Genomic DNA, 277,567 nt, shown 5'->3' on the forward strand with positions numbered 1-277,567 from the left:
TATTGACTTACATGTCACGTGGCAAGGACATCACGACTGTTTTCACACAGAGCCCCCTGAATGTCTGGATAGGTGACTCCCAGAGTAAGAACGAAACCTCATAACACCTTTCAGAAGTTTTATATGAGCATTTTCGTGATACCAATACTGACTGATCAGTTGAAACCATTCCACGCTTAACTGTTGAAAAGTGCAATCACAACATCATCGAACGTTCCTGACGTCCCAGAGAGGCCTCTCTTTGAGAGAAATATCGATGAGTAATGAAACTGGAAACTCGGAAAGAGTGGGTATGCTTTTACGACGCTCTTAGTATTTCAGCAATATCTCGGAGGGGGACACCAGAAACTGGCTTCACATATTGTACCTACATGGGGAATCGAACCCGGGTCTTCGGTGTGATGAGTCAACGTTTTAACCCCAGTAATTATTCGATTTTCACATTTCAAAACATACAACAAATAACGCTGTGAATCTCGAGTGTCTGTTGTGTGAAAAATGGAGACATTTTCGAAGAATCCAATTTTGAGAGGTTAATTTGAACACTTTAACTTTGCCTGAGATAATAGTGGATGGTATCAGTGAACAGAGAAGTTCACAAGGAATTCAAAACTGTGAATTATATTTATGTGCGTGGTATATTTAGAATATTATTCGACTCCAACGTGAGGGGTGAAGAGGAAGAACACGTATGTCCACGTGGCATCCAGTTGATTAATCATTAGACTACCCCACCGCCCACACTGGCTACAGGCTCGGGATTAACGCCATTGATGCGCTAGGGCGTAGTTACCTTTACCTAAAAAAGTCAGGGTTTACACATGAATTTGGCTGAAAAGGTTGGGCAAGCCCCCAAGACTGTATAAATGTAACTATTTGCAACCTAACGGTATTACACGGCCTGATTCACTAAAGGCAGATAATCCGTATTATCTCGCTTGTTATTCTCTCATTCTTCCTCAGCGTAGAGATATGACCTGTGTTTTGGCGCACATTAAAAATGACACAAGTAAGATCTCAACCAGTGAACTACAAAGGGTATGGCAAGCCAGTGAGTTAATTGTGGGAACTTCAACAGAAACCTGATACGCGTGTGTAGCTAGCAACCTGCTTTCGCTATGCTCGTGACAGTATTGCTAGATTCAAAGTTCGGGTAATAGCTGATACGCATTATGCCGTCGGTCCCGAGTTTGACTGGTTCTAGCTGGGTGATGCATATTCTGCGTGGTGCAGACAACCAGGAGACAGGCTATGCACGAAACGGCGAGGCACTTTACAATGTCATTGGGACGAATGTGTGGAATAGGTGGAATATGAATATGTAAGGAGGCCACCACCGTTGTCTTCATTTACGACTTCTAAATGAGGATTTTAAGTACATTCATCAGAAAACATACCAGGTGATAATTTGGCAAAAGTGATAATTAAAATTGATTGAACCAATCTACTTAGAGGTCACACCCTCTGAGCTAATTATAGCAGTGACGATGTTGCTATTTATAGAGACTTACAATCACACATATACACCTGGCTTCGCTGGCCATTGCATAACAGCCAGAAAATGAAATTCCACGAGCTACGGCGATCGATTTCACAACACCTTCGAAACCACGACAGCAGTGGCGGCGTTCACTACCGCAACAGAGCTAGAACAGTGGAGGTTGCTGCGAACACAGCCGGCTCGTGACAGAAACGCCCAGGTTCGATTCTCAACGCTGGTTTTTAACAAACGATGATATCAGGAGCATGTCTATGAATGGAATCGTGGAAAGTATAGGTGCCCGGTACTCCGTGACTGTCAGGCCTATTTGAATAGTTGAAGGGTCTGCAGGACTGGGCAATCTTAAGAGTGAGTGAGTTGAGATGAAGGAGTAAATATTAACTCCGAAACGTTGTGTTCTCATAATAAAGAAGTTGATATCCATAAAAATCTTCATTCTTATATATGGCAGCTGTCTGTAAATAATCGAGTAAGGACCAGACAATCCAATGAGTAACAGCTTGAATATCAATCTACACTACTGAGAAAGTATTAAATGCGTCAGACCACGTTAGTGAGCCTGACCACCCTATCTCGTTAGTCGCCTCTTACGACAAGCATGGGTGTATTTACACACAGCCCCCTCCCTGACGTGGTCGTCTCCACCCCAGCATCTCTATAATCTTCCCATGTTTTACGTCGCTGTATAAGTCTTCGGCGTGACTTTGCAACTGCAGCAGTACTCATATGCTCCTGTACTCCGGTGTGTGCAACTATATATATTGTCTAAGATGATCAATAGAGTCCGGCTAGCGGGAAGTTATATATAAAACATTTACTCTAGAGAATGACGAGAACCCTAAATATAGTTCGACTTTTTATAACCATGTCAATATTAATCTATATTCAACGCACGTCACCGACTCAGTGGTACACCTGATTCTTTTAGAAGCCAGTAAATGCAATATTTACATATAATATTCTATAACCCATTTCCTAGCTTCGCCCATTCGCCAAAGGCGCCGCCATTTGCGGGTCAGAGTTGCGTCCCCTAGGCGCGTCAGGAACCACTGGTCTTGGGTTCGAATCCCAGTTGCTATGGATTGCGTTTCTGTCATTGGTTTCACCAAAGTGGCAAACCACCGAAATCTACATCAAGTTGGGGGATTTCCATCACCATCAAGCTAAGACGACAACTGGTATAATGTCACATTACCTAAATCTCCAGATGATTACTGGACTGTTGTTTAACGCCGCACTCAGCAATATTCCAATGTGGCGGCGGTTGGTAAATAATCGAGTCTGGACCAGACAATCCAGTGATCAACAGCATGAACATCGATGCTACGCACATGGGATCCGATGACGTGTCAACCAGTCAGCATGCCTTTAAAACCACTCGATCCCGTTAGTTTCTCACGACAAGCATGGGACAGTTTACAAGGATCCTTTGAGAACAGTCATCAAACATAAACAGTAAAGGATTGTGAAGGATTCTCATCAGAGTGTAATGAAAATACCTTGTTAAATCACATTTACACTTGCAATGTAAGAATTAAAATCGAAATGCACCCTGTGAGTGATGATGTTGTCAAACAACCCAGAAAGTGAGTGAATGGAATTATGCCTTAGAATGAGTGAGTGAGTTTGGTTTTACGCCGCTTTTGGCAATATTCCAGCAATATCATGACGGGGGACACCAGAAATGGGCTTCGCGTTCGTCTTAGGGATTAATATCACCTCAACGTTGCAACATTTAGACTTGACCAGAAACCCCAGTAGTAGGAATACTTTGTGCCACGTGAACCAAGTGAGTACGGGATACTCTCGACCTACTCTGAGGAAGAATCAAAGTGGTACTAACATTGCTTCTCATATAAGTCCACATCTAGCCGAGATTTTAAAATATGTATCAACGTTTGACAACATTCTCAGCAATATTCACGAAACGGTATGCAGACACTACGGACCAGACAATCCAGTGACTGATATGAGCAACTGCCAAACCCACCACACAACCTTACCTCCTGATCCATTTACAAGGGGGAGGTGGGGCAGCGGTCAAAGTGCTCGCTTGTCACGCCGAACACCCGGGCTCGATTCCTAACATGGTTACAATGTGTGAAGCCCATTTCTGCTGTTCCCGCTGTGACATTGCTGGAATATTGCTGAAAGTGGAGTAAAACAATACTCACTCACTTCCTCACCCATTTACAAGCTTGGGTATTACCTTCCTGGTCCCGTGCTGCTGCTCTCTGAAAATTACATTCTATAGTCGGATCCAATTTGAAACTATGTTAGTATCACACGTCTTAGCTTTACAACTGTTCTAATTTCTAGTCTTTACCAGGTTTTGTGAAACGGGTTCACAGTTTGATCGAGGTCTATTTTGATGCACTTGGTCTGAAGGTAAGCCTGAGGTCAGATTGTCCTACAAAACCCAGTATGACGCACAACACTACACAGGATATCCGGAAACAGCCAGGAAAAACTGATTATCACGGGATGATGGGGATTACGGACTCCACCGTGTCCCTACCGCGGTCTGCTTGACATCAGCCTTCTTAGGCCCAGATTATAGCCCAGCTGACCGTCGTTGGACTGGTCAGATTACAGTGTATAGGGCTTAAGACGTAGATGAAGCGATGTTAACCTGTTCTGTTGTTATTGCTGTCGTTGTTGTTCGTCTTCTTCTTCTCCATTTCTTCTTCGTCTAAATTCAGTCGGACCTAGGTCTGGTACAGACAACTCAGGAAGACTTGACGGAGACCTTCGTCGTCGATTGCAGGTTAGCTGAGACCGGTCACTGCATGTTGGGAGATGGCTTGTATTGGTGGTGACTGCACATTGGTCTAAAGATACAGACCACTCTTTGTCCTTCTGTGACACGCCTCTGAGACTCACCATGTGTTGCCTGGAACCAGCTTAATCCTAATGAATATTCTCACCACTACTGACTGTACTACTGAAAACATAGTTCCCCTACATAGTGAGCCTGGCGGAACCATGTACCACGTTGTTATTTGTCCATGCATCCATTGTTCGAGGGTGTTGCTTCTCAGATTTTCTTTCAGCTGATGGAAGTGTGGCTTCACTGACAAACATATAATCCAAACAGCGATATATTACTTGCCATATAATCAGGACATCAAGTAATTACACCCGACGTCTCTCCGGGATACCGAAATGCAACACTTGGACACCGCTTCTTCAAGGTCTATGTCAAGGAAATGATGTATACAAGGACAGCAATGTGTCAAGACGACACCTCATACCCATCATGGTTGCTGCTTCAACACCGAGCTTTTCCATAGTTACTACAGGACGCCATAGTATCTCTACAGAATGATGACATGTTCGACTATCTATTTGCACGGCCACTTCTTACGTTTACACTGAAACAGACCCACCATTGATAATGCAAGTTGAAGTAACTGGAGTTTCAAAACATTCTGACGGTTGATCTTTTTCTTTACATACTCATTAGAATATGTTGACACTTCTCAGCAGTTACCTACCTTACAGGCAAATACTGCTCGTGCACCAACCACAACGAGCCCCTGTCGGAGCCTTGTATCTAGAGGTCGGAACAGATTGTCAACTGCCCAAACTCATTTGTTTTTGTGGTATGAGACAACGTATGTCGGGGTCTCCGTGGAAGATGCGTAGATGGTGCCGTGGGCGTTGCTAGGGATGGTGGGCCTGGTACGGCTGACAATGGGGATTTTGATGTTGCCGACAGAGACAGATGACAGACAAGGGTCGCTGTAGACGTTAGTGGAAGACTTCCGGCCGCTATTAGATGCATGAGTTGTTGGTGGAGGCAAAACCTGAGGCAGGGGTTGCCCCTGGAACTCCATCTTGAGGATGCCATTTTCGGCTGCCAGCACGTTGGACGTCTGTCTGTAGGGACGGCTTTCGGGAGACTAGAGTAGAAGAAAAAGAGACTGACAGAGACTGAGCAAGAGAGACTGACAATAACAGTCAAACGTATCAGTTACGGCACGTCTAACCAGACAAAGGACATTTGAAGCATGTGCTGTATATTCAGGTAATCAAAACAAGTAAAGAAACATGCTTGATTGGCATTTTGGAAGATGCCATTTGATGAACACGGGCTTCATCTTCTTGCTATCCTTTGAACACAATGTTTCAGGTCTGATGGGGCCACAGCAATCCCTGAAACATTGTATTCGAAGGATAAAAAGAAGGTGAAACCCAGAAAATTCTCTATGTTCATCTGTAAAGAAAGGTTGACTCTTCATTCAACTTTGTTATTTTGACGCTACGAATGTCTCAGTCGTACGCGATGCTCTCATGTCAGTAATATATACAATGTACATGTATTGTAATATAATAGTCTGTGCGACGGGCAAGCACATGAAGGACAACGAAGAAACCCAGAACGTTTATTCTCACCGACGACTTCACCACCTTCTTCCGAATCTGCTTCTTGGGCGAGGCCCGACCTGGAGGGGTGCCTCCGGCGGCCTGAAGGCGACTGAGGCTCATCCTTGGCCCGCAACCCGGGGGTGGCTGGATACACCCAAACATGTCAAAACACCGCAGGAGCGGGGATACAGGGAGGTTCATCTGGTATGGCCGCATCTCGTTCATGTTGGGTCTTAACACAGCCAAGCGCTTGTACGTATACTGCTCCCTTCAATCGGAAAGAAATTGTTTAGCATAAAACCTATGGCCGATATATACGATTAAAAATAGGGGATACTAGACTTACAAGATTGATAAAATGCATGTGATGAAGACAAGGAGGAGATAGGTGATGAAGAGAAATTAAGGGAAAATGTGACAATTTATTCCATTTCTTTTGAAACGTATATTACTTTTTCTAAAATGCATTGGCATTGGCTAGTGGTAGGCTCGCAAAATGGAGTTCCCCCCACTTCTTTTGAATGGTATATATACACCCATCTGTAGGGGCTTTCGGGAGACCCGACTGCCAGAGAAACATAGCATGTCACCATGCAATGACAATGCCGAGTATTATTTCAGTATCAACCTTTAGCAAAAAAACCCACCGACATTAGACAGGTCTGTTACATAGCCTCTGATCATACCTGTATTGTTCAATGTAGCAGTCGAGGTCGTGGTGGTGAAGGAACCGGTAGCTAATCTGCGGCGTGGTGCCAAGGTTGAAGGTGTACGTGCACGGGGCTTGTGAGGTTTCTTGTTTACTGCTAATCACCTCAGATGACGTGGCTTTCCTACACTGTACGCTGGTAGCACGAACAGGGCGGAGACGTTCATCTTTCCCGCCATATTCCAGTTTTCCCAACGCAGACTGGCTTCGATGTTTTTCTTTTCTGGAGACGTCTGCCACCACAGATCGGTGTTCGGGGAGCGAGATGGAGGAATGCGGTCGCCGACATGTCTCCCATCCGTGAATGTGCTGAAGAAATAAACACACACGTATAAATAGTTATATTACTCTATTCATAATGCTTGACGTAATGCATGCTGTGTTAAAAGAGGTCGGGCAAATTAGAAGTCTATACACGTCTACGTTACATTACTGGGCCAAGAAAATGCAAAGATGTTGGGGGCAAGCTGTTACTCAGATCAGATAAAGACCACGGACCTTATGGCAAACCTGAGCGATCTGCACAGCGATCTTAACTCATCGAGAAAGGTCATTCACTGAAGTCCAGATGGTATTGTTCGTATGACCGAACGAAGCCTAACTATTGGAAACCAGTCAAACACTTCAAAACCATCAAAAGTGGGAAGAGTCTGCTTTCGAGAAACGAAAATAGTTTAATGACTGAGTGAATCCGAAAAGGCTGCAGCAGGACCTCTGATCAAGGAAATGCACGCTTGAGACAAAATAACTAAATTGATGCCTGAACATTCTTTAATTGTTTATTTTTACACACCTTCTGTTACTGTGAAGGAGTACCTACTTTCGTTTGCTTGTTGGCCTCCGCGGGATACAGGCTCAGGACGCCCAAGGAGTTGCTCTGCATCAAAGATAATCTCGACGCAACATGACGCCTCTCTGTTTCAACGGGTGACGCACACATCCGCTCTGGCACTCCAAAATCAGCCCCCATTTTGTGGAGCCACTCATTTACCTCAAGGTCGCGTAGTGCGTTCGTGGCGCACATCTCGAACATGCGTTTGTACACGCAGGATAGGTCATGTGGGTTGACCTTATAGACCAATCCACGGAACTCCGCGGAGTACTTGCACGTGACTGTTGAGCCATTGAGGTACTGATGCATACCGTTGTCGGTGCTCGAGGAGGATGCCACTGCTGTTGCTGCTGCTGCAAGGTTAAACCTGGAGACAGGCAAGAGGATGATGGAGTCAGGCTTTCACTATGCTGTTTGTTTGTTGTTTAAAATCACATTCAACGCTATATTCTTGCTGTGTCGAACAGGTCCATAAATAACCGAATCTAGACTAGACAATCCAGTGTTTCCTGAGATACGATGACATGCATAAACCAGAATAGCGAGTTTGAGCAGCTTCAACGACTGCACAGTGGAAACATCTTTGCGAGTCTTCCGTGCGAGTGCTCTTGTGGTGGCAGACGTAACTCAAGATTATTATAACTGGCCTTCCAAGATGACACTGACAGATGCCGTCAGCCTACATTATCTCAAGCCTACATTATCGAGTCAAAGTCATCCCATCTACTTTGTGATTCTCTTGAGAAACCCAACAGTTACTGGACTTCATGATCAAGAAGTATTCGACTGACCATGGTGTTAAATACAGGATGCCCTATAAGCATGCTATGTCTTCACTGTCGAGTTTAGAATATACATGTATATTGCCTTGATAAAGGATATGGTTTCCTCAACTCGCATATAGGGAAATATTTCATTAAACACTTCCGGGTTTAGAACGTCACTTCCGGTTTCAGGAAAGACGTTGACTGCAGTTGATGTTCTATAGCTCTTATAATTCTCCCGTTATGTGTATTTCAGGTCTGAATGCGTCTGTCCAGGGAATAATAATCTCCCTACAGGTGGAGAACGTCATGACAATAAGTTCCTCGTCTCTAAGAGGTTACCATGATATAGACATTGCTCTGTGTCGTATTTCCGCTGACAGTTCCACACACGTACGGAATAATTTGTTTCCGTACTATGCATCACTGCCGATCTCAGCCACCATGTACAAATGAACGGAACCCTCAGCACAACCGCACAGTTTATAATCCGTGGATGACATATGAGACCAGTCTACAGCAGGTTGTCACATACCTACTGAAGTCTGTGACTGAAGTCACCACTCTCGATCGATATTGTGTCTGCAATATGATGTATATATGTACGAAGAAGACAATACGGTACTCACTGATATCTGGACACATACGGCGGAAGAGCCAACACATGCTATGCGACTTAATGAGTTCAAGTATTAGCGAACACCTGTGGAGGCACACTTAAAGCATTATGGGTTATGATTTGCTGTGTCCCTGGAACTATGCTTTGCGCATTGGCGCTGTTGTTACGCTGGGTTGTGATCACCAGATTAATTCTGCCAACTTAACTACGGCTTTACAACTTCCCGTGAGGGTATGATTGCTTAGTACACCGTCACAGATCACTGGGTAGCTGTCAACAGTACCGACCGGGGTATGTGGAGGGAAGGAGGGGGTGGTGCTTTGGGAGTATCGTATCACTAGTAACAATCCCAGGTGTTGTTTAACACGGTGTGCTTGAATGTATTCATTTTCATTACGTTAAACGTAGGAAGCAATTATAAAAGGAAGGGTTTCTCCATCTACTGACGTTTCACGTAACGATCCCATTGATTATATCAAGTATATCACCAAAACAATAACAATATCATAGACTGAACACTTGAGGATGCAGCGTTTGGGGACTCACTCACCCATTTGAGAGATTTGCTGATTTCGCACTTAACGGTCTTTCGATCACAAAGCAACATCGACATCGCATGTGTTTTATTATATTTCATTCTATCACCAGGGCTTTAGAAACACAATAAGGACGAATCTACAGGATTGGAAAACTCGATCATTGGTTTCGGTCACGACAATTAGATGTAATTCTGCACAGCATGTCTGTCCCCCTTCACATTCCGCGATATCAGATTACATAAAATTCATACAGGATAGTATATATCTTTAATGTAGTGATAAAACTTTGGATAAACGTTCTGAAAAATGCCGAAAATAGACCCAACAGATAATGCGATAGTAAAAGTTTAACGAGGATAAATATCTGTAATAAGTATTTCTGGCGTGTAGACCAATATCTGGTGTGTCCATCGTATACGTGGATATATGTGCATGTGCGATGCCTTCATGGCATACTGCTGACAGTCTTGTATGTGCGCCCTCCTGTTTCCCGCTATTCCACATGAGATCTGTGCAAGTACAAAGTCTCTGAGGTATATTCTCCGCACGAGAACATCCCGAACATCATGAAGCTCCAGTGGGCTGTCGGAGACAGTAACGTTGTTGATGACCTGCGAATGGTGTGGTCTGATATTTTCATCATGCAGTTCAAAATCTGTTACTTACAACGAATTGAACAACATCAGCACGCAGAATTTCGTTAACTTGTCAAAATGGCCAGTGAAATTCCCATTCACAACTACCAAATCAGCTGGCCAGATGTAACACCGCAAGACACACCATGACACTATACTGCCCCTACACCGGCCATCTGTAACACCACAACACACACATTGACACTATGCCGCCCCTACACCGACCATCTGTAACACCGCAACACACACCATAACACTATACTGCCCCTACATCGACCATCTGTAACACAGCAACACACACCATGACACTATACCGTGCCTACACCGACCATCTGTAACACAGCAACACACACCTTGACACTATACCGCCCCTACACCGACCATCTGTAACACAGCAACACACACCATGACACTATACCGTGCCTACACCGACCATCTGAAACACAGCAACACACACCTTGACACTATACCGTCCCTACACCGACCATCTGTAACACAGCAACACACACCTTGACACTATACCGCCCCTACACCGACCATCTGTAACACAGCAACACACACCTTGACACTATACCGTCCCTACACCGACCATCTGTAACACCGCAACACACACCTTGACACTATACCGCCCCTACACCGACCATCTGTAACACAGCAACACACACCTTGACACTATACCGTCCCTACACCGACCATCTGTAACACCGCAACACACACCTTGACACTATACCGCCCCTACACCGACCATCTGAAACACAGCAACACACACCTTGACACTATACCGCCCCTACACCGACCATCTGTAACACAGCAACACACACCTTGACACTATACCGTGCCTACACCGACCATCTGTAACACAGCAACACACACCATGACACTATACCGCCCCTACACCGACCATCTGTAACACCGCAACACACACCTTGACACTATACCGCCCCTACACCGACCATCTGTAACACAGCAACACACACCTTGACACTATACCGTCCCTACACCGACCATCTGTAACACAGCAACACACACCTTGACACTATACCGCCCCTACACCGACCATCTTAACACCGCAACACACACCATGACACTATACCGCCCCTACACCGACCATCTGTAACAGCGCAACACACACCTTGACACTATACCGTCCCTACACCGACCATCTGTAACACCGCAACACACACCTTGACACTATACCGCCCCTACACCGACCATCTGTAACACCGCAACACACACCTTGACACTATACCGCCCCTACACCGACCATCTGTAACACAGCAACACACACCTTGACACTATACCGCCCCTACACCGACCATCTGAAACACAGCAACACACACCTTGACACTATACCGCCCCTACACCGACCATCTGTAACACAGCAACACACACCTTGACACTATACCGTCCCTACACCGACCATCTGTAACACCACAACACACACCTTGACACTATACGGCCCCTACACCGACCATCTGTAACACCGCAACACACACCATAACACTATACTGCCCCTACACCGACCATCTGTAACACAGCAACACACACCTTGACACTATACCGTGCCTACACCGACCATCTGTAACACCGCAACACACACCTTGACACTATACCGTCCCTACACCGACCATCTGTAACACCGCAACACACACCTTGACACTATACCGCCCCTACACCGACCATCTGTAACACCGCAACACACACCTTGACACTATACCGCCCCTACACCGACCATCTGTAACACAGCAACACACACCTTGACACTATACCGTCCCTACACCGACCATCTGTAACACAGCAACACACACCTTGACACTATACCGCCCCTACACCGACCATCTGTAACACAGCAACACACACCTTGACACTATACCGTCCCTACACCGACCATCTGTAACACAGCAACACACACCTTGACACTATACCGCCCCTACACCGACCATCTGTAACACCGCAACACACACCTTGACACTATACCGTCCCTACACCGACCATCTGTAACACAGCAACACACACCTTGACACTATACCGCCCCTACACCGACCATCTGTAACACCGCAACACACACCTTGACACTATACCGCCCCTACACCGACCATCTGTAACACAGCAACACACACCTTGACACTATACCGCCCCTACACCGACCATCTGTAACAGCGCAACACACACCTTGACACTATACCGTCCCTACACCGACCATCTGTAACACCGCAACATACACCATGACACTATATCGCCCCTACACTGGTCACGGTCAGGACACGCACGCACGCACGCGCGCGCGCACGCACGCACGCTCGCACGCACGCACGCACGCACGCACGCACGCACGCACGCACGCACGCACAACATACCGCCTCTTTCTTGAAGGGCACCTTGCTTTCGGCTCTGCTGCATAGAATAGGTTTGTAACAGTAGATGTTTTTTAATTCGCCTTCCTCTTCCTATTTCTTCGCCTTCCTCTTCCTAGGGACAAAGTTTTGTTTATAATTTTTCTGATTTTTCTGATTTTGTTATTATTGGAATGACAACCGACAACATCGCCTGGGATGTCATGATCAATGGGTGGCGTCGTCTCCAATGATTGACGAACATTACATTTACATAACATGTTACGCACATTGGTCATCAAATAAAACGACTTACAAACTTGAAGACTCCTGGACATAATTCTATGTACATGTAAACATAGTAATTATGTGCAGAATTAAACACGTACAAGGTGATGTATACAGAGAATGAGACCAAAATCGTAAAGGATTTAAGTGGGGTTATATCGACCGTTCACTATTTTTCCTCTTTCTTAATACCATTTCTAGAATGACTGGTGTTTCACAAGTATTTTCATGCTACTAAAGGAAGTGACGTAATGTTGATTTTAACGTCGATTACTGCACAGAACTGATGATGTTCATGTGTGAGGGATGGGACTAATGCTCGCTTCACAATGCTTGGCTCCTGAGATACCAGGCTGCACGTTAAACCGGACGAGGGTCATTGACCCGACAAACCAGTATAAAAGAGTTGCAGGAACCAGCTATCATCATGCAAATAGAGGATACTAAAAGACCTTCCGTGTAATACCATCTTTTTTTACACGAGTTAATGATTTGGTATCAAACGAGCGAAAGCGAGTTTGATACTAAATCTTTAACGAGTTTAATGAAAATGATATATCACGGAAGCGAGTTTAGTATTCTGTTTATTTCTCGCCAACATAAATTGAGAGAAACTGCGGCGAAATTGCCTATAGTGTGAGGACACTCAGCTTTCAAGTCAAGCAAGGTCTAATAAAATCGCATTAACATTAGCATTGTGACGTCACAACTTTGAACCATTTTGACGTCATACGTCAAGCGGTATTACACTAGTGTAATATTGAAGTGAAAATATTACACTGCAGTATCTTCAACGGGCGAGTAATAATGTCTTGTATGGACTGGGACCGAACTACTCCCCTTCGCCTGGCGCATACTCTGTCCACTACACCAAGGTGACAATCTCTCACTGTCGGAACCGCGGATCACTACAGTGAGTAAATCCACCCACATGTTATATGCTGCCCAACATCTTGCAACACTGCGTGTAGAAGCAGCCCCATGACAACACAGAAACGCAAAAAGAGCGAAAATGTGTAAAACACAAAGAAACATATTTATCTCGAATGTTTCAACCGAGTCTAGCAAGAAGGGATCTAGTTGGAAATTCACGTTATCAGACTGGTTTGTCGGATGGATGACGCTACTCATTATACGGTATCTACAAATTATACGAACATGTGGACCATGATGATTTTACGGATGGTTGGTTGTAATAGTCCTGAGCGAGAGAAATATATTAAATATTCTGACGTCATTTCGACTTTGCGCTAACAATTTTGTCCTGATGAAGAAAATAATAGATCGCTAAGCGTAAAGCTATGTGCCCAACGCGCATACGATTTTCATCAATGCAGATATTTCTGATTATCTCAGAATATTTCTGCTGAAGACTTAGGGTTATAACACCACATGCGAAGCCGATATATATTATCCCATGCCCACAAATATACTGTTTGTGTACTGTAGACGCCGTAAATGACATAATGCATCCATCATTGTTGACAATAAAGGTACCTACTAGTAAGGTGATGCGTGTGTTACCAGCATCCCAACATGGCAGTGGGTAGATTGCTTGGCAATTAATTCCTCGAATTAGCAGTCTTCCTCGTGTATACAACCAACATTATTTGACACACTGATAAACCTTGATGGTGCAAATACATTGAATAAACTGAATTATATTATTAATGTCTATGTGTTGAAGAATAAGCATTTTTAAAATCGCGCGAGGATATCGGTTGAGTTATATGTTTATACGGTGAGTACAATGCCAGGGACTTGTAACGGTAAAGGTGGTCACCAAGGCCTATACTGTCACTGATGAGGCCTAAGCACAATGTAAACAGCCCTTTCACAGAAGTGCCTTGACCCCTGACTCTGGAAACGCTGGGAAACACAGCCACACACTTTATGTTATAATCTGTGCCAATGTTAGCACACCAGGCCCGTGGTGACCAAAATGATTCTCTCATAACTGATTTACATCATACAATGGATGACGTAAGCTGCCAGTACCCTAATGTGTTCAAAATGTTTTTATAAATTTGTAACAATAAAAGTGCTGAGTTTTTAACTCAGCCGCGTTTCACAAAAATAATGTTCATTGAAAAAAGCTCACTTAAATTACTAGCATCTACCAAAGTCAACCGTCTACTGAGTTTGAGTGACATATCAAGTACACTTTATTTCGGGAAATGCATTTTGCTGATTTTTCTCACATCTGAGATTTTAAGTTTGTTTCGAGAAATTGGGGCCTGGAGGTTAGGCTCGCTGGTTGTATTCATGCGTCATCGTATCCAAAGTCCGTAGATCGACGCTCATGACGTCAGTCACTGGATTATCTGGTCCGCCATACAACTGGAATATGTCTGGGTATGGCGTAACAGCAAACGATCAAATAAACATAATATGCATGCGAGGAATCTAAATCCGCGACTGCTGACATCTGTTTTCTAAGAAATCGATAAATGCAGATGTGATAATAATGTCCATATATACTACCCATCAAAAGTTAAGGCTCAAAAGTGCAAATGTAGACACTGTCCTCAGTCAACTGTTCTACACTAGATTTGGTAAAATATTCCACACTGTTTACACATGAACTGGCGTATAGTAAAATGATCTCGAATTGGTAACTGTTCAGTTCACCTCAACCTGATGAGTGGGGTAGGATAAGCCCCGTAACGTCGTGAAAATAAACTAAAAAACTCACTATCCATAAAATTTGTCCTGTATTACTACGCCAAATTCTAGATGCCTTTGAAGAATTGAATTGGTAACGTTGAGAAGATTATTTTTATAAATTCAATATTGTCATAAATTCAATGAAATCTCAGAAAAAAGTCGGCGAATTCTTGACAAAACTTTACATCAATTTGTGCAATCAACCTGCAATTCATCTGCATAAGCTTTGCAGTTGGTACCCCCAAGCTGAAGAAACTCACCTTATATATACACAAACATATTGCGAATAATGTGAGTCTAAAATTTTATGGGTAGTATATATAAACGTTATCATGGTACAAGACTTCTATGCACTATCACCAAAGCATAACAGTTTCTGAATGAGAGCGGATGCTGCTGCAGGTGAAACATACTCGACATTTTGAATAATATATATTTTTGTATTTTGGCATCTTCATGTCGTTGAGACATACAAATCACTGCATGGGTCAAAATTCCCTGAAAACATCAGGCCTTGTGGTCACTGAGTTAAAGACTGTTGCAGATAATTAGAATAAAATCGTCTCTCCATGACATGAACACTCTGAGCTAAAGATTTACATAATCTTTTCAGTTTCATGGACTGGGTGCTTTCTGAGTTCCATGCAGATGTTTCGCAGTTAAGTTCCCCAACAATATTGATTTTGAACAAATCTCGATCTTGCTGTATGAATTTTTTTAATAATTTATTTATTCCGTAAAAAGATTATTAGTCAATAATATTATATAATATTTATTTAGTCAAACCTACCAAATTCTGATCATGTCTGGGGCAGCTGAGATCTGTACCTGATATATATGTTGAGATCCCTACAACAGTTATAGCTTCAGACTAACAAATTATGTTCATGATGGACATGCGGCTCTGACATTAACCGGTGACCTTCGGACAGAGGCCTCACGTACTACACGCTGCTGTAAACGATTTTTAAATAGCATGTAACTGTCTCTTGTCTATTTTCTGTGGAACTGGTTATTGTATTGACTTTGACCTCTACACAAGTGCTGTTATATATACGAAAAGATAACAATGAACGCATTTCAGAAATTATCAGCAGAACACTTATTGATCATTATAAAAATCCGTATACCCCTCTAAATTGTTTTAATGCCGTCTTATCGTTCTAATTTTTGGGTCTCGGGAATTTTTGAAATTGCAAGATGGGCATAAGACTATGTGAAATGTGTTGAAAGGATATTTTTAAAAATTATTTGATTCGAAACATTCTGATCGGAATTATATTGGATCAAAATCACAAGGGCATTTCAAAATATTTCTAAATCTGTAAATTGGCGGGGCGCTGGATGCGTGTAACGAAAAGATGTTCGTCGGGCATAGCAGACTTTCAAAGTCCACTCGGTTTAACACTCCATAAAAGATATAGTTTTTCTCTATCAGTATTCTTTATATCACTTCAACAAAATGAGGAACTCACGATATTTCCGGCTCACCTGTACATCGCAGTGCGCTTTTCAAACTATACGTATATTGTGCAATATTTTTTCGAAGAACCGGAATATTGTGAAAAGAAAATATATAGAGTGATTATTGTTATGGTTTAACCAGGCTTCCATTCAACGGATGTTTCCCGACGTTATTCAAACGGCATGCAGTAATACTGAAAACTGTGTAAGAAAGGAAATAGAATTCCTAACTATGGAAGCTATTTTTGAGAATGTCGCTATCAGAACCGTAAGCAGAGATCGAAATTAAATGTTTTCAAGTGTGCCTCATGAGCACAGTCATGGTAATTTAATTATGCCATTTCAGTTTCAGGTGTGCCATACATTAATGGTCTATTAAAGTGAACTTCAAAACATTGCATGACTTGAAGTGAATGTAAAAGGTATAACTGTTGCATTCACTAATAAATCATGAGTAATATAACAATGCTAGCTATGTATTTTTTGTTTATTTCATCACCTCAAACTTTGAAAAGACATTGATGATTAACTGGTTGTCTGACCAGTAGACTTTATCATTACTCAGTGTTCATAATGCCACTTTAAATTCTGAAAAATAATATGGGTGAAAACATACTTTAGTGTACTTTCGCAAACAAATCAAGTGTGCCATAATGACATACAGATGAGAATTTAACCGTGCCATTTCAATCTTTGCCGTGACACCGGTACGATGGCAGTACATGTAATAATTTATCCCTGCGTAACAAATATATTTGTGGATCTTATAAAGTAGATAATAGAATTACCGTGCACAATTAGTTTCACTCACTCTCAATCACTTAAGTTCCCTATATATCGCAACACGTATCGCTTCGACTACATGAATCGCAATATATTGCCATACAATATATATGCCAATACACAGTCCTAATCAATTGCACTATTTTACATTTTCATTTTAAAAATAACCAACCCAGTAATAATGGGGATCAGTTTGTAAGTAGGAGGTCTTTCAAATCGTTAGCATCAGAATAAATTAAACCTTTTGCATTTTACAAAGTCGTTATAACGAGAATATGTACCTCGTTAGTAACGTAAAACATTGGTTGATGTTACTTATATCTCTTTCATAAGAAGTTCTTGTGAATCGTTGTAAATCATCGAGAGGTACCAGTTCCTCGCCACACTTAACTACATAGCAGTGTTTCATACTAACAGAAGAAGTTGAAGAATTTTAGGTGGTTATATTGTTCTCACTTTTGTCTTACGTGGGAATTTTATTTACAATTTCCCTTTTCCCCACAGAAAATTTATATGGCAGTGACTAAAATAAGATGTGCCATTTCACTTTGTCATTGCGCATTAGCCATTAACTGAAACATCTCCTTTTACAACTTTATCTCTCGAAATAATCGAACCGGATCACGTAAGCACCACTTTTTCTCGTTATGACCCTGAACTAAATCTATAGTTTGTACGTGAGAAGAAATCCACTCACCTGGAGTATAATCGCTATGCACAAAAACTCAGAAAAACAGTTAAAATTAGTTAAACCTAACCCTTCCCATAAGAAAATGGAATAAAGGAAACAAAAAGATTGGAATCAAACAAACACAACCGAATACCAAACCCTAAGTACCCTAATGCATGGCACTATGCACGCGTCATTATGATCATAATATAATTGTTTCTGATAGACGTACAAGACAATTTAAAAAATAATTTGCACCTCGTAATTTACATTGGAATGCACATTACACCTTGATGTAGAAAACAGAGATTTGTCGAGCATGTTGATGTGAAGTAGTTTGTGTTATATATGTGTTAATACTATTGTTTGATTAACACACATTATTCCAATGACAGCTTAAGTGAACATACCTCATTAGGTTCGACCTGTCAAAAATCCTCGTGGACGTACTATTTTGAAAACAAACTGTGACCTCTGTGACGTAACGGGTCAAAGCGCGTGACCAATCAGAATATTTCTTCGAGTACCTAAACATCGACCTCGAACTAGATAACCACCTGAACAAGGTATGGAGAGAAAATAGAGCTCTCCAACTGGACTAGGTTAACCAAATTAATTTTGCATTGAAAAATATTCTTTTCCCTGTCACATTCCTAAGTTTGCAAGGTTGAAAGGGCGCCTTCGAAACAAAAATCTCAAACTCGTTTGACAGCGCACGAGATACGTGTATGACCTCATGAATTATTCATGAAGTGTTAGAAGGAGGCTTGCTCAGGAAGGGTTGCACCATGTCGGATCGGGAGCTGAGTGGTGACGAGCAGCAACAGTCGCAAGCTCAAGGTACAATTTTATGTGAATTTCTTTTTAAATATAAGTACTGATACGATATGTTAATGGCATTACATTTTGCTCACCATTATGCGCTGTCAATGACTGCGTTTCGGTTTGACAGGGTCCATGTTTTCTTCTGTCCACTGGTCGGGTCAGCGTTTCCTTGAGAAAATGCTGTCATTTTGCGTTTACCTGCATGAGTAGAAGGTTTGTTAGGGTGCAGTATTCATTCATATGGTTGTACTCTTGTCCCCAGCTTCTTAATTTACAGATCACTTCGAAAATAAGCGATCGCAGAAGCCTTGTATTGATATTTTCTATGGTCAGCTGAAATTCAACATGGCGAGCACGGCATCAGTTCCTGAATATAAGTTCGTCTGCAGAAACCTAATTATCACTTGTTGCTTTCTATCTGACATCAGTGAAATAAGCGGACATCCTACCAAAGCAAATACCTTTCATGGAGCGGTTATTATTTTCGAACTGATTACTTTGAAAGCTGAACTGACAACTATGGTTGCTTTCTCATCGGAAGTGCAAGCTGTCAAATTTTTCTAGGTCAGGTTTGTTTTGGTAGCTCTAAATGGTGATTCCCCATAGATAAATACGCAACATGCAGCACTGTTAGCGTAGGTACAGATACAGCTTTTGATACATTGTAGATGGAGAGCAGTATTTGAAAGAATAAGGAAATAGAGAGTCAGACTGTTTCCTATAACCATGACACCATGAGAAACTCAAGGGAACAGGTGGTTGTAGAGGAAGTAGTTTTTAGACAGTAGCAGTGATAGTCAGCAGCATCAAGTATCATTTTTATACTTGCATTTTGTTAAGATGAAGCTTCATTAATTTGTTCTATTTCATTTGACTAATATTTCTTGTAGGTTCTATTCATGGAAGATAACATTTGTTGTGCGCTTGTTTGTGAAAACAGCCCCCATTGAGATGGCTCAATTAGTAAGAAACTCTCAAGTGACAAGTATTATGAGTCAGTGCTTTGTACTCTTTGTGTTGATATTAAGAAAGATCCTAGATATTCATTTGTGTTCAATAAATCTGGTCCAATGTATTGCTCACTTTGTATGGGCTAGTGATACAACTTTCACTTATTGCATTTTGCATTTGTCTTTGTCTTTGGATGCAGATAGTTTTGTCAGTATCAATTCTAAAATGAGTATACCTTGTATTTAGCAAGCCGTCTGGCAGCCTACTGGTCAAAGCTTTTCTATATCCATGCCAAGGACAAGGATTCGATTCCCCCAAATAAGCTCATTTTTGGTGTCCTCATAATGAAATATTGCATACCAATAGTAGAATATTGCAAACAGCTGCTGGAGGTTATACTCACTCAAGCTTTTACAATTGACCTAACCATCTCGTGTGATGAATGACCTTATTATGAAATGCTTTGCCTTATATTGACCAAAAGTTTTTGTTTTGTTTGTTTTTTTAAAAGAATGCTGCAGATGCAATGACATAAGCCTGTCAGGAAGATTAAAAAAAGCTGAAACTGGCATCGTTGTGCAGGAGTACCACATGGATAGGTATCTTAAATGCACAATGTCATTCACTTTCAACAATATTTTGCCATGTATTATGTGTATTGGGGGTATAGTCACTCTCATAAGCTTCCTATTAATGCAATAACAAAGTTATCCTATACAACTTGACTGAAATCGATACATTGAAACTTCGAGACCAACAGAATTCCAGAGAACACTTGCTGTATATGGAATGTAAACACTTGTTCAGTACCATGTGGTGTTGTTGGTGTTTGCCGAAATGTTTTCAATCACAATCTGTGTGTAGGATATTGGTAAAGAACACTCCAAGGGACATAACTCTATGGTATTCTCTTGAAATAATGTTTGACTGGTAGGGGATGCAAGATCGATTTAATACTGTATTGCATGAATTGATTCAAACTTTTTAAATGTAATATTGTAATCTAAGTATGTTATTTGGGGGGAATGAATCATACAGTAGTTTGTATTATTGAGAAAAGTGCGTTATTTATTTTTAAGAAAAATGTGGTGTGAAATAATGACTTTAATTGGATTCTAGTCCTGTGATACATTGTTATTGTTAAATGCTGTTTATGACCAGACAGAGTGGTTACTGAAAGTATGAGCAAGCAGCAGAAATATCAAAGTTAAATGACTTGCTATGAGCCCTGCTACAGAGTGTGGCCACCTCGGTAGTTGTCACAAGCAACAGTTACTGAGGATGTGTACAGATTTGTGACCTAAATCCTCAATAAACTTGGTGACTAGTTAGGGTCACGTGAATATAAGTCCTGTTTTGAGAAAAGTTAGCATTTCAGACTTTGAATTCTATACCTTTGAGTTTCTGTTGAAGGTCTAGAATAGACCAAGGTTTGCGAACAAAGTCGTACAAGTTTTTGAATGAAAGACAGACCCATTGAAACTACCCCCTGATTATGTTTACCATCAAGAGTCCTCTTTCAGAATTAATGCAAAATGTATTCGTACAGAAGAGAAGAAGATAGTTTTAGTAAAAATTGTACTCCCTTAAACGCAGATCTGGTAAACTTTGAAAATCCTCTTGACCAAATAATAATTTCATTTCTACACAGTTAACAGTTTATTTTCTTTTTCAAATAATCTTGATCACTTGTTGACTATTGCAGTTTTTATTTCATTATCAGAATACATATCAAAACATTTCAGAAGTTTGTCATTACTGTACCACAGTAAAGTTTAATGTGGACATTTATGTGACCGACTTAAGAATTACGCTCGACCTGGAGGTTGGGCAAGGCATATTTCAACCGTGTTTGCTACACAATATTCTGAAATTAGAACATGAAATTTCATCAATAAATATTGTGCTGCGCCAAAACCAAGCTACAGTTGTCCTTCACAACTATGTGTAATCAGTTATATTTATTTTATTTAAATTATATTGTGTTGACTGATCAACAGATAGCACCAGATGTAAACAGCGTATTTTTAATGTCTTGAAACACAGGCAAACTGTAGCGCAAATGGGGTTGCGTAGCATAGAGAATATGACAAGTCTTCATATATGCAAGCAAAGCGAGCAAAGGTTGGCAACATACTTTCCTTGCTTCGTACTGAAAACTATTTTTCATCTCAAAATAAAATAGGGGCGGTGGGGTAGCTTAGTGGTTAAAGCGTTCGCTCGTCACACCGAAGACCCGGTTTCGATTCCCAACATGGGTACAATGTGTGAAGCCCATTTTCTGGTGTCCCTGGCCGTGATATTGCTGGAATATTGCTAAAAGAGGCGTAAAACTCGCTCACTCACTCACCCAAAATAAAATATCTCCACCCTCTAAGGTACACTCCCATTTCCTCACTTGGTTGTGCTCTCACATTTCCTCCTCATGTTTAATAATTGCTCACGCGAAATATGTTTTATTCAACATTTTAAGCGCCACTAGTGGTATTCAGATCGTTCTTCGCCTCCATTAGCCCTGCCAGCTTCTGCCAGCAGAAATTGAAAAGAAATACCATATTGCCTAATTTTATCATGAACCTGTTGGGGTTTATTTGTCTTATCTGTCATTGCTATTGTTTGAATTTTTGCAACATTTATTCTACATAAAAAACACTTCTGGCGTAATGAGCGAATGAAGCAGTGGAGGTAACTATAAGTGTTCCAGGTGGAATAATACCCTTCTGTTCCTTCACTCCTTTGAACCGGAAGCTGGAAGGGGTAATGGAGGCGAAAAATGGTCTGATCTATCACGAGTTGGGCTTAAAATGTTGAATAAGAAATATTTCACGTGAGTAATTGTTCAATGTGGGGTTGGAAATGTGAGAGCACAACCAAGTGAAGAAATAGTTGTATACTTTTGATGGTGGCAATATTTTATTTTGACATGAAAAATATATTTCGAACTGAAGCGAGGAATTTACGTTGCCAACCTTTGCTCGCTCGCTCGCTCACTTGTAAGAAGACTGGTCATTTTCTCGATCTATGCTGTGCAACCCATTTGAGCTACAGTTTGCCTGTGCTTGAAATTATCGTCATATTTTCATGAGCAAAATACTGAGACTGCAAGTATTTTATTAAAGTTTTTCCAAACATTGATTCCAGATTCTTATAAGTATTTCTTAGTTTCTTTTGCCAAGTTTGTTATTGTCCTCATTGTTCCCCTGAGGTGATAAGATTTATTACTTTTGGACCATACACAATACACAAAATACCATTTGTCCTCGTGTAAACATATGATGTCACCTAGCTATAATGTGAATAATGTGGTCCATGGACTTTGGACCATAGAGCTTGTGGTGAAACTAGAATTGCTATAAATAGCGCTGAGAAATACATAATGTAACTCTAATAAATTATTCATCATCAGAATGTTTTGAGAGAAATGAAAGTGCCTCAACCTTTTTGTATGAATATTTATAGCATGAAAATAGTTTGAGTGAGTTTAGTTTTACACCACACTCAGTAATATTCCAGCAATATGGAAGCAGTCTTAAATACTTGAGTGTGGACAAGACAATCCAGAGATCAACGGCATGAGCATCAGTCTACACAATTGGGATATTATGACGTGTGACAACCAAGTTAGTAAGTCTGACCACTCGATGCAATTAGTCGCATTTTACTACAAGAATGGGCTACTGAAGATCAGTTCTGAACCTGAATGTTCATGGGTTAAATAAAGCTGGAGGCATATACGTAATTCATTGGTTGTGATGCTCAAATTTCCTTTGGATTTGTTAGTGATGGTACATTTTGCAGGAATACGATTTCTTTGCATGCTGACTCCTTGCGCTGCATGTTGTGTGCCATTTTTCTCAATTACAAATGAATTAGTGCTAGGTGCATGTCTTTCCAAATCACTGTGGAAATCTTCCCATTGACTTTGGCAAACTTTTCTTAATGCCTGTATTGGGGTAATGAAACACTTATATTAATATAACCGTGAAAGGATTGGAGAATATTAGGGGTCTGTTGTGGCAGATAAATTGTATTGTGACATTGCGATTCTGGTACGTTTTCAGATACATATTGCGATGTATCGTTCATGTACAGCTTATTTTCTGTGTATTAAAGCCCTGAAAATAAATGGATGTTATAACTGAAATCTTGAATTTAGATTTGTTCTTTAGGGCTTGTGTGTTCTACTATATTAAATTTATATTGTAAAGTGTGCTGTTGACAGTTAAAATGGAAAACTTCAAACCGAATGAAAGACTGTGTTGACTTTAACTGAAATCACAGGGATAATACAAAACCTCATATATTTTTGATGCCTAATAATACTGTTTCTGAGAAAAAGCATTGCAATATGAATCATTTGTCATACAGTCCTAGTGAATATTGCAACTGTAACTGAGGGTAATACTTCTAATTGCTAAGGTGTGAGTTTAATGTACAGCTGTCATTGAAAGACATTACAATTAAAACTGTTTTTACACAATTCCCTTCGACGCTGAACTCCTTTTGGTGTGTGAGAGGTTATATCTAACTTCCACAGAAGTCATCTTTCCATGTCATTTTTCAAGTCTAGTTCAAACTCTAGAGTAATTTTCATATTTGGGAACAGATAGAAGTCTGATCTGGATAATGGGATGTACTGATGGTGTTGAAAGCAACACTTGTGTACTGAAGTATTTTCCTAACGGAGGAGGACACCTTTTCTCAGCTTCTGACATCTTTTGATCTTAATTTTATCCTGAAATTGTCTCTGAAGTGCAGCGTTATATACCGATACCTTCTGGAATACCATTCAGCTTGATGGTGATGCCATATAATGGATTTACAGGACCATTTCTGGTCTTGCAGACATTACAGGACAGCTTCTTGAAAGCTATTCCTGCCTTGAGTACATAAACTTCATTTGTCTTGTACTTGTATCATTCTGGAATGGCTTTAAGTGTTTTCATGCAAGTTCTAGGCAGTGGGGTAGCCTAGTGGTTATAGCGTTCACCCAGGTTCAAATCTGATGTTCCCCGTGATGTTGCTGGAATATTGCTAGAAGTGGCGTAAAACCAAACTCGCTCAGTGAAATCAGTCGTGCAAGTACTTGATAAGTGCACATTCCTGAAGTTGTCCAGTTTTTAAACTCCTGAAATTAAATTTAGCAAACTCCTTATTTGACTTAGAATGTAATAGGATGTTTTTTAAGATAACTTTTTTGTGGTTATTTATCAGGGTTAGGTATACAAAATGGAATATATCCAAGAGAGGCTCCATAATAGTCAACATTCATATGCATAACTTGACAGTTACTGATATTGTCCTGATACAGTTACACTGTAAACATGGTCAACTCGCGTCCATGAATTACTTGGTAATAGTTTCAGTGAATATGATTAATAGTATATCAATTTGCTGTTGTATTCATTTCCGATTGTTTGCATTCATTACCCCCTATTCCTGATGTGTGTCTTATTCGCCTCAGTGGATTTGTTGCAGTCCAATTCAGAATGTCCACTCGGGATAAGACAAAACTGCTGTGTCATTGCATCAAAGATGCATTGTCTGTGTTTAACACCTCACTTCTCAGTATTGCAGTAGCATGATGGTGGCCTGTAATAATCCATTCAGTGCCCATACAATCCAGTGATTACTATTTCAAATAATGATCTGTGGTATCAGGATTTGGTGGCAAGCCATCAACCAAGTTACTAAGTGTGATGAGCCAGTGTAATTGGATTTAAACAAAGCTACGAAGAGTTGCTTGTGACTTATCCTAACCCGTAATGTCTGACATTGGGTTTTAAGGATGTGTGTAATTGCCATGTAATTCATGTCAGTCATGTTTGGTAAGCCCTGCAGGGTTGACACTGCATTGAACTGATGGGAGAGCCATTTTGTACTAATGTCACCATGAACATTTTGCTGCCAACTTATTTGAGTCTTTGCAGACTGATTTTTTTATGGAAGAGTGGAGGCGTGGGGGCAAAACTTGTACAAGTTTCAACATGACAGTGTTAGACCTAATACAGTGTGTGTTGGTTGTTCTTAATACCAATGTAATTGTAGAAGAAAGAGAAATCACACACTACTGTGAAGGATGATCACCATTAAATAGTTAAATTGTATCAAGCCTTTCTTATAAAGATGAAATAACCTTTGCTCCCACACTCTATATGTGCAGCAGTCTAAGTAAACTAAACCCCAGTGTTATTCATTATGCACCTACACTGGGTCTAACAAAACCTAGTAGGAGGTCACATCAGGTAACCTTTGACATTGACCAATCAGAGCACAGCTTATCAAATCTTGAAAGTGGACATTTGTGCATACCTTTTGAACTTTCACCCACCTGAAGGTTTGTACCCGAACTGTTCCAAATGCTATTTTCCATACGACCACTTCCAGGCGATGCACATGGAGCATGCCACATCAGTGAATCAACACTTGCTGAAAATAGTGGCAGTTTTGGCAGTATTCAAGGATATATTATAAGAAATATTAGCTAATAGTAACCATATCAACAGAAACCAAAAAGTGTATATACTGCAGCTCAAATATCAGTGTTATATGCAGATTTTCGTTAGTTAAGAAAACATTGTCAAGGACCGGTGTATTTTGTTAGTCCCGCCAAACCCTCACCTGTAGCCGTTGTCTGATTGGTCAAATTCGTTTAGCCGTCTCTCATTTGATTGGACAGTCATAGGTCGCTCAAAGGTTACCTGACGCAACCTTCTACTAGGTTTTGTTGGACTCATTGTAGGAGTGAAATGAAAAATACTGGGGCTAAGTTTACTTAGATTGTATGTGCAAGTACATTTGGGTGCTCCTTTTGATTTGATTTTTAACAAGGGGTATCACATTTTTGCTTACACTTGTACCAAGAATAAGGTATGTCAATATTTGTTCAGTTGCTCTATTTTTGTGTTTACCAAGCAGTGATACATAGGGGTCACGATACAATAAGTATCCTGACACATTACACATGCAAAGAAAAGCACAACTGTGCAGATTCTGATACCTTTGGGTATGCACTTGCTGAAACAAATCATAAAAAGTGCCAGTTCAACCTAAAAAGTTGTAAAGACATGATGAAATAATAGCCCCCGAAATCAGAGTTCAAACAATTCACTATTTTTCCCACAGTTCAACAGCTATGCTGCACTGTGCTCATATTGCATTTGCAGTGAAGAGGTTCATGGAGCTTGAAACATTAGCCAGCCTGGAATATGAGGTCGTGAGTGGTAGTCTAATCTTGGTTGTGTACACAAACAAGTAAATAATCTACTCGTTACGTGGGAAAAAACCCCAAACATGTCGATTGTGATAAGTCGACTGTCACAGAGAAAACTCAATGTCTGGTTTATTGACGCATATGTCTGCGTGCAAGTTTGCTAATGACAATATGCAATGCACAACTTAAACCATTGACTACATGCAGTTTGAAATTAACACCTATCAGGCTTATAAGCCATAAACAAAGAAATCACTAAGCCTATTGGCAAATGAACCAGTGGCCAATGAAAAGACTTCATTACACTTGAGTGCACACCCACCGGCTCTGACTGGGTTCGATTTCATGGCTGCTTCATTTCGAGGGACGTAAACCCAAGTACAAAATATTGCACTTTTGATTTGCGATTATACGCTTATAATTTTGTTTACATGTTTTTTCTTAATCAGCAATTAATTTTATATGTCATGAATAAATGATAACTATGTATTAATTATGTTTGATTTCTTGTTCGCATGTAACCTCTAAGTTGGTAACTTAATTAATCCTTTCTTTTGGGAGATGAAGCACAACCCCAAACCATTTTTATTAATTTCAGAGATTGCAGATAGGATACTGTATAGTGGAAACATGGAAGAAGGCACTGGGATTGTTATGTTACTTCATATGCTAACCAAGAAGTTCTAGAATCTGGATGTTGAACAGTTTCTGTTGTTATTTACATTTCCTAGGGTAGAATAGGCCCTCAGCAACCCAATCTTGCCATGAAAGGCAATTCTGCTCGTAAGAGGTGACTAACGTGATTGGATGGTCAGACTCGCTGACTTGGTTGACACGTCATCGGTTCCCAGTCGTGCACATTGATGCTCGTGTTTTTGATCACTGGATTGTCTAGTCCAGACTTGATTATTTACAGATCGCTGCCATATTGCTGGAATATTGCTGACGCGGCGTAAAACTAAACTAAACTCACTCACTATATAATTCATTGTGTGTATGGCAATACAGGGATATACCTAAGTGTCACCAGGGGCCATATAATATTACAGTGGTGTAACTGTATTGTTGAGCCACTAACAAGAAATGACAGATGAAATCATTTCCTAAATGTGAAATCCCACCACTGAGGGGATTTTCCTTATTGGGGTTAAAGCAGCACCAGATGTTTCACTTCCTGCATAATTGCAGCAACCGAGTGGTGTCCAATATGCCTGCTTCCATTGCAGTGAGAACTTTTTCTGTCTGCTCGTTTGGGTGCCTTAACAACATTGAAGATATCATGATTAATCCCTGACAGGACTTCATTGTGTGGAATAACAGCTAGGTACGCAGGTGCTTTATTGAGGATCGTCCTACTTGTCCAGCACCTATTGTTGTTGGTTCAAGTTCACCCAATTAGTAAGACGATAGGGTATTTAACTAAATTTTAAGGCGGCGTCCTGTTCTGAGTGAAAAAGTTTTAAATATATATCACTGAATGCACATAATTGTTCGTTAGGATTTGGGCCATAAAAGATACTACAGACACAAAGTATTGCACTGTGGCAATTTAAAGGTCAGTTTACTCTCAATTCTAAATTGTTTCACATTCAGTTGTAATGTGTTTATCATGTAAATTTGAAGTATGAAAGTAAAACGTATCTGTTGTGTATGTTAGTATTGCAACTTGTTATTTTTCAAGCATTAGCTTGTCCACTAATGTGGTTGATATGACCTCTTGGACTCTGAGATGCTTTGTACAGTAAACTCAATTGATCTTGAACTCCTGAATCTTGAATCTTCTGCATATTGCCAACATCCTCTTACATATTTGTCATTATTTTTGTGTTCTCGAAGTTCAAGACACCATACACACAAGTTTAGTCCCAAGATCACCAAATCGTATAAATTTAGTATCTCAGTCCAGGGATTGGGATAGAGAACTTTGACAATGGGCCATTTTCTGAATTTAGAATGGGCCATTGCCCTTGTGTCAGTAGTAAACTTAAAACTTTTAATGGGTCATTTTTCATTCTAAATCGCCCATGGCCCCTGCCTTTCCTAATCTCCACAGTCCCAAACTGTACTCACCATAACAAACATTTTGCAGACGTGTTCAATACATTGTCCACAAACAATTAGTTGTATTAACAATTGCACTTACATGGTTAATGACCTGAAGATTAGTTATGTTGAATTCACTGTGTCACTGCTTCTTTATTTTGACAGTCATCTTTGAGGCTGTGACATGTGAGCAGTTAATTAGCTTCTTCCCTGCGTGGATACATCAAAAAGACTGACCACTAAACATACAGATTAGGTAAACTGCGAATTTGTTGACAATTAATTACCTTTGGGCCATGAAAGTGGTAATGTGACTTTATCCGCAAAACTGAATTATTAGGCATTTCCAAGAAACAGAAATCCATGAGTTACTTTTTCTGTGTATGAATTTTTGTATGACACTAACTGTGACGTGATCAATATGGCTGATGAAGTGAAGTACGTTGATAATGATGTGCCCTTTATTACAGTTACATGTAGATTTGTGTCGATGAATTTCTGGCTGTTTGAGTGGATTTTGATCAGATGTTTGCCCACAGAACAGAGAGATTTTGTACATGTGTATTTCTGGAGGAGCTAACAGAGATTCACTCTGACACAGTCTTTAAACTACTTCGGTCAACAGTGATAGAAACGTTAGTACAAGGTCTGTGATTGGTAGTTTTTGCTAAAGTGAACTAAAATCATTTATTTATCATTGGGGATGCAAACAATGAAGTAATTTTATGTACATCAGTATTACTTCGGAACATAAAACACTATTTTCTTTTTTTTAAAAAGTTGATTTGTGTCACATGGTGATTTTTTGGATGATTGAGTGGACCTTTGAACCTGTGTTTCACTTACATTTAGGCTTAACAGAAATGTTGGCGTCAGAATCTGAATTATGGTACTGTTAACATCACTCTTTTTCAGAGATTTTTGCAAAAATTCTATTAACATGATTAAGCCATGCTTATCTGAAAATTTGTTTCTTTGGGTTTTATCAGTAATGACAAATTTTAGAATGCTTCTGTTACTGCTTTTAGTCTGTCAACTTGACTTTTAGCTCATTGTTTTTCACAAATTACCTTTCAACCAACAATGCCTCAAAAATGTTTTATGCATGGATTCTGCATATCTTATGAGCTGCACACGGGTTAATTTTCATAATTTCATGTCAATTATTAGGGCTTTTTCTTAAGAAGCCATCCTATAAACATACGAAAAATTTAATTAGTTATACAAGGGAGTACATTGATACGATGGAAGAGTCAACAACCTGGTGTGACACTCGTGCATCTTGTTTACATCGCTATGCCTTCAAGCAAACCTAAAGGGACTGTATAATCATCACCAATCCACTTTAACCCAGTAGATTTATTGAAATATTTAAAGACCTGAATACATGGTCAGAGAATGTCAGTAGGGCTACAACAAATCCATTATGTCGTGAATATGATGTCTATCATAAATATAGGGTAACAAATACAAATAATAATTCACGAATACAGTAATGTAGTTAAGTGATTGATGCACAATAATGGAATGCCCATGTTGACAGTGTTAATTTGTCAAAGCAATAACAAGTGACACTAAAATATGACATGTAATATTATTGTCAACAGGACCATGTGTGACCTTGGGAAACTAACATGATTTGCCCTACTGCAAGGCCAGTTCATGTTCCATTCTTGCATATCTCACTTTGTAAACTGACATAAGGGTTCAGGGATAACATGTCCCCTTAAAAAAGCTAATATTCATTAATAAACAGTTCTTGTGACTATGAGTAACAAATTGAATTCATAAAGGGCTACAGTTTGATTCACTGAATATGTGAGTAAATCTTAACAGCCTTAATTGTCGGTATTCTCCATCTGATCCTGATGTGCTAGATGCTCCTAGTTCTTCTTCTGTGTCACTGTCTCAGTTCAAATTCACTATCACTGGGTAACACACCCTTTTGCCAACTATCCATGTGTTGAGACAGCCTCCGATTTAACTGCAGTGTCATCAACAGGCTCTGAAATAGTTAAGAGATAACCGATTGCAGAGTTCTTTTGCAGATCTTGGTGGCTTTAATTGTTCTTTTGGTGAAACAGTAAATTGAAATAAAGCATCTTTTTCACTTGCCCTCGCGCTTGAAAAAGTTGTAAACTCCTTTGATGTTTTGCAAGGCATCCTAAGATAACATTGTTTTCACTTCAACGCATCTACCTGTATGCTGACAATCGATGACATCACTGAGGCACGCTAATGTATAAACCTGTCCATAGATGAAATACCACAAATCTCTCCAACATACAAAAAGATAAGGAAGGTGTAAAAACTACTAACCAAGGCACACCAATTGTGGTCAGCAGTAAGAAGAAAACCTGCTTAGAAGTGTGCGAGCGTGCGTTTTGTACTTTTTGTAATTCACTATGTTAAAACATGGGGGGAGGGGGAAATAGCAGATGTAAAGAAACTTTAATTTCTTCTTAAAGTTTTCCATTAAATAGATAATTAAGAAATATTTGTAGTCTTACTCACCATGATTATGTAATTTGGTTGTAGTTTTTTGAAAGTCAAAAAGTCAACCCTGTTTAGTGGATTGTGTGATAAGGTTTGTTTTCAGCATGCTTTAATGATAGTAGAACTATGTTTAGTTTGTGGACACAGACATTTAAGTGAGTGAGTTCAGTTTTTAACAGTATTCCAGCAATATTACTTGCTATCAAAGGGCTTCACAGTAAGTTCAGACATTGTACTGATGTGGTGAATATTCAAAGGTTTAAAAACAAAGGAAAAATAAAAGAACAAATATACCTAGTTGAGTATGTCAGTGTGCAAACATTACACTTGTCCTGTGGTCCCTGGCTAGTAAAATTCTTTAAGGCCAATACATGATAAGTTTTCAGTGGTTGGTGAATTTTGTATTGATAGTTAAGTGAGTCACAACACTTATTCTGGACCGATATAGTACAGACAGGACAACAAATTATTGTCCACTTGCTGGTCCTGTGGTCTAAGTAAGAAATTTTGAAAGGTTTCTTTTTCTGTGTGTCCAGCTATTCTAATTTAACTATTCTGCATATTATCATCTCTGATTATTTGTACTGTAGTGCTAGTACAGTTGTTACATAACAGATTAAAAAGGACTGAATTTAAGCTTCTATGATATGTCTGTAATATGTTTAGAAGTATTTAAAGCCTGCAGATACTCAGTGAAAATCAAAAGTTTGTGTGAAAAACATTAACACTCTCTCTAAGAGGACCAAAAGTCAATGACCTTGCATTCAATTATTTTGAAGATTCCAAACTCAGTATTCATATATGAGGTGATCACTCAACATGGGAAGTAGTCAGCATTATGAAAATACAGCAACTATGATTGTAGCAACTTTCAAGGACCTTTATTTTTACTTCTTGACACTTAAGTTAGATGAATATTAGTTGAAGATTGGTGAGTCTTATTATGAAAACCTCCAGTGAACTAAAATGTAACTGACAGATTTTCTCTGAATATTGAACATGTGTCTTCTATAACCAGCGGATAAGTGATTGTGTATTTTAAATGAGGCTTTGTTTTAAGTTTGGTATAGTCCTCAAAGAGATGAGTAATTTTGCAAGTGGGTCTAATACTTAGTCTGACAACATCAAACCACCTGCACTTGTCAAAGTACATATCCTACAGATAGTAAACATAGATTTTTTACTCGCAGACATCTCACGTCAAGTCATGTGACAAAGTTTTGACTTCACAAATAATGCCAGTGTGCACTTTATCACAGGGCTCTAGATAATTATTCGACATCAGGAGTACATATTCTTTATTTTTGTCAACATGGAAGTACTGGAAAAACTTGAGAGTACATTTTGAGTGCTGAATGGAATTTGATGGAGTACTAGTAATCTGTTTCGTTTTCAGATATTTGGGATCCAGGTATCTGGGTTCTCACCATATATGCACCACAACATTGCTACCCTTGTATAAACAGGTCAATAAACAATGAAACAATACTTTTTCAGGCAAATATGCCTGTAAATGATTCACAGACCAATACACCATTGCTGTGGTGTGTATCTGCTGCATTTTCTAAGTTATTTCCTAATATATCTTGCATATTTTATACGCATACATAGGCCAATATGACCCATGTCAGAAGCCCTGTTATCATATGCACATATTCATTCAAAACAGAATAAGGAACTGGCTTTGAGCAGTAACTCTTATTACTATACGTACAATGACCAAGATCTTTAATGGATAAATCTTCTTTTAATTCTTGGAGAAATAACATTTTGGGGTCATTTCAGATCCCTTCATCAGGTGAACTAAAGAAGGTTTATCCATAAAAGGTCTTGGTAATAAATGACAACTTCTAAATGCCACTAAAAGACATTATACGTACAGTGATTGAATGATTTACTGTTCACATCATTTTATCATGCGAGATAAAATGATCATAGTTTTGTTATCATGTTCTAAATCATCAAATCCAAAACAGATCATGATAGGTCAAATATGAATAACAGACATATGAAGTGATATTTGAAGTTTATTATATTTTTACAATTAATGGAAAATGGCAAAAAGTTGCCTGTAGTTTTCAAAACATTTATCTGCAACCACCTGGATACACAAGGATAGTGTCCCCAGCTCTCATAAAGATTATAACTATTTCAGTGCTAAAGTTGGCACATTCTGGCAGAGCTCCAGCTAAGGCGTATTTGTGTATTTTATGCTGGTTCCAAATGAAATTTAGAGACTATCAATTCTGCATAATATTCATCTAATTTCCCAACACAGTACGTTTATCTCCATTCTACCATAACCGATTTAAAATCGAACTCCTTCCTTCCGCGGAAGGCACTGCGTAATCCAGCATGGCACGAGAGGCGAATTGAACTCGTCTGTGAAAGGTATTATAGGTGCCTTTCGTATTTATTAACATACATCGTAACCTAAAACGTATTGTCTACAGAAAACAAACAACTGTCTATACATTGCAATAATTTAATGCTTAACAGCTTGGTTCAGATAGACAAATCTAAATACAACGGAAACCAGTCTATTTGGATAACCATTTCCCAACACGATAATGGACTGGTCTGACCTAATTAGATTCCTGGAAAAAATTGTTTACCATGACGTTACAGTTTGAAATTTGGAAGGAGGCGGACGAGGCAGTCTTTACATTCTGCGCGAGATTGAAATTTGAATTTGAGGTGACAGTTGAGGAAGCTAAGGTACCGACTGTCGAATGTGAACCTTGCAGAATTGAAGAATAGTATCTTCTCTGATTGACCGACGAGTCAGTGTTGTAACTCATCAAGGACTGTTGATTTTTGTGACCAGTGAGCTTGATGATTTCACGTGCCTCTACCCCGGCATGCGACAAGAGAGTGATAGTGGTGGCCCTAACACAATGATTGGTGTAAATGCGACTAACCTGGCATTCTTTTGAAATGGTGTTCATCAATTCTGACGGAGTATTGTGGCCAAGTGGTTTCAATGTGTACCAGCATGGATCGCCAGCAGTGACATTCTTCCGAGGAAGTTGGTAGAAAGCGGGATTCTGCTTGTTCAATTTTGAAATGTACTTTTTGAAGGAAGCAACTGGGCATGATGCAGTGTAAGTGGTGTAAATTCAGGGTTGCGCCTGGAACTTATCTTGCAACCCCCCCCGGGATAATTTTTGGTGGATTCGGAGTGTGTCATTGTTATATACTCCATACCTACATTGTCGGATTCAACAGCAAATTAATCAATCGTCAAATCACGCTGATTTTCATTTCCCCTGCGACCAAAGACCAAAGTCAAATCAAACCACACCTTTTTCTGCAACTGAACTGGTGTGTCAACAGATAGAGAACTTCTAATTTTTGCGAGATCTGCCAGTGAGATGGGCTCATGGTGTTGTGCATTGTCTAGACCAAGTTTTTTAATTTTTCTTAGCATTCCTGTGAAAACATTGTTAGCACTATGGAACTCAGTGTCCTGCAAAATATTGTTGTTTCTTTCAAATGGTGGAGATCTCAGATGCCTGTGAATCGCCGATCGGATTCTGACGAAAGAAGACTTCGAGTAGAATTTGCCATCTTTAGTGCGAAGTTCCGCATAAAAGTGTCGGAGGTGTGACGCCAGTTTTTTGGGGGAAGTGCTTCAAACTTGATGGATATCTCATGATGTGTTAGCCATTCTAAATGGAAACAAACATACTCTTTACCAGTTAGGCACTTATTTCACATTTTGATGTCATCTTTTCCATAAATAGGAATATTTACAAGGCTTTGTGCAATGTTAAATATTGTTTGTTTATGGTTGGGCATATAAGGAGTGATTGTGTTTAAAAATTGTTATAATGGAAGCTTGTATGGTAGGAGGTTCTCTCACAGTTAAGGAGGAAATAATCGTATTATTCTGTTTTCGAGACAAGGTTTAATGCATCTTTTTTATGAATTTTGAGCTCACATTTGAAAATTCTAACACCACAGTGTGTTGTCCGTAGGGTTGATTTGGGTCGGCCATCCAAAAAAATGGAGTCCAAGTTAGCTTCATCAATTGTTGCGAAGCGGCAGCGTCTTTCCCCAAAAGTTGTTTGTCTCTCTTGTGTCTGTGTGAATAATTTACTGGGTTTTTATTTTGAAAAAAAAATAACAAAGAAAAAAAACCCCAATCCATTCACGAGATACAAGTGTAGATCTATTGTGTTGGCTATCTTAATCAGCTGGCTCATTGCACTAATTTGCAGGCCCCATTTTAACATTGTAAACAAAGCTCGTAAAATCTTATAATCAGTTGTTTTCGTTTTTTTAATAGTTCCAGACTGTTATGTTTTTCATTACTTCCATTCGCCCTACCCTTGTTTAAGTTCCCATCGCCAACAGTTGTTTCTTCGTCCTTAGGTGCATGTTTATTCTGTCCTTGTATGGCACTTTCTGTTTTTCTGAGAATAAACGAGGTTGAAAATGATTACATACTTATGTTATATTGTAATGAAATATTTACAAATATTTAAAAAAAGAGAGATGTTTTTCTCAGACTGATAGGCCTAGATAGCAGACGACTCTTTCAAACTGATTTGTATCCAAGATGTTGTTATAATAAGGTTTCGGGGGTCAGTTCACCTGAATTGGTTAGGTTTGCCTGGATTGAGTCAAACTCATCATCATCATCAAATTCGTCCAGGTCTGGGCCATATACATCTGCAAAACTGCCAACTGAAAATATACTGACATCAAGCGCATCTGCGATGTTTACATCCGCCATGTTGGTGGTCAAGCGGAAGTAGTCCGGCAGTGTTGTATACGTTCGCCATGAAAACAGGTGCATTTTCAATCGAAATTGATAGTGTCTACTTTTTTTGATTGACCAGTCAAATTCACGCATTTCACATAGCCATGGTAGAATGTTAGGTGATGCCTGTATATACGTATACTATTATAGATGTAGCCACTGTCCGTGTTTTCTGTAGCAGTCACATGGCTTCCATGTTGAGCCTTTATAGACGGCTGCCAACTATTTGACAATATAAGAATGTCTATTGAGGGCCATTTATTTTTTTTCGTTTATCTGTGTTAATTACCCAATAAGGATAAGAAACTCTGGATAAAAGTACCCAATTCTTTAAACTAACTGGAGTACAGTTTCGCTCAAAACATGCCATCTCTGGTACATAAATAGGCATGGGAGTAAATACCCCCAGTCAGGTTGAACGAATGGCGTGTAGATAGGTGTCTGCAGTAATTCTGCTTGTTGTTGTTGTAATACACATGCAAGGTCAATGGTTGTTCCAGTGTCGGTTCCTGTATGTACATCTGTTTTCCCCCAGATTTACTTTACAAAGTATCGTTACATAGCTTTAATCCAGAAGTATAGATAAAAGAACAGAGTAATCCATTCAGTTTGGTTGGGGGTCGGGGTAAGAAAATGTAAGATTTGAGTTGGCTTTATGAAGTGTATTTGTTGTGAAGACAAATCCAGATATGAAAAAGTATTCATATGACGAAGGAGGAAGAATTAGCTCTACAACATCTTGTAAGTCTTGTAAAGAATAATGAAAAAAATGTGCCATGTATTTGTGAGAAACCTCAGTTATTTGACAAACTGGTCCTTTGTCAGTCATTTTACGCCTGTTGCCTGGAGTAAAGAATGTCCATTAGGCAGAGACTTTCCTTACTGACCAGGAAACACAGTAAATTGAGCCCCGTATGGAGATGGAGATCCAGTAGTCCTTCACAGGGGGTAACACTAACACGCTAAACGCTGTCTACCTGAAGGTGGCTGTCATCAACTATCATTTCCCCGATAGACAGTCAATCCAAGCAGACAGTGAGTCCCAAACTTTATAATATTTGATATTTCCAAGCAGTAAATGTTTATGAAATTGACTTGGCTGATAGGCTGAATGGTCGTGGATTGTAACTCCTGTGTCATTTGTTTATGATACATCATATTTTATTGACAACTTAAACATTTCTTGACACGTCTGTTGGAGTGGAACAACAAAAGGATACACTGCCATGATTTGTTCTGTTGCTGCCAGTCATGGATACACGTTCCATTGTTACTACTGCACAGAAAAATCAGACTTTTGTAACATTAACTCTTTCAATACCAGTCAACCAGAGGCATTTACTGCCATGACACTGAGTTCGCAAAGACTCTGAGGTCATAGATGAAGCCATTGTTTATCAAGGAAAATACCAGCTTGTAAAACATTATTACTACTACATGTTATACATCATTTGAAAGGTATAAGGCTACTGTTTATGAATATGGAATTTATTTTTTTTAAATTATTCAGATAATACGGTGTAAATAAGTTAGTATTTAATGAAAATTCAAGCTTACACATTTATAATGTCCTGATCAACTGCGAACGGAGCAAAAAATGCACCGATTTTTTTTCCATTTGTAACATGTCATAGTATCTCTCTACCTTTTCTGTTGATACATATTTTATTTTCACCTAATCAGAAAATTATAATAAAAAGATTTCAAAATAGTATGTATGGTCGTCTATTTCCTGATGTCAGTGGCTTTATTCTCTGTAACGTGCAACAACGGAAAATACGTCTGTTTAGGAAATGACGTGAGGCTATTCGTTTGATGGCGGGTATCATTCAAAAGCTCTGTGCATCAACATTACCACTGTACCCTTGCTAAGAATATTTTCATGGTTGTAAGAAACAATTTATTCGATGAAGATTGGTTTCTAATGACGCTTGAGGAGCGTGATTGGTCAAAATCATACATGTGACCTAAGACTGCCAATCATATTGCTACTCGTCCTTGTAAGCAGAAACTTTTAGATTCAGATGAAAGATTTTGGTAAGATCACAGTATTCTAAATGTTTTACACAAAAAATCACCACCTATACATATATAATGGAACTAAGTGGGCACATCGTGCTAGGTTATGACCAGTGACAAACATGCTTCATGCATATATTGTAGCATTAAACATCATGTTCGAGCGTGAAGTTATGGATGATGAAAGCCGAGATGTCACTTGAATTACATTACACGATCGCTCAAAAAAGATGGAAATGATACGTTACAGTGCATGTTTGACAACTTTTATCAGTACTATTATTGATTTTAATTTTCAGGTTCCTCAGTTTGTTTAATTATTATCTCGAAACATTGTTATTTTACTCTTTGACAACTTCGAAGTGGACCTGTTGCCAAAGCAAGTGTCCAGGAATTGTTTTTATAAAAACATTGTGAAAAATAGTTTATAATTCCATTCCTGCAGCAATAAGGTCAGCAGTGTTTTCAGATATTGTGAAAAGTGATAGAGTTGATAAAAGAATCATATGTAAGTTAGGTTCTGAAAATATATATATTTTTGATGCAACAACTGCCTGACTGGTATACTGGATTGTAGTGTCAGGGGACTCATGACGATTTACTGGCCTGTGGTGTTGAATGGGTTTAACATTTGTGTAAGCACCATCCACAGAATGCCAAAGGACATCTGATATTGACAGTAAGAAAATAAATGAAGAAAAACAGAAGGTTGATGAAAAGAACATTGACCATGACGTTGCATGAGACAGCACCAGCAGTAGCTGTGAAACAGTTGTAGATACAGGGAAGGACGGCATGTCTGAGGTAACTGAACTTTCAGGTATCAATTCAGCATTGACAGGATTGGAAAACCTTGACAAACCTTGACAGCCTGGATGAAGTTCAAGTGAAACATTTGTAGATTCAGAAAAGGATCACATGTCAGAGGTCACTGAACTTCCAGGTGTCATTTCATCATTGAAAAAATCGGGACACATGGATGAAGTTCAACCATTGTTACACAGTAGAAAACTCCCTGTAGATAGCATTGCTTTCCTATTGTTTGAATTCAGTCTTATTCACTTCAAACAACAACTCAAATGATTGAATTTAGTTTTACGCTGCACTCAGCAATATTCCATCAATATAAGGTCTGTAAATAATTGAGGTTGGACCAGACAACTGGGAACCGATGGCATGTGTTAACCAAGCCAGTGAGTCAAGCCAGTGTTCTAACTTGGGCCTTCACAGGTCCAAAATTGGGGTAAAGAGGTGAGATTGAAAATTCTGGAGAATCGATAAGAAGTTACTTCACTGAAAAGTTATCCATTTTACGAGTGGGATTTAAAATACAGGTCATCTTGAAGAATCAGGTAAAGGTGATTTAAAGCCTGAGGATTCAAAGATTATCATTGCTGTGCCATAAAGACACATTTTGAATAAGGTTGAAAACGCATTTAAGTGCACAGATGGCTGAGGTATCTTCAGTGAGGTTCTTGCTAAGAAGTGGCATTGCATTTAATCTTTGTGTAGATAGGACAAATCAATGCTGGAACTGTAAAACAAAAGCATGTCGATATAGATATATTTGGGTATGAAAATAGGCAATCATTGAAGGAAAGGCAAACTAGATTTTCAGTTGAGAGCTGATGTGGAAAATCATAAGCTTAATGACACTATCCAGACAACAGACAATGTGTTTTGTTCTACAAAGACAGAATGAAATGTCCCTTATTCTGTGAGGTAAAAATGTACTGTAATGTTCTGTATACAGTGTATGTGTATTAAAGGACCACTAAACTCAATTTTTTGGTACTCTTTTTATCACTGCATATGAAAGACTTTTTGTTAGTCATAAATGAAACACCATTTTCTTTTAAAAAAAACTTGTGGTTAATTAATACCAATCGCTTAAAAGTTGATAAAAAGCTGTCTGCTTCTCTCTCGCCCGCAAACGAAACCTCAGACAGGTTACGTAACTCTCTCGCCAGAGCCCTACAGTGACGTCATAGCAGGAACAGTTTCCAATTAAATGTATAGAAAATGTGTAGGAAGCTCTTCATTTTGCTGATTTCTCGACGTCACCAAGACATGCCGAATTGTTGTGTTGCCGTCAGTTGTTCATTGGCGTCGGATGATGGTGTCACTATGCACAGATTTCCACCAGACTCTCTTGTTTATGCTTAAATTGGTTGTTAGTGTGTGCGAAGTGAGCTTTGTGGAAGCCTGTGGTATATACTAAATCAGATGGTTCGCCCCCTACCATGCGTCCAGGATAGAAAATGGAGTTTCATCGAGTTTATAAAATCAAGACTGCTTACTACACATTGCTGACCAAAAGGATTTTGCATGGATATAACGCTTTCTTCCTTGGAAACAAGGTTGTGGTCGAAGTGACAATATTATTGTAAGTAATATTATATTGACCCCTTTTATTGACCGATTCCAAGAGTGAAATTGTTATGTCATAAGCAACGTCATGTAAAATCCTAAAGTCCATCAATAAAATACATATTTTACTACCAGTAGAAAATAATTTTGATTTTGTAAGTCGGTGAAAACAAACGTAAATAGCATTCATCCTCAGACGAGGCACCGCCATTTTTGAAAATCGTGAAGTCACGGACTAAAGTCTGTTAGAATTATCGAGATTATGATTTGTTCTCATGAAGTTAGAAAATCAAAACTACTTTTTACTAGTAGTTAAATATGCATTTGAATCATGCGTCCAGGGTATAGTGGAGACTTATCGGAACGTATACCCTGAAGATTGTCGAGGATGCCCAAGACCAGACGCCGCCATTTTTGAAAATCGTGAAGTCAAATCCATTTGAATTAATGAGATTATGTATGGTTTGTTCTCATCAAGTTAGAAAATCAAAACTACATAAATATGTATTTGAATCATTACCAAAAGGAGTTTGCATGACACAGCCTGTAACATAACCTAAGCGAGGTCGGGGTGGAAGTGAAAATATTGCGCGATAAATTTCTCATTTGCTAAATTTAGTTGGTTTGTTACAAACGTTCACTCACCAGTATGTAGACACCTGTCAATAAACGTCTTTATACTTGGTCTCATAATCCTAATTACTTTATAATCATACTTGTATGCATTTTGAAACTTAATAAAAAGAAGTGATCTGCAAATGTATAACAGGAATGTAATGTGTAGATATGTCATAGTTTTCCTATATGAATCATAATTCGAACCCACGCCCTAGTGTATGTCGTCTGCATCATTACACTTAACGACGAAAACAATGGTTCTGTTGAAAGCTATGACAATGTATTAAAAACAAAAATGCAAACATTAAAATTAAAGTTATAGGAGCAATGTCAGGCTATTACCTTCTTCGAGGAATGTATCCATCAATATCCACAAAAACAAGTGATATATAATTCATCTGCAGATTTTCCAAGTGAAGTGTCTTTTAACAGTCTAATATACGAAAACGTGATGTATCGTTTCAGGTTTTTCACATTGCTGTATAGTTTCATTGGTTACCCAAAATAGCACACCTGGCAACTAATTGCGTAATGTGCGTCATTCTTTTTAAAAAGTTATTTAGTTAGCCAATAATGAGCAATCAATCGATGTATTGGCGGTTAATCCTTCGAAAGAAGGACGTTGTTTTACATAGACACAGACACGACAGAGTGTATTCAGTATAGATTAGTAAATGTACATACATAAACACTACCTTCTGACAAATCCCCCATTTAAATCCCCATAAAACTAATTAATCAATCAGCGTGTTATCGGTTAATCCTTTGATCAATCCAGAAAAGAAAAGCCGAATGGGGGCCTTTGTTGGGTAATCTAAGTGGCGTTACCACTAATTATACCTGTTATAAATTCATTAACTGAGCATCAAGTGAATGATGACAAATAACTTGTAGGTTTATACCACCTAACACGGATTACAACCTAGCGACACCAAGTGATTTTGACAGAATCGTCTATGAAAACAAGAGTTGTAACTCGAAAACTAGGCAAAGCAGGAGACAAAACTAAATGATAGTAGATTGTGAAAACATATAGCTCTCATTTTTCTCAGCAGCTTTCGTGATTTCAGGTTTGTACAAACCTGTAAACGAAATAGTTCAACCCCTGAAATGTAGATGAATACTGCACAGAAACTCATTTCTATACCCACTATTACGTCACGGAGACGCACCGCTCTGATTGGTTGAAATTTCGTTTGCGACTCAGAATTTTGCACTGTTGACAAAAAGGTCGATTTAAGATAATTAAAGATCGAAATGAGCATTTTTTATAACAATGTCAGCAAGTGATTTTGCTTTTGTACCCTAGTAGAGTATATGTGACCTTTAAAGAAGCTTCGATGAAATATTCATTTACAAAATTCAATACACAGGTGCATGCTTCAAACCAAGGGCCAACCTCCAGTTGATAAATCAGACGACACCAACTACCTGTATAATACCTTTCCAACAACCCATACAGTTGATTTGTTTACATGAGCAACTACAGTTATTGTTTTTGTTTGTATTCACAGAAGCTAAAATGTTGACACACTAGCTACATAACCTCATTTAGCCTTAAAAAAGCACAATATGTGAAGTGATTTCCGATGATAATGGTGTAAATACATCAAGAGTGGTTGATTTCTTGTTTTTTCAGATTCGCACTGACAGATGTGTGAAAAAATGCTTCAGTTGTCAATGAGATGTGTCAGTATAGATCCTGTTGTGCTCAAGTTGTTACTCAGAGATGCCCACCTCTATGATTTTATCGTAGTCACTACGAATTTTAACTTCAAACTACGCTAATATGACTCCACTAGAAATGCTACGAAATTTGAATATAATGCACTAGAATTCGGATATATAGACAAAAGCACATTTTCCAGGATAAAATACATTTTCGGACTTCACGTATCTTCCATTCATCATATTTAGTGACATATTTGAACTGGAATGATTGCAAGTAACAAATGTAATTTTAGCGATGCTGATTTCAATACCTTTGCGATTTTGACACATTTTGTAATAATTGTCAAATTGCCGGAAATAATTTGACCACGTGGCCGTAATATCATTCATTTTTTTCTCAGAATCCATCATGATTTTGTTTATTTAGTTAACTACTAATTGTATGGTCAAACTACTAGTTTTGAACGTTGAAACTACTATATGCAACACTTTGGGGTGGGCATCCCTGGTTACACCTAAATGAAGTGCATTAATATTAATACTTACGCTAATGAAAATTTTTTATTTTTTGTTTTGAAGGAATAGCTTTGCATCGAGTAATTAAAGAATATTGATCACTCATTACCACCGTGGCATGTAATGCGAGAGGATGTAGTCGTCCGTCCATAATCACTTTGTTTCTGGAGCATAACTCAAAAAACATTCAGTATTTTTAGACAAAAAATGATAGATATAATAAATAGATAGATAGATAGATTTTTTGTTTTTCCATGGAACAGTTTGGTGTTAGTCTAATAGTGGGGTGGGCTTCGTTTCCAGAGCAGAATTAAAAAAATGTTCAATATTTTTCTGCAAATCTTGGTAGATCATATAGATATACCAATCAGAACCTGAAGTGGTGCCTTTTGCTATTTACATGTTTTTTTCTTTGTCCATGGAAATGTTTTCGACTTAGTCTAGAAATCGAGGGATGGGCTTCGTTTCCAGAGCAGAACTCAAAAACTTCTTAATATCTTTCAGTAAAACTTGGTAGATATGTGTGTCAGACCCCAAAGTGGTGATTTTGCTATATACAGGTTTTTGTAATTTATTATTTTCTCAGTTTCCATCGAAACATCTTCATTTGGTGATTATGCAGACACCAGTCATTTCAGACATCTTGTTCATGACCAAACAAATAAAAAATAGTAAATATGTTAGGCTTTATAAAAAAAAATGAAATGTTTCTTGGGCATTAGTGTGTCACTTTCACTTGTGCATGTAACAGTTTTTCATTGCCATTTAGAAAAAGAATAACACTGACTTTGCCATGTCCCAATCGTCCATTTGTCCACTATACGAATGAGTGTAAGGACGAGTGTGACGGAATCTACAATTCATTAACATGTGCTAAACTCTCGAAGTTGTATTTCTCAAAGAAAAAAAATGAAAATGTGTTCCTCCCTCATCACTTGTTATTCTATTAAAATTATCCCTCATCAACTTTAAAGAAAAAATGTGCCCGAGGAATATTAATTGTTTTATACAGCCTTCCAAATATTTCATTCTTCTTTAGCAGTGGGGACATTGCCATGTTAGTGGCAGACACTTGTTATGTGGAAGTCTGAGTATACTTTCATACAATTTCAGGATCTGGTGAGCAGGAACTTGCCACAAGAACTTTACACATCCAGTCAAAGAGATTTTACCTGGATGTCAAACAGAATAGACGAGGTCGCTTCATCAAAGTGGCTGAGGTGAGTTTTTAATTTTATAATTCTCTTATTGCCTAGTGCACTTTTGTTCCAGTGCATATAACTGGTAAAATTTGTGAGGGCATATGTTTTACTTGACAGAATGTTGGTGCATTACAACCGATCAGTTGTCATTTGTCAGATTTTCCAATTCAGTTTGTTATTGAAATGAAGAAAGTCTCTGGGCTCCTTTTTATTATATTTGTTTTTGTTTTACTATGAGCTTTTTTCTGTTGTTAGTATATATGTGTGTATTAGTGAATTAGCAGTGCAGTTACGTAGCTCCATATTAGTTGCATATTTGCATATAATAATACGCAAGAAAGAATATGTATGAAAAAAACACTAAATATTTCAAAATGACAAAATAACAATTTACCCACTATTTCAAAATCATGTTGTGTATACAGTCAGGCCGTGTTAATCTGGACACTTCTGTTTTTCATCAAAAACGTTCGGATAGTGAAATGTACGGACTACTGAAACAAACTTTTGTGAACACAACTGCAGTAGAGTTACTTCCCTTTGACATGGCAATACAAACACATACGAACATATACAAGTTTCCATAGACTTTATTACAGTTTGTGGACGTAATAGCTTGAATATTCATATAGTAACCAATCAATGCATACAATCATGTTTGGATAGATTATACATACACGTAACAAAACTCACTTGTGAAAGACATCTACATGATGGTAACAGTTCTGAATGGTGGAGCTTTTTAATTCTGACCAGGCAGTTTTCTCAGTGCTTCACGGAGATTAAGCGTCTGTGGCTGGTCGGCACACTGGATGAAATGCTTGACGAGATATTTCTTGTAGTGGGCCTTGAAAGTTCTCATGATGCCAGCATCCACTGGCTGAATGTGCGATGTGGTGTTTGGGGGCAGGAAATTAACTTTCATTTTGGTCAGTTCGACAGTGGCACACTTGTGACTGGCAGCATTGTCACAAAGTAAGATCACGTGTCAACCACGTGATTGCATCTGTCTGTCAAATGATCATAGCCAATCACAAAACATATCTGATGTCCGAAATTGTGCTCTTGCTGATAGAATGTCTGAATTCTTGACCAAAATGTTTACACATAAGATCAAAACTGGCTTAAGGATTTTCTCTTTTTTTAGTGCTGCAGTAATTTCACATCTTTTATGCCTAGGGGCAGTACTTGTCATTATGACTGACAAGCGTCAGCTGATCTCATTTTGAGACGATCAGTGTTTTATACCGGAAGTAAGCATGACAGGTATTACTCCAACTAACCAAAAATGAGACCGACTAATTGATCAAAATCACAAACTAACGACATTTTCAACTCGGAAGTCTCACTTAACCATTACCACTGAATGGGGCTCATGGTGTAAAGGGATTATCTGAACCTTTTTGATGTACCACCGGATTAATGAAGCAAAACTAAGTGTAATTAGCTAATCTGTTACCATTGATTAACGTCCGGATACGGAGAGTGAAGCACCGAATTATTGAATCAACAGGTAATGAGTTTATGTAGTAAACAGGATTCAGGTTACAGCTAGTTATTGTTCGGATATCATGGGAATCGGATTGTCGGAGTCTGAACTAATGTGGCTTGACTGTAGTATCATTTCAAGCCAATTGAAATAATCCAAATTTTTCCACCTACAGATTTTCGTGGTTAAAAGAATCTTGAATATTTCTAAATCTAATGTAGATGCACAACACAAATAGAATACCAGTCAAAATGCTCTCTGGAATTTAGTGAAGTTGTACATGGGCTTTCTTGGGACTCTAATGGTGTCCATCTTATATTCTGGTTTTGTTTTTTATATTTTTTGTGTTTGTAAGTTTAACTACTTTATGGAATTCATTTATATTACACATGTAGTTTATAGGGACTCTAAAGGTGCCATTTAATGCCATTCGAACTTGCATAACTTTTGTTGAATTTCTCTCTGAATATAGTGGTATAGAGGATGAAGTCTATCCACTTCTCAACAGAATTGATTGTGCTTCTACGTGTGTTTCATTGGGACACTAAGGTGTGCATCTCATTCCTTGATAATCCAATTTCTTAGTTTTGTAACTTCTACAGATGTTTGAACTTAGTCCTTGGACTGTTGTCTTGTTTTACACTTCAGATAGAAAACTATTTCAGTGGAGGACTGCTAGATAAATTTATAGACAAGTGCTGTGTTTCACAATCAGATTCAGTTTATGGTGATATCTTAATAGAATTTGCTGCATGCGTCATCAAATAAGATCTAGACGAAGACACTATTTCTTTCAGAACAAGTAAATAATGCCATATTATCTATTAGCTATAATTAATCATTATTTGTTAACTTGGAGGATTTGGTCTTATATAGCACCATATTGTAACTCAGAACATAGACATTATGTAGTACACAACACTCATCACATGAAACTGCATTTGCAACATGGCGGCAATTACAGCTGAGTCAAATTATGGTAGTCCTGTTAGATACTCCTTACTAGATCTATGTGCAGTATGTTTCACTCGGTTTACTTTTTACATCATAGCATCGTTCATGATGAATAAAGACATTTATGTTTCCTAAATGTACCTGTATTTCATGTATGAACCAGTGTTCTGTGCAATTACTTCATTTGTGTCTGAAGCAGTTTTTTGTGTCCACAACAGATGCACCTGGTTCAGTATCGGGGTTCCTTTTATTTGTGGTTCATGTTAACAGTATTGCTAAGAATGTATATTAAGACTTTTGTCACTTTGTTTGGAAAATTATTGAAATGTACCACAGAAATTGATGCTTTTCTAAATGCCAATGTAGACATTTTTATATAAGTGATGCAAAGAGTGATTAGTCTCATATAATCATGCAAAAACAGAAGTAGTGTTTTCCATGATTGATGAGACTGACTAATTGATAACATTTTTTTTTTTATTGCAAATCAACGTAAAGTAAACAAGCATAAACATCTCAGAAAAATGGAAGCAAACAGGAAATGGTCTTGTCGCACTAATCAGATTGTCAAGTCATGTCAAAAAATGATATCATCAATGAGAAAATATAAATATTTTCATAAGAGGATAACAGTCAATAGTATTTGTAAGATATTTGTCAGACTGCAGTTTGATTATGCTTATGCCGTTCTGTAGAACAGAGAGAAGACGGATTGAACATTCAGTTAAAAGCTGCCAGAATAGTCAGTGGTCTTCTTAAACGTACCTCATGACAAATTCTGTTAAGAGACAGGAAGGAAACACTGGACAAATGAAGAAAAGAGTAAACCATTCTCTATTTCATGACTTGAAATGTGTCCCTTCCTCTCTAAAACTGTATTATTCTTTCTTTCTATTCCTTCCTGAGATGTATAGTATTGAAAATGTAATTATGTAAACATTAGGCAGCAAATATTCTAATTTTGATAGCTTGTCCTCATTCTCCTTCACGTGAATTAAACATGTTCAAATAAAAATCATGATTGTGTATTCAGGCATTACCAGTATTAGTATTATGTCAAGGTATGAAACTCCCCAAAATTTGAGCCAGACTGGTTATATGTAAAACTTGACTGCCTGCAAATAATGTAGGTTTGACAAGCAGCATAGTTCATTATCAAATTCAGGTGAATTTGAGAATCTGACTGTCCATGTTTGAAATAACCTGTTCCAGGCAGGTATTTCAAAAGCTGATTATGTATTTATATCATTTGTTCCTGGATGTGTGTTCAGATCATTTGTGCCTAGGCCAGTATTGTTTCCTCTGTCAGTCACAGTGCCTGGATCAAACACATTCATCTCTAGTTTGTAACATGCTTTTTTTTACCAGATTGATGATAAACATTTTGTTCTAGGTTGGTGCTGGTGGCAAGAAGAGTCGTCTGCTATTGGCAATGTCCTCAGCTGCAGAGTTCCGCGACTATCTCACAGAGTTCACAGAACATTATGCATCATTAGGTGGGTTGCAGCTTGTACAGGACACAAATCAACATCCAAGTCCCAATGTCTTAGTGTTTTAAAGTTGTGGCCCAAACCTTAGATTAAAATGTTCTTCAAACCTTCTCATGTGGAATATGTAGGTATGAATAAATCCTATTTGTGTTTTGTTGTGGATTGACTGGTGAAAAACAAAATCTCCTAGGTACGCTATATTCTATGCCAGACTACACTGATTTCTTGCTTGATTGGTTTCCTAAACCAATAAAAAATGATACTTTGCAAAGGCATTTCTCTTAATTTCAGATTGCATTTCAAGCTGAACATAAATATAGACAGGATTTACTTATGTTTTGTCAACAAGAAAGGGTTGATGTTACTGGCTGCTTTCCAAAGTTGCCAGATTTGCATGTGTATACATTCTCTGGCTTGTGTAAGAAAAGTGGACTATTGATCTAACGGTGTGACCGTACATCTGAACAGATTGCCCAGTGCTATGTGTAAAGACGACCGACATGCACTGCTTGTTGTGGTCGTCTTGGTTACCTTGTGCTACTGTCCTGGCTGTCTGAGTACAATCAATCTTTCATGTTTGTTCCAGATGCGAATGATGAGAGTAAGTACTACCAAATTGCTATGATATCTCTCTACCATATGTTATCTTCACTACAACGTGGTCACCGTTAACTCCATCCACTCCGTCCTTGCTACTCGCTACTGGCTGTATGCAGCTTGGTTTTACTTTCGAAATTGGGGAAAATTGTCCCATACTCACCTTTGTGTTCTACCTGAGAATGTTTGCACCTGAAACCGAATTGCGACAATGTAATGTTTTGAGTTTGGCTAGCTCTGTTGAGCTGTAGACTTCTCTGAGTGTGTGTATTTGTTATCAGTTCAAATGCAGAGCAACCAGAGGCAGTGTTGTAACAAACATGGAAGAACTATGTTGTGTTCACTCCTTCCACCTCCTTACTAACATTGTAGTTGCAGGCTCATCTTGCAATGTCTTGCACCCACTGGGAAAACAATGTATGCTGACATCTGTGCTTTTTATTAACATAGTTTGATGCTTGCAGTATTCCAATCCAGACAAAAATATTAACAATTGGAAGTAGAAAAACAACAACATATCAGCTTTCAGCTCCATATAGTATTCATTTTTATGGGCGTCATTACTAATATTGCTGTCATCTAAATGTTAACAAAGACATGATTTTATGTGTAGATATGCATAATAGCAGTAATAAATTTCTTTTTGTCTGGAATTGTTGTACTGACCCCTTCCTATTGGACACAGGAAGGACATATGGCCTTCAGGATCATTTATTTATGATATAAATTTGGTTCTTTTAAAAAACAACAATTGAACATTGAGTCGTTTCATTATTTTGTCACAAAATAGTCATTTATTTTGACAGAAATTCCCCTTTTGTCTCTGTCCCCTCACAATTTGATCTTTGTTCCCACCACTACTGAACACAGATATGAAGACATTCTATTATGGGTCATGTCAGTACCACGTTTCATGAACTTCCACCAAGCAGTGAAGTGACTGATAAAAAGTCAACTTCAGCCAGTCAGAAAGCAGTTTTTTCAAGCTTTACAGTACTAGCCTCTTTTGGGTGACTTCCATTTTCGACAATACACATTCTATCCTTGAAATCAGAACGAAAGAAATTCTGGAATGCCATCAATGTATTGCAGTACTTCCCTTTTTCTATTGAAAGATCTTTTTTCTTCTTATTGTCTAATGATTTTGCCTGAATCAATAATACACAAGTACTGCAAGTTAACCCATTCATGATTGTGCAATTTGAATACCAATACTGACTTTTACTTTCTCAGTGTGGTAAGCAATGCTTGTTCTGATCTGACCTGTCCTCAGATCTTTGTTTAGTGATACCTAGAACTAAGATCTGACTTTTTGATGAGTTTTCATTTTATCTCCAACCACCTTGAAGAGATTCCTGTCTCATACGTTGTTTTCTCCAGATCCAGGTTACCATTGCTGGTCCAGTATTGACACATGTCCAGGTGTACACTTGAGCTACAGCACGGTCAAATAGAACCTTAAATGGTTTGTGGTGAAATGCTACAGTAAAATTAGTGCTACCTTGATAGTATTCCACATCTCAAACTCAGGATCCAAGGTTTCTGTATGTGATATCTTCAAAACTGATCTTGTATTTTAGTGACTAACACAAATCGAAGTAAAGTTTACATTGAGACCAGATGACCCTTTATGTCCTATCATATTTCTGCCCAGCTTAAAACTTTAATCCAATGTAAAAGTAACGACAGAAAGAGACTTTTATACAACCACAAATGACTCTTGTTACCTCAGACTCCTAATAATGTATATTTTCTAAATTTTCTGATTAGTAACAACTCATAATTATATCCAATTTTTAAAGGAATGTTATGCTTCATAAATGATAATATTAAAAGCTCAGTTGGTGATGTTATCAACAGGCATGAAATCCGAATCTGTTACAGTTCTGGTAAGGTCCAGCAAGCTTGACTAATAATACCCCATGAAATAGTTCTAAAAGAAATGAGCCAAGTACATTCTGCTAGACAGAATAACAATATTAGTTGATATTGTAGCGAGACACTCAAACACCAATGTGAGATTTCCCACTGGTCCTTTGAGCTGACTATATCAGGAGTCCCATGTACCGGTAGTTGTAACCTGGGTTGGGGGTGATGTGGATGACTGTGCCTGACCCCTGTGCTGGAGACACTGGTGACATGACAGTATTGTGCCAGACACCATCACCAAGCATGCTTGTCTAGATACTTGCTCCCCTTCTTCCACTGTTGTTTCTCACACCTACCCAAGCATACTCTTGACAGTGCTAGCAGCGGAGGACTATTATACTAGCATTTTGTTGGGTGTCTGTGCATGCTTATTTATGCCAATACATAATCCTTCATCTTTGTAGATTGTGGTTGTGGACATTATTGCACATTCCGTTGTTTAGATTGATTAGATATCTGAAGAAGATATTTTTGTATATATCACAAAATGCTTAGACACCTCTTCCACAATTATTCAAGTTCTCTTATAGAACTATTCTTGTTTTAGAATGAGTTTGTGTTCAGAATTGTTTCCAGAAATGTCAGAAATACTGGTCAGACATAACAAAAAATTTAAATCTCATAATGCCAAGTAAATGTGTTTCAGATCTGTTTTCACACTCTTTAAGAGCTGTAGTACTTTTCTTTTTTTATGTGCAAAATTTATGTTAAGGTGTCAAAGGAGAACAGACAGTTTGTGTTTCGTGTCTAAATTTAATTTGACTAAGACTAGTCAATAAGTTGTTTTTTACATGTGAAGGGAAAGATTTGCAGATGAGCACATATAATACTAGGTACAAATTTCTACGAAACCCAGTCTTTGACCGTGACTTGTGAGACATTTAAGTTAATGTTATGCTGAGAAACGAAAAAATAAGAAATTAAAAAAACGAAATATACATCAGGTCATGAAGAAAGATGGTTAATATGGTATGAGGTAAAATCTATCACTGCATTTTGTTTAAGCATCTTTATCATCCTTGATTCCTGTAACAGTCTTAGCAGTGACGTCATTATTGGTAGTGAGAATCCTACCAAACTTGACCTGGCTGGATTAAGGCATTTAGAAGCACTAGACAAGGTCTTCTCTATGATATGCCAGTGTTGTAATTTTGAGGTGCCTGTATGTGTTTCAGGCCCTTCAAACACAGAAAACCCGCCTGAAGATGGCAAGCTCAAGAGTGAAATGATTGTCAAGGACAACAAGAGATACTACCTTGACCTCAAGGAGAACCAACGAGGCCGCTTCCTCAGGGTGAGCAAGAATTTATGTACTATAGTGTTTACAGGCAATTTAGTAACTGGTTCAGTAACTGGAAGAATTTAACAAGTAATTTTCAAAGAATTTTAAGAGGGATCGTTTGTCCACAATGGGTATGGTTAGTACCATAATTGGTAACACAATAATCAGCTACATGAGTGTCTTCTTCATGCCTTTGTACACTTAGATTCATGATATGGAAGAAATGCAGTTGTCTTCACAACATGGAGGCTGACCAGGCTTAGAGTTGCATAGTTAGAAACAGTGTTTACTCTTACATATCCATTGCCATTTGCTGCACAATTCATGCCCTGTCTTTTCTGCATTGTAGGTTTCACAAACAATTCCTCGTGGAGGTCCACGGTCGCAAATAGCGATCCCTGCCCAGGGCATGATTGAGTTCCGTGATGCACTCACTGAGCTCCTGGATGAGTACGGTACTGACGATCAAGGTGAGGAGGGTAAGAGATCATTCCTGTCACACAGGTACCTCCCAACTCACAACAGTTCTGCCAGTAACCTCATTAACTACTTGCATTTCATTTCTTTGGCTAGGACGACACTAATGATTTTCATATAAGTAACTAAATTTTTTAATGGCTTTGTTTTCTGTGCCTGATAGATGTATCTGTTTATGTAGTTGTAGTATATGTGTTACTGTAAAAGTAAATTAATATCATTAAAGTAGTATGGAATTTCCTTAACTGTAGCTTACTGCCTTACTTTCTCTGTAGAACAGTAATCCTTTTCCAACATCAGGGTTCGTACAATCTTGAATAAGCCTGGAATTGTGGCATTTGGCCTTAAAAAGCTTGGAAAATCTATTTTTGCATTCAAAAGCCTGGACAGTGACTTGAAAGCATGGCAAAAAATTAATTTTGCTGCCCTTGCAGCGGTTGTTTATTCCTTTGTGTGTGTCTGATGCAATGCAAGTTTGGTGTTACTTCCCTTGGTATAACATTCAGAAATGTTCCTGAACTACCATAGATAAACCAACACTACACCTGAAATGAGAATTTCAGATTAAACTTAACAGTGCTCAGAAGTCTTGCTTGTAATTATTATCCCCCCGGCATGTAATGCGGTGGGGATATAGTCGACACCACGTCCGTCTGTCCGTCCGTCCATCAGTCTGTAATCATTTTGTTTCCGGAGCATAACTCAGAAACCGTTCAATATTTTTAGACCAAACTTAATAGATATAGTAATCTCAGCCTATGGTTGTGCCTTTTGCTATTTACAGATTTTGGACATTTATATTTTTTGGTTTTTCCATGTAACATTTTGCTGTTAGTCTCATGGTGGGATGGGCTTCTTTTTTGGAGCAGAACTCAAAAACCGTTCAATATTTTTCTGCAAAACTTGGTAGATATATCAATCAGAACCTAAAGTGGTGCCTTTTGCTATATACAGGTTTTTGTGATTTATTATTTTCTTGGTTTTCATGGAAACGTTTCGGACTTAGTCTCATAAGAGAGAGGTGTGTTTTGTTTCCAGCGCATAACTCAAAAACCGTTTAATATTTTTCTGCAAAACTTGGTAGATATATCAGTCAGAAGATGAAGTGGTGCCTTTTGCTGTGTATGGGTTTTTGTGATTTATTGTTTTCTCGGTTTCTGTGAAAACGTTTTGGACTTAGTCTCAAAATGGAGGGATGGGCTTCGTTCCCAGAGCACAACACGAAAACCATTTCATATCTTTCAACAGATATTGTCAGATATATGAGACAGATCTTGAAATTGTGACTTTGCTGATTACAGATATATGCCATTTATAATTTTCATGAATTCCATGGAAACAATTCAGACTTAGTTAAAAAAAAACAATGAGTAACTGTCAGATGATTTGTCCTTTCAAACATGTGGGGCCGGGGGAATATGTCATTTTCTGATGACTCTTGTTTTAATTTGGTTTACTTATATAATTGCTTGTCTTATTGTTGGTTTAACTTTGCCCAGAAATGCTTTGGAAAAACCCAGTCTAAGTAAACTTAGTCTCAGTACTTTTCGTTTTGCTCCACAACTGAGTCTAACAAAACCTAGATGGAGGTTGTGTCAGGTAACCTTTGAGCAACCTATGACCATCCAATCAAGCGTGAGAAGTCCAAACAGATTTAACCAATCAGACAACAGCTGCTGTTAAGGGTTTTGGTGGGACATGAAACATTTGCTAGTCACCGACACTGATACCTCGGTAAACGAAAATCTGCATAAAAGACAGGTATTTGACCTGCAGTATATATGGGTATGGCTTTCTGATGACATGGTTACCATAAGCTAATATTTCCGCAAGCTGACATCCTTGAATATGGAGAGAAATGCTATTTTCAGTGACTGTTTACTCACTGTTGACAGTATTGTAGCGTCCACCATGTGCATTAGCTAGTAGCAATCGTATGGAAAAATAGCATTCAGAATCATTCGGGTACAAACCCTCTTGAGGTAAACGTTCAAAAGATATCTGTGAATGTCTGCTTTCATGATTTGATAAGCTGTGTCCTGATTAATCAATCTGAAAGGTTGCCTGACGCGACCTCCTATTTTTTGATAGACTCAGTAGTGGATTGTGACAAGAAGTACTGAGACTAAGTTTACTTAGACTGGGAAAGCCTTAATGTTTTTTCTTTTTAAATTTTGTACGAACCTTGAACATTAATTGACCTTTTCTATCCTTCTGTATCCCTATATTCTTGTTGAATAGCTTGACTTACTAACTGGTGTCAGTTAAAGCATAAATATAATGTTTCAGGTGTGTGTACAGTAAAAATCATAAGTGTCATGTGTCTTGTTAGTGACACAAGAATATTCTGCATTTTTTTGGAACACCTACTTTGGCAAGCTTGGGTATTGCCACTGCATTGCCCAGTGTATCATGTTAGATAATGCTATGATGAAGTCTTGGTCTTAGCCTCCATTAAACAGAATTGTATAACAGAAATCTATTTCGCCTTAGACAATTGGGTATTCTGACTTAAAATGCATAGGCCAACCGTGACTACTTGAAAACTTAAGTTGAGATAAGACTATTTATATGCTTTTGTCCCACAGTGTTTGTCAGATCAAAGTGGATTTCCCTTGCAGAACCTCAGAGTGAGCTGCCAGAGTCACGGTCTATGCGAGTAGAAAACAAAATGTTCTATTTTGATGTTGGCTCCAACCGACGAGGGGTGTACATGCGTGTATCTGAGGTAAGAAACATCCACAGATCCCTACCACATTTTGACAAGATTACATGCTCATGGCTATCTGGCTGGCTGATGTGGTCAGGATGGGGTCTGCTAGAATGTTCTTGGCTGTTATGAAGGCTTGGTACAGTGAGCCTGGGTGTTTTATTGTTTGATCTGACTCTTGACAAATAATGGAAACTGTTAAATGAAAGAATTGGTCATTGTCAGAACATGACACCAGAAAAAGATGAGCGAATCTATCTATCTATCTATCTATCTATCTTGGTTGAAGATTCTTTTATTCAAATATGTTTTTTGGTTGCCTTTTCAAAATGTGCTTATTTCAAGCCCTCACTGCTTAATGGTAGTGTTTGAGATTTACTCAAGACACTACCTCTATTTTATCAAATGTTTTGCATATAATAATATATGTATGATTTACGTCCATCAGTAGTACCTCGGGAATCATGGTCTAGAAATCTTTGAAGACTAACAATTATGATCTAATCAAGGAATGTTGTTACTCTGTAATATATAGATTATGGGAATCATGTGCTTGACGATGACAATAGATTGCAGTTAAGATTGTTTATTCTTTATGTCCTATATTGTAGCCATGTGTTGATGCCTGTTGATGATTTCTTTGTGGTCACTATGCAGCGAGTCATGATATCCTGAGTATCATCATACATCATCGCAAGTCTTGTCATATCATCACCATTTTATGGCTGTCTTCATCATCATTGTTGGGCCTTTGTGTATGGTGCCAGTATTATTAGATGCATGAAAGTCCATCTCATTTAGTTGTTTTTGTATCCAAAATTCTGCTGTATTGCTCCTGACATAAGCTCGGTCATATGTTTGCTTTGTCCACATGGTCCATTTAGCTCTACATGTGCTGAACACGAGCTGGTGGTATCACCACTACACAGCCAGTGTATACATGTCAGCTATGATAAGAAACCCCTAATAGCCAACAGTCCCAACTAATGTTATGCCAGTGGGCAACTTACATAGCCTAGGTGATGATGCTAACATGCGGACTCAGTTAGACACAGTCTGTGACCGAGTGCTAAAAGCTGTTAATCTCATTTCAGGTTGTCCCTGATCGGAATTACATGTCTAGGTCAAGCCCTCAGGTAACCAGGCCGTATTTGGGTTGTTTCTCTCTGTCTATTACCTCTAGTTGTCTCATCATGCATCTTAGCTGACATGCACACACAGGTTTCTGGTGTTCAAACAGTTTCACACCCTGACATTGAGTTGTGGCTAGGACATACTCCAGTGGAACAGAGTATGGGAGACTGACAAAGTGTCATCTGTAGTTAGCAGTACACATTCGTCACAGACTAACTCTCATATTCCTTCCACCTGTACTTGACCCAGTACCCTTCCCTGCTTTGCATGATCACCGGAACTACTTCTTTCCTACAGAACATATTACATGTTGTTCATCAAGGTGTTCACTTTCACACATCTCATGCACACATGCTCTGTTTTAAGTTTGATGTTGCTCTACACATTCACAGTGTATGATAGATATCATTTGCAAAGGATTAATTGCTACAGTTCACAAGGTAAATTTGTGTTTTTGATTTCAGAAATGTCCATAACAATTTTAGTTCGCCATTTGTAATGAAGGCTTGTGAGTATTTTCAGGGACTTGTTGATGTATACCTACCATGCAGCTTTTTATCTTTCGCATGTGCACTCTGACAGAATTTCCCTCTATGACACATCACTTTTGCTCTTTCTGTTTTAGGTGAGAAACAATTTCCGCACTGCCATCACCATTCCAGAGCGCTCCTGGGCAAGGTTTCGAGACACCCTGTCTGAGTTTGTTGACAAATCTGGGAAGAAGGAGGGTAGTCAATAAGCCAACATGGCGCTTGTAGTGGCTACACTCTTCAACAGCTAACCAACCAGTGTGACAGAGGGAATGTGCTTGGTCATGTCTGCCGTCATTGTCAGTGTCCAAGAGACTACTGTACAGGCTAGAGATCTAGCCAGCACCGGCACACGTCATGTGTATGTATGTCGTTTGTTTGTGGACCTTTCTTACTACTGAGAGCAGGAGGACTTGCGGCATGAACAGTTTAACAGGGGTCCACAGCACACTATTTGTTGATAATGCATTCATAAAGTTTTTTATGCTGTCAAGATTGGCTCTAATTTGGTGTCCACTAGAAGTAACGTGAAGCATCATCAGCAACAACAGCATCAGCAGCTGCAGCAACAGAGAATGGATAGGTCGCCGGCAGTAACAACATAAACGGCAGTGGTATCTCAGTCCAAGAAAAGTTGAAGGCAATGGGCTGTCTATTGGACCACCAGGACAGGCAGCCGTTCACCTGGAGATGATAGCAAGTACAACTAAGACTATGGCTACCTTCTAACCACCGCTGAAGGTTCAACCTTTGCTGTCAGAAGCCATATGACAATGACATCCCACTGAAACAACTAACGGTGTTTGACTTTAGGCAAGCCAAGCTGTAACATATTGAGTGCCTAGTTGGCAAAAAGGCTTGCAGCGAGATCATTCATCATTTGCCTACACTGCCCATTGTCATGCTCATGTTTTCAGGTGTGGTTTTTTTATGTTTGATACCAAATCATCCATGTAGGACTCAAGGTGATTATTAAGCACATTTCCTTTGTCGCTACCAGGCTGGCAGTCAGCTCTGTCTATCTGTCCGGTCGTTGCAACTTGGACTGGTCAATGGTGACTGACTTACGAGGAGAGTTATCTTCCCATCATTGTTTGAGTATCTACAGTTATGTAGTAATACTTGGTTTTAAATAGTGTGGTTATGGACAACAAGGTTTAATGCTTGTTATGCTCTTAGCAACCCTGTTACTTTGTTGTTGTTGAACGATGGATTGGGATTTGTAAATTATTGTACACAGACAGAATGAGACTTAATATATGGGAAGCTATAAACACTTGATATGAATTTGTTGCTAGATATAAAGAACGTGGCAGTTGGCTTGCTGGATAGAGGCTATCACAACACTCCCTGTTTTACTGACTGAACCATTGCTTTGATGGGAGCTGTGGCTAAATAGTGTAAACACAAGCATTGGTCAGTTTGTTGACTAGGGGAGGTATGGATGGCCGGTCAGCCAGATGCTGATGTCCGCTGCCAGTGCATCAGTCAGTGCTTGTTGGATGTAGCTCTGTTCGGTTGTATGCTGGCAGCAGATGTGGATCTGTCTATCCGTCCGTCCATCCATCCATCCATCCACCTGCTTGCCTGCCTGCCTTCTCGCCTGTCACAGCTACAGAGCTCAGTCATCCATTTTTGACTGGATATAGATTGGTTGGCACATTACATTCAGGTGTTGATATTCTTTCACATGGTTTTGCTAGTGGATAATTGGTTGCAATATTTATTGTTGTCAGTGTACATGGTATCTGGTAGCATCCACTATGTTGATTGACCCTGTGGACTTTGGTATGGTCTTGTTCTCGACTAAGGTATGTATGTATGTTCCTGTTTTGTTTCTGGCTCGCTTTCTGAGTGCGGTGGTGACGAAAATGTCCCAAGCAAGGTCCTTGAGGCCGACCTGGTAGGCCTAGCAGAATGTCTAACGTGGGAGATCATCCTCAAAATACTTGTCCGGTGGAAAAAAAGTCTTTGAAAATACACAAAAAAAAAGAGATCAACATAAGCCTTCAAGGAGAAAGAATATAATAACATCATTGACAAACTGATAACATGCATGTAAATAACCATGGATTATGAAATTGTGATACTGATGAAAATTAAGCAATGAAAATTAAACAGAAATCACAAGTGGGTCTCCATCCTCCCCTCTTTTAGCCCCAGCCTGGGGAGTGTTGATCCCAATGTCCACTCGCCCATCTACCCCCGTCCCCCATCCTAGACAATGCATAGGGCCGACATCCCAGTGGCAAGTGGTAAGATGGGCAAGACAACTGGCTGATTTGGTTGACAGCTGAAATATTACCAGAAACAGTAATTAGATACAACATGGTGCCACGCTCATAGTAATGTTGACTGTTTCTGCTTGAGCAGGGCACCCTGTTGTTGTCTAGTCCTCTCTGTCCCTACCAGCATTGCTGATTATCTTGCTCATCCTTCCTCTGCATCACTCACACAATCATGGTAGCTTCCTTTAGGCTCATTCTGCAAGGATCAAACAATGTCCCCAATATCCTCATGTTTTAACTACTACTATTATTTTAACGTTTTGTTTATCACTAGTTGTAAATTAATGTATTGATAATACACAGTATTTATGAAACCAGAGAAATAAATTGTTTCTCTGTTATTGCTTAGAGCCTTTCAAGTCTTCGAATTGAAGAGTTTATTTATGTTGATGTATGAATTATTGCACTTCTATAGATATTATTATTGATTCAAACTCTTATCATTGTTCTCGTTATGTTGCATGCCTCCAAAACAAAAAAAAATATTTTGGGCTTCTTGTTGTTAATACCAAGACTGTGACCTTTAGACTGTTATACCTTACCTACTGTTAATGCTCTTACTAAGCTCTGTGATTTGTAGCTACCAGGTGTTAAAACGTATCACCTGCCTGCCAGTTGGCTGGCCTGGACTTGTTAACCATCTCCTCCCTGATACAGCTAGTATATATGCCATTTTCCTTGTTCATGGTCATATTGCTCAGAATGTCAACACTATCCAGTATTCATCATCAGTTGCCAACCTGCACAATACTACATCCTTCTTGGTTTTCAGTGTGCTTCCTTTTGTAGTTTGATGTGTAAATGACTTGCTGAAAGCACTGTAAATGATGCGCTGAAGGGCACTGTTTTTTCTTCTGAACAAGGCAATCAATTTTCCATACCAGTTGATCTAAAAAGAGTTGTTTAAGTCACCTAAATTGCCACTCGGTATAACTGGTTATGCAACAAAAAGCACTGTGTGATCTGATGAGAACTGGTTAGTTGACATTAAGACTCTAACCAGAAAGAATTCACTGGTTAGCCATAGAAAGGCATGTACCAGTGTTTCAGCCATTGGTCCATTATAAGAGGCAAACATGGAGCTAGCCTCTTATCACCTACTGCCTTTTCCTGAGCTAGGCTGTAATACACACAAGCAAACTTTGTTATACTATAGCCGGCTATTTCATACATTAGCTTGTACCACCATGTTCTCTGTTGAGGGGAGAGTCCAAAGAAGCCCAAAGAAGTTATTTTTTTAGGTAGGTTCTTAGAGGTATTCAAGGTTGTAATTGCAGTTTAAAATGTACAGTACTTTTACTTAACATGGAAAAGATGTTCTCAAATTGTTGTGCAACCATTAAATCTATACTGTTGACATGATCAGTTGTTTGTCATATGTGGACTCCTAGTCAATTGTACCATTGATTATGGCATCAATCATCAGGTCAGAAAAGTCAAATTGTTTTAGGGGTAAACTGTGGACAGAGAAAGCTAAACAAGGAGATCAAAGGGATCTTGACCTAACATGGGGGTTTCAGGGCTCTTTTTAACTCAATTTTTTGCGGTCATACCAGAAGTACAAAAAATGGAGACAGGAGACAAAATGGCATGGCTATTCCATTTCTGATTAAAGCGGAAGTAACTTTGTAAATACTGAAACACTGAGCTTCAATTAGCAAATTTTAGACACCTCTTGGTCAAGCAAGAGGAGATCAGATGTCAAAATCCTACAAATTTATGGAAAGTTTTAGTGAAGACCTTAAGCAATAGTGGGGAGAATTGCAATATCAAGAAACATGTTCTTCCCTGTACCACCCACAAGCTGTATATCACAACTTGATATCTCCGTAATTTGTATCTGAATGTAAATGTGTCCACAGTTCATTATGCTTTGGGGTGTAGGTTGTTGTCAAACACCAAGTGCCCCTTTCGGTCACCAACACTTAACACAGGCAGCTCCAGGAATTTTCAAGGTAAGGAGGGGTTGTGTGGGTGGGTGGTTCCGCCAATGCTTTATTCCATGACACACAACTACCATGTTCAGGCCTACCATACAAACGGTTTGCGAACTTTTCAAATAACTAAATTATCTTAAGGTTGAATGTGAATGTAAATATTTTTTTTACGAAGCTGAAGGGAAACAGTAGCACTTCACACTGTTGACAACCAAGTACAAAACCCTGCTGGGCCGAAGGAAGAACCACGTGCAGAATGGCAAGCTTGACACTGAGAAGTGTGAACATAGGTTTTAAGCTTTTAACGGGGTTGATGCTCTACATCCCGATATCAAGTTTTCTAGATTAAACTCATGGTGATGAAAATCATATTTGACACAGCCAATTCGTCTCCTCTCACCGCCATTTTACGATTTTTATGCCGTTTCGGGATGTAATGACTGCCGGTTTGTACGCTCGGCGATCGTTCTCGGGCGATCTGCGCGAGCTTTGTTTCCATTTCAAACGATTAGTTATCCTTTAAAGGGCGTTTGTCTCGGTTTTAAAGGATACTGATGCAGTTACAGAAGTTTCTTTACTCTTATGGAAAATTTTGTTAAGTTTTGGTGTGTATGAGTTCAGTTTTGATGATTTGTTGCCGTTTGTATCGTGGGCCTGATGTTATAATGGGACGGACATCGCGTAAGTAAGTCATAACCCCCGTTGCCCGCACGGGTCACGTCGTCTGAACCCAAAGCATACTTGGCATAACCCTCTAACGAAGCGGAGTCCTTTCATGGAGTTATTGGACTGATCTGTCTGTGATAACTTTCACCTGTTCCACAAATCAATGCTTCAGTGACCAAACGCCACATTCGGTAGTTTATTTGATGAAAAGTTGACAATGTGAACAGCATGTAATGACTACAGGAATCAGGTGCTCTCAAAATCCTTTTCCTGAAACCATAAATAAAAGCTTGGACAAAACCCAACAGAAAAACAGTGTCTGTCCGTGTGCTGAGATAAAAAATGATCATGATGGACATCGCAATTCTTATCGAGACAGAACTGTGAGCGAAATGGCCTCTAGCCTGCTAGCCCGTGTCTTGTAAAAGTCCTGTCAGGCCTGTAAAATTCAAGTCACTCGCCGACTGGCTAGTGATTTTTTAATGGGGTCATTTTGCAAATATAATTATCACTCTCACCGACCTGTTAAAGTAACACACTTAAAGTCTTGGAAGATTATGGCCTGGTTAGATGTCTCATCATATTACGTTCAAATTTCGGGCTAGTGAGTTAATTTGTGGTCCAGTCACTTTTAGTCATAACTAACGCGAATTGCTGAATTTGGAACTATTTCGCACGCTGAGACAGAACATCTTTTTGTACAGTCAACACTCATGACTTAAACTAGACGACTGACGTCACGTGAACAACCAATGCAGATTCAGCTGTCGCATCTATTGAATGAATACCAATCTGCAGGGATGGCTATTTTCCACGAATCCGCGAAAATCCTGTGGCCCCGAGACCCCTCAGCTGATTTTCAGCTGAAATCATTTTCACCTATTGCCATCCTTGAATCTGCGACAATACCCACTTTGTGGCAGGAACAGTACTAAACTGCTCAGGAACTCATCACCTGTATTTCAGTGTAGAGTGATAAAATTCGTTTTGCTACGCCGTTTGACACGCCAAGAATGTGCAAATGTTTACATCTTTTAAGTAGGATGTATTTATCTACTCTAGTTTTCATCTGCGTAGCCATGCTCGTGTCTGAAAGTGGAATCGTGTATGGTGACAAGAAGAACACCATTTGCTAGAGGCATCTTTCGAGAATTTACTGTGCAAATGCGAAGACATACCGTCACGTTGCAGTATGGAAACGCCCAACCACAAATGTGTTGAAACAAACCTTTTGAGGCAGCAGAACACTGCTATACTGTTGTGTTATGGCTGGTTGTTTCTCAGCGCATATCCGAGGAACATGTTTGGAATTAGATGTAACGATGTCCACGACAACGTCTTTGATCGTGGGCATTCTAGAAATTAGGTAGATGAGGGATGACGTTTTTATGGATATACAACTTCTTTATTCTGTGTAGGCGACGCAAGCATGATGAACACCACCAAGCTCATCGAGAGGAACAATGCTGACTTCAAAACCCAAAGAAGATACCCCGTCTATCATATGTCAACAGAGACGAAGGCTATTTCACCCCCAATCCCTATCATCACTTACTCGCTTAATTCATTGTAACCCTACCCAGCTATTATACATTATCCCTTGTATCCATCCCCCCACTGGCTTCCCAACAACACCTTATCTCCTATGTAAACATCAGTGTACATCACTCCTTAATGGATGCCAATCAGCATCCTTAATCCCTTATGTATATAACCATGTACATCATCTACTGGCTTCCATCAACCTCTTCCATTGTAATAACAACTCATTTTCGCCTCATTCCCCCATCTATTGTCCAAACATCTCATGTATATATATCACCCAAAATTACTTCTCATGTATCACTTGCTTGACAACGACATTATAGTCATGTCGAAACGTTGTCTAGACAGAATAAAGAAGTTGTATATCCATTAAAATATATACATTATCCTCATCCTTGATGCCCATGACAGTTCCAGAACCAGACGGTAACGCTATCTCCGTCGGTCCAATGTTGAGGTGCCCCGTGGCTGTTTTTAATCATTCATTTTGCCTCTGACATTGACATTGTTTAGGAGTTGCTATACATCTTTCGTTTTACAGTGCGTATTTCAGTCTCCATTTAACAGTATAGGTTTTGTCAGTGAAGCTGCTATGGATTTGTTATCATGAAATGTTGATAATGACTACAAATTATGTTTTCAATAAAACATTCACACCACTGTATTTGAATCATAGTTATTTTTTCGCCGTTAGAATACTTAGCTTTCCTTATTAATTACATAAAACATGCCACCATCATGCTGAGCTGCATATATGTTTGAAAGTCTTCAATAAATGAACGCGGTTTGTCTTTCATCGGCATCAGAGTCTTCAAAGAGCTTTGTCTAAAAAACGACACCTGAGTTTATTCAAGAGATTCCCAAACTAGTACTGGATCATTATTATTCAAACTATAATAAAATTTAGTAAATATATTGTTACTTGGTATTCATCTCATATGTTCAGAGCTTTGAAATGTTTTAATTTTTATCATGACTTGACCATTGCACGTATACATTTTTCTTTTTTATAATTGAATTTATTGTAATAGTTAGGCCATTTATTGAATTCGGTGTGAGTGTAGTTTATAGTGGGATTCAAAATACATGTTCTTTATTTTACCGAATTTTAAAGCATGGACTTTATTTCACCATTGCACCTTGGGTCTGCTCTTATTTTTCTCAAAATGCTTTCCTTGTACAGTAAACATCCTCCACAGGAGTAAAAATATTTATTTTCGGTTCTGTTCGCATGGAATTAAAAGGTCACATGCAACGTAAAACACAATTTTGCAGATTCTGATACCTATCGGTATGCACTTACCGAAACAAATTATCAAAAATGCCAATTCGACCTATAAATTTGAAAAAAAACGCGATGAAAAAAAAGCCCGCGAAATCAGAGTTCAAACGATTCACTAAATTTCCCACAGTGCTGGGGGAAAAAAAGTGGTTTCAACAGCTGCGCTGCGCCCATAACGCATGCGCAGTGAATACGTTCGCGAAGCTTGAAGCAGGATGCATGCCCGGAGTATGAGTCTTGAGCAGTAGTCTAATCTTGGTCGAGTACACAAACAAGTAAATAATCTACTCGTTACATAAAAAAGCAGCCTCTATCACAGAGAAAGCTCAATGTCTGGTTTATTTACACGTATATGTCTGCCTGCCTGTCTCCTAAAAACAATATGCAATACACAGCTTCAATAATTGACGACATGCAATTTGAACTTAACACCTATCAGGCGATAAGCCATAAATACACGAGGTTTGTCAACAATCCCACTCTGAATAATTTGTATTGAGCATTCAAACATGTGACAGGGCGGAAGTTTTGGGAATCAGTCAAGTCTCCTTTTTGGGAAGGAGTATTGTGCGACCTTTGCAGAACCATGGAGAAAGATCACCTGGGTCCACAAGAGAGTTAAAACAGTGAAGTAATGGTGTTCGGACATAAGGGGACAGTTTCCAATACCGGTTTCGAATGCTATCAGGCCCTGGAGCTGCATTAGATTTGGACTTTTTAATGACACATTTCAGGCAATCTGGTGAGATGTAACATACAAACGACGTTGTTACTTTCTCATGCATTGTATGGTCATAATCACTGATCCATGGTGCCTCCAGGTTACACTCGCCGGGTACAGACCACAACTGTTTCCAGAACCTTTTATTGGCATCCTTTTGCCAGATGCCAGATTGACAGTATGGTGAGGGCGAACTTTTTTCCAACAATAAGTGTATTGTTGAAAGAGACTCGTGGGGTGGTCTACGCATCGTTGCGTGGAGTGCAAATGGTCTGAACCAGTTAATTGACACCGTGGTGTTCCAGAAGCTTGGTCCAAGATGCGAAAATGATGCTCGCAATATTGACCAAGTCATAAGACCTCACGTTGTACGACATTTTGGACGTTACAGGAATCACATCTTCCAGCAAGACAACGCTCATCCTCACACTATGACAACATGGTTTCCACACCTTGCAGTTACCTGCACTCACTCCGGATTGAAGTCCAATAGAACACGTTTGGGACGAGATTCAAAGACTGAATGACCTCCAGTCAAGGCAGACAATGCAAGGTGTGGATTCAAGAACCTATGGCCTTCACCACCCGGGTAATTCATTCCTTGTGCAGATTGTGCAACGCCGTCATCGATACCGATGGAGGCCACACACAAGGTTGACTTTGGGTTATCCTAATGATACCATTTTGGGTGATTCTGTGTCATTCCAGAAAATATGTTTGCGATGTGTTTGCGCGCCTTACAGAACCACGACACGACTACAGTGATTCAAACATAGGAATTGTCTTAATGACGACTGCTCGCTGACTTTGCTAAAAAGTACAGTTGATTTGGGGCAATACGTTACATACGTCTTAAATTGAATACCCTAGCATCTCTCACGATCGAGAATATTCTGACGAATGGATTGGCCATTATGAAGGTAAGCTGGATGGTTTTCTTACCCAACTCAAAATAATCAGAACTTGTAAGGCTGAAAGCTGCCTCTAGCGTATACCTTGAAAGTGTTGTTTGTCTCTGACGTCTGCCATGGCTGCAACGCATGGAATCACTGAACGTCCCCATAATCACAAGATTTGGCACCATCAGTTAACCACCTCCCAGGCTTCATTTTGGCACGACCCATGTTAGAACCGGTCTTCAGTAGCTCATGCATGTGTCATAGACTAAATCATTCCAATAGGTTTTTTTAAAACTTCATTTATTCTGTTAGTTTCAATATATGTCCAAAGTGCACCCAAATTCTATTCTCTTTGTCTATGTAATGTATTCAGCAAACAGTCGGTGTATTATATTATTATTACTCCCCTCCGGGCAAGACCCTTAATCCTTAGACGCTATCAATACATATTCCTACGTCGGCGAATCTTACGCATGTACATGTGCATGGGCCAGTGATCTTGCACAATGTCTCGTAATGGCCCAGTGTATAAAAACCTGATTGATATTGTCAGTCGGGGGAGACCAGCCACGGGATCCAAGCAGGTATACCAGGTCATCGACAGAAGTGGGCGGATCGTGCGGCTGGTCAGGGTGTTGGCCAAGGTCGTCAATCCGCCTACGACTTGCCAACCATGAAGAATTGCCGTCCGACTTCTGAATGCAAGTGGCAGAGCGGGCCTCCACATTGGGAACATTGGTCATTCGGTCCCGATCTGCGTTCTGTCATATGTTTACCACAGTATGTACCATTTTGACCATCATTCGACCAAACAATACGAACACTGTTAATAAAACATGGCTACTGCTTCAATTCTGACTCTTGTCCAACATCCTGAACTACCACCCGAGAGCAACCACAACAGACGCTCTTGGACACTTGTAACAGGTGGTCAGGCTCGCTGACCTGGTGGACACGTCACCGTGTAGACCAATGCTCAAGTTAATCTCTAGATTACTTACAGCTCGCCGCCGTATAGCTGTAATATTGTTAAGTGCGACATTACTCAAAAATTCGAAACCAAACACCATTTTAACGATGTGAGACACCAAAACTACCCACGTAGATGGTCACAAACGTCATTTCCGCAACAGACAACTGTGGGATCAAACAGCTGTGGGATCTGGACAGATCAGTATTGGTGGCTTCTTTCCTCGGGCCATTATCTAAATAATGTCCCTCTGTCCCGGGACATATTATATTAATATCATCCTACTGTCCCCGGGATATTACTTCAATATTGTCCCTCGGCCTGGGGATTTTCTGAGGAATAGCATTTGACTTTGAATTAATACTTGTTTTGAAGATTGATACAAATTTGTCTTGCCATCACTGAAAGTGATTGTAAAATGAGGTTATTGACAGTTTTCAGCATGTTAGTGCCGACATCTGGTTTCAAAACCGCAAATCTCCACTTAACTGGCTTGGAGGTTTCATCCACCAGGCTACTAATGATCGCTGTGAAGAACGAGATAGTCGGTATGAACCGATGCTCCTCACAAGACGGGTAGTACGAGCAGGGCATGTGCATTGAGCGTGTAAAGACGAGATGTCGGTTTCCAATCTCATCCCACTTGATTTCAACAGTTAATACCAAATATGTTAATGATAGCTGAAGTATATCTTCGGTCGGTTTACAAGCTGGATATAACATGACCCCTAGGCATCATGGAAGGAAGCCCTCTTCCCTTGGGGAATGGGATTATGTTTCCATAATGCCCAAGGGACGTTATATTCTACACATAGATATTGCCGTTCACATTTTTGTTCCTACAAATTGACACAGTTTGTACATCTGTGCAATCCATTTGATTGATGTTCCCATTTTTATGTGGAGATGTTTCAGAGTTCGATATAAATCAGTCTAAGTAAACTTAGTTTCAGTGTATTTCGTTACACACCACCACCGAGTCTAACAAAACCTAGTAGAAGGTGGCGTCAGGTAACCTTTGAGCGATCACCAATCACCGTCCAATCAAACGCGAGGCGGTTAAATAGATTTAACCAATCAGCTACTACTTAGGGATCGGAAGGACTTTCAAAATATTCTGGTCACTGATCCCTCCACAAACAAAAATCCGCATATAACAGTTATTTGACCTGCAGTATATACGCTTTGGGTTTTCTGTAGACATGGTTACCATTAGCTAATATTTCCGCAAGATGACATCCTTGAATATTGCCAAAAACACTATTTTCAGTGACTGTTTACTCACCGTTGTACATACGTCATCCGGAAGCGAGTGTACCCTATATAGCATTCGGAATCGTTCTGGTACGAACCTTTTCGAGATAAAAAGTTCAAAAGGTATCTGCGAATGTCCACTTTCGCGATTTGGTATGAAGTGGTCTGATTGGTCAATCTCAAAGGTTACCTGACACGACCTCCCATAAGGTTTTGTTAGACTCAGTAGTGGAGTGTAACGAAAAGCACTGAGGATAAGTTTACTTAGACTGAATATAAATCTACCGAATTTGCCTTTGTACTTTCAGATTCAACACTCAGATTGCCTTATGAAGCATTCATTTTCCGTATACTGTATGTCATCTGCTGGAACTGTTGCATGGTTCAGATATCTATATTGAGAGAATAATCATGAACAGTCACATCGGTAACTACAGTATTTGGCTGACTGAGGCAATTTCCGAGTTTTCAAAATTTTGGTAACAGTGATCATACTTCAATACATGCCAAGGCGCCAAGCACATTGGGATGTAATTATCATAAACGTAATATTATGTTTTCTGAACTGATTTTAATGACAACGGTACCAAATATTAACGTTTCAGGATAAAGGCAGACTAGACTTTCAGCTAACACATGCCACATATGTCAACACTGGTGCTAAAACTGACCATAACCTCAGTTAATAGCCAACTGACCTTGTCTGACAAAAGCAATCCAAAGACCATGGTGACAAGGGGAGTTTGACTCCCCACCGGTACCATCAAATCATCAGATGTCCCTACCCTACAAATAGGGAGAGTCAGGAACATCTGGTGCGGTGCTGGTGACCAGTAGTCTGACAAGTCTACACATTAACTCCTGCCGTTTCATATGCAAATGTTGCAACAAAGAATTTCACAAGATTCTCTAGTTCCCTAACCCTTTTTCCGTGTGGTGGACTGTTCTACAGGTATCATCAGCTATTTCATGACATCAATGAAACATTACCATAGTTCAAAGGAGCACCTACAAGAATCCTCATTCATCAAGCATTGATGGGACTCAAGAGTTCAAGTGAGAGATCATCTTCAAAATCTGCAAGTGATGTGGGCACTTCATATGAATGGCAGAGGATTAAAAAACTGAGAAATGAATTTCATATTGCCAGATAACTAGCAGATATTATTCTATATTATAAACAGTGGCTACATGAGGAACTGACAAGGATCATACAAACACAAAGACCATTATTGGAGAACTTTACGACCATCCTTTCTGGCATTGTTGATTGAGTATTCCTCTCAGCCTGGAACTTCAATGTTAAGAAAGTTTAATATCAGTTTTGTTTTCCCTTCACTCAGTCCCGTTACACTTAGGAGTTTACTATCATTCTGAACAAAAATTGCCAGTGAGGAACAGTCAAACTATTTAGCACCATGAAGTCTGGGCTAGACCACAGGCCACATGAAGCCCAGATAAATTACAACATTTCAGATTGTGAAAAATGTTTTATTGACGATAAATGATAAAATATCATGAAACATCTGCTTGTCAGCTCGAGTGCAATGTTGGCATCTGAAGACGGGTTGTGCAATGCCAGCAGATGCCAACCAAGGTGCAATGCTGACAACAGACAAGTAAAATGTCTGTACTGTACCTCTCACATACCAACCTCGCATCCTTCCGTACCTGTAATGGAGACTGAAACAACAGCCATCAAGCTATGTCTGGCAATATGACACTATTCCACAGTCAGGGTTTGAAACACACCATATAGCCTGTTCATGCAACAATCCAAGAAAGTCTTGTTGGAAAGGTCATTTGTCCCACTGCAGAATGGTGGCCAATATTGAAAAATGTTTTACTTCTTTGCATATGAAATTTTCATAGCATTGCTTGGTGTAATCTTAAATCCTTGCAAAGCCTCTTTAGCAGCACCAGCCTGAACATCAGTCTCAAATTCCACGAAGGCAATGTCGTGCCTGCCCGGAACAAGACGAACTTCTTTGAACCCAGGAAATCTGAAAAAAAGGTGAGAAAACAGTTACATATGTTCCAAGATGTGTTGACCATTTTCAATACATGACTGGAGACATGATATATATGCAGTGTAAGATTGTCATAAATATTGTAACTTATACAACATACCACTGACAAAGGCTTTAACATGGATTGTAAAGGAGTACTTACTGATTGAACAACATGGACAACATCATTTCGTTGGTTTCCTCTGGTAGGTTTGTGATAAAGAGAATCTGGTTTGGGGGCTGTTCTGGGATGGCAGTGGATGGGGCAGCAGGAGCAGCTGCAACAAAAAGAGACAATGTGAGAAGCATAACAGCTACTGCTGTCATTTCTTCAATACTGAGTTTTAATGGGTCAGGACTAGTTTCAATAGAGTGGTCAAACTAATAAAAAAAACCACATGAATTTCATCCAACATTAAATTCCAAAGTAAAACATTTTTTCCCCCGGAATAGTAAAAGTGGAGATACTTCCTCCAGTACTCACCTGCAACAGGCTGCATAGGTGGCTGAGCCATTGGCTGGGCAACAGGTGCTGCTGGGGGTTGGGCTGGTGCAACTCTGCAACACATCAAGGCTCAATAATAATTCAGGAAGACTTGTAAAGGACCTCAATTTTCGGAGACTGTATTTACATAGCAATGTTATGTTTTAACACTATGTACCCTAAAACTTACTTCATTTGTTGTGTTTTTTTCTTTTTGCGGGGGGCTTCATCATCATCTTTCTTCCTACGTGGTTCTTCAACATATGTCCCCTTCATCTTGGCAATCACATGGGAGTCTCTCTTAGAAAATTGTATCCTCTGCAACAAAAATGTAACATAAATCCTTTGAATGTATCTAACTTTCATTAGGAAAGCTTAGCAAGACGAAAACAGTTAATAAAAAGACAACACAAGCACATGTCAAAACCTGATTGGTGACCAAATGCAAATGGACTCTCTCAAACAGGCAAATTTGGGGTTCTGTGCAAATTGAATTAAGTGAAGGAGGAATACGTTTGAATTCAAATAATGAGAGTTTCATGTCAAAACTGATTTGTCCCCAAAACTTGTCTGCTGTCCACCTTATTTAGTGGTCCATCTCCATGATTACACCTTCTCCCTGACTAAAGTGAGAAGTCCTCATTTGGATCATGTAACTGTTTTTACCATGGGTTTGTCATAGAAGGGGAATCCCTGCATTGATCGCATAGCATTAGCAGCGCTGTTGATATCTTTGAAAATCACAAAGGCCTGTCCTCTCATCTTCAGTGTCTTCAGAGCGACGATGTCCAGGATTTGACCAAACTGGGAGAAGATGGCATACAATGACTTTTTGAGCTCTGAAAACAGGAAAATATACTCCATTCATCAAAAATACAGAAATACCACCTATTCACAGCAATACTGACACTGACCCAATTCTGACCCATCACTAATGGATTACTTGACCATCACATTTTCTTATCACTATCAGTCATGGAGTACTCAGAGTACGAAGGTAGCATGTGCTCTACACAACATCGATTTGAATCAAGTAAGAACGTAAATACTGACTATCAATGTGTTTCATAATAAACATCTTCAAGACACTTTGAAATCATTTACTTGAATCAATGGATTCTAGATTAGATATTTAAGGTACTAGAATTTGTACTTTACCAAGAGTTTCATCCCCAAAATTACATGTTACGTGCAATCCGAATGCTTACCATCCTTTTTAATCTTTTCATTAAGGTTGTTGATGTACACAGTGTGGTTGGGCTGAACAGACATCCTGTTGTTGCTTTCTGCCAAGTAGAAGAACAAATTATTTAACGGTTATTCTAAAATTGGCAGTACCATAAAAGATATTTTTTACATATGGGTCAGTAAGTAGTTTCATTATTTCATATATTTTCTTTGCCATTGTTTGACATCGAACATGCTGGGGACTCATGGCATATTTTTTTCAAAATCCATTTCCAAATTTGGGAGTTCATCAAACTAAGACATGCATGAAATCAATGATCATTGATGCTTCCACTCTGATAATGATTTTGTTATAATATCGCTACTTTCAATGTTACTTGACTATTGCTTGGAAACAAAATATAATAATATCATACAGCAATATTAGATGACACCACATCACCTTTCGGTATTGTATGTTTATTGTCAATGTTATTCAGACTGATTAAATGTGAATGATGTTAACTACTACATAAGACAAGAGACACTGACAATACTTTAACCCATTCAACACTGTAGGTCTGAAAACCAGCCAAGATACCATGAGTCCCCTGACACCAGCCTGGCAGTAGTCACATCATAATTATATATAAATGGTGTAACCTAACTAATATTTGATTTTTTTCTAATTTTCAAATGACTATATAATATTATCAACCGGTTTAGAATTATAAAATAATTTTCACATTTCTACTGAAAAAAAGAACATTCTTGGACACGTGCTTAGGCAACAGGTCCACATCAAAGTTGTCAAGGAGAAAAGTAATGATGTTTCAAGGACAAAATTAAACAAAAGGAATAAATCCAAGAATAAAATCAACAACGGTACTCATTTAAGTTGTAATACATACATAATAAGTTACTGTTTCCATCTTTTATGAGCGATCATGTTGTTAAATTTGACATCTTGCCTTTCATCGCCCTGACGTTTATGCTTAGAAGCGATGTGTAATGCTAAAATATTACATGCATGAAACATTTTTGTCACAGGCCATAACCAAGCACGATATGTCCACTAAGTTCCATGACATATGTATAATAGGTTACGTTTTGCCTATCATGATCAGAATAGTGGGATTTCACCCCAAACTTTCGTCCAAATGTATGTATCCATTGCTGTAATGACTGCCTGGCTTTGGTGACTTGCACAATTTTGACCAATCGCGGTCCTTATAGCAGACTGCGGGAAATAAGCGTTGTTAGAAACTAATGCTTATCCAATAAATCACTTCCTAAAACAGCGAAATACTCTTGGCAAGGGTACAATGATTTTGTTGATGTTTAAGGCTCTCGAATGATAAAGGCCATCAAACAAATCGCCTCACGTTATTCATACAAAGCGTTGAAAACCAAAGTATTTTCTGCTGTTGCATCACCTTATTGAATGGAAAGCCACTGATATAGGGAAACAGACGACCATACATATTACTTGAGAAATCTTTTGTAAAATAATTTTTAAATATTGCGTCTATAAAGTTGCACTTGATTTTAGTTTAGGGGTCCTTCAAATTTCTGCATGCTGCGCCCAGTAAAAACCTTGACAAAAACTAAAAGCAATTTTGTGAAGCAATCCCTAAACATGCTAAAGAGATCAACAATTTTTACATCAGTAGTAGCGACTCCTTCAGACCTTATTTGGGAATAATAAGAGAATACCCCTTCTGCCATATTTGAAAGCAAGCAAGCAAGTGTACGTTAGATTAGTGTTAGAGTAAAGATTTGGTTTAGGTTAAGGTAAAATTTAGGGTTTGCGTTACGGTTTGGGTGACGAGACACAAGATACCCGGTATTCTGCAATTGTACCCCCGTTTGTCTAGTACAGGACATAAAAGCAGCCATGAAAATACACTTAACAAGTAACTTTGCGTAATGTATATATTACGTTCTTTCAATTTATAATAATTAAAGGACGAATTAATCGATCGCACAATTTTCACATCAATAATCATTAACAAGTTTCCCCTTAGACAATATTTCCGAACAGAGTTCATCTCAGCCGGCGTCTTAATATGGCACTGGGAGTGTGTCGCTTCCTTGGTTCAAGATAAATTTCCTGGAACACACAAATTCAGAAATTGAACCAAATTCAGTTGATGCAAATACCTTTCAACAAATAACAAATATCTACTCCTGCTCCAAACGAGAACTTTGCGTTGGATTCTGCCGATTTCACCAAGCGCTGTCGTTGTTCTCACGTCAGTTGAAAATATGGCAGCTTCCGCCAAATACCGTAAACTTCCGCTTAATTAATATTCATGTATTAACGTGTTATTTTAAAATACTATTTGATAATGGTACGCATAAAGTCAAAACATTCGTAACCAGAGTGCAGCGTTATAAATATTTTCAATTTATTTTCATAATTTCTGAAGATCACGGATGACTGTGACTTTGTCCGCCATATTATTTTGATAGGAGGACGGGGGAGGCTCACTTCTCCAAAATGGTACGTTTGAAATATACTTATTTTCGAAATAAATTAGGATATAACTGTCCTGAAGGCATGACATAATACCTGTAAATGTGAATTTTGAGCTAGATTAACGATGCTTTCTATTTTGAACGAAGATGAGGTTGCGGATCTCGTCAGGTTGAGGAGAGGAGGTGGTGTTTGGTCATGTGATTGCCTTGCAGTCGACAATATTACAGATATCAAAATGGCATTGTCAGTGCTTACCAGCACGAGTGGCCAAAAACATGCACATATGTATGCTACAATATGTACCCTGGGTATATAGAATGCTAATTAGGTGTGAAATGTTGAGTGTTTATCGTTACTTACGTGAAGGCTCAGGATGATCTTCCGTGTTAGAACTAGAAGATAGCCTAGTAATGATGATAGGATTGCATCGAACAACCCTGTTTATATGCTATGTGTTTTATTGAATTGGTAGGCATTCTGATTTGTAGCCAGTCAGTTCATCGTGAGTTTGACTCCTGTAACACTGTTTGTGTTTATTTTGTGTAAGCCTTTTCATGTGTGATGAAAACGATCTTGTATTCACTTGTGTAGACAGTACTGTCATGAGGTGGTATGCCAAAGTTAGAACTGTAGTACTTTCTCACAACAACATATTACTGCTCTGTAACAGAGTTTAAGGCAGATATTGCCACCATTTTCAAGTTCAACAATAATCAGAGATCTATTTATCCAGGTCATGGTGGACTTCTTCATGCTACAAGTCACTGCTTCTCATGTTCATAGTAATCATTGGTTAATGTGAGAAAGTAGGAAGAATAGCTGCTTACAGAATCAATACTGGCTATTGACCTTTTATTGTCACTTCCTCGTTATAGCGCATGCATACATCTGAACATATCAAATTTGTTGTTTTTCTGAACGACATTTTCTGAAAGATCGTGGCTATCAAAAACGTTTCCACTGGAAGTAAACAAAATTCCAAATCAGTAGAAAAATGGTTTCTCTAACATAGTAATTGCGGGGTTGGGGGTGGGGGTGGGGGTGGTGATCTCACATGATAGACATAGTAGGGGTGTAACTTTCATATTAATCCTAAAAAGTTAGACCGATATATTACAGCTTGTGTTTTTAATAACAAAGCAATAATTCTTTATGGTTTTGCATAAACTTTGACACAAAAGATAACTACAGGACCATTTGACCATTTTTACGTTCTTGTCTGTGAGTGAGGTCATCGACTGAATTGCTGCACAATTGGCTGTCAGCTGCAGTGGTGAATGCTGGTTCAGTTGCATATCTGTTCATTTGGATAAAACTTAGATGATCTGATGTGAGTTATGTTATGGTTTCCTTTCAATAGACATATCCACAAATACGATTTCATATCATCCATGCGACCCGTGAAGGTCCCTGGGTAGAATAGGCCTTCAGCAACCCATGCTTGCCATATAAGGTGACTCAGCTTGTCATAAGAGGCGACTAATGGGATTGGGTGGTCAGGCTCGCTGACTTGGTTGACACATGTCATCAGTACCCAATTGTGCAGATCGATGCTCATGTTGTTGATCACTGGATTGTCTGGTCCAGACTCGATTATTTACAGACGGACGCCATATAGCTGGAATATTGCTGAGTGCGGCGTAGAACTAAACTCACACACTCACTCATATCATCCATGCAGGACAATTTGACAATTAGAAATATTTGAGTGAGGTGATTAAAATGTCAACAAAATCAGCTCATGTCAGCTTTCATCAACATTCACACTGACAGTAGATTTTGCTCTTTTGAATTTCATTTTTAGATAAATTCCATTTATTAAAGGTGCTCAGTATGTCAGGGTTGGAAAGACAGTAATATATTTGCGAATTTTATGTCATATTTGGTGAATAACATGAGCAGTTCAGAAGTGGTGATAAGTCCTCATGTTAGTTGTTTGGAAAGTACAAAATGTACTACTATGCTTCCTGTTTGCATCGTTAGAAGAAAAACATGATCAGCAACTGTAAACAGGGTTTCAAAATTAATGCTTTGAGGTAGCAAATTTGCTATTACAGTAGCAACAACTTGCTACTTTGTAATTTTTAGTGAAGACAATGTTTACGTTCATCATTTAGCTGTCATTTTCGAAGGAAAGATCGCCACTTGTGCACTTACACTCAAAATACCAATAATGGTATTCTCATTTCCCCAAAATGCTCATTGAAGATGTCCTTGGTCACTTGCGCATCACAATATGCACATGTGAAGAAGCATAACATTACTTGCATCAAATGTTTGATAATGAGCATTTCCTGAAGCAAATGGGTGATAAAACACTAATACAAGAAAAGGTGATGTTTTTTATATAACATGAGATAACCAGTATGCTGATAATATTATATGATGTATATTACGCAATAGGAATAAGTGCTGCTATCAGGTAAGGTACTTTGCTACCTATGTTTAAACCAGGTAGCAAGTACTTGCTACTTCCTGACAAAGTTTATTTTGAACACTGAATAGCTAGAATAGCTAGTCTAGTCTATCATGAAAACGTTTTTTTCATCAGGTTGAGAAACTACTATCGATTATCTAGTGTATTAATGTATAGTATTTCCTTATAACACCCATTAGTATGATCTCCAGGTCCCATTCATCCTGTAGCTTTGTTTTAGGAGTTGCGGCACAATCTGTATCTTCCATGTCACTTTCCTCAATCTTCAAGTTGATGCACAGTCGATGCTTCATGATATTTTCTTACTGCTACATATTTCTGTCTCAGTTTGTAAGAAACCTCACTGAATCATTATTACTACAATCTGATGCACCTGATAAATAGTTCTGCCATTCATCACTGTCCAGTGATTTCTATCAAGCTGCATCCCTATGTTAGTTGTGGTTTCAACCAAATTGATCCCTATAATTACAGTCCTTTGCAAAGGAGAATCTAGAACACTGTGTGAAAGATGAGACATTTTTCCACACATACATTCAGGTGGGAGGAATATGAAAGTGAAAGGTCAAAACACGAAACTGAATATATTTTTGCCACTGGTTTGCATCATGAAACACATTTGATAGGAGATATTGGAATAATGTCCTCTTTCTTAGAGCATGTTGAATAAGTTGTAATTTCCAAACCATAATGGAAAAAAGGACATGTATACATGTACAGTTTAGCTGAAGGATACATTGACTGATTTGGGTAATACCACATTGAAATCAGCTCTGTGGTGCTTCCGACACCACAGTAAAAAAAATTATGTTTTATTCATGTGTGTGGATTTGTTGGGTTGGTGTGGTAGGTAGCTTAGTGGTTAAAGCATTTGCTCCTGATAGAAAAGATGATTCGATTCCCCACATGGGTACAATGTGTGAAGCCCATTTTTTTGTTTCCCCTCTCATGATATTGCTGGAATATTGCTAAAAGCATTGTGAACTCATTGACAGTGGTCTTGTTAACTGAATCAACCCATTCCACAACTTTGGCACATTACTATGTATGTATCTTTATATGTCTGTGAATTTAACTTCAGTATTTTAAAGACTGTTCGAGGCTATGCTCTTTCACTCACTCACTCACATTTCGTTTTCTGCTGAAGCAGGGTCTTCACTGGATACAGTAATTTGTAGTGACACATAATATTAAACATCCTTGATATCTCCAAAATATGTGTTCTGATAAGTCTCCACTATACCCTGGATGAAGCAATTAAACCGTGGGTGCTTCTACCGATAATTCTATTACCTCCCTTTGCTGGCTCTGCCCTCTTACAGTAGCCAGCCAAATCCAGCGTTACAACCAAGTCTGCCAGTGTCAACAAAGATAGCGGTTGCATCTGCGAAGGTTTGTTCGCAGTGCAGCTCAGATTTTGGGGAAGTCATACTGACACGTTGACAGGCCCAAAACTTTAAAAAAATATACACAAGAACTCCTACCTCTTCCAGTGGACCTCGGCATGGTTTGTGTTGCCAAGTTTAATTGAATAGATGATTTAAAATGCAAAAGTGACTTGTGATTGCTTCATTTAACTTCCCATCGTAGACACCTGATTGGTTAAAAAGCCAGCCAAGGGAGTTAATAAATTCAGATGCATCCAGGGTATAGTGGAGATTCATTGGAACGTATGCCCTGGACATATCAACGATGAATATTAAAGAGCTCAGTAAAACATTTGGTGCATTTAGTAATACAGTACACAACATTATGGGAGAGAACATCTTGCGTGTAGAGAAATGTTTTAATGTAGGTTCTTTTACCATTTTCAAGTGAAAGGCGTTTTACGCTTTATTCTTGAATCACCAACTTCCAGAACGCCAGACTAAGATACAGCTAGATGGGTTAATTTCAAAGGATTTAAGGTGTCATGTGTCCAGCTGGTTCAATCACAGAATGGAAACATCCTGATTTATCTGCCTATGGTGCTGTTATCTCCCTGCATTGGCTGAAAGTCTAAATAAATATATCAGAATTGAGCTTTTACATTTTTGCAAGTAGCAGAGGCGGTTGTTGTTTTGAAACTATTAAGAGATTTTCCTTCTGTTGACACTGATTATTTTATGCCAGGGTATTTGCCTGATGTTTGTTTCATAATTTATTGGTGTAATAATTCATTCTTGTTTTGTGATATTCACTGCAATATGGAACATATAATCTGTAACTCGTTCTCACTCTCAGCCAGAATAAAAATTATAAATTTTTTGTTGGATGTTGCTATGTTGCAACAGGTAAAGAATTTGACATTATACAGGAAATTGGTTTCAACAGCTTCACCTTTTTTATCACAAGTAAGAGTTTATTTGTATTTTGTTTGTATTTTGATTAGACTTCTAAGTTTCTCCCTCTGGTGTAATCTTTTTGAGCTAGATGAAGATGTGCATGATTTTAAAAAATGCTAGTTACCAGTATTTACCAAATGTGTTGTGATGTGTATTCACAAGTATTTCACATTGTTGTATACTTGAAATAACATGCACCTCTAAATAGTGATGCACACCATGATCCACACAATGCAATTGACAGCGACAATAGGAAGGATGAAAAACGTGGTTGCATGTTATTGTTAATTCAAAGATGATGGGATAGCCTAGTGGTTGTAAAGTTTGCTTCTTCCGCGGAAGACCCAGGGTTCAATTCCCTAGATGGGTACAATGTGTGAAGTGCATTTCTGGTTCCCGTTTAGAGTGATGTAAAACCTCACTCACTCACTGACAAAGCTATATTCTAATCTTAAAGAAAGTATCCTGGGACATGTTCATATTGTTATCACAAGTGATGACGGGTGAACAATGGTGAAGCTGAATATAAGACATATATGGGATGTTGTTGCTGCTGCAATCTGACATATAAGTAGGATCCATGTGAACTCTCCTGTATATGTTTGTGCCATTTTGATGTAGGAATACTGCATGTCAAATTTCAGTTTTTATATGATATATCTGAGTTGGTCCCTATACAGTTTGATAATGACCTGAATGTATCCTGAAGGTGTCACTATCCCAGCTTTAATAGTTTCTTGGCAGGACACTGATGTTCAGGATCTACAGATGCTTTGATTTTGAGTTGACATCTCTAGTTTACAGACAACACATTGATGTTCTCACCCTAGAGTATATGTACAGTCACAAGAACTAATACTTTTTTCTTGGTTCAAGTCAAGGCTTCAGTTTGTTATATCTCTTGTTAGAGACATCAAGATTAACAATTGCTCATAAACATTTTTAGAGCTGATTGAACATCCTGATATTTTTGCTCTGGTACATTGACGCTATTTGGTATGCAAGACGTGATCAGTAAATTCCAAGGAGTTGTGTTCACTCTAATTGTATCAATCTGTATGTACTGTGTGTTGCAAGTTGCTCTTTTGTATTCTAGTAGTCACTTGATAAATGGATTTTGATAGTTCATCTTGAAAAAAGGTCCATGTAAATGTGGTAGAGTAATGTGTGCCTTTTCACAGTATATCAGTACAGTAAAATACTTTTATAACGAACTACATGGGACCACTGAAATTAGTTCGTTATATCCGTAGTTCGCTATTCACGAAAATCCCATTGAAAGAACAATAAAACACACTACACAGTACTACACATTCCTACTAGTTTATATTATGTTCTTTTCACTACAAAGCTAGTGATCTTACTCTGTGCATGCTTGGCCAACTGCATATGTCCCACAGCCTCATTCAAGTCAGCGAAAGAAGACATGTCAATTGTCTTCTGTGACACAAGAAACTTCTTCAAAGTTTGTAGCGCCATATTGGCCTCTGTGAACGAAGGTGGGCCTGGTCTGTTTCATCGCTGTTCGTGTCATCATCACCACATTCCGAATCAACTCGGGATCTTCCGTCGCGCTGATTGGAAACAGCCTTTACGAGCATCAAAGTGAGCATCGCTAACTGGCAGCGAGTCCACTTGCATTTGCAAGTTTTGGCGATATTGTCAGTGCTGGAGTGGTGAGGTAACCTAATGGTTAAAGTGTTTGCTTGTCATGCTTAAGACCAGGGTAGGATTCCCCACATAGGTACAGTGTGTGAAGTCCATTTCCGATGTTCCCCACCGTGATATTGCTGAATTAATGCTAAAAGCGGCTTTTATTGCTAAAAACCCAACTCACACATTATTGTCAGTCTGGGGTAGAATAGGCCTTCAACCCATGCTTGCCATAAAAGGCGACTATGTTTGTCTTAAGAGGTGACTTATGTGATTGGGTGGTCAGGCTTGCTGACTTGGTGGACATATGTCATTGGTTCACAGTTGCGTAGATACTCATGCTGTTGATCACAGGATTGTTTGGTCAATTATTTACACACTGCCGCCATATAGCTGGAATGTTGCTGAGTGTGGCGTAAAACAAAACTCTTTCACTCATTATTTTCAGTACATGTTAATCCTCTCAATGCTGCCGTCGAACCCATTCGACAGGAGTGCAGGATAACGACATCTCCAAATAAAACTTGCAATAATTATTCAACGAGTCGGATTTATGTGCCATATGAATTATGTATGGAATGCACTGATTCTCAGCTTTTTTAAATATTAGAAATTCTATATGTATATGTACCTTAAAGTGAAATGCCAGCGAATTAAAAATGTGATCGCCAAATTTCTCGGCACGGAGTCGAAAATAATGGCCGTTGTTGACTTTCAAGCACACCACGTCGAGTGGTACCCAGTCTAATATTTTCTTCATAATGAAATATTTTTTTATAGTTTAATCAATACTTTTGTTCTTTGACGAAGAGAAAGCTCACAAGTTTCCCATTTTCTAAAAATTGATAACTTTCGGTGTAAATAATTACAAACATTGACGGACTAACACAAGCTGATCTTGCGAGGCAATGGGGATTGTGGTCACAAATACTGTGCTTTCAGTTCCCCACATGAAGCTCATTCTGGTGTCCCCTTCAATATTGTTAGCTGGAATATTGCTGTAAGCAGCTTAAATCTAAACTCACTCATTCCCTCGGTCACTCACTACTGGACTATGAGAAGTTTTATTAGATATGGGCTTCAGCTTTGGTGAAAGCTACAGACTGAAGTATATGCAATAAAAGAATACAGGAACTGAGGTTGTAGTGACAACAATTGTTTCCAGTACTAATTTTTGGCATGTAGATCAATGTCTTGTGTGTAACATGTTGGGCAATACCTGCAGGACACCATGCTAGCCTGCCATAGATTCTCTTGCTGTGGTTGTCCTTACCATTGCCTACCATCCGGCCTGAAGGGCTGCTGCACAAAAGGGAACATTGGCAGATACTTTATCTTTAGCATACAGTCTCCATCTGAGAACCTTCCTCATTGTGCTCTTCTCATGTGAAGAGAGTTTCTGAGCCTTCCCATCAAATATAATTAATGACCCACAGAGCAGGATGAGGTCCTGTTTGGCTCAATATGATCAGTGAATGCGAATTCTCCTGTAGCATGCATAGGTACACATAGTTCATCTATTAGAGACATGTGCCAGACGCAGGTCATGCTTCATACTTTGTCAGTATGTATGATTGTCACTGTAACCTCAGTGATGGCTGTATTCCAAACATTTGTTCCTTCCTTTTTGTGTCAGTAGAGTATATCTAATGATCTTTAAGAGTAACTTGGGTTTGATTACGGTAATTGTACACATCTGATGTCTGAGCCTTGGAAGATTCTGTTCAATCTATATGGTAATGTAATTTCTCGATAATTAGGATAATTGTCCGTAGTTTTAAACCATGGCTAGGCTGGAATTTGATCCCACTGATACATCTGAAAAAAACAAAGCTTTTGAAAAAAAAACAACCAAAAAATGATAAAAATGAATCAAGAAGAAGGATCCAGATGAAGTAATATAGACCTGCCCACTTGTTTGAATGTATTCTAAAGTGGCTGTGAGGCAGAGAGCTATGTTTAACCTATATCGAACCTTTCAGAGCATAGGTCAAATAGGCAGTTTCCAAGCGTCAAATAACTGGCTAATCTTAAACATAGCATTTTCACCTCATTTTAAGTAAGTTTCCAAGCGTCAAATAACTGGCTAATCTTAAACATAGCATTTTCACCTCATTTTCAGTAAGTGCAAACTCTTGTTTTCATACATGAACTTGAACAGATAGTGACACAGTCTTGATTTATTATCAATGTTTGGCTTGTTTTCGTCCCACTATGGGAGAAGTTTTGGTGAAATGACTGTAAATGTTTTCTCACTAACCAACAACAGAGAGAGTAACATGTGGTATCAGACCCGTGAAGGTCCCGGGGTAGAATAGGCCTTCAGCAACCCATGCTTGCCATAAAAGGCTACTCAGCTTGTCGTAAGAGGCGACTGACGGGATTGGGTGGTCAGGCTCGCTGACTTGGTTGACGCGTGTCATCGGTTCCCAATTGCGCAGATCGATGCTCATGTTGTTGATCACTGGATTGTCTGGTCCAGACTCGATTATTTACAGACCGCCGCCATATAGCTGTAATATTGCTGAGTGCGGCGTAAAACTAAACTCACTCACTCACTCACATGTGGTATCAAGTGTTCAGTTATTAGGGTATGCACTATTGGTCAAGACTGTAACTTAGTCTCTGAATATATAATTTTAACGTAACAAATAAACCTATCTGGGAGAATGACAGTTTCCAGCCATGCATTAGTTCACCATCTCTACTGAGATGACTTTTTATTGGTTCGACCGCAATTTCAGAGAAATTCAGAGAACATGTATTTATAAAACCCAACATCTCTATATACATTCTTTATGGATAACAACTTCTCACAGTGTATATGATTTTGTTTGACAACGGTATATGAATCCGTACTGAAACGATGCATCAAGTACAATAAAAGAACTTCCATAAAGAATCTTACTCTCTTGTGACTCGCCATAATTCTAAAATGCCCATAAAACAGATCATCTTTCTGTACACAAAATGAACCCTCAGCGTATCAGCAAATGAACCAGCCAATCGGAAGCCGTCGTTACACTTAAGTGCACATGCACCCGCTATGACTTGGTTCAGTCTCCGGTGGGGGGCTTCGTTTCGAGGGAAGTAAGCCCAAGTACAAAATATTGCACTTTTGGATCACGATTGTATGTTTTTAATTTTGTTTATTTGTTTTTGAACAAGCAGCAATGTATATTATATGTCATGAATAAGTGATGATTGTGTTTTAATTATGTTCGATTTTTTGGATGCGTGTGGCCGGTCATAGTGCTAAGGTTGTTTAGTAAAATTGGGCACATGCAAATTGATCCTTGGCCTGTTACCATTCATTTAGTGCTAATGTTTTTTTTTTAATTTTGACACCGCAGTTGAAAATAGAAATCTTTATCCCATGAAGTAAGAGCACTAATAGTTCACTTACTCTGAAATTTGTCTATGGATGGAGTGTGTGAGTTGAGTGTTATGCCGCACTCATATTCCAGCTATGTGTTGGCAGTCTGTAAATAATTAAGTCTGGTCCAGATGATCCAGTGATCAACAGCATGAGCATCCATCTATGCAACTGGGATACAATGATATGTATCAACCAAGTCTGCGAGTCTGACCGCTTGATCCATTAGTCGCATTTTAGGGCAAGCATTCTTTCTAATACTAACCTGGATCTTCATGAGTCCTATCTCATCAAAGTCATGTCCTCACAGATGTTTAAAGTAAAAACAATTGCCAGGCTGCCATGAGGACCCATGTACTTTAGAAGCTGCAAATACATGGACATGTAAGCATTACCTAATGCTGGCAGGATCTGTACACATGACAAACATTTGAAATAACAGGCCTGACATGCAATTTATTGGTCATGGGCCATAGGAAAGGGCTTATTTTGAACACTGATAATACCCACACAAATTGTTTTCTGCTCGTGATAGTCACACTATGTCATAATGTATGGTGTCACAACATGATATGTATCTTGTTAAACATGTCAAATAAAACCTATTTGCATGTAATCGTATACAAAACAACTGGATAGCAGGATAGCAGAGTCAACTGACACAGGACAGAGTGCTCACACATGCTGGAGGTACTGCCACGTTTTTCTCAAATGTCTGTGGAACTTCAAGAGTGACATCCTGCTGATGCATATTGATTATACTGGGATGTGTTCAGCAAATTGGAGCTTACAAATTATATCTGTAGTATTGGTCTGTTGAAGTGACAAAGAGTCCTAATGATCATTTTCAGGTTTTGATGTTACCTTGATGGAAGTCATAGAAGTTTGTAGTTGTGTCATGCAAAGATGTACTGCATATTAGCAGTGTTCACGATGGTGCTTCAAAGTAACAGGACACTGGGTCCCGTAAGTTTCAGATCTCTGTCTGACCCACCGAAAATTCACAGGACCCACAGAATACAGTTACACAAAAATTTCAGATTTAACATTTGAAACATTTGGCATTGAAATTATTAACATTATACGATAACAAACATAAGTTTTCTAAACACCACACAAGGGTCACATGCCACAAACAACAACTTCACACAAAGACATTGTGAAATATTCAGTCAGACACTGGGGCTGGCGGGTTGGTGATTTCTGTCCGACTACTGGTGAATCTGCCAGATTTCTCAGAGGGTCAGACACTATTCGTGAACACTGCACGAACAGCTAAAAGTGTTCTAACAATTGAATGCCATTGTTTCTTATGTATACAGAATTAATCAATAAATTCAAACTTAAATCAACATGTACAAGGTGCAAAGTGTACTTCCTGATTCACATCCCACTAGTTAACAGGAGGCAACATGTACATGTAGAAATCAAAACAAGACAAAGTCATCAACATCCCAAGCAATGATAAAATACTCTTTGTGAATATGTCAGTTAGATATGACTATATCAAATGTACCGTTTGATGTACTTCAGTAATGTTGATGGCAAGTTTGTTTGTTCAAAATTGCCTCTGTTCACACAGCAGGAAATGGGTACCCGGTGGGATAACTCACTTAACTATTAACTCTCTCTAACTATTCTCCCATGTCGCAGACAGTCTAGGTAATATACAATCAGATCGCGTGCTTTGAGCGTGGTTATGCATGGAAACAGCCATAGAATTATATTATAATTGCTAATTAAAGGCTAGATTATGTTCAGTAGTCAGTAACGTTGTTACGATACACTCGCACATTCAGTGAATTAAACAGTAGTCCTTCATGAATTCAATTCGTTATCCATGGATATCACCAGAACCAAAAATGAATGAAGATTTACAATATTTTCACTGAGCATATTTTACTTGAGCACTAATTAAAGTGAGATATGCAAGAATGGAATATGTACTCGTGTTCACGATGGTGTTTCAAAGTAACAGGACATTGGGTTCTGTAAGTTTCAGATGTCTGTCTGACCCAATGAAAATTCACAGGCCCCCACAGACTAAAATTAAACAAACATTTCAGATTTAACATTTCTTATAATTGACATTGAAATTATTAACACTATATGATAAAAAACATAAGATTTCTAAACAGCAAACAAGTGTGACATGCCACTATTACCAACTTCATACAAAGACATTGTGAAATATTCAGTCAGACACTGGGGCTGGTGGGTTGGTGATTTCTATCGAGGTCCTAATTTGACCCTTAAAATCAGTATCAAAATAATGGGTTTTGTTTAGATAAGATAAGCCAAACCATCAACCTTTGTTCATGTTTTTGTTGTGATCAGTCTTTGGAAATAGATGTGGTAGATACTCTTTGTCACATGCTACAGTAAATGATATGAATCATTTTCAAATTTGGATGAGAATATGTTATGTATACATGTGTGGACTATATCGTTAGCTTGGGATTTGAAATTGTCTATATCTGACAGCTATTGTAGTAAGTAAAGTGAATATTTACATTTTGTTTTAGAGTTTCTTTGGATTCGGCCAAGGCGCCGAGGTTGACATAGTTCTTGATGGTCAAGACTCCCGTAAAACAGCTGAGATCAAAACAGAGGATGGGAAGAAAGAGTGGTACTACTTATACTTTGATGGAGAGACCGTATCAGGGAAGGTGAGATTTATCATTTCATACCTTCAAGTCTCTGTAGTTCTTGAGTAGAATCAGTTTGAAGTTTCTGCTTGTTTTTGAAAGTAACGGAAACTTCATAGATTGTTGTTTTTGCTATATCATTGCTTACTAGAAAGATTGTACATGGAAGTTCTTTTTTGTACATTCAGTAGTTTTTTTAGGGTGTTCCAGAGCTTCTTCAAATTGGTTTCTCAGTGTGTTAAATAGGGCTGCAATGATTCATCCAGACCTTGATTTGATTTGATTTTCGATACTGGACCCTTTCATTTGATCATTTTTTATTTGATTCTTTATACAAGTTAAAACATCAGATTTCATTTAACTTTCAGAGTTGGCCTTTTAAGCATGAAATATATCATCAACTTGACTATGTCTATTAACACCAGTTTTTGTTTTGTCTTATGTCTGCTTGAAACTGTTTAAGCTGATTTAATTGAATTGTGTGGATATAACGGAAATAAGTATTCAAATTTTGATTCGAAATGGTAGTAATGGTATTTGAAAACTGAAATTAATCAAACCAAATCATTGCAGCCCTATTGTTAAATTTGCTTTAGTTGCATTATTATTCTGGCAGTAAGATAAAACATTTTGCCATACCAACCTGACAGATTTATGATGTTTATGGATGTACCTGTGATGGTGTGAAATTAGAGGGTAGTCTATTTTCCAGGTGAATGTGACACTGAAGAAGTCAGGTAGCAAGCTGGAGCACCAAGGGATTAAGATAGAATTTATTGGTCAGATAGGTGAGACAAGATTTAATCAAACTTACCCTTCACAAAACGAAAGCAATAACTCTTTGTCATACAAAGTCATAGGTTCAGAAGCTGTCCGAGAACCAGTCTAAGTAGACTTATTATTATTCATTACACTGGTATACTGAATGTAACAAGCCCTAGCAGATGGTAGTGTCAGCTGACCTTTGAGCAACCTATGACTGTTCAGTCAAATTAGACTCTCCTAGAACTAAACAAAGAGAAAGGAAATCCATCTTGACTGGCTAATTCCTAGTTAACTTCATGCTTGATGTTACTTTTTGTCCTATTCCAGAGTTGTACTATGACCGTGGAAACCACCATGAGTTCACATCACTGGTCAAGGAGCTGGCCAGGCCAGGCGAGCTTACACACAATTCCAGCTACAACTTTGAATTTCAACAAGTGGAAAAACCATACGAGTCATACACAGGGGCAAATGTTAGGCTAAGGTAGGTGTGGCTAGCCTTTCTGTAAAATGGTGGAAACTAATTGGTAGCAGTCTAGTTGTACCAGCGGTCAGTAGCTTAGACCTACATCAATCTAGGCTTTTTTCTCTCTCTTTGATTTCATCAGATATATTTTCTTAAGCTAGTGAGACTGAATGAAGAACCCAGTAATCTGTGTTTGTTCCAAACTGTGAGAGGTTAAATCATTGACAGAATGACTGGCTTAGTTACTCGTTGAGACAAACCTTCTGTTCGCTCATAATTATTACCTTTTTACACAGGTATTTTTTGCGTGTGACTATTGTGAAGCGGTTAACGGACATTGTGAAAGAACAGGACATTGTTGTCCACACTCTGTCTCAGTACCCGGACATGAACAACAGCATAAAAATGGAAGTGGGCATTGAAGACTGTCTTCATATAGAGTTTGAATACAACAAGTCAAAGTATGTACCCATCACCTTCACATTCTATGCATGGACATCCCTTGAACATTTGGGTTTAGAGTTGGTCTTCAGTAACCCATGCTTGTCATAAGAGGCGACTAATGGGATCAGGTGATCAGACTCGCTGACTTGGTGGACACATGTCATCATATCCCAGTTGTGTAGATTGATTCTTATACTGTTGATCACTGGATTGTCAGGTCTGGACTTGCTTAATTACAGACCGCCGCCATGTAGCTGGAGTATAGCTGAGTGCAGCGTAACAGTCAAAGTTCATGGCATGAAGATGTCTATTTTCAACTTCATAAATATTATTTACTGCATTTTGACCATTTTGGAATGAATTGAGAGGACATTTAGTCTGCAGGCTTATACTGCTATCACATACTGTTCATTAAAGGAGCACAAATCTTGTTTTTCTGGTAGTATTATCCATTTTTGTGATCTAGAAGTTAATAACTTACCTGTCATGATGGGATTAATTTTATTATTTATTATCTATTTACTCTCATCCTCTGTTCATGCCTCATGAAGATATCATCTGAAAGATGTAATTGTGGGGAAAATTTACTTCCTTCTGGTGAGAATTAAAATTCGATACATGGAGCTTGCAATAGTTCGTCGAGAGTCAACAGGTGCAGGTATGATCATCATGTGATCCAATCGGTTGTCGATGTGATCTGTCATGTGACGCAGTAGAAGATATGTGGGACAATATACTGTCGTGTATCAAAGCATGTGTTCATCATCTATATTCATCTATTCGGTTCAGGTTTTCACTATCAATGTTTATGATTTTGTTTTTGTATTGCAAGTTTATTTCTGTTTTGTGTACCATTTGTGTTACACATTTTGGGATCCTCTGTGAATTGCTGTAACTTCCTTCAATCATGAGAACTGCTTTGAATATGTAATTATGTTGGGAAAAACAAAACAAGACTCCTCATTTCAGTGATACCTCTCAGTGATACTGAAGGGTTTGTTATTGTTGGTTGAGTGAGAGGGACTGAGGGGGCATGATTTCAGTAACTTGTATATGAGAGGGAAGGCATACAGTTAATAGAATTGATATTGGGATTAATTCTTGGGATTAATTCTTAATCTCAAAATCACGTTGATTGTCTCTGTTCTTCACTGTCATCAGACCCAGTTGTCATTCACCATCATGGTGTACTGTAATATAACTTTCCCTGTGTTGAAAATTCAGTTTTGTAAAGTAAGAGTTTCTGTTAATAGTGACAATTGACAAACTGCTGTCTAGTGCAAACAGTAAAGAACTGTAATAGGCAAGAAAATATCATAACTTTCTCAGTTATGGGTTTGGGGGTAGGTATGAATTGGCAGTCTTTGACTTCCCGAGTCCACAAGTTATAGAATATTACAAAAGCTAGGCTCTGAACACATGGGTTTGATATGCTAATGATATGTTCTCTGTAGTGGTAGTTGATGTAGTTGATGAAGGACCCTGAACTGTGTAGCATGAATGTGGTAGCAGCTTCCTGTCAGTCTGCATGGACGTTGTGCCGTCAGTGTCTGTCTGATTGCAGGTATCATTTAAAAGATGTCATAGTTGGCAAGATTTACTTCCTGCTTGTGCGGATAAAGATCAAACACATGGAGATTCAGATAATAAAACGAGAGACTACAGGCACAGGTACACTGTTTGTCTTACGTGTCAAGTACCACAGACCTGTGTGCCATTGTACAAAACAACCTTAGTACTAAGACTGCCTTAAGCCTATGTTATCATATGGGAGTTAAGGTCATCTTAGCGCTAAGATTACTTTGAACATTGGCACCCTGGGTTGTATTGTAGATTGTCAACATGTAACCATCTTAAGCATCTCCCTACCCAGAGACGAGGCACTGCTCAATTTGTTGTTGCTTTCATTATGAGGTACAAATATAAGTGACAGCAGTCTGAAACAGACAACAAAATAAGCATACCTATGAACATGGTGAAAGCAACAGACCTTGTTCTCATTAAGTGAAGGGAAGAGGAATGTATCACATGGGTGAATCATGATGACTCTGGCACTCTGCAGTTTTGTACTGTTAACAAATTTGGAAGTGTTTTTCCAAACAAATGTGAAGTTGTGTCATCAGTAGGGCTGCAATGATTTGGTTTGATTCATTGGAAATTGAATCTGACACCTTAGTTTCGATTTACAACAACCATTATAACGGTTTGGATTCAGTATTTGAAATATCTATTTAAGTTATTTCCACACAGCAAGAACGTAATTTTGACACCATTTTGAGGAGGTTCAAGCGCTGATATAAGGTGGAACATGACACTGCTCTAATTATCCAATAAGAATTGTTAATAGGACACATCACCAAGCTGATGAATGATTCCAAATGTGAGAGTTTAATCAAATCTGATGGTTTTACTTATATATGAAGAATTGAATTGAAATATTGAAATTGATCCAACATTCAAAATCAAATCAAATCGAGGCCTGAGTGAAATGAAGCAGCCGTAGTCATCAGCAGCCTCTTGAAACAACTTCCCTCTCAGTTGAAGACTCCATCAGTGTTCAGCCTTTCCTTGACTATACCACTTTCTAAAAGCAGACTTAATTCAGAAACAAAGCATGAATCCTATTCTATCCTGACTATCAACTGTCCACTGCTTGACAATGTAACGGAATATTTTGTTCCCACTTGCACTCTCCTTTCTGATCTTTTTGACTGTAAACTGAAATATGTTTAGATGCTAAGGTGTGTACATTATTTTCCCATGTAAACTTGTTTATCTCGGCCATTAAAATATTCATACTTTTCTTACCAAGAATCAGGAAACTGTCACCCACTCTGAAAGATGATATTATATTACTGATTATTTGATTCTCATGTTAAGTCGCAGTTTAGCATGACTTGTATGTCATCTAGTGTTATCCTTTGAAACTGTATAAGGCCAAGTTTTGAGGAAAAACATTTCTTTCATACCTAATATCTTATAATATCATAGTGAGCAGAGTTTTGTTTAGGTAGTTTAAGATGAACCTGGCTATGTAAGTACTGTATGATGTTATTTACCTACTGTAGAACTAGAAAGTCTAGATGCAGAGAGTTATTTTTGTTTTAGTTGACCATGATAAGACGGGACTACACACATGTCTCATGATCTGTTTCAGGTCCCAACACATTCAACGAGAATGAAACCATAGCAAAATATGAAATTATGGATGGTGCACCAGTTCGAGGTAAGGTTGAGCAGATTACCACATGAGACTTGATCATGAGTTTTGAAGTACAGTTACACCATCCACAGAAACGTGTTGATATCTCATTATAGTCAGTAACTGTATGACTGTTGATGTTCCAGGGGAGTCAGTAGCTATCTGATTGATTGTTTCTGGGGAGTCAGTACCTATCTGACTGTTGATGTTTCAGTGGAGTCAGTACCTGTGATCTGACTGTTGATGTTTCAGTGGAGTCAGTACTTATGATCTGACTGTTGATGTTTCAATGGAGTCAGTACTTATGATCTGACTGTTGATGTTTTAGTGGAGTCAGTACCTGTGATCTGACTGTAGATGTTTTAGTGGAGTCAGTACCTGTGATCTGACTGTTGATGTTTCAGTGGAGTCAGTACTTATGATCTGACTGTTGATGTTTCAGGAGAGTCAATACCCATCCGGCTGTTCCTCAGTGGGTATGAGCTGACGCCAACTATGAGAGATATAAACAAGAAGTTTTCTGTTCGCTACTATCTCAACTTGGTGCTAGTTGATGAGGAAGAGAGACGGTATTTCAAACAGCAGGTGTGTGACAGGCGTTAATCTTAGGTCTTGAATGGGTCATATAGCTAATATTTAGGGAGATTGGGAGATGTTGGGGTAGTTTGGTGTGAAGGTCACCAGCTAAACTCCGCTCTGAGCTATTTGGCAGACAGGTAGAATGTATTTTAAGAACAATTCTTTCAAGGTATTTATTACTTTTTCAGAGATGTTTTTGGCATGAAACATGACTATGATATGTTTTGCAGGACAATTATACAGATACAGAAATATTTAGACATTAGTAATTTCATCCATATATTCATCCTACACATTGCTGAAAGAGACTCCAACACCGTCAATTATTTCAGGAGATCACAATATTCCGACGGGCAGACAAAGTGAAGCGGTCATACCAGTCGTCCATGCATCATCACCAGCCCAACTTACAACGTGACAACGCCAAGTTGAAACCCAGCCCTGTGGAAGAGAACAGTACGCCAGAGAAGGATGGAGAAGATGATGATGAAGGGGAAGATTCTTAACGATCATATCGCTAAGAGGAAGATAAAGAATGATGTTAATAACAGAAGATATTGTGATGGTATGACGGTGGCATTGTCACAGCATGTAGAACTGCCATAGCACATCAGAACTGTTAGTGTGGACAAGGGTGGATTTGGGCAGGGGTGGGGGGTGGATTTGTACATGTGAAAATGCTAAGTGATATGTGATAAGGCATTTGTGCCAGATTGAAACTCATGCATCTGTTGTACAACTCAGATTTTAGCTATTCTATTCTGAGAGTACTCATATTTTGTTTTGATTCTAGTCAGTAAGTCTCAGTGAACATTTGTAATGCTGTACATTTTATACATGTGGAAAGTATGGCCGATAAAACCCTCATTGAGTTTTTGCTGTGTAAATTACTCTTTGTAGACTTATATGAAATTTCTGAGTCCAAAATGTGATGACATAAGCATCAAGTTTCCTAAATCCACTCTTTGTGATGTATTACATTGTACTCACAGGGTGGGGGATGTGCAAGTCAGGGGAGACAACTTCTATCAGCGTGTTTGACTCATTCCGTTAGTGGATGGGTTTGTGTGTGTTAAGTTTGTATGGACAAATGGATGCCTGCTGTCAGACAGGCACAACAAAATAGGGTTTAGTGTTGTTTGTTTCAGTGAATAGCAAAATGAGACAAAACACCCTAAATTATTGTGTTTCTTATATAGGTGCATTAATACTCTGAACCATTCACAATGAAATTGAAATTTGTAAATTGTAATTGATGTGAACATATTGCTGGATTACTTCCAAAAGAACTGAGTCTGTTTCTCCAGTGTTTTAGACTATGCTAAGAATTGTGTTTATGCATCATATGTATAGAGATTGTGATGCACCGAAACTATAGCTTCCCTTGTACAGAAGTAGTCCTGTTAGTTGTATGTTCATTGTTATAGATAAGGTATAACATTGCTCACCTTATGACAAGATACTGTCTATGTGATCCAAAAATGGCGGAAGATTGGTTTTACGAGCAACCACTGACTGTCAGGTGTGAGCTTCATGAGAAATGTAGAGGATCGCCCAGGTGAATCATTTAGTGTTTCATTGCGGTTGATAAGTTCATATTAATCCAAGAAGAAAGTGATTGTAAATACTGATGCTGTCATTGGTTGTAATCCTGTGTCAGGTGTGTGCTGTGTTAATCAACTGTGCATTAGGGGTTGGACCACACAGGGCTGTATCATAGCTCATGATGCTGGATGAAGGGCAGTAGGGTAGCCTAGTGGTTAAAGTATTCACTCATCAAGCTGAACACACAGGTTCGATTTGCCAGATGGGTCCAGTGTTTGAAGCCCAGTTCTGATGTTCCTGGGATTATGCATGAATATTGCTAAAAGTGGCATAAAACCATACTCACTTACTCATGATGCTGGACAAGTGGTATAAGTGTGTTTCTTGAATGGCCCAAATTTAAGACAGCATCTCAAAGGTTGTCATGATCCAGCAGGAAACAGTGTTGACTGTTGCTGTCTGTATCCTTATGTTCTATTGCATTGCAGCTCTTGCAGCTGCTGTAATGTGCCCTTGCGGCCATTTGCTACGAGGCAGCCCTGTTCATCTGCACCCATCATCATGAGACTGTCAACACTGTTCCATCTCATGTTGTGTGTATATTGTGTCGAGACTTCTGTCTCGCTGTACAGGTAATGTTATTGCCAAGCATTTGCTCATATTTGAACAAACTCTTAATTTCATTTTATTGTTTATGTCAATAATTTACTGATGTCATAATTGTGATGAATGAGTGACGAGTACCCACAGCACTGATCAGAATGACAAGAATTGACATGATTGTTGCAGTGTAACATTGCATGTGTAATTTCGGGTTCCAGCTTTAGCTTGTCCTGTGGCTCTCAGGCTATTTTCATGGATGTTTTCACTTTTGTAGGATGTAGGTTTCCTAAGGCCCAGTAAGTACACCTTGCAAACTGTCAGTGGTGATGTTCAGTTTAATTGGGAATCTATTCCCTTGCACATTCCTGATAAAAAGAATAGTTTGTTTGTGGGAGTTTCTGCTGGTAGATCTATGTAGTATATTTGTCTGGAACTGTGATTTGATTTACTCTTCAGATGTGAACATTATTTGCAGATGTTGTGAAAAGATATATGTTTAAGGGCATCTTGCAGAAATGTAATACAGTTTCTAGGGGCAGTGAATAAAATTGTAATAATGTAAAACTAGGAACAAACGATACTGAAAGGGCTGTGAATATGTATATAATGTGTACATGTGGAGGTGAAACGTGTTGAAACCAAATATACAGCAGGGCTGATGCTACGTTAACATACACAGCCAGTTAATAATGACCCATGATTATTCTACAAATAAGAAAAGGAGTACATAATATTTTGTTCAATATGTTAACATCAACAAAAGGTTACACTATTAAGATCCTGTTTTCATGGTGTCACCATGCTGATCTTGAATATCTTGAATGTTGCCAGTAACAGTTTAAGAGCATGTTCACTCACAAATTCAAGTGTCTCATTCTGTCAGTTATCTCTTTTTAAACAAGTTAGAAAGCACTTTGCACTGAATTTCAATCAAAGTTTTCTTGTGCCAGGAAGAATCACTTGCAGAGGATGCAGGAAAGCCTGGATGTCAAAGAATGTTCATTGTGGCATATTTAAGTCATTCACATCAGATCAGTTATGGTCTCAGATTTAATATAGTGACTTAGGATCAATATTTCTTCAGTGAGTCCAAGTTATTTAAACTTGTTGCATCACAAGAACTCAAAGCTATAAACAGAAGTAATGAATTGTGACAGCCAGACACACATTAACAGTGTAGTTAGTGAGACATTTCCTTTCCCTCTGATACCTATCTGTGCTTCAATTGTCCCAGAACTGTCTGCCAGCTGTGTAGGGGCTGCACTTAGGTGTTTATATTTGATAAACAATATTTAAGTCTTTGGAAATCATATGATTGTATGGCTTGTCTATGGCTAAGTTTTGTTAATATTCTTGTTGTGTACAGATTTGTTATTTTATAGATACCTTGTATGTATACAAATAATCCTATTTTCTAATGCTAGTGCTTCAATCAGCAAGTACCTGTCAGTAAGCGTAGTGTATAATATATGTATGATCCATGTAGGACAGAAGTGTTGTAGGCAGGACATTTTGTGAATTTTATCATTAATTAAGAAGATTGTGTAAATGAATGTTAGTATTTTTGGTTCTGATTTCTTGAATGATGATAAAATTCTTCAGCATGTTTTTAACCTTATCAGGATCAATCACTCAGTAGCTATGGCTGCTGTATAATAACTGTCAGAGTTATCTCCCTTGTGTAAATGCACCTATGACTGAAACCAACAGTTGCTACTCAGAACAATGAATTGTATTACTTATTAACATCTTACATAAGATGATTTGACAATCTCTGAATTACAGCAGATGTCTGTGTAAATTCAGAACTATGTCAGGGAGAAAGCTTTAACAAAGGAGATAACTCAAAGGTTAGCAGGATGTCTAATCCCATGCTGCATGAAATACGCTGTTCAGTACCACTTGTAAATTTCACACCAACTTGATCATGTACTCATTTTGATGTTTGTCATTTGTCATCTATGACAAAATAAATGATAACAGAATCTGAATGGTATTGTTTTGATTATTGATAACTACATTACTTCATAGCCACCATTTCACATCGAGCAGCACTCCTCAGATGGGCTCTGTAAATGTGCTGTCGCTTTTCACCAAGTGACTGCCAAATATGTCATACTGTGGATGACTGTGTCACCTATATCAATGTATGGCAGGAAGCTGTGGGAGTGAAGTACTGTAGGTAATAGGAAAAACTGCATTTTCACTTTTATCTCTACAATTTATATAGCTAATGTGTGAAATACCTGTTAAAATAAGTTTTGCCTAAATAGTTTCAGTGGTAGAGAGGTAGGACATGTAATTAAAGGACTTTACTGAGAAGAGATAAGTGCAGAAATGAGCAATGAGAATTCTTTCAAAGTCCAAAGAGACTTATTTGGAACAGACCATGGCTTTATGCAAATTAGTGTGCGATGATACTGTATTGCAAAGGACACTTTTCAAATGCCTATTTTGAAATTAGACCTAGCTTCATTGTAAACGATAGCTGATATAACAAATAATAACTTTCATGCTGAAACTATAAGGATGTAGCTACCATGGAGTCCCACTATCACCATAAAAAGAAACAGGTAGGAGGGGTTGTTTCAAAAGCAAAACCCACGATGTGTGTATAGCAGACAATGGTTGCGGTCAATGATAACAGCTAATATATGAAAATCCCATAGGGGAATTAAAACTTTTGAAGTACACAGCATGTCATAACAATTTACAAATAATATCCAGTCTTTTGGTGGTCATGCTAAAGCAAAATAGCAAAAAACATCTTTGAGATGGCCCCTTGTACCAGTAGCAGTGCATGCATTTCATACCAGTTGTGCTGATGGACCGTCAGCCTGGCTGAGCGACCTAAATGCTAATTTATTATTTGATCTATTATTTTCAGCAACTGGTATGTTTTATGTGTTTTGCCTGATTTTACGTGTAAACGTGCATTTCTTGATAACCTCTAACATATCCCACTGAATGCCCAGTAAGGCCAAAGTGAGTTATTTCAACATATCCTATTTGCACTTCTGTAAATTTTAGGGATACAGAGTGAAAGCCTAAAAACAATTTTTTTCTATTTCCGACAGTACTTTAGATGGTCGCACCTGTACACACATGCTCCTTACTGGATTGGAAGTATAACTCCAGATCACACATTTGGTGACTTGGTAAACATGTGTCACGTAAAATCATAAGGAACATCAAGCAGACTTTAACATAAATATACTTGTACATTTCACAGAATAGAGACAACACGAGGCACAATCCTTTCCCAAAGTTTATTGGTTCCTCCATTTCAGCAAGCCCCAGCCCACTTTGTTCTGAAGATATTAACATGGATCATATGCACTACAGCATGGGCAGAACATAATGTGCTTTGCACATCTACAAAATGGACATAAGCATTAGTAAATAACACTTCATTTGACATCAAAGATTCCCACTTTGATCACTGGGAATGTAATAAGGTGCAAGGCGAAGGGATGGGATAGGGTTGAACAATAAGTTTCTAGAAAATGCTAAATGTGGTAACATTCCACTAAATAAAGAATAATTTTATAATAAACACTAATAAGCTTGCCACACAGCCCAGGATCCCTCATCATCACACTCCCAGTGTACAAAAGTACAGCCCTGCTATATAGTGCACATTTAATAAGTACTGTGACATGAAAAAATATTTACTTTAACAATATTGGTAGTCTATATCAGATATTGGCTAACATGTTTACTTGTTTCAAAACTTATAAATTCCATTTCCACTGACTTTTCACCCTGATTGTAACATGATACAAAAGTCAGCAATCTTTATTCATTCTTTTCTTATGTATGTTCAAGGAGCGCAGAATATCAACTGGGAGGCAGTTTACAAGGGAGGTAATTCACCTTGACTTGTGGTCCTACATATCATAATTTACATGAAATGAACACAAACTGAATTCATATTGTTCCTAATGAGGTAAAATTTTGTTTCTAGAAGCAGCAGCAGCCAATACTTTCAATCAAAAGGTGTTGAAATTACTAGAATTAAGGATAGTTACTTGTAACTTGAAAATCAGAATAATACACACACACATTTCTTGTCACAATCCAAACGCAAAATTCATTTTAAAAAGGTATGCCTACATCAACTACAGAAGAAATGCTTTTACTAATACTCTTCTATCCATAAGTACAATAAACTTTCTTTCTAAATACCATTAATTCTTCTGTTCAACATAAAATATATATGTGAATAACAAGGATATATGAATAAATGTTCATATAGCAATGTAAATAAATGAGCTCTTTGGCAAGATCCAGTGCCAAATACTGCTACTGTGATGCTTTTATTCTTATAGAACTATTTCCTTTTTGTTTACTGCAGTCCTTAAGAACAATCTGCATCACTCTGAAGTCTTAAGTCTTATAACTGATGCAATTGAGGTACCCATATATAATAGATATGTGCATCTTAGAACAAGATGAAAGACTGAAGTCAATGCTGAAATCTAGAAATATAATAAGTAGCAAACAACAAACTCAGAATCTCCAAAAGATCCTAACCAAAGAAAAAATTTACTTCTAAGAAACAGAATATGTATCAAATCCTACTGTGCTCAGATATAACAGAAGTAATTGTGGAACATGTTGGCATACTGCTGAAGGACACTTTGTAACTTTAACCACACACAGAGATTTCTATGTCAAACAGAATTTTGACTGTTCTTCCAAAAATATAATGTATGTAATAACATGCACAGGCTGCAAGGAACAGTACATTGCCTGTGTGTCATAAACAACAAACAATAAACTGAAACCTGATGTATCTGACTAAGTGAGAATCTAGATATTTGTGCCAAAGGAAACTGCTTGTTTCTCTTTGATGTACGCGTCTTATTGCTTTCATGTTGTTCATGTGTGAGAAATAAGGTCTTCACATTGATAACTGTCACACATAAATTCTAATCAACAGCTGATTCCAGTAACAGAGCCTGCTTCAAGGAAAAACAAAGACGCACTGTGTTCAATGTTACACTGAAGAGTGAAACAGTTTTATCTTCGTGTAAATCAAGTCAGTTCAATGGTGTAAAAATGACATATGGAAATACCATGTCAAAACTTGGTGCATGGTTTTGAGGTACACTGATGTTTGGTTTGTCAGCTGGTCAATATATAGAACACTTTCCACAATGTAATTGTTACTCCTTCCTGTAGGGTGTATGGTGAAATTCTGCATCTTCAAATGAGGCATATCTTATTGTGTCTGTTAAAAGCACAGAGTACAATTTTACAAATATCATGATATAGACAGGCATATTAATCTTTTAGGAGCACATAATAAGTGTGAAATGGATGATAAAATGATTGTCATGATTTTCATAAATACATATCAAAGAAATGGAATAAGTTAAAAGTGAAAATCTTACAAATATTGAAAACACCATATCCATGTTCAGGCATGACATTAAAATTTTGGCAGAGACTTATTATTCACTTAGGAACATCAACGTACTACCACAGTCAGTATTCAAACATAATGTCCCCAATGATGAGTCAATACTCATACATCAACTGAAGATGTAGCAATATGCAGGTTTGATTCACTTCCAACACTGAACATCATGTATTTATAATGGTTCATTAACGACTTCAATATACATATGAACTGTTCATATTTCATCAAACTTACATTGTCTGCATGAACCAATAAAAAAGGAGAAATTCCATGAACTCACCTCCCACGTGCACAAGACCAATGTATCAGTAGTATGAATCATAAGATACTAACACTGAGTAAAAACCACTGGGTTAAAGTTTCAGCAGTATGTAATATCAAATCAATACTTTATCAACAATATACAGATACATTTGTCCAGTTCCTTACAGATATCCACTCAAGTGTTTCTGGCAGCAGCTGTAGAGTTCAGAAAAACGGAATTTGTTTAGTTTGGATGATGAATGTATGTCCAATAAAGATTACAAATATAACACAGAAACATTGTTACTTTTACATTACAAAATGCACAGTTTGGGTGGTAAACACAGTTCTATTTAAAAATTAGCTGGACTTTAAATCCACATTTCCAGTTTCTGTAGATGTTCAATGTAGTAACACCTGAGTTGATATCAGTCATGATATTGCAGTGTTCATTGCAGAAAGAGTCCAGGGGACAAATATTCCTTAATGGAACAAACTAATATCAGAACCAATGACAGCACAGCATAGTATCCCAAACCTGGAAAACCTTTAGCTATTTACTTTAAGTACTTTAAGTCATCCGACTTGTCTGAGTTAAACACAATTTAGACAATTGAATTGCTTTAAGCAATAAAAGGTAACATTCTCAAAGGGTTATGTCTAATAGATGTATGTGTCCTATGTTTTCAACAAAAGGCTTCGATCCTGAGACAGGAGCTCATCAGGCCCCCTTTTACTAGTTTCTGAAATGAACACTTATACTGGTCATTATTTGGTCTTTAATACTGGTGACACTTACACTGTAACAATGGTTATACTACATAACATGTATAAAATAAATATGTGTGCTATGATTCATTAAACTAAAATAATCAGCAACAAACAACTGTTAAAAAGAAAAGAATACATGCTGTAAGAAACAATAACAAAGGGTTAATTTTACAGTGTCTCTAACTAGAATAATAATTTAGAAATGTGTCTCACAAAACATGACTTGCATAGAGATTTCACAGTAAAATGGTCACACCCATCTGCCTGCAAGGTCCATATTGTCACTGTAATACTATATCATATAAGATATGGTCCCTAAAGCTGAAACACTTAACAAAGTGATCATACTTTGTTCAGCATCAGATATATTGGTGTTATCAGCTTACACTGATGCAGAAAATTGAAGATGAGAAAAAGCAACCTTTTTCTTTCCCTTATTATCAACTGATTAAAATGAGGAAACCTGATATTTACAAAACATATTGACTTCTGTATATAGTGAGTTGATATACCAGGGACTTGCAGGATGCAAATTCCTGCGACCCATACGTATAACAACTGACAACAGACGCAACAAAATAGATTAGCGTGTCCACATGGATGCAGAAAAAGTCCAAATACTTTTTTAAAAATATTGATCAGGTAACAATAAGTTATAACTGAGTCTGTTACTAGCCAGGTTAGGATATTATATTATTTGCAGTTTAATTACTGTGATGATCGTAACACATAATACCATAACAGTAACTGAATTGCAACAATATTATAACATACATTAAATAATAATATTTAAGTGTTTGGGACCCCTTAAAATTAAGAGTGTGAGTCCCAGGGACCCTCAAATACAGCACTCAGGGTAAATCCCTGAATATACACAATGCATCACACCAACCACAAACATCACTGAGTGAGATTTTATCATGTGGTTTGCCCATTACACTGTAAAACAGGATGAGAGTGGTGTGAAGAGTGCAACTTGCTATGCAGAGTTTGTGTCACTTAGGTGTCAGGATGTGACAAATACTGTTTTAAGCAGTGTTTCTCAAATGTTCATACCCACTTACGACACTATATTAAAAGAATCTTTCATACACATAAAAACGTCTTGCCAAAATATCCTTTCACAGGCCTTTCTTACGTATTTACATTATGATATACCTAAAAATTAATGATACACGATCACAAATCTATCATTACTTATATATAAGTATTTTGTTCTCTCTGGAATATAAGACACAATGAAAACCTGTTTCATCCATGCTGTGACCTGGTCAAATTTGTCTAAAAATGTAACTTGTACACCTTAACGAATGACTGTTGTATCCCTGGATAACCTCACACCAAGTAAATTGTTGTAAATCTCTAAACTCCTTTGGTTAGGCTATGCTCATGGATGTTTCATATAACACAGGCATATGTATACACTATACACCTTAAGTTACATTATGTACAATGACAATGATTTCCAAGTACTAGTTAACACATTACACAGACTTGTACAGTAAGACATGGTCGTGACAAAGGCATGGCTGAATTTGTTAAAGATGTATACATAGTTCCTGATGTAGAGAATCTTGTTCCCCATTTGGGATGCCCCTGTAATGATATATGCATCAATAATCTACCTTGAATATACACACACATTACATGTGTTATGTAAAAGAGTCCTAAATAACGTGTTAACTCCCACACCTTAACATAGACTTAAGGTAGTCTTACTGCTAAGGTTCTTTTTCACAATGGCACACTGGTGGATATATCTGGTATCTACAAGTGTTCTGAATGACTGCTTCTTCTCTGATGATGAAAGACACTGACTTGGACAAGTTCATAAAGAATACAGGTTCTCAGGTCAGTTTTAAGGTACTGTGTTTGTTAGACATAGTTTGCAACCTATCTATACATATATATCAAAGTAGTGGTGAATAGTTAGTTTGCAATAGTAGTGGTAGTGGTGAATAGTTAGTCTGCAATAGTAGTGTGGTAAGCATGCATTTGTATCCGTAATAAATATGTCCTACCGTACAACAACCACTGAAACACTTCCATATTATCACCAATGGTATCAATAACACCATTAAAATATTAATTAGACATGTCGACAATACAGTTTTACTTTTAAATACGACCTATATATTTAGATTCAAATTTCTGGCAATCCCTTTGTGAGTCAATATGGACTAAGCTGCATCTGAGGTGTGGTGGTAACAACATGGCAATGGCATAGAGATATATGACAATAAAATCTATAAATAAGTTCCTCTTGAGTATATGGTACAACAAAGCCAAGCAACGATGCCTATGATGATGATGACGATGACGATGAATCGAGCTGCCATGATCTACAAAGTCATGCTGATGGGAGTGATGCCAACACCGCCAAGCATGAAGATGTTCGTGATGATTTGTTCCCCTTGTGTTGTGCTTTATGGTGGTAAGTAAGGCAGCTGTTGTCAGACACCATGGATTTACCATGGCAAAGGTTGTAATGCCTGTTACCATGACAACTGGTCATATCACAACACACAAAGTACTTATTGCCAGGCAACAATTAATGATTTCATAATGGCACATAGGGTTATGTCATCAACATATTGATGTCATACATAAGATATGTTGTCAAGGCATACATAATGAAAGCTGTTGTTACTTCAACCACGCAGGCATTCAGCTGGTGGTAAAGTTGGGTCTTAGAAACAGTTAGAATTATTTTGCAGATCCTTGTTGCAGCAAAGGTTTGCCATTTTCTGGTGTGACTTCAAGGATAACTGGAGACACTAACTCCTTGCCAGACACATGCTCCTCCAAACCCTGAAAATGACGTAGGAGTGGGTGAGTGAGATTAGTTTTATACCGCTTTTAGCAATATTCCAGCAATATCATATCAAGGGACACCAGAAATGGGCTTCACACATTGTACCCATGTGGGAAATTGAACCCATGTCTTTGTCTGTCTGTTGTGTTGTTTGTGTTTTATTAACCTACATGTCATTTATAATATGCAGAGGATTGCAGGTTAAAAGGGTTTTCAAAGTGAAATGAAAGATTATTTCACTCCTATAGCAGACTAATATGTGTGATGGCTTGTACCAGTAAGATTGTCATTTAGTGATAATCAACACAGGAGCAAGGTGGGTGAGCTGTCTTAACTCACATTTTTTCTGTGACTATGGGTCCCAATTCACCCAGCTGTAAATGGGTACCTTGCAAGGAAGAGTCTGTGTGATAACTCATTTTGTTTAACTGGTTGCATGAATACTCCCCAGGGAGCTGACTTGCATGTGGTACATGGCTCAGCATCATAACTGATATACATGCATGGGGTAAAGGGCTACTAGGTATCACAACATATATACATGCATGGGGAAAAGGGCTACTAGGTATCAAAACATATATACATGCATGAGGTACAGGGCTAATAGGTATCACAACAGATATACATGCATGGGGTAAAGGGCTAATAGGTATCACAACAGATATACATGCATAGGTACACGGCTTAGTATCACAACTGATATACATGCATGGAACCCAGGGCTAATAGGTATCACAACTGATATACATGCATGGGGTACAGGGCTAAGTATCACAACTGATATACATGCATGGGGTACAGGGCCAAGTATCACAACTGATATACATGCATGGGGTACAGGGCCAAGTATCACAACTGATATACATGCATGGGGTACAGGGCCAAGTATCACAACTGATATACATGCATGGGGTACAGGGCCAAGTATCACAACTGACATACATGCATGGGGTGCAGGGCCAAGTATCACAACTGATATACATGCATGGGGTGCAGGGCCAAGTATCACAACTGATATACATGCATGGGGTGCAGGGCCAAGTATCACAACTGACATACATGCATGGGGTACAGGGCCAAGTATCACAACTGATATACATGCATGGGGTGCAGGGCCAAGTATCACAACTGATATACATGCATGGGGTGCAGGGCCAAGTATCACAACTGATATACATGCATGGGGTACAGGGCCAAGCATCACAACTGATATACATGCATGGAGTACATGGCTAAGTATCACAACTGATATACATGCATGGGGTGCAGGGCCAAGTATCACAACTGATATACATGCATGGGGTGCAGGGCCAAGTATCACAACTGATATACATGCATGGGGTGCAGGGCCAAGTATCACAACTGATATACATGCATTGGGTACAGGGCCAAGTATCACAACTGATATACATGCATGGGGTACAGGGCCAAGTATCACAACTGACATACATGCATGGGGTGCAGGGCCAAGTATCACAACTGATATACATGCATGGGGTGCAGGGCCAAGTATCACAACTGACATACATGCATGGGGTACAGGGCCAAGTATCACAACTGACATACATGCATGTGATACAGGGCCAAGTATCACAACTGACATACATGCATGTGATACATGGCCAAGTATCACAACTGATATACATGCATGGGGTACAGGGCCAAGTATCACAACTGACATACATGCATGGGGTGCAGGGCCAAGTATCACAACTGACATACATGCATGGGGTGCAGGGCCAAGTATCACAACTGATATACATGCATGGGGTACAGGGCTAGCTATCACAACTGATATACATGCATGTGATACAGGGCCAAGTATCACAACTGATATACATGCATGGGGTACAGGGCTAGCTATCACAACTGACATACATGCATGTGATACATGGCTAAGTATCACAACTGATATACATGCATGGGGTACAGGGCCAAGTATCACAACTGATATACATGCATGTGATACAGGGCCAAGTATCACAACTGATATACATGCATGTGATACAGGGCCAAGTATCACAACTGACATACATGCATGTGATACAGGGCCAAGTATCACAACTGATATACATGCATGGGGTGCAGGGCCAAGTATCACAACTGACATACATGCATGTGATACAGGGCCAAGTATCACAACTGACATACATGCATGTGATACATGGCTAAGTATCACAACTGATATACATGCATGGGGTGCAGGGCCAAGTATCACAACTGACATACATGCATGTGATACATGGCTAAGTATCACAACTGATATACATGCATGGGGTGCAGGGCCAAGTATCACAACTGATATACATGCATGGAGTACATGGCTAAGTATCACAACTGACATACATGCATGCTGTACAAGACAAAGTATCACAAATGCTATACATGCATGGCGTTCAAAGCTTTTGTATCTATACACCTGGAAATTAATCAAGCAACACCCCAATTTTTTCTATTGGAGCAACTTTGAAGTGTTCTGACAATCAAAATATGCCGGGTTGATATAGTTTGACACTTTTTTATTCAACAGACGATCTCTGACAAACAACTTAAAGGGAAAAAGTATCAAGACTTTGCTTTATTGCAACGAAATCCAAATTCTTAAAACTGTCTTAAATTCATGAAAAAATGGACACAATTTACTATTCATCCACAGACGTTGTTGTCAGGTGTATTAACACAAATGTCACATGGAAAGAAAGAACAGTCATCTGAGAGTCTGCACACCGACTTTCATCAATATCTAGTGTGTCCTCCCTGCGCACGCACCACCGATTCCAGACGCCTCCTCATTCCTTGGATGAGTCTCCGGATCTGATTCTGGGGGATCCTGTTCCACTCCTCATGCAGGGCAGCCGTCAATTCGTTGAGATTATGGACTGGTGGGTCTCTCTGCCTCACACGACGGCCAATAAAGTCCCACAAATGTTCAATGGGGTTGAGGTCAGGGCTCATGGCAGGCCATGGAATTCTGTCAATTGCATTTTGCCGCAAAAAATCATTTACAGCATGCGCCCTGTGAGGTCTAGCATTGTCGTCCATAAATATGGGTCTCGTTGCCAGAGGATGGTTCTCAAAATGAGGTACCACAGCCCTGTCAAGAACCTCCTGTTGGTAACGAACACCGTTAAGGTTGCCACGGATGGTAATGATATCCAACTTGCAGTTCATGGAAATGCACCCCCATACCATAACGGAACCTCCCCCAAAGGCCACAGTCTCCTGGATGTTCCGTGGAGCCATTGCTGTGTTCCTCTGCCTCCAGACCCGAGTACGACCGTCCACCATGTGCAGCAAGAACCGGCTCTCATCTGAGAAATGGACCTTCCTCCAAGAGGCAATGTTCCAGTGCAAACGGTCATTACACCAGGCCAGTCGGGCTGCCTTATGGGCTGGAGACAGTCTGGGTCGCTTGATTGGCCTCCTTGCCCGGTATCCTGCAGCTTTCAGACGATTCCGAACAGTCCTGTTCGAGATGGGTCTCCCTGGAAGCCACTCCTGTCTCAACCGAGAGCTCGAGTCGAAGGACCTGCGCCGTACAAGTCTGTCCTCCCGGACTGTGGTCTTCCTGGGTCTTCCTGGTCTAGGCAGGTCTTTAACTTCATTAGTGGCCCGGTATTTTTTCAAAAGTTTTGAAATTATGGAATGATGTCGTCCGATTTGAGTCCCGATTTGTCTTAGAGACATACCAGCATTCCTCATGCCGATTATTTGCCAACGAGTGGCCTCTGATAATTTCCTACGTGCCATGACATTGAAATGAATGAAAAACCGAATGCAATCGACAACCTGCGCTTGTAAACACCCCAGGGAAAAAGTGCATTTTTCGAAAGTTGAGGTTAAAGCAATGCACGTGCGCTGTGCAAGCTTCACGCGCGTCATATCAACCCATGAAAAGCTCATGCTGTATGTCAATACATCAAAATTGAATAATCAATCATCAAAATTACTTCGTTAAACTTTGTTAAGTTTTTATGTGTCTTTGAATTTGGTGTTGCTTAATTAATTTCCATATGTATATTTTCAATCAAAGTTTAGTCAAGTTCTTGAATGAGGATACTTCACCCTCACTATGCCCTCCCTATATATGGCCCTAACATTTTGATGACAATGAACTCACCTCTCCAGCATAAGACACTAATGGTGAGATCTCACACACAACTGATTGGCCACTGAAATTATAAACATCAGTATATTCATTTGCAAACATCACAGCACCCTAATATTTCTGTCATGTGAAAATCATTACTCCTGAATATCATGGTACTAAATCAAGGTTTTGAATGCATAGTACTTGTGATAGAGTATATAGTGGTATATGAAAAACAGCCCTAACTGTAACTATTAAAGTATTAAAAATATTTCCGGAATGACTACATGTTAACAAAACTAACATAAATTACTGAAGCTGTTATTATATGAATACAATGTTGACAATGCCTTACCTTTCGTTTCCATTTTGAATGCCACTGAAAATAGACAGAAATTTATGTCAATTTTCAGTATGCAGAAAAACTAGATCAACAGCATGAAGATGTATAAAACAAAATGTTTTGAAAGAGTGCAGATCAACAGTTTAAGGTTCTCGGCCATGATATAAGCAATAGGTCAATGGCAACAATGCTGAAAGGGTGTTCACTGGTTCTTATAACGAATGTTAAATGTTGGATCCTAAAACAACAGGTAGCAGGACACCAAGAACTGCGTTTTAAAATGAGTAGGTTGGTTCAGGTTAAGTGCCAATAAAAAATAAAATACTGACCACAAATATGTTTATTCTGCAGTAATGGCAACACAGGTGAGAGGCTATGGACAACAGTTCTGGACAAACACATCCATGACACTGGACGAACAAGTCGCAAGGCCAATGAATGCCAGTCAGCAGTGTTGTCACTGACAAAAATAGTCCAAGTAATGGCTGTGGTGTCAACAACATTGGATGCCGCTGCAGCACCCACAGATTGCACAATATCAATTATTGCCGACTGGTTAGGTGCTGACCCCTAGTAGACACTAGTTCCAGAAAACTAAGCCAAGGTGGAAAGCCTATGGAATGCTGTCACAGAGTTAGTAGGTGGATGGGTATGATGCAAGCATTGGCACAATCACTCTTCAATAAGACATCAACACCAGACAGACACTTAAGGAAGATATACAGGTAATGCCAAGTGCTGTACATGAAACAGCACTGAATAGTACCCAGTGGTCATGGATGTCCCACTCTCACAGCCGACATAGTCTAGGTAAAGCCAGAGGTTGTAACCCGAGATCCCTTTTTTGTCTACTTCTACCAAAGCTTGTTTAGTCTTTCTCTTCTTGATATGCCAGATATAGACCTCAGACTTATTTAAGTCATAATATATTACACAAAAAAAAACGTTGGCAAGCTAAACCTTACTACAGAGGTAAGTGGAAAATTGGGACAAGAAAAGCTCACAGCCGCATGGACACAATAAACACATGTCCTCATAGATAACGGCAGGATACGCTTTCTGTCACCCACACTTGTGGCAAAGGTAGTGTCATTTGCCAAGTGAGGGATCGCAGAGAGGTAGTTCAGACTGGGTATCAGTGTGCATCCTGAATGTAGAGGAGGCTTGTTTAGGTTTTATGTTAGGTGAGCGGAAAGAGAGGAAAGAAACTGCAGTATGTCAGGGTAAAAATAATATCTAACCTAACACTATGGGATCATCAAGGAACAGTGTATAAAGCAAAGGGTACTGAAGTACTAGTAGTTCTCATCTAAACATTTATCATATAGTAATACAAAATTTACTGGATTAATTTATAGTATCAATAATACAATATATGATAAATACTATAATCAACTGTCACCTGTTTAGTTTCATTCTGGTTGTAGGTCAGACATTTCAAAGAAACATGAATCTATTTTCCCTCTTCTAAATCTAAACTCTCTTATGTTTTAGTTAACATAAGGTTTTTAAGATTATAACACTTGTTTCAAAATTTGTTTTGGCAACAAACATTAGTTCATGATAAAAAACTGAAGAAACAGATGATGAATAATTCTCCTACCTTGTCTGTGTTTGAATGACAGATCCCTCACTGTCCACAAACTTGCCTCCAGCCTGAACAATGTACCGTTGATGGAGGTTGTTCAGAGCCTGGCGACAAGTGCTTGGAGTGTCCTTCACTTTAACCGTTGCATCATCACTGTCAGCGTTCTTCAGGGGAGAGAACTCATCCTCTCTCAGCACATCCCACACAGCAAAGTTTCTGTCACATTTACACCACACAACGGACAAAACCAGCACATGTGGTAACACATGGTAGGAAGGGGAGTCGACAAGCCATGTCGCCAGCAACCCAGCAAGCATTGGAAGGGCATGAGGAAGCGTAAGAGCGAGGAAGCAGAGCACACAGACACCAACCAAAAAGAAAAGGGAAACCCACGTTAGTTGCACAGCATTATACAGTAAAAGTTGAGCAACTACTCTGCAGTATATTGGCAAGAGATATTAACACTGGAAGAAGGAGATATTGCAGCAATACTAGAACCAATGAGCCATGATTTTCAATAAGAGTTAATGTAATGATGAAATGGATGATTCTGACTAATTCACTGTCGTTTATGATGGTGCAACAGAGAGTTTTCAATGATCTTCACTTTCAGGGCAAAATCTTTTGCTTACAAAATAATTATTTTAGACAAATAATTTCTTTAAAATATCCTTTGACCATAAACTTGAATCAGGTCATTACACAATAGTGAAGTACTCTGTATTTTGTTCCCAGGACTATTCCCCAATTCTTGCCAGGTTCACACCTACATATTTAGGAACTTTGTTCAAGCTCTTATCAGACTGATGCCAATCCTTTTACTAATAATCCTTCTGGAAAAACATTTCAAATTTTCATATCAAATGTAGTACAACTAAGATCTTGCTCTGTTGCTGAATCTGATGCTGAAATGAACTTCACCTCCATATAACTTGCTCTCAGTCATGATAATGCAGAGAAGTTAATCACATATTTCATTTCATGTTCAGATTATCATGGTCATACACAAACATATTACATATTACATATATTACATGCAACAATTCATTCATTGGTGATTATTCCCAGGAAAGGGGAACACAAGTGGCCAAACATTAATGGCACAACAGTCATGAGTGAGCATATTTATTTTGACACTATCATCAATGTAACTTCATCTGTTATGTCAGTGAAATCACAGACACATGTACTGTCTGTGAAACGTCCATTTCCTCCACTTCTCTTCCATGTATAAGACTAAGGTTTGCTCTACAAGGTATGATATATGTGGTTTGAAGAAAAATGCCTCTTTGATATTTTCCTTTTAAAAGAAATACCAAAATATTCCTGAAGATGCATAACCTCCTTATTCCTTCAGCATCACCCTTGCATAAACAGAAATATATAGACCTACATAGTTAAAAATGTTGCGCTGATCTTATATACATGTATGATCTCCTATTTTCATATCCTTGTTTGAATACATTGTACTATGTGAATCAATGATCAAATGTTTTATAATTATATTTTCTTTTTTCTTTTTGTAGTATTACAGCCAAGTTGATGAAACTAATAATTGTGAGTATTCCTCTCTATATAAATGACTGTTAAATCTACACAGATCAAGTAAGTCAACAGTAACTTCAGTCTACTGACATACAACCTCATGGTTAGATCATTAATCTAGCTGAAACAAAAGATAGCTATATGTTTGGACATATAATGGTGTAAGTAGAAGCTTATATGTACAGAAAAGGTAATACACTGCTCACTCCAACACGGGGTATGTATCAAATACTGCTTTAAAATGAAGTACATGCATGCTGTTACCATAGTTACCATGAATAGATGATATAGTCCATGTACACATTCTGCATGGTAATCAGGGCGGTGACCCTGACCAGAATTTGACAGTGGTACGAAACATCTACTGGTCTTTTAATACAAGACACCTCCCCACCCCACCCCAAAAAAAAAAAAAAAAAAAAAAAAAAAGGGGCTGTATGTCGACCTGGGATAACCTAAAACAAGGGGAATATCCAACAATTAAAAATGATTTGTAGGAAACATGACTGTAATTGGTGCCAGCATTATCAAGAGATTGCTGCAACAGGCAATGGGCGGCTATTATACTCTCAAGACCTATGCATCAAGTCCTGGAATTGAGGAGTTTACCATTTGGCCTTGATGTACTGAATAGCAGTGACAAGGTATATGAACTATTCATGGTTGCCCCATGTAGATGATGTACTACTAGCCACGATCCCAACACCAGCAGAGGGCTCCCTCTCCATAATAAGGCAATACATCCTCCACAGTAGCATTCACAACATGTTTTCTAGCTCATGGCTTGACAACTTGGGATTTTGTTGTAACAGAAATAATATTCCAGATATCAGTCAATTACTAATGGAGGAAAGCCCTAAAACGATATCAGTAGACATTTTCTGCCTTTGACACCCATTGGCATTATACTAACTTCAATATTGCTGAGTGTGGAGTTAAATAACAAAACAACCACTAGCACTAAGTGAGTGGTGAGTGGCCCAGGATCAATATGTGTGTGTCCCATATTACAAAACAACCTTAGCACTATGTTGTGTGTTTAAGTAAGGGACCAAAATTTCCCTTAGGACTAAGATGGCTTTGTAGAATGACAGCATTAGCAGCATCTAGACATAACATCTTTTCATAAAGTTCCACAAAATCCTAAAGCATCTGGTAACATGCCCCAGATCTCAACTTACGTGGCAAACTGAAAGACATCAAAGACAAACTTCTCCATCTTAATGCCATTTGCTGTGGTTGGCTTCTGGACCTTGCCTTCACTGTCCACGTATGGGATCTTCTTCTTTGCCACATGGTGCTTCAGCTGACTCTCCTGGGGACCACTGTCACACAATCGTAGTTTGTAGACAAATGTCCCATTGTTTTCCCAGAGTTTTGGTCATAACATCATCAACATTAAGAAGTTAGGAAATAGGTTGAATCCTCCAAAACTGTTTGGTATGGACAAGCCAGTACATGCAATACATGAGAAAGACACTGTATCTCATGCCTAGTGGCTGTAAGTATTGAAATATCACTGATAATATCATGTGCCACTGAGACTGAAAAAATACCAGCGCCTTGAGCATGTACTAGTTGCATGGATATGTACGCTATATAAATATCCTATAAGAAAATCACTAAAATGTTTGTACCTAAGATTATTGTATTTTTTGCCTCTTTCCTTAAATGCTCTCATCAGCACTTTAAGTCACCATTGCAAAATATCTACGCATTGCCATGATATATATATCATGTTCTATAATTTATTTACTATGCATTTGGAAAAATTATTGCTTATTTTTCATCATGAATCTGTATGGTCTTTCTTGAGTGCACATATTTCTTTGTGGTCTGTTTTCATGGAAACAACTTACTCAGATGCATGTTTTAGGAAGTCGATTGTGAAGAAATGATTGCAGATATTGCCAGCATTAAAAGCCAGTTTGCCATCTGCATTTCTTTTCTCGGCAGTGGCTTGGGTGATTTCACTGTACTCCACCACCTGGTACACACCATCCACTTTACAGACCACCCCAACAGCCTCTGTCGGGAATGCCTTCTCCACAACCTGCAACACAGGATCAAGCACTAAGTCACACAAACCCAGCTTGGTCACACACATATACTTCACGATACACTCATATTATACCTTGCAGCAAAGCTTGACTGCCATGCTATCATATATCACTATGAAAGTTTCAAGTGTTAATCAGCCCATTCAGTACTTACGGCTCCAATACCTATAATTTATTGTTGAACATGAATAGAACATACTGGAAAATACATCATACCTTTGCAGCACAGTTTGCTCCCTTTGAGATACAGAAACCCATAAAGATGGGGTCAGCCATTTTGACAAGAATGTTGTCTACACAGTAGACATGTATGTACTCAATACCACGCTTTTCCATGTCATCAAGAACCTTGCTTCGACGTAGGGCACGGTACAAGCCTCCATTACCATCTATAACAAAGATAACGTAGTTTATAATGACAGGCAACTTGGAAAGTTGACATGCTGAAGTCAAGCCTCAATAATAAGTGACGAAGGAGTTCCATCACTTCAGACTGTGAAACAAATAGAACTGAAGAGTGAAAATCGCCAATAAGTGAGTGAGCTAATTTCAGCCAAACTTAGCCACAATCCAGAATTATCAGAGTGAGTGAGTTTAGTTTTATGCCATACTCAGCAATAATCATGCTATATGGCGGCAGACTGTTAGTAATCTAGTCTGGACCAGACAGTTCAGTGATTATCAGCAGGAGCTTCAATCTGTTAAATTGGGAACTGAAGACATGTGTCAAACAAGGCAGCAAGCCTGATCACCCAATCCTGTTGGGCACCTCTTACGACAAGCATTGGTTACTGAATGCCCAAATTCTAAGCAAACCCTTTACAGGTTAGGATTATCACAGAAGGTGATGGCATGAATGGGCTTCACTTACTGTACTATCTGTGAATGAACACTAGCTCTTCAGCAGTCTGTTATGAATAATCTACAGTGTTATGAGAATCAGTACATAACATGGGTGGATCCATGAATATTGGGGGAGGGGGGAGTGGATTATTCCTCAGATTGACACAATATCTCGTTCTGTGAAGTCTTGAGGATTCATTCACAGGCTGTTGATTTTTCTGATCACCAAATCAGGTATGAAGCTTCTAAATTCTTGGTATAAATGAACTATGCAACTTTCACTTCTGTATCAGTAAACCAAATTCATTGATCTGTTTTTAGCCCTGTCAGTCATATCAGAGTTAAAGAACTGATTTTCATGAGACTGAAAATGAAAATACAAGTGGAAGCTTTTTGATGAAGAGCTTGATCTCCCTTGGAGCAAGGGCTATTTGGAAAAATAGCTAGATCTTACCTGGAGCAAGGGCAAGTTTGGAGGGACTCTGTAATATAATCTCTCCATCAAAGCTGAAGCAAGGGAGCAAACTCTGCTCAAACAGAACAACATTGTCTTTCTGCAGACCAAAATAGTTGTTCTTGGCAAAGAACTCCCGTGTGGGTTCCATTGTGTGTTCGCTGGTCATAATGTACCTGAAACCATTATAGGTACTGGAATATACAGCTGTTACCTGCATTTTCATATTGGGAACACATTGCAGCATTTCACTTTGATTATATAGAGAAATAGCAACTTAGCAGGTCTTCCCATGCAAAATAAAGACTTGCAATATTAGTGCCTACTAAAATTAAATAATTAATTAGGTACATACGGAACATAAAGTTTGTTCATTGAGTAGACAAGCGGCCAGAAGGCATTCCATGAACTGCGAATATCACAGACTTGACTTTAGCTGTGAACCCCCACTTGAAATAAGGATTTCTGATACGTACAATTTCTATGCATTAAAAAAGCACAGCCATTATTAAGTGAGTCAGTTTGGTTTCATGTCACTTTTAGCAATATTCCAGCAACATCTTGGCGAGGAGCACCAGAAATATCACTATTAAGCAGAATATCACCTCACCTTTGAGGTCTGTCTTAGGTCTCAAAGTATTTTTTGTCACATCTTCATCTACAAAAAGTGCATGCAGCATTTGACATGTTTCAGGGTCTTGTTCCATAAACCAATCTTATTGCTACAAAGATTGTAGTCCTATGTGAAAGTATTGAACTTATGATCACCCTAGCGCTAAGATCACTTTATGGAATGAAGCCCCGAACTGTATGCATGTAAAATTCAATAAGCTCACCATGGTATAACTCCTGAATTGCCTGTCTGTTTCTTGCCTAAGTTCTGAACACTCAAAATACGTTCAGCTTGAATTTGATAAAGGGTCTTCTTGGAGGGCAGTCCCACATTATACATGCCCTTGGGGTAGGGTACTCCCAGCCTGGTCCCTTGGCCTCCAGCAAGCAGCAACACAGCCACCTTGTTCTCGCTGACCGCGGCCAGACCTGGGGGATACATGGACACTCATGAAACATTACAGCTTGTGTGATACACACACTATGCTCAAACTTACTTCAATTTGTCTTCTCACAATGCAGTCCATAATAATGTGTGAGAGCATGCTTGTGTGTGTGCATGCTTGTGTGTGTGCATGCTTTTTCTTGTGCACAAATTACACAAAGAGTTAATATACACATTACAGCTTCGACATATGGTGTAACAATAACCTGTGATATGATGTACATAGGGCGAATGAAAAGTTAACTGCCTAAGTATGATGAATAAGAGAGTAATTATTTTTCATCATACTCTGATCTGAGGTCCACATAGTGTTATCAGAGAAACTGAAAATTCAGGATTGTTTCCCTGGGATGGTCATAAAAGGTGTTTATGTTGAAGGTTTGACTGAAAATGCAAAATGTCATTTGAAGAAAAAAAATGCAATATCACGTTTATTCAAAAGGTTAAACATATTCTGTCTGTGTCTACTTCGGTTATTTCATAGTCCCTATTGTCAGTCTTGTCATGAATGATCAGGGTATTCCTCTGCCCTAAAGCTCTTTGTTATTTCTATCTTGCCACTTGTCTAAGGAATGTAACAGTATCAGCCACAAGGATGTTAATGTTTCACTGATGTGTGCCTGTCTTACTGACTTACACTCAGTGTTATAGGCATACAGGTATAATCAAGGATGTTGATATGTCACTGATGTGTGACTGTCTACAGTCCTTACACTCAGTGTTATAGGCATATAGGTATAATCAAGGATGTTGATGTGTCACTGATGTGTGACTGTCTACAGTCCTTACACTCAGTGTTATAGGCATATAGGTATAATCAAGGATGTTGATATGTCACTGATGTGTGACTGTCTACAGTCCTTACACTCAGTGTTATAGGCATATAGGTATAATCAAGGATGTTGATGTGTCACTGATGTGTGACTGTCTACAGTCCTTACACTCAGTGTTATAGGCATATAGGTATAATCAAGGATGTTGATGTGTCACTGATGTGTGACTGTCTACAGTCCTTACACTCAGTGTTATAGGCATACAGGTATAGTCAAAAAAGAAAATTGTTATGAAACGACACCTGCATTGTCTGTCCAGCAAAGCATTTCCCCTGTCTTTCAGGTGAAGCTGAGGATGGTTAGTTTTCCATGGAGAGTGAATGAATGTAGTATTATGCCCCAGCAACATCATACAGTTTCATAGTATATCAATCCAAGTGATCTGGACAAGAAGCATCAATAGCACAGAAATTGTCCATAATGGCATACTGTCATCACACAATCATGTCACATTTGGTACTTGTCATGGGCATCAGGTTGAATGATTGGCTTCAGAAACCAACAGGAAATATAGGTTGTTCAAATCGTGTGTTCATTTAGCTTTACTGCTAGTCTGTTAATCAAATGACCTGTCTGAATGTTTTTCCCAAAATGGTAAATGCATACACTTGACAATGTTCTACTGTATTCTAAATCAAGGGTTCCTTGAGGGAGTAGGCTCTTTGTATTTGAATTTTGGAAACTCTAAAAGTTTAACTTTCAGCATACAGGGAATGACTTTTAACTCTGTTGACAATATTTAAGCCATTCGATCAGTTGTAAAATACGGTGAGTTATGTGTAATGTCTTTCTTTACACACATCTGATACAAATGATCTATCTACAAGATAACAAATAATGTTGATATGAAGGTTGAAGGGCGTTAATGAATCAGTTGTTACACAACACAAAACGTAATGGTACTTATACCCTATAGTCAAGATGTTATCAGGTAGACACTCTAGATAAGAATTACACGCCACTGTTTCAGGACAAACATGAGTGCCTCCTGTCAACCAGGAAGGCGACAGCATTTCATATCAGGTGGCCTACACAAATTACACAAGCAGTAAACTCAGTATAATAGAAGCATCATTTTGGAGTCAAAGAGTAATGATTGATAATGAGCAATAAAAGAGCAATGAGTGATAAGGTTTAAGGCTACATTTATGCATATTAATTGCACCGCCCACCTAAAATGGAAAGAGAAACTGTCTACATGCATAAGGGCAAGTTTTGAACTTGTCATTTATGACTCATTTAGAGGAACATATTCACACTGAGAAAAAACAAACTTGATTTATTGTACATTGTTCTATGCCTGAGAAGCATGTTCGATGTAACCTCAGTGAAGCCCCTCTTACACTTACTGGGTTTTGGGTTTTCACATTCATGTTATGTATATGGGGATAAACAATAGTAAGGAGAATACACAAGGCCAGACCGAAGTGTCATCATTAGTCCTGATAAATTAAGCCTACTGAACAAGGGTTACTTAAAGGATGAAATATCCCACAAAGCATTTTGGGTCCCCTCCCAAATGATTGCCATGCTGGCAGATTCCTAAGATCCATAAATGCCTCACTCCTGGAAAGTCCCCAGCAGACTCTTCATTAGTGGGAACAATACACCTACTGAAAAAAATCAGTAGTTTTGTAGATGAACACATCAAACACTTCATCAAAGAGTACGTCAGCTTCATCAGGGACACAACAAACTTCATTCAATGACTAGAATCAGACAATCACCTGGATGACCCAGACACGTTACAGGTCTCCATGGACATCACTTTTCTTTACACAAACATTCCAAATAGTGAAGGACTAAGAGCAGTAACACAGGCAATAAGATGGTTCAAATCAGACTGCCAAATCAGCTCCATGGTCATCCTAAAACCTCCTAAACACTGTCTAACATAAAAACAGCTTCATCTCTAATAGCACCCATTAATTCCAAGTCAGGGGCACTGGTTTGGGGACAAAACTAGTACCTTCATATGCCAACATTTTTATGGATGAACTAGAGGAAAAACTCCTGGCTCAACACACCGAACAACCCTTCATATATGTAAGGTTCACTGATGATATTTTTATGATATGGACACTAGGACAACAACGCCTAGAAACCTTTCTCAATCACCTCAATAGCTATCACCCAACTATTCAATTCACGGCTGAATTCTCTAGAGACAAAGTTTTGTTTTTAGACACATGGTATCACACAATATTGTATTGTAAATCCACAGACACACACTCCTTCCTGGTATACACATCCTGTCACCCTATATGTATCAAGTTGAAAGTCCCTTTCAGTCAGTTCCTATGGTTGAAACACATCAGTAGTATACACAATAGTGGTTCTGGCTCGCATAGATGCATCAGGGTCTAGGATCCTCCAAAGGGCCACCTCAACTCCCACAGCCCATCCAAAACAGTAGAGTTTTGTGCAAATCTTCTTCTGGAAGAGAAAGAGTGTCTCTAAAAATTCCACTGAAATGGAAATGCACTCCAATTAGAGACATTGAAAGTGCATGGATATAGAAATTCCAGGAACCAAGTTGTAGCGCCAAGCCTATGCCGAGATCTGATCTGGTCTTTTGTCATTTGGGAAGCGAAGAGGAAATATGACATATTGCAAGCCAGATGTAAGAGAATTTGAGGAGTATAGACCCCGAGCCACAAACAAAGACAACTTCTGACATGGCCAAAGTCTTCGTGACCCTGCTGGAGAAGTGTTCCTGCATCTTGCTCTCCGACAGAGAGATACAAATCCTGGAGTGATCGGGCCACACGTTCTATGAGCACAACCAGATCATTTGTCAGCTTCTGGAACTGTTATTTGCTGTACTTTCGCGAGTTCGTAGAGGACAGCAAAATAGTGGATTTAGTCTACATCTACCTGCCCAACCAAATTCTACCCGCAGAAGACAAACGCAGAGGCGTTCTCGCCAACAATTGCTGTACATAACCCAAGGACATACACAACCACTGATGCACAGACTGCCTTGCTGCAGTCGGAACTCCCCACTGTCTTTGAATCGGACAACTTGCCTTGCAAGTATGGCGCCATCGACCACTTTATTGACAGCAAGAAATTTGTTCTGTGGGAAAACAAAGCGACAGACTACACACCCCAGGATCATCACCAGTTGGAGGTTCCTGAAGAAACTGAGATCCCCAACTGCATCTACGATTTAGAGAACCTGTAGGGCGACACCTGCCTCCAGTGGTGCCTTTGACACAAACTCTTTGACAGATTGGTGGACAAATGTCCCTTTGGGAAGAAAGATTCTTGTACCGTTGCCCAACTACAACAGTCCCAAGGACATGAAAGCCGTTGCCACTTCCATGTCCTTGGGACTGCCATAGTTGGGCAATGGTGTGTGACGAATACTGTTCCGATATCCCTGTGGTGGTTCTGCTTTCTGGAGCTGCTGGAAAGTACAAGAATCTTTCTTCCCACAGGGACATTTCGGGGCTGTGGGAGCCGAGGTGGCCATTTGGAGGCTCTGAGGCCCTAATGCACCTATGTGAGCCTCATCAACTATTACCCCAAACAAGATTACCCTAGGAAACATGTACAACAAAACAAAATAGGTCTGACTCAGAGGAGAGAACTCCTTTTATCCTCTCCAAATAAGGAACAATTAAAAAAAACACGGACTGGTCCAAGTTAGCGACTACAATCTCATGAACATGGAACTCAATGCCACTGTCAAAAAACACAGGCAGATACATAGCACCTACACATGACAAGCCATTTTCATCTTACCACATATTGCTGACTATCGCAGAAACAAAACTCTCAAGCATCACCTAGTCAGAGCTTGTCTGCGCTTCCTTGACAATTACCACAAATTAGTGATCGAACTGTCGACAATGAGTGTGACAGACCTAACTTCAAAATCTGCAAAATACCACCAGGCAGTGACACCTTCAAAAGCTCAATCACAAATAAGGTCTTCAACAAATGAAGCTACACCTGCCAATCCCGGAATGTAGTTTGCCTACTTAAGTGCAAACGCTGAAACAAACAACATGTTGGTGACCAAAAGACGTTTCAGAATTTGATTATCAGACCACTATGCTGAAATCATTCACAAATGTGACAAACTCCACTTTAACTCAGAACATAATGGCAAGGAGAATCATCTACAGTTTGACATCATTACACAACTCGGAGAGCACACAGACCCTGAACAAACCACCAAAAAAAGCAAAAAAAAGGGTGGATTTTCAATCTCCATTTGTTCCAACTGCAAGGACTCAATGACAGGATTGTAGACTGAAATAGTGACTGGTGACCACAATACAGTCAAATTAAATACATATATTTGTATATGATTGAGTTGTTATAAAAAAATTCTAAATTCAAGTGAAAATACTCCCTTTGAACAAATACATGAATGCTCAATTCCAGTAATCATAAATAACAAACTGAATTCATAGAATGATTCAGTAAGATTCACAGAATATGCAAGTGAATAGAAACAGCATAGTAGTAATGAGAGTTGGCCAGGTTTTATCAGTGAACATCACCAATATTGATTATCAATGGTTTGTTCCAACAGATCAGTCATTGAATAGGTTACCCAGTATTTTCAAGACATTGTGTTTGAGATGACAATGCTTCTTTAATAAAATATTAACCAGAAATGTATCTATGGATAATCATTCACTTATGAAACAAAGGATAAACACATAAACAAAATCATTAACTTTCACAAAATTTCTTAAATAACTACAAAAGCTGTAACTAAATCAGAACTTTAAATTCAATTTTTTTCCCTGAAACAATGTATTGTTTGATAATGGCAATTATGAGAAACTTCTCTTGCATATAACTTCTAAATAAAACAATAATATGTTACATATGCAGCAAAGAGGCACTTACCGTTTTTCCCGTAACTGTGAAGTGTTTCTGGGTCGGTCTTGGAGGAACTGCCACAGACCTCTGAGGACAGGGGTTGAAGATGATCATCAATCTTCTGGGCAGCAGAGTTCAAGAACTCCTGTGCATTCTTGTAGAAGGTGGTGACTTCCTCATAGTCAATACTGGTCAGCTCCTTGTAAAAGTGCTCCTTGTCCTCTGCACTCAACCCGTCCCAGAACCTGAGCAAATGCCCTTGTCCGTACTTGTTGAGGGTGGATCTCAGACCATCTATGTCCATATTGACTGGATGTTTGTGTTGGTGATGTGTGCTGTTATTTGCTGCAATAAATGAAACTTCTTGAAAAGAACTGTAATTCTGGCGTAAAAGTTTGGGGCTGGTTCATCATGTAAGGGTCACCTCATATCTGTTTCATAGATTGCACAGTGGTAATAACACATTGTTTTTATTAATACAACAGGAATAATCACACAGATGCTGCAGTTGCGCAATTTAGTGTTGAATATGAATGAATCTCAGATTACAACCATAACATGCATCATTTATGAAACAGATATTTACAGACATAATTCATGTGATAGTGTCTCTTGTAGTGTTATCACACCTAGTCCGGGTGTAGAAATAAAAAAATAAAGGTGAAGTTTGAGTCTCGATTCAAGTTGGAACATCTCTCATTAGGTTTCAATTGTTTCATCATGAAATCTCTTTACACTAGCTGAATGAAACGTTTTTCTTAAGGTTTTGAACGCTGAAATAAAATCTGTTTTCATACGATCTGCAGGTTTAGTGTAAAAGGTGTTAACCACAGTATTACATTACCCTGCCCACATCATCTGTACTAAATCATTTGAAACTAATTAAACATTTCTACCAATGATCCATGGCCACTATTTATATTCCGCTCATCCAAAGAAGTGAGAAAGTGTAGCACATACTAACAAATTTCATCCAAAAGTGTAGCCTCAGTGTTATGAGTACAGGCAGCAGTCCAGAACAAGTAGGCCACAATGACACACAACATTTATATGAATAGTACAGAATGTTGGAGGTCTGCTCAAATCATGAATCTACACCTGCATATTGGCAATCCACAGTAATACTGACAATGGAACATCTCACCATGTGTGAACTCCAAAAAAGCAAATGTATAGTCTGATTTACCATGTAGCACTTGACACTGCCAACATCAGTGTTAACTATAAGATATGGAAGAAAATCAGCAATGTGTATGGGAAAATCTTTAAACAAAAGCATCAAAAGGAAGGCTCACTGTCAGTTGATTAATAATAAAAGTCAATACTATGCCCATGACACTTCCTGCTTGACCTGTCACATTGTGCCAGCAAACAAGTAAATGTAATGTTGACTGACCTTAAATACTCTCAATCCAACAGTCCCTAACTGTCACCCAGCGGGTATGTTACAAGTCCTTGTGTAAACTGATCTCACGCCCCCACTTCTTTCAGCGTTGTACCCTCAGTAGTGGACAGTGCTTTATCTACATCAGCACAACATAAACTCCTTACTTCCACCACATCACAGGTATATATATCTACACTTACATAGGCTGTATGTGTGTTATCTGTTATATGTGGGTTAATAACTCTGACATTAGCAACACAAGACTGTCACATGCATTAACTGTCTCTCCTTATCATACGCAATAATCACTGGGATGACAAGCCCTCCAGTCAGGAGAAAGGATTAGCAACACCCATTATGCAAAGGAGTAGTCCTCAGGTCACTACTAAAAGATGAAGCTATCACTCACCTACTAGCTCTGATGACAAAACAAAAGCAGCAATTTAAACAACATTACATCATAAGTTGCACAGTCTGTATCTCAGTCAGCCTGCATGCCTGCATGCCTGCAGCTATTGCACCTCCTGATAAGTTACTGCCAGGTATCTCTCCACTGACAACTGTTTGTATTTTCTGAAGAGTCACAATTAAAGGGAGGTCTGGGAGGTATGGCATACTTTCAATCTTCAACCAGTGATGACCGATGTAAGTGACGTTATTACACTTTGAATATAATGAATTTGGACACTGATAATAGGAACTTTAACCACAATTGTAATGGGGTTTTGGGGAGGCATGTAAAAGTTTCTGAGTTATTCCCACGAGTTTGTCAGGTGAAAAGGAGCAATTCAGTTAAATTCAATTTCAACTTTCAAAGAACATCTGTATTATCTTGTAGATAGTGACATTTGATTGTACAATAAAAGTAAAATAGAACGTTTCATGCCATATGGTATCGTTACATACTTGAATTCAATAACTTTCTATTAAAATAAAACCCTGTGGTTAAGGGTGTATTTTACATAATGTCACCTTTCAGGCAAAATGGGAAAAATGAACATGCGTTGAATGATAACACGGGCTGTTGGCTGTCAATGATGCCAGCAAATGTAGAAACCATTTCTATCCACTGTAAGGTCATGCCAGATATATCAGCTGGCTACCAGCAAACATACGTATTGCATTTAAAGTTATGTTTATCACATCATATATTGCTTCTTCATACATGATTATCCCGAGTGATTTCAAAATTTATTGCTTTTTTTATATGTTGCTGTTTTTAGGTACTTCTTCAAATCAAGTAGATCAGAATCTATGCATGCAGAGTATGTTTCTGTGAACTCTGTATTTCTATTTAAGTACCTACCCCTTGTTTACATGAGTTGCATGGCTCACTGAAGCCCTATGGACAGCTAGTCATACTGACACATCAATGTGTCAGGCTATGTTGCAATGCCGGTTACTCTGGCAGACACATAACTCTATCTTTATACATCTAAGAAAGGCTTGCAACATTAAGTTTGTTTGTTAAGAAACAGGAGAAACATCTTGTCATGTGATAAGCCTACACCTTCACTGGTGCAGAAACTTCTCTAATGGAGGAAGGTGAGCAGACCTGAGTAAGTTCAGGGTTGGTAGACTATTGTTAGACCAATGCTTACAGGAAAGTCGACATACAGGCCTCTTAAACAATGCGCACAACTGATTGCATTGCCTGACAAAATGAAAAAATACCCCTATACCAGCTGGGGCCAGCCAAGATCTTTCTAGAGACAATTAACCACCATCATTTCCCAGAAATGACACGATATGATGTTACATGCTTATCTGACAAATAATACCCTATGACCTTTCCTGCATGTTTTGTTTTCTGCATGTCCAATCACACATTTGACAAGATGGCTCAGGTAAAACTGTTAATCCAGGCTAAGCTACTTCACTGAATGTACCGGTACTTGCTGCAGGAAAGACTATACATGAATATATTTTAAAATGACACGACAATGAATAATGAATGCATTAATGAGTGAAGGTTGCTTCATGTTGTGATAATATTTTCGTTTGTTGGTTAATGCTACGCTAAGAAACATTCCAGCTAACTGAGACTAGACCAGGCAATCCAGGGGTTCACATTTTGTACAATGTTCTATGTAACCTGGATACAATGACATCAACCTAGTCAATAAGCATTAACCTTATGGGAAAAAAAGTCCTCTGAAAAACAAATCCGGAAAAAAGTCATCTGAAAAAAAAGTCCTACTATTGTGAAAACAGATAAAATGGATGTTATTGTAGTAACTTATTATAGTTAAATTAGCTGTTTGAATCAAGGTATAATTAGTGTTCACAACGAGATTGTTTTAACAAACTGACTTGTGGAGTACTGTTTGAGTTCTGTTTGTCGTCATGACTTGAAGCTAATGGTAGATTGCCACATGTACACTAAACATGCAAGTCACAAATCAAAGATTGTTTCGACTAACTTGCAAAATTAAAACCCAGAAGTGACCAAGTCTCATAACCGCTCTCCTTATGATGTTCAGTCCTGCAAATGTATTTTTGGCAATTTACACTGTTGTATGTGAATAAAGTATTAAAAATCTGATTATTTTTCTCAACATTTGTTGTAAAAAATATAAAAGTAGGACTTTTTTCTGGAGGACTTTTTTTCCTAGGCAAATTTAGAACTTTTTTATCAGTACCTTTTTTTCCCATGGACTTTTTTTTCTGAACTCCAATCCCTCATTCACAATATTGAAGATCAATTCCATCTGACCTTCATAAGTCTAGGATGTACAATATAATAGTTATTAAAGGATGAATCACTATCACTATCAGCCTCAACATCTTTATAACACCTGATCTACAATTAAGAAAGATACGGTTCCTGGGCACTCCTACAGTATTCCTATGAGCGTCTGCTTGAGTGTATTCTGAACACTGCATAACTCTGGAACATATTTTCTTTTATCACAGGCACAAAAAATATACAACTACTTTAACATTCAAACATCACAAATGATCCCTACCAGATACTAGACAGGAGACATGTTGATTCCAGTAAATAGAGTTAACATATATGTTTAGATGCTTGGATCACTAGACTTAACTTTATTTGAAAAAGCAACAAATCCGATGGCCATGTATAGGCCTGTTCTAGGTACTTGTTGATGATAAAAATGAAATGTTCCTTTCAACGTATCTGAAAGGCTGAAGTTTATGAGTTTACTCAACATACCGAAATACTGTGTCTGAGCACAAGGTGAAGTCACGCTAATATCCCATATTCAGCATATTATACCCTGTTTGATAGTCATGGCCACAGGTTAAACTGAAACACAATGCCAACCAGCTTGACCAAACATGCTTTTTATGCTTAAGGTTCATAGATGTTTATACAACAAACACCTTTAGGGGCACTGGTAACAGCTTCTTGAGCATACTAGCTGTCATAAGCTGCATGAATTTCCAAACTAGCACAAACTCATGTCCAGGGTTTTCAGAGTAGTGGACTAATTCACAGGTAATCAGTTTTATCACTAATTTAGTAGATTGGTCTGGGGAATCTGATCTGTCATGACCGTTTCAAACAAAATACAGGGTAAAGCCTGAAGTGACCGTGTAAGTTTATTAACCCCTTTTCACAGACCTGTTCCATCTGTCTGTCTTTTTAGGCATTTTTCATCAATGTATTGTTTCCTTCAAATTATGTCTGGTAACCTTTCATCTTAAATTAGGATAAGTAACATTTGGACAATGTGCTAATGACTTGGACTGTGTGTTAATGACCACCAACAACTGGGGGAGTGTTACAAGGAATATAATAGGGCAAATATGGTAGAAGGCACAATGTAGTAACACACTTTAAATGAAATATTTCTATTTAAAAATAATTTGTTCACACATTTTCACCTTCTTGACTGCAGGTATTTTGGGATATAAATATGTAAATAAAGTGATAAACTGGTCATGCCTGGACTACAATTAATTTCCCTTTTACAGAATCAACTGAATAATAAACAAAACTTACCAACAGGTCGTTGGCACATCAAAGGGAGAGTTACATATCTGAGCCTAGATTTCAAAGCTCTCTTAGTGCTAAGCAAACGTTATGAATTTATGGCACTTATGACTATCTTAGTGCTAAGAGAGTTTCGAAAATGAAGACCCTCAAGGCCAAGGTTTATATCATATAAAAGAGCTGAAAATATTTATCTAGAGGTTTCTAGATGCAAGATAGCAGAACAAGTGAGCTTAAAAATATAAGGAATCATCATGATTAGACCATCATCATCAATGATCACTGGCTACAAGACATCACAGAACTTGATTGTGCATTACTCTGCTTGGTATGATATAGGGATAAGCATCAATACTGGTGGAATAGCATGTTGGCTACATCACACTTTAACCCTAATGAACCAAATCCTCATCCAGTGGTCAATATGGCTATTGTGCCCATTAAATGATGTAATTAGCATGATTAAGGAAAATGCACTTCACAGAGCAATCCTGTGGTTATTGTTACCATGGTTACCAAACAACTTAATGAGCAATGTGTAATGTTGGGAAGTGGTTGAAACCACACAATTGATGACTGTTCCATTACTAATGAGCAGTCGTCAGAAAAAAATTGGTTAACAACATTTTTCAGATTTTCCTATTCAGGTTGCTATTGCAGATATGTATAACATGATGCAGCTTGCTGCTTTAAAGTGATGACTGACATATTATGAACATAAACTTCCTGGAGTCTTCATGAAGACTCATGACTTTTCAGTAAGTGAAGAGAGCTTTCTAAGAATACAACATGTTTCCCTGACAACTTTGAAGAAATGTTCCATAATCAAGTGTTCCTAAGACTAAATCAGTAATTCCAAAATTGTTTGTGTTTGATGATGAGATAATGTGATCGATTGCTTGGTCATTTGGTCACTGTGACCAATTTCCGATTATTTCAATTAATCGAAACACCACTAGTAATGGGTACACTGTAGTTCTCAAAATAATTTATTCCTGCTGTGAAATCTCCAAATTTTACACAAAAAGGATGAAACTGTAATTCATGATTTATTGCCGTCTGTGGTGATAACATTATGTATGATGTCATTAATCATATGAATTTTGTCATGTACTTGTATATCAATGTTATGCTTACAGTCTCCAAAACTAAGTTATCACAATATGACAGTGAGAATCCACTGGGTTCTGAAAAAACAGGTTAATGTCCACTTTAGTGAACATGATATATTCAGTTTTATAGATGACAGAAAGTGGTGTACTAATTTTGCAAGATCTATCCATACTTATCAAGTTCATATAACTGTTTTCCAATCCAAATGTGTACATATCGATCAATATATGTATGGACCAGCACATTATTATAATAGGCCAAGATGTTATGCATAATCAAACCTCACTAGTCCGCATTTCTAAAACCTGATGATTAACATGGAATGCTCACTGTCATTCATGATTCATCAATTAATTTTGCCATTAGTTACATGTACAATATTGGGAAAAAGCATCCACAACAGTAATTCAAAGGTTTTCAATTTCATAAAATGTAAAATGAACAGTTGTTACAAGATTACAGACAAAATGCATCAAAGTTAAATAGATATGGCTTTAGCATTTAACAGACATTTTGCATATTTAATTTGTCCAAAAGAAGGAAAGTGTTTCCATAAAACTCTGTCTTACCTTTCTGTAAGCCACAAAATGAGAATACGCACAACTATGTTGAGAGAACCTTTAGCTAATATCCTCTCAAGTCATACAAAGCTATGACAAATGATAGAAAACTGTGTTAGTCAGTCGAGGGATTGTAAACTTTTAGCAGATCTACAAGTGGTGCCAGTGAGGGTCACAGGTGGCTAAAATGTCACGATCCAAGCGGATTTACAACAGATTAGAAGTCTGATCAAACAGCCAAGTGTGATGATGCCATGCTTCTCTCAGTTTGTGCTCAACACGGCCCGGGACCGACAAGTCAACGATCGCACCAACAAGAATGTGGAGGCTCACGACAAAATACCTACCAGTGCTACTAGCCCCCGAAAACTAGCGTGGGAATTAAACATAACCTGGAGACAGTGATATGACATAACTTATCATCTAATAATAGCAGTGATCAGTTACTCATATTGATATTTATAGAGAAATACTGTCAAAAAACATAGTTTAGGAACCAAACTTGCCAAAGTTGAGTTATTTTTTCAAATATTAAGAGACAATTTTCGTTGGTGTATAGACTCGGAAATACTAGCAACAGCTCATCATATTAAACTGATATGCTCTAATCAAAATGTAAGGATGTTGTTGATTATCTAGTATATTACTTCATGTGTGAAGAGATGCTGACCACTCCATCTTGAACTTGCCATTCTTTATTTCTGATCAACAGAATTGAATATTTATGAATATTATAAGTGAGTGTTTTACTTGGGTGTTCTTTATCAGGATGAAAGCTACTTTTCTATATATAATTTGACTGTAATTTGGTCCCTGACAAATGCTGAGATAAATTAACACTCAGTCAAATCGTTATGTTTTATGACTACGGTTACTGTTTCACTGAATACGATGAAAGTTACATCAGGTGCAGACTTGTCATTGTATTTGTCACCTAATATTTGCATTCTTTACAAATATTCATGACACTGCATCACATTTGCATCATATTGATGTTAGTGCAGTCTAAATTACTAACTTACTTCACCAGCTACAAAGTTTTAATTCAGTTTCAGCATTTTATAAGTACTAAGACAGGCAAGTGAGGTCGATCAATTTATGTTACAAGATGTTCCAGTAATATTTGGGATAGTACAACTAAGTTGAATCAAGTTTACACGTATATGGATATTACTTTTCAATCTAGAAAGAACAGTAATTTGACAGGATTTTTGGACTGGATTGACTCTGATTTCAGGATCGTATCATTCAAGGCATTCTCAAATTAGAATAACGAGGATGAATGGGCCCAGTGTATATGTCATTTAAGATAGCTAGTGAGACACTGATTAACCGATCAGGGTCAATCACAAGAGAAAAGACACCCATTTGGGGTTTTGTTTCCTCACACAGAAACTGCATGTGTCAAACAACCCCACACCTCATTATCATTTTTCTGTCATTGCTGATAATGAAAACAGTACAATAATGCTTAGTGTAAAATATTCTCACAATGGTTAAATGGTCATCACATCAATATACTTGTACCATGGAAGCCCTCTAAACCAGTATCTCTCCGATCAGCATGCTCTTAATATCGGCACTACAAGTTGGTCGTGGTAGAAACTTGCTAATTAATGATCCTTTACATGTCTTCTAATACAGCACCAGTCTATTCGGTATTTTGGCACAACTAACACTACTCGATTGACTATTCGTACAGGAATTCGGGCTCTCTAAAACGGCATCCGGTATCTCAGCTCTCCTGTTGATCGGCTGTTTGGCTCAACATGTATTAACAACACAGTGGATTACCATCAGCATTTAGCACACTGATGTAGCCTGACAAAAGCAGTGTGGATAAGGATTAGGCCTAGGTAGATGAGGTAAATTGGTGAGTGACACATGTCACTTGTGTTATGAATTAATTGTCATGTCACAATTTGTCAGTTGCTCAGCGAGTGAAGATGGATAGACAAGTCAATGGATGAAAGGGAAAATTTCACTATATCAGCATTCTGGGCCAGTCCCAAAGAATGCCAGTTTAGAAGGTAATGTAGTTGAAGTACTGTTGTGGAATGCTTAACAGTTTAGTTTCAATATCTGAAAGTGTTTAGAGCATATATTTTGATAAGAATGCTGAAATATTGTGTTCACACTGATCAATCATTAATGACTTTATGGTTGATATCTAATCATAAACCAGCACTCTGCATTATATTCCCCAGATTGCTTTACAATTGCGTTTGTCATGCCTTCGACAACTATAAATGTAATCAATTTGGCGAGATCTAATGGTGTACATGACAGATACATGATATTAAAACAAGTCATCAAAATTCTTTTTTAATATATTTCTGGAAGGTGCTCCAAAATGCTCTTTACAGACTGTTTCATGTAGATAACAGTTAATACATACTTAAAATATAATAATTGAATTTGCTTGAAAATATTTTTTCTTACAAAATATATCAAAATGATGTCAGATATCAAAATTCAACATCTAAGATTGACACAATTCCTAGCCTTGAGAAGAACACTGATGATGTCAACAGTACATATTTCAGGATTGTTTCTCCTTGATTTTTTCTTATTTTGCACAGGGAAGACAAACATGGGACGCTTGATGTGCTTCTTCTTGCTTGTAGGACAAACAGGATATTGGGAAGACAAGCAACTGAGACACTGCCACATCAGTCTAGTGACAAGAAGTTGGGCAGCCAGACACACTTGCAAGTTGTAAGACAACAACATGCTGAACCAGACACTTAACACTCAAAAATGAATACCACGTTGAATAAAATTAAGAGTTATCGAATTAAAAATACATATTGGTATGATATTCTTCATATTTTTTTTTATTACAAAAGCATCCTTTGTAATCTCATTTTCCTTTCTTTATCTCTGAAAATTTGTTGGTCTAATATCAAACAAACATGCTTTTTATTTTTAATTACCACCACCTTAAGGCAAAATGGTTTTTTAGAGCATATTTACTATATTCACATGACTATTACCGCATTCAAACTTTCTACTCATTGTATTTTAATGATCCAATTTTTATGTTATTTGGATTACTTTGAGAACAAACCCAAATATTTTTGTAACATTCTTTCGCTTAAATGACCAGGTTTAATCATGAGCTGAATTTTACTGTATTAAAAGAAAACAAAGTATGTGTTAGCAACTGGTCAGAATCCTCCACAACAAAGTATCAAATGTTTGTTTTCATTACTGGTATTGCTGCCATGGACTGGCATACCCGAAGTTATAACAGTCTGAAGGCAGTTACCACTGGCTACTCAGTGAGTATTGGTTTGGTGAGTGACGTTTCTGGCCACTTTTTTCTAACCTTGAAATTAAATTTGTCTAAAATCTTTATATACTTTAGGTCCCCAGACCTGGAAATTTAAATTACCTCGAAAGCACTGGGGGTCTCAAACCTTGAAAATTTGCGATATACGGTACACCTTAATGCATATTTCTATTTTGACGGATAGTTGAACACAATCTCTCCTAACTAAAACATCAAGAACAGACTGAAGATTCACATTTAGATTCCACTCGTTATTTTGCCATCATGATTTTCTCTTCATATTAACAATAACACATAATAACACTGAGGAATCAAAACTTAAATGAAAGACAGGTATGAACAGTCTTTTGATTGTATTGGCCTCAGACACAAGAGAGTGACAGCTGATTTTATCATTAAAAAATCAATTCATTTGACGTGGCAATACGTCGGCTTATCAAATCAGAATCAGTCTCTGTTCCTCTGAGGTCACATGAAAAAGTAGTCAAACAGTATATATGTACACACATATATCATGTACATTTACTGAACTATCATGACAAGGCCGTCTGGTGCCATCATACTATAAATATTTGCTCACCAGCTTTCTCTGAGATACTGACAAGTGTTCCTATATATTTTCATTAATATATTCCACTACATAATCCTTGGATTACTGTAAATCAAACAGAACCCTGATTATATACCCTGTGAACTCAACTGCCTGCACTGGGCAAAAGTGAAATTTTCTTATTCTGGAGATGAAATTACCCTTTGTATTTATAGTGGGGGATCTGTCTCACACTATTATATATGGTAAAGATGAATGACACACACTTGAGATAAATCTTGCAGACGTGAAATTTGAACATCAAATGTACTCACACCTACCAGAGTATTAGCAAACACTACATCATCGCATGTTAAAAACAGACTGTTCTTGTGGGGTTTTCTGCATGTTAGAACTTGACCAGTAACATAATGTTCAATGACACAAAATTTTATCAGTAAGCAAGGCCAAACAAGTTTCTATACTGACACACATTTCTATACTAACGCGAAATGAAAACGCAAAAACAATTTCAAATTTGGAAAAATTAAGAAACAACATCAACTGGCTACAAATTTTAATACACTTATGTTCTGAATTTCATTGTGTTTCAGTTGCATGAAAAAAGAGAGCATGAGTTCCCAAATGATGGGTGGCATGTCATGTTTCACACACAGACCCCTCGTACAAAAGTCTGTAGCAAGTGTGACTCTGAGCTCACGTGCAAGCACAGAGTCAGTGTGGCATGGATTCACACAAATATTGAACATATGCGTCTGTGATGTTCTGTCACTCCTGCTGTAAAGCTATGGTCAACTCTGCAACGCTGTTTGGCTGATGCTAGCATTGATGGATATGGCACCCAAGTACATCCCAAAGGTGCTCTATGGGTTAAGATCTGGTGAGATGGCTGGCCAGGGAAGGACTGGGATCCCTGCTTGGCGGAGGAAGTTGCTGGTAAGGTGTGCAGTGTGTGATCGGCATTGTCATGCTGGAATGTGAACTGCACTTGCTGGTGTCCATGGTTGTCCAGGAAAGGCTAAAGAACGGGAAGTGTAACATTAATCACAATGAGTGGACTCCACAATCTTGCATTACTTGCAGCCCAAATCATCACACTTCCCCTACCAAAGCAGTTCTTCTCAGTAGCACATCCACCTCAATAATGTTCATGTTGCCGTCTGTAATTTAGTGTAAACATGTCTTCAGTCTGTAGAGGACACACAAAACCTTGAGTTGTCAGAAAAGACACATTGGGTGAAAAATCTGGGTGGCTGATGGCTATGTTGATTTTCAAACTGTAGTCTGTTAGCCCGATGATGAGGTGTCTGCAGTATGGCCTCCGGCACCTCATTCCCACAGCTCATAGATGTCTTTTGACAGTCATGGCACTGATGTGGGGTCCATGGCATCCTACTGAGTGGCAATCTGGGTTTGCTGTGGTCTGGGTGCACTTTTTCCGGTGAACACATCACATGTGTCGGTCTTGACGTGGTGCTGTAACTGGAAAGTGGCTTGGTCATGGACTTTCATGGACACATCCCGTTTGCAGCTGACGTTGTTGGAGTCTGTGAATAGTGGATGGACTCACTCCAAAGTGGCGATCGACTTCACTCTCTGATGCTCCCACCAACAGCATCCCAACAGATTGTTTCCTCTGTTGTTTGCTGAGCCGTGGCATTCTGTGACTGGTAGTGAAACATTTGAACCACAGAGCCTTTTATGCATCAGTACCCACATTTTGCACATACATGTCATGATAACCATGGACCCCAAAAGATCCAAGAAATTAGCCAGACTTGTGTTTTCATGAAATGTCCATATGCCAGGAACACGAAATGGGTTTCAACCCAAATGTGCATATGAATTTCTTTGGCAACCTTACATTATCTAACTGTATTAAGTGACTTTTTTTCATGAAATGTTTTGGAAAATGACAAAAATGTGTTTTTGCGTTTTCAGTACTTTGAAGTGACTGTGTAATCGGGGCAAAAACTAGCATTGTGACAGCAGTAGCTATTGCTAGTCACATCCTGTAGAATCATAATATATTTCACTGTTCTGATAATTTAAGCAGCAGTTACCTTTTGAACAATACTAAAACCTATTATTCAAAACGTATTTAGCATTGTGCCCCACCCTCCTCTAGAGATGCAGTGGTCTAAGCGTGTGGGTCTGAATCCCAGATGGTACTCAACCCCAAAAGGTACTATAATCTGTACTGATAAAGTGTAATCCCAAGTACAGCTTTAACTGCACGTGACAAATATCTAAAAGGCATTGCGTATTCATTTGATACTCATGTGTTTACTAATTTAACGTTTTACCAATCACTAGTAGGACTGCAATGAATACACTGTGAGGCAAATATTATACACATCACAAGTATTGGGTAAGAGATAGAATAACAATCAGCAGTTGATGTATTGTTCTTTATATTTAATGCAACACTAACAAAATTTACTCTTTGCAATGTCTGGAACATGGTTATCCCAACAATGACCAGTGACCACATTAATGTCAAACTTTTTTGATAAGAGTGCTGACTACTGTCATGCTACATATGTATAGATTCCACATGGCATAATTCACTTTGTTTAACAGCACCAAATTCAAGTAAAAACACTCCTTTTAAAAACTCATGAATGTTTGATTCTAGTGAACCTGACAATGAACATCATTTGTGAAGGGATATGGTTCGATTCACTGAATATGAATTGTAACAGGTCTAGTCACCAGTAATGCTCCACACTTGTTGATCATAAACATATTTAACAATGATGTGTGATTAGAATTATCCTTGATAATGAATACCAACAAATCTCAAAAATGATATTCATGTCATTGAATGATTAAGCTAAATTGCTCTAAATCTGTTGCACATACAGAACATGCTGACCTCGAGCTTGAGGTGCCTACAAGGACAAGAAGACCTAATGTGTTACCAAGTAAATACATCACTTGCTCATGTAACAGTGGAAACATGGCAATGTTATGTAACCGAAGTCAGCAATGAGATGAGTCACATGATGGACTTTAGCAAGCGGCTGACGAACTTACAGTTCTGACCATAAGCAGTGCTGTGACAAGAGCAAGTCTGATTGCTACTAAATTACCACGAGATGACCCTTCTTATGCTAACCTTGGCTATACCATTGCGTAGCATGTAGGACTGGGACGATTCACTGATACATCCCGATACATTTAATTATGATATCTCTATTGTATTGTCAACTGATGTATCGATACAAAACAATACACAATTTTTTTTCAAAACAGTATTATCTCAAACATGTTCAAGTACTTATCTACAGAAAAATATGCAAGCATGACAGAATTATTTGCTTGTTTATTACAATGGTGAAATTGTTATACACAAATATCTTGAAACTAATCATTTTAAACCTTAATACTCTGTCTTTCTTTCAAGGTGTATGCATCATGATAGTATCACATTACAGGTAAAATATTGCAATATGTATCTTATCATGACATAGTGTACCATCCCAGCCCAAGTAGCATGGGTGCGTTTGTGCTGTTCCTCCTACTGTTGTACCCCTTTTGAAAGGTATCCACTTTTGATAAATAACACAATGTGTATAAAAGTAACAAACACTTGAGTACAGGGTATTCATTGTTGTTTACCACACTGATCGCTTACCAGACGAATAAAAATTCTGATCAGTTTTGCAATTCATGCAATTCATTCCCAATGAATGGACAGATGGTTATATTGACAATTTTACATTATCAGTTTTAAGTCCAGTATCTCATAACTGCCAGGTACAGCATGTCAAGAGATGCAAAAGTCACAAATGCATGCAATATTTTGTTGTTTAGAGTTTAGTAACTGACATAGAATAGCATATTTTATGTTTTCTGGGTTATCGCTGCCTTTTAAGTCCCAAAGGATATGACTCAAAGCTGTAAAATGTAACATTTTTAAGGCCAAAAGATACATTGAAATATCCAGAATTTGCCAAAAGGCATGATCACGTATGAGCGAGTACTCCAAAATCAAAATATTAAATGACGCACTGTACTGAAAAGCAGAATATCTTTGTTCTCTGGGTCAAGTTAGTGGGTGAGTGAAGGGTGGTATGTTTTACAAGCAACATAACCCAGATAGCCTGAGACAACCTGTCTTAGACACCAGTATGATATACAATGTAACCACAACAAGTTCCTCTGTTGTATATGGTAGGGTGGCATTTGTATGTTTTCTTACTACCTGTAAAACTGATTAAATGGTGGAAAAATCTGGTGGACAAGTGTTATTTTGGAGAGGAACAATGTAATTTAGTTTACACACTATGTGGAAAATTTCTAAAAGATCACCTGTTGCAAAGAAAATAACCCCCCAACATTACCACGTCCTTTATTGCTGTCATTTAAATATAATTCTGTCACTTTCTTTTTTAAATCCTGAAACTAGACACTTTCAGAAATGACTTAATCACAGAACCAATCCTTGCTACAACTGACAACAGGTAAAAGGTATTTGACACACACACATTGCCCTTGTTGTCAGCAGACTGCTGGTTACATCCTGTTGCATGTGTAGTAAATATCTTCAAAAGAAGGACCTAAACTATATAAAAATCTGCCTCGTACATGATTGTCCATTGATAAGGTGATAACCCAGCCACATATCTAAGAGAACTGCAGTCTTCCTGTCTGGTAACATATACCCTATCTGAGAAAACTTCAGTGATCCAATCTCAACACCCCATGTGATAACACATCCATCTATCAGTGATATGTGTTAACAGTATCACAATCCCCAGCAGTTGTCCTGTTTGAAATATTACAATGTATTCACACACTGAGTGAGACACAGACAGCTGTAGTTTTCTCATCCTGGTACCATATGTCAGAATACATTCTACAGTTGAGATAACCATAGTCTTGTAGTGTTTGTACCAGTTGTGATAACATACTTTAGATGAGACACCCATACTCTGTAGTCTTTGTACCTGTTGTGACAACATATTTTAGATGAGACAACTACAGTCTTCCTGTCTTTGTTACCTCATGTGATAACACTGTTTGTCTCAGATTACAGTAGGCTTCCTGTCTGGTACCCCATGTCTGGTAGCCCACATAATCTGTCACAAACATTACTACAATATTCAAGAATATATTTGACTCTGCACAGAGACCAATATTCAGGCCAAAGTCTAAAAGCAATGACAGTTAATTCCTCATAATTTAAAATAACAACAACAAAAAATCCTGAACAAGATTACTAAAATTGTGTTATTTGGAAGACCAAGACACATGACTGATTCACTGAAGTGTCATTAGAAATGCTGCTTTAAGGCATGCTTATTCAGGTACTTATTACCATACATTATGTCATCTGAAATATAACACCTTGGACTTGGCATTTTCTATATCTAAAGACAGAGATTGACAAATCTCTCAAAGAACAACATGGCATGAATTATGCTGATGTCTGGGCTACCAGAGAAGAGATAGGTAACAGTAGAGCAGATGTTCTTGTCTTCAGAAGGCTCATTTTGTATACTGATGTTAAACACCCAGCAGAGATTTGGCAAATCTACTGACTTCAAAGATACCATCACTGGGGGGTATATGTCATGTTCACAAGGTGAAATACCATACTGGACTTAGGACCGGTTACAGCACGATATTCAGAGTTGATTCAGTGGGCCAGTCAAGTGTGGGCAAACACTGATACATGAATAGTAGACCACTTGTCACCTTTACCATTTCTTTCATGACAGATACAAACTGATAAGTGCTACAACAAATTATCTTCTTGGTGACAACCAGATTCCAGTGACGACAATCCCTCCCTCCCATCGCCTACAGATTTGTGCCCACTGGTGTCAACTTTTAGGAGCAACAAGGACCAGCCCTGTAACATGGGTTGGGGTTAACAGCCCTGTTTAAAACAAATACACCTTCTATCATCAACATCCAGTAATATTTGTTCTAGGAATGCTAGTATTTGCTATCTGAGGCAGTGAGGAAATTCACGTTCAACTTCTTGATGAAGGTGTAGACGTGCAGATATCTGGGTTTCCCTGACCACATGACACGCACACTGATACAGTAACGTTACAAGCTGAGGTAAACTCGGGGAACCACAGCACGTCTTCTTGGTCTACTGACTGCTTTATCCATTGGTCTCTAATACAGACATTGAGATACCTGAACACAACACAATCAAGCACTCTAAGTTCCACTTTGTTATCTGTGATTAGGTGGCTCAAGAGGAAAGATTCCTAAAGTTTTCAAGTATCTGTGATGTTGAGTTATTAAGTAAGACATTCTTGGACAAACTTATCCATACATAAAATGAAACTGATGAGGTATATGACAAAAGTCTTACTTATAAGACTGATTCTATTGGGTTCTCTTATTCAAGAAATGTTTGTCAGAAAAATATTTTACAGGACAAATGGAATGTTCTAGAAAAATAAAATTGCCAAATCTCCAATGTGTAAATATACACAGGAATACAGACCAAGGACACACAACTTTGTATGAACATTAGTGATCGCTGAGCTGAATGTATTCTGTTTCACCTTGTCTGTCGAAGACACATGCCTCATTCTTCAAACGAACTCAGCAAAGTGCCACTTTCATTTTATTTATCCTAAAACTTAAAGTGCCAGTTTAACTGTATCTTTCACTGAACATTACTCAGGCTTTTAGTAGAATAACCTTTGTACAATTAAGTTTCTAAACAGTCTGTAATATCTGCATTCATTTACGTTCAAAGGTCTTTATCAATAACTTTCTGGTTTATCTGCACTTGTTTGCCCTTAAACATGCTAAGATTAACCCTTTGACTGTTACTTTGTTGAACTGTTAAAAAAGAAATGTACCAAGTGAAATTTTATTTTTACAGGGCCTTGATTATTTGTACACAATATTCAGACATAGACAGTTTTGAAAAGCATGCTTGTAAGGAGAATAAAACCTATTGTAATGTATATGAAGATCCTCACCTATGAGAAGGTAAAGAGAATTCATAATACTCAGCTTAATTTTAAAACAAAGTGATATTACTTGCTTCTGCTTCAGCACTGTAGACAACAGTATTCCTGCTCAACTGTGGCACCTTCTTAGAAACTTTAACTGCAAAGGCTTACTCCTTCAAGGTAGGATGCCACTGAGTTGACCAAATCACAGATGTAGGTTTGTGCAATGTGGGTGTAAACTTCACATCACATCACACTAAGTAATAAATATAGAATTAATTGGGAAACAACTTTCGGTCATGTGTGTGACCTCTAATGTTAATGCCATTTAAAATGACTCAACACTTCACAAACATGCGACGTCTAAAGAAAATGGACTCAACGTTAATCAATGTATGTACTCTCTTGAATGCAAATTGTTTACATGGGATGAACACAATGATATGCTCTAAAAAGAATGAGTACATACAGTTTAATTGAATTTGTATTTCTATTTTTGACACTCACGTAGAAATGAGAACAATCATATTTGAATAGTGGGCTATATGTGGGTGTGTGCATGTTAACTGACTGCAACTGTGTACACTTGTTTTTAGATACTATGCATTTGAACCCCACCCAAACTACACAGCGCAACTGACACTGAGCTATATCTACGGGAATTTGGATTCCAAATAATGCTGGGACACTGACAAACGAAAAAAGTTTCATTTCAAAAACCGGAATTCTTTTTTAGAAGAACAGTGTACCTTGGTGTTACATTCTCCGAAAGAATGAGACAGTAAGCTTAGTCAAAACCAGTACCTGTTCATTGATGCTGTTATGAGTTACATACAATTTCAAGTCACCTCAACTGAGACATTACATTATTTTTCAACTATGTATTAAGACATTTAATTACTCGAAATTCGGAAGTTTGACTAACAGCTCACTTATCCTAACTTGCGCTCTAAGTTGGTCTCTTAACATGTCTGAAAAAAAAACCATTGATCACCATGACAGTATTATTTAATAACTAAATACACAAAACCCACATATAAATCCCATGTTTTAAATGGTCATCAATATCAATGACATAATTCGTCTTGAAAAACAAACTGTCACAGATTCAAAAAGTGAGATCTTCAATTGATTCAGTTCTGACAGATACATGACAACAGAGACCTGTTAACACGTCGCCGGTTGCAGACGATGTTTGTGTCGGAGCAGCCCCAGATGCATCACGTGCTGATAACGAGGTTTCCTCAGTGTCATTTGCCTGTGTTTCACTGACAGATGCGAGAGAACATTTCCACCTACCTCAGTTTCCAGCCACCACGTTCGTGGTCTTTCCTTGTTGACAATTTTACAATTTGTGTTACGAAGGCGTTCTGATAAACACGAGTACCTGATTGCCGGAAGTGACACGTGTCGCCGTCTTGAAATCAAGCCGCGATACAAAATAGATCCATGGACATCAGAGCACAATGAATAAACTGTAGAGCACAATATATATGACTCACATTGTCTCATTGACTCTGGTCGAGTATTCTTACATAGAGGACGTGCTTATGTTACATATGCCATAACCGGCGCATTAATATTGCCTACGGCCATTTGACCCGAATAAGCTACCGCGCAAAGAGAACGAAGGGGCATAACTCGGTTTGTGAAAACCGATCCTCAGGTGAAACGGCTAGCTAGAGGGTGTGTCAATTTTCACGAAACAGGCATAATATATTCAGGTATAAGCTTGATGTAGTTGATGTCTTGTTTCATGGAGTCAAATGAACTTATTATGGAATGAAATCTTATATACTTCCTTTGCATGTCCAAGGAATTCTTTCGAAGGTCCTAATTTTAGAGAAAATACTTAATAGTTTGAAATGTAAAATATGATATGCGAAAGAAAATGACAATCGGGAGTTTTGTACAAAAGAACACAAAATGAATAGTTCTTAGTGATTATTACAACAAAAATAAAATTCAGCTGTTATACGTATATGTTTAGGGATTTCACGCTGACAACAAATCGAAAGGTTGTCTGATAATGCAATACTTGTCTCATGCAGACATTATAGCTCACCAAGGCATTCACTACCTGTGATATCCGATGCAGATTACACAGGGCAGCTTCCGGGTTCGTTCGCACCCTATATCCTGTTCACTAGAGATCAGTACTTGGGAAACGTTTTGCTGCTATATGATACTATCAAGAAGTGATTTGAATATAGTGTGGCGATTATCATTTATAAAGTGGATGCTCTGATAAGATATAGCAGATTACTTATATTATGAGTTAAAACGACGGCAGGTTTAGTCTGTGAAATGTAGCAAAGGCTGTATCTATACACGCGGTGTGTCAAGAAATATTACAACCCTCAGTAAAACGTTCCGGTACGCCCAATGTCGCAACCCGCGATACAGTCAATGCTGAATACCAACCATCACAAATGCTCAGTACTATCCGGTTCCATGCTCGTCGCGTTAACTTGATATTGGGTCTCTTGATGATCAAATAGTAGGCACCTTCACTTATAGAAACCCATCACTCCCGAGGCAGCAAACGTCACGTATTAGAGTCGGTGTTACACAGCAAAATAATTAGTCACGAATCAGAGTCGTTACAAAGCAGTATACGGCACGTATTAGAGTCGGTGATACAAAGAGCATAAGTCACGGTTTAGACTCCGTGTTACAAAGCAGTATAAGTCGCGTATTACAGTCGTTACAAGGCAGCATAAGTCACGGTTCTAGAGTCGGTGTTACAAGGCCGGGTAAATTATGTATTAGAGTCGTTGCAAGGTACCATAAGTCACGGTTCTAGAGTCGGTGTTACAAGGCCGGGTAAATTATGTATTAGAGTCGTTGCAAGGTAGCATAAGTCACGGTTCTAGAGTCGGTGTTACAAGGCCGGGTAAGTTATGTATTAGAGTCGTTGCAAGGTAGCATAAATCACGGTTCTAGAGTCGGTGTTACAAGGCCGGGTAAGTTATGTATTAGAGTCGTTGCAAGGTAGCATAAGTCACAGTTCTAGAGTCGGTGTTACAAGGCCGGGTAAGTTATGTATTAGAGTCGTTGCAAGGTAGCATAAGTCACGGTTCTAGAGTCGGTGTTACAAGGCCGGGTAAGTTATGTATTAGAGTCGTTGCAAGGTAGCATAAGTCACGGTTCTAGAGTCGGTGTTACAAGGCCGGGTAAGTTATGTATTAGAGTCGTTGCAAGGTAGCATAAGTCACGGTTCTAGAGTCGGTGTTACAAGGCCGGGTAAGTTATGTATTAGAGTCGTTGCAAGGTAGCATAAGTCACGGTTCTAGAGTCGGTATTACAAGGCCGGGTAAGTTATGTATTAGAGTCGTTGCAAGGTAGCATAAGTCACGGTTCTAGAGTCGGTGTTACACGGCCGGGTAAGTTATGTATTAGAGTCGTTGCAAGGTAGCATAAGTCACGGTTCTAGAGTCGGTATTACAAGGCCGGGTAAGTTATGTATTAGAGTCGTTGCAAGGTAGCATAAGTCACGGTTCTAGAGTCGGTGTTACAAGGCCGGGTAAGTTATGTATTAGAGTCGTTGCAAGCCGGCATAAGTCACGGTTCTAGAGTCCATGGTACACAGCAGGATATACGTCACGTGTTAGATTCGGCGTTACGAAGCAGCACGAGACCAATGAGAGTATGCACTGTGGCCGTCCAAACGTAAACGTTCGTCACAAGGTAGGATGTTAACGTCAGTAACGGAACGTGTGTCGTGCAGGTGTCGAACCCCTGTTAACGAGGGAGCATATTTGATGGGGGCTAACCGTTCAGTCTCTGAATACACAGTTTTGATGAAAACAAACTGAACTTGAAAAGGAGCCCTAGTGAGATGGAACACTGAAAACCCGAGGAAATATAGACTTGCTTAATTCCGTATTGCAGAAATGACTAGATGGAAGGACTATACTTTGGTGTTCAGGAGCCGTGAGACTGACAAGGAGGACTGAACATTGATCAAGACATGCTAATTCGATTGTGAGGTATTTTGCGCGGGTATCAGAATTGTGTTTTTATTTCTCTGCTGATCCTGCGTTCACCCTCGTATTGATCTGACACCATTTGTAGTTTATTAGCCAATTCCAATCTTTAACTTGTAGGAATAAATAACTGGTAAACATTCACTTGTGACGTCAAAAATCCGGTGTCGTTTCCAAGTATGCGGATATTTCTTGAAGCCCATCCACTGAGGTCACTGGGAAGACTACACTAGAATATAGAAACGTCATAAAACCCCACAGTAATGTAGAGTAGGGACAAACGTTGACAAGTGGCACCTGCCAGGACAGCACGGGATGCTGGACGTTACACAAGAGGCAGTATATGTCAGTGTTTGTGACGTTAAAGATACGCATCCTGTGCATGCGCAGTTTAAACCCTTGTCTGTAAAATGTGTTCAGAGATGAAAGGAGTCGAGGTCCACAAGAGTATCAAATATATATGATAGGCACAACGGCAAGTCTGAAGTCTGTAGTTATCAGATATGACCTTGTTAACATTCAGACTGTAGGCTACACCAATAAATGGATGTTCTATATAATGTGTATACAATACACGCAGTGAAATATACCCAACTGAGTAACTTTACCCAATCAATCACCCCTAGAGACGGAGAGTAGGTAGTAGTTAGACAACGAATGGGTGCAGACAGAAACACACACCAGGAAGTGACGCACGTCCAACCAGGAAGCAGACCCGTATAAACCTGTTAGTGAGCTTTTCTTATAGTGCGCTATAATGAGGCGTGATTAAACATTCAGTGTTTGGGGATTTGATCGAACTTCAGCATACAATACTTGCAAAGTAAATACAGTACACCAAGTGCAGAAAAAGATACTTCCCTTTTAGGCAGGCATAGTGAATGGCGGGTACTACCGGTATGCAATGACATGAGTACCCGTGAACACCCGGTGTCATCGCTCACTCTCAGAGACCCGTCGATATACTTTAGTCATTTCCCCATTTACCCCAAACAGACAATGTTTATGACGAAAGCCAAAATGAGTATTCTTTAGGTCTGACGTTCTATACTTTAGTTCAGTGCCCCATATGTTACACCATGTGGAATACAATAGCGTATAAGTCACCGTCTGATACTATTGTGTATTATACAGATGATTACGGAGTAAACATTTACGTATACTACATTGTATCATACATGAAACTTTACGGTATCAAGAAGTAAACAATAGTGTATAATACAGTGTATCAAACTATAGTCCATTATACAGTGTATTGTGTATCAGACTTTAAGGTATAGGTCGGTGTATCAAGAAGTAAACAATAGTGTATAATATAGTATATCAAACTATAGTCCATTATACAGTGTATTGTGTATCAGACTTTAAAGTATAGGTCGGTGTATCAAGAAGTAAACAATAGTGTATAATATAGTATATCAAACTATAGTCCATTATACAGTGTATTGTGTATCAGACTTTAAGGTATAGGTCGGTGTATCAAGAAGTAAACAATAGTGTATAATATAGTATATCAAACTATAGTCCATTATACAGTGTATTGTGTATCAGACTTTAAGGTATAGGTCGGTGTATCAAGAAGTAAACAATAGTGTATAATATAGTATATCAAACTATAGTCCATTATACAGTGTATTGTGTATCAGACTTTAAGGTATAGGTCGGTGTATCAAGAAGTAAACAATAGTGTATAATATAGTATATCAAACAATAGTCCATTATACAGTGTATTGTGTATCAGACTTTAAGGTATAGGTCGGTGTATCAAGAAGTAAACAATAGTGTATAATATAGTATATCAAACAATAGTCCATTATACAGTGTATTGTGTATCAGACTTTAAGGTATAGGTCGGTGTATCAAGAAGTAAACAATAGTGTATAATATAGTATATCAAACTATAGTCCATTATACAGTGTATTGTGTATCAGACTTTAAGGTATAGGTCGGTGTATCAAGAAGTAAACAATAGTGTATAATATAGTATATCAAACTATAGTCCATTATACAGTGTATTGTGTATCAGACTTTAAGGTATAGGTCGGTGTATCAAGAAGTAAACAATAGTGTATAATATAGTATATCAAACTATAGTCCATTATACAGTGTATTGTGTATCAGACTTTAAGGTATAGGTCGGTGTATCAAGAAGTAAACAATAGTGTATAATATAGTATATCAAACAATAGTCCATTATACAGTGTATTGTGTATCAGACTTTAAGGTATAGGTCGGTGTATCAAGAAGTAAACAATAGTGTATAATATAGTATATCAAACTATAGTCCATTATACAGTGTATTGTGTATCAGACTTTAAGGTATAGGTCGGTGTATCAAGAAGTAAACAATAGTGTATAATATAGTATATCAAACTATAGTCCATTATACAGTGTATTGTGTATTAAACATTACCGGATAATACCTTTGTATTAAGAAATATATGCTGTAAATTGTGTCTAACAGTGCAAGCCATAAAAGTTTCTGTAGTGGACGTTGATTTATTATTCACCCTTTGAACATATCATTGTTTGATAATTTTACAATGTTATTACACGTACGACTTCAAAGTGATTTACAGTTATGATATCACAGCACAAATACCTCCGTCACAATAGGATTAGGCCTTGTTTGACTCGTGGAAAGCTGAGTCATCATACTATTTGAGTTCTTAGGAAAGAATTACTGCTTGACAAGTATTAGATGATATAGCGCAGTGAACTCGTTTGTGACAAGCAGGCGGGGCAAGTAATCTGAATGAATACACTTGGTTGGTACAGGCAGATTGGCGGTTAAGCACTTGCAATACATGCTGGCCGTGGCATGAAATCAATACCACTAGTGTTTAACACGTATCTCGTAGAGCAATTTACTTCAGGAAAACACCATCACGACACAAATCGCACGAGGAAACTGAACTTTTCAATATTTAAACGACAACCTGTTTCCCTCTTGTTTCACATGGAATGTTCTGGAGGGCGTTCCCATATATGCAGATTGAGGTCATTTGTCATGTCGTAGCTGTTCTAACACTTGTCAAGCAGTACTTTGCCCGATATTAATGCGCTAATTGTTCGGTGAGTGATTAACAGCTAAAAATACTAAAGTGTGTCCTGTGTAACACCATATGTATGAAACAAGTGAATGGTATTGGCCTCTAACTCGTTTTCGCTCGTTAGATATATAGAGGATACTAAACGACCTTCCGTGTAATAATCCTCGAGTCAAACAAGCTCCAGTACTACTGCGACAACGATATTATCATTGTGACGTCACAACTCTGAACCATTATGACGTCATACATGTACCAGTATTACACTAGTGTAATATAGCCGTAAAGATATTTACTTTGCAGTTTCTTCCAAGGGCGAGTAATAAAAAATCATTCCCTCGCTTTATAAATATAGTCATCGTTTAGTATTCTCTACATGTCCCGTGCTTGAATGTATGCATAATGGAGTTATCCGTGTGATATGTCATGTAAAGTGTGCTGAGTACGTGTGTCATGTGGTACAGTGGATGCAGTGGATGATTTCCTGAACAGCGTATATAGTATCACGTGTCACAGCATTACACAACGCTAGTACCTCATGGAAAACTGTCTTGCTGACTTACGCAACTCATGATCACAAGCGTTTTGTTTCATCACAGTGAAGTTGCATCCCCATCACGTGGTGTCTAGTCTGCACATGCCATTGTTTGTTTGTTGTTTACTTCTATACTCGGCAGTGTTACAGCTATATCTGTACATGACCAGACAATTCAATGATTAATACTGTCGATTCGAGAGATTCGAGTAAGAGAACCTAAACATTTAAGTCGCTGATCTCACGAAAGTGAGTGAGTGAGTGAGTTAGTGAGTATGGTTTTACGCCGCTTTAGCAATATTCCAGCAACATCACGGTAGGAGACACCAGAAATAGGCTTCACACATTGTATCCATGTGGGGAATGAAACACGGGCCTCCGTCGTGACGAGCGAACGCTTTAACCACTTGATCACACCATCGCCCTTATGACACGATAAGCATGACTTGCAGAAGACTTATTCCATCTAGATCTTCACGGGCACACTCCTTGTATATAATAACGCTGTGTTAGTGAAATACATCGATCGTTGACTGTCGTTCGGCTGTCCTTGTCATAGTCCATAGTGGCATGTCACTCGACGGTGAACTCATGCCCCAAAAAGGGAACATTTCCATGCCATATCTGATGTAGCACCCATTGGGCGTTTGCGCCATCAACGATGAAATGGGAATTTGATAATATTTCAGCATTCAGGATAAGGACAGTCTTTGGTCATTACTGAGTAGCATTAGAGTTGTAGCCTCGCTGGGAATCAAACCCAGGCCACCGTTGTCGGTGTGAACGTCAACACTTCAACCATCCGTCTTTGATGAGAGTTGTTATAAATATGTTCTTCAAATTTAAGTAGGGCTTGGGCAGGTTAGCATCGTCTACCCGGGTACACCACCCTCTATTACCCTACCCCACTCGTTATATGTTAATTCCTGACATTATATTTGGAAGAAATGGCAATGTATCCTTCAGCTCGGGGACAAACATCTCGAGTTTTAAATATATTTACCTTGCATTATGTTTAACATAGGTGACTGTTAACTATATCTAAATCTTCAAAGACAATACAGTCTTTTAATCATAAGAAAACATAACATATATCATTGATTAATCTAGTAGTCACGTGATCATAACGGGTCAGGGTATTGACACAGGTGCCGGGGTACAACTTTTTACCCACCCCGGATATCAAGATACCCGCCCAAGCTCTAGATGTAAGCCTCACTTTACACTTAATGTTTAGGTCTGTGGAATTTATAATCTGAAAAAATAGACACGGTTTTGAAAGTAAATCTTCTCAGGTGATGCTGTGTGAAATGATTGCGAGGACATATCTCTGTTATATCTGTGCCAGGTCAGGCAGACAGTATGTGACAGGACTGTGTGTATTTTTTCCACTTCCAGTAGTGATTATGGTACATAAAGTAGTCTCTGTCCCGGTTATGTTTGCAGGACCAACGCCTGTTATCGGAAAATTAACACCACATGTTCACTACCGATTGTATTGTTCCTGAGTAGCAACTATCGGACAAAATAGGAGACACATGTTATCGACATTGAAGCGAAGATGGCTCGAAATCTATACATATCGAATAGGTATGTAACACTTGTCAGCATCAGAGTCAACTTTGTTTGTCCAGGCTATGTATTCCTGTTGCGTTTTGATAAGGATCCCGGACCACGTGACGTCACACTGTATAAACTCGTGCCGTACTTCTAACGGTAACAGGTTGATAGTCCCGTTGCCCGTTATCCTACCGCGTACGTAACGGTGTACTGCTAGAATATGTTCAGTAATTAGTGAAGTGAAACATAAAACCCCAAATCACTGGCAAGCGCGCTTCTTATTGACTAACTTGATGGTCCCTCCGTAATGCTGTGTAGGTTCAGTTAGCTTGACTTTATAATTATAGATGTGGCGCATTTAAAGCGGAGGTGCATCAGGTCTATTGAACACCGCCCAGATACCTGGGTACAGAGTAGTCTATTGAACACCGCCCAGATACCAGGGTACAGATTAGTCTACTGAACACCGCCCCGATACCGGGATCCAGAGTAGTCTACTGAACACCGCCCAGATACCTGGGTACAGAGTAGGTCTACTGAACACCGCCCAGATACCTGGGTACAGAGTAGTCTATTGAACACCGCCCAGATACCAGGGTACAGATTAGTCTACTGAACACCGCCCCGATACCGGGATCCAGAGTAGTCTACTGAACACCGCCCAGATACCTGGGTACAGAGTAGGTCTACTGAACACCGCCCAGATATCTGGGTACAGAGTAGTCTACTGAACACCGTCCAGATACCTGTGTACAGAGTAGTCTACTGAACACCGCCCAGATACTAGGGGTACACAGTAGTCTACTGAACACCGCCCAGATACCTGTGTACAGAGTAGTCTACTGAACACCGCCCAGATACTAGGGGTACACAGTAGTCTGTTGAACACCGCCAAGACACCAGGATACAGAGTATTCTACTGAAGACAACAGAGATACCAGGGTACAGAATATTCTACTGAACACTGCAGAGACACCAGGGTACAGAGTATTCTACTGAACAATGAAGAGACACAGGATACAGAGTATTCTACTGAACACTGCAGAGACACCAGGGTACAGAGTATTCTACTGAACACTGCAGAGATACCAGGGTACAGAGTTGTCTACTAAACACAGCCCGGATACCGGGGTATAGAGTTGTCTGCTAAACAGAGCCCAAATACCAGGGTACAGAGTTGTCTACTAAACACAGCCCGGATACCGGGGTATAGAGTTGTCTGCTAAACAGAGCCCAAATACCAGGGTACAGAGTAAGTCTGCGAACATCGTCGAGATGTCACGGTACAGAGTAGGTTAACTGCTGCCCAAGTTACCAGGGTACTTATACCAGGATACATATACTAGGGTAGAGATACCAGGGTCCATATACCAGGATACAGGCAGCAGGCTACAGCGCATGTTCCGCTCAGTACCGACTGTAGGGGAAAATGGAGTTTACTGTCTACTCACAAATGCATTTGGGTTAGGCATGACGGTGATAATGATATTCAAACAAAAAAGATGCACGAGGCGGACATAACTTTTATTGTTTCTAAACTATCAAGGAATCTTTCCTGATTGTAATCCAAGACACAGCTCGTAAACTCTATCATCGCATGTTCACGTCGCATTGTGCCCGTAATGGAGAGGCACCTCTCTCTTGTATACCGTAATGTAAATAGTCGAGGGATCAACGCTTACATGCTAAACATTCTTGGAAACTGGCCAGAGTTTTCCCAGCACTCAACAAATTGGGAAGGCTTGATGTACATAGACCCTGGATTCCCACCCGGTGTTCAGTACGACCTGACACATAGCTTTGCTGAAAGTGACAGACTAATTAGTAACTCTCGGACATATTAAATTCCGAGTCTTTCCATTAAGTATTGTTCATTAGTTATCAGAAACAACCACTGATCCGCTAGCCCGTGTCTAGTAAAATTTCCAGTCGGGTCAGTAAATCTCCACACAGCTAGTGAATTTTCATGGGATCATTTTAAAAAGCAAAGATATCACTCTCTCACATTTTAAAAGTTATAATACACTTTTAAGTCATGCAAGATTATGACGAGATAAAGATGTTAATCATAGTAGCAGCTGAATGATAAAACCCGTGTCAGGCCGACAACTTCGGACTGGTAAATTATTTTGTGGGTCATGGCTAACTGACTAGTAAAATTTGGAAAATATTTCGCACACTTCTAGTGATTCTTGTCTTGCCTACCGTATCAACATGTTTTCTTTTGTTTGATGTTAGAAAGTTAGGGCTAGTATTAACTGACAAGACGAACGCTTACTCTGAATAGACAGATGTTTGATTGTAACAAATAAACCCATCTAAATTGAAAAGGAGCCTAGTGAGACCTGAGATCTTGAACCTGAGGAAAGTCTGTGAGACAGACTAATAGACCACCAGCAAAATCCAGCACAGATATGCATAAGTTAAGAGAACACTGCAAGCAATTGCGAGTGCCACGGTCCTGGTGATTTGAGGGGCGCTTCATTCAATTGTTCACCTGGGTTGTCCTGAAGCAGCCTGGGCTGGTCGATGGGTTTGGACCTTGGGACTTTTGGTAATTAAATAGAAATTACGTACATATTCTAAATTTATATGAAACATATGTGATACATGAGAAGTTTAGTCATAAAAATGCAAGAATTATGTAAATTCATAAAAGAATTCCAATATTTATGTAAGATACTCCGCCACAATAACAAGAGGGAACGAGGTGTTTCCGTGTCCCCGCATATAAGAAAACGTGTACATTTCGTTGAAGCGATCTGTTTTTATTATTCCTGATACATGCAACCATATATATTCTGCATCAGCTAGGTATTTTTCAAAATGTTTTATAAGGAGGTTGAAGCCGAAATACAAAGGGTATTACGACTCATCCTTCGGTATAGTTTTGATGGGCAGGTAGTATGTTGCTGGGTGGTATGTTGCTTGGCTTGTACGGAGTCAGGGTGTCAGGAAAATATTAAACAGTGTTAAGGCAAATTACCAGCAATGTGATAATCGCGAACTATATTTCCACAAGCTTCGACGAAAATCCACACTCCACGTTGACCTGTGACGGGATTCAGGGCAACTGCGTTGTGGTCAAGTATCTCCCACAGAAAAGTCTTCAACATCCATACATGGTGTCATGTTTAGGGGTTCCCCGCCCTTCCTTGCCGGTGTTTAGAGATGGACTACAGAGTTCACAATTAGACGAAAGTCTCAAAGATGATCCATGAGCCAGTGGATCAACATTCACCAGTGTCACAAAATGATAATTCCCGTGAAGATCCGGCTTAGAATTGATCTTCAGTAACTCAGACTGGTCTTCAGAGGCGACTAACGGGATTGGGTGCTCAGGCGTGCTCACTTGGTTGGCACACGTCATCGTATCCTATTTGCGTAGATCGATGCTCATGCTGTTGATCACTGGACAGTCTGGTCCAGATCGCCGCGATATAGCTGGAATATTGCCGAGTCCGGTGTAAAACTAAACTCACAATATGATGAGAAAACGATTTGCATGATCGACATATCCAAAACAGGAAGGAACATTCTGAAAAGTAACTTCAAGACAGCGGCTTTAACACGTTTGACACAGAAATACTTTTATCCGCTGTCAGACCTTTGATTTCACCAAGTCGTACAATGCACACGACTGTTGTCATGGCTTGATGTGCGACGATGGTGTTACACGCAATGAACATCCTTTGTATCTATCGTCAGGTATACAACTCTTCCCATTCTTGAAGAAGGAAGTCTCTGGCAAGCATCCTGTGCAAGGTGATGACGTCATTCATTTCTGTTTCGGAGGATTTTGCACAGGAAGATTCAGCACCAGTGGAATCAGACAACGTCCGTGTCGTTGACAGGAATGTGTGATATGAGGTATGTTGAAAGAAAAGAAACCAACCCACTCCGTCAGCACACTCCTCTACTGTTAAAGTAAAATAACGTTTCATGAGTGTTTATCTTACTCAAGGAAGTGAGCACACTATTAATGCAGTTATTATTGATAACATTTCTGACACCTTGTGGTCAAAGTGTTCACTGGTCACGCCGAGGGCCCGGGCCACATGGGTACAATGTGTGAAGCCCAATTTTCCCGTGATATTGCTGGAATATTGCTTCATGGGGCGTAAAATCCATCTCACTAACTCCAGCCATTCTCCCTAAGTGTTCCCAGCATGGGTTGTCGACTTCATGCATCAGCTGGCCTCGTAGAACACTGCTAGGTGCGGCTTGGACAACCAACAATCCAGCCAGTCAAACGACAAAGTGTTCAAATGAGCAAACCTGCCACCGCAAGGGAGACATAAATCAGCTTCCGTATCGAAACATAAATAACACGCATATTGGCCAAGCTTTCACTACTTCAAGATACATAATAATTGTGATTTTAATTGCATGACTGCCTAGACAGTGGACTTTCACACTGAGTTAGTAGGAAGTGGCATACGAGGGGATGTCAATACGTTTTGAGCCTTGCATAGAAAACCACAAAATATTGGTATGAACCACATTTATTTTTCAACATAGTCCCCTTGTGAGTCAAGACACTTGCTCCATCTTTTCTGCCGGGCGCTGATGCCATCTCTGTAGAAGGCGCCATTTTGGTCCTCAAACCAAGCCTCAGTAGCAGCAATAAGCTCATTATCATCCTGAAATCTACGACCACGCAAGTGTTTCTTGAGATTTGGGAACAGATGGTAATCACTTGGTGCCAGGTCTGGAGAGTAGGGGGGATGCTGCAAGATTTCGTACCCGCATTCCTGGACAGCAGCGGCTGCAACGCGAGAGGTGTGCACTGGAGCATTGTCTTGATGTAGAAGAATACCACGTCTGATCTTGCTCCGGCACTTCTCCTTGATTGATTGTTGCACTTGCCTCAACAAGTTAGCGTAATATCCCCCATTCATTGTTCTTCCTTTGGTAAGTAATCTATGTGGATGACGCCTTTGCTATCCCAGAAGACTGTCGCCATTACCTTCTGCACCGATCTGGAGGCTTTGAACTATATGGTCCTGGGAGAAGGGACATGTTTCCATTCCATGGATTCGTGTTTGCTCTCAGGATCATAGTGGTGGATCCATGTTTCATCAAAGGTTACTAGTCTAAAGTGAAAATCTACTGGATTCTTGTTGTATCTGTTTAGCACGGAGTTGCTTATGGTGACCCTTGTTTGCTTCATTTCATCTGTAAGCATTCTTGGCACCCATCTTCCGCACACCTTAGACATGACGAGATGTTCATGAAGAATTGTCTCGATGGATCCTTGTGAAATGCCTGTGGTCTCCTCTAACTCGTGGAGTGTGATTCGACGATTTTCCAGCACAAGTCCATACACCCTGTCAATGTTTCCCTGACTAGTGCTTGTTGTTGGGCGACCTGGGCGGGGGTCATCTTCAAGACTCTCTCTACCATGCTTAAATTCATTGACCCATCGTTTGATGGTAATAGATGAAGGGGAAGACTTCCCATAAACTGCTGAAAGCCTTTCTTCAATGTTCTTCGCCGAGTTTCCTTCAAGAACCAAAAACTTAATTACTGCTCTATACTCAATTTTATTCATTTTCACTGCCGTGAGGGGGGTCTCTTTCTGTCAATGTGAGCTGTTCAATAACTTCTGAGAGTAGGATACGAAAACTTATATATCACATCAGCTACACCCCAAGGTTCAATGTCGTACCATAGGCTGTGACACCTGGGTATGAAAAATGCTCAAGGCTCAAAACTTATTGACATCCCCTCGTATCTTACACAAGCTTTGTTTGACGCAGTACATGTTGAGACCGGTTCGGTTTGATTAACTTTTCAAAGGGATAACATTAGGCCTTCAAAGGGATAACAATAGGCTTTGAATAAAACCAGGAACCATGACTGGCGCCAGACTGAATACGGTCGCAGGCTGACAAGAGACATGGGTGGCACAGAGTCTCGTTCTGTCCAGCATCTCATCTTCACTGGCCCGACTGGCTAATGAATTTTCAAAGGGTGATATTGTAAATATATCACTCTCTTCGGTCTGTTACATTATGATGCACTTACATTAGCAGTTTAACGATGAAACCCGTACCTACATTCAAAGTTCTGGCTGGTGAATTATTATGTAGGCAATGCAAGTAACTCTCGGTCATACCTAGCCAGACTGGCTTGAAAATTTGGAAACTATTTCGCACACCAGGGTGTGGTAACACAAGAATTACCTACATTTCCCACCATCTCTAAATTAGACTCGAATTCGAAAATAAACTTGGAACACAGAGGTGTAAGCCAGTGAGAGAAATTATAGCTTCTCTTACGTTTTTCAAACACTTTAACGTCGCGTGAACGACATGGTGACTGTACAGGTGTTGTGTTTCTTATGGTTGAGAGATTTGTCAATAATTGCAAGGCGAAGGTATTGGTTTAGAGGGGATTATTAGCGCTATATTAGCTGTGTTGGTCGTGATGTGACTTCCCGGGGATCATGCTACTCAGGCGACGTGGCACCACGTCCAGAGTCTTGGAGCCAACCACAACAACGACAATGATGACATCTGCAAAATACCTGTCACCCTTGTCACTTTGAATCAGTACCAGAGGGTTCAGACGTCAGGCAATTAAGTTATTCCTCGCATCTGAAATCTTGTACATATCTTAAACAATAAACAATGAACATTTCCCCTACGTGGACAAAAAAGTAAGATCTTATCTTATCTTATCTTAAAATACAACTTGATGAATATTGAACTACTCAACATGGAGGAACTTCAGACTTCAGTAACGAGCACAGTGAAGGCAAAAAAGCAAGAAACCTTATAAACCATAAAATCCAAAAACGGTTAGAGGACAAACGGTTAGTGCTCGCCGTTTTTCTGACCAGTAGGGGGTTGTACTGAGTTGCACCGGTGTAAGACTGACAACAGGCCCACTTTGGAAAAGGTACCCGGTAGGTACGTTTTCAACATTGATTTAAACATACCCACGTTGAAAAGGTACCCGGCTGGTACATTTTCAACATTGAATAATAACCCGACTGTACAGTATTCCAATTCCCGGTTTCAACGTGTTTAGAGCAGTTTAGACAAAACATTTTGATAAGACTGTGTATATATGTACACAAGCCATTCCACATGGAATCACGAAAGACCGTATCAAAAACACAATCACGAATCTATATTTAGATTGTATTGCCAGGAATATACATAAATACGTACATGGGTTAAAAGCAAATCAATGTGTTTTAATTAGCTATGTATGTTTACCTGGTAGAAACAGTCAGAGTTATTATTCAACGAGGGTTATTTATCAATAGCAACCCGGTGATTTTTCAGTGTTGAGACAAGATCCCTGGCGTTGAAAAGTGAGTCCGGCTAATAATTCAACGTTGAAAACGTACCCTCCAGGTGCCTTTTCAACGCGGGTATATTTCCAATCTTACACCGGCGCTGTTCCATCGGCCGCTTGTCACCCGCCGACGTGAAGAGTAAAAATAGAACAACATTACATGTTTGTTTCGTATACAACTATTTCCATTATCTATAATAAAAAGTCAGATTTCAGATCCTGTTGGGAACAGAGGTTTATGGACCAAGTGTCTCATTTATGTTTATTGCCTCTATCTCTCTTTGGAGTTATTAAATTATTCATCGTTCTCATTTGAACGCAAACGGTCTGTAAATACTAGGTTGTGAATTGATGTCAGACCCATTTTGTCTGTCAGCTCGACACAGAAATACATTCTAAACTTACCTGGCCATGCTTTTAGTCTCTGTGACGGACGACGCGACCTGTCTAACCGCCTACAGCGCACAGAGCCTGACACTATAAACACGTCCAGATCGATCACGGCGCTGCATGCAGTTCCTCACGCTGAGAAGTAACAAGGATGGCGACGCTCGTTTGTGTGTGCGTCCTCTTGTTTACAACAGCAACAATTCAGGCGGCCACGTCGCCACACATCGTCTTCATCGTTGCTGACGACTTAGGTAAGACCACACGAATTATGAGTGAGTTAAAATTTAATGTCACATCTGCAATATCTCAGCCATATCGTGACAACACGAATTATGATTCAAAGCCGCCGTTGAACGTTAAAATGTAATAATTGAATACAAAATACTGAAATGTATATATTGAAGAGAAGTGTTCATTGTCCCGAAATACAAATTGCTTAGGGTCACATAGGCTTATCTTCGGAATGTATACAATTTGGATAAGTTACAAATAAACCCATTTAAATTGAAAAGGAGCCCAATGAGTGATTCGGAGAAATCTAGACTTGCTCCTTCTAGGGATTCAGCATTGCAGGGACGGGTTGGCAGTAGGGAAAATAATGTGGGTCATGGACCTATCCTCACATGCAGCTGAGGTGTGAAGTTACTACACGGGACACATTTGTAAAGCAAGGCAGGTGTGTCCTCTCGACTTCACGTTTCATGGTTTCAACAGTTTAAAAAGAGCCTCTTCGATCTGGTGGTTCCACAGTGTGACACGCAATACAGTGTGTCATTGCTTTTGCAGCCAGTCACCCGTTTACTTGGACCAGACCTACAGCGACTGGATATAGCTGAATGTTGCAAAATGCGGCGTAAAACAACAATTGTTCTCTTGTTTCCTAGGTACTTTCTTTACTGGGGTATTTCCTCAGTGAGTGAGTTTAGTTTCATGCCGCACTCAACAACTATCATGGGTCGATGTCATGTTGATCGAACCTCGGTTTTCTCGGTGTGTGTACCCAGATTTTGAACCTAACATGGGTCGATGTCATCTTGATTGTTCCCCTATACCCGGTTTGGTGTACCCAGATTTTGACCCCTTGGCAATACAACACAATCAGTCACGTGACTTCGACAACACAGACGGGTGAATTCAAACGTTTAGTGTGTACAGCCTCATACAATGTAAACACATCTAACGATATATCATAGCGCTGCACTTCCTCACGCTCAGAAGTAACAAGGATGGCGACGCTCGTTTGTGTGTGCGTCCTCTTGTTTACAACAGCAACAATTCAGGCGGCCACGTCGCCACACATCGTCTTCATCGTTGCTGACGACTTAGGTAAGACCACACGAATTATGAGTCAGATTTGTTGTGAAACATTAACATGACAATAGTTAAACAAAACAAGCGGTCATTGATCAATTTTAAGTCATATAAAGAGATGTGTTCATAGTCACAAACTACAGACAGTCTAAATACTGCCACTTTTGTAGCATAAAACATTTTTTCCGCCACAATTCTCTTTATTTCGATTATTTACTCGTTACTTCGAGTATTTTCTCCTTTCTTCGAATATTTTCTTTCAAAAATTTATTTTCGAAAATAGTCGGCCCATGGGTCGATGTCATCTTGATTGTACCCCTATACCCCTTTTCGTGTACCCAGATTTTGACCCCTTGGCACTACAACTCAATTAACTTCGGGCTGCTCGCGATTTGATAGTCACGTGACTTCGACAACACAGAAGGGTGAATTGAAACTTGAAATTTCGAGTATTTTCCTGTTATTTCAAATACTTTTTCGTTGCTCCGATTAATTTCTCGTTGGTTCGAGTATTTTCTCTTCGCTTCAAATTTCAGTCAATAACTTGAAATTTCGAATATTTTCACGTTACTTCAAGATTTGTTTTGTTAAAAAACTTGAACTTTCGAGCATTTACTCGTTGCTTTGATTTTTTTCTTAACATCTAAGTTTGATGAATCGAGCATGTATAGTGTAGGAACAAGATGACGCCCTCATAGTCACAGCCTAAGTCACGTGTCCATGGATACAGCAAAACATAAAATTCATATCTGGGTATGACCATCAAATGGCACATCTGTGGATCATACTTGATAATTGTGCCAAATGTGATGAAGCTAGCATGTATAATATAAGGAAATCTGCCCGCATAAGGTGGCATATTCATACCCACAGCCTAAGTCACCTTTGGGAGGAAACCGCAAACGATTTACAATCACGTTCTCGTATATTAGATTGCTAAAAGACACATGACATGGGAAATCTGTAGATGAATTATACATCACTCGTTTTCGTGGATATTGATGGATACATTCCTCGAACAATAGCCTGACATTCGTCCCATAACTTTAATTAGTTTTAATTCTAGTATTTGCATTTTGTTTTTATTTAGTTGTCGTAGCTTTCAACAGAGTCATTGTTTTCGTCGTGAAGTTGTAATGATGCAGACGACATACACTATAGGGCGTGCGTGCGAATTATGATTATATATTATATAGGCAAACTATAAAATGTCTAGATGTTACATTCCTGTGATACATTCGCAGATAGCTTCTTTTTATTAAGTTTCAAAATGCATACAAGTATGATTATAAAGTAATTAGGATTATGAGACCAAATATAAAGACGTATGTTGACAAGTGTCTACATACTGGTGAGTGAACGTTTACAAACCAAGTAAATTTAGCAAGTGACGAAATTTATCGCGCAGTATTTTTGGTTTTCTAACTTGATGAAAACAAACCAAAATCTCAATAATTCAAATGGACTTTAGCCCGTAACTTCATGATTTTAAAAAATGGCGGCGCCCTGCCTGAGAATGAATGCTATTTAAGTCTGTTTTCACCGACTTACAAAATCAAAATTACTTTCTACTGGTAGTAAAATATATATTGTATTGATGGGCAATAGAATTTTGCATGACATTGCTTATAACATAACAATTTCACTCTTGGAAGCGAGGCGGGGTTCGATATAATATTACTTACGATAATATTGTCGCTTCGACCACAACCTCGCTTCCGAGGAAGAAAGCCTTTTACAATGTATTCATGTAAAATCCTTTTGGTCAGCAATATGTAGTAAGCAGTCTTAATTTTATAAATACGATGAAACTTGAACTCCATTTTCTATCCTGGAAGCATGGCAGGGGGGCGAACCTTCCGATTTAGTCTATACCACAGGCTTCCACAACGCTCGCTTCGCTCTCACAAACAACCAATTTAAGCACAAACTACGGGGTCCGATGGAAATCTGTGCATATTGACACCATCATCCGACGCCAATGAACAACTGACGGCAACACAACAATTCAGCATGTCTTTGGTGACGTCGAGAAATCAGTAAAATGACGAGCTTCCTACACATTTTCTACATAACTAACTGAAAATCGTTCCTTCTATGATGTCACTGCAGGGCTCTGGCGACAGAGTTACGTAGCCAGGTCCTGTCTGTGGTTTCGTTTGCGTGCGAGAGAGAAGAAGTCTTTCATGTGCAGTGGTAAAAAGAGTACCAAAAATTGAGTTCATTCTTTCTTTAAAACAACACTTTTTATGGTTGGTTGCGTAAGGCTTAATTAAGCTGTACTCTTGAAAATTACTGTATGTGCCCAGATAGAAAAACAACAACAAAGGTTTAGAAAGGGTTATACGACCTCTGGCCATATGAAACTTTAAGTATTATTGAAAATGTAATTTAATATTTTCAGTAAAACGTCTTTGCGTAAAGGAAAGTGCTCGCCATTGCATGCTGTATGCGGATCGAGAGTGGAAGGAAACCAATTCATACTGATATTCATACCAAAATGGTATGCTTTTTGACCAGATTAACATCAATCAAACCCTCAAAGTTATTTCTCATATGGTATCATTTCCCAGTTAATGTCTCTAATAAATCACCAGATAATAGAGAGGTTGAACAGCGCTACGTGTACCAAATTAGTCGAAGCAACGAAAAAATAATTAAAGTAACGAGAAAATTCTCAAAGCAACGAGAAATTTCTTGAAATTTCAAGTTTTTGACAGAAACTTGAAGTAACGAGAGTATACTTGAAGCAACGAGTCAGTCTGTGGAATTTCAAGTTTTTGACAGAAACTTGACTGAGCGAGAAAATATTCGAAACAAACAGAACTTAATCAAAGCAACGAAAACAAATAATTAAAGTAACGAGAAAGTACTCGAAGCAACGAGCGAATACTTGAAATTCCATTTTAAAGACATTTGAAGCAACCACTAAATACTCGAAACGACGAGAAAGTAATCGAAACAACGAAAAATTGTTTGAAGTAACGAGAAAATACACGAAGCAACGAAGAAATAGTTGAAGCAGCAAGAAAATTTTCGAAGCAACGACATTTGTCTTGAAAAAAAATAATTATGCTACAAAAGTGGCAGCATTAAGTTTTCGTATGAAATACGCTAACGTTTAGTCCACTGATATCAATAATTTGGATGGCAACAAATAACCCCATACAAACTGAAAAGAAGCCCCGACACTGCTTGGAGATTCATGGGAAATCTAGACTTGCTTCATTTAGGGCTTTAACATTGCAATGACTGCGAGACTGTTTGGAAAATAATGTATTTTAGGGACTTTGAGGATGAAACATTCTTTAACTGTAGTTGAAGGGTGTTGTTATAACCTGGGGGTCATTTGTACAACAAGGTGTTCCCCACGACTTCTCGTTTCATGGCTTCAAGAGTTGTTAAAAGAGCCTCTTCGTTCTAGCTGTTCTACCGCGTGACAAGCGACACCCAGGGTCATCGTTTATGCAGTCAATCACTTGTTTACTTCCTTTATAAGGAATGAACGCCACCGCGATGTAGCTGAATATTGGAGAATGCGGCGTAAAACACCATTCAACTGTTTTCTCGGTGCTTTCTCTACTCGGGTATGTCCTCAGACTTTGAACCTCTTATGGGTCGATGTCATCTTGATAGTACCCGCATACCCAGTGTGTGTAGCCAGATTTTGACCCCTTGACATTTGAACACATCTGCTTCTGGTGGCTCACGTTCACTTGAGAACTTTTGAGTATGTACAATGCGACAAGACAGTTCTTTTGTACACCCTTTACACAAAGTCGCGCTTACGGGAGATCAATAGGCACACGAATCTAACACATTGCGGAAATCAGTAAGAGCTATGTTTACTAGGTCAAAATAAAAACTTAACATTACGTATTTGTAAACAGAATTAAGAATTGTTATAGCAGGCAGTTTTCGGGTATCATAAACATTAATCCCCAAGTATCGACACAAGAAAAAAAACACAACACCACAGCAGATTTAAGTCAATCCAAACATCGGATTTAGCACAATAGTGCTAAAACAACGTGTTTCTGACGTGCCACTGGTCACGTGATCTTATAATTGCACGTGCATTAGATCGCACATGTTCTAAACAACTGTACAAAACACTTTCAGGCATTATTTAGAAGAGCTAATTCTTAGCGCCTCACAAATGTGCAGCCTGAATGTGCCGGTGTCACGATGGGAGCGGGAACGTCAGAAAGTGGCGTTGCAAGGGCAATTGGGTTAAGCCGTCAGACTGTTTATGGTTTACAGACTTCACTGTAACAAACTGGCACCACTGTTGATCGCCTCAGGTCATATCCACCACGTATGACGTCCGAGGGGGATGGCGGTCAAATAGTGTTACGTCACCTGTTTCGACGATCATATCGCGGAACCATTTTGACACCATTTAGCCTTTGCCATGGGCACAACGACACCTCCAATGGACAAAGAGAGACTGGAATCATGTGGTATTCAGTCATGGTTTGGGGTGCTTTCTGTGGCATTGCCCGTTCCTGACTTCTTCTTATACTTGGCAGCCTTAGTGCTGTAGGTTATCGCGGCCAGATGCTAGCACCCGGAGTTATTACATTAATGACAGCACATGGTCTAGCTCTGCACTTTCAACATGACTATACCAGACTCCATACAATCATTACCTGCAGAACGCAGGAATCAACGTTCTTGGCTGTCCGTCAAGGTCATCTGATCTCAGTCCAATCGAGCACATCTAGGATGTTCTTGGTAGAGGTCTGTGCACTCGCAGAAACCAACACCAGAATTTGCAGGATCTTGTTGCTGCCTTGCAGGAACAATGACACAGTCTCCCCAGTAGCGTGTTTACAAGACCGCGCTACATCCTCATGGACGACAACGCTCGACCACATCGTGCCAGGGTCGGTGATGTCTACAACTGCATAACTCTATAGGTACTCAGAAACGCTGATACTGCAGAGTGAAACGATGTCCCTTTGGCAACCATGGCAACCTTGTTGAGAGCATCAGACACGTAGCTGTCACCGCATCACGTGCAGTATATAACATCAGCGTTACTGAGAGACTTTGGGACAATAAATTTGTTTTCCTGATATCTTGACGTTTCAGGTTTGGTCAGATACTCTCAATTAGATGAGATCTGATTCATTATTCGGCACATCTCATTTGTAGTGCTTCATAAAGCCCCCACTCAAAAGTTCGTCAGATGAACAAAATTTGATTCTTGCCCTTTAAAGATAATCGTATATAATATGTGAAGTTAGTGAAAATACACCATGTTTTTATTTGAGTTGTCTGTTCCTTCCACGGCAGGATGGAACGACGTGGGATGGCACAACCCCCAGATGCTGACACCAAACTTGGACAAGTTGGCAAAAACTGGCGTTATCCTGAACAGTTCCTACGTTGCTCCCGTCTGTACGCCGTGAGTACAACTGTTAACTGTAGTACACCTTTGTGATTCCTCGTTGGACGCCTTGAGTACCTCTGTTAACTATATAATACTGGTACACCTGCTTGATTCCCAGCCAAGTGAGTATGGTTATGCCGCGATAAACGGCATGCGCAAACATTAGCATATGTGTTTGTGTTGCAGGTCTCGGAGCTCCTTCATGACAGGGATGTATGCCTACCACACCGGGCTGCAGGTGCGTTGAACATGTCATATCATACACATCACTCACAATCAGCTGGTCCGACACAGACATGCCACTTACAGTCAGGAGGTCCGACACGGAAACGACACTTACAGTCAACGGGTCAGACATGGGCACAACACTTACAGTCAGCAGGTCCGACACATTCACAACACTTACAGTCAACAGGTCCGACACGGACACGACACTTACAGCCAGCAGGTCCGACACATTCACAACACTGACAGTCAAAAGGTCCGACACAGACATGCCACTTACAGTCAGGAGGTCCGACACGGAAACGACACTTACAGTCAACGGGTCAGACATGGGCACAACACTTACAGTCAGCAGGTCTGACACATTCACAAGACTTACTGTCAAAAGTCCCGACACAAACACAGCACTTACAGCCAGCAGGCATGCATATATTTAGTGAAAAACGTCATGCCATAAATGAAAATGATCTTGCACTGGAACTGAGTTGAGTTCATGCCTTATCCTCCTAAATCTTGTTGCAGCACTTGGTAATCATGCCAGAGTCCCCCGCCTACCTGTCCACTAACTTCACAACACTTCCCCAGAGACTCAAGGAACAGGGATACAGCACACATATGATAGGAAAGTATGTACCCCCGATTGATAATTGATTTGCCTGAGATATGCGTGGATCAATCGTTTAAGGGCTGCAACTATGCAGAGTTGCCCCCCTTAAGCCCAACAGCATTTGACACTCGTTGCTATCCCTTGTATAGTGGCCATCATGGGAAGGCTGGTTTTCCCACAAAGTATCATTAGTGGAAAAGAGAAATAAAAGACTTACTACTGCATAGTAACAAATGAGAATGATAAACTCCATACCTAACTCAGTGTCTACGTAAACCGCATACAAAACACTAGCGCATTCCCCGGATGGAGGCTGAATATATTTCTACGCGGCGTTTGACCAATTAATGTTTCGTACGAATACAGATGGCACCTAGGGTTCTGTAACTGGAAGTACACCCCAACCTACCGCGGTTTCGACAGCTTCCTGGGCTACTACAACGGTGCTGAAGACTACTACAGCAAGAAAATGAGAGGTAAGAATACTAGGTAGCAGTAAAGGTCTAAATGCACCTTGGTTCTCTCCGCAGAGTGAGTATAACTTTACGCCGTATGTAGCAATGTTTCAGCAGTGTCACGGGAGCAGGACACCAGAACTGTTCTTCTCACATTGTACCCACGTGGTGCGTATCGTGTGGTTTCGTGAGCTCAGGTCACAATTAGTTGAAGCTAAGCAAGCTTGGGCGCGGAGATTTCTTGGATGGATGACCGTGTTTGGCAGCATGAAACCTTAGAGGTGTTAGACTTAGACTTCAGTCGTGCCCCACAACGAAGCATATGAGACATGAGGTCTAATCTCAGACAAGCGAGCTTGGTCAAAATTGCCTCTGTTCAACCATCGGAAAATGGGTACCCGCTGGGATAAGTCATCCAACCATCAGTCTTCTAGCGCCTCACATTATCCGGGATTTTTAATAATCAGATAAGGATTTTGTGATGCGCCGGTGAACAGCCTTCAGTTTCATACCAAGCCCCATAGAAATCGATTATGGTAGTACTGTTAAGTAAGGGACATAGTTTGAATGTCATGTCTCAAACACATCTCAGCTGATTTTCATCACTTCTGAATAGATACTTGACCAACTGACCTGTAATTTCAGGTGGAATTCTAGCGGACGGGTTAGACTTCCGGGACAATAAACAACCCCTGCACACAGAGGAGTATTCAGCCGTAAGATACTAACACAACAGTTTCACTGCTTATATGTCAACTGAAGGTTACTGGTCTTGCACCCTACCTCTAGCCCCATACATGAATGTTGACAGGACAATATTCTGAATTCCTTCACGGTTAATGCCTTCGGTAGGTTCCCTCACAAGAGTTCGGATTTATATTCATATCACAGACTATGATCTCATAATCGGTGTTTCATACCTGATCAACAATTTTCGAAAACTGATTTTGTATTTGTCCTGATTACATATCCCTTGATGGACGTGTTTCTGAAGGAAGTAGTATATGTTGCAGCTTAAGATCATAAATATTTCTTTCATAAATGAATCTGGTGAATTTCCGGCATTGATTGTAATTTTCTTCCAGAATGTTTACGCCAGAAGAGCAGTGGATATCATCAAGTCACACAACCAGTCCAAGCCTCTCTTTCTCTACCTCCCCTTCCAGTCGGTACATACCCCTATAGAGGTAGGTCAGAGTAATACTAGTCAGCACAACCCCCATACAGGTAGGTCAGGCTTATATTAGACAAACAGCACGACTCCCATACAGGTAGGTCAGGGTAATATCAGACAGTCAGACAACCCCCCCTTGCAGGTAGCTCAGGATTATATCAGACAGACAGCACAACCCCCATACAGGTAGGTCAGGGTAATATCAGACAGACAAGCCCCTTGCAGGTAGCTAAGGGTAATATCAGACAGACAACCCCATTGCAGGTAGGTCAGGGTAATATCAGACAGCACAACCCCCTTACAGGTATAGCTCAGGGTAATATCAGACAGAACCCCATTGCAGGTATCTTAGGGTAATATCAGACAGTCAGACAACCCCATTGCAGGTAGTTTAGGGTAATATCAGACAGTCAGACAACCCCCTTGCAGGTATCTTCCGGTAATATCAGACAGAAAGTGGCTGTCCCCCCATTAAGTAGTTATATAAGCTATGGCAGACAGTTGGGATCATTCAGTTTCAGCAGACAGCAGATTCGTGTGACGATCATAGTAGGTAGTGTATTAAAATGATTTTTAGCAGTGAACGTAGACAACACGCTCATTACACTACAGTCACAACTAACCAGTGGACGTTTCTCGCTAAACGACGAGAATCACAGTTCACAGCGGGACTGATGATGATAATAACAGTGATGATGATGATGGATTTGTGGTCTGTTCCAGGTACCCAAACGCTTTGAAAACATGTATCCCAATATAGAAGACAAGCAGAGGCGCCAGTACTGTGGTGAGAAAACTAGGGGACAGGTGAAATTTGAACACCACAAAAATTTCATTCTGAATTACTGAATATTTATCGACATTTTACATGAGAGTACCATTTTGTACACACGCTGAACTGAGTGGGGCGGTTAGCTATTTTGGGCCTCCATATTTAAAAAACAAAACACCCCCCCCCCCCCCCCCCAAAAAAAAAAAAAAAAAAAAAAAAGACAAAAAAAACCCCAACATGCTTACAAAATTGGGGTGGGAGGGGTGGCAGTCATGGGGGTCACTGATTTAGTACATGACATGTATTCCATAATAATCATCATATCATCACACACGCACGCACACGCACACGCACACACAAACACACCAGCTATAACCTTGTAACGGTCGCTTAACTAGTTAACTGTTTGTGATACATATTTTATACAAATACCACTTTCATGAGTACATCAAGCACTTGTCAAGATTCGCAGAGAACAGTACACGTGTAGAATGACAACTGTTACTGGTACGGCTTTGGCTGTCTACAGAATGTACTGTAGGCAGGAGGACGCTAGCTTCACACTTAACCATGTTCAATGTTTGCAGGTATGGTGTCTGCCCTGGACGAGGCGGTGGGGAACATCACTCAGGCATTGGAGGACACTGGGCTGATGGACAGTCTCCTCCTGGTCTTCACAGCAGACGTAATGTCCTTATATCCTGGCATGAGGTTGTAGGGTAGCCTAGTGGTTAAAGCGTCATGCTAAAAACATGGGTTCTATTCATATCCTAACGGTTTCGTTCACTCTTTTCACAGCGTTATTTCATCAAAACCGTTACATTAGACCTGATTTGGGAATTGTCTCTCACCAATATGACTATCCTACTGACATTTCATGTACACAATATTTTCTAGAACGGGGGCCCGACATATACTGCTGCCAACAACCTCCCACTGAGGGGGTCGAAGACGACGTTGTGGGAAGGGGGCACCAAAGGGGCAGCGTTCGTCTACAGTAAGACCTTGCTCCGGAAGTCAGGATATGAGAATAATCAGTGAGTATAATCTAGCCTCTTGTCCACTGTCAGATACCAAACTTTGCAGTCATGCATGCTGTGACAACAACATTCACTCCGATTTGACACAACAAGCGATTATTGCGATGGGTTTTATACTATTTAACAATTCGAGCTGAAGAAACATTTGTGTCTTCACGTGTCTTAACGCGGTCTGTAACTATACTTTATTAATCAAACCCGAAGCTAGAAAACTGGTGGTTGAAAGCATGAGTATAGATCCGCAGCGTGGGTATATGATGACACACGATTAGCACGTCACATTGACAACTAGAACCTCGTTAGTGTGCAGTTGCGACATCATCGCGTGGTTATGGGGATTTCCAGAGAAAGGAAGGGTTAGTAGGTTGGGAACAGTAGGCAGGTTTGCACACATTTCTACACAAAACTGACCCGTTAAGGTCCCAGGGTAGAACAGGCCTTCACCAACCCATGCTTGCCATTAAAGGCGACTAACGGGATCGGGTGCTCAGGCTCGCTGACTTTGTTGACACCTGTCATAGGTTCCGAATTGTACAGATCGATGCTCATGTTGTTGATCACTGGATTGGAATATTGATGAGTGCGGCGTAAAACTAAACTCACTCACTTACTCTACACAAAACTACAAGACGGCGTCTAGTTATTGTTACCTTGACCATGTAAGGAAAGGTGAGCTACAGTCCCCAGCTTGTTTCCCTTTCAGGATGATCCACGCCTCAGACTGGTTCCCGACATTTGTGCGGTTGGCGGGTGGGCAAGCAGGTAGGTCCAGACAGGGCTACCAACATCATTATAGTCTTACCCACGTGATTTAGGGTTATGGGTTAGATTACTAAGAATGCCTAGATGCAAATGCCCCAAAACATTAATATGTCCTCGTGTAAATATGATGAATGGGGCAGTAAAGAACGGGCATCGCATTTAAGATGGCTATTGTTTTGTTAGGTTTGAACCCATGCCTGGTTTACCTTTTTCATACAATACACGCTTAAAACACGGGCAGACATTTTATACTTGAGACAGATTCCGGCTTTATGGCAAGACAAGCTTAAAGTTATATTAAGTATCTCAGATCTATATATATATATCTCGACCTTACTAGCTCGAAATCATCGGTTAGTGACCGTGCGTAGTTAGAGACACCCGAGAGTAAAATGTGAAGAGATGATACTGCCTCGACCTTAACAATACCTCGATACAAGCTATACCGAGTAGTGTGAGGTGCAGCTACCAAAGTTCAGATGATCGCACGTAATCCCGTCTGTTTAACCTGTTTGTTTGACCAGGAGGTTATAGTGAGTGAGTATGGTTTGGCGTCGCTTTTAGGAACACACCAGAAATGGTGCTTTACACAATGCATCCACGTGCGGAATCGAACCCAGGCTTTCAGCGTGAGAAGCCAACGCAATAATCACCACCCCCACCCCACCCCCCCAGGAGGTTATAGAGTTGGAGGATATTGCGGAATTGCTTATATGGTTAGTCACAATAGCACTGTGAGTGATGACATGTTTGGTTTCTGTTAAACAACAATAAGATTCGAGGATAGACGGAGTCGACCAGTGGAAGACATTGAGCCAAGGGGAGCCTACTCAAAGGACCGAATTCGTCTACAACATAGATGAAATTTTTAAGAATGGCGCAATCAGGTATGGATAATCAAAACATCTATATTAAGTAAAGTAATTGTCTAACAGCGAAATATTTGGGTTAATTTTCCAATGTAAGAATATCACTGCAGTGCACCAAAGCTCTGACTTAGAACGTGTTTCACATTAATGGCTCCATGCCGTGCGGGACGTGTTTTATTTAGTTATCCGTGGCTCTTGAAATATACCTATAATTTACAAGGGTTGGCGACATGAAACTAATAGAGGGCTCCCCTGGTATCTTCAACGGGTGGTACCCACTGCCCCGGGTGACAAAAGAGGATGCCGACTTCGACCCGGAACTTCTCAGCATGACTGATGCCACCAGCGACACCTATATCTACAAGCTAATGAAAAACCACTGTGACGGTGTGAGGAGAACGAAGTACCGACTGTTTAATATAACGGGTAAGAAGTCGCGGCAAGATGAAGTACTGGCGTCCTTCCTGATTATCTCTTATTAATTGCTGTAGACATCCATGACATTCGCGCCTTATTCCAGAAGATTGCTAAACAATGGCCGATAATGATGGAAACAAGTGATGATGGCGGTGATGTAGTTTTCGGGCGATTTGTGCCAGAAGTAGGATCATCTGTTCGATGATATGTATTAAAATTTCAAACGACCATGTTTTTGTTTAAAAATAAAACAAAACAAAACAACAGAAATATCACACAAAAATATGACACTCGTTCAATAAAAAGCAGAAAATTAAACTGAAAAAATATGAAAACGATTTTAAAGCATTGTGCATGTTTGGCTTAATATTGCTACTGGACGACATGTGCTTAGATTGTCTCATTTGCCTGATGCAATATATAGCCCTTTGGATTGAACCATATAAGGATGTTGGGCTCCAGTGTTGCAGCAACAGGGCATTAGTATAACGGGGACACCCCGAGGTACGAGGTAGTACTGAGCTGTTTCAGGTGTCTTAACCCTGCACTGGAGTTGATACTTCTTTATCAGCAATACTTTTGAAGACATTAAGTGCTCGGTGGCCAATACGAGACCTAGTTAAAACACCTTCACCACATCCCTTACGATGACGAATTTTACAACTTTGTATTACTGAAGATCAGAGAGTAGATATGTTGAAACTGGCGTCTTGTGAATTATCTCCCTTGCCTCGGACAGTTGCTGATGTTTTTTCGAAAGCTATGCATCCATGATCATGATCAGATGTTCCTGTCACTCCAGACATAACCGGGCGCGTTTATAGACGACCCAGTCTCCCGTGCCACAAGCTAGAAAGTAAGGAATACACCTCGAAGACTCTTCCAGCGTTAGAAATTAACTTCGGTCCTCAGGCTCAAACCCGACAGAAAAAGCATTCGGACCCACAGCTTATGTTTTCTGAAGATCCTTATGGCTGACAGCTGTTCTGATCCTTATAACTATGCCTATTATTTTCCTGAAAATACTATTCATTATTTTCTTGTTTTTATCTCGATCAGTTGTCACATACTTTTTTGTTCGCTGGGAATTACTTATATTGTAGCTACAATACAGGACCTACACTTTCTGTTCAGACCACAACCTTATATGGTCCTGAGTCCTTAGGGCCTACAGCGTTTCGGGTTAGGGCAAACACTGGACTCGCCAGTATCCACACGGATGGATGAGTCGAGATCGCCATCACCAGCGCGAATATTGGCGAGGATTTTACTGCGTTTGAAACTTTAAACTTTAATTCCGAGTGCATCCAAACACAGCAATATTAATATTGTCGTGCAAAATCTGGGTAGCCAGTATAGAAAGCCAGGTGGCCAATATAGAAAGCCAGGTCACCAGTTTTATAAAAGCAAATGTTTCATCAGAAAATGTAGCGTTGTTTCTTGTTTCAGCTGATCCTACTGAGCACTTCGACCTGGCCGAAAAGTACCCGGATATCGTGTCTCAACTTAAAACGAAGCTCGACATCTACAAGAAGTCCCTACATCCAGCATTTGACCCTTCGTGGACGTTCAAAGCGAATCCTCTGTTTTATGACGGTGTGTGGAGCCCGGGCTGGTGTTAGTTCTGAACCGGAAAGAATATGTCAGATGCTGACGACTATTATCTTAAAGGAGGCAGCAGCAAGTTGACTTGACCAACAAAAAGTACAAATTACTTTTGAGAAAAAGGCCTGATTATTTTGTCCCAAATACAAAGTGTATTAAACAACCTTCGGGTGTTTCGTTTTCAAAACTATCCCCGGATGTCTCCACCTTCCTCTTTTACATTTCCATCTCTGTGTGTTAAATTGAATTTTGACTGCTTCGTCATGAATGATGAGTCCCATCCCTTTGCGTAGGTATTTTTAAGGAACTAGGAGCTATATCTGATAAGTTGGATAAAATGTAAAATTATGAAAACGCCGAATTTCCTTTCCGATGACAAAGTTCTAATTTTACAATCCATGTTTGTCTATACTCCCTGCTGCCCTATCTGGGTCTGGTATGATATTCTCTGTCTGCAAGTGTCTGCTCCCGTGTCTGCGTGCATGCATGCGTGCAAACAGTTGTCCATGTCATTGTATCAAAATGCTTATAGACTATTGTTGAAACAGGATTATTCTCTTCATGTTTGTTTCCATTATTAATGTCGGCTTGTTTCCACCCGACAATAAACAACTATTGAAAAGACAAAGTCAAAAGTTGTAGTTTCCGTTTGTTCCCAGTGTCTGTGATTCTGTCATTGCCAATCAAACAGGCAGGCGCTCAGCGTTCCGATTTTGTAGGCCTGATAGGCTGTAAAGCTTTATGTATATTATATTTAGATAGTATTGTGGGTTTGCTGTCTGTTAAGAACAATCAGTAGTCCAGGAGGAGACAGGTGAAAAATCTGATGTCGTAGCCTCCTAAGTACTGATTTGGTTTGATACTGTTTTCAATTAGTATGATGTCTTGGGCTCATGAAAAGGCCTGTAATACTACAGACCGTCACCATATACATAGGATACTGCTGTGAGCGGCGTTCAGCAGGAAAAAGGCAATCTCACACCATACGTTCGAATTTGTAAGGTTTCATGAAAACGATAAATGACTTGCCCATGAGTTCCCCTATCCCGTACTGAATCAGTGAGTGACTGTTTCGGATTTCATTCAGATGGTCTGTGATATCTCTATTAAGTCGGAAGGACCAAAGTGAAGTGACTACACACCTCGCCGTATACGTGACAGGGGCGAAGCTACCATTTAAATGACCTGAGTTTACACCTGCAGTCCAGGAGGAGAATTTCAAAAGGGGCCTAGAAATAGGACTTCGTAGCCTCCCTTCGTGGTATCAGTTGTTTTTTTTTCATAGGCCACTTTATGTGATGGGGGTCTGTGAGCATTTTCATGACATTTGGTTTGCTGCCCGACAACATCTCAAAGTTAATCATGGATAGTTTTACTACTATCATTCTGACCACTTTCATTTTGACTTTTGTGCATTGGTAAAGGATGTATAACTTTTTTAATACATATTTTTGCTTTTGAAAATAATCGAAATGACCGCCATTTTGGCCGCCATCTTGAATTGTTGTGTGTTGCCTTCTCGGCAGTTAAACTTACATGACAATTAACACAGAATGTGTCCAATTTACATCCAATATTGATACTTTTGATGTTTTTGACAGTTGTCATTTCTAGAGTGGCGACTTGGGCACAAAACAAGTAATTGTGTATGGTCATGTCGTGGTAATATAATGCTTATTCAGCTTATATGATATACAGCTTATTCTTTGAGACAGGGGATTTTATCGATTCTCCGACTTTTCATGATAATGTGTGGTGCTGATTTAATTATTAAAAGTTTACATTATTCTTGTAACTAGAATCAGTTGTTTTTGTTTCCTGTTTACTTATAGAGTGACAGCACGTTATATGGATATGGAATTGTTTCATATTACCCAGAATTCAAACTGACTGCCAAGATGACCGCCATTGCAGTTTTACTACTTATACATAGCCGAGGACTAAATTTGTACTGATATATAAAACAAACAATTCATTTGGGGTCATATGTTTAACACAGTATAGAAACATTTTTCAGTGATATTGTTAATAAAGGCTTCACATTCCTAAGATTTGTGATGAAATAAGATCATCCAAAGTATTAGAAAACTATATGATCGATAACTGTGTCTAAGCTCTTGTTGTAGCTATTCAAACGGTCTGTCACATAACTCTTAATCACTTTTGATACATTCAGAAGCTTACAATTAACTCTTCTCTTCACTTTCTTTCATATCATTTGTTACATCATGTCAGAATTGGGCTCATCTACAAGCCAAAGCTGTTCGGGCAACAATCACCTGCCATAAACAAGACAGGTCTCTGTGCACAACAAATCAGTTCATCTGCATTGACATAGGTCTCTCTGCTGGCATACTGACTTTATTGCATTTACTCTATGTCAATTCAACTAATCCACGGGAAGCAGAATCTCTCGACATCAGAACACCAGAAAAAGGATAAGCTGACCACCACAAATGCTCACAACCATGGTCAAGTGGTGAAGGAATATGATTGGCTGCAGATACTGTTTCCAAACATGCACTTGGTAGTTTACTTGCTCAATATGATATTCTAGACGGTTAATATGAGCTTTACATGTAATGTCTTGTCTCATCTACAGACATCACTGGATTGTTTGGTACATACATTGAACAAAAAGCCTGTGCGATGTGATCTGGTAATGTTGATAGGCTTTTGTATTGTTCTGATTTGTAGATATTATATTACTGATGTTGGACTTGTTTCTTGACGTGTTTCTGTTTTGGCAGTGTTCAGCAGTGTATGACAGTGTATGGCAAAAACAAGCACTCCTACACGGCGATAAACTCGGGCACACCCGATTTTCATTAACAAAAACAGTTCTTCTGGAGTCCACAAAAACAAAACAAACAAGTACAATTGGACCAGCTGTGCGGATTACGTTTTTTAATGTCATCATTCCATAAACGGAACAGTGCCAAATCTTGAACACAAACACCAAAATTGTTGCCGTAGAATGTGTGTCTAAACTGACCTTGTTCAAATTTGAGATTTGAACAAGGTCAAAGGTAACTGAAGCCTGACACGTAAAACCAGAGATAAAAAACTTTTTCAGAAAGAAAAACACTCTGGAACCGTGTTTCCTCAACGTATGCAACGGTACCTATTCTACTAGAGGGTTTACCGTAGTTGACACGCATAGTACATTGTCACAAAATGTACGAACAGGAAACCATCCACATCCACACCCACCTCCTGCTCCAGAAGAATCCCTGGTCCACTTCTGTCCATGGATTGTCATCTTGGCAGTCGTCCTGCCTCTGGGAGACTTCAGGTCCATTTCCGCCCCCAGGACGATGGTATCCCTGCTCCTAATGGCAAAGTGAATAATTACATTTTACATCACTGGTACGTTCTGTGTCTATAAATGAAAGTTATATGCCTACACGTGAAAAATTCATGGTAAACAAGGTTGCATTGCATTTTATGTTTTCTTCAAAAGAGTGTTTGAAAGAAACAGTTGCTTGCGTAAGCGACGGTTCTACTAAAACGAGGAAAGAACATTCTACATAATTCATGCTTCCCACACAGATTATGACTGCATGAGTGTACTTTTTACACCGCTTTTAGTAATATACCACCTATATCACGGTGAGCAACAACAAATATATGCTTCACACATCATTCCCATATGGGAAATCGAAGTAGGGTTGTTTGGAGCGTCATGAGGAAATGCTTTAACCATTCGGTTATTCGACGACCCTCATAGATTTAAATGCAAAGCAAATGTGTCGGGGCATGAAAACAAAATTTAATCCAAATATTAAATTGAAATATTGAAATACTTTACCAGCAGGTGGCTGCACTGTCGTCCAGTACACTGACCCTCAAAGTGACCATCCGGGACTTGCTTTGTCTCGAGCTACCTACTGAAGGACGGAATGGTGGGTTAACACTAAGTTATGCCATCTATAGATAGCATCGTACAGGGCATGCACGAAGGGGGCCCTATCTACACTACCACCTAAATCTACCAGTCAAGTGCAGTCAGCATTGGGCCTACTTGGGATGCTGAAAAGACTGGGGCCTCAGAGTGTGCCACCCCTAAACTAGCTGGGTTGCTGTAACAACCATCCTGACTGTACAATCAGGCCCTAACACCGAACCTACTCCATGTACAGTCGGCGAGGGGCTACGCGGAGAGCGGACGTACTATGGATCCACCATGAGACAAAAGCTCATCCCATCGGTCCCTCGGAAAGCCAGTGTACTAAAGTCCAGGTGAAAGGGTTTAGAGGGACACAACACCAAATCCAGAATGTGCCAGGGTTCCTGCGTCTGAAAGAAATGAGTCATGCATAAGCATCAGGAATCACATTTCTCGCGTATGTAGATTGGTTTAACAACAGCGAGTAAGTGTGGTTTTATGCCGCTTTGGCAATATTCCAACGACGGACCTCAGAAGTGGGCGTGAGCTATAATATTTAAGTGGATACTCGAACACTGGCACTGAACGTGGCGTGCCAACACTTGAAAAACTAGGCTACACTACCACTCCGTTTACATGCAGACACCAGTATCAACCTTTCCCATCTATACCTAAATGGCTGTATACTATGAGAAAATCTGTGCGCACTGTATGTTAAGCAAACATTCATGAAGACGCATATTTTCTTCAAAATGTATTTGGAAACACCTGCCTGTCTGGTTCTCTGTCGCCCTTCCGAAGACTACTTGAAGTCGTCCTACCTCTACAGGATCTCAAGACTTTCTGTCCCCACGACGAATATTTCACATCATTGTGAGTCGGTGCGCAGACTCCAAGCCGTCGCTCACCGAGCCTGGAAAGAACAAAGGGCAAACCAGCCACCTTACGTAACCTAATCTCAGTCGGCGAACCCGAAACTAAAGGGTTAAAGCTATTGAAAACACCCCAATCACAAGTGTTTGCACAGAGACATGTTTTCTGATCTGCCGTGAGCCACCAAAGACCTGGTAATATTCTTTTTTGAAACAAAACGAAACAAAAACTACTTTCATTATTTATGTAAGACAATATGATTAAAACATAATCAACGGCTAATACAATACAGGTATGACGCAGTGTAAATTTAAAATTACAAGTTAAACCCAAAGTGACATCGGTGTATGGATCATTCAATACAAATGGATTGAAACAAAATGTCGTCCGTGGGTGGGAATGTTGTAAACTGTGATGTGCTTATCACTGTTCATCGCATTCGCTACTCACTCGTGTTATTATGCGGTTACAGTCTGTTTGCCGTGAAAACGTACAGATGAATGTCTCTTTAAACAAAAAGTAAATCTAATAAAGTGAAATTAAGATTGCAAATTCTTATAATTTTACCTTGCCAGTTGAACATTTAGTTCTCAGAATTTTATTCATCTTAGTATGAAAGTTGTTTAACAAACGATCGTAATTTCAAATCACTCTCTTTGTTTGTATTACAAGGGGGTATGCACATTAAATAAAACGCCGGGACGAAGTTGAGTTGGTCCAAGTTAACGGTCATCACGTACCGCACGTGCTCGTGTTTCACTGCTCTAACTGCTGCGCTTACCCCCCTGCAATAAAACCAGTAATAACGATTTGAATAGATGATCGTTTGTTAATAACTTTTATCCTAACTTGAATAAAATTCTAAGACTTAAATTTTCAATTGGCAAGATAAAATTACGCGGATTCGAAATATTAATGTCACTATGTCTGGTTTACTTTTTGTGTAAATTGAGAAGTCATCTGAACATCGGACACCACCATACATGTGCATGAGACACCACCATCACATTCATCAATACATGGCGCACCACCACCGGCATTACATGGGTACACCACAACATCCACCAATACATGGGGCACCACCACCACATGCACCACTACATACATACACCACAGCCTCCGACACAACATGGGACGCAACACAGCCACCACTACTTACGACACAACTACATCCACCACTACACCACTGGAACACCCAAACCACATCTATTACTGTATGCATGTCATCATCAAGATATGGTGCTATGGTGGACACCGAATCGTTTTAGCCCATCATGTTTCGTGGTGGGTTTGTTCATCCTTTCCTTGTGCAAACTAGTTCTAAAGATGCGTTGTGATGCGACATGCATCCTAGAAAGACAAAGTAGGATAATACATTTTGAATGAATTACATCTCTCGATATGGATGAATTTGACGCTAAAGGAATATGCGTTTGAAACAACAATATTGACAGCTAGGTGATTTACAAAGTACATATGATATACTCCCAGGTTTGAGATATTCTGAAAGCAACAATATAACTTTAAACACACGACAAATTTTATTGATAACAGTACTTCTTTATTCTTCATACGACGTTTCAGTGCTAATTCTTGCTCCGAGTCAGCTATTTTTTCCAGATGATAAGATGTTATATTTACTAGCCATTGTTTAGAATACCTCTTGGTTACATTTTCAACTACATGTTCCTTTGCTGAATCAGCTGTAACGTAGATACAAGTCTTGGTGTGGATGCATCTTCCAGTCATCTTACACTGTAAGTTAAACATTTGTGGATTTAGATCTGGTTTTACATAATAATTTTACATAGATTGTACATGTATTTATTCAGATTTGCATCTAAATGATCGTAGATTGTACATTTATGGATTAAATCTGGTTTTGAATAATCGTACATTGCTTATGCGTGTATTAAGATCTGGTTGCAGACAATAGAACATATGAAGTAATACATGTTTTATATAACTGCATCAAATTCCGATTTATTCCCTTAAAATTTAAAGATATTCTTGTGAAATTCAGATGTTTTAATGACATTTCTTGTGTCTTGTTTCGGGGAAGGGCACATTCGGTAAACTGGATCAACTGCACAAAATGAGGACATAATAATGTAGGACTTCACTAAACGTGAGAATCCTTGAGAATGGTTGTAAAGCTAACACTTTTGGGGATCGAACCTACACTAATTGTCAAAACGCTTCACTCACTCACTCACTCACTCACTCACTCACTCACTCACTCACTCAGCTATTATGGACTTTGGGATTTAATGGCTGCGTTGTATGCGTATACAGTCTGGAGCATTCTCTGACATCGTCTGATATTACACTGAAACGTTTTGATCTGTTTCCGCAGTGTGTGAATAAGACGCTGACAGGTGTAATGAAGATTTGATTTGGGACAGTGACGAACGGAATCTCCATACTTCAAGCTTAATGGGGATGTGTGCAGACATAATATAGTCGGGCATCAGTTGCAACACGTTTGTACACAGTTTCCACCAGGTCAACTCCGTTCGCAGACAGACGAAACTCGATCGCATTATGTTCTTAGTTACTTTATTATTCTCAAATCCAAATGAATTGTTCTTAAGAAGTTTGTAGTACATTTCTACTCGGTTCTGAAAGAGTGCGACCCGTGAAGGTCCCGGGGTAGAATAGGCCTTCAGCAACCCATGCTTGCCATAAAAGGTGACTATGCTTGTCGTAAGAGGCGACTAACGGGATCGGGTGGTCAGACTAGCTGACTTGGTTGACACATGTCATCGGTTCCCCATTGCGCAGATCGATGCTCATGTTATTGATCACTGGATTGTCTGGTCCAGACTCGATTATTTACAGACCGTCGCCATATAGCTGGAATATTGCTAAGTGCGACGTAAAACTAAACTCACTCACTCACTCACTCACTCTGAAAGAGTGCAATAGATTCTCAAGTTCTACTCGTTCTGCGTTTATGTAGGTCTCACACAGGTCTTACTATGCCAACACTGTGTGCATTGCGACATGACACGGTAGAATATACAGACATGCGTTTTTAACATGTTCTCCATTTGGGATAAAAATTCTGTCTGTGAAACATGAACAAATTTGAGCTGTCAACATGCTGAATGCTTATTTGTTGGAATTTTTTATTGGAAGCCGAACAAGAATGCAATGGGTTGGTAGAGCAATAAAGGAGGAAACGAACAAGAACTTGTTGGGTGAGAAACCTCTTTAACCCGAGAGGCCAACAGCTGTGGAACATTTCGTCAACTGGCTAAGGATCTCCGCCTTGATGATCATGAGTCCTACAATTTCTTGAGAATCACCCCACTCAGATTTGATGAAATACATGGATGCATCGCCCCTTCATTAAATAAGATGTCTTTCTTGGTCCACCCTCATGTTCTGTGGAGGCATTGTGAAACTGATAACGGAAATAGAATGGGCTGGGTACTTACAGAAATAAAACCAGGACATGTCTGCTATTACCACTGCACACGCTAGAATCAGAGTGAGAATGCAGTGCAAACGGGAAGAGGTGTCTGAATACGAGCTGGTTGAGTTAAGAAAGAGTTCGAGCTGGGTAGTGCATGTTAAGAAAGTGGTAGGGCTAATTCAGAACGGATATAAACTGACTAAAGACGGGTTTAAACTGCTTGAAAACGTTGTTCATATGGGGTGAAGGCGCATTTCTTCCCAGTCTATACGTAATGCCAACTGTCTGGGGATTGGGCACAGATGAGATAGACATGCTGACAGCTGTTTACGATCAAACGAGCATTGTAATTTGTATACTCATTACACGTTCTATCCCGTTCAATCTCTTTTTACAGTTATTGTTAAGACAGGTCAGGACGTCCTAAGAACTACAAATGTACCTTGGCGTGCCTCTGGCCTACCAACAGGTGGCATGGCCGGACCAACAGAACGCCATCGTTCGTTCGTATGTGCGACAAGACTAGACTTGTTGGGAGGACCGCTGATTTGTCCCAATGTCTTGGTAGTGGTGTGTTTTTACCAACAATCTTGACTTCTTGTGCCGTTGACGATAACCTTTGATTCGCTCCCCTACTTCGACCGATTCTTGCCTGGCATACCTGCCCCAAACAGCATCAGCGCTAATGCAGTCAGTTCTATTCCGAATTTATCTCAATGCATCATCCAAGTCTCCAAAGTTTGAAGCAGTTCCCTTTCTGCACATTTGCAGTTTTACCATGCCATTAACTATATGAAGAGCCAGCATTTCCTCTTCTGCTAGTAGGCAATGAAGGACCAAACACTCCCGTTTGAAGTTCCTCTTATAAGCCGCATTTGATGTTTTTTCTTGATGTTCCATCTGAATGAGCCACTGTAAAAGAAACACTAGAAATGTCAATGTGTTAATCAGGGTTGATGGGAAAATCCATTCAGTCTTCCAAATGAATGACGTGTCATGTCTGTATCTTATGAATATTGCAAGTGGAGTTGGTGTCTCAAAGGATATAATTCACAGCTTCGTGCATGTTGAACTGAGCAAAGGACTGATATCATATGTCGGCAGCGGAACTCTTCTAAGACAAACTTTTGGTCCTCTTTGAACCTGAAACTGAAAATCTCTTCTACATTGATTCCTAAAAAGTCTATAAAGCCCAGGGATGAGAAGCTCCACACAACAAATGGGTCACAATGATCACGAAACACGTCTTTACATCTTGTGGACAGGTTTTTAATGCAATGTTTGTACCAAATACTCTAGTAATGTTTGTAGATGAAGTATTGACAAAATCTCCCACCAACATCCAGCAGTCTGAAACGTCTTAATGAGCGAGTTAACCACAATGTGCATGTGTGGATACAACTAATCGTGAACCCCTATCAACATTAAAACAGTGTTATATCAATACGTTTATGCATAGAAAGTAACCTGTAAAAACATTATAGGGGGAAGCTGTACCCTGCTTCCCCGACCCTGTACAGCCAGAGCTTAGACACAGTTATCGGCCTTGAAGCATAGTTTTCTAACACTTTGGATGATGTTATTTCATCAACTATTTTAGGCACTTGACGCTTTCATAAACCATAGCATTGAAATTTTGTTCTTTTTCGATACTGTATAAAGTATTTGACATCAAATGAATTGTTTGTTATATCAGTACAACCTTAGTCCTCTGCTATGCATAAGTAGTAAAACGGCCATCTTGACAACCATTTTGAATTCTGGGTAATATGAAACAATTCCATAAAATGTGCTGTCAGTCTAGAAGTAAACAGGAAACAAAAACAACTGATTCTAATTGCAAGAATAATGTAAACTTTCAATAAATAAATCACCACCACACATTTCCATGAAAAGTCGGAGAATCACTAAATATGTATATAATCCCCTGTCTCAAAGAATAAGCTGTAAAACATTATATTACCACGACATGACCAAACAAAATTGCTTGTTTTGTGCCCAAGCCACCACTCTAGAAGAGACAAGTGTAAAAAAACATCAAAAGTATCAACACTGGATGTAAATTGGACACATTCGGTGTTAATTTCCATGTAAATTTAACTGCCGAGAAGGCAACACACAACAATTCAAGATGGCGGCCAAAAAAAATATGTAAAAAAAATACACATCCTTTACCAATGCACAAAAGTCAAAATGAAAATGATCAGATTGATAGTAGTAAAACTATCGGTGATTAACTTTGAGATGTTGTCGGGCAGCAAACCAAATGTCATGAAAATGCTCACAGACCCCCATCACATAAAGTGGCCTATGAAAAAAAAACAACTGATACCACGAAGGGAGGCTACGAAGTCCTATTTCTAGGCCCCTTTTGAAATTCTCCTCCTGGACTGCAGGTGTAAACTCAGGTCATTTAAATGGTAGCTTCGCCCCTGTCACGTATACGGCGAGGTGTGTAGTCACTTCACTTTGGTCCTTCCGACTTAATAGAGATATCACAGACCATCTGAATGAAATCCGAAACAGTCACTCACTGATTCAGTACGGGATAGGGGGGGAACTCGTGGGCAAGTCATTTATCGTTTTCATAAAACCTTACAAATTCGAACGTATGGTGTGAGATTGCCTTTTTCCTGCTGAACGCCGCTCACAGCAGTATCCTATGTATATGGTGACGGTCTGTACATAATCGAGTCTCAATCGGACAATCCAGTGATCAACATCATGAGCATCGATTTACGCAACTGGGATACGATGTGTTGAGTCATCGAGCATGACCACCCGATCCAATACGTCGCTACTTACGACACACATGGGCTAATGTAGAGCAGTTCTAGCCAGCGTCTTCACGTGTGTTTGTGCGTGACATTTATGAATTCTTCTGTGAGTTTAAAGAGTGTATCAATAGCATTGTTATTTTGTTTTATTGTGATACTCAAGTCTAAGCAGTTAAAATTATTTACACTATTTACTTATACTTGTACCTGTTCTCTAGAGGGTGGTAGTCCGGTGGTGAAAACATTCGCGCGCCACGCCCCACATGGCAACAATGTGAGGAGCCCAGTTCTGGTGTCCCCCTCCGTGAGGTTGCACGAATGTTGCTAAAAACGGTGTCAAACTGTACTCAGCCAGTCAGTCAGTTTGCCCGTTCTCTGCACGTTACACTAGCTCTCATATGTAAGAGTAATCAAATGTTACGATCTAAAACTGTGTATTTTTCTGACGAATGCTGGATGAGAGAGAGAGAGAGAGAGAGAGAGAGAGAGAGAGAGAGAGAGAGAGAGAGAGTGAGAGAGAGAGAGAGAGAGACAGAGAGAGCATCTTTAGAGGGGAAGAAAATAAAGTTTGGGGTATGTTCTATAAGGTTATGGTCGCCAGTTTACATACTATTAAATAGTATTTTCGGATATCCATATTGAATGGTAAATCCTCACTCACTCAGTCTTAACTGTAAGTATATCTGATTTAACCCTTAAGAGTATATACAATAAGTTCGCTACGGTTGAACAAGGATTGCTGAACCTGTCGTCAGTATAGTGGTCATGTGTTATGGCTGATCTCTGAAACTGGCATGTAAGTCAGTGAGTGCAATATTCCAGTAGTATCACAGCCTGGGATAAAATGGCTCATACAAGTTAACCTTTGAGATGAACCGAACCCGGTGACAAATGAACGCTTCAACCATTAAGGCTATCCTTCGACCACAATTAAGGCTATCCTTCGACCACAATTAAGGCTATCCTTCGACCACAATTAAGGCTATCCTTCGACCAGTACGAAGGTTGCATTATTATGCCGACCAGTGGAACACCCCACCCCGTATATGGTCAGTTCCTGGGGGAGATTTGTACAGTGCTATCATAAATTCAACCAATCAGGATTAAGTTCTGTCTCAGTGAATCGTCACACTGTCATCAGAATTCATCCTTGACATACAGCACACCAGCAGACTGAGAATAAATGTCAAGCATGTTAGATATATTGAAATGTTTTACTGTCAGTCACTGCTCGCGGCAGGTCAGCCCTCGGCACACCAGATAACAATGTCCGTGGGGTTTCAGCACGGTGCTGGGCGGTTTCACCAAACGTCTGAGACGAGCTGTCACCCCGGAGTATATTGTAGGAGTACACATCCTTGCTGCTCTCGCCAGCTGTCGGCTTCATTACCTCCATGGTGACATTCACTCGGTGACATGACCAAAGTAACGTGACTGAAACAAAATGTCGGCTGTCATGCATAACACATCTCGAAATCAAGATATTCAACTGTTCTTTGCTCAGCCTCGTGTAATGACATTTATATAGAAATCATGTTGGTTAAAGTCATTTGGTCAGTTTCTCATACTTGTTTATTTTAAAAATCAAATTAAATAGACCTATACGCATGACCCCATGTAATGACGGCGCAATGTACTCGTTCTAGAAGTAGAATTCTGAGGTATTATTTTGCTTATGTTGAGTGAGGAATACTAGAATACTAAAGGATCTCCCGTGTAATACCATTTTCATGAAACTAGTGACACTTTCGCTCTTTAGATACCAATCCATTCACTCATTTCGTTAATATGGTATTACACGGGACATCGTTCTTTTTGTATATATAATCCTTTGAAGTCTGCATATGTAAACCAGTCGGTGCTGATATTTTGTAAAAGGGGAGCGCCATGATATGACCAGTTGTCCCTAACGTTATGAACTGATTATGGTTTCAGAACAATAGTTCACCTCTGGGATTTCGTAAAGTTTTGTTTGGTTAAACATTCACATATTTTGGTCTATATTAAGCTTTTGTCCTTTTTAAGAACGTACTTAGAATTATCGCCAGATACCGACTATTAAAAACAGGACCGTCGTCAAAGACCACTCTAGTGTCTCTAGTCATTCAGTCGAAACAGATGATGGGACTTTCTTTCTATCTCGCTACCTTCCAGCTATACATTATGGACTATGACCTCCAATCACCACTTTTAGTCATGTTTTTTCTCCCACTCTTTGTGAAACGTTTTAAGCTGAACGTGAAATCTTTAGTCAAGGAGTACTACTGCTTGTATTAATAATGTTTTTAGAATGTCTGTGTTGATTACAGTCTGTGAGTCTGCAGGCACCTGAAGGCACTGTGATGCTACAGAACTGAAGCCGTCGTGAGATGTCCGGTTTCAACCTCTGTATGTTTTGCGCCATCAAAACGGATGAAAGGATTGTGAATTGTAAAGGTAACTGTCTGTAAAGCACCTCGAGCGTGTAGATCACTACAGTCCATTTGGCTTCAAGTGAGAACGATGAATGATTGAACAACTCGAAATAGGGATAAGAGCTCAAAACAGAAATAAGAAACCCGGTCCTGGAACCTTTGTACCTAACGGGATCTGAAATCTGACGTTTATGATAGATCCCGGAAGTAGTTGTTTCAGAGTGAATGAGTTAATATTTAACGTCACATCGGCAATATTGCAGCCATATCGTGACTAGAACATACGTGAAATAATAAAAAAGACATATATGTGCATATTATGGAGAACCCATCGACGAAGGACAGCAAAACCACTAGACTATCACAGTATTAAAACTAGCGTATACAAATATAATAGTATCACTATTTGGACAGTACAATATAGAAACAGGCCATAGATCGCCAACAACAGCGGGTAGATCACCGTACTAGGGACCATGGGGACTTACAGTACCTCTGCTGCCTGCATGTTCCTAGCTGAATTTACACCATCCCCTCAGCTGCCGGCGACTGTATGCAAGATTAGCCACAAATTAAAATGACACATATTCTACAGCTAAAAAAGTGGAAGATTAAATCTGACTTCAACTGTTTGGGGACTTACGTACCCTTAGCTGTTTCAGAAACTATCAGGTAAAATTGTTCTATTTTCACTCTTCACACTGAAGGGTGACAAACGGCTGGTATCTTTTTGTCTGTTTATGGCTTCGTGTCTTGCATTGATGACTGTGAGCATTTCCACTAAATGTTTCCTCTGTCTGCACGTGTATTACATACTGTTCAGGGCGTTGAGGTAGCATTGTGGTTAAAGCATTCTCTCGTTAGGCCGAAGACCCAGGTTCGACTCCACCACCTGGGTTCAATGTGTGAAGAAGCCCCGCTGATATTGCTGGAATATTGATAAGAGTGGAGTAAAATCCCATTGTGACTAGATGCAACGCCGGTGTTCACAATGATAGCCGGACGTAATCTCGCTACTGACCATAATAGGTACCAAATAATTACAGGAGATAAACGTACTGTGCTGGAAAATCGATCTATTATTGGACACAAACGGAAATCAATGACATCTCCAGTTACACCAGATACACTGTGCTATAATCTTACGTTACTATCACTCTCTGTACAGCGTGCCAGTTACAAAACGGGTCTATCCCACGTACATGCCTCTCTGTACAGTATGTCAGTTAAAACATGGTTCTTATATCTACTATCCCACGTACATGACGCTCACTGTACAGAGAGTCAGTTAGAACACGGGTCTTAGATCTACTATCCCATATTCATGGAACTGTGTGTACAGAGTGTCAGTCATACCACGAACTTTAAATCTACTATCCCATGTAAGTATCTTAGCGGCATACTGTACAGAGTGTCAGTAAGATCACGTCATACCATGCACCTTAGAACTACCGTCATACACGAACATAAAAAAATGCGTTACATTAACGTCCAAAACGGCTACATATGTCTTCATGTTTCCTACACAAGTAATAAATACACTGTTAAAAAAAAAAGGAAACACAAAACCCAAATATCAATGAAAATTTGGTCTTATTCAAGGACGTGTAGAGCAGTGGAAAACAAAGATATATGAATGAAATTTTGGGGAGTAATGCATTGCATATGCATTGTCCATATTTCGTGGGAATAACAGTCATCACAGTCATTACTGCGGTCCACCAGGTGGTGTTGAAGTCAGTACCTCGTGTGACCACCTCCAACTGCTACCACTGCCCGACACCTCCTCGGTACAGATCGAATGAGTCGTTGTATATTTTGCTGTGGAATCCTTTTCCATTCCTCCTGCAGCATGAGTAACAACTGCTGGAGATTCTATGGTGGATTACGACGTCGACGTACCCGTCTATCGATCTGATCCCTAAGGTGTTCGACTCGGTTTAGATCCGGGGGTCTGGAAGGCCAGGGGAGGGTATTGGTGTTGTTATTGGCTAGGTAGTCCACAGTGGCACGTACTGTGTGGGGCCTGACGTTGTCCTGTTGGAAGAGCTGCCGTCGACGGTCAATCTGTCCACCTGTCTGGTGCAGTTAGGAGCAAAACGTTCATGACTTCGACGTAAACATAGTATCTACCATCACGTCGCCTGAGAAGATAACAGGATTCATCGCTAAACCACATGCGCCTCCAGCTTGCCATGACAGCACCGTGTTACACCATCTCAGTCGTCGACGTCGATGTAGTCGTGTCAAGGAGGGGGCCATTTTTGGACGTTTAGCACGTATTCCTACTTCTCGGAGAGGGTTCCTAATTATCTGATCGGACACTCTTTGGGTTCCAAACTGTTCTTGTGCTGTGTCTCGGGTGGTCACGTAGGTGGGTTACACGGGTGTACCGATCTTGGGCAGGTGTGGTGACTCTACGTCTCCCTGATCTTGGACGGTCATTTGTCAAATTTGTTTGATGAAATCGATCCCACTATCGAGTTATTGTGCTGGGATGAACGATGTTGCCTGATTTCGATCGGCAGCGCTGAGGCGTCCCATGTTCGTGTACAGTACTTGCAATGATCGTGGATAAAATTGTGCGATTCATTTGGGCCCTATATATTCTCATGCTGTACTCATGTCCATGTTTTGACAAACAATCATTGTGCCTGATATTCGTGCCGCATGACAGCCACGCACATCATGACAATCCTGACTGATAAAACCATTCAAAATCATTTTTGGTTACGTTTGGTCAAGCACGATCTTCTAAAACATTCCAGAAACATTGTGCAACCCTAAAAAAAATTGTGAGTTTACATATGCGTACAAAATTGTGAGTATCGGTTTTGAATTTCATTTTGCGTTATTATAAATATCATTATGAAATTAATATAGTTTAATGAGGTATTACCCACAGGAGGTAATGTAGTACAAAAGGAACAGACTGACGTCATTCATTGTGCTGATGACGTTCGTAGGTTATGTCGACATCCATGCATCTGTTTCCTGACGATTTCGTTCTCAATTTTATTCACAAAAATTTAAAGCAACCACTACTTATTTTCTTTTATATGGAATGAGTGAGTGAGTATGGGCTTACGCTGTTTTCAGCAATATTCCAGCAATATTCCAGCAATAATACGCGGCCGACACCAGAAACTGACTTTATACTTGGTAGCCATGTGGGGAAACGAACCCACGCCTTCGGCGAACGGACCACCCTGAAGAATGCACACAGAGTCATAATATAACCCATAGAGTCTATTAGAAAAAAAACACAACTACAAAAACACACAATACGACTTGCAATATGTTGAAAACAATAAAATCTTCACTGAAGCAGGTAACCACGTATGACACAGGGAATTCACTGGCAATTCCAGGTAGATTACACATTCAAACATTCATTCAACTGACATGTATATCCTGTAGAATATTTATTAAACTTGATCGGACAGAATTTTTTTGCTGAAATAAAAAAATTTCCCGGGTTTAATAAAAATTGATTTGTAAAAGTCCGCATTAAACACAATTGCTTTAAGTTCAATAAAGACAAAATGACACTGGCTGACATAGATGTTCATATTATTTTATATATCGACCCCGCTAAACAGTTCAATAATAGACTTGGCGGTATATCCACATAACAAATGGAACAGTAAATGCCGAGCTCTCGAGAAGTCTAATTATCCTGGGATCTGTGGAGGGGATTTGAGTCCAAATATCTTGATGGCATCGAATTCCACCCATGTTGAAGATCCGGAACAGTCTGTTTCAAGCATAACACGATCGGACGAGAATGACGGTGTCTGCAAGACAACGTCAAATGTCTGTTCATACATGGGAGATAAAATATGCAATGACAACGGCAGTAACAAAGCATCTGTATTCATTATTTCTTACAGATAACTGATTTCAGGTTTATGCCTTGATTGAAGGAGTTGCTAACCGATAACGAATTTTCATTATTATGATTATTATCATTATCATGAGTAGTAGTAGTGTTAGTGGCGGTGGTAATAGTAGTGGTAGTGGCGGTGGTAGTAGTAGTAGTAGTAGTAGTGGTCGTAGTAGTAGTAGTAGTAGTAGTAGTAGTAGTAGTAGTAGTAGGTTGATTGGTATGTTTTAAACGCCGCACTAAGCAATATTTCAGCTATATGGCGTCTGTACATGATAATCGAGTCAGGACCAGACAATCCACTGATCAACAGCATAGGCATCGATCGCGGTGAGATCATTATGGCATTTGTGACAGAGTTACCGTGAATTCTGGAGAGAAGATTCTGCTCTGTGTAATCACTGACACTGACGAAGCTGTCCAAATACTGCTCCATGTACCGTCGTCCTTCCCCACCGACACATTCTTCACCACCCCGGCGACATGTGTCTCGTAGATGTCTACACGATGTATATACAGGGACTCCGCAAACTGCACCTGCAACATGACATTGCAATACGGCTTCAGCACTAAAATTGAAACATGCAACTTTATGGATTACAACTTCTTGTTTATTACGATGAATCGGCACTCAACGTATTGAACAATATGTTGTAATCCATAAAGTTGTATGTTTCATTTTTGACTCACCAACTTCTAGAATGTCCATTTTTCGGTCAGAGAAAAGGGAGAGGGAGAGCCGAGTGGTTAAAGTCGGTGTCACACCGGAGACGGTGGATAAAGCCTTGGGGGTTCGGTTGCCTAAATAGGTATGGTTTTATCACTCGACATGATATTGCCAGAAGCGGTGTAACACATAATTCACTCACTCACTAAAAACACCGAAGCAACAGGATTTCGAGAAACGAGTGTTATTTGAGTGAACAGGATATTCCAGCGCGTGATATTGAGGAACGTTCACCTTAACACAATACTGTGCTTTGGCAAATCATGTGAAAAAACAATAAATGGTTCCAGGTTACTGCAAAGACGTGCATTTACCTCCTAAAATATTGCCAGGCATCTCCCTTCAATTTCTGAACATAAACGTAAGGTGTACTCTTTAACTGAACGTATCACTGATTTCAACTGAAATTATGTTGGCGATCATGTATGGAGCAATAATTCAACATGTTTATTCTTACCTCAGTCATCACTGGGAACCAACCACCGAACTGTCGTAGGAATGAGAGCTGGGTAAGTGGATCTATTCATATTTTAAGCCTCTACATTATTCAACTACTGTGTATTTTAGCATCAGCTGTCAATGTTTTCGCATCAACCGTCGCAACTGATTTGAATCGTGAATCTGAATAATGACTGGTCTTTGCCAAGGATATACTTTACCATCTATGATATTCACGGGCAGTACTCCGACGGCCTGTAAATGGACTACCACTACTACCACTACTACCACTACTAGTACTACTACTAGTAGTAGTACTACTACTACTACTACTACTACTACTACTACAATATCTTAAATGACCACGTTGGTAACATTAGGTTTACCTGGATCCATTCTTTCCCGCTGGGACAGTTTTTCTTCAGTGGTGCCCAGGCCCCTTCCAGATCCCCGTACCTTGGGTAAACATCAAACTCGCCCAGAATTTCAGTTGCACTATAACTGTTGAAAACACGTCTCTCGTGAACAGACTGTAAGTGGTAATTTATCGAGTCTCACCTCGATGATTTGTTTCTGTACAGAAAGCGTTTAAATTTTTTGTTTTACTGAAGGTGTTATGTTATACTAGAAACCACAAATTCGAAGGTTTACTGCAGAGACAACATTTTTATTTTCCGTGTTCTTCATCGCCAGAGCGACCATTCTAATTTTATTGCCGGACGCCAATTGTTCATTTTTTTTGTACGTGGTACGTTTTAGGTACAAAGCGACTTTGGTTTGGGGCACCCGCGAAGGCGTATATGGTTAGGCGTGTTCCTAAGACGATGACATTTTTGCAACAGAAGGTATGTACCTCTTTGAACCTCTTAACCAAATTAGATGAAAGCAACTTCATAGTCCTAGAGTGTGCAGACGCCAACTCAATGCTAATACAAGTAATGTTCAACGCTAATCTTGCAGTCAGGGGAATTGGGAATCTTGAAGTGGGAAGATACTGAAATGTTACCCAGGTTCGCTGATGTACTCAGTCGAGAGGCCCAGTATCTTCCAGCCCCACTCCTCCCATTCTGGAGAGACAGAAAGAAACATTGTTTCCCAGCACAAACATTTATATATTACGAAACATAACCTCATACATTTCGCAAAATGAAAATCTCAGCCATTAGAGTGGAACGTTTTAGTGTTATAATATCTTTTGGATATTTGGTGATTGCTCATAACAATGCACTGCAACACTGAGAACATGCTGTGGCGTCATTCGAGGGGTCACCAGTCATCATAAACAACTTAACACTGATTTGACCTCATTGATCTTTTTTTTCTGAGGAGTTGACCTGTCATGTGGTGTTTTTACATTTCTCTAAGAATGACGAATCTAGACTATCAAGAAATGGTTTCTGTTTTACTTGTTATTGTCACCGGATGGTGTAACGAGACGCTTTTCCCCAGCCAGCTCATAATCAGTTGACTATACCATAGAACCGTCTTTAGTCTGTTAAACACTACATTAACACATCAGTTCACACATCATCGGCCATATTTGTCCTGACAAGTGGCAAAACTGCAGCTCTTCCTACAAGGAGGTGAACACTACCCTGATGGTACACATGCCGGAGTGTACTTCATGTACGACATCCTCCACGGAGTGTATGACATCCTCCACGGAGTGTATGACATCCTCCACGGAGTGTATGACATCCTCCACGGAGTGTATGACATCCTTCACAGGTACAGAGTGAAATGAACGTAACTCCCTTCCATCTGAGTGGTCAGGAACGTCTCAGTGAAGACACTCGAGAAGGAGTCGTGTCGTGGCTTGGACGAATGGATGTTATGTTTAATTATATGTAGTCTATTGAAAGTACATATCTAGGGCTATACCCAGATTTACCTTATCTGAAGTGCTTGAGACTGACGGAAATAAGGTATGTTTCACAGAAGTAGTGAGTCTTTAGCAGGGTTTTGAAGGAGTCCATCGTGGTTTTATGACGGTTGTTTTTGTGCTCATTCCACAAGTTTGGAAAACATGATGCGACTGGGTTTTACTGCAGGTGGCTTAAGGAGAATCTGGTGAAAAGATCGAGCTGATCTGACAGGTTGATATATGGTTGTCATGCTGATAGGATAGTGAGGGGGTTGATTTTGGAGACACTTGAATACAACAGGACATCTTTGGTGTTGTGACACTGGCAGTCAGTGTACATGTTGGAGAACCTATCAAGTGATACTGATGAAAATGCTTCAAACAAGGTGAACGAGGTTTCACATGCCTAGTATTGTGAGCGGTGAACATGGTCGAGAAACTGTCCATATACATTCAGCAGTCATACCTTAGTCCTAATCCCATGAGACTAACCTGTTTTGACCTGGCTGGGGACATCTCAATCCCACCTCCTCCCTAATCCCAATACACACACAGCACACTTGGTCTAGCATCCTCCTCCTTCCCAATCTGGCATTTGCAGTACCTACTTTTAGTTCACGTCCCTGAAACGTTACCTGTGCAGACTATAGTAGCTACACTCCACGTGCCGGATGCTTGACACACACTTGTATTCTCTCCACTAATATACTTGTACCCATCTACACATGAATAGGTGACGATGTCGGCATAGTTTGATGACGTCATGTTCATGGTCGTGTTTTGGATGCTGATGGCGTTTCCAAGGCACTGGATTACTGAAAGCATTAACGAGAGAGCTGATTATGATACCTACACAATGTCTGAGGAGCGCCGACACAGGAGACCAAAACGGCATCACCTCAGATTTCTCGTTTCACAAACAGACATGGTTCACTGACTGTATTTAACTTTGGTTGAACAACAGAATACCCAACTTCATTCTAAATATCATTCTACTTATTATGGGAGAAATAATCCGCGTGGTTTTGCCACATTCGTTGTTTACTACTGAAAAGATGCAAAGGTATATGTGAGCTGAGCTTTCTACACTGGAGTGTTGCATTCCTGGATGTTGGACTTGTTACTGTACATAAGATATTCTACTGGAATGTTCAAATACAACATCAGCACGTTCTGTTCATTCAGGCTGTGAGGCATTAGGCCTTTGGGACTGAGGCTCTCAAAACGTTCCTCATTGTTTTGGTTTTTTTTAAAAAAAATCGTTTTAAGCTATATTTTACTGAAAAGAGAATAATTCATTACTGTCCTGGCCTTGGTGCCTTTGTAACATAAACATAACGCGTGCAACTTATCATCCATTCAACTATTGCATTTATGCATTGGAAAACAACAAAAGACAAACGTCAGTTAAAGTATGTGTGTGTGTGTGTGTGTGTGTGTGTGTGTGAGAGAGAGAGAGAGAGAGAGAGAGAGAGATTACTAATAGCAGTAGCATATTATCTAATCATATAAACTAGAGCAAAGCAACAAATATTTACAAAATGGTGTCTAGTAATAATTTATGCTGGTTTATATTCCAGTGTGAACTAACATACAAAAGAACACAGAACACCCTGTGTCGCGTGTCACGAGTCAGATGTAGTGTATCCGCACATTGTTGATGACAAGGAAAACTTGTTCTTAGAAACTACCCCCAAACACCAGGTGTCTCCCCGTTCTCTTTCTCTCCTCCCCCTTTCTCTCTCTCTCTCACACACACAAACAAACAAAAACCCAAACAAACAAACAAACAAACAAACAAACAAACAGACAATCACTAGCTCACAACCGGTCCCAATTTCATATAAATTACCGTTTACCTTGACAAGTAATTGTTGGTTTCGACCATTCCGCGTTTTGTTGACAATGGCTCGTATCATTTCCCGCTATGTAGGTGTAGCCAACATCACAGCTGTACGTCACAGTGGCGCCATACTGGGTCGACAAGACGCTGGTCGATGTCGTGTTTGGAATAATCCATATAGGGAGACTACAGTTAATCTCTGAAATATACATGATCAAACAGAGGATTGTGTTTCATCCTTGTTTTCTTTAACAAAGTAAAACCAAAATAAATTCGTGTTCACATAGAATACACACGTGGAGATTCTAATCTGGTGTTTGATCGCACTACTTTGTCTATACTTTACATCTACTTTATGTTTTCATCGGGCGGGGTTTGGACAATGTTCCTTTTCTATTGTTGAATGTATACAGTCATTGGTCCGTAACATACCAAATGATTCATTACACACGGTTGTTCAAGGACCACTTTTCAGTGAGGTATTCTCTATTTGTTAACATCTGACATCTTATGCTGCCTGTCCCCATACCCCGCGTTAGACACATGTTCCAACAGCCGTTTAGAGCTGGTGCACTGGCAGTGTATACAACGACCATTCTTGTTCAAGTCTTGTAGAATATCACATAATCTAGTTACTTGTCATTCCTGCTAATCTATCAAATCATATATGTTTGACTGAGAACCATTTCATACTGGTATGGTATGTGTAAAGCAGGGACGTAGCTACCATTATGAAAAAACCCCTGAGTTTACAGGTTTAATGTTGCTGAAAAGGTTAGGCAAGCCCTCAATTCTCTCTGAATATAAAGCTTTGCCTACACGAAAAACATCGACTTGCTACGCGCCTGTTAGGTATTCTTGTAAGGTGCAGCTTATTTCATATAACAAATGTTGTTAATATCCTTGAAATGATTTTCGCAGCTTATTATTTTCATAGAATGTAAATGTCAGTTATTGTGCCACAGCGACAGTATGTATTAAGAATAATCTTCCAGATATAACGTCCGGTCTGCAAGTACCTTCACACTGAAGTGTTGGCGTTGACCATTCCCCAGTCTCCTGGCAGTAACTGGTTGTATTCCCTGCGAGGCTGCGATGACCCTCCAAACACGTGTATGTGATGGTAGCACCATACCTTTTAGATGTAACTGTTCCATGTGTTGCATTTGGAATAATCCACGGGGTTGAGTTGCATGTTATTTCTGAAAACAAATGGCGGTGAGACATCCTTGAAAGCCAGATATTCCTTCTCAGAGGGAAATCAGTGAGTAACAGGTGAACTTTATCAATGAGAATTGTCTGATTAACACGTGAACTTTATCAACGAGAAGCGCCTGAGTAACAGGTGAACTTTGTCAATGGGAATTGTCTGAGTGACAGGTGAACGTTGTCGAAATGTCTAAGTAACACGTTAACTTTATCAATGAGAATTGTCTGAGTGACACGTGAACTTTATCAATGAGAATTGTCTGAGTGACACGTGAACTTTGTCAATGGGAATTGTCTGAGTACCACGTGAACTTTGTCAACGAGAAGCGCCTGAGTAACAGGTGAACTTTGTCAATGGGAATTGTCTGAGTTACAGGTGAACTTTGTCAATGAGAATTGTCTGAGTGACACGTGAACGTTGTCAATGAGAATTGTCTGGGTGACAGGTGAACTTTGTCAATGGGAATTGTCTGAGTGACACGTGAACGTTGTCAATGGGAATTGTCTGAGTGACAGGTGAACGTTGTCAATGGGAATTGTTTGAGTGACAGGTAAACTTTGTCAATGAGAATTGTCTGAGTAACACGTGAACTTTGTCAATGGGAATTGTCTGAGTGACAGGTAAACTTTGTCAGTGAGAAGTATCTGAGTAACAGGGGAACCGTTGCAGTAACGCATCTCTGAGTGAGAAGTGAACTTTGTCAGTGAGAATCTCTGAGTAGCAGAAGAACCGTGGCAATGAGACTCATGTTAGTGAAAACTCAGTAGGTCCACCAGATGAGAGTGAAAGTTGTCAGTTATAATATCTGAGAAACAAGTGGACCGTGACAGTGAGACCCCTGTTGTTGAAAACTCACTAGGTCCTCCAGGCGACTCTTAAGATCTAACCGGCGACCCCTGTCTGTTAGGAGTATGTATGTACAACTGGCGATCCCTGTCAGTGAGAACTCTGTAGATCACAGAGGCGACCCCTGTCAATGAGAACTCGATGAGTGGCGTGCAACCCTTATCCAAGAAAGCTTCATAATTACATGGATGAATCCCGTCTGAGAGATATAGGGGAGTAATATATTACTCATGGCAATGAGACAGTTGGGGTCAGTCTGAAATTGTTGTCCTTAAACCCACAGTGAAACATTGAGCAATACACTGTAGCAGTCTCCCGGAAACAGGAAACCTGCGGTTAATTAGTTTCAGTGGGTCTGTACCAGGAATCGATACCTACTTTACAACTGGCCATTTACCTGTGCAGACTATAGTAGCTACACTCCACGTGCCGGATGCTTGACACACACTTGTATTCTCTCCACTAGTATACTTGTACCCATCTACACATGAATAGGTGACGATGTCGGCATAGTTTGATGACGTCATGTTCATGGTTGTGTTTTGGATGGCGGGAGGATTCTCGGTGCACTGGGTCACTACAAGAATTGAATGAACTTGCAAAATAACTACAGCGAAAATCGCAATTGCAGCAATTCTTAAGCAATACCATGCCTGAAAACACCAAACGTCAAGTTTGTTTTTTGGCAAACAGCACATACCACTTGACTACCCAAATGCACTTTAAAAACATATCTTGCAGGAAAAGGTGAAAACATGTACATGCTGATGCCACCAATATCAATCACTTTCCTACATCATCAATATGATCACAACCGGTTCCAACTACATATAAGGCTTACCTTGACAAGTAATTGTTGGTTTCGACCATTCCGCGTTTTGTTGACAATGGCTCGTATCATTTCCCGCTATGTAGGTGTAGCCAACATCACAGCTGTACGTCACAGTGGCGCCATACTGGGACGACAAGACGCTGGTCGATGTCGTGTTTGGAATAATCCATATAGGGAGACTACAGTTAATCTCTGAAAAATGCATGTTTATATTTTCATTTTTATGAAGATGAACACCATAGACCCCATTAAACCGGATCTCACGCGTTGGGGATATCAGGTATATATCAAATGTGTTCACATCTAGAAAAAGCAGATATTGCTGCTCGTATTTCTTAGTTCAGGAATACCTATCTGCCAAGGTATAGATACTTTTAAAGGCAGTAAATCAAAGGAAATGTGTATATGTGACGTCGTTCTCCTCGATGCCATTACAAGTAAAAGCAGGGCATTCGTGTGATCACTCTATCTTGTTTTGGGCTTGTGTATAGGATACAAGCATAAGCTGGGCACTCGTGTGATCACTCTATCTTGTTTTGGACTCGTGTATAGGATACAAGTACCAGCAGGACACTCGTGTGATCACCTGCCTTATTTCTTTTGGGGTTGTGTACAGGATACGAATGTCAGAACTAGTGCAATAATATACTGATCGTTATCTTTTGAAATTTCAATGAACGTAATGCTTGTAACACGAAAAACATTTATTGTGTCTCACTCTGCATAATCTATTTGCAGTTGCCTATATATATATTCAGGTACCTTCACACTGAAGTGTTGGCGTTGACCATTCCCCAGTCTCCTGGCAGTAACTGGTTGTATTCCCCGCGTGGCTGCGATGACCCTCCAAACACGTGTATGTGATGGTAGCACCATGCTTGTTGGATGTGACTGTTCCATGAGTTGCATTTGGAATAACCCATGGGGTTGAGTTGCATGTTATTTCTGAAAGGTAAAGAGCAATAGTTCAGCGGCAAGGCGTCTGCCTAACACGCTGAATGTCCGGTTCGATTTCCGGTAGAGGAACCAAGTTTTGGGTCCCTTGGTGGGCACACCCCGATATAAGATAGTTAGATCCACTTTGTCTCAGTTCGCCCAGCTATAAACTTGGTATCCATGAGGATGTGCTGGCAATGTGAGTGTTTAGTTCATTGCCATGAGCAGGTAATGTGTCTCGATATGAGCGCCATTTAAGCGAACTATTGATGGTACTATCACTAGTACTATTACTGGTATTGGAAACAAAAGGTAAGTTCAGGTGACATGATGTGATTTCAAGTTGTCTTGTTCGCCGGGGGCAGTAGGGTGTGCATAATACCAGGGGTGTGATACAAATGCAGCTGTTTTTATGTTCTATTTTTCTTCATGTTATCTGTCAAACTCAAGAAATCCGGTTGTTTTATGTTCCAGCCTTGTGTCTTTGAGGTAGGCAACAGTTAGAATCAAAGCAATTTGTTGCTGACCAACATTCCTTTCTCTGTATCAACTTGCTTGTTAAACTTACTCCACCCTTCATGTTTACTGTAAGAGTCTGTTTTGGAAACACTGCCCACCCCCCTTGCAGATGACGTAATCATTAACCACATTACCCACATGTGTGACATTTTGGATAAGATTTTGCAAAATCATTCAAAATATAAAGGAAGCGTTTAAACATTGGACATCAAGGAAATAGTTAGACTGACTACTCAATGAACGAAAGTCGCACTACCACTTAATAATTATGAAATTTTAATACATCTTTTCCATGTACAAGACAAATGCTCAAAGCGCTCACACATAATGTTATTATTATCACCCTGGATACTACAAACGCCCTGTGAGGCGCTAGAAGGTTGCAAGGCACATGACTTATTCCATCGATCGAGTACCCAATTCTTCTGGGTAAACAGAGGCAAGTTTATTCATTAAGCTTCTAATACTGATCGTGAGTCACTTATGATAGGCAATACGTTAATCAGAGTCAGGTGTCAATGTGGGGGAAAACAGACCACTTCACGATATTCAAACAATCAAAAGACATATCAGTATCATCTATTGTATAGATGATGTTTGTTTTAAGGCGGTGCCACATCCACATCTAACCTGTTCTTTCCTTCCTTCAAATGGTAAATGATTTTTCCATGTGTATTCCTTGTCAGCGTTTACAATGAATCAAACGCATTTAGACTTATGGGCACTTCATTGAAACTCATTCACATATCAATAGTTCTGCCTTAAAACAATTTTTAACTCAATTTCCATTAGATTGTTCTGTTTAAATAAATCAATGAAGGCAGTATGTCTCTTCCTTGTCTATAATTGGTGGTATTTTGTGTGGTCTTCTGTCAGATGCTCTTACAATTAATTTTATGTGGCCATGATTTGTTAATAAATGGTAGGCAAATAGAAGGAAAAGGCAGTGTGTATTCATTCAAAATGTTGCACTCACCTGTAACGTCGCTGGTGGTGGTGCTTTGGATCGATCCAGTCAGATAATGCATAGTTCTTTGCGAAGGTACTTATGAATTGCATTTCCTTATCATTCAGAAATGTTGCACTCACCATCTGTAACGTCGCTGGTGGTGGTGCTTTGGATCGATCCAGTCAGATAATGCATAGTTCTTTGCGAAGGTACTTATGAATTGCATTTCCTTATCATTCAGAATGTTGCACTCACCATCTGTAACGTCGCTGGTGGTGGTGCTTTGGATCGATCCAGTCAGATAATGCATAGTTCTTTGCGAAGGTACTTATGAATTGCATTTCCTTATCATTCAGAATGTTGCACTCACCATCTGTAACGGCGCTGATGGTGGTGCTCTGGATCGATCCAGTCAGATAATGCATAGTTCTTTGCGAAGGTACTTATGAATTGCATTTCCTTATCATTCAGAAATGTTGCACTCACCATCTGTAACGGCGCTGATGGTGGTGCTCTGGATCGATCCAGTCAGATAATGCATAGTTCTTTGCGAAGGTACTTATGAATTGCATTTCCTTATCATTCAGAATGTTGCACTCACCATCTGTAACGTCGCTGGTGGTGGTGCTCTGGATCGATCCAGTCAGATAATGCATAGTTCTTTGCGAAGGTACTTATGAATTGCATTTCCTTATCATTCAGAATGTTGCACTCACCATCTGTAACGGCGCTGATGGTGGTGCTCTGGATCGATCCAGTCAGATAATGCATAGTTCTTTGCGAAGGTACTTATGAATTGCATTTCCTTATCATTCAGAATGTTGCACTCACCATCTGTAACGTCGCTGGTGGTGGTGCTCTGGATCGATCCAGTCAGATAATGCATAGTTCTTTGCGAAGGTACTTATGAATTGCATTTCCTTATCATTCAGAAATGTTGCACTCACCATCTGTAACGTCGCTGGTGGTGGTGCTTTGGATCGATCCAGTCAGATAATGCATAGTTCTTTGCGAAGGTACTTATGAATTGCATTTCCTTATCATTCAGAATGTTGCACTCACCATCTGTAACGGCGCTGATGGTGGTGCTCTGGATCGATCCAGTCAGATAATGCATAGTTCTTTGCGAAGGTACTTATGAATTGCATTTCCTTATCATTCAGAAATGTTGCACTCACCATCTGTAACGGCGCTGATGGTGGTGCTCTGGATCGATCCAGTCAGATAATGCATAGTTCTTTGCGAAGGTACTTATGAATTGCATTTCCTTATCATTCAGAAATGTTGCACTCACCATCTGTAACGGCGCTGATGGTGGTGCTTTGGATCGATCCAGTCAGATAATGCATAGTTCTTTGCGAAGGTACTTATGAATTGCATTTCCTTATCATTCAGAATGTTGCACTCACCATCTGTAACGTCGCTGGTGGTGGTGCTCTGGATCGATCCAGTCAGATAATGCATAGTTCTTTGCGAAGGTACTTATGAATTGCATTTCCTTATCATTCAGAAATGTTGCACTCACCATCTGTAACGGCGCTGATGGTGGTGCTCTGGATCGATCCAGTCAGATAATGCATAGTTCTTTGCGAAGGTACTTATGAATTGCATTTCCTTATCATTCAGAAATGTTGCACTCACCATCTGTAACGGCGCTGGTGGTGGTGCTTTGGATCGATCCAGTCAGATAATGCATAGTTCTTTGCGAAGGTACTTATGAATTGCATTTCCTTATCATTCAGAAATGTTGCACTCACCATCTGTAACGGCGCTGGTGGTGGTGCTTTGGATCGATCCAGTCAGATAATGCATAGTTCTTTGCGAAGGTACTTATGAATTGCATTTCCTTATCATTCAGAAATGTTGCACTCACCATCTGTAACGGCGCTGATGGTGGTGCTTTGGATCGATCCAGTCAGATAATGCATAGTTCTTTGCGAAGGTACTTATGAATTGCATTTCCTTATCATTCAGAATGTTGCACTCACCATCTGTAACGTCGCTGGTGGTGGTGCTCTGGATCGATCCAGTCAGATAATGCATAGTTCTTTGCGAAGGTACTTATGAATTGCATTTCCTTATCATTCAGAAATGTTGCACTCACCATCTGTAACGGCGCTGATGGTGGTGCTCTGGATCGATCCAGTCAGATAATGCATAGTTCTTTGCGAAGGTACTTATGAATTGCATTTCCTTATCATTCAGAAATGTTGCACTCACCATCTGTAACGGCGCTGATGGTGGTGCTCTGGATCGATCCAGTCAGATAATGCATAGTTCTTTGCGAAGGTACTTATGAATTGCATTTCCTTATCATTCAGAATGTTGCACTCACCATCTGTAACGTCGCTGGTGGTGGTGCTCTGGATCGATCCAGTCAGATAATGCATAGTTCTTTGCGAAGGTACTTATGAATTGCATTTCCTTATCATTCAGAAATGTTGCACTCACCATCTGTAACGGCGCTGATGGTGGTGCTCTGGATCGATCCAGTCAGATAATGCATAGTTCTTTGCGAAGGTACTTATGAATTGCATTTCCTTATCATTCAGAAATGTTGCACTCACCATCTGTAACGGCGCTGATGGTGGTGCTCTGGATCGATCCAGTCAGATAATGCATAGTTCTTTGCGAAGGTACTTATGAATTGCATTTCCTTATCATTCAGAAATGTTGCACTCACCATCTGTAACGGCGCTGATGGTGGTGCTCTGGATCGATCCAGTCAGATAATGCATAGTTCTTTGCGAAGGTACTTATGAATTGCATTTCCTTATCATTCAGAAATGTTGCACTCACCATCTGTAACGGCGCTGATGGTGGTGCTCTGGATCGATCCAGTCAGATAATGCATAGTTCTTTGCGAAGGTACTTATGAATTGCATTTCCTTATCATTCAGAATGTTGCACTCACCATCTGTAACGTCGCTGGTGGTGGTGCTCTGGATCGATCCAGTCAGATAATGCATAGTTCTTTGCGAAGGTACTTATGAATTGCATTTCCTTATCATTCAGAAATGTTGCACTCACCATCTGTAACGGCGCTGATGGTGGTGCTCTGGATCGATCCAGTCAGATAATGCATAGTTCTTTGCGAAGGTACTTATGAATTGCATTTCCTTATCATTCAGAAATGTTGCACTCACCATCTGTAACGGCGCTGATGGTGGTGCTCTGGATCGATCCAGTCAGATAATGCATAGTTCTTTGCGAAGGTACTTATGAATTGCATTTCCTTATCATTCAGAAATGTTGCACTCACCATCTGTAACGGCGCTGATGGTGGTGCTCTGGATCGATCCAGTCAGATAATACATTGCGACTTAATCGAAGGTACTTATGAATTTCATATCTTTATCCTTCGAATAATATTGGTTATTTATGATTCCAGTATTCATTTATATAACCATTATACTGAAGTCAGTTTTAAACATTCTTCAGGGAAAGGCTACACATTCCTCGGGAGGGGCAGGAGTGTTATTAAGGAGTGCTGTATGCGTTTTGTGTACAGTTTACCACATTTGTCAATAAAGCAACACAGTGTTGGAAATGGATAACCAGTTGTGAAATCTTCTGCTATTGTCAAGTCACATACCTTGACAGACAAGAGACAGTTGCGACCAATTTGCCGATTGACATGTGGTGGTGTTACTTCCCGACACACGTACAAATCCATCTTTACACGTGTACACAGCGAGGGCGTAGTCTGTGGGAATGACCGGAGCTGTGACAAGGGAGGCGTGTCCTATCTGGCTGTCTGGTGCACCACAGGAACAGATAGAATCTGGAAGCCACGCAGAATCGTCAGTCATTGCCAGTGACATGATGATATTCATACAATATATATGCTTGCTGCAAGATACAGGTCTGTAATTAGCAATGGTATTTTCCGGCCGTTAAGTTGGCATTGTCCGGATATAATCACGGAACTCTCACAGCGGAAGTTGCGCAATTGTCTTTTGTAAAATGGAGACGAGTAAAGATGTCTAGCGATGTTGTCTCGTGGTATCGCTGAGTAGTTAATGACTGAAGGTGTCTACACAGCATTTCCACCGTTGACGGGTTGGTAGGGGAAAATAATTCATTTTGGAGAAGTTTCGATTTAGTAGTTTAGCCTCCATTATTCATGACTTTATTCGACAGTTAATGTGTAACTGACAATGTGTAAGATGAAACGCATTGAATGTTCAAATCCATCGTTTAACTAACGTGACCACTCACGTTACGTATATCAGATGTGAGGGGAACACTGGTCTATACCTGTGAACTCTGCTGGGAGCTTTCTGCTTACTTACTGTATTGCAGGCAAATATATTCAGTTGTGGTCTTCACAGGTACACATATATCAGTGACGTCACACGGTCTTGCGAGGCAGGCATGGTGAGGATCCTTCTAAAATAATGATAATGTGTGTGTGACGTGACAATGCTCTCAATCTTATTATTTGGAGTGATTCTCTGTGCTAACGTATTTACAAACAAATGTGAAAGGAACAATGTCTATTAATGACATAACCAAATTCGTTAAGCCTTTCCTCAAACATGTCCTATGACAGTTCAAAACTGTAACCCTCAGCCTGATAATTTGAATACAAATACATGCAGATGTGATTAGCAGAGTTTTAACAATCTAAACACGTTTGTTTACGTAGTATTCGTAAACTTAAGCACAGTAGTTCCACGTAGATGCGCCGTCTTACGTTAAAGATGCCATCATGTCAAGTTCGTATTCACTTTACGTCATTATGTGTACACAACAACATGCTAGTTTCAACACAACTTTGTTCAGTTATGCGTATAAAGTACCACATGGCAGATATTGTTGAGCACAGAGCGTCCATTGCTGAGTACCTCATTGCCATTAAAACACAATTACCGATTTGGAGTTATTTTGCAATTCTCGCATGGGCAGCAAAATATCGTCAATTATACTTCCATTCACGTAGAAGACACGTACGTTGATGATATTTACATAAAAGCCAATAACACTTGAATCTAGGTCCATGAAAGTGTCATCTCTATCAATGAGTGCATCATCTCCTACGAAAATGAAGGTAAACTCACCGTAACCAAAATAGTAGCATTTTCCTGTGACGTTTCTCACCTTTTCGGTATAATTCTCACCTCTTAATATTCACTACTCACATCCTAAATCTGAGTTCCGGAGTGTAAAAATAATGAAAAACAATAGATTAGAGTGATTTTGTAACTAAAGCCATGATATTGTTCATACATAATTTCACCCTAACTTTTCACGATGCCCTACAGGTATACTACCAGTTATACAATTCTTGTAATCTCCGCTTATGTTCTGATGATGTGTCTTTCAGACATAGCAAAATCATTTTACTTTCACGGATGGTAGCCCCATAAAATATCAATGGTTTTGAATTAGTGTCGATCCCTTAACAGTCCTTTAGAAATGCAAGGCATCATTAAAGATATTAAAGATATAAAGAAAATACATACTCGTTCAAACATCGTGTGTAAGATATAAGAATCACTATCCATTATACGATCTAAGCATCATCATGGTAGATGAGAGTATCATCTACCAACACGATCTGTTTTAGATTGGGACACTTGTATGCTTTAATGCTGATGGGGAACATGAGTGCAAATGGATTTCCCCTCCAGCATTGCCAGGATACTCTGTATATCAGTATTGTACGCCAAAGGGGCGGGTATTTCACTGGAACATTTAGGCCTAAGATGAATGCTGTTACAAAGAAACAGATCACCGTGTACACAGTGTCATTGAGTCGTTAGCAAAGGCTTATTATATGCTGATTGATCTGTTACAGGTAAGGTAACAGATCCTTAATTTTACCGTTATCATTTCATTAATAAATGGTAATAGATCAGCTCTATAGATCCGATGATAAAAGGCTAGGGCATTTTTCGCCACTGTACTACAGTACTTTTCAGATCTATGTAACTCTTTGACTTCAACTTGTGATAATATTGTACGCCGATGATACAGTCCGGTTCAGTTATGATCCTCATGATCTTCAAAGATCTGTCGAGGCGTATTACCGTTACTATAATGAGTGGACGTTATCTCTCAAAACTAAAGATGTTGTTTTTGGTAGTGGTCCTGCGAAGTCATCTAAACTGCAACTTTACTATGGTGTTGGACATTTGGAGTATATTTGGAGTATATTTGGAGTATTAGACTCTTATTATTACCTCGGTATATTTCCCTTCATCGTAACTGAAAATTTATTCATGCAATTAACGCACTTGTAAATGCAGGTACAAAGGCAATGTTTTCGCGTCTGAAAAGAAAATCACGTAATATTAACATACCACTTGACTGCATTCTTACAGCTTTCGGTAACATGACAGAAGCATGCTATGTGCATTAATGTAATACTGAAGTCTACAATGATTTGTGATGCATATTTTCTTCAACACACAAATGATCCAAGAAAGAGACGTCACCCTGATGCAAACATTCTTTGATATGCAAGAGTGTTCCATTTCAAGGGACACAAAATTAAACTGAGCAGTAAGGGAACTGATGAGTTATGATCAACATATGTCAAGGATTTCTGTCCAACGCTGTAAATACCGTACTTTCCGATACTTCTTCCAACTCCTTGGGGATCATATAGCCATGCAAGCAGCATGGGTATCCTTACGGGTACCCATTTTTCGCCAGAGTAAACTGAGACAATGTGCATCTAAGCATCTTAGTCCAAGGATACTACACAAATTTGCCCACCTCAAGACCCGAACCTAGGTTCCTCAACCAGGGTCGAACCCGAGTCTTCAACGTGATAGGCAGAAACCTTACCGCTGCACTGCGCTCCATGCAAGCAGTCGATTCCAGTCACTGGCTTTCGGACCGACACTCTGATAAATACTTGGCGGAGTTTAGTCGCAGTTGTCGGCCTTGATTCTATGTCATTCACCTTTCTCTGGCCCTCGACACACGTGTGTTATATCCGGTTTCAATCTGAGTCCAGGAAGTCCCTTGTTGCTCTGGTAGTGTGTTAACCTGACGTCCAAAAGGCCCCACGACGCTGTGACACTATTGTCTCTAACTGGACCTGTATATTGAAACTCTATAGGACGAACTCTACGACTGGAACCACAAGCAGCCCAGGACCACGTATCTGGATAATGTTCTCCAGATCTACGCCGCACTCTCATTTCGCAATCCGTAGTAGAAGTAGTGCTTTCGTTCCAGCGTCAGTTTTGATGTTCTGTGCTTTTACTGTGGTTGGAGAGAATTAGTCGTGCTACAGTCTGCTGACCAAAATTCCATTCTCTGTATCAATCGAACCCGCTCAGCCACTGCGACTTCCTAAGAAAGTGTAATCCCAAACATAATCTGAGCACTCTCTAAATGGCATTGTGTATTCACAGCTTTCGGCTCTTGGACGGTGTCAGTATACACTAATCAGAAGGGTACACAGAGTCTTCAGTCTAGATTACCAGTTGTCCGACTTCCACTGGAAGTCGAGGTGGGTGAGTGGGTGAGACCGCTAATATTGCGTGCTGGCGATTAGGATTCCTGACTGTGGGTATGGGTTCCAATCCCGGAACAAAAAGTCCTAGAATCTGTACCTTACTAAGAAAGTGGAATCCCAGATATAACGTATATTACATTAAACGGATGTTGGAGTACATTCAGTCGACCCTACTGTTGTTTTGTTACCCTAGATCTTCCACTGTCGGGATCTCTTGGAGGTTTTGACCTAGATTCCATGCAGTCTTGTCTTATATGTCTCCCGGGCTGCATTATTCCTCTGATTTCGTGTAAGTCTTTGCATTGCGCAAATATCAATACGAGAACATCAGGTGCATACTCATTATATATAGTGTATGATGTTTTGTGGCGTCTTTATAGCGTTTTGTAGTCTTATTACAAGGACTGGAAAACGTGGTCACAATGTCTTGCTGTGTTATATTTGCTGATTGCACGTCTATATGTATATGGCGTGTGACAAAGCGTCACTTTGACAAATGCCTTCAATCGTGATCTGTTTTACTTTGCGAACTGGGCGTATAATTGGCTTTTGAATTTGCATCCATGCAACATATATACTATCCAGTTACACAAACAATATTGTCAAACCTATGTTGTGCTAGTCGTACACATTCATTAGTCAAATGTTCGCAAACACATCTGTGTTATTTTACAGGAAATGGCCTGCCCATAAGCACTCTGCAAGCAGCTATAATGACGTTTTCTTTGCGAAAACTTCAATACTTACTGGATAGACAAACAACATTCGAACTTTTATACTTTTCATAAAATACGTATCTCGCGCAGCTTAGCATCTCGAATTAATGTACATGATGAATGCTGGAGGCATAAACACGACAACATGTATCTAATCAGGTGAATTCGCCAATGCACTAAAATCACCTCACCACAAAGCCGAATTTTTAAAATATCCGAACATAACCATGATTAGATATAATAATGGCCGTGAACACTGTAAGAAACAAACAAAAATCATTTCGACAGACAAACATTCACTTTTAGCTAATATTTAAACATCATAAGCAGATACAACATAATGCATGAAAATATAGATCAGTAGCTATGTGTAACGTGATCAGTCCATGTAAATACACAGCGAGCACTTTCTTTTGTAACCATTTTAGTAATATGTATTTTGATTCTAAGAAAAAGCATCATTAAGGAAACCTGTTTGTTTTGGAGAGACAGCTGAATAATAGATGCCACAGATCTAGGAAGAACAGAAATAGACACAATTATGACGTTTACCATACGAAATGATTAAACCGCTTAAACATGACGGAGAGAGATTCTACAGATATGTACCTTTGAATGAGAACACCCGTGTGGCATTTCCGTGTGTTTGCTATCTGCAATATTCACTTGAACTGAATAAAATTCATTGCTTGAATCTGTGCTATACAGAAATCACATTTCAGACTTAACCTACGTATATATTTGCAAACGTCTACACAACTTGCTCACTTTGTATTGGTGTCCAAATGTCGCCAATGAGTACACAACACTATGGTCGGTTGTTAATGTGGACATGTATTGAGATTCGATAGCAATTATTTGTCCTCACTTCCTACTGGCTTTATGGGTATGGCGTGGGTTGAGGATGATCAAAACCTTGCAAACAAAGAAATAATGATAATAATAATAAAATGTATAAAAAGAAAACAAGAGCAACAATGATAATAATAATAATAACAACAACAAAACAAACAAACAAAACAAAACAAAAAACCAGCAAAAATCCAAAAAACAAATACAAATAAAAAACCCAAAACATTAAAACACACACGCCCACACATCCACACCAACGAAAACAGACAGACATGCAAACCAAAAAAACCCTGAAAGTAAAATACTGACCAAATGTTCCGACCTAAAGTGAAACTGACGTTACACCAAGTGTAATACATCATTAACAAAACTTCGGGTTACATCCATCTAATAAAAGGCAACAGCAATACCACATTGGTTTGTATTAAAATCACATAATAGACATATACATTATGGATGCGCATTGTAGGCTCTTGGCAGCATCGATATTCGTTTGTATTGTTATAGACTCCAAACAGCGCCATGCCTTTTTATTTCATTTCATTTTACACTAATGAACACGCATCACTGGTTCAGAACCGATAAAAGACAATGTTATGGATGTCAATGTCTTCTTGTTTACACAAAGTTTGTGGGCTATTCCTTGCCCCTTCGTCAGGTGGATACTAACTAACAGTTTCCATCATCACTCTGGCTTCGTGTATATACTTCGTATATATACTAGTAATGTACACGAAGCCAGAGTGATGATTTTATGCATGTATATACAATTTACATAAACAGCAGATAAAATAGAATTAAAATTTGCAAAAGCCGGTATGGTGTTGTTACAGTGGATCAAGCAATAGAAGCCATGGCAGTGTGTACAGAATGGGGGGCTGATAGTCTAATGATATATGAAAGCTGGGATACGATACTAAAGGGTTCAGAGGTGATTGGTGAAGCCTATGCGTCTAATTAATGGTCAGAATCGCACATGGATTTGGCTCGTCTGGTTAGGGTGGAGACAATTGCACGTTTGATCTAGGGGTCATGGTTGGAGAGGTAGTGAATATACTGGTCGGTGTGGGTGGGTTTTCTGTAGCCGGAGAAAGTGATGTTGTTGGGGAAGTTGTGCAAGGATACATCTAGGAATGGTAGTTTCTGTTGGTCTTTTATTTCTATCGTGAACTGGATGCGCAGGTGCTGCTTGTTGAGATGGTCAAGGAGGATGGCAGGGTCATGTTCGGGATCAAGTATGGTGAAGGTGTCATCCACCTTTCTGTATCAGCAGAGTGGTTGGAAAGGGGATGTGGCCAGGGCTGTCTCTGCGAAGCTGATCATGAAGATCTCGGTTATTAGCGGTGACAGAGGTGAGCCCATGGATTTTCTGCTAGATGTTGTCTTGCCAGGTGAAGTAGGACGTCTGAAAACAGCTAGAAAATAATTTGACAATACTGTCTACTGTGAGCCTTGTATCTAGGCTACTGATAGAAGAGTCAAGTTTGGCACGGAGGATGTGGAGGGCTTCATCAAGTGGAATTTTGGTGAACAGGTCTACAACGTCGTAGCTAATCGTTGTGCCAGTTATATGAGAGTCCGAGAGTTTCTTCACAAACGTAGCAGTGTCACTGATGAAGGATTTGCCTTCTTTGCCTAATGATGATAATAATTTAGAGAGGAACTGAGCAGTGTTACAGAACCACGAGGACGTAAAAGTATTCAGGTTTTCACAGGATGTTTGTGAACTTTGACAGTTGCACGTGCTTAGGGAGGTTGACAATTGATGTGATTCAGTTTGTTGAACGTAAAATCACTTATTTCATTGGTCTGATGTAGGGCTTTCAGGGTCTTCTTATGCTACCGTTAGATCTTCACCGTTGTCTCTTTAGGTAGGGTCTGGCAGGTGGAGGTGTCACTCAGGGTGGTCTCGACAAAGTTGAGGAAGTCTGTGGTGTCCATGACAACGGCAGCTTTGCCCTTGTCTGCTTCGGTGATGGTGATGCTGTCATCTCTGCGTAGTTCTGCTATAGCCTTCTGTTCATCAGATGTGAGGTTTCTGCGTTGTTTGGTGGTTTAATTGATGAGTTCTGCTATCTGGTGTCTATGTAGTCACTTGGCACCAGTTGTTGTAGGTCGCCTTCTATGCCAGTAATGGATTCAAAGGAGGGAGGTCTGTTTCTGGTGTCAAGGTCTTGGAGCTGAGGTTGACGACTGTTTTCTGATGGTAGGCTTCCCGGTTGGTTGTGGAGGTGATGTTGGATGTGGAGGATTTAGCTACTGCTTGTTGCTTGAGATTGTTTGAATTTCATTACCTGACGGGACTTTATCTTCTGAAGGGAACTGTTGTTGCTGGAGGTCAGGGATCGCACTTTCTGTATGAGGTCTGGAATGAGCTTGGATTCTAGTTGCATGGACGATTTCTGAAGGTTGTCCTCAAGGACGGCTTTCTTGAGTCGGAACTTTTGGACTTGTGCCTTGAGGAGTCTACTGCTGGCCTGGTGCAGGATCTCGGAGACGGCTGGTGTGCATGGCGTGATGGGGGATCAGAGTCTGAGTCAGTTGGGAATCAGATTGTTGTCTCTGCATATAAACAAGTGTAATGTAAGGTGATTCTTGGTTTTGACGATCTTGGAGTTAGTGGTTGAGTTGATGTTGGGGATTCTGATTGCTTCATCTCCATGAAGATGTCTGATGAGGTTCTTGAGAGGCATTTAGGCGTCGGCATTCTAATACAAGACAAAATGTTATAGATGTCAACTTCTTCTGTATTGTTTACACAACGTCTCTGGGCTATTGCGTGCCCCTTCGCCAGGTGGATGCTAACAAACAGTTAAACAGGATATGTTTACAAGTGATTAGTGATGATTTTAAGCATGTATATACAATTAACATAAACAGCAGATAAAAGATAATTAAAATATACAGAAACCGGTATGATGTTGTTACAGTGGATTAAGCAACAGGAGCCAGTGTGTACAATAGTTGGGGCTGATAGTCTAATGATATATAAAAGCTGGTATAAAATACTACAGGGTTAAGAGGTGATTGGCGGCTCAGAACCATTTCATAACTGTTATAACTGTGAGCTCTGCTGCGAGGTAATAAGAAACTATTGATTTGGGCCTCGTTTCACAAAGTTCTCGCAAGCCTAAGGTCTCGTAACTTTTCTGGTAGTATTCGTACCTCCTATATGGTGACCCAATATTTTTTCAGATTTGTCAGTCATTTCCCTGCAGGCGGGTTTCTGAGATCTGCTCCAGTTTGGGCAAACCTCATACATTAAGCTACATCAACATCTGTAACTAAACGAATGCAGCAACATTTTGTGATTAATGCCACAAACTGACACGTTGAGCTGCAAGTCTGGTCGAACGAGTGAGCTTATCCATGAAACAAGATTTGAATAGTTTAAAATAAACAAATGTTTCACCATGGTTAAACATGTGAGGGGAAACTGAAGCTGGTGTTGTCAAGAAGCACCCTGGCTCAAAATTCTCATGCATTGTCGTTGGTATTCTGCTAAACAAGCAGACGAAGAGCGCTTCACCTAGTCTGCTCCACAAAGAGAGCCATGCTACGTAAATATCCGAAGCAAGTAACTCAGATTTATGTGTTGCAGAAATCTATTCAGTATTTACACAGTTAACATCCCGGATTGATTTGAGAAACACATAAGTGTTGCGTTCGGTTCATATTTAAAATATTGAGCGAAATGACACAACAGCCATACGTCTGATTGTCTTCGGAATCGATAACACCAGAGTCACCAATGAGTGTTGTAGACGTCCTAGACTCTGCATATGCTTGTCAGAGGCAAGATACGTTCACCTTTTCGCGAACACCTTCTATCATGTACCTATTTTCACTGCTCTGTCATCAGATCTCATATTGTCGATAACTAGATTTTCTGGTCTAGACCAGATTGCTTGCAGGTTGCCACGTACTGCTGTGGTACGAGGCGAAAGCAAAATGGTTGGGGCATTAATATACATGTACATGCAGTTGTCATTATTACTTTCGTCCCGCATGTCGTTAGTTATTGATGGTGTTTGACAGTTACGAGGCAATATCTCTACTTATCATGCGGCTTTCAGTCTGTAAGTGTCACATATACGAGTTAACTAAAATAACTAAACGAGTCTCTATAAATATCCATGAACAATGCAACGACAGAATTTTCATGAACTGGATTGGTCAACAAGCTCAAGAGAACTTATGTGAAGGCCGCTCCATATATATATATATATGGAACAGTATCATTCATGGTAAGAGAGAGATATCTAATAAAAATTGATGTTACAACATGCAGTCAGAAAATTCAAATCATGATGGTTTTATACATTTATGTCGTTTGCAGTTGGGATTCATAGTACTAAGGCCTCTTATAATTATAGGTTGTAGTATATGGTTTTCTCAGCTAAATCGCCTAGTTTCAATTAAAAATAGATGGACTGATTTTAATATATTTGACTGAGTCTGTGGATTCAAGGAGCACGTTTCGTACAAGATTGTTTCTAATGAAACGCCATTAATATGATAAAATGTATTTACTCTGATAGCATCAAATCTGGGACAAACAAAGAAATGATGACGTGCATCTTCGGTAGGGTGGCCACACTGGCAATCTGCTCTCTCTGACATATGTCTGTTGTATTTGTTGTATGTATTTGTGATGTGATTAACATATAAGTTTTGGTTTAAACATTTATTTCATGAAAAAGCAACATAATAAAGAAGCTGATATCCAAAAAACTCTTCATTCCTATGTATTTCACTTCAATGCCCTTCAAAGACTCGAACCCAACTGGTAACAGAATTTGCACTCTTAGCCTGCTGATCATGTCTATTTCGCTTACTTATTAGCGATCTATTTTCGTTATTCATCAAAGTGGATTCGATGGTCGAATAGTAACAATCTTATTTGGGATATTCTTGTCACAAGTATTCCTTATTATAGTCGTTAATTTATTTGGTATCTCGTGCACATTATTGTTTGAGAATAAGTCATCAGTTTCGAGATTATTGTTGTCAGAAATCATGCCATTAACGTCCATATGTTGATAATAATATATTTTACGTTTAAATGTATCACACCTCGGTCAAACAGATTTGATATAAACAAATATCGGACAATGGTCACAAACAGGGTCTAACACACCGCAATCCTGCACATTTTACATAGAGGATATAAATATGAGATCAATCAAAGTACTGGAATGCAGGGTGATTCCAGTCGGTTTATCAATAATTTGAGTTGATCCATGTAGGGATTCCAATGACTGAATTTTAGGTTTACTTTCATTTAAAGTATCTTCGTTAAAGTCGCCAATAATAACGGTAAATAAGCTAAGATCGACAGCATTTGCGATTGACTGATCAATTAGTTCCCAGTATGCATTGCTTCGGTCAGCTCCGTAGAAGGTACTTATGAGGTAGTTGCGATGTTTACATTTAATGCAAACCCATGTAGTTTCAAGTCCAACAATGTCCAGTTGGTGCATATGCTCCGCATACAAATTGCCCTTAACATAGATGGACATACCACGCCCGCGACTCCCTCGATCTTTACGGAACGGAGGTTGATATCCCGGTATGTGGATATCATCTCTCGGAATGTCTTTATGCAAACACGTTTCAGTTATACAAATAACATCAAAAGAATTACATTCAACTTCTATAACATCCAATTTGTGTTTAAGTGGATTATTTTTAAAGTATTCAATACTGGGCCAGGGTTAGGATGTACGTCTCCACAACAGAGTATTAGAAAGAAGAGATTCGATAATACTGACAGATTTGCTGAAAACGCAAAGATGTCGGAATAGAAATGAAAACATTTAGCTTACAAGCTGCATATGAATGAAGCCCGACTACAAATGTCCCCACTGCCTGTCTGTACTGACAGATGTCAACCGGCATCTGTACATTCTGATACTACGTTGTAGGCAGTGGGTAGATGTACACCAAATCCACCATATACCTGTTTCAAATGAACATTAAATGTCATTTCTTTCAGAATATCAGTTTACAAATAGATATCAAAATCAACTGAGGAAGGATGAAGGCATTCAGTAAAGTTGAAGAAAATAATATTCCATAACTTGAAAAAAGATGGAAAACATGTGGAAAACAGGAGTGAAAAAGTCCACAGCATCATTTCAATGATGTGGGGGAAATATCATGGTGGAAACAGTATGAATAATTAAACTAAGCTACTGGTGAAGTAGTTTGTACACAAAGGAGAGAAAGTACTAGTAACCTACTGATGCGACAAAAAGCAATAATGGGTAATAAAATTACCTGCAGTAGGTTTGTATGTTATTGATAAATAGTATTTATGTCTACAATCAATTAATGTACAGCATAAAGATTCTTAATCAAAATGTTGACGTGAAATGTCGACTGTGCAATGAATTTACAGAGACTGTCCAACACCTTGTCAGGGGATGCCCTTACTTGGCACAAACAGCATATCCGACATCTGTGACATGATGGCATCTATCGTCTCCGCCATGCCTGTGGCTTTGACCCCAAGGTCCATCCAGGGAGTCCTGGAAAATGATGCTTTTAAGCTTCTCTGGAATAGGCCAATATACAGCCTGAGACGAATTCCTGCCAACAAACGTGATCTTGTCCTTTTTGATAAAACCAATGAAATTACTTATATCATTGAATTTTCTGCCCCTTTCGACAGCATCGTGACTGGCCAAATTCAGGAAAAGCATGATAAATAATCGGACCTCGCCTTGGAAATGTCTCGCTTGCATCCCAAGTACACTGTCGTCAGGCTTCCCATTGTTTTCGGTGCCCTTGGTTTGGTACCTCCTGAACTCTTGGCGCAGTTCAGAAGAGTGCCCGGGTTTTCCACTGGGAGCACAGCCCTTCTGACAATCTGGGTAATGCAGAAGGCTGCAGTGTTGGGGAGCCTCCATATTCTCCGGAAAGTTCTTGGTGGGTTCGACTAGGCAGTGATTCCTGGGAGAAGTCCCATTCGCTGTCTGGGCTGCGTGTAGAGGGGGCGAGAGTGATGAGCTTTACCAGCCTGACTGCGCCAGAATCACCCGAACCCTTTCTGCTGCATATCTATCTTAATCTGTAAAAAATAAATAACTATAGCACATACACAGATATATACAAGTACACACATATATACATACACACACATCCATGCATACATATACACATACACATAACCATTCGTACACGTACACACATATATACATATGCATACACACATATGTAGACACATTAACACACATACACGTATGTACATTATTATCTAGATGTAACAATAATAATAAGACACATGAAAAACATACATAAGCACAGATTATAATTTTGAGATATCAAAGCAAGTCAGTCAAGTTGAACTCTAACAGCAATTGCATGTTCACGACAACAAGAGCATTACATAACTCCTGCGCTGAGGTCACGAGATCTAAACCACATGGTTTGGGGTATGCATGCCGGCTGTTCGAATAGTTATAGATATATCTGAAAACAGACAACAATGCAAATACCTCACAAGTCACCTACAATGATTAATGATTAATTAATTGTGTTTGGTAAAAACATCATTGAAGCAGCCAAGATTACAAGAATTTGATCACAACCCCTATGGTTAAATGATGATTACAAAAATCCAAATTACCTTATTAGTCCTTGGGCTAAAACTGGAATTTTAACAATTAAGGACTTTTATAATGAAGATGGTTTTATGTGTTTTGAAGATTTGAAGGTGAAATTTAATATCAGAGGTACATATATGGATCTCAGATATGTTTGGTATATCATACCTGATCCATGGAAAAGGACCATAAGACAATGTAGACCTATTCATAAAATGATCAAGATATTAACTTTTTTCATAAAAAGTTTATGGATGTCAAAAAGGGCTCAAGATTATTTTATGATAAGCTCTTATCTGATGATACTAAACTTCATATTTGCCAAGAATGGGAAGATTTATTTCATGATATTGATATGGACTGGCATATGATTTTTAAAACTTGCAGAAATGCTTTGAAAGTTGTAAAACTTTTAGATTTTCAATTCAAATTTTGCACCGAATTATATATACAAAAAGAGCTTTTGAGTATGAAACTTGTTGACAATACAATGTGTAGTTTTGCAGTATTGATAGTGAAACTTTATGTCATGTATATTGGAAATGTAATGTAATCTGGAAAGAACTTGAAAATTGGATAATACAAAACATACAGAATTTTGAAATAACAAAGACTCTGGTTTGGTTTGGAGTTTGGGGAAATAAACCGTTGCTAAATCACATAATCTTTTCTGCAAAAAGACATACATACACTTGCATTCTAAAGAAACTTATTCCAAAGGTTAAAGATTTCTTAAAAGTACTGAAAGACATTTCCATTGTTGAAAACTTCATGTCCAGAAGGAACACTACTTTTGATAAGTTTCCTGACAAATAGTTTCCTTTATCCTCAGTTCTTCAAGCTCTCATGTAATCTGCAATGTGATCTTGTAATCTGGAATATATATTGTTTGGTTTGATTATAATCGTGTTTTTAGGCTACCAGTTGATGAACTTTGATCATGAATGTGCACACCTATGGCTTTAATCTATATCAATCATGGGAACAAATAACAAAAATGCAATGTGCCAGACCAACGGAACTGATATGTGGACTGACTGATATATTTGTCTGTGTCAAATTATCTTTTCAGTACTTGCGCTGTTGTTATTTCGATGATGGTCTCATCTCTCCACATTAAAAATAATACCTTTAAAAAATAATTGTGTATGTGCTTATTGACTGAGTAAAACTCTCACGTTCAATTGTTCAATATTCTGATCATTGACAAGAGACGCAGCAAAACAAAAGCACCGGCGGGTTGCATGATTTGCACGTGAAACAGTAGCTGGTCGTAACATAAACGCACGAAAAGGGGTCTGTGCAGACAAATCTTCTATTGTCTGATGTTATGAAAGGTGTCGATATGCACATGAATTCTATTGATTGGTGTTAAAACAAATTTAAGCACATACACAATAGTGTGATTCTTACTGTAACTACAAAAATAATCGACTTCGCAGTCTCCAATATGACTGCTTTATCGACGATAGCATTGGCAGTGCAATCCTCTTACCCAGGAAGATGCTATATTAAATGGTGGAGCTATACCAATGAAATGCAGGTAATATTCGTTTACCTAGGACAGTTAGGGTATCTATAAAGTATCATAAACTACGAACCACTTACAGCAGAGCACACTTTGTGGAACGATAGCTTCAATCTATTGTGTCAGTAGATTAAGGATAGAGGTTGTAATTATCTCATCCAAATATCAAGCATTAGCTATTGTTCAGTTATTGTTGACACAACACAGTGACATGATGATTGCTGTGTGGTAAGGTTGTAACGTCAGGTCCATTAATATATTGAATCTGACTATCACGGTTGTTGAGAATGGAAAGTTCTGTTTTGGTATGTAAGTCAGCTGCCAAGTCATTTGGTATTGTTCTTTGAAGATAACATCCCAATGAATATTGTTCATCATGATATCGAGATATCAAACCTGGATTAGTTAACTATTGTTGGTGGCAGACCAGAATAAAGCAAGGTCGTCGTTATTATGATAGAAACATAGCTACTGTTGATGTTACCGGTTAGTAATATGTCAGCATCATCTTAATATCACGGTTGATGAGAGAACATTTCTGTTGTTGATATGTAAGTCAACTGGCAAGTCATTAGCTACTGTTCAATAAACCATAGAATATTCTTTCCTCCAGATAATCAGCCAGGGCTGTTATGCGGTTGTTGTTGACACAGCACAATGGTGGCATTTGGTTGTTGTTATTATTACAGCAGCAGTTACTGTTGATATTGTTGTTTAGTATGGAAGACACACAGCATCTGAGTATCATGGTTGCTGATAACAGAACCATTTTGTTGTTGATATATAGATGTTGTTCAGTGTTTGACACGACAAAGAAATACTACTTACATGATATATAGTTAAGCCACTCAAAGCACTTGAGTATTAAGCTGGCTCTGGTGTCTGGTCTCCCTGACTTAGGTTGATCACCATCCTCAGACGAGTTTTCTCGACCACTTGCTGGAACTGAGTAGGGTTTACTACTTTCGTGACTGTTCCATCCTTCAACTTAATGAAGATCACACCTTCAGTGACCCAGGCAGATTCCACCTTTTTCTCGGATACAAGGGCTCGGGCTTTGCTAGTGAGTACTGCTCGTGTTCTGGTCAGGGCCTCGTTCACGTAAATACTAGATTGATTAGGTCGAGGTAGGTGTTTCAGTTTAGATCTCCACTTCAAAAGTTGCCGTTTCGTGGCGTTGCCGACGAAGCGGACGATGATAGTGCGAGGAGGCTTTTGAGGCGTCGCCGGACGCCACGGCACCCTGTGGCTGATATCAATATCAGTTGTAGTGGTGTTAATACCAATGGATTTGGTTAGTTTGACCACAACATTATCAGTGTTCTCGTCGTGCAATCCCGGAAATTCGGACGTTGTTGCGACGCGAGTATTGCTTGCTCCTGTCGAGACGGTCAGTAAGATCATTGATTTCCTAATCCTTTCCTCGATTTTCTCTGTGAGAAGGGACACTGATTTTTCCAGCTGCTTGTTTTCTTCCGAAATCCTCCCCATTTCTTCCCTGATCATGGGTCTTATTAGATCTGTTATAGTTGAACAGAGCCTGTTTGTTTTGAAAAGTTAATAAGAGCTTCTCAAGGAAAACATCAGATCCGGGAATCACACCAGTGTCGCTACTTGTATCTACTGGTTCAATCATGACCGTAGTTAGTGCCCTTTCCGAGTCCGTAGAGATGTTACAGAGTCTCTCTGAATTCGTCTCAAAGTCCGATTCGGGCAAAGAGACTATTTGGTGGTTACGTTTTACTGTTGAAATATTTTCCACGTGAACCGTACTACATGTGTTATGATAACCGAGAGTCACAGTCACAAAGCAAGATTGAACACAGAACGCTGAGATAAGCTGCTGGGATCCTGACACCGTGAATTATTGATGAGGGTGACAGAGTTTTTATATCGTCATTTATCATAAGAAATAATCACCATTGGTTCATAAATGACATTCGTTAGCACATACATACAATATTGTTTACATTCGTAGCGTTAGTTGTTGTACAAATGCGATAGTTTCCACCATAGCTTGGAAACTTTCACTCAGTCTCAGCAGAGCTGAAGGGTGCACGTCTTGTCATGGTGACGTCTCTTCCTTATCGTTAATTGCAATGGGTGTATGTCAAAACGCATTTGTGCATTGCTTCATTCGAGTTCAAATTAATTGTTTGAAATCATACTTCCTGGCATCGATTGCCATCATATTGTCGTGATCATGAATTGTTTGTAAGCTGCATGGTGCTGCTGTATTGTTCACAGTCCACACCTTCACGTCAATCACTTGACATAGTGTCCTAGTGATAGTTCCCTATACTGAGGGTCAAAAAGGCATATCAATTAATCTTTACAGTTGCAAAAATCGACAAAAGGAAATCGATGCAAACGTTGTAATAAGAAAGTGGAAATAGCTGACGAGACTTATGCAATGTTATACACAATAATTAGCATCAGCTGTCGGGATCACTCGGTGCAGTGCGCTTTCTGCGCGGATTCACAAAAGACCTCTTAGCGTAAACTAACCCACAAAGAAGTGCAGATAGAGATGTCCTAAAACATCATTCACAAAGACGTGCAGATAGAGATGTCCTAAAACATCATTCACAAAGACGTGCAGATAGAAATGTCCTAAAACATCATTCACAAAGACGTACAGATAGAGATGTCCTAAAACATCATTCACAAAGAAGTGTAGATAGAGATGTCCTAAAACATCATTCACAAAGACGTGCAGATAGAGATGTCCTAAAACAACACCCACAAAGACGTGCAGATAGAGATGTCCAAAAACATCATTCACAAAGAAGTGTAGATAGAGATGTCCTAAAACATCATTCACAAAGAAGTGTAGATAGAGATGTCCTAAAACATCATCTACAAAAAAGTAACAGTCACTAGGTCCGTCATTCAGTGGTGTGTAGGCCCTCCGTGCAAATGATACAATTAAAAGTGTCAGACTCTCTATTTTTCTCTAGCGGCTGTACTATCTAATCGCTTTCTACAGGGAGATCTGGACATCGGCTCCGCACAGATGTGACCTGCCCTAATCAGAACAGGGGATACTTCGGAAACTCCGACGTTGAAAATGTTGAACGACATTCCTATGAATTCGATAGGCCCTGATAACGGGCAGTGCTGTGTATTGAGTGATGGCATGTCGCAACTCATTTGCCACAGCAGTGTAGTTCCTTACCTCGTTGCGTCCCTATCCTGAGACCTGGGGTGACGCCTGGCCTTTCTCAAGTCCTGCCAGTCACTCTGTAACGCCACATTAACCTGCTGATTGTCATTTTCGTACAGTTAATGATTACTTTTGGTAGAGAAATGACCTCCAACTGTACCGTGCCAGGTGCTTCTGTCGATGTCCAGTAACTGTTCCTGCCATGTTATCGGGTTTTCTATTGCTGACTACCGACATCTTTTGCAAAGTCACCGTCTTCATACCCTTTGCCTTTATACAGCACGAGTGTTTGTTTCCTAAATTAACCTAACCAAATCTCTCAAAGCTCCTAAACGCCGCACCTGTTTGATTTAGTATTATACGCTGAGCATGCGGAAACCTGGCTAACCTTCCAGAATAAAACGATGGTCCAGCTTGATGACTTGGTTGACACACGTCATCGTATCCCAAATGCGTAAATCGCTGTTCATACTGTAGATCACCGGATTATCTGGTCTAGTCTAGATTATTTACAGACCGCCGTCACAACCACCCATTCGATCGGCGATCCTTCGACATCATCACAATGCCAGACTTTCCAAATGATGATGATGACTTGTAATCACACTTGTGTAAACTGATGATGTGCTGCGACAGAGACGCGCCCAGTGTCACATATCAGTCAAAGTGCCAATACCGACAAAGCGAATGAAACTAAACCTTTTACCAATCACACATCGGGCAACGTACATACAAATAACAATACGACACAATGGGCCCAGTGTAATCGATACCTCGTTAATGCATCATCACAGAGGATGTTGAGACAAGCGTAGACAGTTTCCGTCTTAAGATGACATATGACACGCGTGTTTGAGGCAAACACTGTTTACATGCAGTCTTGACATAAACATGACGGAAATACTGCTAAAACACGTGACATTAGGGACAAAATGAAAGGTAAAAGGTGATTAAACAATAACGTCAGATCTCATTTTGCGTGTGCCCATTTATTTCAAGTCGATATCTAGACGTTGTAATGAGTGTATAACAGTAAAACACCCTTCCTGTGCAGCTAGGATTCACGTTGCGTTAGTATCCGGCAATATTCGCCAGGAAACATCTTGATCCAATATTTAGTTCTCAGACTCCGAAACTTCCAGGTACACATCCGCCACAACGTCATCGGTGGTCTGAGTGGGTAGATTGTTTACACACAGTCTAAGTAAACTTAGTCTCAGTGTTATTCGTTAGACTCCATCACTGGGTGTAACAAACCCTAGTAGAAGGTCGCGTCAGGTATCCTTTGAGCGACCTATGACCGTCCAATCAATAGCGAGACGGTTAAATAGATTTACACAATCGGACAACGGCTATTACTTAGGGATCGGAAGCACTTAAGGTGTTAAGGTCACTTAAACAGATCTCTAAACAAACAGAAATTCGTATATAACACAGTTATTTGACCTGCAGTATAGATGCTTTGGGGTTCCTGTTGACATGGTTACCATTAGCTAATATTTCCGCAAATTGACTTCCTTGAATATTGACAAAAACACAATTTTCAGTGACTGTTTACTGTTGTCTCAGTTGTAACATGCGTCGTGTGCATCACCCGGAAGGGATCGTAGGCTAAATAGCATTCGGAATCGTTCGGGTACGAACCTTTTCGAGATAAAAATTTCAAAAGGTATGTGCGAATGTGCACTTTGGTAAGCTGTGTTCTCATTGGTCAGTCTCAAAGGTTACCTGCAGCTGATGCGACCTCCCATAATGTTTTGTTAGACTCAGTAGTGGAGTGTAACGAAAAGTACCGAGGCTAGGTTTACTTAGACTGGTTTACACAACGACTAGACTAGCTCCTCTTTTAACTGGCGTCGCTATTGATTGTTTTTTTTTCTGAGAACACTTAAATTTCTGAAGTATGCTTAGTTTGTAAACTTCAGCAGTTATATTACTTTCATAATAAGTATCGGAATGATAAAATGTTATCTTTGTATCTATAAACAAAAAATACCTCAACGCATGGATAAGCATACTAAATACTGTTTCATACTTTCACATTTACCTCTTAGAACTTTCAGGGATCAATAAGTATTCCCAAGAGTAAACACGTGTTGTCGACACCTCCGTGATGCCACTGCGTTTCTGAATATTTGCTCCATTGGTGGTGTGTATGCATTCTCATTCATATTATACATGATAAATATTGATAAGTGTGCTACACAAACGCTGTTTTTTAGTGAAAGGTATTTAGGCTTGGTTTCTCTTTTGCAATTTCTATATTTTAAAATCGTCAAACCTTACATCATTAATCAGATGGAGTGACTGTAAGCTAATTACAACTATTACAGCGTTAACATAGACTAGACTAGAAAAACACATTTCTTAAAAGATCCACTCTACGACAAGAAGACTGGCTGAGTATGAAGACTTTTATGGATATATGCAAGTTCTTTCTTGCAGTGGAGGCGACGTTTCAGTGTAGAATCTAACACCGTTGTCAAGCAAACGATGCATAACATATCCACAAGGAGAAATATATACATGGTGGGGATGTGAGTTTATACAATAAAGTGAGTGAGTGAGTTTATCACCTGTTGTGATAATAGACAACGAAGCCAGTGGTCAAGGGTGGGTTATTCTTGATTAGTTGATCGTAAGATGTAGGGGGTAATCACCTTGATCTCAGCAGATTGCCGGGCTGAGTCATTTGATGTTGATTGCCTCTAAGACTTTCCTTGTCTTGTAATCTGACTGGTTGGTTTCTAGGATGCTAATGTTGTTCCAAAGTATGGCATGGTTTGGGTGAGCTTGGATGTTGGCGCAAATGGCAGATTTGGAGTCTTGGTTGTGGAGTTCAGCTCTTCTGACTAGGGTGGCGATTATACCCCTCTTCAGTTGTAGTGAGTGATTAGATTAGAAGTGTAGATATTGATTTGTCAAACTCATATCCATAAAAGTCTTCATCCTCATCATACCAGCTTTAAAAATGCCACTAAAGAAGAAGATTAGCTGGCGTTCTGTCAATAAAACATTACATCAAAGGTATCTAGTGTTCTATGAAACATTACATGAAAGGTCATTGTTATAATTATCATACATATATTTGGATAATATCCTAAGGGTAGAAGCTGAAGATTAACTCTTGTCCAGAGTGCGTCACAATGGACTTTCCGATTTACACACAGCGCTACCTACTATTGGTTGGCACCCTGCACGTTCTGTCTTGCAATCCTGTTATATCAGATATAGCATGATCGATCAGCCTCGGTAAGGGTTCGTCAGAGATTGAACCGAGTAACTGATTCCCAACATTTGGTCACGTTTATGCAATTTTCAGTACTGTTTCCAACAGCATGTTCTTAAGCCTGTAAGAAGTACATCACTCCATCTAAGCAGCAGACAGCGCCGTGTAAGAGAATGTGCGTCACCAACACAGTGCCAAGACAGTATGTTTTCTACATAACAATGGACAACAAATCAATCACAAATTAAACAATGTTTCCAAAATGTTTGATCAACATGGACATATTTGAAACAATAAGCGTAATACTGGTGTCAGTCATTTCCCTGCTGTACACCGACACCCATTTCATGCTGAATTTCAAATACAAAATATATGTATACATCGCCACAATTCGTGAAAATTGCAGCCTATGCAGGTTACTGGTCGCTGCTCTAACTGTTGTGGAGCGGCTGGGTAACCTAGTGATCAAAGTCTCCCCCTCCTCACGCCAACGACCCGGGGGTCTACGCCACATGACTACAACGCCTTGTCTAGCGTTCACCATCCGTAATATTACTGGAATATTGTTTAAAGTGGCGTAAAACCATACTCACTCACTCACTCACTCATTAATTCTTGTAATAAATTGCATTTCAGCACCTTTCATGATTAGGATAAACTTTCTAACAATTTAAAAAACTAAAACTGAACCTCTGAAACCTTATCAGAAATTGTAAGATAAAGGGCATCAAATACGACATGTTGTAAATAAAATCCAACAAATGCACGGGAGTTCCTGTACTCGAAAGTCCCAAACACTTTTAGAACACCATAGTCTTCAAAGCACACCAGACAATAGTTGAACGAAAACCAGGTTCCGTGGCAACTTTTTTTTATTGAAATGAGTGTCAGTGTCTATCAACTGCCTCTCAAAGAAACTAAATTGTTAATTCAAACTCAAACATGAGAAGGAACAATGGCAATGAATTTCGAGAGTTATATTAAGAATTTCTATTACAGCTACTCATAAATCCGTTAATCCCCTCAAATTTAATAAAATTGTCACATGTGAAATAATTAGGGCTGTTCACGTTGTTAGATATTAACATAGATACATTGCACGAAAATCCTCGTTCTAATGCAATATCTGTTCAGCAATTCCTCTTCCATGTTTCACTATTGATCTTGCCTTCAATCCTGCGTTCACATGCAGCTTTGGAACCACGTGGGGTAATTCGCGGTATATATTTCAAGAATTTAGGGGGTTTGTCAAGATATACGGACTGGGGTGATGATGATGTAAAACACACCACTATGCAAATTGCTAGTATATTGTTACCGAATTTCATTTTCAGGTTTTTTTTGTTTTAAATATACCGAAGTAGTTACAGTTACCATTTTGAAACTGGTTTTCAAAACATATTCAACCAAATGCAATATTTCTTGTCCTTGGATCTGCTGGAACCTGTGGATGTTGCTTGACTAATACTCATGTGTACATATGGTAAAGGCAGTCAAGTAGGTGATTATAATATTCACTAAGTAGCTGTGGTTCAGCTTCCAAAAAGTCCTCGTCTGGATATTCAGAGTGAAAATATCTTCACAAGCGTGAGCATCACCGTGACCTTTTGTGTAATCTATATACCCTCAAGACAAATGTTTACTATGGTGCTTTAGTTTATTGGGCGTTCAAGAAGAAGTTATACTTAATAATACTTATGACACAATTATCCAACACGCCACACGTCATCAGTGGACATTTGAGTCCTGCTGGAACCTGTCTAACAATTTTCCCCATCAAGAGGTCTAGCCTAGTGCAACGTTCCTTGACCATACTAGATTTCATTTCCATGGCAACCATTTGCATTTGTCCTCGTTGCATGCACGCAATTAGATGTAATCTGGTTTAAGGTTGTGTGGCATGAGCCCAGAGTTTTCAGCTTTTACCTCTACATTTTACCTCTATCATTGCGAGTTTTCAACTTTTACCTCTACGTTTTACCTCTATCATTGCGAGTTTTCAGCTTTTACCTCTACGTTTTACCTCTATCATTGCGAGTTTTCAGCTTTTACCTCTACGTTTTACCTCTATCATTGCGAGTTTTCAACTTTTACCTCTACGTTTTACCTCTATCATTGCGAGTTTTCAACTTTTACCTCTACGTTTTACCTCTATCATTGCGAGTTTTCAACTTTTACCTCTACGTTTTACCTCTATCATTGCGAGTTTTCAGCTTTTACCTCTACGTTTTACTTCTATCATTGCGAGTTTTCAGCTTTTACCTCTACGTTTTACCTCTATCATTGCGAGTTTTCAACTTTTACCTCTACGTTTTACCTCTATCATTGCGAGTTTTCAGCTTTTACCTCTACGTTTTACCTCTATCATTGCGAGTTTTCAGCTTTTACCTCTACGTTTTACCTCTATCATTGCGAGTTTTCAGCTTTTACCTCTACGTTTTTCCTCTATCATTGCGAGTTTTCAACTTTTACCTCTACGTTTTACCTCTATCATTGCGAGTTTTCAGCTTTTACCTCTACGTTTTACCTCTATCATTGCGAGTTTTCAACTTTTTCCTCTACGTTTTACCTCTATCATTGCGAGTTTTCAGCTTTTACCTCTACGTTTTACCTCTATCATTGCGAGTTTTCAACTTTTACCTCTACGTTTTACCTCTATCATTGCGAGTTTTCAACTTTTACCTCTACGTTTTACCTCTATCATTGCGAGTTTTCAACTTTTACCTCTACGTTTTACCTCTATCATTGCGAGTTTTCAGCTTTTACCTCTACGTTTTACCTCTATCATTGCGAGTTTTCAACTTTTACCTCTACGTTTTACCTCTATCATTGCGAGTTTTCAGCTTTTACCTCTACGTTTTACCTCTATCATTGCGAGTTTTCAGCTTTTACCTCTACGTTTTACCTCTATCATTGCGAGTTTTCAACTTTTACCTCTACGTTTTACCTCTATCATTGCGAGTTTTCAGCTTTTACCTCTACGTTTTACCTCTATCATTGCGAGTTCAGCTTCCAAAAAGTCCTCGTCTGGATATTCAGAGTGAAAATATCTTCACAAGCGTGAGCATCACCGTGACCTTTTGTGTAATCTATATACCCTCAAGACAAATGTTTACTATGGTGCTTTAGTTTATTGGGCGTTCAAGAAGAAGTTATACTTAATAATACTTATGACACAATTATCCAACACGCCACACGTCATCAGTGGACATTTGAGTCCTGCTGGAACCTGTCTAACAATTTTCCCCATCAAGAGGTCTAGCCTAGTGCAACGTTCCTTGACCATACTAGATTTCATTTCCATGGCAACCATTTGCATTTGTCCTCGTTGCATGCACGCAATTAGATGTAATCTGGTTTAAGGTTGTGTGGCATGAGCCCAGAGTTTTCAGCTTTTACCTCTACATTTTACCTCTATCATTGCGAGTTTTCAACTTTTACCTCTACGTTTTACCTCTATCATTGCGAGTTTTCAGCTTTTACCTCTACGTTTTACCTCTATCATTGCGAGTTTTCAGCTTTTACCTCTACGTTTTACCTCTATCATTGCGAGTTTTCAACTTTTACCTCTACGTTTTACCTCTATCATTGCGAGTTTTCAACTTTTACCTCTACGTTTTACCTCTATCATTGCGAGTTTTCAACTTTTACCTCTACGTTTTACCTCTATCATTGCGAGTTTTCAGCTTTTACCTCTACGTTTTACTTCTATCATTGCGAGTTTTCAGCTTTTACCTCTACGTTTTACCTCTATCATTGCGAGTTTTCAACTTTTACCTCTACGTTTTACCTCTATCATTGCGAGTTTTCAGCTTTTACCTCCTCGTTTTACCTCTATCATTGCGAGTTTTCAGCTTTTACCTCTACGTTTTACCTCTATCATTGCGAGTTTTCAGCTTTTACCTCTACGTTTTACCTCTATCATTGCGAGTTTTCAGCTTTTACCTCTACGTTTTACCTCTATCATTGCGAGTTTTCAACTTTTACCTCTACGTTTTACTTCTATCATTGCGAGTTTTCAGCTTTTACCTCTACGTTTTACCTCTATCATTGCGAGTTTTCAACTTTTACCTCTACGTTTTACCTCTATCATTGCGAGTTTTCAGCTTTTACCTCTACGTTTTACCTCTATCATTGCGAGTTTTCAACTTTTACCTCTACGTTTTACCTCTATCATTGCGAGTTTTCAGCTTTTACCTCTACGTTTTACCTCTATCATTGCGAGTTTTCAGCTTTTACCTCTACGTTTTACCTCTATCATTGCGAGTTTTCAGCTTTTACCTCTACGTTTTTCCTCTATCATTGCGAGTTTTCAACTTTTACCTCTACGTTTTACCTCTATCATTGCGAGTTTTCAGCTTTTACCTCTACGTTTTACCTCTATCATTGCGAGTTTTCAACTTTTTCCTCTACGTTTTACCTCTATCATTGCGAGTTTTCAGCTTTTACCTCTACGTTTTACCTCTATCATTGCGAGTTTTCAGCTTTTACCTCTACGTTTTACCTCTATCATTGCGAGTTTTCAACTTTTACCTCTACGTTTTACCTCTATCATTGCGAGTTTTCAACTTTTACCTCTACGTTTTACCTCTATCATTGCGAGTTTTCAGCTTTTACCTCTACGTTTTACCTCTATCATTGCGAGTTTTCAACTTTTACCTCTACGTTTTACCTCTATCATTGCGAGTTTTCAGCTTTTACCTCTACGTTTTACCTCTATCATTGCGAGTTTTCAGCTTTTACCTCTACGTTTTACCTCTATCATTGCGAGTTTTCAACTTTTACCTCTACGTTTTACTTCTATCATTGCGAGTTTTCAGCTTTTACCTCTACGTTTTACCTCTATCATTGCGAGTTTTCAACTTTTACCTCTACGTTTTACCTCTATCATTGCGAGTTTTCAACTTTTACCTCTACGTTTTACCTCTATCATTGCGAGTTTTCAACTTTTACCTCTACGTTTTACCTCTATCATTGCGAGTTTTCAACTTTTACCTCTACGTTTTACCTCTATCATTGCGAGTTTTCAGCTTTTACCTCTACGTTTTACCTCTATCATTGCGAGTTTTCAACTTTTACCTCTACGTTTTACCTCTATCATTGCGAGTTTTCAGCTTTTACCTCTACGTTTTACCTCTATCATTGCGAGTTTTCAACTTTTACCTCTACGTTTTACCTCTATCATTGCGAGTTTTCAACTTTTACCTCTACGTTTTACCTCTATCATTGCGAGTTTTCAGCTTTTACCTCTACGTTTTACCTCTATCATTGCGAGTTCAGCTTCCAAAAAGTCCTCGTCTGGATATTCAGAGTGAAAATATCTTCACAAGCGTGAGCATCACCGTGACCTTTTGTGTAATCTATATACCCTCAAGACAAATGTTTACTATGGTGCTTTAGTTTATTGGGCGTTCAAGAAGAAGTTATACTTAATAATACTTATGACACAATTATCCAACACGCCACACGTCATCAGTGGACATTTGAGTCCTGCTGGAACCTGTCTAACAATTTTCCCCATCAAGAGGTCTAGCCTAGTGCAACGTTCCTTGACCATACTAGATTTCATTTCCATGGCAACCATTTGCATTTGTCCTCGTTGCATGCACGCAATTAGATGTAATCTGGTTTAAGGTTGTGTGGCATGAGCCCAGAGTTTTCAGCTTTTACCTCTACCTTTTACCTCTATCATTGCGAGTTTTCAACTTTTACCTCTACGTTTTACCTCTATCATTGGCATTAACAGTACGTGTACTTGTACTTGTATAACACCGAGACTGCAAAGACTGAAGGCGGATGGGGTCATATTTGGGTTTGGGTGGTGGTAGGGTGGTTGATCCAAATGGGTGTGGGTTGAATCTCAGATAGGGCTGAACCCCAAACTGAACTAGAATTTGTACTTTACTGAGAAAGTGTAATCCCCAATATAGCATGCTTAAAAGGACTCACCCCTGCGTGTTTCCGTGTTTCCTTGTCCGGCCCGGGGGATCTCCATATCTGGCACTGATGGGTGTCGGGAGAGTAGCTGAAAGACTCGCAGGAAGATATGTAATCACACAGGGTTTCACACTGGCGCGAGAATTTCACGTAAGTATTGTACAGTTGACATTGGTCACCATTGACCAGTGTTATGATCCACGCCGTGAAGAGGATAGTCAGCAGCATTCCACACAGCTCAGCACCGACAATGCTTCTGAAACAGGCACAGGTTGGCAACGTCAGATATTATTGATAACTCTCGCGTCGTTTCGATCTTACAGATTCAAGTTGACGTTAAGCTGACATCATGCATCCACTGTAAACTACAAATCAATAGCACATAGACACATGTATACATCTTTTTATGTCTATTTGCTTCATCTATCATCCGGAAAGAAAACATCCGATTATTATGTACGCACAGGTAGCTTCTGTTTGTGTTGTCAGAGGAAGAAAGTCTTCATTGCATAGGACGCAATTTTATTTATTTTGTAAATCGTCCTCCTTGCTCGACGCTGGATTACTTCTTACCTTAACATATCGAAACATCGACTAGTTGTCAGTCAATTTCCAACAACACCGTATCATGGTCTACAGCTTGTAACAGCAACAGTGATGTTGTCGATCGCGATTTAAAAGTTCAAGCTAAAATGAATATGCAGGTTGAGAATGAAAGATTTGAAAATATCGATACTTGAAGTCTGTAATAAACATTTGTAAGCACTTAGAAGCTGGTAGTCCTCGCCGACGCCTGATATATGGATTTTCAGATCTTTATTATTATTACATGGGTCAAGGCTAAAAGAGTATATCCTTTGTCAGGAAAATGGATAGAGCTGCATAACTGGAATTCAAAAGACGAGAGAAAAACACAAGTTAAAATCCGTATTGCTTGTATCTTAAGGTTTTAACAAAGAAGTTCAATTAAACCTTGAAACTTCATTAGCCTTAAACGATCTGATGTAACAACTAGGTTTATATAAATTACCTCACTTACTCATTTGACTTGGGGACATTTGTTTTGCCAATATTACACATGTAACATAAAACATGCTCAAGGTTCTGAGAACGATTGGTAGCAGATATTATTCTTGAAAATATTTATATGTTATGATTACACGATGCCATTTAGAAAGTGGTCAAATGCAACATATGTCATATTTGGGATTTCACTTTCTTAGTATAGTACAAATTCTAGTACTTTTTTCGGTTGAGTCCCATCCGGGATTCGAACCCGCACCCTCAGAGTCAGGCACCTAATCGCCAGCACACAAAGTCAGCCGCCTAGCCCGCTCAGCCACCGCGACTTCCACTGGAAGGCGCTAGGCGGCTGACTTTGTGTGCTGGCGATTAGGTGCCTGACTCTGAGGGTGCGGGTTCGAATCCCGGATGGGACTCAACCGAAAAAAGTACTAGAATTTGTACTTTACTAAGAAAGTGAAATCCCAAATATGACATATGTTGAATATTTATATGTTCCAAATCATAGCGACCATGAATGTTTTTGAATTGAAATGGAAAAGCAAAAATTCTTATTTCAAAATGAGTATATGGACAAAACGATCCATTTCCTGCGAAAAATCCCCCCTGATAAGTTGGATATATGTATGAGACAGTCTAGGTAATAAATGATTTCAATGCCAACTTTGAAACGTCACAACATTTATGTTCAAACCTGTTCAGCCGTTCAGTTACACAGTTCAGTGTCAACAGTCCTGCTTCAGCACCTCTCGTAAAATCAATAATCTACAATATTTGTCAGTAGGCTTCATGGCGCAATAAAAAGTATTGGCATTGTTGGCAAATACTTAAAAATGACAAGAGCTGACTGTTTTCACATAAAGGGTAGACTAACATAACTATATAACATATCATATATTATTCCTGATATTTAAGACACGAACACGTCTTGCGTCACAAGACAGGTTTTCAGTAACTGCGAGGATTGTTAAAACATAAGATAAGATAAGATAAGATATCTTTTTAAGATAAGTTGTTAGTCAGTTGAAAAACTTACTGTCTGCCAAGACATGACGAATAAGAAACTAATGCACATTTAAGACTATATTAGACCCTCAAGGTGATTCCAAAGGCTTAAAGCCTGTTTGTAAATGTAATGTACTGTTTAAGATAACCAAATGTCTACAGGTACGATTGTGATTAGACTGAGGCCAAACAGGACACTCAAGGTCAGATGGTTTTTGACCAATGGGTTAACTGTAGATTATTCGATAACTGGTGTAGTTCAATAGGTCCGACATCGACATGAAGTCACGTGACACACGTTTCTATAAAGTCCCACTGGTCTATAAATATCAATTTGATGACACGACAATGTGCAATGTGCAATGTGCAATGTGCAATGGCAATGGCAATGTGCTGGAAATTAGTACACAGATATTAGCTTGCAGATATCAGACAAATAAATGTTTATAATAGACTATTTCACAGTCCACGTTTGATTACAAGATGTTTGGAGTTAGGTACGGGTGACGTATTGGTATAGGGCACAGTAAGAACCCAAACCAACAAACCCCGACAACCATCCATCAGACGCCCTGTCATGAGTCAAAGTCAAAGTCAAAGATATATATATAGTATGTGTGTAACTATACAAGGCCTCTAGTACATATATATATATATATATAGTATGTGTGTAACTATTAGACTGACTATACTATATATATATATACAGAGAGAGAGAGAGAGAGAGAGAGAGAGAGAGAGAGAGAGAGAGATTGTATGTGTGTAACTATTAGACTGAGTATTTAAGTATATATATACACACACACATACACACACACATATAGGCAGTAGATTGTGTACAAGTAGTGAAATGCGATGGACCTACAAACGTTTTATCTAACTGTTACGTTTAATAACAGCAGAACTGATATAATACGACTGCTTTATTAGTCTCAGTCTTTAGGGAGACAGGGTGTTGGAGTGGAGACATGCTGTTGGAGTGGTACGGATGGCACAGTGGTATATTCTGCAGTAACATTCTGTGAACACTCTCAACCCCCGTCCCCTCCAGCCTAATGCTGAGTTTTGCCTTCCAATTAAGCTGGGATATAACTGTTGTGCTGTTCAGGTAGACGGTTAACCTAACTCACGGATTCGCTCAACATGGAAGTAATTTATATATGGGGGAGTGTATTCTGATACTATATGATAGTGATGTTCGAGGCCATACATTAAAGGTCATTAGGTATTCATGCTGATATATCTTAGTCACTTGTAATGGTATTTTGAACTGCTTGGGACCTTTATCATTTCATTCAATATTGATAGTAAGTTTTCTGTGAAGTATCGTATGGTTTGTAACACGGAAATGTTAGCTCATATTGCAATCATATCCCCTGTCTTTCATTTTGATGATGGAATATACAGCAGACAGTTGCCTTAATGTTTACTGTGAAACGGAGTTTCGCGACGTTTCAAGTTGTCTCAAACCATAACAATTCCCTACATGGGTACAATGTGTGAAGCGTATTGCTGGAATATTGCTTTAAACTGAACGCACTCCCTCACTTATGAATACTGTTAGTTTTCTTTTAGTAATAACTTTCAGTGATACTGATAGCACTGCGTCACTTATGTGTCCTGATAAAATGCTTTCCTTATGTTTTCACATCTTAAGTATTTATGAATAATGAAAGAACTCCTACTAATGCCCTCACAGCCAGCCACACATATATGCCAAGAAATACAGTGGCTTCAAAACACCCTCATAAGAACGAACACAAGTGCCACCACACAAGTGCCACCACACAAGTGCCACCACACCCACAACCCCGTTATAGACATGTCGGTTCGAAGACGTTTTCCTGCTAAATTAAACGCAGTTTGTTCTTGCGTGCAATTCAGATATGAGTAGAAATCACACAGTCAAACTGGAATGGGTATGAGCGGTTATCTACTCTTTAGTATACACAATGCACTGTGAAGTTCATGGAGTAAGTGTTTAGAGTTATGTCGGCAATTAATCCATCTATTTATTTAATAGATAGGCCACTGGCCCACGTATAATACTTTTCAAACATAATTCGTTGAATTCGTTGTGGCATTTTAATACATTTTACATATATTTATATTTCAAGCGGTAACCTTTAAAGAGCTTCCTTGATAAACATAGCACAATTATGATTTCTTACTGACAATTATTTGTGTGACATTTGTGCAATAATGAAGAGAGACATAAAATATAGTTTGATCTTATGTTATTGTGTACGAGGAAAAGGTATTCATCTTCAACAGCCCCTAATTTACACACAGATCCCTTCTTTCTTCATCAACACTTCCCATCTTCCCGTGTTGATTCTTGGCTGTCATTCAGATGAACGTAACAAAAACAACAGTCTTCTTAATTCCTTTTTCTTGACAGTTGATTGATAAACCTCTGTAATTAGAACTAATTTAAAGTCTTTGTAATATGTCAGTTTTCTTAATATTGACAACGTCTCTATCCACTCTTGTTGATAACAATCTTTAATCCTTTGTTTAAACAACAATCTTTAATCCTTTGTTTCTATGTAGTTATGAAGATTTTGAACATCGCAACATCTTGTGACACCTAAAGGAATCCAAAATCGTGTTGAAAAAGAGGTTCTCAGGTCCAGTTGAAACATCATGGTATAGACCTGTTTCGGGTGTCTGTTTGTCCGCACCAGTATTGTATGGTATTCGGCGTCTAATGCATAGCGTCCACAGTCGACGAAAGCAGCAGCGTTATAGACGTGATTCCTGAATGAAAGAATGTATTTACAGAAGTTTGAATGAAATTTTTCGGTGATATATATATATATATATCTTCTTTCGTACTCCTAGATTTCCGATCCATACAAACCGATTGGAATGATCGAAACGTCGAATATCTTGATTTTTTTTATTATATGACATTTATATAGCGCACATATACATGCAACTATTGCTTTCTCAAGGCGTTCGTATTGATAATAGTACAGCAGTTGTATGGCGCCTTTCCAGGCTAGATATCCTGCTCAAGGCGCACTAAATGTCACTAGAGTAAACAGAAAGATTGCTGGAAGAGATGGGTTTTCAGAAGACTTCTGAATCTGGGATAAACAGAGCAAGAACGGATATGGTGAGGCAGATCATCCCACTCTTTAGTAGCAACATCGTGTGAGTTTCATTGTCAAGAGGTCCTGGTTTTCTGACCAAAGTCATCTACATGGACAATAAGATTGCATTAGCTCTGAGAGGTAGGAGGAGCTGTGTCCGTCAAACATTGATGAGCCTGGCAAAGGATTTTGAAGTTGATCTTGTGCTTGAAGCCAATGATTCCTTGCAACACTGTAGATATGTGGTCGTGTCTGTGACTGACAGATGCGAGCAGCAGTAGTCTGTACGCGCTGTAATCGATATGTGAAGATCTGTGAAGACACAAGACTCTGTCAAAGAGTGACAGTGGCTTCTTTGGCAAGAAGTGGTCGGACTCAACCAATATTAAATATGTGAACATAGTAGATCTTGGAAATGTGATTCATACTCAAGTCCAAATCAATAATGTTACCTAGGTCCTTAACGGTCTTGGCGAATCGAATTACTGTGTCAGAGACAGTGATATTGTTCATTTGACACTTACTGCGTTTACCAGATCGGCCAAGCAGGATTGCTTCGGTCTTCTCCCTGTTGTGCCTCAGAGCATTTGTCGTCATTCAAGTTTTTATGCCACAAAAGTCTGATGTACATTCAGCAGCTGTTGCAGATTCTGGATTTGGTGTGAACAAGGAGACTACTAACTTTCCCAATATGTCCCCTCTGTAATTATTTACATCACGAGTGTTTCCTTTTGTTGTGAGGTTTAATGAGTGCCTTGTCGGGGAACGTCCCTGAATGTTAAATTTTATGAAACAGTACTCACATCGGAGTGGTATAGTTTTGCAAATCTTGAGTATCTCTTGGAATATACCGCCAGGTCCAGCTGATTTACTGTCCACTAAACGTGATGTGACTGGCGATATCTCCTCGTCAGTTATATCCTTATTCAACATGTTATTCACATCATCATCAGTGCAAACCTCACACAGTAAATCATCATGTTTTACGTGTTTCCAGAAGTGTTTGGAGTCATCTTCTATCCCTCCAGGTTTCTCATCCCCGCGTACATTTCGATAATTATTCCTTAAGCGTCTAAATTGTGCCAAATCATTGTCCGTAATCACTTTATCGAAGTAAAGTAAGCACTTTATCAAAAGCTTGGCATTGATTTTCTTGTTGGATCCATAGGTTATTTTCATTCCACATAAAGCGGCTGCTAACGTTAATATATAACAATACTTATCTAAAGCAGCATTGACATTCGTGTTAACAGTCTTGCCTGTACACTTGCATCGGGGTATACTTGACAATACGACTTAATCAATGCTGGCACAGATACCTGCCCTGAACTTTTCTTGAGATATTCTCACACTGACTTGACTACTATAACGATCTTTACGTCTCTGAACCTTCTAAGTTCTTTTAAGTCTTTCTGCAGAGACGTCTTGACTGAATTGTTTACTCCGCTATGCTGCCACGTCAATTCCTTTGGAACTGGATCAGTAATACCAAACAACAACGACGACAACAACAACGAAAGAGCCAAAACATTATATACATGGGCTATGGTAGAGACACTGGGGACGTTCTTCAACTACTGGCTGCTTCTGATTTTGAAACAGTCAGGCCCAAGAATACTAACATAATACTAACACAGATACTACTGTGAAAACCATGGCCTGAATAATCATACTTTGGCTGAAGTGGAATTTATGTGTCCTGTCAGTGGCACAGTCACGGATACACTAATGACTTTCTTCATCCATCCAAATATAATCTCTGTGTACCCGGGAACTGGTCGAACTTATTGATACCGAGTGTGACAGCTTGACTCCTGAGAGTTTCTTGGACATCAGTCCTGCCCCATAACGAACCACATGTTACACATGTGGCCACACTTTGGCATGTGTGTTTGTTCAAAATTGCCTGTGTTCACCCAACATAACACCCTGTGACATACCTCGTGAGACTATTAACCTAGGGTAATTATGATCGGATTGTGCGGTTTGCGCAAGATATCTTGTCTGGAAAAGGCGCATTATATATGTCCTCAAAATAAATGCCTCATTATGTAACGTCTAACGATAGGTATATAGCCAGTGTAGGGAATGAGAAGTAGTGTATCAGTTTTGTTCAGCACAATTGTACTAGCAGCGGCCACCATTGTGTTTTTAACAAGACCAACATGGCCGGTAACCAGCACAATGTGATGTCATGTTGGCCAATATCGGTATTTCACGTATAAAGTGAGTGTTGGTTATAAGCATTGGTTCTGGTCTGAAAGCGGGAAAGGAAAACAGTGAGTGGGTTAACATTTTACATCGCATAAATACTACAGACTTCGATGATACGAAGGTAATTTTATGTCTTTTATCTGTCAGGGATAGAGAACGGCTATTGTGTATTGTAGTATTACAGAAAACAAACTTGACACACATTCATTAGGAACGTACTCTTAATGTGCACCGGGTTATCTTTCATGTTTGTTATATCTTATATAGTCGTTAATAAACTGTTATTATAATCTCGCCAGAACACACCAACGGTGTTTATTATCTCTGTTAGCTCTTAGAGTTCTTTTAGCTCATACGCTCAAATCAGTCACGGGTGTTCACCAGCACTGAACTGACTGGTGTTGTATTGATCAAGTCAAACACAGTGCGCCTCGTGGACTATATAAAAGGACAAAAACTTGACATGTTCCACAGAAATAAAAGGATGACAAATATACATAGTGTATCGATAACAAGAGACAGTTTATAGTTTTGTCCTCGAGAAATGATTGTATTAGCATACTGATGATACTGTCGGGAGAAAAGCGTTATTGATGCATGTCAGAAGACGCGCAGTCAGTTCCATAGCTGTAGGATGAGATCAGAGGAAGTTAAACTTTAAATGGAAATTAGCCTTGCATTCAAAGAGCCAATAATACAATGAATACAAAAAATACTTTCACACACAGGTTGATTTATTAGTTTCACTGTTACAGTTTTGGAGGAAACTGTAGACGTTTTACGCTACATGGGACAAATACCATGGAAGTTGTGTTAGTTTTGTAATACATGATTTTGAAACGGCGGCTACAGGTATAATAACTTAGAACGTGTGCTCGATCCGATTGAATGGCCAGAGGTTTCTTATAACTCTTTACTCATACTGAAAAGGAAGAGGTTCGAAATTGAAGACGCAATATTTGGTGGATATGTTTCCAATTTTGTCAAGTGTATTTTTCTGTGTGAGAAGAAGATTAACATACCATTCATGAAAGCAGAAAGTTAAAAGTTTGTTTTTATTATTTTTTTCATTGTTTCCATCAATACAAGGTTCGAGGATATTGATACATGTAATTATATGTGCGTGTACAATGCTGAAACATTAAATATATAATAGGTATATTGCACATGGACGTTCAGCAGCTAACATTGGCCATGCTAAATCAAAGAGTGGGAATAGAGGAAACTATTTTTTTGAAAATATATTGAAAACTTGTTTATTTTGGAAATAAAATGTCCACCATGAACAGGGCTTTTTAAAATTCTGTATAAAGTTTTCTATGTTGGGTTTTATTTTTTCAGGGTGCAAATATAGATGTGTTTTTTAGCAGAAAGTATCGTGGGATAAAGTAGTGGGTTAACATTTAGAGTACCGAACCAAACATGAAATTTTGTCAGTTGTAGTTCCAGTATGTTTTGATTAATCCAAATTTGAAGTTCATTCCAATTCTTGAAAAGTTCTCTTTTGGTATAAATAAGTCCATGCAAAACATGTTGAAAATCTAAAAGTTTAACATCTTTTACATTTTCCCACATAGAGTAAAGATCGAAAAATCATTCAAAATCAATATCTTCGAATATAGTCTCTCATTTATGGCAACTATGTGGTAAACACCATCAGATAGCAGTTTATCATAAAACGTTCCCTAGCTGAAATAGTGAAATCCCTTTGTAAGGAGTTAATGTTGAGTTCATTCGTATACATATATCTGTAGCCTTTTAAGGTCTTTTTCTATACTTCAGGTAAAATATACAAACTATATTCAAGATCTAAATGTGTACCCCTTATCCCACTATGTATTTCTTAAATCTTTCTTGCAGAAAGTTAAAATTGCATTGATGAATGATTGGTAGAGTAATTTAAAGACAGAAGAGTCTACAGCTTGAACAGCTTGACCTGATCAAGTGAATACTAAATTCATTGCGTGACCGTGTCATAAGTCCTTGGATTTACTACTGTGAAGGGGTGCACCTCTGTCAGTTGATTGTCAACATGTCCGAACAAGGTTGCCGTTTGACATCTCAGTGTCGGGAAATCGTCAGCTATGTCTGAACTTTTGATAAAAAGAAGATACAGACGGTCGAATGTTTCCGATGTGTGCATTCTTCGTAAGAACGCAACATTAATAACATTTTCTAATCCCATGTTTAATTATCTCGACTTGTCGCTTGTGTCATTTGACCTCCCGGGTCATGCATATGTATAGTAGCTCAGGTCAGGCTGAACGTACTGTACATTAAATGATGGCAAATTTCGCAGAGAGAAAAAAATCGGTTTGCTTCCCTATGTACACGATGTGAATTTAATTTCCATGACAGCGTTATCATCAATGGTAGTACCCAAATATTCATAGTCATCTACTGTTTCTACTTCCTGTCCATCAATGCAAACATTATCATTTCCTTTGTTTATGTTCAGGGAGAGGAAACTCCCACCATAAAGTAAACAGATCAATACTTGCTTGAAATGTTACCAAAGGCGGTAGAAGTCATTTCTGAATTTGGCTGTTGATATAACTGTTAGAAATCACTGCAGACACAATCCTGGGACTTGGTAACAAAGTCATAAACTAAGCTTAAGGCCGAATAACCTTTGGTCATTATCAATTATTTCTAATTTCGACCTTTGCAGAGGCCTTAGCATGAAAAGAAGCAATTTGCATGTCATCATTTTGTGGCATGAAAACAAATATCGACCAATTGTTCATAAACAGTATTGCTCTGAGCAGTTAAATTAAATTATTTCAACAAATGTTGACATTACGTCAGCAAAGCCAAAGAGTGTAGTGGTGCTGTCAACATCTGCGATGCAGAGCACATGAGTGAAGACAAGGTGACACTGATGAGTCCTGATTCGTCTCTGCTGAACCAGACTTCATGATATATTCATGATATTTCCAACGTCTTTTCAAGCATAATAACCACTAACCTTTGGAAAATATTTGATATTTGATGCATTCCTTTTCTTCTATTTTTTGTATTTTCATATTTTGAAGTTACGTTTTCCATCCTTATAACATTCAAAGGTACAATATGCATCAAAATTCACTGTTATATTAAAAAATATCAAGCAATACATACGTTATCATGCCAATATCCACTCAAATATTTATACCACTTCATAATAGGTCCCACAACACACATTTCTAGCATTGTAAAACAGCTCTTATCGCGATAAAGTGGAGCAAAAGTTCAGAAGGAATATCGCGAAAGGCGGAAAATAAAAGGACCCGCCCTCCTTGAGAAAGGATGATAGAGGATAAAGTCGTATGATGTTCCTTTTGATTATCCTGACATATTCTTTATCTAATGCTATAAACAGTCAAGGAAGAAACGATAGAACATGGTAATTCTGAAGAAAAGGATGCTGATGTGTTTTAATTCATGTTTTAGGTCAGAAAATGTGTTAGTCTTCAGAATAGAAGTCTTTTTAGTGACCAGCACATTGTGCCGGAACAACTGAAACTTGGACTTCGTCGCAATTACGTGTTATATCTAAAACTGACAGGTAATTTTATGAGTTTTATGTTGTTGGAACTGGCTATCTATCAATTATTTTTCTACTCATTCTTGGTCGGCTATGCCCACAAATTGTCGGGCATAGGTATCTAGGTATCACGTTTGATTTTTTTTTTCATTTTTTTAAAAAAAAATAATTGATAATAATAATTATCAAGGCGTATGTCAAAGAACTTCAAAAGTTTTGATCAGACGTGTATGTCCCTAAATACCCAAACATATGCAAATAATTCGTCATATTGTTACTTCAGTTTCTAGTCAGAAAAACTAGTCACGTACGTATCAGATGATAACATTTCATAATGCAAGGTGCCCCATTTGCATATCAGCTGCTGGGTTATCTGGAAAATGGTACTGCTGAAAAAGTGATATGTAAAATACCAAATAACAAACTTTCTAAATATACTTTTTTTGCTCCGATTTTTTGTATTCGTTGTTTTTTTTTTCACTTACGACTCTTGCCCATCTACACCTCATTGGTGAGAGCTGGCGTAAAGTGAATGTAGTGTCATCTGCAAAATGTGCCAGTAAAGAATTCCTCTTATCGTACTGTTATTTCTAATCATGATTGCTAAGATTAGATTTCGGCACAAAGAATAGGGCGATATTGGGTCTCTCTGACAACAGGCTTTTGTGACACTGACAAGGGGTCTGCAAACCCACTTACCAAAACAAAAGACTCATTATCTGCGAAAAACCCCTCAGCCTTATCCAATAATGAATGCTTGGTCCAAAGATGAAAAAGAAACAAATAGTAACAAACTGAGTAAACTTGGTATCTGGTAAGATTCCGTGTATTCTAGCGTGTCATAAATAATCTTGGGTGCGTCATCTATTTATCTACCCCTCACAAATCCATTCTGGTCTTTGTGAATCTATTAGCAACAGAGGTTGCGGCTAAATTAAAGGTTGTATTTGAAAGGGAGAAAGGACGCCAATTTTTCAAATACATTTTACATATATTTTTTGGGGGGTACACAGGTTATTAACCCTTGTTTTGGAGACATGGATAAGGATCTTGTTTTAATGCATAATTTAGGCCTTTAATTAAGTATTTATGGAGATTCATCCAAAAATAGTCTAAGAATTCAACTGTGAAGCCATCTAGGCCAGGGCTTTTATCATGTTTCATTTTTTAAATACTTCAAGCACTTCTTGATAAGTAAGTTCACCTTTCACAGAGAGCGATGTTTAATAATCTAGCTTAAGCATTGAAACTAAAAAATAATCAAGGTCAATCCATGTACAGTCTTCTGTTTTTGATGATTTAATAAAATAGATCTCTTACCTCTTGCACAATTTCACCTTGGCTGTTCCATACTCTTTTTCGAGAATTGGGATAGTTTTATTTATAACGTTTCTGTATTCTAATTGGGGGAAGTAGTTTGGGAGTCTTCTTTACGATGTTTGATAAATTTGGTTTTGGATCTTATAAAGGATCCTCAAGTTTATCTGACTGTTCTGCAGTCATAAATTTCTAATTCAAGTTTATCTGACTGTTCTGCAGTCATACATTTCTAATTCAAGTTTATCTGACTGTTCTGCAGACATACATTTCTAATTCAAGTTTATCTGACTGTTCTGCAGTCAGCATTATGTTCTCCTGGCTTACTCCCAATTTAATTTTACTTCTTTGGACGAAAAATATATCGATGGTCCTCTTATGTCCAACATTGACATTTCCCATAGTGATCGATCACTATTATAAACAAACTTTCAGCTTCTATAATTTTGTCTTCGTGTTTTGAGGTATTGCTTATTATTTTATAAAAAATAAATCCCACATATTTCGTATCCTTCAACAGAGACTTACTAAACATTCAGAAAGCCCCAAGGCTTTCTTCTTTGTATATCAGAAACTGTAATTGTGAGTGACACTATCGAGTGAGCTGAATTATTACTTGGTTGTATATTACTTTCCTGCACAGAAGTGAGAACATTGTGGGAAACAATAACATAGTCTAATGGAGCTTGCTTTAGTGTTGTTTGCTGTCGTCTTGTGAACGTTCTCGTAGAAGGATGCAGTTCTCGCCATGGGTTTTAAGATCCAGGAAATCTATTGTCTCCTACAATCTCTGCCTTGTTTTGTGGTTGTTCTTCCAAGTTTCCCCTATATGTCCTACAATCTAGAACACTCTTAGTGACGTAAGTTGTTTAAGTAGACAAACTGACAGGAAGACGTTCTAATCATTGCGTATTCCTACCGTAAAGAAAGAATGGTACAACCAATAACGTCCCAAAGGCGCAGTTGACACACGCAGTTGATCAATGTAAATTTAATTTCCCTTGCCACAGAATATGAGTGACGTGCATTGTAGATACTAATGTTACATCTGGTTAGTCACCAAGCCATGGCATGACGTGGTGCAGGGCTCAGGTGCGATTTATTCCAATCTTCAGGAAAGTCGAATAGAGCTCAACAGACAAGACCATGTTGTCACAGGAGATCATACATGTTATATTTAATGTTTATTCCTGACGCGTGAACCTTGTTGCCCGAGTGCCGTGCCGTGCCGTGCCGTGCCGTGCCGTGCCGTGCGATATTGTTTAAAGTGTTAACACAGGGGTGCCCAGACTGGTGCATGGGAATTATGTTAATTGTAAATTAGCAAAATGAGACCATATACTTGACCAAGCATATTTTCTTAATCATTACCATAAAAGGAACGTTTCAGATGAATGGAATCCATTCGTATGGAAATAATTATGTTATGATAATGTTGACTTATCAAGCTCATATATCATTTTTGATTTGCGTAGCATATCCTGCCAATCAGAACCGAGCATTTCATAACACAGACGTGTCAATGAGTGCTCGACTGCTGAAGAGGTTTAATGTTGCAGGTTTGGCAACATTGTTAATGTATACGTGGGTTTGTGGGTAAGTTTACTAGTGATTTATCTGCTCAGTTGTAGAGGGAAGAAACAGCAGGATGCAACGGTGGATGTGTCATGAGCAAATACATGGTTTATCCGACAAACACTTCATTCCACTTACTATCTGAAACTAAGCTGTTGCTGGGTTAATATATTTAACAATGAATGAGTGATTTAGTTTTACGCCGTTTTTGGCAATATCCGGCGATATCGCGGTCACGGATACCAGACATGGGCATATGGGGAGTCAAACCCTCTTTAACCACCAGACTGCCCCTTAAGGATGGATGAGTTCAATGAGGATTTCAACAATGAATTTTCGCAATTTCTACAAGTTTTGATATTATATTGTATTTAGACAATTAAACCATGAAGGCGTATAGTTTGAGGACTCACAGCAAGGTTATTTGTTTTTGATATATCAACATTTTCAGTTGGAAACACACGTGATGAAATCAGCTGAGCGGCATAATGTCTCCTGTCCCTCAATTCAGAAAGAAGAGATTTGTGTGTGTGTGTGTGTGTGTGTGTGTGTGTGTGTGTGTGTGTGTGTGTGTGTGTGTGTGTGTGTGAGAGAGTGTGAGTGTGAGGTTTACAGAGGTTTGTCGTAGCGTTCTTTTCCTTTCTAGTGAACACATTTAAGGCGAAAATGATTGACCTAGTCCTTTATAGAGCGAGGATTGGGACCTTTTCCCAACCAAGGGGTTGTAGCCAGATCGGCCATGTCGACATGTATACACCACCAAGTAGCAGATCAGACTCTCCACTCAGGATAAGTCTCTGTTCAGTGCTGCTCTCTGTCCACCTTATAATTTGTCTTTCTCGCTTGTGAGATATACTGAAAACTTTGCAGATACTACAATGCCTTTTGTCGAGAAAGAAACAGTTAGTTTACATATGTGTGTGAACAGTGACGTCACAGATGGATCGATATTCCACAGTTCGATGATTGCATGTCCCAGGACAGCTTCTCTCCCTTTTACGATACTTATCCCATCTAGGATACTCCTCGCAGGGGACACAGAGCCAAACACCGGCCCAGTATCAGAGCTGGAAGAGGTAAAGAATGCAATTATCAAACAGTTAAGAGATACAGAACAGAGGCTCTCAAATGACATATAGTCTATTAAAGAGGATATCAACAAAATGAAATCACACATCACATTTTTAAAAGAAGATTTGAATTCTCATAGAGGAGAACAAGAGATAATTAAATTGGATATTGATGCTTTAGACAAAAGGCAGTTGGATGTAGAAACGTTCTTAGACGACATAGACGCCAGACTAGAAGTGCAGGAGCAACGCAGTAGGCGCAATAAACTGGTACTGTACGGTGTACCTGATACTGGTGACAAAGAGACATATACAGAAAGAAAAACTAAGGCCCTAAAAGTTCTGAATAAAGGTAGAGAAGTAAAGGGGGTGCAACTCCTGGTCCCCCGAGATATAGAAAAGACAGGTTATCCTCCAAGTCGAGAAGGAACAGGGAGTCAAGGCCAACAATTGTGCGCATGGCCCACTGGGAAGATAAGTGGCACTCGGTCAAGATGAGAAGCGTGTTGAAGGAGCAAGGAGTGGAGATCGCAAATGATCTTACTAATTACCAAAGTAATGAACTATACCGACATCGTATTGACAATCTTAACTTGCACTTTTACTACAAATTCAGTAAACTGATGCATGCGCCCAAGGAGGATACTAGGAGAACAACGAATGACTCATCACGACACGAAAAATGGCTCTATAAGGCAACCAGATTGATTCAACAACTTCATACAAATATCTAGGTACATATTTCACTAATCATCTTTCTTGGTCAGCCCATACTACGTACACATCTATTCAAGCACAAAGGGTGTTATTAAGTATTTTGAAAAACTTAAAAATACTTGGAGATTTAAACTTAGCATCCTTCTTCAGAACATTTGATGTTAAAGTCAGTCCGATTCTATTATACGGGGCAGAAATTTGGGGGTCGCAATACTTTGACCAACTAGAAAGAGTTCATTTATTTGCCTGCAAGAATTTTCTTGAGGTAAAGAGGAGCACACCTAGTGTAATGATTTATGGTGAGTGTGGTAGGTTTCCTTTCATTATAAATACGCAGATTAAAGTAATCAAATATTGGCTATGACTTTTACGTATGTTGTCTTATCGTTTACCAAAAAATGTTATGAAATGATGATTTTATATGACAGAAATGGACACACAACTTGGGTTACGAAGGTAAAACATCGTTTATTTACAACATGCTTTAGTCATATGTAGCATGAGGAGTATGTTGAGACTCCCTCAAAGTTTATTAGGCCATTTACACAGAGACTGAAAGATATATACCAACAGAACTGGCTTGAAAATTCTTCAACTTCTGCGAAATGTGATTACTATGCATCCTTTAAGTCATGCATTTACACTGAGCATTATCTGTCATGTGTCACGAAAATAAATCAGATTAATTTGCTGTTCATCACATGATTTGTTGCTCGCAAAAGGTAGGTTTATGAAGATAAAAGGAGAAGACATTATGTAAATCGTGCAATATTAATCTATTAGAAAACGAATATCATTTTTGCTCATATGTCCATTGCATCATACGCTACGTAAAATGTACCTTAAAGAATGTTATTATGTCCATCCATCTATAGATAAATTTTACTCCTTACTAAACTACAAGAATCCTGATGTAATCTAGAATGTTGCTATGTTCATATATCATGCTATGAAACTCAGGAAAGAATAATTGTCACCGACCATCGTCCGAACGTCACAAAAATATTGTATGAAAATATCATAGCACATAATACTCTACATACATGCATGTCTAAACTGATTCTATATACTGTACTTTATATTGTACTATAGGCCTGTGGCCTTTGAGTAGTGAATAAAAGATTGACTGATTGGTATGAAAACGTCAACACTGCATGAAAATATGTATGTCCTTGTGTAGACATGGAGAGTGAGTGAGTGAGTTCAACACTGCTTTAAACAGCATTTTGTCATCACCTATCTCACCATGGCAGAATGAAACGCACGTTGCAGTCGTGTAGTCGTATAGACGTTTACCAATGTTGTGACAATAACAAAAATGGAAAAAAAACGATCACAATCAGGGAAAGGTGGAGACTGGAACCTGCTTAAAGAACGAAAAAACTAATTTTTTTGGTACTCTTTTTACCACTGCATATGAAAGACTTCTGGTTAGTCATAAACGCCAAGCGCTTAAAAGTTGCTAAAAAGCCGTCTGCTTCTCTCTCACCCACAAACGAAACCAGAGAAGGGTTACATACCTCTGTCGCCAGAGCCCTGCAGTGACGTCATAGAAGGAACGATTTTCAGTTAGTTGTATCAGGGATAATCTACAACATCTCTATATGGTCTCCCTGGTTGTATAGAAAATGTGTAGGAAGCTCGTTATTTTGCTGATTTCTCGACGTCACCAAAGACATGCCGAATTGTTGTGTTGCCATCAATTACTCCTTGGGATCGAGTGATGGTGTCACTATGCACAGATTTCATAAAGTTCGAAAATCGAAACTACTTTCTACTAGTAGGTTTGCACGACACAACCTGTAACATAGCATAAGCGAGGTCGGGGTGGAAGTGAAAATATTGCGCGATAAATTTCTTCACTTGCTAAATTTACCTGATTTGTAAACACTTGTCAATATACGTCTTTACATTTGGTCTCATAATCCTAATCACTTTATAATCATAATCCTAATCACTTTATGATACATTTTGAAACTTAATAAAAAGAAGCGATCTGCAAATGTGTAACAGGAATGTAATGCCTAGACATTTTATAGTTTGCCTATATGAATCATAATTCGCACGCACGCCCTGGTGTATGTCGTCTGTATCATTACACTTGACGACGAAAACAATGATTCTCTTGAAAACTTAATTAAAGCAAAATGCAAATATTAAAATTGTAACAAGTTAAAGTTATAGGAGCAATGTCAGGCTATTACCTTGTTCCAGGAATGTATCCATCAATATCCACAAAAACGAGTGATGTATAATTCATCTGCAGATTTCCCAAGTGATGAGTCTTTTAACAGTCTAATATACGAAAACGTGATGTATCGTTTCAGGTTTTTCACATTGCCATATAGTCTCATTGGTCACCCAAGATAGCACATCTGGCAACTAACTGCATAATGTGCGTCATTCTTTTAAACAAGTAATTTACTTAGCCAATAATGTGCAGTCAGTCAATGTATTGGCGGTTGATCCCTTGAAAGAAGGGTGTTGTTTTTACATAGCCACAGACACGACAGATGAATTCTGCATAAACCCTCATATCTATACCTACTATTACGCCGCGGAGACGCGCCTCTCCGATTGTTTGAATTTTCGTTTGCGGTTGAGAATTGTGCACTGTTGTAAAGAAAGGTCGATTTAAGGTAATTACAGATCTAAATGAGCAGTTCTGATGACGGGATTTCATTTATAACGATGCCAATGAGTGATTTATGTATTTGCACCCCTAGAGTATATGTGATCTTTAAGCGAACGAACGCGAATGCTCATCGCAACACCTTAATTCGTCCCAGGTGTCTCCTGATCAAAGAAATGTTCCATCTTGCTATCGACCGGGAGCAGTTGATAATGTTGTGCAGCGTTCCTCCGTCGTGTGTGTGCAACACAAACATTGATATCTTACACTAACATAAACATATCAATAAACATTACTGCTGCTGTTTTCAAGAGTATCTCATCTTTCTTTACTCGCTGGCACGTCTCACAAGGTGCATATATGTTAACCTACTTGGAAGGCTATACTAGACAGTATTGACGTAAAACCTTTTGAAGGTATAACATGCCTGCCGCTACGGCTGTTTGATTCTACCGCACATCCTTAGAAACAGCTGCACGGAATACAAACTAGAAAGCTTGTCAGCCGGCTTCCTTGCCATATAGCCAGTCTGGCCGGTCAGCTGCCAGCGTTGCCTTCACTCGTAAATAAACAAAGCTATGGCACAGTGATTCAAATTGCAGTGTCACTTAATATTTCTCAGCATTCTAAAGTTGAACAATATTGTTCTAATCCCTACAGCTCACCAATATTTCAAAATAGTGAAATCAATCTGATTTTTCGATCAGATGTATTTCAGTCGATACATTCCTGTTCATAGCCCTGTGACCTCAAATACATGAAAAATACTTAGAATACCAAACAAAAAAGAGACAAGCACTTCAAACATAAATAAAATAGTGACTAGATCTATATAAATGTATGTACTTTACAGAACAGCTTATCTATGAATACACATTTAGAAAGCGATCAAATATAAGGATCTGTACTTTACGAAGAAAGTGTAATCCAGAATATGACGTGTGTTCAAACAGCCCATTGTTGACGCACTGTCGTAATTTGAATGCTAGAGTGAGTGGGTGAGTTAATATTTTACGTCACATCGGCAATATCTCAGCCATATCGTGACGAGAACATTTAAATGAAATATATGCATGTGGTAAAAACTGTCAACGAAGGACAGTAAAACAACTAGAATATCACAATTTCAATTAAAACTAGCATGGAACGTTAAAACTAATATCACTATTTAGACAATACAATATAAAAAGAGACTATTGATCGCCAACAACAGAAGGTAGATCACCACACTAGGGACCATGGGGAATTACAGTACCTTTGCTACCTACATGGACCCTAGTTGGATTTACACCATCCCTTCAGCTGCTGGCGGTTGTACGAAAGGTTAGCCAAAATTAAGAGAACATGAATACTACGACTAAAAACATGGTAGACTTAAATTTACTGCACTTTAGCAGCTCGGACATTTCAATAGTTCAGACCAAGTAGTTTGAGGAAGCACAACATCCTGCCTTGACGTCCAACATCCGGCCTTGACACCATGCTTAGGTCCCATGTCATCGTGGGCCACGTCTAGATTGAGTCTGGGGTTCTAAGGGCAAGAGTGCCACAGAATACGGTTGTTCAAGGTTTCGTCTAAGCACTAGTGAACATCATGAAATGATCGCACAAAAGAGGATCTCAAGATCGTCTTTTGGGAGGTGGACATGCAATTGTATAGGGTGGCATAAAACTCACGAGAGAACTAGGTTACTCTTTGAATGGCGCCCTCGTCCGTGGCGACATATGTCAAAATCATGTTTCATACTTCGTGCAAATACTGTGACGTATCATTACGTTGCAGCAGGATAGTGCCAGTCATGGTGTTCTGGATGTTTCCTTTTCCGGTAACCAGGTATAGGTTTTATGAATGAGGGTATTCTTAAATGATAAATGACAAAATAAAACCTTTCCAGGGAAACATCATTCATCAACATAGAGGGTATTACAAATATATGGTAGTATCATGTTCATCAAGAACAAGGTGAAATAAAACGATTCCCAAGCCAACATAGTCTTTACAACTACAGGATGTTACAACGCATGTCTTCTGTAGTAGTACGTTCGCCAAGAAGACATACATGAGACAAAGCCCTTTCTAAGCCAACATCGTACTTACAGCCAGAGGGTCTTATGACGCACAACATTTGACGTCAAGGTTTGGAATGTCACTAACATGATTTAACAATGTCTAAAAGGAAGGTCAAGGTCATCGTATTTATCCCATTAAATGGGCACATTTCAAGCCAATAGATTTACATACAAAACAAAAATCGAAGCATTATTTGGGAAGTAGGGTCTTCAGAAGTACGAAAGATCGTTTCGCGATTCCTATGTCATCGTATGCACAAAGGAAATTAGTCCCAGACCAAATGCTAGAAAAGTCCCTATCTTTTAGGATCTCTCAGTAGCAGTAAACGTGTTATTCAGTAATTACTATGACACCTCTCACCCTCCAAAAATTCTTCTTGATGTGGGATTAGCTACAGGAGGTATCAGGTTTCTAAAATATAACTGGGTTCAGTTCACTGTTGAAACAGTGTCCACATGTTCATAGACAGACTTCTTGAGTACTGATCACATTGTCTAATTAGTGGTGACAAGCACTGGTGTTCAGCATGGTCAAGATATGCAGTATGGGTGATAAGGCTGGGTGTATCAAATTACCTGATTTTTATGCTATCTCTACATTTGACCTAAGAGTAAAATGCGAACACATGCTGATTGATGGCTCCTGTCATCGCACTAATAGCCATTCTTTCGCCATTTACTTGTACCAAACTGTCATGATGAGTTTACGCATATTAATAATCACAAATGAGACTGTGTCGTGCTCGTGTCGTGCTCGTGTCCAGCCATCGATTTAAATGGCTAGATGTAAAATACGCCCCATCAGATCGTTTGCTCGTCAGTAATGACTTATGTGGACATTAATTCACCCTGGGTTATGAAACCATGAATCGTTAACGCCTTCTACACAGAGAAGTCGTAGTTTTAGAAGGGTAAATAGCGCCCTTGTTTTACAAAAGGAATCCAGAAATGGCAGTCCAGTGTCGCCGTGACATGACACACCGCAACAGAACCACAGATGACTCTTTAAAAGGATCCGGTTCCAGTCTCCAGTGTTGGAGGGAACCAGGAACCAAGTCCAAGGCACCTTTTATCATAGCGCATGCAAGTGTCTGTTTACTTATCGCCATCAGTGGTATTAGTTTCGATCAACATCGAATTCATTTCCAGCTCATTGGTTTCAACAAAGTTCAATAACGTACCTGTAAACATTTCATCAAACAGTTTGAAAGTCCAGTGTTAAGATCCCCCCACCTGTTTGCAGCATGTAAACAAATCCCGGGGTTCCTGTCATAATATTGCTGGAATATTGCTGAACGTGACATGAAACTACATTCTGTTTGAAATCACACCTCACTTTCCTCTTGCACCATTCCTACAGAGGCATATCATACGGCATGAACTTTTCCGCCGTAGATTTCAGGGGCGATAATGGTGGTGAAAATGATACGACTGGATTTTTAAATGCATTGATGACTCCCTTCACAGGCTTTATCTGTAGTCAGAACCTGTTTCCTCGTTGTGACAAAACCTGAACATGAAAGAACATAGTCAGTGATGTGGGATGAATGTGTCTTTATAATCTGACATACCTACATTGATATATAGTAGAAAACTCATCTCCGCGGTGTTGTTTAGAGTTTAAATCCTGAGAAAATGCCTGAGCAGTTCTATATCTGTTTTACATTTTCAACGAAAAAAACGAGAAAAGTTTTACCTGATTTGTTTCCTCTGAAACAACTTGTGTGAATATATATGACAAATATTTTCTGGAGGGGCGTGCTATTACAGTCTGATGAACCGCTCGTAAAATATATCCGAATACTGTATATGTACGTCAAAACAAGGTGAATTCTGCAGTCCGTTTGAGTCAGAAACGGACCGATGAATTGCAGATTTTATCATTGTACACAAATGTGGCATAAATATCAATAGTACACATGTTTATCATTTCCTAATATCCAACAGCTTTCTGATATTTGAAAATAGTTCAAGAAACTATCACACACTAGGAAACGCACACTACTACGTTCATCACTAGGAAACGCATGCGCACATTACTACCTCCATCACTAGGAAACACACACTACTACCTCCATCACTAGGAAACACACTACTACCTCCATCACTAGGAAACACACATTACTACCTACATCACTAGGAAACACACACTGCTACCTCCATCAATAGGAAACACACACTACTACCTCCATCACTAGGATACACACACTACTACCTCCATCACTAGGAAACGCACACTACTACCTCCATCACTAGGATACACACACTACTACCTCCATCACTAGGAAACGCACACTACTACCTCCATCACTAGGATACACACACTACTACCTCCATCACTAGGATACACACACTACTACCTCCATCACTAGGAAACACACTACTACCTCCATCACTAGAAAACACACACTACTACCTCCATCACTAGGATACACACACTACTACCTCCATCACTAGGAAACACACACTACTACCTCCATCACTAGGAAACACACACTACTACCTCCATCACTAGGAAACACACATTACTACCTACATCACTAGGAAACACACACTGCTACCTCCATCAATAGGAAACACACACTACTACCTCCATCACTAGGATACACACACTACTACCTCCATCACTAGGAAACGCACACTACTACCTCCATCACTAGGATACACACACTACTACCTCCATCACTAGGAAACGCACACTACTACCTCCATCACTAGGATACACACACTACTACCTCCATCACTAGGATACACACACTACTACCTCCATCACTAGGAAACACACTACTACCTCCATCACTAGAAAACACACACTACTACCTCCATCACTAGGAAACACACACTACTACCTCCATCACTAGGAAACACACACTACTACCTCCATCACTAGGAAACACACACTACTACCTCCATCACTAGGAAACACACTACTACCTCCATCACTAGGAAACACACACTACTACCTCCATCACTAGGATACACACACTACTACCTCCATCACTAGGAAACACACACTACTACCTCCATCACTAGGATACACACACTACTACCTCCATCACTAGGAAACACACACTACTACCTCCATCACTAGGATACACACACTACTACCTCCATCACTAGGAAACACACTACTAACTCCATCACTAGGAAACGGACACTACTACCTCCATCACTAGGATACACACACTACTACCTCCATCACTAGGATACACACACTACTACCTCCATCACTAGGATACACACACTACTACCTCCATCACTAGGAAACACACACTACTACCTCCATCACTAGGATACACACACTACTACCTCCATCACTAGGAAACGCACACTACTACCTCCATCACTAGGAAACGCATGCGCACACTACTACCTCCATCACTAGGAAACACACACTACTACCTCCATCACTAGGAAACACACTACTACCTCCATCACTAGGAAACACACATTACTACCTACATCACTAGGAAACACACACTGCTACCTCCATCACTAGGAAACACACACTACTACCTACATCACTAGGAAACACACACTGCTACCTCCATCACTAGGAAACACACACTAGTACCTCCATCACTAGGAAACACACACTACTACCTACATCAATAGGAAACACACACTACAACCTCCATCACTAGGAAACACACACTACAACCTCCATCAATAGGACACACACACTACTACCTCCATCACTAGGAAACACACACTACTACCTCCATCACTAGAAAACACACACTACTACCTCCATCACTAGGAAACACACTAGGAAACTACCTGAACCTGTGAGTTCTTTTCACTGTGTATATGAACATTCGTGATAGCGTGACGTAGTCCAGAATTTTAGAGTTCTTACTCCTTTGAAATCCCGACATGTTAGAACCCCGCCCCAACAGCAAAATAAAAGAAAGACGTTAATAGTGTGTTTAACGTTCATGTATATTCGTTAACATGATAGGATGTGTCCTATTCACAGCTGTGGCAAAATGATTTGAGATTGCAAGTATTCATATAGACTAAGGAGTTAATAAGTTTGTTACAAGTCTTCATTATCTGTGGAGGGAAATAGAGAAGCTACAGATAGGTCGTGGGACATCAGGTCAACTTGTGTACATGCAATATAATGAGGCATTCAGATATAAAATCTGACAAATAAAACAGAGATACACATAACGTGTGGAAACTTTAGGAATGTTTCGACTTGTACCCTATACAAATAATTGCGTCTGACGTAATTCCTTCAAAAGCGGAATTCCTTAGAGCAAGTTGACAATGTCCAAATGAACGGAACATACATACAACTTGAGAAAGGTATAACATATAAATAAACCATCGTTGCCGCATCACTATTCTGCCAAGAGCCGTTTGCTAAGCTTCACGAGCGTGAATTGATGAATCTCCTGTGATATTTTCACAAACGTATCTCACGTTGTACAGACAGAGAATACTCTATCTATAAAGAAGTGTGGATAGTCTGCCTTAGTGAATGAACAGCTACAACTGGCAAATCGGCTCTGACAACAATAATGCGCATGTCACAGTTTCTATAGAGATGGAATCACATGCAGGTACAGGTGCTACCAACTATGTGGATGTTTGGGACTCATACGGGATCCCATACACTCAGATCATGCACTGATTAGTGTAAGACATCTACATGTATTTATTGGTGTAAGAGTGAGCCTTAACCTAAACCTTTCTGAGTATGTTTAAGGATATGTCACGCGCAATTCGTATGTTCAGGACGTTGCCCTGTGAATACCGGGTACATTTAGTTATAAACCACTCACACTGAAAGTCCAAATAAACCCAAGAAGGTTTATGTTTGTACAAATGAGATCTATCATATGCATTATTGTAATTATTTTATTGTTGTCATGTATCAACAATACATTCTTTCATATTGTATGTTATCTGTATGTTCTCAATGTTATAGCATTTGATTTATAAGAATATACGTCTTTCTTGTTCTTCCGGAACTGGTGTAGGCCGTCTGCAGGTACACATGAGCTCCGTGCGTTCGATCAATATGCATATATTCTTTTTGACGATCTTAGTGATAGCAAATTATGAAAGCCTTTATCTGCTCTTCTTTGTCACCAACAAATGGGTTATGACACAGTCCACTGACGTCAGCGTCTATCGCTCGCGGGCATGACCGTTACTTCACGGGACCAGTCCCACATAAGCAGCTAGTCAGCGAAACCAGATGTCTGCATTATACAACGCCCCTACCAGCCATTGTATCAGTATTGGCTTATTGTTCTTAACTGGCTCGACTGTCACTCGCAACCCTGCAAAACCAAAACAAACAAAAAATATCCGCAAACACTACACATACCAGTAGAATATACACCAAAGAAAAGTTCATTGCTTTGACAGGATGCAAAATATTTTCTTTCCGTGAATTACCAATGTCTCGTGACTGGCCACTGCCTCGAGCGACGTGTCGATTCCGGTTTTAGCATACCCCGGAGTACAGGGTAACCGGACGACGGGTCGCCGAGATGTCTACGCAGTTCTGATGTGCAAAGTCCATTAGGCATATTGTGATGAGTTTGAATCTCATTTGTCCTGAAAGTAATCATGGTTTTCTCATTCCTGCGCTCCATGGTGTGTTCACAGAACATTAAACTGACACGCCATGATTTAACTCAATCTAAACGTATTAAGATAAACATTAACAAGGGCATATAATCCACTTCTTTTCAATCGTTTCTTTTCTTTAAAAAATCTATTGTAAATAAATAAGCTCACTTTGTGTTGTTATGAAGGTTCTTTTCAGGAACGTAAGGAACACTGATATGAAATAAAGGCAACGGTGGTAGATATTCACTTATTAGAATTTCATATGCAGGGCAAACAAACATAAAGTGGAGTTCAACTCCAATAATGTTACAGAATGGATACAATCCTTGTGTCTTTTCAGGACAAAAATATCTTCAACGGTAACCTAGTAAATCAATAAGGCCAATTCCAAAACGTAAACTGAGGATTGCGGACATTTCTGTATCGTAAGTTAGCACAAGCAACGACTTAAACTGACGATATGACTTAAACTGACGATATGACTTAAACTGACGATATGACTTAAACTGACGATGTGAATCATATGTAGAACTGTCATTAATAGTTGAGTGTCATCTGCCGAAGCAGATCAATATCCCTCCTACGAAAATGGCTAATAACATAATGTACACTTCCAACTGTCTGTGGTAATCAAAGAGAGTCCAAACCATATCTAAATAATACGGTGCCAATATGCGAATTATCCTTACCAAGATTATTAACATGTGCAAGCATGTTGATAGCGGTTTTAGATGTTCAGGCATACTAAATATACCGCTAATATTTCAAACAACGACAGTCAGTGATGATGCGTACAGTAAAGAAATTTCCAACTTTCACATAAACCATAGCACTTTTTGTTGACAAAGCAACAATCGTAAACACTTTACATGTTAATTCTTTCTATGGTATATTTGTCTTTAATAGCCCATATTTCAGATCAATATAGTTCTGTGATCAAACCTGCTCCAGTGTCTGATGTGTGCGTCGCTACGGATCTAAGTACAGGCGTACGGAACAGGATGGTTGTTGTAACCCCCTTGCTCACCGCTTACAACAAACCAGATCCTTACAGATGAACCTCTTGCAGTCTTTCAATCATGTATGGCTTCGCGTGCTAAAACCATTACTCGATATTCTGACTGCCGAAGTCATATTAAAGATGCAGTTCATGGTCACTGTAATATCCTCTGTATTTAAATGAATGAACACTGTTAATTTATATATTGTAAAGGCTGATCGACTTGTTTGATATTCACAGAGAAAGTGGTTTAACATTTTTCTCCCTTCTGATGTACTGCTACTGGCAAAATGTGACATTTTTCTGAAACGAAGCGAAACACCACCCGCTAGTCACTTTGTATGTTGTATCAGCTGGTATTACTACATAACGTATGTATAATTTTCACAGGAGGACACATGGGTGTTTTTCTGCACATTAAACACCTCTCATAATTCACTAAACAAAGGCCTATTAGTGTCTTCCTTCTAAACAAAGAAGTTTAGATCCATTGTTATGAGGTGAAATCTTCTTAAACATTTTGTGTTGTTGGTAAATGTACAATGTGGCGTTAAAATTGGCGTCTTAAATATTTTTTCTGTTTATTTTCCGTCATCCGTTTGCCCTGAACTTTCATTCCGACGTAAAACAATGACAAAGTTGCCCTCTCTCAATTTTCTGACCGGTGTGAGAAAACCTTAAACTAAAGCCCACTAAAACACAATGTCAGGTAGATTTGTTTCATCTAAATGTAAAAAACAGAAGCCAAGCAGGTCGATGTATCTCATAAACTCATTTAAATACTATTGCAGGGTGACTGAAAAAACAAACAAACAAATAAAACAACCTTACGCAACAAATAAACAACCAGGTGCTACTTGTGAGACCATGTGTACTTTGCGATTGATGGAGACAACCACCAATGTAAGAGGGTAGACCGGTAGATTCAGATTCCTTATTTACCTTTGTCTTTACAGACAATCAGTGGTGCATACAAACACGATATTACACCTGGGGCTGGTACTGTTTGTATTGCTTGCCGCGTGGGTGTAGTTAAGATGTTTCGTGATAGCCAGAAGCTGACACTGGGGTAACCCCTGGTATTACCTGAGGTGACTGTCGTAATTATGCTTTGACTCTGAAACTGTAAGATCGTTGTGATATTACCTTAATGACTTCAGTAAAGTTCATTAGTATAATACCATCTGCGTCACGTGACGGGGAGAAATGTAGTATATATACCGTGACTGGTCAGTCCTTGACCACATCTTCGTCATGGTGACTACGATGGACGACGGCTGGTCATCTCGGACACTAGCTGCAGTGCTGACAGTGGTGTGTCTGGCTATAGTGGACGCTGGCTGTCCCCACACGGACCCCGGTCTGAAGAGATGGAGCGAGGCCAGCACGTGGGGAGGAACCAAGCCAACGGAAGGTCAACAGGTGACGAAACCCTAAGTATACACGTCCCTAAAGTTTAATAGAGATATCATCCCTAATGATACTACAACGAAGTGTTGTAATAGATGAAATGGACTTCAGTGTCACTGAACAATGCTACACAGATACAAAGAATTTAGTTATGAGACATTTCACAACAGGTCAACATTCCCTAATTTTGTACCTTAACACAAACACTTGTTTGTTTTATTCCTACTTGTCCACTAGGAAAACAGATATAGATTTAAGCCATGTTGTCACAACTGACATGCTCAAAATATTGACAAGGACGCACTAACGCTATATTCAGTGAACGACCAGTATGTTATGCTACACGATATATAGTATTCCCAGAAATTATTGAGAATCATGTTGCGTCATGTAACTCATTACGTTTATTAACTTCTGGCGTTTTACTTACATAAACATGTTAAAACATCATCCTTTTACAGTCTCAGTCTTGTTTTAGTACTTTGTTAGACCTCCTCGCTCAGCAATGCATGCCTGAATACGCCTAGGCACACTACCCATCAAAGTTTGTAGGTAATCGTGTGACAGGGTATCCCAATATTGGACCACCTCGGCCTTCATATCTTCAATATTTCTCAGTCCTTTTTTGGTTTATTCTGTCTTTCATGACTCCCCACACATTCTCAATTGGGTTTAGGTCTGGGCTGTAACTGGGCCAGTCTAAAACTTGAACATTTTCGCCCGACAACCACTGTTTTGTGTAGCGCGCAGTGTGTTTTGTGTCATTATCATGCTGGAAAATCCAATCATCTTCATACAGTGTTTGTGCTGTCGGAAGAAGGTGACCATTTAGAATGTCAACGTATCTTTCTTTTGTCAAGTTTCCCGTGAACACACACAATGGCGTCACTCCGCGAGCCGATATGCCACCCCACATGTGAAACTTCGGGCTATTTTTTGGTCGATGGTAGATAGGTTTGACAGTATCTTTGGTCCACATTTTCACACAATTAGGGAAAAGCCAAACAGAACTTTCATCCGAAAACAAAAAATTATCCCAATCTTGAGCCCGACACCAGTTTAAACGTTTTTCCTTTTGTGCATCTTTCATCAACGGCGAGGGAATTCCACGTTTTTTCACCCAATTAAGTCTCTGTAATTCCTGCCTAACTGTTTCATTGCATACCTGAGGACTTCCTCTGCTAATCATTTCATTTCTGATGTTCTCAACACTTTTCAATTTGCCCCTACTCACAATCTGCCCAAGTCTTCGGCGATCCACAACAACGAATTTCCTAGGCCGACCTGCCCCTGCTTTGTGCTCTATCCTGGTTCCTGTTTGAATATTCTTCAAAGGTCTGTAATCTGTAGAGAGAGGAATACCATGTCTACAAGCTAACATTTTAGCATCAGCCTAACCCCTTTCAAAATCATCTAGAATGAGCTTTCTTTTCTCTCTTGCTGTAAATTCTGCCATGTCAACACAGGAAGCCGTCTGCTCAGACAAGGGAGATAACTCTTGACGTAATGAGCTGCCTTCTACGCCTTCAAGAGTTGTCTCCCTTATTTAGTATGCTTAGTGCATAGTGAAAGCCCTCTTTCCAATCTTAGCATCATTAGGAAAAAAACAAAGATTTTCTCAATAATTTCTGGGAACACTGTATATATTCTTTTATGGAAGTAGAGACATATCGTTTCTTTTGTACTGATATTTATGGCGTCCTAGAAGGGACGTTGTCGCATTGTCGCCCTCCCAACACCAAGTATAGGTGTCAAGGCAATAATGAATCTTCCAGGATTCTCTATGATACAGTTGTCACAATTACATCGTGTTTTATCCTGATGGCCATAACACTATAGGAAGTTCTCTGCATGCACTTTGACCATACTATCTATGCACCGCAATGCATAACTAGACCTACTCTGTTGTGATGAAAAGACGGTTGTTATCAAGTTTTGAATAGTCTAACATATTCCGCTAACGTATGGTAAATAAATGTATACGTATATTAATTTTGTATCTTTATCACAGTGTGTTATGACGTAAAATTACTGTACAGGTCAGTCTGACTCCGGGCATGCACGTGCTACTGGACGAGTCCACTCCGTCTCTGGGGTCCATCACGGTGGAATCTGGCGCCAGTCTAGTGTGGGACGACAAGGCCGACATCACCCTCACCGTCAGCTACGTCCTGGTTGAAGGAGAGTTCCACGTCGGCAGCGACGATTGCAGATTTACCAAGAAAGGCAAAATCGTCCTTACAGGTACAGTATTTGACCCCGCAAGTACATTGTAGTAGCAGGTCAATATTGGTAGGATACTTCCAGACAACGCCCGACCAATGATTCACATGCTCACTTCATACTAAATGGTAAGGAACCACGCAGCCCAAATAGCAACAGTTTAACAATCCTATTACAGGCCTCAGCAACTCGACCCTGAACGTTCCTGGCTTCGGTCGGAAGTTCATCGGTGTGAAGGCAGGGGGCGTTCTTGAGCTTCACGGCAGAGAGAAGACGTCATGGACGAAGCTGGCGACCTCCATCCCTGCTGCAGATCAGACGTGTGGAGTTGTGTACAACCACAAGGTAGGGGGCAAGGACAGATACACAGTGTTTATCACTGTCCCACTTTCCTACAAAAAGACAAATACCAGGTTCAGATGCACATTAAAGATATCACGACCTTGAAGTCAGTGTGTATAATTACGAGAAGCTTTATAACATGATCACAAATTGTTATTGGCAGTTTGTTGGAATAGCTGACCCGTAACTCCATTCTTGGAGGAACTAGTGATTCCTGCACAACCTTTTCAGTCTTCATGCACCTTGTGGTCTGTTGAAGGATACCGACTATGGCAAGGAGACAGGCATGGGGCTCCACGTGGTGGTGTGGAACCAAGACGGGAGTCTCTATGACTTCGGCACCTTCTACACGGGCGAGACTTGGGGCTCTGACGCCGAGAGAATGTTTCTGAAGTTCCTTAGTAGTAAGTGATCAGCATTCATTTATCTACCTTTGTATACAATGTTTCACTCAGAATTCAGTTTAATATTGTGTTCACGCATATTTTAGTTATCCCTACTGGTAGAGTCGTGGCCATCAGTGTGATGAGGAGGTTGGGTGTTGAAGTCAGACCCGATTGGAACTGGGAGGCCATATATTCTGCCGTGGAGACTCTCGGTGGATTGAACCGGTCACGGATCAGGGATGTGAAGGATACAGAGGCTTATGCATTTATAACTATGACAGGTATGGCCAGGGATATATCACTGAGACAAAACCTAACATTTGTCCAACAATCAAAAGTTCAGACATGACTTCATCATGTTGATAATTTCATCTTTGTAGAAATACATAAGTGTCTGTTTCATGTGGCTGAACCCCTGCTACAGCCCGCGAGATATAAATGAATGTTTCATGTGTAGATGACTCGTAATACCTGCTGAAGATGAAATTTGTGGACTTCAGACTTCACGAACACGATATCTGGTTTAAGAGTGGACTCGCAGATTGTTATAACTGGTCAGAGAACTCTGGATATAGATCGTGAAGGATTCAAACAAATACAACAAACTCACCTTACATAAACGTGACTTTCCCAGGAAACAGTGACGTCACAATGGAACAACACGTGGCCCTACAGAGTAATGCAAAGTACACAATCACTGACGACGTTCATGTCGCTCTTTGGGGAAGAAAACTCAAGTTCTTTGTTGAAAGTGCTGTCAGAATAGAGAACAACTGGAGGCTTCCTCACGACGTCAACTTTCGGGTCACGTCAACTGATATCGCCTACCCAAGGATTGACGTCATCAATGATGTATCTACATGGCAACCAGGTAAACGAGTTTGACGTTGTACTAAATATATTGCAGCATCCATGTATCAACTCAACTCTGGTTGCATTGGCTTCGTCACTGATATCATCAACATTTGAAATATGCTACAATACTCTATATCTTCCCTGTATCTCTTCAGGTGATCATGTTGTGTTCACGTCCACCGACTTTGACTGGAAACAGGCAGAAGTGTTTGAAGTGTTTCCTTGTGATGACTGCGCCAGCAACCAGTTCCGGGTCAAAGGTCGGTTATGAGTGGTTAATTGGTACGGCTGTATCAGGCAACAAGAGCTGTTCATGAAATATTTAAACGGATAATATTCCAGTGATAACACGGAAGAGTATGAATGTGTTCAATTTTCTTACAAAGGCTGTGGCTTGTGATACGTGAGTTGGCATTGGTAAATGATTATGTCCTGAGTAGATGCTCCAGATTGTGTCTGTCCTTGTCACCAACCTTCCCACTTTCCTCTCTCCTAGCCATGTTTACCTATTGCAGGAGAATTCAAGTTTCCCCACTACGGCAAGGTGTATGACGGAGTGGACATGAGAGGTGAAGTGGCATTGCTGTCACGTGACTTCGTCATCCAAGGTCAGATGGAAACCGGATGTTACGTCACAGAAACAAACAGTGAAAAAGAAGAATGGTTGTGCTCTCTCTATGACTTTGACCACTTCGGTGGACATTTAAAGGTAAGACATAGCTTTATTCCAATACCGACGGTTAAGCTATAACAAGTGCCGTTCTGGAATCAATGCTAATGTTCTCAAAGAATGATTTAAGTTTTAACTTCATCGATCTAAATGTGCCAGTGGATACAAAGAAACAGAAAATGATACTTGCGTCTGTGCAGGTCCCTCACGTCTTAACTTGGGCGGGTATGGGAGTGCGCATTTCATTAGAAAGATGTGTTTTGCGACAGAACAGTTACAGTATCGTCTTCAAGGCACAAATAGCAAGAGCCAAGGAGCTGATATAGTTTAACCCATTACAGGTGACCAATGGTTTCAAGTCAGCTCATATCCAAGGCATTGAGTTCTACCACATGGGACAGCAGGCGTTCTCAGGTAATGTTTGCATCAGTTAAAAGTGAGATGTCAGTAAGCTTCCATATACTAGTAACCAACTCCTGGGCATGTTTATATAATTATCAACATCAACGTGACTACATGGCGGTAACTGAAATGGATATATTGTCAGAAATGTGACATGAATTGCAGGCTCCTACCCCATACACTTCCACATGTGTGACGACGTCAACGGCACCTGGGTTCGCAGCAACTCCATCCACCACAGCCTGGCTAGATGTGTCACCATCCACGGCACAGACGCACTCGAGGTAAACGCCAACTGTAACTCCTGCTTGCCGACGTGGGTAACGAGAGCACTGTTAATGGGTGTCTCAATAAGTCCTCTCTGTGACCATGGATGCTTTGTGACAGTTCACTGTCGGCCTAGATAATTACATAGGTGCGCTTTTTCGTTACACTGTAAATGGTGTTAGAACGTACAACTCTGAAGAAGGACACATGTAAGAAGCACCTTACGGTCCACCATATACTCAGTTAGACTCTCTTGTATACAGCTGGTTTCACCCTGTACGTGAATCTGTTGTTCTTGGTGTTGCTATCCCACGCGACAAAATGTACTCCAGTATTATAACTTCATTCATTAGAAAGTACCAATATTTAAATATATTGGGTCAGGGAATGGCTTACACATACAAATCTCTACCTATAATCCGCACATACACTGCATGTAAATATAACGCATAAAATGTTACTAGCGTATCCGCGTCATTTTGCCTTCATTTTCTGAAGTCACTTCAGACTTCTACAGACACTGTCTTTGTACGTTATTCTACCATAGATTACTTTAGTGACTATTGCACAGTGATGTCTTGGCATGCCCATGAATATTTGCTTTCTATGCAGGTGAGCGACAACGCCTGCTACGACCATCTTGGTCACGGTTACTTCTTGGAAGACAGTGTGGAGCAGTACAATATTCTGGACGGGAACATCGGAATCGGAACTAAACACGGCACACACATAATGACGGATATGAAAAACAGCTGGTGCAACAAAACCCTTGCCTGGAACTGCAAGTACGTCATGAACGTATTATAACGTGTGCATCACATTTTGTCCTTTGAAGTCTTGTCTCTTTACATGTAGATATGGTTTTAAAAGCGAGACTACACGACGACCAGTCCTTCGTCAATAATCTTTCTATTTGAGTAAACAGGATAAAATAGAAAGAACTACCATATCTCCTGCTGCTCTCTGTAAATTTCTTGTTTCTTGTCATGTGTCAGTTCCCTGTCCACGTTCTGGATCACTCACTTCAACAACTACGTCAGAAACAACGTGGCCGCCGGCTCGGACGTAAGTAACACGGCATTTAGTTAAGGATGAAACAGCATGGCGATCGTAGTTCTCAGTTGATCGTGATTCCCATACTTTTACATAGACTTGTGACAGTCGTAGGGCTAGGATTGCTTTATGAATCGGGCCCTGGACGAACCTGACAGCTTTACAATTATTAGTGACATGAAATGAATAAGTTAAGACCTCCGCAGTCAGGTGTGAAGGGATAACACAGTGACAATTTCCTTCGCATTGTTTCAAAATCTTTTCTCGTGGCTACATAAACACTTGAACTCAGAAACATCCATCACGACGAGTCCTATGGCAACAGGTTCCTAATGAACAGATCGCGAAGGGCATTATTAGTTACATTTTCATTTACTCATCTAAAGGAAGCAATAATAACTCAGGAGTTGAGGCATATCGATAATGATTAACATGTTTCCTCAGAACGCTGGTTTCTGGTTCAACTACGCCGATCGTCCCCTCGGACCATCAGCAGCCCGTCAAGCAGAGAAGTTGGCCAACAACCAGCCATCTGTCACAGAGTTCCAGACCAGACACACCCCCATCTTGGAGTTTGACAACAACGTGGCGCACTCTAATCATGAGGTGAGATTTTACTTCCTACCTCTTCAGAGGAGTTACCGGCAAATTTCAAACTTTGCTGTTGCAAACAGACATAAACCAATGGTGCTCTGAGCAAAAACGTGTTGTAAATATCTAGTTAAAACACGTCATAGATGGCAAAGGATATTTATTCTTTTGATGAAACAAAAGAAACATGGTTTCTAAAAGCAAGGGTAAACTGTTGGAATACTGAAGTTTTACAGTCTAGGGTTTCCCTAAGCCGTCTCAGAAAAAAACTCTACTCAACGGCATGCAGTGCTCAGCACTATGACAGTTGTAAATCTATGTTGAATTTGTTTTAATATAGGTCTGCAAAACAGTTGCCTCACGCGAGCGGCCAAATGAATGAACCAGAAACAGGAAGTGTTATATTCAAATGCTGTGCACTTGCCAAACCATACTTTAACTAATATTTTTGAATTCCCAGAGAGGTCTGATGTTTGACAACAGAATCTCGAACGGCCAAATGCACCATAACACGTTCATACCTGAAAACGCCAGGTTTGGATCAAACGAGTACGACCCCAGAGAACCAAATACTCCTGAGGGAACACCCGTCACCACCACCATCAAGAGGTAACCGAGATATATTAAAAGATTACTTAAAGTATAGGACTTCTTAGTATAGGTTTTGTGGGCTTACGACCGTTTAACTACTGTTCCACAAGACGCAGTTTTAATCAACACAGGGTTACTGTATTTAATTTATTCCAGAATATTTTTGTAAAAAATCAGACTGAAGTTGGTTAGAAGAAAACTTTTGTATTTTACCTGTTTTTAATCTCTCCGACAGACTTACTGTGTACAAGAACCGTCAGGAGAATATCTGGCTTAAGGCTGCCAACACCATTCTGGTCAATGCCAGGTAAGAGATTGGTCAATGGACAGCTCTGTCATAGCAATACTTTAGTGTGATTCTCTGCTCGCCACCAATCTACTTCTAGGTCTATCACCGTCATACCTGTGGTATTTGGTTTCAGCCAGGTATTGAGTGTCACTGAATATATCATCACTGGGTTTTGCCTAACTTCATTTGATACTTGTAAAGCTGCAGATTTCATCAGCTCAATCGACCTAGTACAACGTGTACTGGTCTATGAAGTTAGTGACTCGGTGATCTATAGATTGATCTTTGTGGGAGTTGGTCTTGTGGGAATTCTAGACCTTCACGTATTGTGGTGTTTCGGTAAGGGAGATCATCAACTCTTTCTCATGGAGGTATGTGTTTCTGGTGTCGGTGTGTCATTTACATTGTCCAGTTCCTGTATTGCGGACACCCGGTGTCAAATATATTTTTCTGTTCCAGTATTGCTGACTCCCAGCGCGGACTCATCATGCCTCTGTCAAAGGGCAACCGCGTCAATGAAGTCAAGAACACCGTGTTTATTGGGATGTCGGACAACATGGGTGTTGGAAGTGCTTACACCGAATGGAGGTTTAATGGGCAGGTGAAACCAGTTCACAAGTTCAGCAGATCGTTTCTGGGCTGGAGACCGTGAGTGATATTCATTGATGATCTGTTTATCCTTTACATGCACCACTGTCACCACCTCTGGACAACCACGGAGGAGAGCATTTAACCGTGTTTTTCAGTATTTAAGCCTAAATTCAGAGTACGACGAGTGAGTTTAGTTTCACTTCGCTGCCAACAATATGGTGACACCAGACATCTGGGGAATCGAACCCGGGTATTCGGCGTGCCGAACGAACGCTGTAAACACTAGGCTTCCCACTGGACCGAGTACTATGTGGCAGAACCTGAGCTGTTTACTGTGCTAGAGTTAAAGAGAGACTATTACCAGGATGGAGGCGTCCATCAATCTGCCGCCGACTGGGTTATTACCGAAGGGACGTGAATGCTATCGGTTTGATGGAAGGCGATTGTTTATCACAATAATGACCCCTAAAACACTGGGATCAGCGTGTCTCTGTCATGGAAACTCGACCTCTGCCTTAAAACACTACTCTTAAATCTGCATACTATATCATGTCATTTGTAATTCATGGATCATCTTATCAAGAATCTTTGAATGGGATTGTCCTCAAGGGTACAAATAATAGTGTATTATCTATGTAACCAGAACTGATCCTCTGCAAGGCTTCGTCTTCTACAACGGCCCGAGCTTCGTCACCAACTGCTACTTTAACGACTTCTACCACTGGCACTGGAACACTACATGGGACAACGTCTTCAATGTCCCTGGATATCGTACTGGCGGCGCACTTGGTTTCAGGAGAACCAACATGCCTGTCTTCAATCCTAGAAGTACAGTATCCGGACTTAAGTTTGGATTCTGTGATAAGGTAGGTTCGTATCGTTATTGTAAGATGCCCCAGATACCTAAGGTCAGACATGATACCATCCAATCCTCCGATGTAGTATCTTCACAAAGAATAAATACTAAGTGAAAATCTTCATCGAATCTACAATATGCAAACTATCACAATGTATATTTTCCATGCTCCCTTCCCACCAGTCTGATGGAAATAGAGTATTCGACGGCAACAACACCACCCCCGGATTTGAGAAGGACGGCGAGGGGAAACAGCAAACATCGTTTCACGACGTTGACGGTAGCGTGACGGGCATGATTAACTCCCAGGTCGTCAAGAACAATCCGTTCTTTACCACACCCAAGTGTTCCTTGAGGGACAATTGGGACATGGCCGTATGTCCTCACAAATACGTCAAGGTGAGGAGGTCGTTCATAACTATATCATTTACAACTAAGGAATTTCAATACACATGACCAAGATCCACAAGCAGCCTTGATCATTAGTCACGTCCCTCCAGTACCTCCAGTGTGGTCTCCATGTGGTCTTCCACCTACCACACGCAAGGCTTTCATCGCAGGTGATAATCTGTAAACACAAATCTTAGGTCTATTCTTTTACATTCACACAAGTGCGCATATCTCATTCTGGTGTAATGATTCTGTGTCTCTCCATTTCTTCAAGATTAACCTTTATACCGATGTTTGGTCACTGAGTGACAAGTCTGTCACCTTCATCCGAGATGACGCCCATGAACACCCATTCGCAATGAACAGTAAGTTCCCTTTGTTTATAGTAAACATAGCTGTCCGTCTTGTCCATACACATAGAAATGTTTTCATCAATCTCCATTGATATTTTCTCAGAAAACCAGGGAAGAGGGTATCACTTTATGGTCAACAAGACCTACACCGTCCACTTTAACACAGCGGTGCCTAAGAAGTTCAAGATGCTTGCTTTAGACATGGAGAGGTAAGGATCTTCATCAATTACCGAAGCGACCGTACAGCTTTCATTAACACTAGTGCTGTTAGTGACTGAGAGAATTTATTTTTACGCCGCACTCAGCAATATTCCAGCTATGTGGCAACGGTATAAAAATAATCGAATCTGGACCAGACAATCCAGTGATGAACAGCATGGGCATCGATCTGCGCAGTTGGGAACGGATGCCACGTGTCAAGCAAGTGTACGAGGCTGACCACCCGATCCCGTTGGTCGCCTCTAACGACACGCATGGGTTACTAAAGGCCAATATTCCAACTCGGACCTTCACGAGTACTGGTGGTGTGGCCTGGACCACCTCTGTTGATATCAGTACAGCTATGCCAAATTGCCATTGTTCAGACAGGAGTTGTGCTTCAGTCTTCACACCAACTTTGCTTGCTGTCATGATACCCTCACTTTGACATATATGAATACTCTATCTATATCTAAAAAACGTGATTCGCTTACAATGATCAAAAAGGATATGATCATAACTGTGTTTGTTTTTCAGAGGAGACTTTATTCGTGTCGGCGTATGCATGCCTAAAGACATGACGACATTTGAGCTGTCCAGCTGGTACCCTTCTTACAACACCCGCAGGCCGCCGCGAGAGGTCGCCACTATACAGGAACTGGATGCTGAGACTTCCGGTGCAGCCTACTTCTGGGACAAACAAGTTGGGTACGTTTAAGGTCCATGAAGTGCAAATCGATAAACTCTTACATTCTTCCTATTGCATGTACTTCTTCGAAATATTGTAGATCTTCTTTCTGTCGTTTATGTGGATTAATATTTTAATCATATGGATGTATCTATATCACAGCATGATCTTCATCAAGCTGATGTCAAATGAGACTCGAACTGAGAGGCAGATGCTTTGTCCCAACGGAAAATGTCCAAACGTATACATCGTGAGAAAAGACGGGAGCAACACTGCAGATTGTCGGCAGTCAGCCTATGGCCCTTACGTCAGACAACCAGAGGTACTGAATGTACGCTGAATATGTATATGATATAAAGCTACTTTAGCTCTGATTGAGTATCAAACATATTCGCAGACAACAGCTGCATAGTTTATTTGTTCACAACTGCTACTCTCATGGCTGTTCAGTAATGTGTAAATCTCTGTCCAGGAGGCCACAGCGGAGAACACAGCGCCCCCGTGTGTCAAGGCATCATCACGGGTAGGTACTTCTGTCTTGGATGACAACTGTAACGGAGCCATATGTATATCACACTGAATCAGAGTATGTGTGAGCTGTACGTATCGTCGCTTTAAACATATCTCATTGATGCCATATGGTTAAAACATAGTGTCAAGCAAATAGTGATGTTGGTTGCCCATCGTTTAATAATTTGATGAAATAAATAAGCGTGGGTAAGGCATTGGCAGACCAATGATCTATATTGCCTCGAATGTGGGACATCTCAAACAGCGATCCTCGTCTATTGTCAATAGGGTTTTGGTGCCGGTGAGACTCGCCCAACGACGGTTACTCTGACCAGTGCCACTGACGGAAATGACCAGTGTCCACAACGTGCTGAACCAGGTAGCATGACACGTCCTCTTAGCTTAACTGGGAGCATTCGACCAAGTTTAACCATGCGATGTTTTCATGTGAAACTATTTACCCAAAAGACACTTTGTCCTGCTGCAAACACTGCTTTAATAACGTACGACATTGTTCCCCCTCTTGCTCTGGTTAGTTATACACATTATGAGTCCCATAAGCAATGAAGCATTGTGTCGGTTGGGCGTGGGTTTTGAGAGCTAGATGCAATGTTCTGGATCTGGTATGCTCACAGTTGAGTCTAGCTGATCCTGGCATGTAGCACGGGAAACGCTGGGTATATTCTGCCATGGGTCCATTCTCTGTGTTCCAGCTCCTGAACCGCTGTCCAGTCAGTCCCGGGGATGCGCCGTGGATAACTGGCGGAGGGACATGGATGATATGACCATACAGCTCCACAAATCCCTGACCAGGGGCTTCTGTGTCCAGAGATGTGCTCAGAACGGCTACAGATATGCTGGCCTGCAGTACAGCTTTGAGTGTCGGTGTAGCAACAGTTTCGGTCTGTATGGTTCTAGTGAGGGTTGTACCAGGGAGTGCAGCGCGAAAAATGGGATCACCTGTGGGGGCAGCTGGAGGAATGAGGTGTTTGCCACGAGTGCGGGTGAGTCTGTCTCTTCATCATTGTATATAAACAACTTAAGATACATATCTGAATGCCTTACATGTTTTTCCCAAGGGTAGATGAACTATATATCATGCTGAAGGCCTACTGCATAAATTTTGCCGATACAATATACACTACACAAAAGTTTAGACTCACTAAAAAGATTTCTCTCTCCCCCCCGCCCTCTCTCTCTCTCTGTATATAATGATTTAAGTGATATGTGGTTACACATTACTTACATTAGGAAACGTGGGGATATTAACAGCACACCATGTACAGATGAATTGCACTTGCTCTATGACCAGGCATCAATTTGCTGAAAAGCATTGGAAAATATAAAGCGATTGAACAGACGTGTTTTCCTCTAAAGTTTGGTTACGATTTCGCCAATTTTCACTACGTTTCATCATTTATTGAACTCATGACAATAATCCTTTCAACGTTACTAATGTGTTTTACAATACAATTCACAAAATGTGAAGATCCGACCACGGTCTATCATGAATCAACGGCGTCTTCAAGTGTGTGTTGAAATCCGTTATGGATGGTGTATTAATAATCTCTTCAGTTGCCGCCACCACATTGCTAAGTTGCGGTCCGGGATCTCGCGGTATTGTTTCTGGGGGAAAGTGCTATCATGTTGGAGAGGATCGTCTCAACTTCTTTGATGCTCAACGCGCATGCGTCAAGATGGGCGGTAACTTGGCAACCATCTCCTCTGCAACTGAACAGGTAGGTTTTGATGCATATTGTGTTTCCCAGTTCTAGATCCAGATTAGAATGGATTCCATTGGTTGGCAGAATTACTAATACTAAGTTATACTGGTGGTGTGTTGCTCATGTGACAAAACATTTGAAATTGAGCAACACTGGGCACGGAGAGTCCTGGGATGGGTGTTCGTGTTTGGCAACTTGCGTCTTGAACTCCACAACGAAACACAATCATGTGATACAAGTGGTCTCACCGTATTCTAAAGTGCCTCTGTTCACACAGCAGAAAATGGGTACCAGGTAGGATACAGGTAGTAAACTTTGAGATGCGCTGTTGAGCCCATGTGTGTGTGTGTGTGTGTGTGTGTGTGTGTGTGTGTGTGTGTGTGTGTGTGTGTGTGTGTGTGTGTGTATGACAGTTCCAGGCACTTACCGGTGTAATATACTGTATCTTGTCTGTGTATGGTCCAGTAAACCCCTCTCCACCTCCCCATCCATACTGTCAATAACCAGTATAGCACTGATTCTAGGAATTTTGTTAGGTTGAGTCCATCGAGTGTATCAGTCGTCCAGTCCCCTGGATCAGAATGTCCTGTAAGCTTCACGATGCATCGTCATGGCGAAGGCCACGCTTGGTGCAAGGTTCTTGAAGTCTCTTCAGTGACGTTCTATGATGAATTTATTCCGTAGCGTCCTCTCTGGGATTCAAGAAAATGCGCATATAAAGTAGAAACTTCAATCCTTTCACGCATAATCGTGATAATACAAACAATAATGTTTCAAACTTCACTCATATCCTGATGTATGCTATACAGTTAGTAGTCAGCAGGTACGACTGGTAGGCAGTGATATAACATTGTATATTATATGCGACATATCGTGCATTATTACACTAATCATTGATAGCTAGCGTCCATAGTATTACTATAAACATGTATGTTGATCTGTGTAGACGGAAATCAAGGCATACCTTGGGCAGAGTCCGTTTCACATTTGGATTGGCTTGACGGACGTTGCTAAAGAAGGAGCATTCGTCTTCATGGACGGCACGCCAGCTACATATGTCAACGGGGACCTCAAATACGACGACTCCAGAATCTACGACGACTTTGTTGGTACGGTGCACTCTTACATCATCACCAAATCTACCCTAAAGTCCCTATCTCAAAAGGAACAACATCAAAGGATTATCAGAAACTAAGTATTCTTTACACAAAGTACCCACAAAGTCACCTGCGTTATTGTTCAAGTATGGGAACTTAACTGCTAACATCTGTCATATCGTGTCTGTACGCTGGTTGTTTCAGCAATGGACGTGGGTCAGAGGTACCAGTGGCGAGGACGTCGATGGCAAGATGAAAACCGTTACCTCTGTCAACTCCCAGCGTCCCCAGCCATCACTCCCTTTGGTAAGGAATCAGTTGGTCGAAGAGACATCAGCTCATACAAACCAAATATTATGTATGTAAAAATAGTTGCCATATTTACTTCAATATTACTTCAAGTGTACAATGAATCAAATGTTTTCTGACTAAAGGTTAGAAATGCAGATCTAGGGCATATTTATCCAACTGAAGGTTTCAGGAAACGTTTAGTGTCATCAGTCATCATTCGTTTCTTATGGTTCAAACACAGGACGTTTCAAATTTACCTGAATTGGGTCGATGTTTCTGGCGGACCGAAGTCTCGAGTTCGATCATAAACTCAATACCATTTATCTATGCTGCGTTAAAAAAAGAAAATGTTCTGTGTGAGAAATTCAACATGAAGCCCATAATTTCCTAACTTGTCCTTCCTTCTAAGCGGCAGAATCTGTGAAAGTCTACCAACTAATTCAAAATAAACACAACGACGACAGTTCTGTGGATATACAACTTGTTTAATATTAATATGAGTTACGTGTCAGTGTACCTACTAACACCTACTACAACTTAGCTGTATATCCACAGAACTCTCCTCGCTGTTCATCCCATCATCTTCTAAACGCCAGTCAAAGAAAATGAACACATATTGTCACTAGTTACTACAGTCAATAGTTGCACTGTCCTTTCACTGAAATTTTAGCCCATCGATCACTTGATTTTTTTCGCTTACAGACCGATGTCGTGTGGTAGTTGTGTGGCGTCGGGCAATAAATGCTTAATGCTGTCAGGCTTCTTAAGCTTTGCGAATGGCGGAATCTACCGAACGGTGCAAATGCGCTTTCTATTTTCGCAAACACGTGGTGTTCATTACTGATCTATTCATGTAATATTCGCTGTTATCTTGTCCTTTAAACCAAGTGTGGGACTCCATGGGATAGTCAGGATTGGTTATTGACGTCTTTATTACGTAACGATGTTCATCACTGACTAGAGAGCTGCGGACCTAACGGTGAGGGACACAGACTGGGCAGCAACGGCAGGTGCTACATCATCCTCAACACCAAGACTGACCACGACACAGCAGAGTACCAGTGTTTAACTCGCCAGGGAGAGCTTCCCACCGTCAAAGATGACGCCACACAGGTTTGTAACAATGTACAGGACCTCGGCCCGTATACAGCTTTTCGGACTTTTCGTGTCATGCTGGGATCAGATATAACAGTGGTTTATGGTGAGAAACAACAAAGGTGTGATCATATGACCTTGGTCAGGTGCTGACCGCTCAGTTGATAAAGGTCACCCTATATGCATTAGTTAATGCATGGATTATACCAGCAATATCATTGCGCTTTTATCACAGCGGAAACAAAGACTAGTGAGTCAAGGCGTGTAAGTCAGTTTACATTCAATGTTAAAAGGAACACCATTGGCTGACGGTGTGATGTATCTACATATCATTGTGTTTAGCGAGAGATCAGGAACCAGTTGCTGGCATTCGGGGCCGACATGGACTACTGGACAAACGAGGTTGTGGTCAACAGCGATGACACCAACGTGGGTGCTGACACTTATTACGGTGAGAACATATGTAACGTAACAAGTAAAATATTCATGCAGGTAGAATTTATTACCCCCTTTAACTCGATATCATGAAGATGTATTCAACCTCTTGTTGTCCGTACGCTTTTTTAAGACATTTTTGGATCATTTGGATCATTTTTTTTATCGTTACTGCACTTTATCCTGGCCATGACATTTGTGTGCTTATCATTTGTTTGCATAATCACCTTGAAGTTCAGCTGATAAGAGACGAGGTGCGCTTAAGTCATTGACAGTGTTGACAGGAGATTTGTTGAGTCTGAAACGTTGGACATGCAAGTCAGACTGAGTCAGTAGTGACAGATGTCGAGTGTGTCTCCCTTCACTGAGAGTCGGTTTACTGACAAGTGAATGTCACACAACAGCTACAGTTTGAATGCAGCCCGCCATCTTTCATACCAAAGCAAACGTGGATATAATCCTGCTCATTCTGTGTTGCTAGAACTGACGTTCACCTCCTTCTTCAACAAGAAGTCTGCCAGTGCCAGCGAGAAGAATGGCGTCGTGTGTCTCCTCGGTAAGGACACCTAATGCTGTTCATGTAAGGTTGCTGTGGGACCAAGCAGTGAATATCGTTTGTGTTTGCTCTGTGTTTTATTGTCAGTCGTAAAATATATATGTTTTATAGGCCTAACAAAACTCCATTTCATTATAATCTTTATCTACTGTAACTGTTTTCCCCGGTTGTGTAGATCGATGTTTTTGCTGTTGGCAACTGGATTGCCTGGTCCAGACTCGATTATTTTCAAACCGCTGCCATATAGCTGTGCTGCGTAATAGATTGCTGCGTGAGATATATTTATTTATTATTTCACTAAGTCACTGTTTTTTCCGTTGTCTACTAACAACGAATAGTCCATTTGCGAGGTGTCAACTGTTACCATGTCTGTTCCAGAGTCAACAACAACTGTCAACATTTGTCCACACGGTAAGGAGGCGTTTATACATTTAACTCCCGTTATAACGAACACGAGAATGACGAACCATATCCTGCATACTGAGTGTAACAAACTACGTTAATAAAAACTGTCATAACTGGTGTCATTTAGCTCGGTATAACCCTAGCGAACTACACCTAGAAACCCCCACCTTATACTTGAATAACACAGGTACGAGACATTAATTGTAATGTTTTACCTGATACAGCTGCATGGACTAACACACGTCGCAGGTAAATATGGCAGGATTGTTTTAGAAAATGAATGATTAGTATTATTCAGAAGATACGCGTTTTACTACTACGGAAAGAGGATAGTCATTCTGCTTAATGGACACAATGTACTGACCCCTTTCTTGGTACCCACAGATGTGACTTACCGTATTTCTTCATCATCAAAGATGGCTGATGTTGTATCTGTATTGTTTTCCCCAGGTTGGAAGGAACACGCTGGATCTTGCTATCTGTACACGGGCAAGATGGCGCCCCACTACGACTCTGTGGCTGCAGTATGCAACCAGTAAGTAATGTTGTAATAAACAGTGGTCTCTGTAATCCGACCTCTGGACAATTGGTAGAAATGGTCTCCAGCAGCCCATGCTTGTCGTAAGAGGCAACTAACGGGATGAGGTGGGTATGCTCGTTGACTTGGTTGACAGGTGCCCTCTTATGCTATGGATCTATGCTCCTGATCTTAATCACCGGATTGTCTGATCCAGACTCGATTAATTACAGACCGCCGCCATATTGCTGGAAGATTGCCGATTGTGGCTGAAAACAATAATCAAAGCAATTGCAATGCACAGTTTCCGTCTTCGAAGTGATTTGTGAGAGCAATGAGTGAAGTAATAATAGGATACTTTTTCAAAGCAATAAAAAGTAAACACTTTCCAGCTGACAGAATCACCTCAAAACATTTAACACATATTGGTTTATAAAGTTAATTAGGAATTTATAAGATCTGAATGTTTTGTACGCGTTGTGTGGGTTCACCGTATAACTGTATAATTTGCCATGGTCAACAGGGGTGACAGTAGCATGGTGACAGTCCACAGCAAGGCTGAGAACGACTTCGTCTACAACATGGTGAAGGACTTCCACGGCGGAAATGGGAAGGATGTCCTCATAGGTAGCTACAGAACGTTTACGCTGTATTTCTTATTCTGAATATTTGGGATTTGTTCCTACAAAGCCGCCTGAGGAATACATTACATTAACTATTGCGAACACGTTTTGTACTTACTAAAGTATGTCTAGTTTGTATTGAGGTAGTGAGTAGGTAAGTGAGTGAGTGATTCGGTTGAGTCGAGTTCCTCACTGTTTCTTCGTACAGTACAGTTTAACGTGGATGGACATTTACCACTTGGGGGAATCCGCAATTACTGGTATGCTACTGATAGGCTTGTAATAATTTAGGATTCGAACTCGTAAACAGCGGAGTATATATCAGCTATAGGTGATGCGTTATTTCTAGCCATCGGCAACACAAACAGTTCGTATCGATGCGCAGGCTTGGAGTTTTACGTTTGTGTGTCTTGTTGCCAGGCTACCGGTACCGTAGTGTGTTCGACAAGTTCACCTGGCTGGATGGATCTGACCCCGTCTACGAGAACTGGAGTGACGGACACGGCATGTCTGGACTGACCGGTGGCTACTGCACGAAGATATCCTATTCTGACAACAAGATCACTTGGAATAACACTCCATGCGTGGATCAAAACTACGCTGTCGTGTGCAAGATGACGCGTCCGGCATCTCCCGGAATATAATCACTCGAACCCTGACAGTAATCAAGTACACTCTTCACACTAAATACTGTACAGAATGGGATATTTACCATTTAGCAAAGATAATTTATAGTCACTTACCGAGTTACCGTAATCGAACGTGCTTCTTGTAAACCAGTGTCTTTCATTGTCCGGGTGTGGGTAAGTCCCCCCAACACGCACGTACGCACGCACGCACGCACGCACGCAAGCACACACGCGCACGCACACACACACACACACACACACACACACACACATTCCCCCGAGATACACCCGAGAGATATTTCCCAATAATGCGTGTGCAGTGAATAGTTTCTTAAATGTTTTTGTTATGTATTATCAGATATGCCGATTGAAGATTTCGTTGCTTTCAAATAAATCATTTGGCAACATCTTTGTATGGAATCGTGTTTTGATTTCTACACGTGGCTGCTTTTGGAAATATTCTTACTTCAGAGAAAGATACATTATCACTAATCGCAGATGAGGTACAAGGTGATGCCTTTAGCTCCGTACGACGGAACATGATAGAGAGTGTTTTGTCACAGATGAATATGTGGCATTATCGTGCTAAAATGGGCTTTACGACCCTTCCATTACTAAAAGGGTAAATCGTGATCTTGAACGATGTCATCCCTGTAGCATACCGCGTCTGGGTGTCAGTAGGAGTTATGATGACAGCATGCAAACATATGCAAACCATCAGAGTTGTCAACATTAAATCGGTACTCGTTGTTGAACAGTACATTGTCGCCATGTTTGTCTTCTGAACCCCAATAGCTGTCTACACCATGCAAGGTATGCTTGACCTTGAGAGAAAATAGTGCATATCTATGTGCTCTAATGGACAGTACTATAACATATGTGTGTATGGGGGTACTCCTTGGATGTGCACTGGCAATATGGGTGTATCCCTTGGATGTGCACTGGCAATATGGGTGTATCCCTTGGATATGCACTGGCAATATGGGTGTATCCCTTGGATGTGCACTGGCAATATGGGTGCACCCCTCGAATGTGCACAGGCAATATGGGGGTACTCCTTGGATCTGCACAGGCAATATAGGTCTATCCTATCGATGTGCACTGGCAATATGGGTGTATCCCTTGGATGTGCACTGGCAATATGGGTGTACCCTATGGATGTTCACTGGCAATATGGGTGTACCCCAATAATGGGTCAAGTGATGCAACAGGGTACAGGCATGGAACATTGGGAAACTGGCAAGGTGCGTGGTATAGTGATGAATCACTTTTCCCTTTGATGGGAGACCACATGTCCGTCAACGTTGACCTTCAACAGGTGGACTTATTCGGAGGTGTTGGGAACCTTGCACAGGTAGATC

At 39.5% G+C, this 277,567-nt stretch overlaps 8 protein-coding genes, 1 long non-coding RNA gene and 1 pseudogene across 18 annotated transcripts; 5 read left to right on the forward strand and 5 right to left on the reverse strand.

Annotated features, from left to right (window-relative positions):
- Positions 1-5,091: 5,091 nt before the first annotated feature.
- On the reverse strand, positions 5,092-8,207 carry LOC137261952 (uncharacterized). The gene is made up of 5 exons (XM_067799767.1): positions 8,173-8,207; positions 7,402-7,780; positions 6,559-6,890; positions 5,888-6,140; positions 5,092-5,406 (listed from the first exon to the last, which is right to left on the reverse strand). Exons 1-5 carry the CDS (start codon positions 8,205-8,207, stop codon positions 5,092-5,094), a joined length of 1,314 nt encoding a protein of 437 aa, XP_067655868.1.
- Positions 8,208-18,910: 10,703 nt separating this feature from the next.
- Positions 18,911-61,109, forward strand: LOC137262164 (transcriptional activator protein Pur-alpha-like). 8 transcript variants are annotated; one of them, XM_067799944.1, is made up of 9 exons: positions 18,911-19,015; positions 44,779-44,885; positions 48,704-48,806; positions 49,387-49,401; positions 52,502-52,620; positions 52,958-53,087; positions 55,707-55,813; positions 56,890-56,931; positions 57,555-61,109. In XM_067799944.1, exons 1-9 carry the CDS (start codon positions 18,964-18,966, stop codon positions 57,666-57,668), a joined length of 789 nt encoding a protein of 262 aa, XP_067656045.1. In that variant the 5' UTR covers positions 18,911-18,963; the 3' UTR covers positions 57,669-61,109. The 8 variants fall into 8 exon arrangements, with proteins under 8 accessions (XP_067656045.1, XP_067656046.1, XP_067656050.1 ...); XM_067799945.1 differs by having other exon boundaries at positions 52,958-53,078; XM_067799949.1 differs by lacking the exon at positions 56,890-56,931 and having other exon boundaries at positions 52,958-53,078.
- On the reverse strand, positions 34,289-36,507 carry LOC137261953 (uncharacterized; annotated as a pseudogene).
- Positions 61,110-70,496: 9,387 nt separating the features above from the next.
- On the reverse strand, positions 70,497-74,985 carry LOC137261370 (U1 small nuclear ribonucleoprotein A-like). Its single transcript, XM_067799111.1, has 7 exons — positions 74,845-74,985; positions 72,723-72,800; positions 72,181-72,353; positions 71,705-71,832; positions 71,515-71,588; positions 71,194-71,308; positions 70,497-71,024 (listed from the first exon to the last, which is right to left on the reverse strand). The coding sequence occupies exons 2-7, from the start codon at positions 72,784-72,786 to the stop codon at positions 70,865-70,867; spliced, it is 714 nt and encodes a 237-aa protein (XP_067655212.1). The 5' UTR covers positions 72,787-72,800; positions 74,845-74,985; the 3' UTR covers positions 70,497-70,864.
- A 126-nt stretch (positions 74,986-75,111) lies between these two features.
- Positions 75,112-97,196, forward strand: LOC137261058 (vacuolar protein sorting-associated protein 26B-like). The gene is made up of 9 exons (XM_067798723.1): positions 75,112-75,187; positions 87,479-87,622; positions 88,314-88,389; positions 88,694-88,850; positions 89,129-89,293; positions 90,841-90,947; positions 92,434-92,502; positions 92,921-93,063; positions 93,390-97,196. The coding sequence occupies exons 1-9, from the start codon at positions 75,185-75,187 to the stop codon at positions 93,561-93,563; spliced, it is 1,038 nt and encodes a 345-aa protein (XP_067654824.1). The 5' UTR covers positions 75,112-75,184; the 3' UTR covers positions 93,564-97,196.
- Positions 97,197-98,460: 1,264 nt separating this feature from the next.
- Positions 98,461-141,333, reverse strand: LOC137261053 (UDP-N-acetylhexosamine pyrophosphorylase-like). Of its 3 annotated transcripts, none has more exons than XM_067798717.1 (11): positions 141,221-141,333; positions 122,148-122,465; positions 116,222-116,426; positions 115,386-115,561; positions 114,305-114,477; positions 113,888-114,081; positions 113,210-113,353; positions 110,499-110,699; positions 108,908-108,931; positions 108,583-108,634; positions 98,461-104,458 (listed from the first exon to the last, which is right to left on the reverse strand). In XM_067798717.1, exons 2-11 carry the CDS (start codon positions 122,422-122,424, stop codon positions 104,354-104,356), a joined length of 1,551 nt encoding a protein of 516 aa, XP_067654818.1. In that variant the 5' UTR covers positions 122,425-122,465; positions 141,221-141,333; the 3' UTR covers positions 98,461-104,353. The 3 variants fall into 3 exon arrangements, with proteins under 3 accessions (XP_067654818.1, XP_067654820.1, XP_067654819.1); XM_067798719.1 differs by lacking the exon at positions 141,221-141,333 and adding an exon at positions 123,917-123,969; XM_067798718.1 differs by lacking the exon at positions 141,221-141,333 and adding an exon at positions 123,517-123,602.
- Positions 125,030-131,842, forward strand: LOC137262254 (uncharacterized). Its single transcript, XR_010954904.1, has 3 exons — positions 125,030-125,066; positions 130,844-131,006; positions 131,724-131,842. It is a non-coding gene; the product is annotated as an uncharacterized lncRNA (long non-coding RNA).
- A 16,517-nt stretch (positions 141,334-157,850) lies between the features above and the next one.
- Positions 157,851-173,186, forward strand: LOC137261054 (arylsulfatase B-like). The gene is made up of 14 exons (XM_067798720.1): positions 157,851-158,082; positions 163,369-163,480; positions 163,652-163,703; positions 164,213-164,316; positions 164,664-164,773; positions 165,398-165,468; positions 165,838-165,939; positions 166,650-166,713; positions 167,286-167,383; positions 167,596-167,735; positions 168,442-168,500; positions 169,276-169,387; positions 169,590-169,795; positions 171,236-173,186. Exons 1-14 carry the CDS (start codon positions 157,983-157,985, stop codon positions 171,406-171,408), a joined length of 1,503 nt encoding a protein of 500 aa, XP_067654821.1. The 5' UTR covers positions 157,851-157,982; the 3' UTR covers positions 171,409-173,186.
- A 15,058-nt stretch (positions 173,187-188,244) lies between these two features.
- LOC137260768 (complement component receptor 1-like protein) lies at positions 188,245-229,911 on the reverse strand. Its single transcript, XM_067798342.1, has 14 exons — positions 229,904-229,911; positions 229,343-229,586; positions 203,111-203,207; positions 202,411-202,599; positions 197,174-197,356; positions 196,421-196,603; positions 195,977-196,156; positions 194,543-194,725; positions 193,540-193,722; positions 192,316-192,495; positions 190,823-190,883; positions 190,203-190,317; positions 189,015-189,188; positions 188,245-188,562 (listed from the first exon to the last, which is right to left on the reverse strand). Exons 1-14 carry the CDS (start codon positions 229,909-229,911, stop codon positions 188,440-188,442), a joined length of 2,103 nt encoding a protein of 700 aa, XP_067654443.1. The 3' UTR covers positions 188,245-188,439.
- A 27,524-nt stretch (positions 229,912-257,435) lies between these two features.
- Positions 257,436-276,617, forward strand: LOC137261651 (inactive cell surface hyaluronidase CEMIP2-like). Its single transcript, XM_067799429.1, has 35 exons — positions 257,436-257,591; positions 259,619-259,823; positions 259,981-260,147; positions 260,404-260,548; positions 260,635-260,811; positions 261,165-261,401; positions 261,541-261,645; positions 261,901-262,094; positions 262,397-262,469; positions 262,623-262,741; positions 263,337-263,509; positions 263,720-263,789; positions 264,222-264,383; positions 264,829-264,977; positions 265,195-265,266; positions 265,708-265,896; positions 266,483-266,705; positions 266,879-267,094; positions 267,360-267,450; positions 267,542-267,647; positions 268,174-268,344; positions 268,487-268,646; positions 268,797-268,847; positions 269,123-269,213; positions 269,548-269,838; positions 270,410-270,573; positions 271,505-271,667; positions 271,860-271,961; positions 272,908-273,059; positions 273,384-273,492; positions 273,958-274,032; positions 274,411-274,443; positions 274,888-274,972; positions 275,478-275,581; positions 275,998-276,617. The coding sequence occupies exons 1-35, from the start codon at positions 257,436-257,438 to the stop codon at positions 276,219-276,221; spliced, it is 5,004 nt and encodes a 1,667-aa protein (XP_067655530.1). The 3' UTR covers positions 276,222-276,617.
- Positions 276,618-277,567: the final 950 nt, after the last annotated feature.

The sequence above is a fragment of the Haliotis asinina genome, chromosome 14, assembly GCF_037392515.1.
Source record: "Haliotis asinina isolate JCU_RB_2024 chromosome 14, JCU_Hal_asi_v2, whole genome shotgun sequence".
Lineage (NCBI taxonomy): Eukaryota > Metazoa > Mollusca > Gastropoda > Lepetellida > Haliotidae > Haliotis > Haliotis asinina.

Bases quoted from the DNA above. Each gene is read 5' to 3' on its own strand.
- LOC137261651 (XM_067799429.1), top strand. From the start codon at position 257,436: ATGGACGACGGCTGGTCATCTCGGACACTAGCTGCAGTGCTGACAGTG. The intron at 268,647-268,796 runs GTACTGAATGTA...ATCTCTGTCCAG, and splicing joins CTTACGTCAGACAACCAGAG to GAGGCCACAGCGGAGAACAC. The intron at 274,973-275,477 runs GTAAGTAATGTT...CATGGTCAACAG, and splicing joins GTGGCTGCAGTATGCAACCA to GGGTGACAGTAGCATGGTGA.
- LOC137261058 (XM_067798723.1), top strand. The intron at 88,390-88,693 runs GTGAGACAAGAT...GTCCTATTCCAG, and splicing joins AGAATTTATTGGTCAGATAG to AGTTGTACTATGACCGTGGA. The intron at 88,851-89,128 runs GTAGGTGTGGCT...CTTTTTACACAG, and splicing joins GGGGCAAATGTTAGGCTAAG to GTATTTTTTGCGTGTGACTA.
- LOC137262164 (XM_067799944.1), top strand. From the start codon at position 18,964: ATGTCGGATCGGGAGCTGAGTGGTGACGAGCAGCAACAGTCGCAAGCT. The intron at 19,016-44,778 runs GTACAATTTTAT...ATACAATTTCAG, and splicing joins GCAACAGTCGCAAGCTCAAG to GATCTGGTGAGCAGGAACTT. The intron at 55,814-56,889 runs GTAAGAAACATC...ATCTCATTTCAG, and splicing joins TGTACATGCGTGTATCTGAG to GTTGTCCCTGATCGGAATTA.
- LOC137261053 (XM_067798717.1), bottom strand. From the start codon at position 122,424: ATGGACATAGATGGTCTGAGATCCACCCTCAACAAGTACGGACAAGGG. The intron at 115,562-116,221 runs GTGAGCTTATTG...TAATGGTTTCAG, and splicing joins AATTCAGGAGTTATACCATG to GTACATTATGACCAGCGAAC. The intron at 114,082-114,304 runs GTATGATGTATT...CCTGTGTTGCAG, and splicing joins GAGCAAACTGTGCTGCAAAG to GTTGTGGAGAAGGCATTCCC.
- LOC137261370 (XM_067799111.1), bottom strand. From the start codon at position 72,786: ATGTCTGTTCAGCCCAACCACACTGTGTACATCAACAACCTTAATGAA. The intron at 72,354-72,722 runs GTAAGCATTCGG...TCCTGTTTTCAG, and splicing joins TGAAAAGATTAAAAAGGATG to AGCTCAAAAAGTCATTGTAT. The intron at 71,309-71,514 runs GTGAGTACTGGA...TTTTTGTTGCAG, and splicing joins ACCTATGCAGCCTGTTGCAG to CTGCTCCTGCTGCCCCATCC.
- LOC137261054 (XM_067798720.1), top strand. From the start codon at position 157,983: ATGGCGACGCTCGTTTGTGTGTGCGTCCTCTTGTTTACAACAGCAACA. The intron at 165,940-166,649 runs GTAGGTCAGAGT...GGTCTGTTCCAG, and splicing joins CGGTACATACCCCTATAGAG to GTACCCAAACGCTTTGAAAA. The intron at 168,501-169,275 runs GTAGGTCCAGAC...AACAACAATAAG, and splicing joins GTTGGCGGGTGGGCAAGCAG to ATTCGAGGATAGACGGAGTC.
- LOC137261952 (XM_067799767.1), bottom strand. From the start codon at position 8,207: ATGGTCAGTCGAATACTTCTTGATCATGAAGTCCA. The intron at 7,781-8,172 runs GTAACTGTTGGG...GCCTGTCTCCAG, and splicing joins CTTCTTGATCATGAAGTCCA to GTTTAACCTTGCAGCAGCAG. The intron at 6,141-6,558 runs GTATGATCAGAG...TTCCGATTGAAG, and splicing joins TGCTACATTGAACAATACAG to GGAGCAGTATACGTACAAGC.
- LOC137260768 (XM_067798342.1), bottom strand. The intron at 196,157-196,420 runs GTAAGCCTTATA...CAATTCTTGTAG, and splicing joins ACCAACAATTACTTGTCAAG to TGACCCAGTGCACCGAGAAT. The intron at 188,563-189,014 runs GTAACTCTGTCA...GTTGTCTTGCAG, and splicing joins TCTTCTCTCCAGAATTCACG to ACACCGTCATTCTCGTCCGA.